The 245,717-nt window shown below is 45.4% G+C and overlaps 1 protein-coding gene across 2 annotated transcripts; it reads right to left on the bottom strand.

The window, feature by feature from the left end:
* Window positions 1–19,004: 19,004 nt before the first annotated feature.
* On the bottom strand, window positions 19,005–110,508 carry WDTC1 (WD and tetratricopeptide repeats 1). 2 transcript variants are annotated; one of them, XM_077481020.1, is made up of 16 exons: window positions 110,363–110,508; window positions 109,567–109,692; window positions 86,839–86,922; window positions 84,210–84,256; window positions 82,814–82,925; window positions 77,993–78,180; window positions 75,233–75,415; window positions 75,055–75,146; window positions 72,737–72,852; window positions 72,583–72,658; window positions 55,670–55,754; window positions 30,453–30,626; window positions 30,133–30,368; window positions 28,912–29,077; window positions 20,998–21,190; window positions 19,005–20,107 (listed from the first exon to the last, which is right to left on the bottom strand). In XM_077481020.1, the coding sequence occupies exons 2-16, from the start codon at window positions 109,612–109,614 to the stop codon at window positions 19,898–19,900; spliced, it is 2,010 nt and encodes a 669-aa protein (XP_077337146.1). In that variant the 5' UTR covers window positions 109,615–109,692; window positions 110,363–110,508; the 3' UTR covers window positions 19,005–19,897. The 2 variants fall into 2 exon arrangements, with proteins under 2 accessions (XP_077337146.1, XP_077337145.1); XM_077481019.1 differs by having other exon boundaries at window positions 110,280–110,435.
* Window positions 110,509–245,717: the final 135,209 nt, after the last annotated feature.

Raw genomic sequence — 245,717 nt, 5'->3', positions numbered from 1 at the left:
ATGTGCCCTGTGTAGCTCACGTCCTTAACCTGGTGGTGCAGCGGTTCTTGGGCAGGTACCCCGGCTTACAGGATGTACTGAAGCAGGCCAGGAAAGTCTGTGTGCATTTCCGCCAATCATTTAATGCCTGTGCTCGGCTGGCTGAGCTCCAAAAGGAGTTGAACCTGCCCAAAAACCGCCTTATATGTGACATGCCCACCAGGTGGAACTCAACTTTGGCCATGCTGCAGCGGCTGCACACGCAGCAGAGGGCCATCAATGAGTACCTGTGCGACTACGGCACCAGGACAGGGTCAGGGGAGCTTGGTTTTTTGATCAGGGATGCATGCACTGTCCTGTCACCGTTTGAGGAGGCCACAAGGATGGTGAGCAGTGACAGTGCATGCATCAGTGACACTGTACCTCTTGTCCACCTCTTGGAGCATACGCTGCGTGGAATAATGGACAGGGCACTTGAGGCAGAACAGAGGCAGGAAGAGGAGGACTTCCTTGCCTCTCAAGGCCCCCTTTATCCAGACAGTGTTCCTGCTGTGCCACCCATCACACAGGAAGAGGATGAGGAGGAGGAGGATGATTGTGTCAGCATGGAGGTGGAGGCTGGCACTCAGCATTTAGCAGCAGCAGTCTTGTAGGGATGATTTACAGTCCCAAGAAACACGTGGACTTGTATGTGGCTGGGAGGAGGTAGCTGTGGATCATGTTGCCCTTAGTGACCCAGAGGACTCCGGACCGAATGCCTCAGCTAACCTACGCTGCATGGCCTCCCTGATCCTGCAAAGCCTGCAGAAGGATCCTCGTATTCTTCGGATCAAGGAGAGGGACCATTACTGGCTGGCCACTCTCCTTGATCCACGGTGCAAGGGTAAGGTTGCCGACCTTATCTTGCCATCGCAGAGGGAGCAGAGGATGAGACATCTCCGGGAGGCCTTGCAGAAAGGTCTGTGCAACGCGTTCCCAGAGACTGGGAGGTTACAAACTCCTGGTCCTGGACAACGTGTTGCTGAGGCATCGGTCAGAAGGAGCGGTGGAGAAGGTGGAGAAGGTGGAGAAGGTGGCCATCTGACTGATGCTTTCAGACAATTTTTTAGTCCGCAGCCCCAAGTATGATCGGTTCCAGCAACCATCGCCAGCATCTGATTTACATGGTGCATGAATACCTAGGGGCAAGGTCAGACTTGGACACCTTTCCCACCAAAAATCCTCTGGCTTACTGGGTCTTGAGGATGGATCACTGGCCAGAGCTTGCACAGTATGCAATTGAGCTACTGGCCTGTCCTGCATCCAGCATTCTTTCAGAACGCACCTTCAGTGCTGCTGGTGGCTTTGTTACTGATCACAGGGTGCGCCTGTCCACCGAATCAGTTGATCGACTGACCTTCATCAAGATGAATCAGTCTTGGATCACCCACAGCTACCAAGCACCTGAAGCTGATTTAACCGAATAATTTTTTTTGAAATATCACATCCCTTCAAGACTGCCTATGCTAATGCTGAGTGACTACCCTGTTATGTTGATTGTCTATCCTCTTCCTCCTCCGCTGATATGTTGGAAGAACATTTCTGGTTCTGGGTGATGCCATTAGCCCAATTTTTCTGCCCCTGTTTAACAGGGGCGTTTAAGTACAATTTTTGATGCAATGCTTTGCAGCAGGGCTAATTCCTGCAATAAAACTAGAGTATATGGGAGAGGTTGCAGTGTGGTGGCACCAGCACCAGTGCCTAAGGCCCAATTTTCTGCCCCTGTTTAACAGGGACATGTAATTACAATTCTTGATATAATATTTCACAGGAGGGCCCGTTCCTGTGCCCACCCAGAGTAACTGTGAGGACTTATAGTGTTGTGGCACCAGCACCACAACCACCAGAGGTCAATTTTTCTACCACTGTTCAACAATGGCATGTAATTACAATTCTTGATATAATCGTTCACAGCAGGGCGCTCCAGCGCCCAGCAAGAGTCACTTTGAGGGCTTACAATGTTGTGGCAAAACCAACACCTCGTTCCGCCATTTCTGCAGAGCATATAGGGCAGGCCCCTACTTTCAAACATCCAACTTACAAACATCTCCTACTTGCAAACGGAAGGAGACAACAGCAAGTGAGATGAAAAAAGATGGACGACAAAACAAATTATACAGGGGTGATAACCCTTCCCTATGTTTTCCAAAAAGCTTAAAAATAGTTTTTTTGACTGGAGCTACACTTTAAAAATGTACCAGTTGAAAATTACAAACAGATTCAACTTAACACAACAAACCTACACAGTCCCTGTCTTGTTTGCACCGCCTGTATACTGCTGTTCTGAGTATATAGGGCCTGGGGGCCACACGCATTTCCTTTTTTTAATATGGGTACAGGGTTCCCCTTGATATGCGTACAAGACCCAAAGGGGCTGGTAATGGGCAGGGAGGGCTACCCATGCCATTTTTCTCAATGGTTTTCAACCATATTGCAGGAACCAGATATAACATTAAAACCGCAAGTAGTTTTCAATGATGTTATTTCTGTTTAATGTAATTTTGTGCAGGGACTGTTCTAAACACGGGAAACACGTGGCACTTCACAGGCATACTACAGACACCCCTCAGGCACCATATTTAAAGGAATATTTCACTTTTTTTTTTCACTTTAATCTTAATTAAAATCAGTGCTCCCGCCAAAACGGCCATTTTAAAAAACATTTTAGGCATTGACCCATGTCCCTGGGGCAAGAGCCAGGTCCCCAAACCCTTTTTAGGACAGTATCTTGCATATTAGCCGTATTAGCCTTTTAATTTCGAAAGTTCGAGTCCCATAGACGTCAATGGGGTTCTAAAGTTCGTTTGATTTTGGGGTCCGTTCGAAAGTTCTGGTGCGGACCGAACCGGGGGGTGTTCGGCTCATCCCTACTGGACACCATTAGGCCTAAAGGGGCCTGGGACTTTGTTACATTAATATCAAACCTCTTCTGTCATGTAGCTGCCCAACCCCCTGTTTTGTGAAGGTCTTCCTATAACATCATGTGCTGAATTAATTTCCTTGGACAATTTGGTAGCACCAAATTGATGCTTTTATTTTAAATCCTCTATATCAATAATAAAAAAGTTGTACAACATTTGTCCCAAGACAGAACCCTGGAGCAGATCACTCACAATTTTAGACTATTCAGAGAATAAGTGGTTGGAGCATCCATGAAACCACTTTCCTATCCATGTTCGTACAATTTCATTAATTTTAACAGACATTTTATAGGTTAAATATTTATGAGGTGCAGTGTCATTTGTTTTAGCAACATCTAAATAAATTACATTCAATACAAGGAAAAGGAGGGTAAGCCTGTTTCAAGGCCCCCCTTTTCCTATGGGATCGTGCCCCCTCACTGAATTTGAAGGCAACAGGGGTCTATTAGAAGTCGGGCAGTTAGAACTGAAAAATTCTAGTATAGGCCCTCTGTTTTATGATAGGTCAAAATGGGTCAGATGACCTCATGGAAGGTTCCAGAATGTCTGGGGGTCAATATATAAGGGCCCTCCTCAATAGATCCGGTGCCAGTCATCAGAGGGAGGACCATACGGCGGAGCTCCAAACCCCCCTTAAATAAAATTAATTTTAAATACGAAGATATTTTAGCCTGAGTGGCTGAGCTGGGTTTAAATGTGTATATAAATGTTAATATTGGTGAATTGGTGAATTAATTTATTCACATTGTGTTTTTTTTAAATAAAAGCAATGGAAATAAGCCGCGGCCAAAAGAAATTGTACAAAAAAAAAAATTATAAAAAATAATAATAATAAAATGTTAAATATATTTTTGGTGTGGTGTTTTCATCATTATTATTATATCATTATATTACATTATGTTCAGGCCATCCTGTTTACGGTTCCATAGTCTTCCACCATCCAATTTCTCACTTAAAGGGGTTGTAAACCTCGTGTTTTTTCCCCTTAATGCATCCTATGCATTAAGGTGAAAAACTTCTGTCTTCTGACTTCTATCACTGAGCCTGTTCATTCCCCCGCAGGAGATGAGCTCTACCTCTCTGACTGGGGGTTCTCGGCTCTTGATTGGATAGATCAAAAACAGCGTAGTCATTGGCTCCCACTGCTGTCAATCAAATCCAATGACGCAGGCGCCAGAGGGCAGGGCCGAGTCCTTCATTCTGTGTCTATGGACGCTAATGCTGGACCCGGGAGTGCACCCGCACAGTAACCCTCTGGGAGAGTGCTTCTCCTATGGGGTTTAATGATGCTGGGAGGAGGCACGAGCACCTTTGGGGGACCCCAGAAGACAATGATCGGGGCCACTCTGCAAAACTAACTGCACAGTGGAGGTAAGTATGATATGTTTGTTTGTTTTAAAAACAATAAAACAAAACAAGAGTTTACAACCCCTTTAATTCCTCATGGAATGATAACAAGTTGGTCTGACAAGAACAGTCTTTGATAAAGACATCAAAACAAAAAATAGTGTAGCGGAACCAAAAACAATAAAAAAAAAAAACGCTGAAGAGGCTCATCAGAGAGCGTAACGCATACAGGTGTGAGGTGCCTCTAATCTAGATGTTTACTCTGTTCACATCATATTTGATGACAAGCATGTTTTTCACATTTGTATGTGAGTATTTTATCCCTGAGTTAGTTTTAATAAATGTTATTAGCAGGGAGCACTATGGTTTGCGTTTGTTTTATATGGCCACACATGACTGAATGAGATCTCAGGAGGAGGTCTGAGCTGTGTAGGTGCACTGTGATGAGGAATCGTGTTCCTGACAAATCCTGAAAGATATTACACCAAGCGTGTGTGACTCTGTAGTGGGGTCTACATAGTGAAAACCCGGGAGGAGATCTGTCTTGTCCAGGAACACCAGGAGGAAGACTTTTTTTCCTGAGGCATCCTGAGGGATAAAAATCACAGGCGTGTGTCACTCTGTAGTGGGGTCAACTTTTTGAAGTGAGCAGGCATTCCAGCTAGAGGTGGTGGCCATTGAAGTCACTGTAAATCTATGAACTGTCACTGAAAGTTGCACAACGGTGGAGTTTTGTTATTTGGACTTGATTTAATTGTTTTTGGTTGCGTTACACTATATATTTTGTTTTGGTTCTTATATTAAGAGTCGCATGTGGATACACTCTAAGTGGTGTTGGCAGCAATCACATTTAGCCTATTGGTAGACTAATTACATTGATTATTTTATTTATATATTGATTTCACACATATATTGAGTATTGTTCTTATTATATATTTTTTTTACTATTTTTGATAAATCCATGTTGGTTGTCACTCATGATACCTTTATGGCAGGAACATATTTAAATAGTGTTTCTTCCCATTCCCTCAAATACCTTACATACTATTGATGTTAAGCTGACTGGCCTGTAGTTTAATGGTATACATCTCAATCCTTTTTGTAAATTGGTACCACATTTGTTCTACATCAATCAACTGGTACCATTCCAGTCAGTAAGGTGTCTTTCAAAAAAATGGAAATAGAGGTTTGGCTATACCGAGCTAAGTTCCCTAAGGGCCCACAGGTGTAAGCCATTAGGACCTGATGATTTGTCTAAAGTAAGTTTCTTTTGTGCTTGGTTTTCAGCCAGTGGTATCTTCACTGAAACAACAGTAATATTTAACCTGGCTTTTCCATCTGTAAAAACTGAAGAGAAAAAAATAATTTAATGTATGTACATTTTCACTGTCATTTGTGACCAGCTATATTAAAAACTAAATATTTGGATTTGTTCTTCTTGCTGTAGCAATGTGTTTCTCATGTTCTATTTCATCTGCCCTAATTGCTCCCTTGCATTTCTTGTTGCATTCCTTGTAAATCTGGAATGCTGAGGGTATACTTTGTACTTTGTACTTTTTAAAGGCCTGTTTTTTGTTTCATTTATTTGTTTGTTTTTTACACTAGAATTTTGCCACAGGTTTTATATTTGTTCTTTTATGTTTATTTCATCTTTGAAACACTCCCACTTATCTTGTGTGTGCTTTGTTGCAAATATTTGGTCCCATTGAGTGTTTTGTACAGTAGGGATCACAGCTTATTGAAATTAGCTTTTTTTTTTTATTTAAAGTTCTTGTCATACCAACATGCCTATCTTTTTTGTAACTTATGGGATTACTATTGCCCAAGCTGTCACTTACTTGCAAATCTGTAATGAGCTCTGTGTTGTCTGAAATTAGAGCATTTTTTCCCTTGTTGGGGCTTCCACTATTTATTCCATAAAATTGTTATGCAATATGTATAAGAAATGACAAGCCTTTGTTAAATTTTCAGTTCCATTTGCCAAATCAATATCTTAAAATTTATTAAAATTGAACCTAAAAATAACATTGCCCTGCTTCCCACCTATTTCAGTCTGTAAAAGGAGCCCAGACTTTTCTTTGGGCTTATAACATACTCCCACATGTCATTTACCATTTATTGCACTCTTATGGAGCTCCAGCTATAATGACTCTGCACCATCACAACTCTCAGTTATATCATCTCTCAAATTTACTTCCAGAACGCTCTTCACATAAATGCATACCTGTTCTACCAATTCTCTCTCAAAAATACAATGTACTCCTTGATATTAGCAGCCCAATCATGTGAGCTGTCCAACCAGGTTTCTGATATTCCCATGCAGTCATAGTGCTTCTTGAATAACAGAAATTCTAGCTATTTTATTTTGTTTGCCAGGCTTCTTGCATTCGTAAATGTACATTCTAATGTTAATTTTTCTTTAATATTCTATTGTTACTTATTTTTTAGCTATAACTTGATTCTGCTACTGGACATACCGTATGTGAGACAATTTCTCTGCTTTCCAGTTTGAGCCCCGCTCCCCCATTATTGCACCTGGCTGCTGGGTGTGCTGTGACGGTATTGTTCTTAAACTTAGGGAAAAAAGATACACGTGTCCTACATCTAGTTTGTGTAGCCCTACCACCATTAGGTTCTACAGGACCTGCTCGCCCCCTAATACCACCATGTGTAGCACCTCTGCCTTTTATAAATAGTTTTTACCGAAACTATAATAGGTGGGTGAATACATGGTGCTTTGGATGCACACTGTTAACTACACAGCAATGCAGTGGTATGCCATGTACAAAGTGCTGCTCTGACAACTGTTCAGCAGCAAGTGTATACTGCACACCCACTATTTTAAATCTGGCAAAAAAAGTTAAATTAAAGAACAGGACTTTAATGAAATCACAAAAGAATAAAAGGCTGTGGCTCAGAGACTATAAGGCATGGTGCTTATACACAAAATTGTTCTAAGAGGGACATTTAGGTCCATGAGACTGTGAACACAGGAGTTATACAGGGGTATGTAGCCCACCATACTGCAATCCACAGTATAATATTGTATAGGACTGTATCTATCCCTAAGCTCTCGCTACAAAAATTTGTCAGCTTGGGGGTGGGGCCTCCTTGCTCTGCACAAGGGGGGGCACCTCTCCTCTCATTTTTGTACTCGCCAATGGCTGGGACCAGTTGGGGCTGCATCATGTGATAATCATGTGATAACTCCAGCTTAGAGATGAGCCGTACACTGTGTGTCGTAGTGCAATGTACAGAGTCCTTCTGTAAAACTTTCTGTCCCATGTCACTACACAACTTTGCTCAATAAATGTTGCATGTAGGAGGGACAACGCTGAACCTATAGCCTCTCCACCATTCCAGCATATCTCTACCACCTCACTCCCACTGACAGAATGTGGTCCCCCCTGCACTAACGTGGACCTCATGCATGTACATAATTAACTCATTCTCTCTCCCGTACCTTACGGCTGGGAATGACCGCTAGAAAGGGAGCCAGAATAGCGTCCCCCTCACTACCAGAAAACCTGTTCCCCAAGCCAGGTACTGCTTCTCACTGTCTGGTTGCTATTTATACCTACCAGTTCATGGTTACCCAATAGCAGCTACTCTGCTGCTCCAACTCTCCTGCTGAGTTAACCCTTTATGGTGGCCTTCAGTGGTGGCGGAGCAGAGTATACAGCCCCAGCATCACGGGACAGAGTACATGCCTCCCATGGTTAAACAAAACCAATCTGCCCCCACCACTATCCCCCTCCTCGTCATTATACAGGGCCCTTTCCTCAAAACTACCCCCCATTGTTAGGATCCCCTCCCTCATACTAACCCCATAATTAAACACAGAGAGGTTATTTGTTTAGGGTAGAGAGAGGCAGGGAGGGGGGTGTTTAGGGTGGAGAGGCCAGGACTGGGGGTGATTAGGGTGGAGAGGCGGGGGGTGGAGAGGCAAGGAGGTTGGGATGTTAAGGTCGGAGATGCGGGGGGGGGTGAAGAAACCCCACAGCTGCCAGTCACTGCCACACACACTACTCAGTAGCACCAGATCAGAGCTGGGGGGAGGGGGGCCTGGCTCCCGGCAGAACACAGTACTCACTGTGGAGCAGTCATACTCGGTTTGCTGCTCTGCAGAGGAGGTGGGGGAAGCATGATGTCAGGAGAGAGAGAGACATGCAGGGAGGGGGGAGTAAATACAGCAATCCTCTCCAATCCCCGCAATCACGTGGTGCTCTCTGGTACACTGCCAGCTCTGTGTCCATCCATCCTCTGCCACTGTGATCCTCCCCGCCTCACATCAAAGGGTCTCAGTCCTTGACTCCCGGATAGTTGCAGTCAGGTGTCTGGGGTCCGCACTCCACAAGTCACTGTCAGTGAGCCTGCCGGGAAACTAGAAGTCACGTGGCAGTGCCGAAAAAGCACCACCCAATCACCCTCCGGTCCTGGCCAATAAAAAAGGCAAGACAGGAGCCAGGGCAAATCGGTGGCGAGTGGGAGTGTGTGCGGGCACACGGCTTGTGCCCTGCACACGCCCTAAACACAGGCAAATCAGCTTCCCAGCTTGCAATCAGCTGATTGCAAGCTGGGAAGCTTCCCATAGATTGCCGTGTGTCCGGCACCCGGACACTCTTAAAGTGACCCTTTTTTTTGTCAATAGCTTGGGGGGGTGGGGCGGCGGCCCCAGGGCGCCCCCTATGGACGTGCCGCCACTGGTGGCCTTCCTCCTGTACCCAGTGTGTGCTTTACAGTCCATGAACATTCAATTCTCTAACTAGCTATTTCTCAGCTGCCGAGGCATACCCTTGCAGGTAGAAGTCCATTAATGTCCTTAGCAGGTAGGTTCCCTTAGGGTGATGGTGATCAAGGGTTGCTCTGGTTTACATCTTCGCACTGGACCTTTTTCTATTTTCCCATGTGGTCATGTACACTCCTCAAGCCCAGCCTTCCTCCTAATTTATATGCTGAACAGGGTGGAGTGCAGAATTAAAAAGGCTTGTAAAATCGGCAGAACCAGTATTATCCCTTTCCCACCCAGGTAGCCAAGACTCTCTACCTAGCAATGGCCCCCCTTGTAGACACCTGCCTACAGGCTTTCCCTAACCAAGAGGCTGAGTGGTCCATTTTTTTTTCTCCAGATTATTGGCTCTCAGAGAGCAATTTGTCCAGAGACAAAGGTTATGAAGTGCATTATAAAAGTTTGGATGCAGATTTTTCTGCCATAAATTTGAAGTTTTGTAAACTGTGAAACCATGATATCTGCTTTGAACCCAAGGTGGGTCCAGACCTGAACCTTATTCTTAGTAGTGAGTTAAAAAGAAAAAAGTAGCTATAGTAGCGATAATAATAGTAATAACCACCAGGATATTTTATATAATGACATGTATTACTACCAACCTCAGCTGTCGTGAGGTTTTAGCTTAGCAAATTAACCCCTTTATTCCTAATGCAGTCTTCCTGAAGCTGTAAAAAAGGATGGGCTGTAGTAGAAGCTCTGAGGCCAATAAATCTTAACTGCTGAGACAGCAAAATAAAACAGATACAACTAAAGGGAACTTAGTTGGGCGACTTTGAAGCCGGCCCTGTGTGAACCGGCACTAAGACCATGGTGAATGAATTTACCTACCCTCTAACAGAATATCGGCAGAAAGAAATTAGGAATTTAGAGATTTGGGAGAGGTTGAGATCAATAAAAGTTCAGCTTTAAGAATACAAAATTTCCCAGACACAGGGAGCTTGGTAGTGCAATATACTGGGAGAGGTGAAGGCAAGAGGGGGCGCTGGAGCAGCCACTAGCCTGATAGCCGGTCAGATGTCCGCTGTAGTGGGAAAGGCATGCATCCACCACTTCCTATGCTGCCATACCTCCTGGAAGACACTGCAGCGTCAGGTCTAGTCCACACTGGTATCATTTTTTTTTTTCCCTTATGTTAATTTGAATTATAGCGTATGTAATATGTTTTCTATTAATATATATTTACACTACTATAATACATAATCTGTTTTTTACGAATATTTATCTACACTATTAGAACACACAATATGTATGTAAATATACTTGTAGTTTTATTTTTTTGGGGGATATTTAAAAATCTATGTATTATATTATGTTTTTTTTTAATTATATTTGTATATATGTTCTATAATGTAGTAGTGGGCGACATGCCAATACTGGTGGCTATGGACATATGGGGAACATCGTGCGGCCACCCAGCGTCACAGGCACTGCTCAAGCCTGTGACGCTGGGCCTGTCTGAGCGGGAGATGGTTTTCGTTCCACTCCCGTCGGTCAGGGCTATGTGCTGGTGCCTGTCCCGCTTGTTCCCTGCGCACTGCTCATGCATTCCTTTGTGTTGCGCAGGCGTGGGTGACTGTTGCGGACGCATTCGCGCAAACACATATGACCGGTCCGGATGACATTATGTCGGCGTTGCCGCTGATTGGTTGACTATGGGCGGGATGTGTGTACAAAAACGCCCCGCCGGCGTCTCTTGTGGAGGATACTTTGTATCAGATATCGTTTGGTTCACACGCTATGTTATATGGGATCCCAGATTAGGTATTGTATTTGGACTTAATTGTTTGCCTTGGTTCCATCTTCTTTTATGAGGACATCATGGCATCTTTTGGCTTGATACATTCTTTTGTTTGCCATCCTAGACTTCAGACTACCTTTTATATATCGACGCCTGGCCGTTTTTAGAAACCCCTGCCTAGGTGATCTCTCTGCGGTTATATACAGCTTCTTTACTATTTGTGCTTCTATCGCCATGGATTCATTAGACTTGGCTGCATTCATAACCTTGTGGTGAGTGTGTGGTGCATTTTATGTGGCTATTTATGTCCCTATATAATACATTTTGGTGTTGTTTGTGGGAACTAATGGCCTTCTATATATTGTTTTTACTTATATTTCAGAATACTGTTTCTGGGACTTCCCAGTATGTAATATACTAACCCTGTGGATTTGGTTCCTATATATAGTATATACAAACATTAGGGGATCTGTTCCAATTTGATTTTCCGGGTTTATTGGATATTCGTTTAGCGATTTCCCATATACTCAGTAAGTGACTGTTGGATAACATTTGGTCCATTACGATACATTTTATATTCTTTCTTAACCCTTATATAATTTCTTTTGTCTTTTGTTACACACGCCCCTATGGTGTTCCCTCCTTTAATGTCCTTTTATACACTGGTGTCTGCCTGTTTCCTAACTAATTTAATTTATTTCTTCTATATACCCTTTGATGTGTTGTAGCACATGTGTACTGATGAACATTTTGGTATTACTTAATTATATTTTGTGTTTCATTTTACTAGTCAGTTATAATAAGCTCCAGAAGAAGCGTTTTTTGAGAGACGTGAAACATGTCGAGCATAACATCGCCACTCAACCCTCATTGATGTTCCACAACTTTTGGATTACCCATTATTTCACCCTTTGGATGAATATGTGGTTGCTCCACTAACACAGAGTACTTATATTACATATAAGTGGTAACACAATTGAGGCGTAATTTGATTGGATGTCTAATGTTTTTTATGTATTGACTATTGTTTTGATGTTTTAATGTTTTTGTAAATAAAAAAGATTTTTTTTAACTATTCAATTGTTCTAATTCGTGCCTAGAAAGTCCATAGCCCACCAAATTCCTTTTTTCCTTAAACTTTAAATGTAGGACGTGGCACGTTTTGATCTCTCTCTGTATCCACCAGACTACACGGTGTGTTGATACAACAAAATTATCTAGTATAACATCTTAAGTTGCAGCTTGTTCTCTATTTTTCCATTTTGCTATTAGTGCAGTTTTTTTTCTTAACCATATTAGTGCTGGAAAATAATGGTGGCCACACAAAATATTGACACTTTGGGCCCAATGTGGACATTTTCAAATAGGGGTGTACTCACTTTTGTTGCCAGCGGTTTAGACATTAATGGCTGTGTGTTGAGTTACTTTGAGGGGACAGCAAAATTACACTGTAATACAAGCTTTACACTCACGACTTTATAGTGTAGCAAAGTATAATTTCTTCAGTGTTGTCACATGAAAAGATATGATAAAATATTTACAAAAACATGAGGGGTTTACTCACTTTTGTGAGCTACTGTATACCTGTAAATTCAGAAGCAATCCTGCCTAAACTCCAGGGTGATACAAAGAAACACAAAATAACTGTCAATTTCCCTCGGTCTGGGGCTCCATGAAAGGTCCCACCTCGTGAAGTTTCAATGATCATGAGAACGGTGAGTACTTAACCCAGAACTACACGAGAGAATCTGGCCAATGATATGAAGGCAGCTGGGACCATAGTCACCAAGAAAACAATTGGTAACACACTACGCAGTGAAGGACTGAAATTTTGCAGCACCTGCAAGGTCCCCCTGCTCAAGAAAGCACATATGCAGGCCTGTTCGAAGTTTGCTAATGAACATCTAAAAGATTCAGAGGACAACTGGGTGAAAGCGTTGTGTTTTGAGACCAAAATTTAGCTCTTTGGCATCAAATTGTCATGTTCGGAGGAGGAGAAATGCTGCCTATGACCCCAAGAACACCATCCCCACTGTCAAACATGGAGGTGGAAACGTTATGCTTTGGGGGTGTTTTTATGCTAAGGGGACAGGACAACTTCACCGCATCAAAGGCACAATGGATGAGAACCGCCTTTCCTCAGCCAGGGCATTGAAAATGGGTCATGGATGGGTATCCCAGCATGACAGTTACCCAAAACACGTGGCCAAGGCAACAAAGGAGTGGCTCAAGAAGAAACATATTAAAGTCCTGGAGTGGCCTAGCCAGTTTCTAGACCTTAAGCCCATAGAAAATATGTGGAGGGAGCTGAAGGTTCGAGTTACCAAATGTCAGGCTCAAAACCTTTATGATTTGGAGAGGATCTGCAAAGAGGAGTGGGACAAAATCCCTCCTGAGATGTGTGCAAATGTGGTCACCAACTACAGGAAATGTCTAACCTCTGTGATTGCCAACAAGGGTTTTGCCACCAGGGACTATGTCATGTTTTGCAAAGGTGTCAAATCCTTATTTCACTCATTAAAATGCAAATCAATTGATAACTTTTTTGAAATGCGTTTTTCTAGCTATTTTTGGTGTTATTCTGTCTCTCACTGTTAAAATAAGCCTACCATTAAAATTATAGACTGATCATTTCAAGCACGCAATAGGAAGATCATGAGAATAGAGGGGAGGAACCGGTGTCCTGTACTGTACTGCAAGAATGATAACTTGTCTGGTCCACCAAACAATAGTGGAGTAAGCCCTTGTACACACGGTCGGAGATTCCGACAACCAAATCCATCGGATTTTGTCTGACGGATCTTGTCCGAAACTGTTGCATACACACGGTCGGACAAAGTTGTCGGAAAATCCGATCTTTCAGAACGTGATGACGTAATTTCGTTACGATGGGACTACGTTCAGGCTAGTAACCAATAGCTTTGATCTGAGCATGCGTGGCACTTTGTCCAATCGGAATTCTCTACACATGATCGGAGTATGTCCGATCGGAGCATTTTGTCGGAAAAAATTTCCGGCAAGTTGGAAAAGTTGGTCCGACGGATATTCCGACGGAAACAGTCCGATGCAGACCACACACAATCGGAATATCCGACAAAACGCTCCGATCGGACACATTCCGTTGGAATCTCCGATCGTGTGTACAAGGGCTAAAAAGCAAGGAGGGGACTGCAAAGAGGGAATCCAATTGTTTAAATGGAGGCATTAGCTAAGAAATAAACTCTCATAGCACATATCATGTCAAAAGAGTTGGGAGGTATTTCCTTGGGCTGTTTTAGAGCAGGACATAAAAATGGAAGGGCAATTTCCTGCTTGAGGTGGAAGACAGAGACCATCCTAAAGGGTAACTCCACTTTTGTTGGGGGGGGGGAAATAGCAACTAGAAAAAAAATAATATAGATATAATATGGAATATTATAACAATCGCGATACAAGTCATATTGTAATTGAATGTTATTAAAAATTACCTTTCCTTTTCAGTCTGTAGCCGCTGTAATTTTCTATAAATGCAAAGCAATATGGCTACATGGAGTTGTTCTGTACTGAGAATGCGTACTAACCACTCCCCAGAAACATAATTTCCTGCTTGTGTGATTGGCTCACTGATTTTCCCAGAAGTCTGCCTAAGATACAAGGCAGATTTCTGGCATCCCCTGCAACAAAAAAGTTTTTGGTGAGATATTTCCAATAGGATGCAGGCCCAGCAGCTTTCCTCATTAGTGCCCTGCAGCTGCCACAGCTGGCTGATAATTATGAAATCACTCCCATTAGACTCACTCAGTCAAGAGACACAGACAAACACACATGGATTTCTTCAGAATAACAAAAGGTAGGAATCTGCAACAAAGGTTGATTTAATCTTTGCTATGTACATAGATCACCCAGAAGAGAATGTTTTTTTCTCAACAAAAGTGAAGTTACACTTTAAGAAGAAGGTTTTAGGCCTCAAGGCAACCTTGTCATTGTGCAGAAGGGCTCCTCAGAAACCCTCCACATGGAGGTAATAGCAATAAGAAAACCACCTTGCGAGTGAGGTCAGGCAAAGTAATATTCCTAATAGGTTCTAAGGGCAGCTTCTGAAAAGTCAATAAAATAATAAAGTCTGAAGACAGAGGAGCGTGTACGGGGGAAATATCTGTGCGACATGCTGAACAAAGGCCTTAGGGTTTCTGAAACATTATCCTTTAATGGAACCCAAAGCCAGATGCTGATCCACAACAGACTAGAGAAAGGACAAAATACATCCCACATAGAACTTTCTAGGACAATAGTTCATTGACTCTAAGAAAAATTAGGCCTTCCAGGTGAGATTGAAACTTAGTAAGACATTGATTTCCTAGCTATAGGGAAAGGGGAGTGGCTATCCTCAATAAGGCCAGAAATTCTGCCCATGAAACCTGACATTGTGGCAGAAAATATCTCTCTATAGGAAAAGGAAGCTGGTGTAGCAGACTGTTCAGCAGAATGGTCAGAGGAAAGCAGGGAGTAAGATTGGGAGCAACCATCAATTAAGAGAGTAGAAGGGTCCTGAGCTGAAAAACTACCACTCCATTGGGGCTAAGTGCTGAGCCTGAGAGTTCATCTGACCCTTTCCTTTCTGATCTACTATACTTGTGAAATATTGTCCCCAGAGGGGATACTCACCTCTTCTGCTGTGGAGAGGTAGGGGGAAGGCCTCAGTACCAAGCACTTGAAAGTGGCAACTTGTGAACAAGCACAGTATATCTGTGTGAAACGCGTTAACTTTGGTCCTGTTTTACTTGTCTGGCATGCTACAATAAAGAATTTCTACAAGAATTTACTTTGTTCCAGTGTGTGGCCATCTCTTCTTCTTACATACAATACAATTCTTACATACATAATTCATACACACCTCAAAGCTTTTGGTGGTAAATGACACCTTGGGCATGAAATTTTAAAGGGTTTTAGCCCTGTACTAACCGTTGAAGCTTCTGCAGGCAGGATAAAGGGGGGGGGGGGGGGGGAATATATCCCATTCTGGCTTCACCCTCCACAATTGGCATACCCCCCACAAGGTTCCTCAGGGACAGGGCTTTTTACTGGCAGACCACAGCCCTGGATCTCTAGAGCACCCTGCAGCTAAATCCAAGTATTTCCCTATGTACCAAGGAATGCACCCACACCAGGATCCACCGAGTGTTAACATTACAGGCCAGTCCCATTTCTTCGATCTGATGGAGTCCAGACTCATTCGATCTTATTAATATCTTTTTATAAAAGTGAGGCCTCCAGAACTGAACACAATTCTAAATTAAGTCTCACTAAAGATCGATATAGGGAATCAGGGCAATCTTCCTCCTGCTGGTGATCCCTCCAGTGATGCATCTTATAATTCTATTCAATTTTTACCACTGCCTGGTTACTTTGCAATCATCTGATATAAGTACCACCAAATCTTTTTCCTTTGTAGTGCTGGTCAAAGCTGCACCTCCAATATTGCATTCGATCAGGGAATTATTTTTTCCCCAGGTGAATTATGTTACATTTAGAAACATTGAACTGCAGCTTCCACTGCTTTGACAAATCTTCCAGCAATGCCAAATCATGTAACATGTTACAGAAACCTCAAGGGATATCAACTCTACTAGGTTTACACTATTTGCAGATCAGCTTGCAGCGGGGGGTCTGGTGCATTCCTGTTCACCGTTTCAAGGGCGAATCAGGTCCGAATTTTGGACCCTTTTGCAGCATGATCTGTGGCATGCTCTGCTCATAAGGCAGGAGATGAGAATGAGGCTCAGACAAATAAGAGGATTATTTATAAGCGATGACGGGTAAAGATGCCCACGCCCCAGAAGAAGTCCTTGTGGTGATGAAACCGATTAGGCTGAGGTGTTAATTTCTGTCATCGCATTTGGTTGATAGCACACGAGTGCTAATGTGCCCATATTACACAGTTTTTATTTTGCTGGTATGTAAGTGCATTACTTTTAATAAAGCCCTGTTATGACGTCAAAATAGTGTGAAATCGTATCTCTTTGTTGGGGTATGCTATTTGGTGCTTTGGCTTGGAACAAGAGGAGTTTTGATTTCTCCACTTGCTGCCTGGAGCGATCTCCCTTGTCTTCCGTATTCTGATTACCAAACTGTGATGGAGCATCTGAGACACAAGAGCCTTCTTTGACACCCCACCCCCCGGTAATAGATGGTTAATGCTCTCTGGTAGGGGAGCACATTCTTAAATTGGTGGCTTAATCACAAGGTGGAGGATTCTGCTAGTGATTCAATGGTCAAGATACCTGTTCACTTATTCAATGTTATGAGACTCAAACCCGCATCCAATTTGCATACAGTAAGTGTGAACCCAGCCCTACATATCTTTGTCTCATTAGTATAAAGACATAACCTTACCCATCAAACCTTTAGTTATATTACTTACAAACAGATTGACCACTTAAGGACCGCCTCACGCCGATATACGTCGGCAGAATGGCATGGCTGGGCACAATCACGTATGACCGTGGCACCAGCGGACCCGATTGCCGCTGGCGTCCCGTGATCGGGTCACAGAGCTGAAGAATGAGGAGAGGTCTGTGTAAACAAACCTCTCCCCGTGCTTCCCTATGTGGCTGTCACCGATAGTCCTTCCCTATAAAAGGGAAGAGACAATCAGTGACGTCACATGCCAGGCCACACCCCTACAATAAAAGAAAAAACACATAACGTCATACATAACACTACACTGCCCCCTAGTGGTTAACTCCTTCACTGCCAGTGTCATTTACACAAATCAATGCATTTAAATAGCAATGATTGCTGTATAAATGACAATTGTCCCAAAAATGCGTCAAAAAATGTCCGATGTGTCCTCCATAATGTCGCAAAAATCGCTGATCGCCGCCATTACTAGTAAAAAATAAATATATTAATAAAAATGCTATAAAACTATCCCCCATTTTGTAAACGCTATAACTTTTGCGCAAACCAATTAATAATCTTTAATTGCGATTTTTTTTTACCAAAAATATGTAGAAGAATACGTATCGGCCTAAACTGAGGAAAAAAAAATGTTTTTTTATATATTTTTGGGGGATATTTATTATAGCAAAAAGTAAAAAATATTGCATTTTTTTCAAAATTGTCGATCTATTGTTGTTTATAGCGCAAAAAATAAAAACTGCAGAGTTAATCAAATACCACCAAAAGAAAGCTCTATTTGTGGGAAAAAAAGGACCCCAATTTTGTTTGGGAGCCACGTCGCATGAGCGTGCAATTGTCAGTTAAAGCGACGCAGTGTCGAATCGCAAAAAGGGGCCTGGTCCTTTGGCTGCAAATCGGTCCGGGGCTTAAGTGGTTAAATAGAACAGGACCTAGTACAGAGCTATGTGGTACACCACTAGTGACTGCTCCCTGTTCCGAATGAACCTCACTTACAACCAAACTCTGGTAGCTATTGTTTAGCCAACTGCATATCCAGTGAACCACGCAAGGTTTAAGTCCTAGCTTGTAGAACATTTATATTAGATCAATTATGTGCAATTGTATCAAATGCCTTGCTAAAATCAAGATATGCTATGTCCACAGCACCTTCCTTGTCCAAAATATTAGTGACTTATTCAAAAAATTCAATAAATTAATCTCACGTGATCTGCTCTCAGTAAAGCCATGCTGCTTTGGGTCCAGCAAATTGTGACTTTTTAAGTGATCAATGATCCTTCTTTTTAGGAGTGATTCCATTAACCTGACTACAACAAATGTTAACATCACTGGCCTGTAATTGCCAGTTTGTACCTTGCTTCCCTTCTTGTGGATAGGTACAATATTAGCTGTCCAGCAGGTATGGGTAATGGTCCAACAATTATCCTTAAGTTCTCGTAGAACTCTAGGATGAATAAAATCAGGAACCAATGCTTTAACCTAGCCAGTTCCTCTGTTACCTGTCTGTAGAAAGCCTGAAAATGGGGAGAAAGCTGTGTGTGCAATGAGGTGCACATTTCATGGGGAAATGGATACCATCAAGTGAAATGTGTATGCTGGACTGCAGATCCCACTGGCAATAGAATACTATGAAGGGAGCAGTGTATTCTGATACACAGGCTTCTAAAAAGTGTAAGTGCTATGAATTATGGCTCAATTCACATAATTTTTAGGTTTCTATATTCTATAAGAGATATACAATCATAAGGGCGTCTAAAACAATAGTATAATTTACACACCCTGTAACTTCTGCTCAGAAATAAAGTTTTTTTTATTTGTAGATGTACATCAAATACAAATTGACTGGAGTCAATCACAGGTCTATGACAGATTTTTCCTGTTAAATGAACAGGGTGAGAATTTGGTACTGTGAGTACCAACCACTTTATTCAGTTAGGGCTCATTAATCAGTCACAGCAGGCACTCTTCAAACTTATTTTTTTTTAAACCAACTAGATGGGTCTATTACATATTCTGGAACATTGAAAGAGGCCTTCATATTGGCTAACATTGGAAATGCCATCTACAGATCACCCTTCCAGATTGTAAAATTTTGAAAAAGAAAACACTTAAATAGCATCACAAAAGCACATATCCACACAACCGCCCTTATTTGTTTAGAGGCCATCATAAAAATCACCTCCCTTCTCACATATTCTACAAATCGTGTGTGAGGTACATAAGTCTGGCCATATCTATTTCCTTATTTTATTCAGTTGTCTAAAGCAATCCTAGTTTCATTTTTCAAGCCGGAAAGTCAGTTCACCAATCAAGAAACTAGTTGGCATCCATAAATTCCCAAGGTTGCACACGTTGGTACTATTGCATCTGAGTAGTGTCCATTCTATTATGTTCACACCTATGAAATTCCAAACGCCAGAAAATAAGGTGTGCATTATTCAGCATCCAATTTATTCTGGATTTTGAGCATGAGCAGATGCCTAGTCATTGGTCAAGACATTTGATCCAGTGGTGGCATGGAAGCAGTGGTTTCTATGCCTCCATGTTCTTTATCCTAGACATTATGAGGTACGTTGCTCTGCACAGACTGCTTTAAAAGCAAGATGAGTGGCCATTAAAATATGGTCAAGCCTTTCTAAATAAAGGGTATCCACCCTATATCCTACACACTTTCTCCTGTCAGGGTTAGCTGGGCCGACATTGCACTTGTCCTTCAGCAGAATCCTCATCGTCTGATCCCCCATCACCAGATGCTGGGCCCCCTCCACTGAGTCCTGTAATTCTGTAGCCCATGTTCAGAAGCATTACTTCTAGTGGGTCAGCATTCATTCTCCGCTGGTTAGCTTGGCAGGCACCCTCCATATCCTGCACCACTCGCTTGTCAGTGCCTTCGCTCTGCAAACAGAAAAACAGTAAAGTTTGTAATGTGGACAGTATTATATAACAAAAAAGAATTAACAGAAGAAAATATTTGTACACTCTGAGAATTCCACCCACCAACATGATGAAGTGCTGTTATGGGACACCAACAGTACTTGCTTCAAGAAATGAACCTACAGAACTCTTTAAAATGTTATTGTGCATGTTCCACCAGTGTAATGAAGATCAACAGACTGAGATGTAAACAAATGATTTTGAGGTAAGTATAACGTGAGAAGCAGACCGATTCCACAGGTGTGATCAGGCTCTTTTCTTATCATTGAGTGATCTATGAGGACATTTTCACTGACAATTTAGGCTTCACACTGCACTCTGCATTTTATGAATAAAATGTAAACTACAGGTGAAGTGTACAGTAGTCAAAGCTGTGTCCTAGGGAAAGCAGGTATCCATATCAGCTCACTGTTATATATAGCCTCTTTATGTTGGATCATGCTTTTTAAAATGAATTTCCAAGTTGCAAGATGCTGCATGTCCATACTTGAAGACTGATAATATTTTGAATATCTACATATTATATATGGACACTAGCACATTTATCTTTTTATTGCTCCAAAATAGAAAATAATTGCATTTTTTACAGTACAAAATGCCTGACCAATGCTCGCAGTAATATTTCCACTAGCTTTTGGTGATGCATGAGAACAATATTGCATTACAATTTTTTTACCATCAAAAAAATGGGTGACGGGCTGAGCTCAGTATAGATAACCAAATTATAATTTCATTAGATAGTGGGGAAAAGTAAAAAAAGAAAAAAAAAAAACAACACTTTTCTAAATTATCTATATGTGCATTTCACGGCACGTTCCAAAATAAAACTCTATAGCCTATGTTTTACCCACCTCAGGACGTGGGCTCCATAGTCGCACAACAGGGTCGATACCACTCGTTGCTAGGAAACAGTAACTTGGGTGCGGCTGTAGACAATTAACTATGGACTCATCTCCTTGCAAAACCCTAATTAGTGCACAAGTCTCCTTTTCCCATATGAAAAATGACCCATCATCTGATCCGCTCACTATGTACTGAGCATTGCTGCAAAACAAAACAAAAAAAAACTTGAATGATGGGAAAACAGTAAACCAACGAAAACATATAAATGCAGAAACAGTAGTAACACTTGAGTTCCAGGTTATATTTTAAAACAAAGTTAAATTAAGACCTCATGCACACTGTATGCTTAAAGGATAAGTTCACCTTTCATAACATGTTACGCATATATCAGGGTGTAACATGTTATGAAAGGACAAGTCCCCACACCACCACCTGCCCACCCGGCCGCATCACTAATGCTCAGTGTTCTGTTAAATAGAAACCTACTCTAGCTGTCGGCTTGTAGGTCTTAATGAACTACCATGGACTGTGAATGCTGTGGTACTTCCAGCAAGTACAAGCAAGCAGACATATTGACAGTTCTGTAGGAGAGCTGCATGGCATCAGCAATTTGCTGATCACTGGTGCAGTACTTTACAGGCTCCTGCAACAATGTGCATTTATTATGTTTTGTCAAAAAGGTGAACTTATCCTTTAAAAAATTTTTTTCTCCTACAGGAGTTTAGCAGCGTTTTTAGGGAAAGAGATCTGTTGTAGCAGGAGTGCACACCGGGGCAAGATCAGGTCCCACTTAACCTGATCTATCCTGAACCTGAAGAAAAAGAAATGAAAAAATGAAATAAATACATTTATTAACCACTTAACGACCAGCGCACGCCGATGTACGTCCTAGGTTTGAAGAGGGATATCTCGGTAACGGCAGCAGCTGCTGCCACAACCGAGATATCCATCTCTTCAGTCGCCGATCGTCTGTACGATAACGGTGGTCTCCACGAGATCACCGCTATCGGCGGCGGGAGAGGTGCCACCCTCTCTCTCGCCGCCCTCCACTTACCGGAGCAGTCAGTAGCGGCGGAGGCGATCAGATCCTCTTCCTATAGAGACGAGTGAGGCTAAGATGGCGCCCACTCGTCTCTATACCATAGGAGGGCGGAAGCGACGTCAAAACGTCACTTCCGCCCATACCTCTTAAAGGTATATTTTTTTAATGTCATTTCTTCAAATTACTTTTTTTTAATTGCATTTAAGTCCAGATATGAGATCTGAGGACTTTTTGACCTCAGATCTCATATTTAAGAGGACCTGTCATGCTTTTTTTCTATTACAAGGGATGTTTACATTCCTTGTAATAGGAATAAAAGTGATCCATTTTTTTTTTTTTGTTAAACAGTGTAAAAATAAATAAAATAAATAAGTAGCGCCCACATATTAAAACGGTGGTCAAACCACACATGTGCGGTATCGCCGCGATCGGTAGAGCGGGAGCAATAATTCTAGCCCTAGACCTCTGTAATGCAAAAAATGCAACCTGTAGAGTTTTTTAAATGTCGGTTATGGAGATTTTTGAGGCTAAAAGTGTGACGCCATTCCACGAGCGGGCGCAGTTTTGACGCGTGACATGTTGGGTATCAATTTACTCGGCGTAACATTATCTTTCACAATATAAAAAAAATTTGGCTAATTTTACTGTTGTCTTATTTTTTTTATTCAAAAAAGTGATTTTTTTCCAAAAAAAGTGCACTTGTAAGACCACTGCGCAAATACGGTGTGAAAAAAAGTATTGCAATGACCACCATTTTATTCTCTAGGGTGTTAGAAAAAAAACAATATAAAATGTTTGGGGGTTCCAAGTAATTTTCTAGCAAAAACAAAAAAAACTGTTTTAAACATGTAAACACAGAGTTTGAAAAAGAGGCCTGGTCCTTAAGTGGTTAAAGTGGTTGTAAACACTTACAAACCACTTTGACCTACAGGTAAGCTTAGATTAAGGCCTACCTGTAGGTCCAAGAAATATCTCCTAAACCTTTACGGTTTAAGAGATATTTACAAAAAGACAGGCACCGCTGTCTACGGACAGCAGCGCGCAGACGCACTGAGCAGGCCGCAGATCACTGCGATATGCCGCTCGTGTCAGCTCCCGTGCGCATGCGCGTGAGTGACGTCATCGCGGCTCCGGTGAATCACTGCGCTGGAGCAGCGAGACCCGGAAGTCACTCCCGGGATCCATGTCAGTGGCAGACATGAAGAAGTAGGACCGCTTCAGGGCCCTCGTTCTTAGACAAGTTATTCATAATGAGCTAGTATCATTATGCCTTTGCCTTGCAGGTTCCTTTTTTTATTTTATTTTTTCAACTGCCTTTACTTCCTCTTTAAATGCACTGGACGATATTGTACTTGTAAAACTCTCACAGGTGTGTGCTGTTATCCAGAATATTTTCTGAAAACAGAACCATTGTGCTATTTTCTGTCCATCCCAACCAGACTTAATTTTTTTTTTAAAGTTATAATGATGGTTTACAGTATGCAAACATTTTTTCTTCTGCATAATAAAATGCAGCGCTGAAAGAGGAAAAACCTTCTCCGAAATGTAAGGCTTTTACTTTAAGCTTTACCATTCTTCTACATTCTAAAAAACTGCAATTATGCAATATACTTTTAGTCAGAAGACTTCCTAAACTACAACATAAACAATTTACTATAAACTGCAGTAAATATGATAAATAATCTGAGCAACTAAAGGTATTATAGTAAACTATCAGCAGTTAGTGTACTGTTCCATACAGCATAAGCAAGCATATGTTTTCCCAGCCATTAACCAGTTGCCGACCGCCGCACGACGATGTACGTCGATAGCATGGCACGGGCAGGCATATTGGCGTACATGTACGTCCCTTGCCTCCCGCGGGTCGGGGGCCCGATCGGGCCCCCGCCCGGTGCCTGCGGCGGTCGGTATTCGTGCGGGAGCGATCCCGGACGAGGGGACGGCCATTCGTTCATGGCCACCCCCTCGCGATCGCTCCCGACGAATAGGAATCCCCCGTGACATCACTTCCTCTCCTGTAATGTAAACACAGGAGAGGAAGTGATGTATTCTCTCCTCCGTGTCGGTATTTTTCGTTCCGACATGGAGGAGAGCGGATCGGTGAGTTGCACCAACACTCTACACACACAGTAGAACATGCCAGGCACACTCACACCCCCCCTTTACCCCCCGATCACCCCCCCAATTACCCCTGCCCCCCAGTCACAGTGACACCAATGTCATTTTTTTTTTTTTTTTTTTTTTTTTGCATTGGTGTCATTTGTGACTGTAATAACTGTTAGGGCAGTTAGAGTTAGCCCCCTTTAGTTCTAATGTACCCCCCTAACCCCCCCAATAAAGGTTTAACCCCGTGATCACCCCCCGTCGCCAGTGTCACTAAGGCTGGGTTCACATTGCAGCGGTTTATGAGAACGAATGTGATTCGCACCGCACTGCAGTGCAAATCACATCCGATCTCTGTGCGATTCGAGTTCAGCCATTCGCCGCACCCGCCGCACCCGCCACACCCGCCGCACCCACCGCAAATTCGCACGGGACCCTTTTTTTGGCTCGCAGCAGAATCGGATCGCATGGGTGTTCACACCATGCGATCCGAGTTTGCAGATCGCACTGCGATATGCGAACTGATCTGGGGGTGTCAGTAACATTTCACTGACACTCCCAGCAGTTCGCATAGGGCAGTGTGAACTGCCGCCGGGAGGCATGCGATGCGGGAACCCGCCGCGGATTTGCGGCGTTTCCGCATCGCTCCAGTGTGAACCCAGCCTAATAAGCGATCATTTTTCTGATCGCCGTATTAGTGTCACAGGTGACGCTAGTTAGGCAGGTAGGTATTTAGGTTCGCCGCAGCTTTTTATAGCGCCGGGGACCCCCATATACTACCGCATAAAGCCCCCTGATTGCCCCCTAGTTAACCCTTTCACCAGTGATCACCATATAACTGTTACAGGTGACGCTGGTTGGTTAGTTATTTTTTATAGTTTCAGGGCACCCGCCATTTATTACCTAATAAAGGTTTAACCCCCTGATCACCCGGCGGGTGTCATTTGTGACTAATAACTGTTAGGGCAGTTAGGGTTAGCCCCCTTTAGTTCTAAGGTACCCCCCTAACCCCCCCAATAAAGGTTTAACCCCGTGATCACCCCCCGTCGCCAGTGTCACTAAGGCTGGGTTCACATTGCAGCGGTTTATGAGAACGGATGTGATTCGCACCGCACTGCAGTGCAAATCACATCCGATCTCTGTGCGATTCGAGTTCAGCCATTCGCCGCACCCGCCACACCCGCCGCAAATTCGCACGGGACCCTTTTTTTGGCCCGCAGCAGAATCGGATCGCATGGGTGTTCACACCATGCGATCCGAGTTTGCAGATCGCACTGCGATATGCGAACTGATCTGGGGGTGTCAGTAACATTTCACTGACACTCCCAGCAGTTCGCATAGGGCAGTGTGAACTGCCGCCGGGAGGCATGCGATGCGGGAACCCGCCGCGCATTCGTGGCGTTCCCGCATCGCTCCAGTGTGAACCCAGCCTAATAAGCGATCGTTTTTCTGATCGCTGTATTAGTGTCACAGGTGACGCTAGTTAGGCAGGTAGGTATTTAGGTTCGCCGCAGCTTTTTATAGCGCCAGGGACCCCCATATACTACCGCATAAAGCCCCCTGATTGCCCCCTAGTTAACCCTTTCACCAGTGATCACCATATAACTGTTACAGGTGACGCTGGTTGGTTAGTTATTTTTTTATAGTTTCAGGGCACCCGCCATTTATTACCTAGTCTCACTAGTGTACCCCTAAATTTAGGGGTGTCTACTTTCCAAAATGGGGTCATTTGGGGGGGGTTTGTGCCATCTTGGCATTTTATGGCCTTCAAAACTGTAACGCCCTTAGAAAGCCTGAAGGCGGTGCTTGGTTTTCGGGGCCCCGTACGCGGCTAGGCTCCCAAAAAGTCCCACATATGTGGTATCCCCGTACTCAGGAGAAGCAGCAGAATTTATTTTGGGGTGTCATTTCACATATGCCCATGGCATGCGTGAGCAATATATCATTTAGTGACAACTTTGTGAAAAAAAAAAAAAGTTTGTAATTTTCCCGCAACTTGTGGCAAAATATAAAATATTCCATGGACTCAACATGCCTCTCAGCAAATAGCTTGGGGTGTCTACTTTCTAAAATGGGGTCATTTGTGGGGGTTTTGTGCCATCTTGGCATTTTATGGCCTTCAAAACTGTAATAGGTAGTGAGAAGTGAACTCAAAAATGTACGCCCTTAGAAAGCCTGAAGGCGGTGCTTGGTTTCGGGGCCCCGTACGCGGCTAGGCTCCCAAAAAGTCCCACATATGTGGTATCCCCGTACTCAGGAGAAGCAGCAGAATTTATTTTGGGGTGTCATTTCACATATGCCCATGGCATGTGTGAGCAATATATCATTTAGTGACAACTTTGTGAAAAAAAAAAAAAAAAAAAAAAGTTTGTAATTTTCCCGCAACTTGTGGCAAAATATAAAATATTCCATGAACTCAACATGCCTCTCAGCAAATAGCTTGGGGTGTCTACTTTCTAAAATGGGGTCATTTGTGGGGGTTTTGTGCCATCTTGGCATTTTATGGCCTTCAAAACTGTAATAGGTAGTGAGAAGTGAACTCAAAAATTTACGCCCTTAGAAAGCCTGAAGGCGGTGCTTGGTTTTCGGGGCCCCGTACGCGGCTAGGCTCCCAAAAAGTCCCACATATGTGGTATCCCCGTACTCAGGAGAAGCAGCAGAATTTATTTTGGGGTGTTATTTCACATACGCCCATAGCATGTGTGAGCAATATATCATTTAGTGACAACTTTGTGTAAAAAAAAAAAAAAAATTTTTTTTTTTGTCATTATTCAATCGCTTGAGGCAAAAAAATAAAATATTCAATGGGCTCAACATGCCTCTTATCAATTTCCTTAGGGGGTCTACTTTCCAAAATGGGGTCATTTGGGGGGGTTTTGTACTGCCCTGCCATTTTAGCACCTCAAGAAATGAGATAGGCAGTCGTAAACTAAAAGCTGCGTAAATTGCAGAAAACGTACCTTAGTTTGTAGATGTGACAACTTTTGCGCAAACCAATAAATATACAATTATTGACTTTTTTTTTACCAAAGACATGTGGCTGAATACATTTTGGCCTAAATGTATGACTAAAATTGAGTTTATTGGATTTTTCTAATAACAAAAAGTAGAAAATATCATTTTTTTTCAAAATTTGCGGTCTTTTTACGTTTATATCGCAAAAAATAAAAATCGCAGAGGCAATCAAATACCATCAAAAGAAAGCTCTATTTGTGGGAAGAAAAGGACGCAAATTTTGTTTGGGTACAACATTGCATGACCGCGCAATTACCAGTTAAAGCAGCGCAGTGCCAAAGTGTAAAAAGACCTCTGGTCATTTACCAGCAAAATGGTCCGGTCTGAAAGTGGTTAACTTACAAAAAGTATACAGTAAAACCTTGGATTGTGAGCATAATTCATTCTGGAAGCATGCTTGTAATCCAAAGCACTTGTATATCAAAGCAAATGTCCCCATAAGAAATAATGAAAACTCAAATGATTCTTCCCACAACCATTTATTCATAAATCCTTCAGTTTATAGTCTATATAAAAAGATTATAGCAATGTGTTAAGTTGTGCAACCATAAAATGTCCATCCTCAAATGGCATTCTCCACAAGGTGATTAGAAGCAAAATCCAGCAGGAGCTACAGAGTATAAAAGAGAAGAGAGGCGCCTTCAAGTGTAGAAATATGGTTACATTTAACCACTTTAACCACTTGCCGACCAGCTGCCATGGCAGAATTATGCAACGTCGCTTCGCCCTGCTCGCCCACGGAGCCAATGCGAGTGCCAGGTGATCACGATCACCATCGGGCTCCCACGATCGCTCGGGGCACACAGAGAACCAGCATCTGTGTGTGTAAACACAGTTTCCGGTTCTCTGAGGGGAGAAGTGACAGATTGTCTGTTCATACAGAGTATGAACAGAGATCTATATCTTCCCTTACGCAGTCTCCTCCCCACCTTCAGTTAGAACACACTCTAGGGAACATATGAACAAACCCCTTGATCGCCCACTAGTGTTAACCTCTTCCCTGCCAGTGACATTTTTTACAGTAATCAATGCAATTTTATAGCACCGATCGCTGTAAAAATGCCAATGGTCCCAAAAATGTGTCAAAATTGTCCGACGTGTCTACCATAATGTAACAGTCCCGATAAAAATCAACGGATCGCAGCCATTACTAGTAAAAAAAAAAAAAATGTTTATAAAAATGGCATTAAACTATCCCCTATTTTGCAGACGCTATAACTTTCGCGAAAACCAATCAACATATGCTTATTGCGATTTTTTTTACCAAAAATATGTAGAAGAATACATATTGGCCTAAACTGAGGAAAACAATAGTTCTTTTATATATTTTTGGGGGATATTTATTATAGCAAAAAGTTAAAAATATTGAGTTTTTTTCGAAATTGAATCTTTTTTTTGTTTATAGCGCAAAAAATAAAAACCGCAGAGGTGATCAAATACCACCAAAAGAAAGCTCTATTTGTGCGAAAAAAAGGATGTCAATTTTGTTTGGGTGCAATGTTGCATGACCACACAATTGTCCATTAAAGCAATGCAGTACCTAAATCGCAAAAAGTGCTCTCGCCAGAAAGGGGGTAAAATCTTACGGGGGGGGGGGGGTAATGAAGGTACAACATTTAGCAACTCACATGGTTGTGACAACTGTGACATAACGCTACTTGTATATCAAGACATCGTTTGTATATCAAGTCAAAATGTCTTTCAAAATGTTGCTTGTCTTGCAAAATGCTCTCAAATCAAGGTTTTACTGTAATTGAGTTACCTTCCCATGAAGCTGGCTTCCTTAATGTCTGTAGTAGTATTACAATGGCCACAGTATCTGTGCTTATAATCCAGGCTTCGTTCTCTCAGCAGCAGTTCATCCTCAGATAGGGAATCCTTCCTGCCCCCTGAGCGGAGGCGAACAGAGCCTCCTTTTTTATCGTCCTCTGTAGAAGAAACAGAAGGACACATGATTGCATGATAAGGAGAAAGGCTAAAACACATAAAAGGTCTGGAAAAGAACAAAAAAGTCAAATAAACATGGATTTGAATATAAATCCTGCATAAATATTCACACAGTTGAATTTTTTAGTATGAAGTGCTACAACAAAAAACATTTTCAGTTATTATTTCAGTGTCTACCCTAAAATAATTCTGGACGTAACATAAAATTTTACACACTTGCCTTTCAATGTATTTGTAAGGCCCCTTTCACATGGGGCGAAAATCTGTCCAAGAGGATCCGCCTGCTCAGCGGGGGATCTCTCTGCTGATCCCCGCTGAGCAGGCTTACCACAGAGCGGACACGGACACAGCTCGCTGTTCTCTATGGGGCGGTCAGATGTAAACAGACTCCATGTCCATTTTCATCCGATCGTCATCTAATCCACTAGATGGATGGTGAACGTATCTATCTGTTTTTAGTGGATTAGATGCCGGCGGGTGACAGCAGACATATGTCTGCTGACTTCCGCTGCCCCATTGGAGGACAACAGGTGCTCTGATTGGGTCCGCCTGAAAAACAGACAGAAACCTTACTTATCCTAAAGGATTACTGTGTTTTTACAGAAAGTGGTTATCTTTTTTACCTACCCCTGGAATCCCTGAGAATTCCTGCAGGCTGCAGCCATCCGATGAAGGTAAATATACTTCTGGAGTGGGGGAATAGTCAGAGACAACTTAACTTTTACTTTAAAGTACAGTCATCCTTGAACTTTAAAATGAGAGATATGCTTTGTTTTATCACTTTAAAGAAGAGCTCCATTCAGTGGCCTAAAATGAAAGGCAGTTATTTGAGGCTTGGGTACAAGATCTTTAAGATGTTCCCGTCACCTGTGGCTGCTTGAGAAGAAGCTGAGCTGCTTTAAGAAACAAGTCTAATGAAATAAAAATGCATTCTATAAAAGTAGCATGATGAAACCATGTAAACAAAATCATTAAGGTTATATTAGTATTAAAAATATAAGACATAAAAAAACATACTGACGCAAAGAATGCTTACGGTTGTCATTTTTGGAGAATAAGGCCACCCTGATATCCCTGTCAAGTGCATCACATGCACTGCTTTGTGCCTGCTCTGGGAACTTGGCTTTGAACTCCTCCAAACAATCCAGTGCTTCAGAGACATAGCGGAGCTCAAATAAGCAGCGGGCTAGTCGAAAGTGAGCTTTGAGATGGGCTGGGTTCAGCGCTAATGCTTGAAGGCAGTCTCTCAAGGCATCATAGTGATCTCCATCCCTAATAAAAGAGCAGAAGTAGTATGAGAAAAAGCGCTGTATCCAAAAACACTATCTGGAGAACACAAGAATCTCTTGTACTTACCACTTGCGCTTCATATATGCCGCTGCCCGATTTCCAAATAACATAGCACTACGAGGGGCACTCTGCATGGCTTGGCTATACAACTCAATTGCTTGGCTCCACTGTTGTCGTGCAAATGCATCATTGGCTTTTTGCTTCACCTTTTCTAGATGTGGTGGCAGCTCATTTGTTGTCCTAAGTAAGGACAGTAGAACAGATGTCGCACATAAATTGACATTTGGTAATATATAGATTAAATACGTAGATGACATAAATTTAATGGCACAATATTGGTTGTAAATAGGAAAAACTGAAAGCAGAGTTCGTCAAGGCAATTTTTTCATCTTTTGCAATCTCTACCTCTAATCAGCCTGTCTTGCCTTATTGCTCAGCATTATCCTTTTTAAAATAATAGTCGACATTTCATTTTATCACTTATGAACCATAAACACAATATAACAAGAAGTTGCAGTATTATAGCATGTGTGAAGAAGTTGTGATTTTTGCACTTTCAGTCCCAATATACAGTATATTTAGCCACCGTTAAACAGGCCTATATAAAGGGTGGACTGGGGGTACCGAGCATATGTTGTTCTGTGAAAGCAATTACTAAACTGGGCAGCATTTTAAGTGCCTTTTTATCAGCAGCACTGCAACGAAGGAAAAAACAAAAAAAAAACACTCCAGATGTACAGTACAAACTGGTGAGCACTCTTTTTCATGATCAGTTGTTTTTATATTCCACCCTCCTTTCCGGGATGAAAGCAGAATATTTTTGTCTGCCTTTTAGGGTTTTTCACCTTTGCTACAAAGCTTATCTTTGAATTGCACCTGTCTTAGAACATGGAATCTTTCATTTCAATTAAAGCTTTGCCATATTCTACATGAGTGCACCTTTTCTCATCGGAAATATATCAAAATCCAATGATTGGAGTTTTGGTTTGGGGTTTTTCCTTTACTTCTCATTTCCTCACTGGTGAAATTTGGATTTAAAGGTTATATTAGAATTTTAGTATTCACTAGCAGTCTTGTTCTCAAAGTCTATTAGGGACACAACTTAACGATATTAAGAAACCTAAGGTTATACTGCTGCCTACAGGAGAAATAGACCTATGCCCCAAATAAGACTGAAGGACAGCCCCCTTAGGGCTATAACTCACCCCTCCCACCTACTCAGGTTCAGCAAGCAGTCCAAAAGAGAACAATAGCATATGAGGGCAGGAAGTGGTATCCCTCACTGGACTCAAAGAAAAGCATTACAGTGACTACAAAAATCCTATTTCCTCTATTGTCCATTAACGAACACTGCTTGATGTCACTGAAGCCCATACACACAGGCAAAATGTCGGGAGACATTTGGCAGTAAAAAAAAAAAAAAAAAAAAAAAAAAAATAGCCTACATTCTGCTCGTTTGTATGTCAATCTGTCCAACAGAAGTCAGCCGTTCGGCCGGTTTCTGTCAGACGTGCATGCTGGAAAACCAGCAGCCGACCGACTCCCGATAAGCATTCTCAGGCAAAGGCAGAGAGCACTGATCGGAGTAATCTGGCGGGGAGGCCGTCTTTCACAACATCTCTGCGGGGGAGATCGCTGTACTAACCTTGCATGGTTAGTACAGTGTCTCTGACCAGAACTGTTAGTGTGTACCTGACTTAAGCAACATAGGGGTGTTGCAGTCAGAACTGAGGAGTGGCAAAGCAAAACAAACACAGATGAAAGAGCCCAACTAGAACGAGCAAAACAAGAAGGAAAAACAAGGGCATTAATAACTACTTGGAGAACCTTTTTACCAAAACTAGCATCTGTGGAGGTAGACACAGCAATTTTGTGGCTATTATTGATATTTATAATTATGCATAGTTTCTTTATTCTATTCCTTTTTTTTTGTACTTTATACTTTAGATTGTATACCCACTATTAAATCCTGAAGGAACTGGAAATCAACAAAAAGCATACAACTGATTACTCATCTTTCTCCAATAATGTTGTGGTTTTGTTATATTAGACTTTTAGAAGACGGTGTTATTATTCAGAATGATAGACAAGCAACATAGGGAATATAAACATGATTATGTAGCATTTTACTAAATGTGAGTCTTGTCTCTGGCTCCATTATGTACTATTTTATGACAGTTTAACCACTTTCAGACCGTACCATTTTGCTGGACAATGACCAGAGGTCTTTTTACAATTTGGCACTGCGCTGCTTTAACGTATGGTCTGAGCACTGACAGGCTGACCCCCCCACCCCTTCAACCTCTGCAGCAATGCTGGCAGCACTTACATGTCTATTTCCCAGAGACAAACTTTAGCTATGACGCTGAGCATGTGCACTCAACTTCTTTGGTCGAGCATGGCGAGGCCTGTTTGAGTGAAACCTGTCCTGTTAAACTGCTGTATGGTCTTGGCCACTATGCTGCAGCTCATTTTCAGGGTCTTGGCAATCTTCTTATAGCCTAGGCCATCTTTTGTTTATTTTTCAAATATAATATTTATTGAAGCCCACAATAGGCGAAAACAGGTCACTACAAACATCATGTGAAATCAGGTATAGCATCAGACAATGAATTGACAGAAAGATCATAGAACGATTAAAATAGAATAATGTAGATATTCTGAACAGAACCTCTGTGAATAAGGCCCTGAAACAGCCGCTGCTGTCTCTCCAGTGTGAAAGCCCGAGGGCTTTCACATTGGGGTGGTGCATTTGCAGGATGGTAAAAAAAAGTTCTGCAAGCCGCATCTTTGGAGAGCTGTAGGAGCAGTGTATTTACCACTCCTAAAGCACCCCTTCCCATAGAAAACAATGGGGTAATGCTGCAAATCTGCCTGCAAAGCGGCGCTGCAGCAGCGGTTTTAACCCTTTTTCGGGCACTAGCGGGGGTTAAAACTGCCTAAAATGATGGTAAAGCGCCGCTAAATATACTGGCGCTTTACTGCTAGCGCCCGCAATGCCCCAGTGTGAAAGTAGCCTAATGGCAGAATGGTTCAATGCAAATGTATTCATTGTCAGTAATATGTAAAAAAAAAAGGTGAAAAATGAATAGTGGGTAGGATCCGAATTTGCCGATTACCTATTTTCTCTTATTTAATAAAACAAAGAACAATTAGATGGACTTTATAAAGCCAGTCAGCAGTATTTGGTGGAAATTGCTTCTGCCAATGGATAGGATACAGGACTTTGCAGCATTCAAGAGATGGAGTACGATGGATTTTTTTATATAGTTTGGCTGAAATGGTATTTAGTATAATCTTGTATTCTGTGAATTTTTGGGTCAATTTAGGACATGACCAGAATACGTGGAGCAACGTCCCTCTATCCCCTAGGCATCTCCAGCAGCAGTCAGTAGTAGCAGGGTAGTATTTATGCAAGAGGTGAGGAGTTGGATACCACCTTGTTAAAAGTTTATAGTTGGTCTCTTGAGTTTTTGTACAGACCGAGGATTTTAACGAGAATCTGAGAATATGTTGTAGCTGGGCAGGTGAAACTTTATGTTACAGTTCTATTTCCCATTTGTCTGCAAACGGTTAGGCTGTGTTTTCAGTATTGCAATCCAAAAGTCGTGCGATTTACAGTGTGACTTTGCAATGCGAGGTCATGCGACCGGTGAAAACCACGCGAGAACAAGTCGCACCGAAGTCGGAACAAAGTAGTGCAAAAATAGGATTTTTAAAACAGCTTACCTGTAAAATCCTTTTCTTTGATGTACACCAGGGGACACAGAGCCGTAGTACTTACTATGTGGGTTATATCGGCGTATAAGGTGCTAGACACTGGCATGCCACTTAAGGCATGTACTTCCCCCATATAACCCCTCCAACTACTGGGAGTCCTCAGTTTTGTAGCCAAGCAATCAAAGTGTATAAGAAGAAGAAGGGAGGGACCTCGGTGTCCCCTGATGTACATCAAAGAAAAGGATTTTACAGGTAAGCCATTTTAAAATAAAATATTTTCTTTTCTTACATCAGGGGACACAGAGCCGTAGTACTTACTATGTGGGATGTCCCATAGCAATGGCAACTGAAGGGAGGGGTGACACAACAAAAAAGGAAGTCAGAGGACTTATACTGCAGCCTGCAGTATGCTGCGCCCAAAGGCAGAATCCTCCTGACCCTTAACATCGATTTGATAAAATCTGGTAAAGGTATGAACTGAATACTATGTCGCAGCTTTACAGATCTGGGCCGCAGAGGCCTGATGATGCACCGCCCAGAAGGTACTAATCGCCCTGGTAAAGTGTGCCTTAATATGAAAAGGAGGAATCTTCCTCTTTAAACCATAAGCCTGCACAATGACTTGAAAATCCACTTGGTAATAGTGGATCTAGATGCTGCCTGTCCTCTCCTTGGACCATCTGGCAGAATAAACAAAATATCTGTCTTACGAACCTGAGCGGTTGCCTTTAAATACACTCTGACCGCCCTTACTACATCAAGGGAATGTAGTAAGCTCTCTTCCCTAGATTGAGGCTCTGGGAAGAATGAAGGAAGAATAATATCTTGGTTTAAGTGAAACCCTTTCACTACATTTGGCAGGAATTCAGGATGAGGGCGTAAAACCACCTTATCCTCATGCATAATCAGATATGGCTACTTACAAGATAGAGCCGCTAGTTCAGAAACTCTTCTGGCAGAAGAAATGGCAACCAGAAATACAATCTTTCTGGTCAATAGAACCAAGGGAATCTCCCGTAAAGGTTCAAAAGGCTGCTTTTGTAAAGCTGAGAGGACCAAATTCAAATCCCAAGGATTTAGGGGTGTCTTGATCGGAGGACTGATCCGTGTTACCCCCTGCACAAAGCTACGCACTAAAGAGTGAGAAGTTAAAGGCAGCTGAAAGAACACTGACAAGGCCGAGATCTGGCCCTTGATGGTATTCAAGGCCAGATTCATCTCTAATCCCATATGTAGAAATTCAAGTATTCTACCTATAACATATTTCCTGGGGTGCCAACCCCTGGAACCCCACCAGGCAATATATGCCTTCCAGACTCTATAGTAAATGATCCTGGAAGCTGGCTCCCTGGCATTAATCAAGGTAGATATGACTGAAAGATAACCCACGACCCCTTAGGATGTGGGTCTCAATAGCCAGACCCTCAAATTTAGCATCTGTAAGGTAGGATGGAATACTGGACCCTGCGAAAGAAGGTCCGGCCGAAATGGCAGAGTCCAGGGAACTCCTACTGCCATCTTTATAATCTCGGCGAACCAAGGCCTTCTGGGCCACAAGAATCACCTCCTTTTGTTCCTGCCTGATCCTACGAAGAAGACGCGGAAGTAGCAGAACTGGAGGAAATGCATAGTTCGGAGAAAACTGATCCCATGGGAAGACTAATGCGTCCGTTCCGCAAGCTAGCGGATCCCTTGTTCTTGACACAAAGTTGTCGACTTTGTTGTTGAATCTGGACGCGAACAAGTCCACGTCCGAAGTAACCCCATCTCTGACCTATCGCAAGAAAGATGTCGGGGTGAAGAGACCACTCTCCTGGAAACAGTTGTTGGCGGCCCAAGTAGTCCACCTGCCAATTCTCTATCCCGGGAATGAACACTGTCGATAGGCAAGGGATGTTGTGTTCTGCCCAAGACAAAACGTGATTCACCTCTCTCTGGGCTGCAAGACTCCTCGTGCCCCCCTGGTGATTGATGTAAGCCACAGCCATGGTGTTGTCAGACTGAATCCTGACAGGACAGCCCCAAGTCTGACCGTCCAGGCTCTTAAAACCAGACGGATGGCCCGAATTTCCAAAAAATTGATAGGCAAGGTCCTTTCCAACCTGGACCACTTTCTCTGGACAGAATCCTCTTTCAGGACCACTCCCCAGCCTGAAAGACTGGCATCCATGGTTATTAACTTCTAGGTAGAAGGTAGAAATGTCCTTCCCTTTTGAAGGTTGCTGGATATCAGCCACCAATTCAGGCTCTGACGTACTTCGGGAGCAAGCTGAATCGGAAAATCTAAGGCCTGAACCTTTTTGTTCCAGGATGCGCTTTGTAGCACTCTTGACTCAAACTGTGTGTAAGGAACGGCCTCGAAGGTGGCCACCATCTTTACCAATCTCATGCACAACCGAATGGAAGGCTTCTTCTTTGCCTTGATGAGATGAATTAGTTCTACAATGGAACTGATTCTCTTTGGAGGTAGAAATACCTTTCCCTGCCTGATATATATGATTAGTCCCAGGTACTGTACTCTCCTTGATGGCCTCAAGGAGGATTTTTCTAGGTTGAGAACCCAGCCTAGAGATTCCAGGTAGTTTACCATTGTCACCAGACCGTGGTCTAACCCGGAAACCGAATGATCTACTAAGAATAGGTTGTCCAAATAGGCTAGGGCCATTATGCCCTTAATCTGGCTAAAACAGGAGCCAGAATCTTTGAGAATACTCGAGGAGCTGTGGCTAGACCGAATGGCAGGGCCACAAACTGAAAGTGATGGTTTTCTACTTCGAAATGTAGAAACCTCTCGTGAGCAGGAAATATTGGCACATGAAGATAGGCATCCTTGATATCGATTGAAGCCAAAAATTCCCCTCCTTGGAGGATGACTACTACCGACCGAATTGATTCCATGCAGAAGGATCGGATGCACAAGAGCTGATTTAGATCTCCGAGATCTAAAATAGGTCTTACTTCCCCATTTGGTTTTGAGACCGTGAAGAGATTTGAATAAAAAAAAAAAAAAAAAAAAAAAAAAAAAAAACTGTGCCCTCTTCCTTTAAGGGAACCTCTGATATGACTGCCTTGGCTAGCAGATGGTCCAGTGCTAGGAGGAGAGCCTTCTTTTTTTCTGGGTCCTTGGGAACCCCTGACCTTAGAAACCGGGGTCACTGCCAAACTCTGAACTCTAGTTTGTAACCCAGAGACACCGCAGAAGCCACCCATTTGTCCTGACATTGCTCCTGCCAGATCTTTGAAAATTGCAGGGGCCTTCCCTCCACCCGAACGAGTGGGGGCACCCCTTCATAAGGAGGCTTTAGTACTCTGCTTGGTGGGCTTCTTTCCCCCCAAGATCTTTTCTGACCTTGGTGCTGTCCCTGGGGTTTCCCCCTTGAACCTGACGGCTGGGGCCGTCGAGACTGCCTAGAGGCTGATGTTCCTGATACAGGAGAAGAGGCCCGCTTAAAGAGGAAGTAAACCCTGATGAGTTTACTTCCTCTTTCATTCCCTGCAAAGGTAAAGCATAATGGACTACTTTGCATCGCATAGTAGTCCATTATGTGTCACTTACCTGACACAGGAGCCAGCGAAGTCACCGCTGTCCCCTGTAGTCCGGAGCATCCATCTTCTCGGTGGGTCTTGCTGCTCTGCCGCTGTAATTCGGCAAAGCCGCGCATGCGTACGAGAGCCACCACTCGCGGCATATCGCCGTTGACCGCAGCGGCGCTCAGTGCGCCTGCGCGCCGCTGTCTACGGCTCATGCGCCGTAGACAGCGGTGCCTGTCTTTTGGCAAATATCTCCTAGAACGTGTAGGTTTAGGAGATATTTCTTGAACCTACAGGTAAGCCTTAATCTAGGCTTACCTGTAGGCCAAAGTTGGTTGTAAGGGTTTACAACCACTTTAAATTAGAAATGTCTAAATGTCTTTACTGGCAACAGAGAGCTTTTGCCATTGGAAATCTTTTGTAAGTATTTATCCAAATCTTCTCCGAATAGCTGTTCACCATGAAAAGGGAAACTGGCTAGGAGCTTCTTACACGGTGCTTCGGCTGACCAACTCTTAAGCCAAAGAACTCTGCGAAAATGCACTAGTCCCAACATCAGACGTGAAATCTGAATGGAGGCATCTCTCATAGCATCTACTGTGAAACAGTTTGTCTGCTAAATCAGCGTACTGCTGAAACTGTTCAACAGGTAAAAATGTAAGCATCTCCTCAAATTGTTCCTTAATGGCCTGGGATACACCCATTGTGGCCAGAACCAGCTGCACTGCTGAACCAGCTAAAGCCATCTGGTTCTTAGAAAGGTGCTCCAGCTTCTTATCCATTGAGTCCTTCAACATGAGTGCATTATCAACCGGAAATGTGAGGTTCTTGTTTATGGAGGTAATCACAGCATCAACCGCTGGAATCCCCCATTTCTTATAGAAATCCTCTTCCATAGGATAAAGTTTGACAAACCTCTTTAGGAGGATATAACCCAGATGCTCCCACTCTGCGTACATAAGCTTTCTTAGACACGCATGGATAGGAAAGGCATCCCCAGCCGGCGGAGGTTTTAATGATCCTAACTTAGAGATGGGATCACCAGAAGCCTGCGCTACAGGTAGCAAAAAGGTTGATGGAACCAACTTCGTGAGAGTGTGCACAAGCAAGCTCTCTTGGGGTGATACTACTTCCGTGTAAGGATCCTCAGAAGAGGATAAGCCAGTATCTTCCACATCTCTAGGAAGATCTGCCTGATCCCCGGCATCCTGAACCTCCAGAGGAGGATCTTGAACACTTGAAGGGGATCTACTGCGTTTAACCCCGCTCTGAAGGGATAAAAATTGCATCAAGCTTTTTCTCTAAACCAGCAATGGTAGAGGACAACACTTCATGTGTGACATACTCAGGGGCTGAAGCGTCTTGAGTGACTGCAATAACAGCTTCCCCTGACGGCTCAATCTGACCGGCTGCAACACCCTCAGAAGAGGAAGACATTCTTTTGGATAGGTTCTTCGTTTGTTGTGACCCCCTAGAACCCTTAGAGAAGTTCCTGGCCCCCTTGCCACTCATAGCTTACAGTACAAAGCAGAGGCACTACCAGCAAAAGAATGTAACACTTGCTAGGCTATAGTACAGTACAATAACTGCTATTAGTCCTAGCTATACAGTACAATGTTGTCAACAAAAGGGAGATGCCCGTGCCACCAAACCTGACCAGCAACCACTCTGCTCTGTCCCTCCACCACCAGACTGCAGCTCTGCCTGTGTAGCTTAAATTACTTCCTCCACGAGTGGCCGGCATCTGACGCCGTTTATCAATCCCCCCCCCCCCTTTAAACTAGGGAAGTGTGTGAGCGCTGGAAACATGGCGGCCCACGGCAGGGGGCTAAAACGGCTGCGATTTGCCTCCCAAAAAAAAAAATAATATATAACCCATGTACTAAGTACTACGGCTCTGTGTCCCCTGATGTAAGAAAATAAAATCTTTTTTTTGAGTCGCACCAATTTGAACGAGAACCATTGAAATACATGGGTTTTGACTTGTCATGTGACTTCACACGTGCGACTTGACAACAACTTTCAGTAGTGGAAACAGAGCCCAAGTGATTCTGTGGTTGGACAATTCAGTATGTTTCGCATAAGACCTATGTGAGGGTACCTTCCTCGGAGCAATACTCCTCACAGAGGAGTATGGATGGTCAAAGCCTTGCAGGTTAGGCAAGGTATGGAGGAATTGTTAGAGTGCTGTCCAGAAGGGCAATTGAAAGGGGCCTGTAGCATTCCCCAAAACTTCTATGGAAGGTCATTGTCCCCCCGTTAAAAAATGGGATGCCTGAACTCTACCTAATTGTTGCATAGTTTGAAGTGTACGGGGGTCAAGACCAAGGGGGAACCGTGGGTTTCCCATAATAGGGAGCAATGGGGAGTCTGGAGAAGAGAGGGAATTCTGTATGCTAACCTGTGAGCTTATCTGGAGTGTCATACCCAGTAAAGAGTGAGATTTCAAAGAGGGGTTTATATGGCCAAAACACCATAGAGCTCCCTTCAGCGGAATGTTAGTTTGAGCCTGCTCTATCTGTAACTTAGAGCAGTGGTGATGGCACCAATCAATAATCCTACCAAAATGAACCGCTTGATAGTAAAGCCTTATATCAGGCAGCTAGGCCACCATATTGTTTGGGTAAGGACAGCAAAATGGCAAGGGAGGCGTGGTTTTTTATGTGCCCATACAAACTTAATGGAAATGGACCGGTTTAAAATAGGCAAGAGGTATTTTAAAGTATTTTAACTGGCAAGGCTTGGCATAAGTAGAGGAATTTTGGTAGGATGCATATCTTTAGTAGGCTGCATCTGCCAAACCAAGAGTGTATACCCTTATGCCAGTAGGGGGGGAAGTTGAGTGCAAATGTGCATTCAATATTTGCAGGAATATAATTACCCAAATTATTTAAAGCTGTGTCGGTCCATTTAAAACTGAAAACTCTACTTCAACTTTGATAGAAGGGCAGGGGGTATACCGATTCCCATTGCCTCTGATTTATTAAAGTTTATTTTTAGGTTGAATGGTTCAAGTGACAGGGCAAAAAACGGGGGAAAGTGGGCACCCCCATCTGGTCCCATTCTTAATGGGGAAAGGTTTGGACAGGACTCCTTTGGTCTTAACTTGAGCTGTAGGGTTGAAGTAAAGTCTTGTGATCCAATTAATGATAGTGTCCCCTAGGCCAAGGTGTCGAAGGACCGAGAACCTATATTGCCAATTCACCCGATTTCTCCGCGTCCGTACTAAGAAAGACACATGGCATGCGGGTTTAACCGACAACATGGAGAAGGTTGAGAACTTTAGTCATGTTATCCTTTGCCTCCCTGGTGGGGACAAAACCTGCTTGGTCCAAGTGGACTAAGTCTTGTAATGCCGCGTACACACAAGCGGACTTCTTGTTGGACTGAACTCCGAAGGACTTTTCGTCAGAGTTCTGCCGAAACTGACTTACCTACACACAATCACACCAAAGCCTGATCGTTTAGAAGGCGACGACGTACGATGAGACTAGAAAAAGGAAGTTCAATAGCCAGTAGCCAATAGCTGCCCTTGCTTAGTTTTTGGCCTGTTGGAACAGCATACAGATGAGCGGTTTTCTCAAATCGGAACTGGTTCCGGCAGAAAGATTTGAAACATGTTCTATTTCTAGGTCTGTCAGAATTTTAGAAAGAATAAGTCAGATGAAGCCCGCACAGGATCGGAATGTCCGAAAGAATGATTCCGTCAGACCTTTTCTGCCGGAAAGTATGGTCGTGTGTACAGGGCATGAGTGTCGTGCTAAACAGGCAGAGATGATCTTAGCGAACAGTTTAAGGTCAATGTTCAGGAGAGAAATGGGCCTATAACTGGCGCATGAGGACGAGTCTTTTTCTTCTTTATGGATGACATGTGCCCTCAAAGTGTCTCTGGGTAGGACTGTTGATGTTGCAAGGTAGTTGAACAGGTTCAATATGTGAGGCCCCAGGATCGGAAGCATGGTACGGTAATATTGAAGAGTAAAACTGTCTGGGCCTGGAGCCTTTCCCAATTTAGTTGAACCAATGGCTTGTTCCAACTTCTCTAGCTTCAGGTGGTGCATCAAGCTCTTTGATGACATGATTGAATATATTTGTCTATTTGAGTTTGGGAACTGCAGTAGGCAAGTTGTAAAGGGAGGCGTAAAAGTCTCTAAAAACCTGTGAAATCTGCGTGTTCAAGGTGTTTTATTGAGCCAGAGGATATAATATGGGGTATATATGTATGCAGTATATGTTCCCTAATCCACCTGGCTAAGGTTTTCCCACATTTGTCACCGTATTCATAGCTTATCTTGCGACATGTCTGCAATGCCGCCTTGGCATTATAACGTAATGAGTCATTAATCTGACCTCTTAAGAGAGAAGTTCGTTGTCATGGGCCTGGGAGGGGGCATGTTTGTGTTGGGATTCCAGAACATGAAGTTTGGCAAGTAACATGGTCAACCGTTTCCCTCTTTCCCATTTGCTTCGGGCTCCGTGCTTAATGAATATACCCCTGATCACAGCTTTGTGAGCTTCCCACACTATCCCCGGGTCAATGGTCTGGTGTGACATTCATCTGAAAGTATAATGTCAATTCTCTAGTGATCTTCACCAGTATTTCTGGCACTTGTAGGAGGCTTTCATTGAGTCTCCATACGTGTGTCACCCGGGAAGCGATTTCTGACAGGGCATAGGTCAATGACATAGGAGCATGGTCCGACCATGTTATTGACACAATGGAGGTTTCTCATACAGCATGTAGTGGATTGTGTGGGATCAGAAAGAAATTAATTCTCGTGTAGACTTTATGAGGGGATGAGTAGAACATGTAGTCACTTTCCTCCAAGTGTTGTAACCGCCAAATGTCAATCAGTTGGGCTCTATGTAGGGCTTGCGTGATTCATCTGTGGGAGCCAGTGGTGATAGAGGAGCTCGAAGAGGTATCAACTACAGGGGTCGGTTGGACATTAAAGTCTCTGCCGAGGATCAACTGCTCCTCTTTAAACTCCAATTTGGTTAAGATATTACAGACGAAGATATCTGGTGATCATTATGTGCATAGATACTTGCCAGTGTCAGTTGCAGCCCCGCCGATGAGACCCTTGACAACAGCAAAGCGTCCCTCTGTATCCAACATAGTCTCACGGAAGGTCCATGGGAGTGTACTAGATAGTAGGATAGAAACCCCCTTAGATTTAGCAGATCTGTTAGTAGAGTGATAGGTCAGGGGGTAGTATCTATTTTACCGTATTGGTAGTTTGCCATCCCTGAAGTGGGTCTCTTGTATAAATACTATATCAGCATTACAGCTCTTCAGATCATGCAACAGCATTCTTCTCTTTTCGGGTATATTGAGACCCTTTGCATATAGGGAGATTATCTTTAGTTGATCCATTGCCAATGGGAAGAGGAGTGAAGGATGGAGGTAAAACCCGTCGCTCACAGTTCCTTAATACTAAAATTGGCAGCCGCCAATTGCAAAACAAAAAAGGAGAAACACACTCCCCAACTATCGTCGAGTAAGGGTGCTATGGCCTATGTGGAGGAGCAGTCAGACCAGTCTTTGGGAAAGCATCTCCGGCCCACCCCAACCAAGATGAGGTAACATAAAACATGCATGCATTCAGCATTAAACAGTAAAACAGTATTTAAGGAGGAGGTAATAGCAAGGAACCCAACAGAGCAGGGGTATACAACGTCCACACCCCCCCCCCCCCACAGACCACCCCCTCGAGGAGAGAGGAGGATTGCGATCTCCTAGGGGCGAGGCACAGACACTGCACAACTCCTAGCTGGCATCTAACCTCACAAAACGCAAAAGACAAGACAGAAAACTCTCTGTGAGCCATCACTGTCTCAACAGCTAGTGAGTACAATGTAATGCATATAAAAGGTACACAAGTGTCATAGCATTAGGGATGAAACAAGGGGCATATCGTCTTAAGGCATCACAGAGTGGCATCACCTGAAGACTATGTATATGTGATGTGCAGGGTAGCTTTTGAAAGATCAGGCAGGATTGTTACACCGCCCCATCAAACTCGATGTCTCCAGCCTCCCACACTTTGCAGGTGATGGTCTCTTTATGCCTGTAGTGGTGGATTCTACAGATCACATCCCGCGGTTGGTCAGGATCGGCGGGTTTGGGACCCAGGGCTCTGTGGATCCGGTCAAGCTCCATGTCCGCGGGGAGGGCATCATGTAATCTGCAGAAAATGGCCACCGCTGTCAACGCCAGGTCTGCAGACCCCGTTGCCTCCGGTCGACCCTGTAGCCAAAGGTTATTACACCAGCTCCTATATTCTATGTCCTCCATGTGAAGCTGCAGGTTCACTGCCACACTGACATGGGTATACTAGAGGGGTTCCAGGGTGGTCATTCGCTGCAGCGACTCCAGCGATGATTCCCCAGAGGTGAGCCGGGAAGAGAGGGACTGTACATTCCTCTTGACCGCCAAGAAGTCTCTATGGTGCTGTGCTTCCAAATGACCAATAAGAGAATCAATGTCCGTCTTGGTCGGGAGGGCATGGAGGAGCGCCCGCAGCTATGCATCCACACTCAAGGTGGAAGGGTGGGGAGAGGGACCTGCTCCCGAGTACAGGGCCGCTGGAGTGTCGGAGAACAATTTAGGTTCCACAGAGGTGTCAGAATGGTCGAGTGATTGCCGGTCCTCCCTCGTTCGGCCACATGGCTCTGCCATTTTGAGCATGTAGGGGGAGCCGCCTGGGGTTGTGTGAAGTAACAGGCTATTTCCCCTCTGGATTTAGCCAATTTGGTTGCTCGAGAGTTGCCCTTCTTAGTTTAGGAAATGCCATAGAAAATTATTATTATTATTATTATTCAGGTAAATATGTTTCTAAAGGTGCTATTGACATAAAATTTTCACATCTTGGTAACACATGCAATCCATACAAAGAAACCAAAACATATAAGTTCAGAAATTAAGTTATGTGTACTAAAATGAAAAAGTATTGAACACGCTAACTGAAATTTATTTAATACTTCAATCAAAATCCTTTGTTGGTAATGACAGCTTCAAAACAGCTCCCATATGGAGAAACTCTAATCTTTAATTCTTTCCATAGATTTTCTATTGGATTTAAGTCTGGTGGTTGGCTGGGCCATTCTAGCAGGTATAGTTTCTTTCTTTGAAACCAATTGAGTTTCCTTTGCATTGTGTTTGGGATCATGGTCTTGCTGAAATGTCCACCCTGGTTTCATCATCATAATTCTGGTAGATGGCAGATTGTTATCAAGAATGTCTTGATATGTTTTTCCATTCATTCTTCCTTCAGCGATATGAAGTTTGCCAGTACTGTCTGCTGAAAAACAGCCCCACACCATGATGTTCCCACCTCCAAACTTCACTATTGGTATGATGTTTTTGGGGTGATGTACAGTGCCATTTGACCTAAAAAACATGGTGTCTATTATGGCATCCAGTTCAAGAGTTAAATTTTGATCTCATCTGACCAGACTATATTCTCCCAGTATTTCACAGGCTTGTCTAAATGTTGTGCAGCAAACTTTAAACAAGCTTCAATATGCTTTTTTTTCAGCAATGGAGTTTTGCAAGGTGAACATGCATACAGGCCATGGTGGTTGAGTGTGTTACTTATTGTTTTCTTTGAAACAACTGTACCTGCTAATTCCAGGTCTTTCTGAAGCTCTCTGCAAATGGGTCCTTGGCTCTTGGAGAACTCTTCTGATTCTTTTCTCCCCTCTGTCAAATCTTGAGAAGAGGACCTGCTCGTGGCTGGTTTATGGTGAAATGTTATTTCCACTTCCAGATTATGGCCCCAACAGCACTCGCTGAAACATTCAGAAATTTGGAAATCCTTCTGTAATCAATGCCATCAGTATGTTTTGCAACATTAAGGTTGCGAAGGTCTTGAGAGAGCCCTTTCCTTTTATCCATTGTGAGATGTTTCTTGTGTGACATCTTGGTAATGAGAACCCTTTTTATAGGCCATCACTTGAGACTGAACCAGCTGATATTAATTTGTAATGACAAGGGGCAGGATTGCTTTCTAATAACTGATAGATTTCAACTGGTGTTCTAGCATTCCAAGCCTTTTTGCGCCTCCCTTTCTTCATGTGTTCAATACTTTTTCCCTGTGTCATTCCATTTTATTACACATAACTTATTTTATGAACATATTTGTTTTGGTTTCTTTTAGGGCTGAAACAACTAATCGATTATGAAATTAATCGATTACTATTTTCATAATCGATTAATCGGCCAGTAACATAATGGGGTTAAAATAAAAAAAAATTAGCCATTTATAGTACAAAAATATAATCACTACTGGAAATAGTACTTTCACTGTTCTACAGTAAAAAAAAATTAACCCCTTCCAGTAGTGATTATCTGCTTTTTGTACTATAAAGGGCTCATTTTAGTCTTTTTAACCCCATTATGTTACTAAACATCTTAGACCTGGTTCACATCTATACGTTTATTGGTGCTTTTTGCAGAAACGCACTACAGTTCATTTACATGGTTTCCTATGGGACACGTTCATATCTGTGCTTTTTTGGTTCAATATACTTCAATGGAGAAGCTGCAGAAAAGAATGTAATTCGTTTTTGCAGCAATTTTTGTGTTTTCATCTGCCCAAAAAGAAATGCAAAAAATGCAAATTGCATTAACCACTTAACCACCTGGCCAATGTACATATACGGCCGGGTGGGAGCCGCGTCCATCAGAAGGAGGGGGATTGCGTGCACGCGAACCCGCGCAGCGGCGCGATCCCGATGCGCTCGTGTCACCCGGACATGGCGCATCTCGGATTGGCAGGAGGGCTCTGTGACTTGCCCTCCTGATCACATGACGGCCGTGTCTAATCACAGCCCTCATGTGATGTAAACAAACAGCCGGTTGCTAGGCAATCGGCTTTCCTCTCCTCACACGGAAGTCGTCGCTGAGGATGGGAGAGCAGATCGCTGCAGCCAGCTGGTGATCAGTGAGTATGAGCTGTTTTTACAGCTTTTTACTCACTGATCACTAGTCTAGTGTAATACACACATGTCCCCAAATAATAAAAAGACATGTCCCCCACATATGTCCCACTAAAATCACATGTCCCAATGATTATCTGCACACATATGTACATGATCATTTGCGTACATATGTCAGAATACATTTTGGCTTAAATTTACAACAAAATTTGATTTCATTGGATTTCTTTTAAAATAGAAAGAAGAAAATATAGTTTTTTTTCACAAATTTCTGCTTTTTTTGCGCTTATATCGCAAAAAATAAAAAACGGAGTCGTGAATAAATACCACCAAAATAAAGCTCCATTTGTGTGAACAAAATGATAAAAATTTCATTTGGGTACAGTGTAGCATGACCGCACAATTGTCATTGAAAGTGCGAGAGTGATGAAAGCTGAAAATTGGGCTGGGAAGGAAGGGGGTGAAAGTGCCCTGTATTGTAGTGGTTAAGGACCAGGCCTCTTTTTCAGATTTGGCGTTGACATGTTTAAAAATTTTTTTTTTTTTGCTAGAAATTTACTTAGAATCCCCAAACATTATATATTTTTTTTCTAACACCCTAGAGAATAAAATGGCGGTCATTGTAATACTTTTTTTCACACCGTATTTGCGCAGCGGTCTTACAAGCGCACTTTTTTTGGAAAAAATTCACTTTTTTGAATAAAAAAATAAGACAACGGTAAAATTAGCCCAATTTTTTTTTTTTTTATATTGTGAAAGATAACGTAAATTGATACCCAACATGTCATGCTTCAAAATTGCGCCCACTCGTGGAATGGCGTCAAACTTTTACCATCAAAAATCTCCATAAGCAACATTAAAAAAATTCTACAGGTTGCATGTTTTGTGTTACAGAGGAGGTCTAGGGCTAGAATTATTGCTCTCGCTCTACCGATCACAGCAAAACCTCACATGTGTGGTTTGACTGCCGTTTTCATATGCGGGCGCTACTCACATATGCGTTCGCTTCTGTGCGCGAGCTCGTCGGGACGGAGTGTTTTAAAAAATGTTTTTTTTCTTATTTATTTTACGTGATTTTATTTTTACACTTTAAAAAAATAAAATAAAATGGATCACTTTTATTCCTATTACAAGGAATGTAAACATCCCTTGCAATAGAAAAAAGCATGACAGGTCCTCTTAAATATGAGATCTGGGGGTCAAAAAGCCCTCAGATCTCATATTTGTACTTGAATGCAATAAAAAAAAAAAGTCATTTGAAAAAATGACATTTAAAAAAATATACCTTTAAGAGGTATGGGCGGAAGTGACGTTTTGACGTCGCTTCCGCCCTCCTAAGGTATAGAGACGAGTGGGGGCCATCTTAGCCTCACTCGCCTCCATACTCAGCCGAGGAAAGGACCAGATCGCCTCCGCCGCTACCGACGGCTCCGGTAAGCAGCGGAGGGCATGGGAGAGCGGCGGGAGGAGGGTGGCACCTCTCCCGCCACCGATAACGGTGATCTCGTGGCGAACCCGCTGCGGAGACCACCGTTATCATACACAGGACTCCCGTAAAGAGGGATATCTCGGATGTGGCAGCAGCTGCTGCCGTTACTGAGATATCCCTCTTCAAAGTAACGACATATATATACAGGAGGCGGTCCTTAAGTGGTTAAAAATCACATGCGCAAAAATCAAAAAATGCACAGCAAAAAGTACTGCAGAAACAGATCAAAAGCAAAAACTGCATAGGTGTGTACCGAGCCTTATGCTGGCCACACGGATCAATTTTCAGGTGAGAATATTCAGATGAAAAATCTTTGTACATTCGCTGAATGAGAGAATTCTTTTGAAGTTTTCACTTCATTTCTGAACAAAAACCACATACACTGTCTGGAAATTTCTTTGACCAAGAAGTTTTCTATTATTTCAAAATTTTCCCGTTACTGTGGTTGAAAATGAACGTCAATTTGCCTCACTTTTTGTTTTAAGGTTATTAACCAAATATTAATTGAAACAATAATCGGCCAACTAATCGATTATGAAAATAATCGTTAGTTGCAGCCCTAGTTTCTTTGTACGTATGGATTGCATGGGTTGTTACCAACATGTGGTGAAATTGTCATGTCAATACCACCTTTAGAAATATATTTATCTAGAAAAATGGTGACGTGTTTAATACTTTTTACCCGCTGTGTGATATATATACACATACACACACACACGGGATGTCGACATTGAAGACACTCTTTTTGGTCTCAAAGAAGTAGTGGCCAAAAGGAAAACCCTGATCGCTCTTACTACATCCAGACAATGGAGAGGTGAACTTATGCTGGACACAGGATAGGTAACACAAACTTTGACTAAGATCACATGGAGTTCCATAAAGAACTAGGCTTACAACTCAGAAACCCTTGTGGCATAAGTAAATGGTCACAATAGAGTCTACCTTAAGAGATAGAATTGCCAAAGAGATGCCCTGAAAAGGGTTTGAATGATGATCTTTGAATTTAGCATTGTTAGTGCTACAAATACCAAGGTTGTAAGGGAGTTCTGACAGGGGAAGAAAACATATGTATCTCCTTTATTGAGAGTACGAACCAGCTAATTTTTAGCCAGAGGATGTTTAAAAAGGACAGACAGGGCAGACATCTAACCTTTGATTATAATGTTGTTCTACCCCAACGGGATGAAAAGAAAGAACTCGGCCTATTAAAAAGGCACATGGGGAAACCTCCTGAAACTCACACCAGTGAAAATAATACTTCCATGTGCAGTGGTACACCTTGATAAAAGTAAATTTATAAACTTTAAAGTATTGTCAGCTAAATCCAAAGTGCCATCATTGAGAACCAAGATTTCAACAGCCAGACTGTCCAAGAAAACAACAAAATGAAGGGATTGTGAAATCGGTCATCGACATAACTAATTTGGCCCATCTGGTATAGGCCACGGAGTGATAGCTAGCACACCAACAAGGTTGGCATATCACACTCTGCAAGATTCACAACTATAAGCATGGTCAGATAACGGAATTTTTAGTGGCACTAGTGAGAACCAGGGTTTCAAAAGCCAAGTTGTCTGATAAAGAACAAGAATCAGGATGAAATATTGGTCCTCAGGATAACCAGTCTGGCCAATCTAGCAGAGGCCACAAAATGCTGGCTAACAGATAAACGAGGTTGGCGTACTGCACTCCCCAAGGCCAAGCTGGAGCTATGAGAATATCTGGAATACCTTTGGCCATGATTCTTCTAAGTAGACAAAGTAAAGATGTAGCTCAGGGCATATAGATTCTACAATGCCACCAGGGTATTTGCTGCATCCACCGTCAGCTTCCACAGAGAAGACAGAGGCAAATCTGTCCAGTTTCTCGTTGAACAAAGCAGCTAGCAAATTCACATCCGACACTCCACAATGCGGCCATGTGTCCGTGAACACCCCCTGATGAACTGACCCACTCTCCCAGGTCCAGACTTAGTCTGCTAACAAAATCTATCTGCTAGTTCTCCATCTGCAATGTGCATCATGGATTTTGCTGGAACTTTAAATTCTGCCAAGGACGGTATAGACTATCTCTACCGATCAAATGGAACCACTTCAAAAGGCGGATACCATTAGTGCTAGCACTTGCATGCAACAACTCTACAGGGAAAAAACACATTGGGACTCAAGTTGCAGAACCTGACACTTCAGTTTCATCAACTTTTTCTCGAGCAAAAACCATTTGACCTGATGGGTATCCAGGGGAAGGAAGCCCCAAGTAATCTAAGTTTTATGATGAGTAAGAGATGACTTCACAATATTCAGGATACATTAAAAAGGTCCTCCAGGGTCTGCAGTGTGATTGACACATTGGAGTTCCAAGGCTAGAGAGGTCTGAATGCACAACAACACATCGTCTAAGTATCTGAAGATGAAGGCGACTCACAAGTAATGCGAGGACCTTTGTGAACATTCTCTGAGCAAATGTAAGGTTAAAACAAAACAAAAATTCAGATGATCTGGTAATATAGGAATATGTAAATACGCATCCCTTATTTCAATAGGTGCCAAGAGGTCTCTGCACACATTTTCCTAAACCTCTGTCAAAGCCATCGGCCAAATGCAACTGGCGGGGCAGACCTTCATGTTGTGGTAGGCTTAACTGCAGGCTTGGATCCTGAATTCAAGGCCAAGTGCCACTCCATTGACCCTGGCAGAAGTGAAGTGAAAATATATACTGGACTGGAAAGATACAAATGTGTGCATACTAGCTAGCCCTAAAACGCAAAACGGTAACAGTGCCCTGCTGCCAGAATGACACATAAATAGAGCAAGATAAAATGGCAATACAATTTTTGTATTTACTGTAAAACTGACTTGCGGCCATTGAAGGCCCCTGAAATTCAGAATCAATCAAGCTATACTGCCACCTACAGGTGGTTGAGACACTGGAAAACAGAAAAATTGTAAGCCAACCCCCCAGTATAATTTTTTCCCCCATGCCTCGGCTTTGTGGAAAAGCAGATTACAGGCAAGAGCAAAAACACACAGGCGAGACAAATACACCTCAATGAACTCCAAAAAATAGGATTTACGGTAAGTAAAAAAAAATGGCATTTCCTTTATCATCCATTGAGGGGCACAGGAATTCAGAAACAGTTGTGATATCCAAAACTAATACAGCTGCGGGTGGATAACAGCCAATGACAGGCCCATAAAAGGGACAGGGAATTGTCTGTAACTCAGAACTACCTGAGGGACCAACGTCCAAATCTGAAGCAGGTGAAAAGAAGCCCCCAAGCTGCTAATGATCCACCGAAGGCCAAAGAGAATCAATCTGTTGTTCAGGCCAAGGACAGAAGAGATCACTGCTAAAGCGGAACGCTCCACCTTACGGGACAAACAAAATATCAAGGAAGCTAAAAATATTTAAGCATAAAATCTCAGCTAACTGGCTCTCGAGTACAGACCCTGCCGTAATCCTGACTAAAAAAGGAGGATGCACAAAAAAGGTACATGGGTACTGCAACCACAGACTGGCGCAGAAGAACAAAAGGAGCAAAACTCATCTACATTACCACTTTGAGGTGTCTCTGGTGCCTGAAAGAGAAAATCTGTAGGACCTGCCTAACCAGGAGCACAGCACATGGTTCTAAGAATCAGCCATAGCAGAGGGAGTCTACTGCAGGTGATCAGGTCCCACATTTCTGAGGAAATGCTGGCCTGTAAAGCTGCTATGTAGATGTAGACCAAGCAGCAATGTAACAGGGAATCTTGACTAAAATCCTACAGGAAAAAAAGTCCAAGAAGCAAGAAAGGCTACTACAGTACAGGACAGGAAACTACAGTACTACAGGAAATACTCGATCACAGAGGATACCTTCAGCAGGAACCCAGAGTGTTCTGACCACTTACAATCCTGCAGGGAATCATGGAGGGCATTGGAGCCCTCCAGTGATGTCTCCCTGCCGTGCAGAAGTGAAGGTGCACAAGCTTTTCCCATTACTGCAGAAAATACTAATTGAGGAGGTCCAGACACCAATACATTGTCCCTAAAGTAGGGTCTAGGCCACTTGTCCTGACACAGGGAGGACTCCAAAACTTTTCCAGAGGTAAAGGGCCTGCACCCTAGATGATGTCCTAGCTAAGCCCAACTCAGAAAGCTGACTTACAAAGGGATCCTTCCAATGAAGCGAGGACTACCTGTTGTGGAGAATCAGACTGAGGCACCAGGTATGGGACACCCCAGCAAGTGAATTACCCCCAGAGCTTTGAAAAAGTGACCATCTCTTGCACCCGAAGAAGCTGATTGGGCAAACTGTAGACTTTCTAGTCCACAGAGACCACCTGGATGTCTTTGCCCTAATCCCAGGCTCCCAGCAATTCAATAGGAGGGTTGGGGCTCTGAAAAAGGACTTAATGTCCTCTCAATGCCCTACATACTCCTGATGGGGAAAAGGGGAAAATTCCCTTACAGATACCGAAAGTGCAAATACATTAAGACATTATTGGTGTACATTTTTTTGGTGAGGGTTTTAGATGAACAGCCCCAACCACTGGTAAGGGTGGGGAATAGCAAGAGTTTCTCTGGAGAGAAGGGAAGCTGAGGGGTAACAGATATCATCTGGAATTTAGCAATACTCAAGGACAAACACTTTGAAGCCAACACAGTACAGTAAAGTGCAGCGAGAGCACCCCAATTTAGAGCCAGTGCCTGAAGTCACATTGTACGTCCAGTCCAGCAGTGTCAATGTACAGCCTTTATTTCTGATGAAATGCTGGCCTGTATAGCTGCTATGTAGATGTAGCCCAAGCAGCAACGTAACAGGGAATATTGACTAAAATCCTATAGGGAAAAAAGTCCAAGAAGGGCTAGCAAGAACTATTACAGTTCTGGTCACCCTAACTCTGCAATGAATTCCCACAAATACTGGCTTGCTGCGAATTGTGGAGTTCTGTGTGAACTAAAACAGGAATTTCTCCTGCTGACTGCAGAACAGTTGCAGAGAACATCAGTATACCTAATGAACTGGTAAAAGCTGTGTTTGATGGCGAAGTGAAGAGACTTTCAGGACTTCTAAAGGCTGCCTGAATCTATCAGTAGCTGTTGATAGTATGAAAAAAATCTAACAATTCAAGCAAACAAATATAGCTTACGAGAATGAAACACCCACTCACCAAGTTAAGCTGAACAGGGGAGGTGGCAAGTGTTATAGCTATAAGGGGGCCGTTTGTCAGCTATGTGCCCAGTGTCCGTTTCTACTTTGGGCGGCAATATAACGCTAGGCTGCTCATTATCGCCAAGCTGTGTCCCTCGATGAACACAGAAAATATATGATCTATTAAACCAGGCTAAACTACCCTGACCTGATGTATAAGTGAAGTACTAATGCGCTACTAGAAGTGTAAACGATACAAGTAATAAAGTGCTTAATGCAAGAGGTAAATATAAAGCTGCTTCTATAGTTTTGCCAGCACCAATGACTAAATATAAAATATAGTAAAGCGGCGCTAAATAACTCTAAAACAATACATAAATATAAAGTGTTAATAATAAAAGTGCTAATAATATGCAAATATCTCACTTCTCAATGTGCAACACAGTGCAATACAATGACATCAAAGAAACTGAGCCAACAGATCACTACAAAAAAAGTGAAAAAGGGAGAGGGAAAGGGAACAGTCCAATTGCAGATAAAATATGATAACTTGTAGATATCCTTCTCCAATCCACACCCTGTGTGTGCCAGCCTCCCACCTTAAAGATAGACCCCAAATGGGTCTAGTCGTGGATCAACAGATGTATAACAATTATATGCACTTTTCCTCCTCCGTGGGTATATCCTGGACAAATGATCACTGCAAAATCAAGGCTGTTTCTCCATAGAATCCAAGTCCCATGGCCAGCTCCTTTAAAACATTGCCTCCAAGACAGTAGACGAGTCCAGTCTTGGAATCAGCGGAACGTTAAGATTACTCCCAAGAATTATGTTGGTGGTACCGAAAGACTTTAAGTGGGCTGTCACACACGAGAGGAAGCAGATGCATGATGGAATATGACGTTTCCTGGAAGGCTACATGATGATACAAGATGTCAGGGCTCACAAAGCATTTGCTTTAATTTTTAACTGAGGTGAAGATTCAAAGCTGCCATGGACTAGGAGCAGCTGCACTTCCTCTCATGTGTGACAGCCCACTTAAAGTCTTTCGGTACCACCAACCTAATTCTTGGGGGTGATCTTAACATTCCACTGATTCCAAGACTGGACTCATCTACTAGCTTGGAGACAATGTTTTAAAGAAGCTGGTCGTGGAACTTGGAACAGCCTTGATATTGCAGCGATCATTTGTCCAGGATATACCCACGCAGGAGGAAAAGAACATATGGTTGTTATACATCTGTTGATGCACTACAAGACCCATTTAGGGGTCTATCTTTAAGGTGAGAAGCTAGCACACACAAGGTGTGGATTGGAAAAGGATATCTACAAGCTATCAAATTTTATCAGCAATTGGACTCGGTTTACTTTCCCTCTCCCTTTTACACACTTTTTTTGCACATATTTTTATTTATATACTCAAAAGAGACAATTTTTTGATACTTTGGATACACTTTATTGTATATATTTATTTATTTACTGATCTGTTGGCTCAATTTCTTTGATGGCATTGTATTGCACATTGAGAAGTGAGATATTTGCATATTATTAGCACTTTATATTTAAGTATTGCTTTAGAGTTATTTAGCGCTGCTTCACTAAATTTTAAATTAACCCTGGCCTGATGTTTATGTTTACTTCTGGTGAATCAATTACTGGCAGTAAAAGAAAAATATATGCACCAGGAAGATTTCCCTATATCCTTTCCATTATATTATACACACACACACACACACACACACACACACACACACACACATACAGTGGGCAAAAATGTCAACATTTCTGTGTTTTTCTGTCAATATGGGGTGCTGTGTGTACATTAATGAGGAAAATGTACTTAAATGATTTTAGCAAATGGCTGCAATATAACAAAGTGAAAAATGTAAGGGGGTCTGAATACTTTCTGTCCCCATTGTATATATCTCTGGACATTTTTAATAATTTTTTTTGCCCAGATAATACATTTTTTTATGTTGCTGGATGGTATTTTGGCATCTGTCACCTTTGCAAGCATTACTTGTAACACTTCCTATGTGCTGTAGTGGGGGAATCACAGTTAAAAAGCAGCAGTCCAATCATGTCCAATGCCACAACAGCTTGTAGTGTGCACTAGAGGAAGAGACTTCCAATGACATTAGCATTTCTACCCCTTTCCCTCAGCCTGCAGAAGCTGATTGATATGCTAGTTCCTCTGAGTGCCGTGCCACTGGAATAACAGAAAAATCTCTCCAGATTATGTCACGTTATTAAACCCAACTTTTGCAGTGATCCTTCCTCTTAAACTGCATCTTCAAAATAGATATTAAAAGTGTTTTTTGGTTCTACCTATTTTTATGAAGGTTTTTAATGCATGTGGTGGTGATTTCGCTACTGTGCAATGCATTTTTTGTGGTGCCTTGACTTTCACTTTAGACAAAAGAGACTGAATACAAAAAAAAATTTCATAAGAGATGCTCCTACCCCACCACGGTCTTGGCATCACTGACACGCAAACCATTACTGTACAAACTAAGTCCATTGCTTGTGGTTTTCCCATTCTGAACTTCTGAAAGTACAAAATTCACTGATAAAATCAATAGTACAAATAAATCTACTAAACCTACTACCTTACACAATCTTTTATCACATTCATGTGAAACTATACTATTTTTTGTTTTGGATTAGAGCTGCACAACTCTGGCTAAAATGAGAATCATGATTTTTTTGCTTAGAACAAAGATCACGATTCTCGTGGCGCAACATCATCTTTCACATTATGCAAAAAAATTGGGTTAACTTTACGGTTTAGTTTTTTTTTTTTTAATTCATTAAAGTGTCTTTGAAAAAAAAAAAAATTGTGATTGAAAGAACACTGCGCAAATACAGCATAAAATATTGCAACAACCGCCATTTTATTCTCTAGGGTCTCTGCTAATATATATATATGGATTATGTTTGGGGGTTCTAAATAATTTTCAATCAGAAAATACTGATTTTAACTTGAAAGCAACAAGTGTCAGAAAAAGGTTTAGTCTTTAAGTGTTCCGGTTACTGAATTTTGACTACTACTTTTATTATTAAACAAATCAAAACATAGCCAAACGTCAGTAACCGGAATGGATAGTCAGCCAAGCCAGAAGTCAGGGATCAATGTAGTGGAACAGCAAGCAAGATCTGGAGCCAGAAGGAATGTCAGCAAAGCAAGTCTTGAACAGGATAGCAGGAGATTCTGTGATGTTGACTAGGGATGAGTTCAGGCATGTTCGCATGGACCACGTGCAGAGCCCACCAGGAAGTCGGTGCAAAGCTGCGCTAATCACAGGCAGTGAGACATTGCCCGATCTCTGCAGCCGCACATCAGCACAATGTCTCACTGCCTGTGATTAGCGACTTCCTGGCAGGCTCTGCACGTGGTCCATGCGAACACGCCTGAGCTCATCCCTAATGTTGACCAAAACGAAGGCAGAGAACCTCTGGACTGGATGGCTTAAGTAGGCAGGACTGATGAGCAGGATATAAGCTGAGTAACTGTGGAGAGATAGGAGCTGGCAATTAGCCAACTGCTGAGCGGCCAGCTCAGATAAAGAAGGGCTGAGCCCAGCTCTGACACCTGAGAACCAAGAAGCTCATTGTAGAGCTCCAGTTATCATAGGAGGATGAGAGACACTATTTGCATAAAGTCTGTAAGTTCTTCCACCATTTGTCATGGATTCATTCAAGTAGTTTAGTTTTCTGCTACAAAAATATACCGATAGGTTATCAAGTACAATCCAAAGAAGCTTAAAGCGGAACAAAACCCTCCTCTCCTTTAAAGCCAAGGAAGCTGTCATCTTAACCTCTGTTTGATTTGCAGTTGCCATGGTGCAGAACACATGATCAGTTATGGCACCAGCCATTTGATGGCTTTACAGTTTGGTTGAAAGCATAATCACCTTGTAAGAGCTATAATTTATGGCATGCCTTGAATGCAATGGTTTTGGGAAACAATTAAATCAGTTGGGTTTAGTTCTGCTTTATAGTGTATGTTCAGCCGAAACCTTTTTAGCCACTTGCTGACCAGGCCTTTTTCTGACACTTGTTTACAAGTAAAAATCTGTATTTTTTTGCTAGAAAATTACTTAGAATACCCAAACACATATATAGATCTATATCTCAGTGACCCTAGAGAATAAAATGGCGGTCATTACAATTTTTATGTCACGTGGTGTTACAAACACAATTTTTGGGGGAAAAATATACTTTAATGAATTTAAAAATAAAACAGACTCAATTTTTTTTTGTAAAAAGTGAAAGATGTTACGCCAAGAAAACATGTCATGCTTTAAAATTGTGCTTGCTCGTGGAATGGCGCTAAACTACTGTTTTTTAAAAATCGACTTAGCTGATGCTTTAAAAATTTCTATAGGTAACCACAGGAGGTCTAGTGCTAGAATTATTGCTCTCGCTCTGACACTTGTGGCGATGCATCACGTGTTGTGTGAACACCGTTTACATATGTGGGTGTGACCTACGTATGCGCTCACCACTGCGCGCGAGTATCCAGGGACAGGGGTGCTTTACATTTTTTATTTTTTCTTATGAAATTTTTTATTATTTTCACACTGTCCCATCAAAAAATAGGATTTTTGTACTCGCCGTGAAATCCTTTTCTCTGTAATTCACCGACCAACACAGCTCCTCTCGGTAACTAAATGGGTTGTATAGCCTGCCATTAGGAGAACTAGGCAAAATTGTTACACAATGCACAGAACTTTTAATCCCGCCCCAGGGGGGCGGACCCTGTGCTATCAACCCTCCCCTCACTGCCCCTAGCAGCCTCAGTACATCAACAGGCAGTATAACGTAGAAAAAAGGAGGGGTGGGTGCTGTGTCGGTCGGTGAATTAGAGAGAAAAGGATTTTACGGTGAGTACAAAAATCCTATTTTCTCTCATATTCACCCACCGACACAGCTCCTCTCTGTAACTAAATGGGATGTCCCCAAGCAGTGCCAAACGAGGGGTGGGAAAAAACAACATAAAAACGTCATCCTCCAAGGCAAGTGGGAACTAGTGAAACTAAACCCACAAAAAAACAGCAGAGTGTGGAAAAACTCCACCATATAACCGGGCATCCTCAAAAGGAGTGATTCCCAAGACCGCAACATCGCGGAGGTAATGCAACAGAGCATTAACAAAACAGTACTGCGTTTTTACCGAAAAACCAGGAAAAACTCAATTGCAACTACACGGCCACCTGCAAAACTTTGCGGCCAAAACCAGCATCAGCCCATGCACGGACATCTACCTTGTAGAACTTGGTAAATGTATGGACAGACGACCAGGTCGCCGCCTTACACACCTGAGCGACAGACGCTCGGTGTCCGAAGGCCCAAGATGTTCAGATTGCTCTTGTAGAGTGGGCCGTGACTGGAAAGGGGGGCACATGCCCCTTCAAGGCGTAGGCTTGGACTACAATCTGTCTGATCCACCTGTAAATGGTGGGCGACGAGACCACCATGCCTTTCTTAGGACCAGCCACCGAAACAAACAGTGAGTCTGACTTCCGAAAGGGAGCTGTGGCAGACAAGTACACCTTTAGAGCCCTAACCACATCGAGAGCGTGAAGGGCCACCTCTTTGGGGTGCTTCAGCTTAGGACACAACGATAGCAATACAATGTCCTCATTGATATGAAATGCCGAGATCACCTTAGGTAGAAAGGACGGTTGCGGACTCAACACCGCCTTATTCCTTTGTATGACCAGATAAGGCGACTTGCAGGACAAGGCCGCCAATTTCGAAACCCTCCTGGCCGATGTTATGGCCACTAGGAAAACCACCTTCTGTGAAAGGGTCAACAAGGGAATCTTGATGGTCTATCCTGATATTCTCAAACAGCGGCTTTTGAAGCGCCAACACCAGGTTCAAATCCCACGGAGGTAACGGTGGACGCACCGGAGGGACTACATGTTGCACCCCCTAAACAAAGGTACTCACTATTGAGTGAGATGCCAGGGGTCGCTGGAAAAAAACAGCCAAAGCTGAAATTTGCCCCTTGATGGTGCTCAACGCCAACTTCTGGTCTACACCTTGCTGAAGAAACAGCAAGATCCTGGATATAGAAAAGGAGCGCGGATGCCACCCTTTCTCCTCACACATGGAGATATAGGCCTTCCAAGTACGATGGCATATCTTCCTGGAAGAAGATTTCCACGCCCTCAACATAGTTGGAATCACCGAGTCCGACAGACCCCCGGTTCCTCAATACCTGGCTTTCAACAGCCATGCCATTAAAGCCAGCGATGGTAAAGCAGGGTGAAAGATTGGAGCTTGAGATAGGAGGTCCTCTCGCAGTGGCAATCGCCAGGGAGCGTCTGCCACCAGACGCACCAGGTCTGCGTACCAGGGCCACTGAGGCGAATCTGGGGCAACCAGGATTACTGGAATCCCCTCGGCTTCCACTCTGCGAAGCAGACGTGGCAATAGTTTCAGTGGAGGAAAGGCGTAGATGAGCTGATACTGATCCCACGGAGCCACCAGCGCGTCTGCCCACGGATCTCTCGTCCTAGACACGAATCTGGGCACCTTCCGATTGAGACGGGAGGCCAATAGATCCACATCTGGTGTGCCCCACTTCAGGCACAGCAGCCTGAATATCTCCGGATGCAATGTCCACTCTCCTGGGTCTAGCATCTGTCGACTCAGACAGTCTGCCTGCCAATTTTCCACCCCCAGGATGTAAATGGCCGACAGGGCCAGAACGTGTCGCTTTGCCCACCGAAGTATGTGAGCGACCTCCCGAGCAGAAGCAGAGCTTCTTGTTCCCCCTTGGTGATTTATGTACGCCACAGCTGTGGCATTGTCCGACTGTATCCTTGTCGGACGCCCCTGAAGACACATCGACCATGTGTGGAGACACAGCCTGATCGCTCTCAATTTGAGCAGATTGATCGGCAACTTGGATTCTTCCATCGACCAGAGGCCCTGAGCCGACTGAAAACCCATCACTCCACCCCAGCTGGATAGACTGGCGTCCGTAGTGACCACCGTCCATTTCAGAGGAAGGAACGATTTTCCGTACTGAATCACCGGGGAGCTCAACCACCAGATCACGGAGACCCTGACTGGCTGGCTCACCTGGATCTGCCGATCCAGGGACAACGGCGATTTGCCCCATTTTGTCAAGATCTCCTTCGGCAGGACTCTGGTGTGGAACTGGGCATAAGGTACTGCCTCGAAGGAGGCTACCATGAGCCCCAGCACCCACATGCAAAAGCGGTGCGATGACCACTTGCGGTTCATCAGTAGTTTGACCGCAGATCTGAAACTCAGAAATTTGTCTGAGGGGAGAAAAACCCTCGCTTCCCTGGAGTCCAACAGCAACCCCAGGTACACCAGACGCTGAGTCGGTACAACCACCGACTTCTTTAGGTTCAACAGCCACCAAAATTCTTGCAGGGTCTGCATGGTGATCGCCACATCCTCCTCTAATTCTGAGGCGGAAGATGCTCTCAGGAGATAGTCTAGGTAACCCATGATCGCGATCCCGCGCTGCCTCAGCAAGGCCAATACTGGAGCCAGTACTTTGGTAAACACTCGGGGTGGCTGGTGCCAGGCCAAAAGGAAGAGCCACGAACTGGTAGTAGGCTTCCCCTACTGCCAAACGCAGAAATTTTTGATGCCGAAGGCAAATGGGTATGTGCAGGTAAGCATCCTGGATGTCCAAGGACGCCAGCAAGTCCCCTTGATGGAGTGCAGCGACAACTGAGCGAACCGATCCCATTCTGAACCTCTGCACTTTTACAAAGTGATTGAGGGCCTTCAAGTCCAAGATTGGACGTACCCCTTCCTTCTTAGGAACCACAAAAAGATTTGAGTAGAACCCCTGGAAGCGTTCCGATTTTGGAACCGGTACAATCACCTCCTGATTCAGCAAGTCCCTCACCGCCCCTAACAGGGCCTCCCGGCGAACCGGGGACAAGGGTATGCTGGAGGGGAAGAATCTGTTCTACTAGTTCCACGCAGACAGGGGAGGCGTTCTGCTCTCCCAATTCGCGGTGCAAACGTTTTGCCCACTCAGTCAGTGTCTGTGACACCAGTGCGGATGCCAGTAAAGATCACACGGCTGACCCCACAACCGCAAACAAGGAACGAGCCACTGCCTCGGCCTTCCTGTCCGTGGGATCCTTGAATGCAGGAGTCCCCTATACTGGGATAATGGTTACTTTATTTAACCTATATACTAGGGGGTCCACGACCGGAGGAGCCGACCACTTTTTGAGAAGGCTTTCCTCAAAGGGGTAAAGCACCGCCAAATTTTTGGGGACCGAAAAGGGCCGTTGTGGGCGACCCCATTCCCTGTAGATGAATTTGTTAAAATAAGTCAAATACGGGAACACCTTAGGTGAACGTGCTGGCTTGCGGGACCCAAAAGGGACCGGAACATCAGCAAAGGAATCCGCTGGATCCTGAATCTTCAGGGTATCACGCACAGCTGTGATAAGTGCTCCAACAAGCGTCTTGTCGCGCCTGGACCCGGACGGGGAATCATCCTCACTGTCCGAACGGTCCTGGTCAGCCATGTTTGAGAGCAACAGTCAGAGCAGGGGTCTCCAGCCGCAGTAGGGCCCGAGTCTGCATCAGAGCAGAGCTCTCCCCAGAGGACGTGGGGGGGGGGGGGCAGGGGCCTCTTACGTGAACCTTTCCTGCCACGTGCCACCTCTATCTTAGCAACATAGGAGTCAAGGACCGCCGTCAGGGTGTCCATGCGTACCGTGCTAACTATATGTAACCCGGTTGCTATAGCCTGGATTTCAGGGGAAGAAAGACTAAGTTAGACTTACCGGTGACAGTATTTCTAAGAACCTTTCAGGACAACCCCGGAGAGAGTGTAGCTCCACCTTGTCATTAGGAAACACATGCCCACTTTAAAAACACCTCCTCTTCCTCCATGGCTTCAGTTATTGTGGCCTTCCGACACTGGAAAACAAAGCACAGAAGGCACAACACCATGGTAGAACTTAATACATTTACTAAGCATAACCTAGGGAGGGAAGTAACGGTTGTCCTGAAAGGCTCTTAGAAATACCGTCACCGGTAAGTCTAACTTAGTCTTTCTCAAATCGCCTTTCAGGACAACCCCGGAGAGGATAGCCGAGAAACTTACCCTAGGGCGGGGACTACTGCCTGCAGTACCTTCCTGCCGAAGGCCTGATCTGCCGCAGACAGTAGATCTAACCGGTAGTGCCGGAGAAATGTCGAATAACTGGACCAAGTGGCAGCCTTGCAGATTTGTTCAGGCGTTGCACCGGCCCTTTCAGCCCAGGAAACTGCCGTGGATCTAGTAGAGTGAGCAGCAATACCTGAGGGAGGTATTTCTCCTTTTGCTTTATAGGCTTCTGTTATAGCCAGCTTAAACCACCTACCCAGCATACTCTTAGAAGCTTTCTCCCCCTTGCGTGACCCAGAAAATAACACAAAAAGGGCGTTTGATCTTCTAAAGTCTTTAGTCATCTTCAGAAAGTGCAATGAGCATCTTCTCACATCCAATGTGTGGAAAACTTCCTCTCCTGCATTAGCTGGGGTTGCAGAGAATGTAGGTAACACTATTTCCTGCGATCAATGAAAAGCTGAGGATACTTTCGGTAGGAATGCTGGATCCGTCCTCAGTACTACTCTGTCCGGATAAACTCTAAGGAAGGGTTCTGTAATAGCTAGAGCTTGGAGCTCGCTGACCCTCCTGGCCGAGGTGATGGCCACCAAAAAGATTGTTTTTAAAACCACCTTCTGTAAAGAAGCTTCTTGTAAGGGTTCAAACGGTGCTCCCGAGAGACCCTGCAAAACTGTAGACAAATCCCAACTGGGAAAGTCTTTAAGGGCTACTGGTCTACTTCGAGCAAGAGCCCTACTGGTCTACTTCGAGCAAGAGCCCTAAAAAAATCTAGAAATTAAAGTCTCTTTAGATAAAGTCTTTTCAAAGAAAACTGATAAGGCAGCCACCTGAGTCTTCAGGGTACTGGCTGCTAGACCCTTCTCCATTCCTTCATGGAGAAACTCCAAGACGGACACCGTGCTCTTGACCTTGAGCTCTCTAGAACTACACCAGGAGTTGAACTTCTTCCAGACCTTCATGTAAATTGCCTGTGTAACTGCCTTCCTGCTAGACAGCAGGATCTCTACTACTTTATCTGAGAGACCTTTGGCTTTTAAGAGGTCCTCCTCAGAAACCAGGCGGTTAGCTGTAGAAGTTCCACCTCTGGATGATTTACTGTCCCCTGGGATAACAAATCTTTTCTGAGTGGTAACCTCCATGGGGGCTTCGAGGCTAGGTTTCGAAGACACGCAAACCAAGGCCTTTTTGGCCAAAAAGGAGTGACTAGTATTAAGTCCATCCCTTCTTCCCTGAATTTCCTCAGCACTAGTGGAATTAGAGGAAAGGGGGGAAAGGCGTAGCACAGCTGGTAGTGCCAGGGGTGAGCAAATGCATCCAGCCCTATTGCTGCATCTCCTCGGTGAAGAGAAAATAATCTGTCCACCTTTGAGTTCTGCTGGCTGGCAAAAAGGTCTACCTGTGGAACCCCCCAAGCCTCGGAGATCATCAGGAACACCTCCCGATTCAGGCTCCATTCTGCCTCTAGCAATTTCCGCCTGCTTAGGAGGTCCGCAAACAAATTCTGAGAGCCCTTCAGATGCACTGCCGATAGTGAGGCTGTGTTCTGCTCTGCCCAGGCTAACAACGGATTGGCCAACTCCATCAAGCTCCTGCTCCTGGTTCCCCCTCGTTTCATTATGTAGGTAACCGCTGTTGTGTTGTCTGACAACACCTGGACATGGTGACCTCTCAAATTCTGCTGAAAGGCCACCAAACCCAGAAAGATCGCCTTCAACACCCTCCAGTTGGATGATCTTTGAGCTTCCTGCTTGGACCAAACCCCCTGAGATGTTTGACCATCCAGGTGGGCCCCCCAGCCCCAGGCACTTGAGTCTGTTGTTAGACGCTTGTCCAAGGGAAAAGTCCACTCCAGACCCTTTGAGAGGTTTACCTGGTCTCTCCACCACCAAAGAGCCCTTTTCGTTCTTGCCGAAATTCTTAACAGCTTTTCCAAAGGATCCTGATAGGACCAGCTTGACAGAACCTCCCTCTGAAGGGGTCTGGAATGGAACCTGGCCCACTGAACGGGATTGCTGCCGTAAGCAGGCCCAGAACTGCCATAGCCGTCCTGACCGAGACTGCCTGGTTGCTCTGTATCCGCTGTACAGCTAGCTGCAACTTTTCCTGTTTTTCCAGCGGCAGGAAAACTTTCTGGAGAATCGAGTTTAACGTATACCCCAGAAATTTCATTTCCTGTGAGGGGATCAGGTTCGACTTCTCTAGATTTAAAAGCCACCCCAGGCCCTCGATGTGAGACTGGGCCCTCTGGAGATTGACTAAGACCTGCTCCCTGGAGTCTGCAAAAAACAAAAGGTTGTCCAGATAAGGGACGACTGAAATCCCCTTCAACTTCAGGGGCTCCAGAGCCTCTGCCATAATCTTTGTAAAGACCCTGGGAGAGGACGAGAGTCCGAATGGCAGAGCCCTGAATTGGAGGTGCCATACCGAACTCCCCACCTTCAATGCCAGGCGCAGGAACTTCTGTGATGCCTGATGAATGGGTATATGAAGGTAGGCATCCCTTAGATCCAGGGATGCCATGAAGCATTCTGGGGTCAACAACTTTGTGATGGAAAAAATTGTATCCATCCTGAAATGTTTGTACCGAATGAACCTGTTCAGAACTTTCAGATTCAGGATTAAACGGTACTTCCCCGAGGGTTTTTTCACCAGAAAAATATGTGAGTAAAAACCCCTGCCCTGCTGGTTTATTGGGACTTGAATTAGAACCTCTTGCTGTATCAGCTCCTGTAATAAAAGCTTCATTGCAGAGGCCTTCTCCTGATCCCTTGGCAATGTTGTCACATAAAACCTGCTCGGGGTGGTTCTGAAAATTCCAACCTGTACCCCTGATCGACAATGCTCTTCACAAACAGATTTGGAGACAGCCTGTCCCATTGTTCGCGAAAAGCTGACAGCCTCCCCCCCACTGGGGAGAGAATGTCATTTGCTCTTAGGGGTCTGCTCTGGGGGAGATCTAAAGAGGACTCCACCCTCGCCTTTGCCCTTCTGCGAACCCCATCTGCTCTTGCGATCCTGGTCTTTTTTATGGGACTGCTGAAAAGCACGAAAATTCTTTTTGGCAACCTGCTTTTTCTTAGCTGGAAAAGCCTTCTTTTTATCAGCCGTCCTATCCAGCACAGACTCTAAATCAGGTCCAAAGAGCAAGTCACCCGAGAAGGGCAGACCACACAGTTTGACCTTAGAGGCCGTGTCCCCAGACCATGTTTTCAGCCAAACTGCTCTCCTGGCTGAATTTACAAGAGCCGAGGACCTGGCGGCCAGTTTGACTGATTCTGCTGATGCATCTGCCATATATTTGACAGCATTCAGGATCAGTGGAAAGGACTCTAAGAGATCCTTGCGGGGTGTCCCCGCTTCAATATGGCTCTTCAGTTTCTCTACCCAACATTCCAGGTTCCTGGCCACTACCGTAGCTGCCATAGCTGGCTTTAGACTGACTGACGCAGCATCCCAAGCCTTTTTAAGGATGGAGTCAGCTTTTTTGTCCATTGGGTCTTTAAGGATCCCCATATCCTCAAAGGCTAGATCCGTTCGTCTGGATACCTACGAGAAAGCTGCATCGACTCTGGGTTTTTTGTTTCAAACCTCTGAGTCTTTATCTTCGAAGGGAAACCTTCTCTTGAGAGCTTTAGCGAAGAAAGGGGCTTTTTCTGGGTCCTTCCACTCCTTTCTCAACGAATCTGAGAGGACCCTGTGGACTGGAAAAACTCTCCGTTTTGTTTCGTCCAACCCCTGGTACATTTTGTCATGAATTGACAGCTGTACTTTTTCTTCTTGAATTTCTAGAGTAGTGTAGATTGCTTTAAGAATGTCATCTACTTCCTCTAGTGATAGCTTGTACTTAGAGCCCCTGCTATCTTCTTCCTCTTCCTCCTCCTCAGAGTCCCTGAAGGAGATGAGAGTACTACCCCCTTCGTCTCCAGAATCCTCGGTCTCCACCTGTCTGGACGACGACGCCCTGGGGCTGGGCGGCAAGTTCTGAGGCTCGGTCTGTGCGGGAAGGTTTTGTATCAGGATGGACCTGACTGAACTCAAGGAGTTTGTCAGCTCTTTAACCGAAGAAAACAAATCCTTATACTGCTGGGATGTTTCCTCTTCCACCAATTCTCTGATACAATTTCTGCACATTGCCCTCTGCCACGAATCTCTGAGGGGGGTCTTGCAAGAAGGACATTTTTTCTGACCTGGTCTAGCTTTTCCTAGTGATTTTTCCTGAAACGACATGCAGGCTTAACCCACTAAAAGCTCTCAACAACCAGTTGCTTAACACCAAGCCAGTGCAGAGACCCACCACCAAACAGACCACTAGTGAGACCCCAGAACTAGGCTGCAAAAGGTCAGAGCGAAGTCACCTCTGACCTGCAGCAACAGGCCCCCAAGAGGGGGGGGGACAGACAAAGACATAGCCCAATAGTGAAGCAGAGGGTGCCACTGCACCTTACATACCTGGGCTGGACCGGTGCTTGGGGCGCCTGTCTCCGCCATAGCTGGCTTACATTCCTCCATCGCTGAGTAAGGCAGCATTCACAAACAGCTCCGTCATTTTTTAAAATTTTCCCGGCCGCCGCATGATCAGTGCCGACCGGAAGCGGAAGCACGTGGTCACCTGACCCGCCCCATGATCCCTGCGTTCCAGGCGCTTGAACCACGGCGCCACGCCCCCTCAGAGCGCCCGCACGTCACCGTAAACGACGCTGTCGCCGCCCAGGACCCGACGCCGAAAACGGAGCCATGCCGCTGACCTGCAGCGACCTCTGCCAGCGACAGAGCCCTCCCTGCGCTAGTCCAGCGGACACCCGACGCCGGCACTCCGAGGGTCCTTACTCCCCTGAGATGGCGGGACCAGGAGCTCCAGGAGTCCTCTCCCACTGGAGATGCTGCTGGGGGTCAAAAGAAAAAACAACCAGTACCTAAGGTAAGCCTTACTCCCCTGCAGAGAGTGTAGCTCTCCCCTGGTTCAGGCACATGCTTCCTCCATGGAGGAAACACAATAACTGAAGCCATGGAGGAAGAGGAGGTGTTTTTAAAGTGGGCATGTGTTTCCTAATGACAAGGTGGAGCTACCCTCTCTCCGGGGTTGTCCTGAAAGGCGATTTGAGAAACACCAGTTTCTGAAGCCATGCTGACCCTAGCCTGTCTGCCACCTGCAAGGGGACTTAGGACAGTGAAGGTCCCACCCTCCTGCTGCCGCTGCGTGGGCGGGGTGTGGGGCAGTACTTAGCGCTAGACTCACCACCCTGGGGCGTTCTGTGAAAAGTCACAAGCAGTGCCTGAAGTCCCTAGGAGGTTCCCAGTTGCAGAGAGGAGAAAACTGTGTCATCAGCAGCAGCTATAAACAGCGGTGCAACGTTCTGCAGAGCTAGCTTCAGCGCTCAGCAAAGAGCCATCCAGCGTCCTGTACACACAGTGGACACAGGAAACAGCAAGTGAGAGCACATGTAATGCTGCCACAAGAGAACAGTGGTGAAAAAAGCGCTCAGGCTTCAAGAAAATGGCCGCCAATGTAACTAATAGGAAATCCTAAGGAAAATGGCTGATGAAGCTCACCAGCGGAATATCAGCTTTCCCACATCCAAGATAGTCGCCGGACAGTGACAGAACAAATAATAAAAACGTGCTGCCTGCTTACAGCCAGGACAACCCCCCACAAACACCTTTTAGGAACCCCCCCAGACCTGGACCAGGACCAACGCCATCCGCACAGATCCCCCACAGGTGAGAAAACAGCGAGCACACCCATGCATATTCCATCACAGACCTACTCCTGCGCAGTTACAGGGTAGCTGTTGGCCCAGTATACTGTGATCCAGACAGCAGTAGCCCGGTCATATGTATACCCCGGAGCATTGAAGCTCACCGACCACCTCTGGAGCTGAGGCATGTCGTGGCCTGCCGAGCCTTAGCTGCGGCCTGCTTACGCTCAATGGCCGGACTGGGGAGACTACAAGGATGTCATTAACCAGCCTGTCACCCAGCCGGCAGTTGATAGAAGATCTCAGGATCTTTCATCTTGCGCAAAAAGCAGCAAATCTGCAGCAAAAACTTGGACCGAGAGGGCCCGTAGGCAAAATAAAAACTGAAGCCGCTAGGAGCAGTGAGGAGGGTTGATAGCACAGGGTCCGCCCCCCTGGGGCGGGATTAAAAATTCTGTGTATTGTGTAACAATTTTGCCTAGTTCTCCTAATGGCAGGCTATACAACCCATTTAGTTACCGAGAGGAGGTTTGTCGGTTGGTGAATATGAGAGACAAATGTTTTACATTACAGCATGACAGATCCCTTTTAAAGGCACCATCTGGGGACTAAAAGACCCCAAGTCTCTCATCTACCCTTAAAAGACAAAAAATAAAATAGCAGCTTTGGTCCTCCTAGGCCACTCAACTCTGTACTCGGCCACCGCCAGCACCGGATCAGTTTCTACAGTTACCGGTCATCGAGGTAAGCTCGGAAACCACTGCAAAGTGTGGCCGCTCTGACCACTTTTATCAAAAAGACCGATGCCTGAGTGGAAAAAATTATACCAGGGTTATGGCATCTAGCTGCAGGCATAAACCAAGTATTAAACATGAAAGTAATGACGTATTTTCCCCAGTTAGGCGATCAGCAAGTGGTTAGTTTACATAGTAAGAAAACAGGTTAGAACCACTAACGAGTTTAAAGCTGTTTGGCGCGCCATTAGAGAGAGTGATTTACCCTCACTTACTGTCCTCGGTGACAAAAGGTTTAACCAGATAGGAAGTAAGGGAAAATCTGAAACAAGGACACAGATGGCAATAAAAAGCTAACCTTCCCCTACTTGACCAAAGAAAATCCTTTTTATTTTTGTCTGTGTTTCTGTGGATATTTTTTAAAATTTTTCAAACCATGAAAGGAAACCATGAAGAATGGAGGCAGACAATGCAAACCTCATGCGCGATAAGGTCTCCTCCTCCCATGAGAGTCAAATATCCCTAACAGAGACCCAGCTAGCAGTAAAAAAAAATATTTTAGCTGGACTTGCACTATTATGTATGTGAATATCTGCATGGCTATGGTAAGCACCTTATTAGTAGGCATTAATGCTTCAAGTGTACTCTGTAAAGCATTAAACATTATTTTGGAACCAGATCATTAATTTAAATAAATACATTTTTTTAACCTAATTGATTGTTATATTGTAACTCCTTCTGTACCGCAATATGTTTTTCAATGGCAGATCGGCGGCCTTTTATTTATCCAATGCCATTTAGGAACACACTGGATAAATAGCCGTTGGGTAGCCGATTCGCCAGGTGATCGCTGTGTACCCAGCTATCATAAGACAGAATGAACGGACCAGCAGCTACATTCTGTTGCATATTTTTTATTTATTTTTTAAACCCTATCCTGCCCCCCATCCCCCTTGGACATGCTACATATCTAATATTGTCCCTACGACCAGTAAAATTAACCTCCCTTATTCTGCCCATCTGAATTTTACCCTTTCACCTTCATCCTGTAACTGTGTTACCAGTACGTTAACCCCTTCACTTCCTCTATGTATGACATGTACATTAATGTATCTATTGCAGCATTCTCAAGCTCCATGTTTAACACCCTCAGTATTGACATGTTTGTTCAGTTCCAAAAAAATAAAAAGGATAAGTTCACCTTTATATAAAAAATGCAGTTAAAAAAAAAAAATGTGCAGTTATTTTTTGTATTGGGAGCCTGTAAAGCATTGAACCAGCGAACAGGAGATCGCTGATGCCATGCAGATCTCCCACACACTGTCATTGTATCTGTTTACCTGTACATCCCATACAAGTATCCTGATACTTGCTGACAGACTCAACCTACCACAGTGCTCCACAGCGCTGTTATAGTTCATTGAGAACTACAAGCCGCAATGGCTGTTGGGACTTGTACTTCATTCATACACAAAGCTCTGTGTATGAATGACGCAGCTGTGTGGGCGGAGCCCTGTACAGCCACGCTGCTATAAAAACTGACAACTAGCATGGGGAACTTCTCCCCGTACTGCTGCCACAGGGAAAGGGTGGGGCGGGGGGACGGGCAGCGGCTGCAGCACTGGGAACATATATGTTATATGTTCCACACTAAAATGTAACATGTTCCCAAAGGTGAACATATCCTTTAAGGCAAACAATGAGATCAACTTTGGGTTTCTGCCTTTCAAAAAAGTGTCCTTTCTGGGTTTTTTATACTATTTTTGGATTTTTATTTGAACAGAAAGTCATTTTTTTGGGTATTTTTTTTTTTTTATGTTAATATATAAAAAAGTGGTTAGTTAATGAGTTACAATAAAGATACCTCTATCTGCCTAAAAAAAAAATTATATAAACTCATTTAGGTAAAGCATTACATGGCAGAATAACTGTCAAACTAAAAATGGCCTGGGTATTACGGGGCTGGTAACAAAGTGGTTGATGAAGGCAGTGTTTGTATTAAAATGAATACATTAAGCTCCAATTTACATCACATGTAAGGGGAAAACTATATACAGAATCTCACAAAAGTGAGTACACCCCTCACATTTTTGTAGATATTGTATTATATCTTTTCATGTGACACTGAAGAAATTACACTTTGCTACAATGTAGCATGTGAGTGTACAGCTTGTATAACAGTGTCAATTTGCTGTCCCCTCAAAATAACTCAACATACAGCCATTAATGTCTAGGCTGCTGGCAACAAAAGTGAGCACATCCCTAAGTGAAATTGTCCAATTGGGCCCAAAGTGTCAATATATTGTGTGGCCACCATTATTTTCAAGCGCTGCTTTAACCCTCTTGGACATGGACTTCACCAGAGCTTCACAGGTTGCCACCGGAGTCCTCTTCCACTCTTACATGATGACGGAGCTGGTGGATGTTAGAGACCTTGCGCTCCTCCACCTTCCATTTGAGGATGCCCACAGATGCTCAATAGGGTTTAGGTTTGGAGACATGCTTGGCCAGTCCATCACCTTTACCCTCAGCTTCTTTAGCAAAGCAATGGTCGTCTTGGAGGTGTGTTTGGGGTTGTTATGTTGGAACACTGCCCTGAGGCCCAGTCTCCAAAGGGAGGAGATAATGCTCTGCTTCAATATGTCACAGTACATGTTGGCATTCATGGTTTCCTCAATGAACTGTAGCTCCCCAGTGCCATCAGCACTCATGCAGCCCCAGACCAAGACACTTCCACCACCACCATGCTTGACTGTAGGCAAGACACACTTGTCTTTGTACTCCTAACCTGGTTGCCGCTACACACATGCTTGACACCATCTAAAAAAACAAATAAGTTCATCTTGGTCTCATCAGACTACAAGACATGGTTCCAGTAATACATGTCATTAGTATGCTTGTCTTCAGCAAACTGTTTGCAGGCTTTCTGGTACATAATCTTTAGAAAAGGCTTCCTTCTAGGATGACAGCCATGCAGACCAATTTGATGCTGTGTGCGGCGTATGGTCTGAGGACTTGACAGGCTGACCCTCCACCCCTTCAACCTCTGTAGCAATGCTGGCAGCACTCATACGTCTATTTTCCAAAGGCAACCTCTGGATATGATGCTGCTGAGCACATGCACTCAACTTCTTTGGTTGGCCATGGGGAGGCCTGTTCTGAGTGGAACTTGTCCAGTTAAACTGCTGTATGGTCTTGGCCACCATGCTGCAGCTCAGTTTCACAGTCTTGGCAATCTTCTTATAGCCTAGGCCATCTTTATGTAGAGCAACAATTATTTTTTCAGCTCCGCAGAGAGTTCATTGCCATGTTGAACTTTCAGTGACCAGTATGGGAGAGTGAGAGTGATAACATCAAATTTAACACACCTGCTCCCCATTCCTACCCAAGACCTTGCAACACTAATGAGTCACATGACATCAGGGAGGCAAAATGGCTAATTGGGCCCAATTTGGACATTTTCACTTAGGGGTGTACTCAGTTTTGTTGCCAGAGGTTTAGACGTTAATGGCCGTGTGTGGAGCTATTTTGAGGGGGACAGCAAATTTACACTTAAGCTGTACACTCACTACTTTACATTGTAGCAAAGTGTAATTTCTTCAGTGTTGTCACATGAAAAGATATAATATAATAATTTACAAAAACGTGAGGGGTGTACTCACTTTTGTGAGATACTGTATATTTAGTTATTATATATATATATATATATATATATATATATATATATATATATATATATATATATGTGTGTGTGTGTGTGTGTGTGTGTGTGTGTGTGTGTGTGTGTGTGTGTGTAAAAAAGTAAATCCTTACCTCCAGAGCCATGGTGGGATTTAGGCAGTAAAAACGTGCAAGGTCTTTGCTTGAACGTTAAATCAAACAGATAGACCTAGGGAACAATGTAATTTCACACATCAGGAAAAGTTGACAGAGAAATAAAAATAATCTATTTCCAAAACAACCTTACCTGCTCCCCTCCCATGTTGACCAATAGCTCAGTTCCATCTGGACTGAAGGTTACATATGTGGCCACTAAAACACGTAACCGGTTGTTGTAATCTGGTAGCTTGACTGGAAGGTGGCCTAAAGAAAAATAGTGTTCAGCGATCAGGGAAATTTCATTAAAGAAATGGGGGGTAGTTGGAGAGTAAACAAGCAAAACAATAAAATGGATGGTACATCACATAAGCCACAGGTTTACTTGCAGCAGCATTAAGCCCCTTTCACACGGGCAAACCATCATTCAGTTGACTAATAAAAAATGTAAAGCAATGCATTTCTATGGGCAAGCTGATGTAAATGGACTCAATTTTTCAACCTCATCTGTTCATGTCCATTTTTTTTTTAAATGGAACAAGTCTCTGTCCTGTTCTGTTTAAGGAGACCCGAATGAAGGTAAACAAATGTAAACTGACAAAATCCATTTTTGCATTTATATATATTAGGGCTGTGGAAATTAAAGATTAATTCCTCGACTAATCGATTCATTTTTTTGATCAATCAAAATTCTTTTGATCGGTACTCACCTCTCCGCCAGAGATCCGGTGATGTCACGGACATCAACGTCACTGGCCTCCTCCCCCTTCCCCAAGTGCCTCCGTCTGCTACCGAAGGGAAGGGGGAGGAGTCCAGTGACGTCGAAGTTCTGATTGAACATAATGCGTACGGGGGAGGAGCTACGCATGACGTCACCCGCTGCTGCTGCCCTACGGAACTAACATGATTGTTGGCTTTAGATGCTGTGTTTTTATCAACTTTATGTGAGTAGTTTGTGTTTGATCACAAAAATGAAATCTTATACTTAAGCGGTGAGCAGTTCGATCTTTTCTTTCTACCCATGACCTGGCGTCCTTGCTGAGATCTAAAGAGACGTGAGAGAAGTGTATGGTCCGTGTTAACACTTTTGATACGCGCTTGCATGACCACCTGTTTGCACAGGGGTCCATGCCATAAGGTGAGAGTGATTAGTTAGACCGAAGGTGGAGGGATTGTCACGCTACTGTGGGAAAAAATAAAAAATTACTTACGTCAGCGCTACAGTTTGAAGTTAAAACATATTTGTGTGAACTGTAAAGTTAAGTCATGGATTGTGGAAATTATCTAGTGTCAGGTGATTGTATACAGTGTATACCACATTTACCACTGACAAATGCAGAGAGGAGATCAGCTAAAAGTAGTTAGATCTGTATGTGCGTTATGACTAATCGAAATTAGTCGATTAAAAAAAAAAAAAAAAAAAAAAACACGATTAATCAAACACAAAATTTTAATCAGTAACAGCCCTAATATATATATATATATATATATATATATATATATATATATATATATATATATATATATATATATATATATATATATATATATATATATATATATATATTCCTCCTAAATACATACCAGACTGAGCATGTAGGAAAGGGGGGTGGGGGGCAAAACACCTCGTCTCTATGCTTGTGAAAACAAGGGTCTCTTCTCCACAACCTTGGCCTGGTGGTTGTGGGGGGGTGACTCATCGGAATCTGGAAACCCCCTTAACAGAGGGGCCCAAGTCAACCCTAATCATTCCCTAAAAAACAGTCTGTAGAAAATAAAAAACACAAATTATATTGCCTATAGTTTTGGAAACCCTAGAGAAATAGTATATTGAAGAATATGTAAAAAGTTAAAGGGCGGTTGTCCAACTGCAAACCAAAATTGATGAAATGAGGAAATTTAAAGGCTTTATAAACCCCATCAATGAACTCCTCTTATTTGCTCCCTTTAGGTCTGTTAAAGTGGCCCCTTTATCCAAATGGTAGGTACACTTTCCTACCAGCCTCTTCACACAAACAAAATTAGCTGCAAAAAAATATATATATATAAAAAAAAATAATAATAATAAATATCTCCTCAGTTCTGGATTCTGCCAATTTCAGGAGATACCAGTGACATCACAGAGCTTTACTGAGCTGATGCCCCCTGGACACTCAAAATCCCACAAGTACAGTATGTACTCCTGAAATGGGATTCTCACAGGATTCCAAGTACTCAGCTATCCTAACAGGCAGCTCTAAGGCATGGTTGATGACACCTGTGCCTCCTGGAAGCATCTGAAGCTAGGACTGAGGTAATTGTTTTTTTTATCATCTATTTTGTAACATCACACGGAGAAAAGAAAGAAAAAAAATCCTGAGAAATAAAAAGAAAATCATTGCAGCCACCACATCCAAGCACTGGTAAGTTGCAAAATATATTTTTTGTTCTTGGGTTACAATACATTTTAAGAACAGACTATGGTCCCACCTGCTACATAATACTGTGCTGCTCCATCTGGGATAGGCTTTTGCCTCGAGCAAAATGTATGTAGTCCAGATTGCGTCTGCTGAAGATTCTTCCTACAGTGCAAACAGTAAAAGATAGAAAAATCTGAACATAGTAATATTCTCTTTGTTATCTACTCCAAAGACCAGAAATTACTCACCTGTGGCCGTGAATCATTCGAATATCATACAGCCTCACAAAGGGCCCACTGGCTCCAACAGCCAAGCAGTTATTATCCTGAGGACTGATGCTTACACATTTTGCTTCTACTAATTGGCCACAATACTCCGTCAAATCAATCAAGACATCTGAATGAGTACTGCTCTCTCTTAGGTCATATTGCCTACATTTGGTAAAGGGAGAAATCAATTAAAAGACCATTATATATGTGTTTAACAAACATAAAAAAATAAAAAATAAAGTATAAAAATTGGAGTGTTGTATTACCAAAAGTCCTTTAGCAAGCATTTCAAAAAGACTTGTCTGGTCTTTTGATGAGAACAGTGGATATAAAAAAAAGTCTACACACCCCTGTAAAAATGCCAGGATTTTGAGATGTACAGTGCCTTGACAAAGTATTCATACCCCTTGAAATTTTTTCACATTTTGTCATGTTTCAACCAAAAACATAAATGTATTTTATTGGGATTTTGTGTGATAGACCAACACAAAGTGGCACATAATTGTGAAGCGTAAGGAAAATGATAAATGGTTTTCAATTTTTTTTACAAATAAATATCTGAAAAGTGTGGCGTGCATTTGTATTCAGCCCCCTTTACTCTGATACCCCTAACTAAAATCTAGTGGAACCAATTGCCTTCAGAACTCACCTATGTGTAATTTAATCTCTATATAAAAACAGCTGTTCTGTGAAGCCCTCAGAGGTTTGTTAGAGAACCTTAGTGAGCAAACAGCATCACAAAGGCCAAGGAACACAGGTCAGTGATAAAATTGTGAAGTTTAAAGCAGGGATAGGTCATAAAAAAATATCTCAAGCTTTGAACATCTCACGGAGCACTGTTCAATCCATCATTTGAAAATGGAAAAAGAGTATTGCACAACTGCAAACCTACCAAGATATGGCCGTCCACCTAAACTGACAGGCTGGGCAAGGAGAGCATTAAATCAGAGAAGCAGCCAAGAGGCCCGTGGTAACTCTGGAGGAGCTGCAGAGATCCACAGCTCAGTTGGCATAATCTGTCCACAAGGCAACTATTAGGCCGCGTACACACGGGCGGACTGTTCGCCCAACTTTGTCCGCTGAACAGTGTTTGGGCGGACAGTCCGCTCGTGTGTGGGCTTTCAGCGGACAGTTTCAGCGGACAGTTTGACGGACAAGGTTTTTCGGAATTTCCGAAAAACTGTCCGCTGAAACCTTGTTTCAGCGAACAGTCCGCTCGTGTGTAGGCTTGTTCGTCAAACAAAGTTGCGCGCATGCTCAGAAAGGATTTTCACGCCGAAAGCTATAATGCAGTGTATAGGACGTCGTATTTTTCGTCCCGTCGTACGTGCCGTTCACGTCATCGCGCACGGTTTCAGCAAACTGTTCGTCCGTCGTGTGTGGCCATGTCCGTCCATGCTAAGTTTGAGCGGACTGTTTGCCGAAACTGTTTGACGGACAAAGTTGGGCGAACAGTCCCCGCGTGTGTACGCGGCCTTAGTCGTGCACTACACAAATCTGGCCTTTATGGAAGAGTGGCAAGAAGAAAGCCATTGTTGAAAGAAAGCCATAGGAAGTCCCATTTGCAGTTTGCAAGAAGCCATGTGGAAGACACAGCAAACGTGAAAGAAGGTGCCCTGGTCAGATGAGACCAAAATTTAACTTTTTGGCCTAAAAGCAGAACGCTATGTATGGCGGAAAACTAGCACCGCACATCAACCTGAACACACCATCTCCACCGTGAATCATGCTGTGGGGATGCTTTTCTTCAGCACAGACAGGGAAGCTGGTCAGAGTTGATGGGAAGATGGATGGAGCCAAACATAGGACAATCTTAGAAGAAAACCTGTTGGAGTCTGTAAAAGACTTGAGAATGGGGCGGGGTTCACCTTTCAGCAGGACAATGACCCTAAACATACAGCCAGAGCTACAATGGAATGGATTAGATCAAAGCATATGCATGTGTTAGAATGGCTCAGTCAAAGTGCAGACCTGAATCCAATTGAGAATCTATGGCTAGACTTGACAACTGCTGTTCACAGACTCTCTCCATCCAATTTGACAGAGCTTGAGCTATTTTGCAAAGAACAATGGGCAAAAATGTCACTCTCTAGATGTGCAAAACTGGTAGAGACATCCCCAAAGAGACTTGCAGCTGTAATTGCAGTGAAAGGTGGTTCTACAAAAGTATTGACTTAGGGGGGCTGAATACAAACGCACGCTACATTTTTCACATATTTATTTGTAAACATTTTTGAAAACCATTTATCATTTTCCTTCCACTTCACAATTATGTGCCACTTTGTTTGGTCTATCACATAAAATCCCAATAAAATACATTTAAATTTTTGGTCGTTACATGACAAAGTATGGAAAATTTCAATGGGTATGAATACTTTTTCAAGGCACTGTATGCATGAATCTTTAATTTGCAATGTTTTAGGCATAGATAAGATATTTTAGGTCTGCCTAAAATGTATTTAGTTTTTAAAGCATCTTGTGAATTTTAATTGGCATCAGCTTCTTGCAATCCCCTATACAGCAGAACTGCAAATGTAACGACAACGAACATGCTCACAGGATGAGCAAGCATAGGAATGACCTCTTCAGTCTCCTGGTATTTCACTGTATAGTCATCAGAAAGCGGGGTGGAAAGAGGATACCACTGTAATAATTCTACAGTCTACAACAGAAAGCTGCTTTCTATATATTTCTTCTGTGTAATTAGCGGTTTGCCTGGACATTTAGTTCTCCCCTTACCGGATTAAGCCATCCTCTGCTGCACTCCAGAAAGTATTAGGCCACATAGGAGCAGTGGCAACGCGCTTTACTCGGTTGGTATGTTCTGAAAAAACATGGAGGGTTTCTTTTGAGTTCACATCATGAACATGAACCTTGGCATCTGCTGCGCCAGTTATCAAGATGCGATCGCCAGTGTGTGGGAGAAACTGATCATGAAGAGAAAAAAGAAACAAAACAAAAAAGTTTAATAGGCAGGGTAAGTAGGTTATTAAAGCCAGTAAAAATATGATCTCTGACACAGACATGTGATGTGACATGCTATTTAAAAGTCTACTGTGATGAAAAAACAATGCTAATGATTTAAATGGACCCCAAGCTTTTGAAAAAAAAAATAAAAAATTCTATAAAAGTATGTATTCTTGACTCACTAGGCAGAAAAAAAAGGACTTGGCTATGCCTATGGGCAGCCCTAGGTGTTACACACCTCCCTCTTTGCTATAGGCCTTCAGTTTAGTGACAAGCAGTGTCAGAAGTATTACATCTCCTTAGAGGTGTAGGTGCTGTGTCTGTCAATGAAATGATTTTACGTTAAGTCAAAAATCCCATTTTCTTTTGTTCATTGACAGACACAGTGCTCCATTATTCAGAACCATAGGGACGTCCCAAAGCAGTGCCAAACATGAGGGGTGGGACAACGAAAATTCCCAAGGCTAAAACATAAGAGCCAAACAGGTAACAGGAGCTCAACACAGAACAAACTAGAGCCCAACCTGAACAATACCCTGTTGCCCCTCAAAGTAGTAGAGTACTTGCAGAAGAAGATCGTCCAGGCAGCCCAGAACCGCAAACCCCCACTGACTTAACCACACCAGATCCGGGGCCAACACCTCGTGAACAGCAGAGGAGTGGTGGCAAAATCGAAGGGCTACACAACGCGCTGATAATGCTCAGCACCCGCGGCAAAACGGAGGATGTGCTGGGGTCGGACACATAGTGGAATGCGTAAGTAAGTATTCGTGATGTTGATAGAAGCCAGAAAGTCCCCATGATGAAGAGGTGCCACCGCCGTGTGGACGGACTCCATCCTGAACTTCTGTACCCATACAAGGCAGGCCAGGGCCTTGAGGTCCAGAATTGGACGTACCATGTCCTCCATCTTTTGGACTGTGAACAGGTTTGAATAAAACCCCTGAAACTGTTCCTGACATTGGAACCGGGACAATCACACTCTGAAGCAACAGGGCTTGCACAGCCCCACGAGGAGTACAACAAACGGTCCGATGGCAGACACACATTGGAAGCACAAAAACTATTTTTGAGGAACAAGGCTGGAAAACTATCATGTAACTGGACAAAATCAAAAACGCTTAATGTCATCCAGGGTAGCCCCCACAATATATGTCCAAGCAAAACTGCGGAAACAGAGAGCTCAGCAACCAGGGGAACTGCGGTCAAGAGGCATAGCAGACAAACTGCAGCGCCTATACCAACAGGTTTGCCAATGCAGAGGCATTCTGCTCCCCCTCCAGGATGTCAGTTGGATCTTTAGAAGCCAGAGATTCCTCTATTGGAATCATGGTTGCCTTATGCAGCCTAGAGATGGGGGGTCCACTGCTGATGGAACAGTCCAATCTGCTGGAGGGACTCCTCAAAGGGATACCTCACAGCAAGCATTTTCAGAAGCACAAAGGGGCCATTTTGGACACTCCCAGGCTTCATGGACAAATTTTTCAAAAGAGGGAGAAGGGAATGTTTTCGCCATGCAAGATGGCTTATGGGTGCCCAAGGGGAACTGGCCCTCCACCGCAGCCACCGTTGCCTCCCCCATCTTGAAAGGTTCCTGCACAGATGTAGTAAGTGTGACAACCAGCACCTTTTCGGGCACCACTGCAGTTGTGGAGGAATCATCCTCACCCCCGACAGGACAGGGAGCGTGGTCACCAACCCCGCAAGGTGGGCCAAGTCCGTGGCAGCAGAGACAGATATAGGATCATTTGAGACACGACAGGTAGGGGAGGGCGGGGGTGCTATTTACTAGGCTATATGCCTAAGCGATGCCACAAAAAACGTAGGAGGGGGCCACCAACTGAGACCCCCGCTGCCCGAAGCCCGCACAGGAGATGTCGACCGAGGCCCCACACAAGGGGAGCCCACGAGGGCACTCACAGGGGGGCGCTGAACGAGGCCCTGCACAGGGGGCGCTGACGGATGCCGCCCACACGAGGCCCCTCACAGGGAGCGGCCAGGAGCACCCACACCGGGCCAACCTAACAGACCCCCAAAAAGGAGATCCCCCTCATAGCCCCCACAGCACCAACCCTCTGGTAGGAGGCAGCCATGAGGCCTAGCAGGCCACAAAAGCCGCAGCCTAGTAGGCCGCAAAAGCTGCAGCCTAAATTTTCGGCCACCTGCTGTGAGATCGCGGCCCATGAGGTGACTGGACCGATTGAATGGAGGGCGGACACCCAAAAACGGAAAGCAGAGGCCTCGGCCGCCTGCCCTGGGGCCGGCCACCCAGAACCTGGTCCGTAGGCTGCAAAGCGATGGCCTACATTTTCGGGAGAATGCGCGGCCCACAGGGGGACTGGACTGATTCGAGCTGCTGAACGGAGGGAGGACACCCAAAAACGGAAAGTGCCGGCCTCCGCTATCTGCCCTGGTGCCGCCAACCCTAGCGGCACCCATTATAATGTAGATCATTAATAGCAGAGGAGAAAAGAATCATCTTTATATAGTTTCCTATTAGGTATAACAAAATAAAATGGCCGCCTTGTTTATTAGTCGAGCCACAACAAAATGGCTGCTGCGATTGTTTGGTATATAAAGAATTAGTTTCAGCCCGCTCACCTTCAATGAAGACGTCATGTGGCCTGTGACGTAATGTGTGGGAGGAGTCAGGTGATGCCGACACCGCTGGATCGCAGCTGCACATAGAGGATTTTAAAGTCCTCTCTGATATTTCATGATATTTGATATTTCAGTGATGGTGCAATACCTTTAATAAATACTAGTTACTTAATTTACTACACTATAAGACACCATCCTGTGCTTTCTTGCATTTATTGGCAGCAGGGGAGACAGACTGGCGGTCTCTTAGAGACACACTCAAGTTTACCATAAAGGAAGACATCATCCCTAAGGACATCTAGGAAGATGGAGGTGATCATACTTCTATCCCATGTGGGGAAAATATCTCATCAGACCTAATAACCTACGTATTTTTAGGTCTATATCCTGAGGTGAGCCCATTGGAGTAAAGGTGGCAGGATCCACTTGCATGTTGTTATAGCTTTGTGACACTATTGAACACAAAGTAGAGGAAGATATTGTATGGACACAGATATTCATACTCTGGAACAAGACAGTTTGTATTGGGACTAGGGTTGTCCCGATACCGATATTAGTATCGGTCCCAATACGAGTATTTGCAGGTGTACTTGTACTCTTGCAAATGCTCCTGATGCCTAGTCCAATACCTGAACAATTGGTGTGGCGGGGGAAGTTATAATCACCGGTCTCTCTCTCAATAAAGCAGCTTAAAGCCATGGAAGGGAGAGAAGCAGAAGCACTTCCCCCAGTCTGATTGTTCCTGAGTGTTCGTTGTATATGCCTCCGGCTCCCTTCTGTGTTCCTTCATGGGCTCCTCCGGTCCCCCCCCTTCTCCTCCGGTCCCCTTCTGTGTCCTTCTCTGGTCCTTGTCCCCCCCCCCTCCATGTGCTCCTCTGGTCCCCCCCACCCAGTCCTCCTACACCCCCCCCCCCCCGTCCCAGATCTTTCAGGATGGAAAGTTTTCCAAGTGATTACTGACTCTGTCCATTTATAACTGAGCATCGTAAACTGTATTTACGATACTTCAGTTTATGAATGGAGAGGAGCCCGTCTCCTCTCTATTCATCTTCAGTGCAGCTGAGGCTGCAGAGAAAGACTGGGGAATCTCTATCCTCCATCCCTTTCCATGTCTCAAAGGGGAGATGTTAGGGGTCTGTTTAAAAAAAAAAAAATATAGGAAAACATTGTAATAAATACATATTCTGAAGTAAAAATTGTAAAAAATAAAACAGAATAAACACTGACTGTTGCCGCCCCCCCCCCAAAGAAAGCATTAGAAATAATATATATTTATACATTAGAAAAAAAAAAGCAACTAACAGTCCACGCCTCATCAGTGCTGCACATTAGTGCCACGGTCACGATATAAAAAAAAAAAAAAAAGAAAAAAAAAGTATCGGTACTTGTACTTGGTCTTAAAAAAGTGGCATCAGGACTATAGCAGCTATATTCCGACTTTTATAATATTATTGTTCACCTTAAGACTAAGTTTGAATATGGGTTATTGATTAGATTAATAGTTTGGATATAATATTGTTCTTAAGCACGTTTTACATGTATGTATAGGAGCATTGTGTCACGTAGAGAGCATTATTTAGTATTATACCCCTAGGGAACACCACATAATTATTGCTATTTGTTTACACGGCTGTGTGGGAACGCATGTAGGTGTAAGCAGAATATTTAACTTTTAGCATATAATATTATATATTCACACATTTTATTAAAAAAGTAGTGTGGAAGCTTTCACTTTTTTTTCATACTTTATATTACAAGAATATTGCTTAATGTCACTTTAAAATTATTGCTAAGCTCTGCCAACTGCCATTATGCTGTCTGACGAGGCTGCATTGGTGGCCAGGTAGCCCTGTCAATGGAAAGAAAAATGATAGTTGGTGGAGTTCATTCATGTGATCAAGCAACGTCGGGCCCCACAAACAAAAGGAAAGCTATGTCAGCCACTATATTGTATATGACTTTGCAAGTATCCACCAATGTGACACTGCTCACCTTGACAGAGAAGATGTTTGCAGTGTGCCCTGTATGCATAGACATAAGTTTCTTATGATGAAATGGATCCCAAAGCATCATATGCTGGTCATCTGAGCCAGAGGCCAGCAAGCTGCACAAAAGAGAATAGAATACATATATGGGTTTAAATAACCATGTCTGAAGGAGAAAAGAGGTACTTAAAACAAATAATCAAGGGCTCATAATAGAATCATTGAAAGTAAAATCTCCCCAATCAGATCATACAGGTTAGTTCAAACAGTAAAAGTAAAAACACTTCCCGTACCCCATAAACTTCCCAAATAGAAAATATTAAGAAAAACTTTATTACAGGCAAGTTTTGGTAAAAGACCTTAACATACACATAATTAAAAATGTTCCGTACTGTCATAAGCATACTTGTTGCCAGGGAACTAGCATGTTCATATTTCTCTGTTTACTTTAAAGCAGAACTAAATCATCCTATCATTTGTAGGCAAGGAAGCTGCCATCTTGGCCTCTGTTTTATCTTCAACTGCCATGATGCTGTACTATGTGATCAGTTAGGACACCAGCCATTTGATGGTTTGACAGTTTGGTTGAGAGTACAATCAATGTGACAGTTCCATTCCCAGCTCATGTTGGGAATGCAACTGTTTTTTGAAACAGTTACATTGATAGGTTTTGTTCCACTTTAAAATGCATGTTTTTTTTCTTTTAAATCACTTAGTCTTAAAGTGCCTCATCTTAGGCCACCCGATAGCAAGGTAAACTCACCCTTCAGCACTCTGTCATCACATATCTGCTCCATCAGAGCCCTTGTTCTGTTGCTCCAATGGACTGGGGCTTCTGAGTATGGGGCGCATGTGACCTACTCCTTGTGACAGTGCTCAGACCTGAGCAGCCAATCACCATTCCAGACACTGTCTTGGGAGGAGCAGTGATGATATCCATCCAGGTAATCTCCAACATCAATATTTACTCAGGGTGTATTCCTGTAGCAGGAAGGGGGTGAGTGTAAGCACAGATGGACAAGTACACCTTGCTGGGGGGTGGGCCATCGGGAAGCACTTTTACTCCGGTTTATAATGGGCAGGTGATGCTTCACTTTAACTGCATTGTCACACATTTTGCATGTGTTTTAGGTGAGTTTTAAAAGGCTTTGTAAGGGGGAAGGTATTCTGGGAGCAGCTTCATGCATGCTGACGTTCTCTTGGAAAGAATGTAGTGCCCATAATTAACAGTTGGAGCAATGTGAAAATGCTCATATTGTCCATTTCACACTCTAAAATACAGAAACCAATGTTTTTGTGACAAAGGAGGTAATATTGTTTTTTAATGGGCATGCAAGATCTTTCACAAGACAAATAAAAAGATAAAACAAAGAGGAGCACATTCTTTTGCACAAAATACTTACTCCCCCTTCTCGTTCCATTCCAGGCAGTTGACACAACCAGTATGACCCTACATAAGATTACAGAAACATCAGCAAACAGACTTTAATTCGGATGGAGAACAGTGCAGCAACATAAAAATATAGAACAGTAGTACCTTGGATTATATATTGTACCGCTGGAGACACTCAGTAACACTCGAAGACCATGCAGAGACACTCAGGTACGGAGCGTTTCTGAGCGTCACCGGCGCCTCCGCACCTCTGGCCAAATGCAGTACTGCACACCCCAGAGGCTTGTATCCTGCTCATCTTGGGAGACAATGCTTGCAAATTGAGTCAGGATTTAAAAAAAAAATATATATATATATATATATATATATATATCTTTCAGCAATTGCATTCCATATAGTGTCTCTCCTGTCGTGTCCGCCGTGGGGGCAATACTCAAATTTTTGGGTGCCTCACATTGTGCCGCCTGTGGCCCCGTCTGGGTCTTGATCGGTAAGCCAGACTCAGCCTTATCAATTTTCTCCAAATAATTTGTACTTACTGTATAAATGTTTACCTTCCCTTTATCATTTTTATATTGTGGCAAAACTATTAAAGATTTGTATTTTCCTTCAGATGTATTAGGCCAATTCCTAATGAAGCAAATTTATTTGCAAAACATGTAGAGGAAATCAAATTGGGCCTACATCTTCAGAAGCTCCACTACACTGTGGGGTTCTTGCCTTGTAAAGGCAGTATATCTTTTTGCTTCTGTATGCAATTATGTTTTTTATATCACTTCTTGTATTCATGTGTAATAACTGCTTTTGTACAATAAAATTCGGACTTCTTTATTTATTTGTTTCATCCCTGGGTACCGAGATAGTCCATTCCCAATATTTTTGTCATGAGGCAAGAACCGGAGTAGCTCCTGACAATCCTTCTCTATATCATTTGTAGCTAGAGATCTAGTAAGCTACCTTACACATTAATAACCGGATTACACAGTATCTGCAAAATCCCCATTAGGTTGTCCATGCACATTACATTCAGACCGAAAAATACTACCTACACAATTCATTCAAATTTTTTTTTTTATACAGTTAAGATTCCTGAACTACACATTTGTTGGAAAACCTAAAGGAGATTGTAAAATCAGAATTGAATAAATGTAGTCATCTTAAAAACGACTGCACCTAGTACAGCCCCATGTTAATTGTATTATAAAATTATGCAGACATAACTCTACTCAGATAACTGTGTGCCCACCATTCATATTTGTTAATCGCCCTTACTCAATGAACAGTACTAATTCTCAAATGCAGTAATCCATTGAAACAATCATAATGTACCATGCTGTCTAGACCAAGACAAGGTGAAACTGGACTGGTTGCTATTGTAAAACAACTCAGTTTAAAATAGAAATAAAAAGGCAAAAAACATTTGTGTATACATATAAATAAAAATGATAAAATAAGTGATCACATAACCTCTGTTCTCAGCTGCATAAGGAGCTTAGAGAGCTGGGGCAGGAGAAACAGCAGTACGCTGATCTTGGCTGAATGACTGTGCAGGGGGGCATGTCAGCACAATTCTAATTATTGGAGGAGAGCAGGCTTAGTCCTCAGCACAGACAGAAAACTGTGCTTGCATGCCTATCGTGGTCAGTTTATATTAGGAAAACAGAAGGACTGGCAGGAACACCAGGGATCTTACACAAAGGACTCAATACAGAGAACAGGATACTTTTTCATACAAGTACATGGTAAATCAGGAATATGAAATGGTGAGGTAAAATATTTGGCCCACTATTGTTATAAACCACATATAACATTAAATTCTTATGACTTACTTTGTTCTTTACATTGTGAATAAAGAATCACCCAAACCCGGCTTTTTTCTTTGTTTACAATCTCAGCTTTATTTTAAAACTATCAGTGTATTTGCCCATCAGTGTCTTGTGATGAAAAAATAGGACTACAAGAACTTTGCACACGTTGTATAGATACTGTATATGGGCACCCTACTAATTTACATTTTTTAATGTACCTTATAGGGGCAATTGGCAGCATATGTATCTCACCCCATTAGAATTTCCTCAAATCTGTCAGGAGAGAAATGTGGGAGGTTGATATTGCAGACCTCTTCTAAAAACGCTGGCTTTTATGTTATTGTACTGATCTTCTCGTTTTAATACTCTGACTCAATAAGTAGGATATTTTGACGCATCCACTGGTTGACAATTTTTATTTCCAGCTGTGCAATCCACTGTTTGGGTTAGGCTCCATTCACACTTGTACGATTCCAAAGTTGTGCCGACTTTAGATTGCAACTTGAAAATTACTTTGGCTTTGACCAGTGATAATGGACAACTGTTGCATTGTATAACATTCAGGTACGACTTTCATGCAATCTTTGAGGGTTAACATTGAGGTCTATGAACCTCAAGTTGCATTAAAGTTGGACCAAAGTAATGCATGAAATACTTTGAAGTCGTTGCAACTTTAAGTCTGCAACTTTTTGAATAGGTCCATCACTGACATGGTTTGAAATTCATTTAGAATACAGATTATTCAATGGGTAAGGGCTTGTAAAATAATTAAAAAGGTCTTCTTGCCAGTCTCATTCCACATCCACAAAGTCAAATTCCCAGAAAGATTACCTGTAGTTCTGCCTCTAGTCCCAGCCGACGAATTAAAGGATCTGATACATGATGATTTCTCTGAAAGCTTCTAGCTTTCCTTTCCTAGGGCAGAAACAATACATTTATGTATATGGTTAATTTATATTTTAGCATAATACAAAATGTTATCATAATACAAAAACAAACAAACAATCTGATAAACAAGCTTAAAGTGGATGTAAACCCTCTCCTAAACCCAGTGAAGTGTCTAGACTCAGATGATTCAGAGATTAAACAAATCCTCCTACATACGTTTTATGTGTATATCTGCTGTTTTTTTCCTTTCTATATTCTTTAGAAAGTGCAGATTGTGTTACAAATCTTTCCTCCTGTTTCAGAAGGAAGAGGAGATTCTAGGCATACACTATGTGAGCTGATTGGAACAAAGGAACACACACCCCTCCACATAGGCAGCGGAATGAAGAAACTTGCTGTACTGTGGATAGACAAGCTCTCTGCTTATCTATCTCTAGGCTCCCTCCCAGACACAAATTTCCAGATGCTTTGATTTCCTGTGTTGGAGAGCTTGTCAAAAGTTATCATGCTGATAACAGAGGAACAGAGCAGCAGAAAGACACGGCACTTAGGGCTTTGGAAAGCAAATCAGTAAACACTACAGATACATGTGCCCAGGTCAGATTTGATAAATAGGGTTTACAACCACTTTAAAGTGAATATGTCAAGGTAGGAATATGTGACCTGCCATTACTGAATAGCTGCAGGTCCATCCTAATTATGGCTTCACTGCTTTATAAAACTTACTGACCCAAGTGAACATGTTCACCTGAATTTTTCCAACAACAGATATGCACATGCTTCTCAGGTCAATGACCTATTAACCTCCCTGGCGGTATTCCCGAGTCTGGCTCGGGGTGGAATTTCAGAACCAAAAAGCGGTAACCCCGAGCAAGACTCGGGATCACATCGCAGGATCCAGGAACAGCTTACTTACCTTGTCCCCTGGATCCTGCGATGTCTCCTCCGCTCGATTCATCATGGAGCCAGCTCCATTCCCTGTGAGTGTTGCGACGCAAGGGGATGGAGAACAGCGCCAAATTCAAAAAGTGAAACACGCACACAATACATACAGTACACTGCAATCTTACAGATGACATTGCTGTATGAAATTATTTCACATGGGCAGCACAGTGGTGTAGTGGTTAGCACTCTCACCTAGCAGTAAGAAGGGTCACTGGTTCAAATCCCAACCATGACACTACCTGCCTGGAGTTTGCATGTTCTCCCTGTGCCTGCGTCGGTTTCCTCCCACAACCCAAAGACATGCAGGTAGGTTAATTGGCTTCTGTCTAAAATTGGCCCTAGTATATGAATGGGGACCTAGGATTGTGGGCTCCTTGAGGGTAGGGACTGATGTGAGTGTGCAATGTACAGGGATAGGGACAATTGTAGACACCTCACTCAGGTTGAACTGGATGGACTGGTGTCTTTATTCAACCTTACTAACTATGAAACATCCCCTTTGTCCCTAGTGGTTTGTCCCATGTCCTGCATGTAGTTTTATATTATAAATACTGTTCTTTCTGCCTGGAAACTGGGGATTGTCTATAGCAACCAAATATGTCCCTTTACCTCAAAAGTGGTTTTAGAGCAGCTAGAAAACAGCGATAATAAATTAGACTCACTTGCAGAATTGAGAGATAGTGATTTGTGGGGAGATCCATCATCAATCACTAAAAGTAATGACAGCGACAATTCTGCAACTGAGCAAATTTCAGTGTTTTTGATTTGATTACATTAGTGAATAATTTTTATTATTATTATATTATTATTTGGTATAATTATTTATAGTTATTTAATATAATTTATGATTTCATTTTTCAAACTTTATCATACCCGGGATGTCTACTAGACTGGTTTGGACAGATTTAAGTGAGCTATACCTAAGAATTACAGGATTACAATATAAAACGCCAAATTTCCATGCAAAATAATAGTACCGCTTTCAGCACCAAAAATCGGAAATAATCATACTGCCAGGAAGGTTAAGTAGTGAAGGAAGAATAAGGATAATAGCTCTCATGCATGCATCTGTCCATATTGGCTGGTTCCTTGGCTGGTTTGAAATAGTTTTCACACCCAAAAAATTTAATATATTGCAGCTGCATTTGTTTTTTTAGGCTTTTTTTCCTTCTGTTTTCACCTGGTGATCTGTCCAGTAACACACGTCCTGTACTGGAGTGTCCCCACTTGGAATGAAGGAGAACAGGTGCACCTTTGGACATTTAAATACACTAACTAGCAAATCAAAGTCAAACTCCAGATAACACTTTATATGCAGTTACAGCAAACTGTTTTTTCCCCCTTTTGGAATAAAGATCTTACATAAATAAATAAAAGCTGACCATTGAAAGCACCCTTGTCAGTGGCAAATGGTTTGTCTAATTCCTGTAGTCACTACATTTCAAGGAGTGTTTGTTCTTTTGAAAAACAGCAGTCCTACTGGCTGGATCACCAGATGAAAATAAAAGAAAGAAAGCCTAAAAAAAGAAAAATGAATGCAGCCACCACATCTAAAAACTGGAAGGCTGCAATATAATAAATAATTCCTTTTGGGTTTAATACCAATTTAAATATGATCATTTACTGTTACATTTAATCAGTGCAAGAATTTTAGCATGGGTTGAAGGAACACGTGATGCAACTGAGTATCATCTGCAATAACTGGGCTGTGTAATTGTTAATAAAAGGAAGTTGAGAAGCATTTGTGAGCATCTGGGAAGTGGTTTGCTGTACATAGAAGTTTTCCAGTATGATAAAAATAGTATTACTGATCACCAAACCTCTGTCAGTGACCTGCATTTGTTAATTAGTTGACTTGGGTAGGAGATTGTGGCTATTTTGGTGACCTAAGCAAGGAAGGGCAGATTTTTCACTAAGAATGGCCATTCATACAGAGTGTTTTTATCATTTGAATGCATTTTCAAAGACTATAGCACATAATTAAGTGCATCAGGAACACCTACCACCAACAATTATATTTAAACAGACATGGCAGGGTTAGCGGTAGGTTGCGTTGGTCTGTTTGATCATAATTTCAAAAATGAGTTGAAATTGCTAGAAAACTGACTCGCGGAAGCATAAAGCTGACAGATCTGTTCAACACTTCAATGATCAGTCTGCCATGAAAGCCACATTGGGATAATAATCCATAGCAGCTAGAAGTTTTAGAAAACTTCTATAACCCATGCAAGAGACATTCATCACTCACAGAATTTTCATCTTTTCTTCATAAACCTCAAACTGCTCGATCATCACTAGGAGTCATGGAATCATCCACACTAGTAACAAAATGCAGGGCTAGTTTTATCTGCAAAGGAAAGTCACTTTAGGCTGTTCCTGCTGATAATTGATCTAGTCATGGGCTGCTGTCAGCTTCTGAATCCAAGAAGGTAAACAAATTAGATTCAAGATGTGATTGATGAGGGTAGGGTAGCAGGTGTATGTTTTTCTAATACCATCCATTTTATTGACGCTGTCAGAAAAAATAAATAAATAAAGTTTCTTATGCAGTTTATTTAATTTTCAATACTCGTACAAAATTTATGGAAGCAAAATTAACAGGCTTTATCACCGCTCATAGAATTTCTGAGGTTCAGCTACAAAAACAGATATTTAAAGTGATGCTAAAAAATGACACTACTTTTTTTTGTTAAAAATAACAAATCCGTTATACTTACCTGCTCTGTGCAGTGATTTTGCACAGAGAAGGCCCGATCCTCTTGTTCTGGCATCTCATTGGCTCGTCTGGCCCCTCCTCCCTGCTGAGTGCCCCCTCAGCACGCAGCTTGCTATGGGGGCACCTGAGCCGAGTGTCCATTTGGCTGGGCCCCACCTCCTCTCACTTTTCATTGGCTCACTGACTTTGATTGACAGCAGGGGGAGCCAAATGACAGTCCGCTGCTGTCTCAGTCAATGAGGAGGGAGAATCCCAGGCAGTCGAGTCTCTTCTGCAACAACGCTATGATAGAGATGGGCTCAGGTAAGTATTAGGGGGGGGCTGCTGTACACAGGTTTTTTTTTTATCTTACTGCATAGAATGCAGTAAGATAAAACAAACCTTCTGACTTTACAACCACTTTAAAGTTGAAGTTTAGCTAAAACATTTTCTTCTCTACCGCTTTAGTTACATTACTTACATGTGGTATAGTATGCCCCACTGTGCAGGCTGCTGGATTCTGTAGAAATCTTCACCGCAAGGTTGTCCTGTACTCTTCCTCCTGCTGAACACCTGGCGCTTTTGGGGTTAACTTGTTCACATTTCTGGGCTCAGCTGCACTAAAGATGATCCAACGGGGGCACGTCCCCTCCACTAAGAAAAGTTCTTTCACCGATTGCACTGCCTGTGACAAGCTCTGTGAATGGGGAAGAGAATCCTGCTGCCAGATGTTCAGGAGCGGGAAGATGACAGGGCAGCCTTGCGGTGACAATTTTTACAGAATCCAGTAGTAAGCACATTGTGGGACATACTTTATTAAAGTCAAGTAATGTAATTAAAGCTGTCTTGTCATAAATTCAGAGCTCTCCTGTGTCTAGTTTATACTTACTGTGTTATCTCAATGAGTCTAATTAGGCTTTCTAATTGTTATCCTAGGACTATAGAACGATTAGCCTATATGTAGTGCAGAATAGAAGATGGTTCAATCTAAGTAGTTTAGCAAAAGAAAACTGGACAGGCTGACACCACTCGGGTGTTGTGTGTTGTGCGTTTTTCAGCACACAACAGGACTTGGGAGCCGAGTGCATTTCTGGCAGATCAACAGGTATTTTTCTGTACTTTACAAACAAATGGCAACCACCCCAACTTACAACCAGCCTTTTCAACAAGGTGAACATGGAAGGGCAACGCATGTCAAAAACTAAAAACATTCTCAGCTCACTTACCAGCTAGCCTGCAACAAAAAACAAATTGACCCCTGACTAAGGGGTTGTTTTAACCACTTCAGCTCCAGAAGATTTATCCCCATTCATGGCCAGGCCATTTATTTTTTTGCGATATGGTACGGTTACTTTTTTTTTTTTTTTTTTAACAAAGAATTTTTATTTATGTTTCAAACAAACAAAAAAAAAACAGAAAACAGACATGCGTCAGCAAGGTACATACATATTTTGAGTAGACAGATAATCAAATGTATCACATATAAGCACAGATAGTTCTTAGCAATATATAGAGTCACTAATCATTGCAACATGGAATATAAAACCTCCCCGAGACCTCCCCCCACCCCACAAAAAACCACATAAATTACAAAAAAAAGGGGGAAACCCCCCTCCCTCCCCCCACCCTCCACACCCCCCAGCCTAACCAATAGTCAAATGCTTCGCCTCAACCCAAGCCGCCCAAATCTTCCCAAATTTCCCAGGGCAGTTCCTGCCCAGATATGTAAGTTTATAAAGCGGCAAAGCCGCGTTCACCAGGGACTGCCACAGTTGTTTAGTAGGAGGGAGAGGTTGATTCCATTGCAGTAGTATGGCTTTCCTCGCATAGAGTGTAGTGTAAAAAATAAACAGTTTCTTCCCCTAGGAGATATCCATAAAATCACAGATACCCAGCAAGAGAGGTATCGGGCTAAGTGGAATCGTAAGCTCCCCCACTGCATTAATATCGGCCAGGACCCCTCTCCAAAATCCCACTACCCCAGGGCAGGACCAGACCATGTGGAAAAAGTCAGCATCATCTTCTTTGCATCTGGGGCAGGTAGTCAATCGGTCAGGGTAAATCCTTGCCAGGCGTGCCGGTGAAAAATATACCCGGTGGAGGAACTTCAATTGTATAAACCTGTCCCTTGCCGAAATCGCAAGGGTCAGGTATTGCTGTATACCCTCCTCCCAGTCCTCCTCAGTAAGTTCCGGAATGTCGCCTTGCCAGAGCGCAAACAAATGGGAGATCCTAGTCTCCTCCGATACGGTCAACGCGGCATACACCATGGACAGTGTGCGCGTCCCTCCCCCCTCGGGACCAAGCGCCTCCTCCACCGCCGACACCCCAAGAGTCGCTCTAGATGGGAATTGAGAACGGAAGGCGTGTCGCAACTGCAGGAATCTGAAAAACATATGGTTCGGGAGGTCCCTGGCCTGTTTAATAGCATCGAAGGAGAGTAGCTGCCCCTGGGACACTATGTCCCCCAGTGTTATAACTCCATGCCTGGCCCAAACAATCGGATCCGGGATGGATTGAAAGTGGGGCAAGCGGGGGTTCCCCCAAAGGGGAGTCCCCGGGGCCCACACCCCTGCGCCCACCAACCTTTTGTTCACCAGATCCCATATTTTAAGCGTCGTACGCATCGGAAGGGTTATCCCAGGGTTAGATCGTGGTCCCCTATAGATCAGGTTCCTGAGCTCCGCATGAGAGCCCAACAACGCCGCCTCCAACGAGGACGCAGGGTTGACCGGGCCCTCGGAGAGCCACCACCTGACAGTCACTAGGACTGCCGCCCAGTAGTATTTCAGAAAACAGGGCAGTGCCAGACCGCCCCTCACAAGGGGCCGTTGGAGGGTTGTTTTTGCTATTCTAGGGGGCCTACCATTCCAGACGAAGGACGAAACAATGCCATCTAATTTCTTAAAAAATCTAAGCGGGATGTGGACTGGGGTCTGACGGAAGAGATAGGTAAACCGAGGAAGGACCGACATTTTAATTAGATTGACCCGTCCCACTGGCGAAAGCGGCAAAGACCTCCACCCAGTACACCTCCGGGTCAACTGGGTAACCACCGGACTCAGGTTAAGGGAAATAAATTGTTTCAAGTCTCTGTGTATTTCCACCCCTAGATATTTAAATTGAGAAACCCTCTGCAGTTGCCCATCTACTCGGGGACCGCCCTCACCATCATGTAGTGGGAATAGAATTGATTTCGCCCAATTTATACATATACCCGAGAATTGTCCGAACCGGTCTATATGCGACAGTGCCGCCTGTAGGGAGGCTCCGTCGTCCTTGAGATACAACAAAGTATCATCAGCGTATAACGAGACTTTTTCCTGCAAAGGACCCCGGACAACACCCCGAACCTCAGGAGAGGAGCGGAGAATAGCCGCCATAGGTTCAATTGCCAGTGCAAAAAGCCCCGGGGACAGTGGACACCCCTGCCTGGTTCCCCTATGGAGGGGAAAGAGCGGGGAGAGGACCGCACCCGTACGCACCCTGGCCGTGGGAGCTCTGTACACCGCCCTGACCCACGAGATAAAGGCTGGACCGAATCCAAATCTACGGAGGACTGCCCACAAATAGTCCCACTCCACTGAATCAAAGGCCTTCTCCGCGTCTAGAGAGACCACAACCTCCTCCCCACCTTCTGCATCCCCCGAGGCCAAAACAGTAAAGAGCCTGCGAATATTAATATCTGTCCCCTTCCCTGGCATAAAGCCGGACTGATCCTCATGGATCAAGGTAAGTATAACCTCGTTCAGTCGCCTGGCAAGGATTTTGGTCAGCACTTTCGCGTCCGAGTTGAGTAGGGAAATGGGTCGGTATGACGAGCACAACTGGGGGTCTTTCCCAGGTTTAGGGATCACCACTATGATGGCTTGTGCCATAGATGGAGGAAGTTCCCCCTCACGAAGGGACGCGGTGAGCATATCATGTATTCTAACTGACATCTCCTCTAGGTAATACTTGTAAAATTCCGGGGGTATCCCATCCTCCCCAGGGGTCTTCCCCGGCTGCATGGACCCCAGCGCCACCCGGACTTCCGCCAGAGTAATCGGGGAGTCCAGACCGTCCCTGGCCTCAGAAGTAAGGGCAGGGAGTGTCACCCCCTCTAGAAAAGCACTTAACTCCTGCGCTGAGTACTGCACCCTAGATGAATAAAGGGCGGAGTAGAACTCTGCAAAGCAAGCGTTGATGGCAAGGGGATCCGTCACTATTGTCCCAGCACTATTCTGTATTCGAGGGATAGTGGAGATTGGGGCCTGCTCCCTCGAGATCCAGGCCAACAATCTCCCCGTCTTTTCACCCTGTTCAAAAATCCTCTGCGTCTGAGCCAGTTGACGTTTGCTTGTTTTAGCCACCCTAAGGAGCACCACCTCTCTATACGCTACTTTCATATCCTTAGCCGTGAGCGGGTTCCCCGTGAGGGTGAACCGGGTCTCCAGTTCCTGGGCCCTGGCTTCTGCCTCCTCTACCGTGATCTTATCATTCCTGCGCTCCCGACCAATGGAAGAGAGGTAGCACCCCCTCATATAGGCCTTGAAGGCATCCCAGACCATCCCCCCAGAAGCCGTGCCAACATTTGAGGCCCAAAATCCCCGGATTTCACCGCCCATCTCAAAGGCAATGGTGGGATGCTCAATCCAGTACCTAGACAAGCGCCATAGTCTATCCCTCTGAGGGGTAGAGGTTTGCAATGTACACAGCAGTGGGGAGTGGTCAGAGATGCCCCGAGGAAGTAACTCTATTCCAAGGACCCTGGGAAGCATGGGGGCACCAGCATAGACTAGGTCAATACGGGAGAGTGTGTTGTGGGAGGAGGAGTGGCACGTAAACTGGCGATCTGATGGGTGTTTCCACCTCCAGACATCCTCCAGCCCAAACACCTGTGCCCAGCGAGAAACTGGAGAGTCTGTGGCCCGGTCAGGCGTCAACCTATCCAGGGAAGGATTAGGAGGAATATTAAAGTCCCCTGCTATAACCACATTGTCAGTCTGGAATTGGGCTATCAGGGCAGTCAGTTTATGTAGTAGAGACAGATCCGCAGGAGGAGGCATATAAAGACCCACCAGCACCATTTCTATCATGTCAATTGTGGCATGGACCAATACGTATCTCCCGTCCTTATCTGTGACTATATCAAGAGGCTCAAAATTAAGGGACCTATGGATAAGGACGCTAACCCCCCGGGCATAGCCGGAGTATGTGGTATGATAGTGGTATCCCACCCAGGGCCTCTTCAATCCCATAATCCTTCCCCCCACTAGGTGCGTCTCCTGAAGAATACAGATATGCGGAGCATATTTTTTCATGTAGTCAAAAACAAGAGAGCGTTTAATCTTCTGGTTAAGCCCCCTAACATTCCAGGAGAGGATCTTCAACGGAGCCATAATCTGGAAGGGCAGGGGGGACCAACGGATACGACCACCCGGCCAGGGTCGGGGCACAAATATCTCATCTTAAGTAATGCAATGATATACCTTATACATTCATTATAGTAGCGCTGTCTATACCAGAAAACATGAAAGCATGTAACAAAAAAACAACAAAATAAACAGAAAAAAAACCAGAACTCCCCTCCCTTCCCACCCCACACCCCAGAAAAACAGCCCCAGGGTGTTTGAGAACCCAAACCAAACATAATCAAACCCATTTAAAGGAGAAATCTCCCGCGGGGGCGGTGCGTATCAACCAGCACACCTAGGACAGAGTCTCCTGCGCAGAGTAGACAAACTCCAGCGCAGCCGCTTCCTGGAGGCAAAGGAAAAGAAAAAACAAGACAAAAGGGAACAAATCGTAGTGTATGTGGCGCCTCAGATTGAAGTGCAAAATTCTCTTGGAATGTTCCAAGGGCCCATTCTTAGTAACAACTCATCCAACAGGACGACAACATCGGAGTAGCGGGGTCCAGCATCATCAGTACAGAGTATTCACATCCAGAAGTAATCTTGCAAACCCCCCCGGGTATAAACTAGGGAGGGGGTAGGGCCCTAAGGCCCGGTAGACAGAATATGAAGACATGAACCTGTAGACCCCCCCTAAGGAGCATCAGAATATCAGGTCGGCTCCTCGCCCCCTGCCCAAAACCAGTATTGAAAAGGAGAGGGGCACTCCGACCTGCCCTCCAAGTTCCAAAATGGAGGGACAGAGCAAGGGGGGGGGGGGGAAATCCGATCCGCGTGACACTGGGCAAAACTTGTGATGCTTGTGGACCCCAGTCAGGTAATCATCATCAAAAAATTATCTCTGCTGGGGAAGGGAATCAATCCATCTGGAGGCCTCACTCGGGGCGGTAAAGAAACGAACGGATTCTCCGTCAATCACTCTGAGTTTCGCGGGGAACATCATGTTGTACTTGAGACCTTTGGTGCGCAGCTGGGCCTTGACTTGGTCGAATGTCCTGCGTTGCCTCTGCGTCTCCACAGAATAATCAGGAAAAAGCATTAATTTAGCATTTTCAAAGCGCAGGTCCCCCACCTTCCTCGCCTCCCGAAGAACCAGGTCTCTGTCTCTAAAGTTCAAAAGGCGGAAAATAAACGTGCGTGGCGGGGCGCCCGGTGGGCCACGAACCGACGGCATTCTGTGCGCTCGTTCCACGACAAAATGGGGGGAGAACTCAGCGAGCGGGAGAAGTGTACGTAGCAAACGCTCGGTAAAGGCTTCGGTGTCACGGCCCTCCGACCCCTCCGGGAGGCCCACCAACCTCAGGTTGTTCCTCCTATTCCTGTTCTCGTGGTCCTCTGCCCTGGATTCCAGCGCCTTCACCCGCACCTGCAGGGTACGGAGGGAGGCATCATGGTCGCGGGTAACATCTTCCACGTCTCCAACCCTCCGTTCCACCTCGGCAAGCCGCTCCCGGTGTTTATCCATATCTCGCCTGATAAGCCCCATGTCGAGCTGTATCTGCTCTATCTTAGTGGTTAGGGTAGTCTGACAACCAGTGATCGCTTGCATAAGAGCTTGAAATTGATCATCACCCATCGGTGGCGTGTCAGCGTGGTCCGTTTGAGACGCCATGTTGGTGTAGGCCTGCCCGCGTGCCGCGCGGGTCTGTAGTGGAGTTCCCGGCGGGGTTCCCGGGACCGTATGCTTCTTCCTATGGGAACCGGAGCTACCCCTGCGCATCCCCGAGCCTCACCACCGCTTCACCGGCCCACGGGGAGAGATGTATGTCCCTAAATGCCGGATAATTAGCCTGCCAGGTGCGGAGCTCTCTGCAAACACGTCCTAGCTGGTTGCCATCTTGGCCACGCCCCCATGGTACGGTTACTTTAACTGACAATTGTAAAAAGAAAAAAGAAACTGCGCCAAGAGATAAAATAAACCTGTAGACCAATAAAATTATCTCAAGGTTGTGTGTTGGAAGCAGCATTTCTCTTGTAGAATCGTGCTAAACCTGTAAAGTAAACGGCTGTGAACCATACATTGATGAATAAAACACATCAATTGTGGGAGTGTCCAAGTTTCAGTGTAAATAATGTAAACTTAAAGAGGAAGTAAAAGGGAAAAAAAAATTAAAATAAAAAAAACACACCCTGCAAGGCAAAGGCATAATGAGCTAGTATGCATGGCATACTAGCTCATTATGAATAACTTACCTAAGAACGAAGCCCCCGAAGCGGTCCTCTGTCTTCCTCTTCGCCGCTGCCAAGGATCCCAGAGCGACTTCCGGGTCTCGTGGCTCCAGGCACTGTGATTCGCCGGAGCCGCGATGACATCACTCCCGCGCATGCACACGGGAGCCGACACTCGCGGCATATCGCCGCGATCTGCGGCCTGCCCAGTGCGCCTGCGCGCCGCTGTCTATGGCACATGCGCCATAGACAGCGTGGCTGTCTTCGGGTAAATATCTCCTAAACTGTATAGGTTTAGGAAATATTTCTTGGACCTACGGGTAAGCCTTAATCTAGGCTTACCTGTAGGTCAAAGTGGATTGTAAGGGTTTACAACCACTTTAACAAGTAAATATATGCACACTATCTTAAAGCATATCCCAAAGAGGATTTAGGTGAAAAAACCCGTGAAACATAATTAATAATAAAATCCTTCAATGTCCAAACAAAAAATAAAAGTCTATAGTGTTTCACTTGCATAAATATAACATCCACCCAAAATAGATAGATGGAGTCCATCCACAAATGAACCGAATCTTCAGGTGCTTGAAAAAAAATTAGACCTGTGTTGAATCCACCAGCACAATAGAAAGAATCACTTCTTACCAAATGTCCGTGACCCCCCGTTACAGAGGATCAGGGAAAGCCTGTAGGCCTGTAGTGTAGACACAGCCTATCTCCAAAGCACTCCTGCTTCCTGCGCTTCACATCGCATCACTGGCATTCAAGCCCACGACTGGGTGCACATAGAATGTAAAAGATATAAATGTTCGAATAGTGTAAAATCTTAGGTTTATTTAAATAGATTAAAACAAAAGTATCGCACTTACAAACATTGCAACGATAAACGCCTGAAGTCAGATGTGCCAGCCGGCGCACGATCAGACAAACCAGTCCTTCTGGAAATACAAACAGCAACATGAGGTGAGGTCAACGCAACGTTCCGCCCTACGCATTTCGTAAAATCATGCCGCTCAACACTGTGCGACACTGTACCCAAATAAAAATGTACGTCCTTTTTCACCACAAATAGAGCTTTCTTTTGGTAGTATTTGATAACCTCTTTTTGAGTGCAAAAAAACAAAACAAAACAAACAAAAAAAGTTATTAAATACTATCAAAAGAAAGCTCTATTTGTGGGAAAAAAAAGAGCATACATTTTTATTTGGGTACAGTGTTACACAGTGTTGGGTGATGTAATCCTTCTACGAAATGCGTAGGGCGGAGCGAGGCGCTGATGTCACCTTGTGTTGCTGTTTGTATTTCCAGAAGGACTGGTTTGTCTGACCGTGCACCGGCTGGCACATTTGACTTCAGGCTTTTATTATTGCAATGTTTGCAAGTGCGTTACTTTGTTTTAATCTATTTAACCTCCCTAGCGGTAATCACGAGTCTGGCTCGGGTTGGGATTTTACTATCACAAGCGGTAACCCCGAGCCAGACTCGAGATCGCATCGCTGGATGCAGGGAGGACACGGAGAAGTTACTTACCTTGTCCCCTGGATCCAGCGATGTCCTCCGCGCTGTGTGATCGAGCTGTCCTCCGCTCGATTCACACAGTGCCGAATGCCGCCGAGCTCCGTTCCCTGCGATGTTACGGCGCACGGGAGAGGAGATCTGCGCCAAATTCAAAAAAGTACACAAAACACACACAGTATTGTAATCTTACAGATTACAGTACTGTATAAAAAAATACACACCCCCTTTGTCCCTAGTGGTCTGTGCAGTGCCCTGCATGCACTTTTATATTATAAATACTGTTTTTTCTGCCTGGAATTTGGAGACTGTCCATAGCAACCAGAAAGTGTCCCTTTTTCAGTGTTTTAGGATTTGATTACATTAATAAATAATAATAAAAATTATTCAATATATTATAAACTTTATCATACCCGGGATGTCTGCTAGACTCTGGTTTGAACAGATTTAAGTGAGTTATTCCTAAAAATTACAGGACTACAAAATAAAATGTCATATTTAAATGCAAAATAATTGTACCGCTTTCAGCACCTAAAACCAGAACGAATCATACCGCCAGGGAGGTTAAATAAACCTAAGGTCTTACACTATTGTAACATTTATATCTTTTACATGCTAAGTGCACCCACACATAGGCTTGAATACCAGTGATGCGATGTGAAGAGCAGGAAGCAGGAGTCTCCTAGTCTACAAATCATGGCATATATATTTGTGTAATTTTTTTTTTTTTACTAGTAATGGCGGTGACCAGCGACATATAGCAGGACTCCGAGTTGTCTGCCGCAATATCAGACACCTAACTGAAGCTTTTTGGGGAATCAGTGACACAGATACAGTGATGAGTGCTAAAAATATGCACTGTCACTGCACTAATGACATTGGCAGGAAAACGGTAACCATCTACGGTTATCAAGGGGTTAAAGCGGTTGTAAAGTGCTTTTTTTCTTACCTGCAAGGCAAAGGCATAATGTGCTAGTATGCATTGCTCGACATTGCCGAGTCCTGCATTTGGTGTCCATGGACGCCGAATGCTGGACTCGGGAGCATGCCCGCAAGGTAACCCCCCCCGGAGATCGCTTCTCAAATTGGGGTTATCTGATGCAGGGAGGAGCGGAGACAGCCCCTGAGGGACCCCAGAAGACCAGGATCGGGGCCACTCTGTGCAAAATGAGCTGCACAGTGGAGGCAAGCTATACACTTATAACAGACATTTTGTCCAAAATTAGGGGATGATTCATAATGGAGATTGAATATCACTATCAGCTCTCTGTTATCCTCGGTGGTTACATGCTGAATAGGGATGGGCTCCGGCGTGTTCACACAGCCCGCCAGGAAGTCAGCACTGCGCTAATAACAGGCAGCGAGACATTGTCCCAATGCACAGCTGCTGAGATCAGGAAATGTCTCACTGCCTGCGATTAGCGCAGTGCCGACTTCCTGGCGGACTCTGCACCTGGGCTGTGTGAACACGCCGGAGCCCATCCCTAATGCTGAATTATGCACATCACAACCTGCATTTAGTGACCAACTGTCAGGGTTGGGCTCAGCCCTTACTTCTCTGAGCTGGCCACTCAGCTGTCGGTTAATTGCCAGCTCCTATCTCTCCACAGTTATTCATCTGTTGAGGATATCCTGCTCGTCAGTCCTGTCTACTTAAGCCACCCAGCCCAGAGATTCTCAGCCTTCGCCAATATCACAGAGACGCTCGCCTGCATTCCTGTTAAAAGACTTGCTTGGCTGGCATCCCTTCTGGCTCCAGATCCTGCTTGCTGTTTTACTACGGGCATATCCGGCTCCCTGACATTTGGCTTGTCTGACTATCCGTTCCGGTTCCTGAAATCTGGCTATATTTTGAATACGTTTGTTATATTTACTTTTATTATTAAACAAGTGTGATTTAACTGTACTTCTGTTTCGCTCTAATTTCATGGTTTCTGACACCAATTCAAAAAATGCAGGTCACAGCATCTAGTTAGCTAAGTACAGAGAGTTTCGTGATTGTAGGAAAAATGGTCATGTGACCAGGTTCTCCTCCTAGATTTTTATTTGCCCTTGTGACATTCTACGATTTTGTAACTAAACCCTTTCAATCTGTACACCCAAGAAAGGTGCCATTTTAGCCTGTTTAGACCTGCAGTTGCCATTGTGTTGCACATGTGATCACCTATGGCACCAGTAGCGAAAGTTCAGCTGAGAGTCAACAAAGGCACACTAGCAGCTGTGACAGTCATCACCAAGGCATATCTTGATTGGAACCATTTTAGGAGACAGTTAAATTGGTGGGTATAATTTAGGGCTGTAACTATTATTTCCAGAATCAATTAGTTGGCCAATTGTTGTTTTGATTAATCGATGAATTAGATAAAAACCTCAAACAAGTGTGGTGTATAATTTAGTTAATATGTAAAGTTAAAAAAAAATAAAATAAATAATTGAATATCTATATACAGTGGTAAATATAAATAACCAGTTTTATGGTTAGGGAACAAAATATTTAACCACTTGCCGACCAGCTGCCGCAGTTTTACTGCGGCAGAATGGCACGGCTGGGCGAAACGTTATGCAACGTCGCTTCGCCCTGTGGCCACTAGGGGCGGGCGCGCAGCCCCTGCTCGCCCACGGAGCTGATGCGAGTGCCCGGTGGTTGCAATCACCGTCGGGCTCTCACGATCGCTCAGGGCACATGGAGAACTGGGATCTGTGTGTGTAATACAGAGTATGAACAGCGATCTCTCTTACCCTACACATTCCACTCCCCCCCTTCAGTTAGAAAACATACTAGGGAACACATTGACCCCTTGATAGCGTTAACCCCTTCCCTGCCAGTGACATTTTTACAGTAATCAATGCATTTTTAGAGCACTGATTGACGTAAAAATGCCAATGGTCCCAAAAATGTGTCAAAATTGTCTGACGTGTCCTTGTCCGCCATAATGTCGCAATCCCAAAAAAAAAAAAATTATAATAAAAATGCCATAAAACGGACGTCAATTTTGTTTGGCTGCAAGCTCGCACGACTGCGCAATTGTCAGTTAAAGCGACACCGTGCCGAATCGGAAAAAGTGATCTGGTCAGGAAGGGGGTAAAATCTTCTGGGGCTGAAACAGTTAATCCCCACTGAGAGATATACAGTATATACTATTAGAGGTTGAACCTAGTACAGATCATCAGATTCAGAAATCGAAATTTTTATTTAACCACTTAAGCCCCGGACCATTTTGCTGGCCAAAGACCAGAGCACTTTTTGCGATTTGGCACTGCGTCGCTTTCAACGACAATTGCAAAGTTATAATGTCTACAAAATAGGGGATAGATTTATGACATTTTTATTTTTTACTAGTAATGGCGGCGATTTTTATTGTGACTGCGACATTATGGCCCACACATCGGACAATTTTGACACATTTTTGGGGCCACTGGCATTAATACAGAGATCAACGCTATAAAATTGCATTGATTACTGTAAAAAATGTCACTGGCAGTGAAGGGGTTAACTACTCGGGGGCAGGGGAGGGGTTCTAACTGTGGGGAGGGCTAGCAGTGACACGACACTGATCACTGCTCCCGATGACATGGAGCAGACAATCCGTGTCCAGTCACTAGGCAGAACGGGGAGATACTGTGTTTACATTGGCATTTCCCCATTCTTCAGCTCCGTGACACGATCATGGGCACCTGGCAGACGTAGAGTCCGCGGGTCCCGCGGGCATGGTCATGGAGCTCGTGCGCACAGCGGGAAATTCAAAGTAATGGGTACGCTACATTGCCCAGCTGTGCCATATATTTTTTATTTTTTTTTATAAAACTTAAAAACACAGTTTTTCAGACAGGATTGTAATATAATATCATGCATGATAGACTGCATCGTCATAAGCAGGTAGCTTGATACAAGCACCCTGCGCCTGCTGTCACTTATGCTGACAATACACAAAAAAATTATGCCTCAGAAAATTTCCATTTTGACTTTCTAATCATTAGTGGGGTCAAACTGACATTTGTTGTTGACCACAATGATGAGAAAATTTGACGGAGCAGAATAGAAAACTTTTCTTTGTCTAACAAATTTTCAGACAGTGTATGTGATTTTTGTTTAGAAATGACATTCGTTTTAAAACTGAATGTTCAATGAAAGTGAAATTTTCTAACAACAATCGTTCATTCATTGAATGTAAATTGATACATGTATGGCCAGCATAAAACATTTAGAAGCAGTAGCATGTGTTTTTAATCACCTTTCAGGATGGGGTTAAAAAACTAAAATGATCTCTTTACAGTACAAAAACAGCAAATAATCACTACCATAAAGGCGTTAATTTATACCGTGAGCAAGTGAAATTAATAAAATATTTATTATAGTATAGAGTGCTCCTATAGTAAGGTACTTCTGCCTTTAGAATCACAGTTTCTTCTCCTGCCCAGGACTACATGTCCCATGAGGCATTGCTTCTCACCTTCACAAGTTTTCAGGCACTTACTGACATGTATGAATGGTGTATGAAGCTGTATGTGTGCTGCACTGTATTTTCTGATATGAAAACAAATAATGTATTCTGTATGCAGAGCAACAAATTGGCTGACCAACTAATTTATTATGAAATTAGTTGACAGCTATTTTCATAATTGATTATTTGTTTCAGTCCTAGTATAATTCCGCATTAAATTATAGAAAAATAAAAAGATGACTAATTTAGTCAATTACAGAATCTGACATTTTTAATTAAAGCGGAACTTATAATGTTCTTTATTAAAGGAGCATACATTCCACGTTAATAGTTATGGTACCAAAATGAGTGTGTGCTGTAAATTGTCTCCAGCATTGTTCTGGTTTCTTCTTGCTGGAAGCTGACATTTTACTGAAGCCCAGAGCCCCCTAAATCATAAAGTGGAACTAAATCCATCGATTTAATGGCTTAAAAAAAAAAATAGTTACATTCCTTAAATGTCAGGATTGCTAACTGTCACGTCTGCTTGTGTCTTTAACCAAACTGTCAAGCTATTAAATGGCTGGTGTCATAACTGACAACGTGTGTAGCGCCATGACAGTTGCAGATCAAACAGAAGCAGGTTCCTTGGCTGTAAAGGATAGGAGGGTTTAATTCTGCTTTAGGCTGGGTTCACACCACAGCGATGCGGGAACGCCGCAAATCCGCAGAGTTTTCCCGCATCGCATGACTCCCGCCGGCAGTTCACACTGCCCTATGCGAACGGCTGGGAGTGTCAATGAAATGTTAATGACACCCCCAGATCTGTCCGCATATCGCAGTGCGATCTGCAGACTCGCACAGGAATCGGATCGCATGGTGTGAACACCCATGCGATCCGATTCTGTTGCGGACCAAAAAAAAGGGTCCTGTGCGAGTTTGCTGCGGGAGCGATGCGAATTCAGCCATACTATCTGTATGGCTGAACTCGCATCGCTACGGAGATCGGATGTGATTTGCACTGCAGTGCGGTGCGAATCACATCCGAATATCCCCCCCCGCAGCAGTGTGAACCCGGCCTTAAGGCTGTCAGCAGACCGTCCTCTACAAACTTGGCAGTGCCTATTTTTAGAATAGAGAGCAACTGAGCAAAGGGTGCCAGCCTGAAGTGATCTAGCACTGCAGGACTTAATTTTCTGACTACCTATAATTCACACTCCATATTTAATTTGGCCAGATTGTGCCCATAAACAATAAGATGTACTATGCACATTACAACAATTACACATTTGATTTTTAATTGGAGTTATCAAATCATATTTATGATATTAAAAATCTGATTAAGAGGATTTATTTTAATACAAGCAAAATGCATTTATAAGTACCTGAGAAAGGAGATGTAAAGATATAGTCTCACCAGGTCAGGATGTTTCTAGACTTATCTAAGTAGCTGTCACAACTCAAAACAACGAGTTGGGTACTTGAATGAGTATCAAAATTATTTACTAAAGTGAGAGTCTTCACACAATAAATTGTGTAAATATTAACTTCAATTATCCAATCATATAGGTAAACAGGAACTTTCTTTTCACATGATTGGATAGCTGAAGCTCATATTCTTAAAATTTAGTAAATCAGTCTCTATGACTTGGATAAAGGAAAAAGTCCAGACTGTATCACAGATTGTTTTGAATTTCAGTTTAGGTGCCCCAGATCTTTCAGGACCCTAAAAACACCTATGTATATAAAAATGACAAAGTAATAAAAATGCACGTTTGTGCTTTTTCCCCAGAAAACGAATTGTACATTTACAGGAATTCAGATTTCTATGAACTCATGCCAGTCTCCCTCAAAAAATTAACAACTATAAATACTGTTGCTTCTGACTTTTAATATAAGGACACTTACCTTTCAGGGATCCAGCACTGTCCTTACCTGAGTGATTCTTAAATGGGCTTTAGGTCCGGGGTCTGGACACCAGCATCCTAAGGGAAACTGGCCTAAGATTTCACAGCCAGCTTCCCACTGCGCATGCGAGAGCCACGCTACGCTTTGGCTTGGTGAATAGTCCCGCAACCTTCTGGAACCTGTGATGTGCCCAGAAAGCTGGGGGGGGGGGGGGGGGGGGGGGGGCATGCACTAAACTTCAGCTCGGATTGCCGCAGTGATCCGACTGGAAGTGAAAGTGGGTACCTGTCAAAGCCCCCAAAAAAGTGCCAGTTGGTGGGGGGGGGGGGGACAAACAAGCGGGACTCCCCATTTTGGGTGAAGTTTCGCTTTAATAATTTACTAAAAGCAGAAATAAACACTCCAATCCTTTAAAGCCAAGGAAGCTGCCATTTTAGCCTCTGATCTGCAGTTGCCATGATGCTGCATGTGATAGTTATGACACCAGCTGTTTGATGGCTTAACAGTTCGTTATCATTATTGTTATCACAGTTATCATTCAAGACATGCCTTTATTATGACTGTTTTGGGAAATATTTAAATCTTAAATTTAAATATTAAAAAAGATTTAAATTAAATATTTAAAGGGTTTAGTTCAACTTTAATGATAAACAACTCAACACATGTGCACTCTGAGGTTACACTGTTGCCAGAGATTAAAGTTCATACATGTTATCACATAAAAAAGTGATAATAATGTGTGAAAACGTCAAAAAATATATACCAATGCACATTATAAAAATATATTTCCTGACACCTTTTATTTAAGGCCTCATTCACAGGCATATAGACCCCTACAACCACGCAGAGGATCATGTTTATGCCCAGGGATAACAGGTGTTCTGTGCAAAGGTGTTCCTGTAAAAAGCAATGACAGCTGGTGACATGTGTTGTGTGCACAGGTGTTACTGTAAAAATCAATGACAGCTTGAAAGACAAAAGAGGCTGTATGGATCCCCTCACACATCCAAACATGTGCATCCATACAAGGACAAATGTACAGCCCTGGAAATTGGAAACACATAGACAGTGTTCAGAGCTATGCATCTGTCCCTGTATGGGTCTATGAACTGGAATGTGCAGGAAGATCCGTACAACCACCGCATTTCACAGTTTGTCATTGATTTTTGCTAGAGATGAACTCAGGCGTGTTTGAATCCTGGTCTGAACCTACCTGGACGAGTCCATCAGGAAGATCTCACTGTACTGGACCAATCCACCAAACCATTCCCAGTCCTTTGTAGACACGTGGATGTGGGGATGGGAATCCCTAGTTGCAGATTGGCCTAGTAAATGGACAGGTTCTTGGCTGGCTTGCTCATGTGATTTCACACAAGGATCCGAACACACCTGAGCTCACCCCTAATTTTTGCAGGCTGTATGCACTGATCACCTATCACACTAAGGCCCCTTTCACACATGCGGACAGTATGTCCGTATTTCATCCATCCATTTGCGGATGAAATACGGACATACATGCATCCCTATGGGATAGCGGGTGTCTGCGGATGAACATCCGCAGACACCCGATATTGTCCGCCTCCGCTACTGTCCGATTCTGCAGACGGAGGAAAATCCTATTTTTCTATCCGTCTGCAGAGTGGATCGGATGAACACGGACAGACGGTCCGTGTTCATCCGATCCCCATAGAGGAGAGCGGAGATCTGACAGGGCGGTCCCCGCACAGTGTGCGGAGACCGCCCTGTCCACCGCCGGCTCAGCAGGGACAACGGAGCGATCCCCGCTGAGTGAGCGGATCATCACGGGGCGGATCATTACTGATCGGCCCCATTCACACCTGAGCGTTTTGTAGCTTGAAGCTACAAATTCCTGGAGGGGAAAAAAAAAAATCAATTAATTTTTATGGAGATGGTTCACATCTCTACTCCAAAACGCCTGAAGCTCAATCAAGTTCTGGAACTTTTTTTTTGTCAGATTTAGGCGTTTTTCTGCTTTTTACATGGGTGATCTTTTCTCCTGTACAAAATTGCGTGACTTTCTGCCTGAAAACGCTACGCTCAGGTGTGAATGGGGCCTTAGGCCCCTTTCACATGAGTGGTCCAATCAGGTCCGCTTTTCAGGTGGACCCAATCAAACCCTCCATTAACCTCTATGGAGTGGCGGAATGTAAAACGGACTTCTGTCCATTTACACCTGCCTACCTCCAAACCAATCCGGCAAAAAACAAACAGAAGGGGATTCATTCCCCTCGGTCTGGGCAGGTCAGAAGGCAGTCGGATATATAAACAGACTGCCAGTCTGTTTACATCCCACTGATCAAAAGAGCAGAGCGGGCTGTGTCTGCTCTGCAAAAGCGGTGCTCCTCTCAGCTCAGCAGGGAATCAACTAACACATCCCCTGCTGAGAAAAATGGATCCGGCCTGTGTAAAGAGGCCTTAAGTCTAGTACACACAAGCCGAATGTCACCGACATCAGCAGGTTCAATAAGAAATGGCCGACATTGTATATGGCATCCGGTCTGACAGAAGTGGGCAGTTTGGCTGGGTTCTGTCAAATGAGAATGCTGGAAAACCAGCACCCAACCAGCGCTGAATGAAGTGTTCTAGTGGAGGGGCAGTCCCCCTGTCAGAACACAAAAGAACAGTAGGGGAGATCGCCACACTAATGCTGGGTTGAACAAAAAAAGAACTAGTGGCATGTACCAGGCTATAAACACGTGCAGAGGATGTATCTTCCCCCTGTGAATAAGGCCTAAATGTAATGCTTGTGTACAATATCCCTAGAGCTGGATATACACCTTTCTGTGTAATTTTCAATAATCATGTGCTTTTCATGTTCTGCCATTGTCACCAATAGAGATGGGCCTAGGTGTGTTTGGCATCCTAGTCCCAACCCACCTGCCTGATCCTGCCAGGAAACCGGCACAGCACACCCGCTAATCACAGGCAGTGATTAGCAGTGTCGGCTTCCTGATGGGATCGGGCAGGTGGGTTGGGACTAGCATGCTGAACACGCCTGAGACCATCTCTAGTAAAGATGGGCTCAGGCGTGTTCACAGCTCCACATGCCCGAGGCCACCGGGAAGCTTACACAGAGCTAATCACAGACAGTGAGACATATCCCAATCTGCGGCTATCGGGAAGTGCCTTACTACCTGTGATTAGTGATGCGGAGTGTCAGCTTCCTGCCGAGGGTGGGCACGTGGAGCTGCAAACATGCCTGAGCCCATCCTTACTCTCTAGTAGGGATGAGCTCAGGCGTGTTCGCATGGAACACGTGCAGAGCCCGCCAGGAAGTCGGCGCTGCGCTAATCACAGGCAGTGAGACATTGCCCCGATGCGCGGCTGCAGAGATCGGGCAATGTCTCACTGCCTGTGATTAGCGCAGCGCCAACTTCCTGTCGGGCTCTGCACGTGTTCCATGTGAACACGCCTGAGCTCATCTCTACTCTCTAGTCACCAATAAGCTCTATGGTTCTATGATTGGACAGACGTGAACTAGCTCCTTTTACAACAGTGGCTATTGGCCAACCTGTGATCAAAGGTGTGATTTGGCCCTACATGAGCGTACATAACACATATACATAGGAAACGTTGCATGTTTTAGTATCGTCCTTCATACCCTGATCTGCCTGTGGATGATATCCTGAGTGATGTTGATTCCTTCCATGCTGGACGTAAGACATGGGCATTCACAGTGCCATGGACCGAAGCTGTACTATTGCCATGCCTCTTGTTTCCCAGACATCTGTAAAATGGAAACCATCATTAGGTAAACCAAACGCCTCTGCGCATACCTATAAACGATTTCTAAAATATTTTAAGCATTAACGTGATTTAAAAAGCTTAAAAACACATTGGTGTGCTATCTGGGGAAAAATGTAAGACGCTGTTGCCCATAGACTCCGTCATGCATTTAAAAGCCCGGTTACTACAGGCAACGACTCCATTTCTGCTCCAGGTTTTATAGATCGGCCCATGAGAGGCATACTTGTTACAATAGACATGCTAGAACAGAGGAACACAACTGACGTATCAATCAGCTTTATTTATAATGCACAATATAGCAATGCAGAGGTATGAGGAAGCCTGGCTGCTGTAAATTAACTTCTGACTAGCTGCTCTCCATTACCCAACTCCTGATAGTCTTATCATTACAGATATGTCTAAATACACACATTCATCACTACATACCAACACAGCACATGCATGTTCATAGTAACAACCCACTCATATACCTCAGGGACAACAAGCACTCTTATGTGCTACAAAGACCCCAGCCTCTGCACCATACCAGCACTCTAAACGATTACGTATATAGAACATGAGCCATACCTACGACCAGCGCATTGTTTTTCTATCGGTTCCCCCCTTCCCCAACGGCCAGGCCCCCTGACAGTCCAGTTACCCGTGTTTACCTCCCTGGCTGTCTCTCAGAACGGGCACTCTCCCACTACGCAATTGCCGTAAACGTATCAACTAATGGACGGTTTGCGCCACGCAAAATGCGCATCTGTAGGTTGTAGAATACAGCTGGACGTACTAACTTCATACTGGCTGCTCCCTGGCAACGCACTCTGGGAGAGGAAAGAAGTTATGGACCAATGAGCGGCGCTCCTTTGGCAGAGCGATCGCTGCTGGAGCCAATAGGAGAGAGTGGCCGGATCAGCTGTTAAGTTCGGTTGCAGAGAAGAGCAAGCAGTGGCGCAGTTAATGATACGCCTAGAGCAAAGCATCGCGGGAATTGTAGTACGTGGCTTTTACGTAATTGAAGTTTCGCCAGGCTGATTGGAAGGAGATGGCTGGAAGCATACGTTGGCATATTTGTAAGAATTCGGCACGTTCTGGGCATACGTTGGTAAAATGTAACTGTCATCAAAAGGGAGTCATTCATGAGCCACCATTCAGTCATGGCTATTGTCACCAAAGCTGAATCTGAGAGGAAAGAACACATTTAGAGGTGTCACTAGAACAGGAATAGAAGGGAGATCTTCCAATGGGGACACTTATTAGCCTTGTCGCAGGCTAAGACTGTACACACGCGCCACCAGGGGGTGCTCAAAACAGGTGGTCCATATGCAGTTTTACTGACCCACCTACAAGCAGATGTGGTGCCGCCTGGATGAGTATGCACTTTTGCGTCAATATTAACGCATTGTGCCAAATTTGACAGGCAGCACGGCCAGTCAAACTACCGTGTAAGCGAATGGAGTCGCGGCCACAAGCACTAGCCAAACACTCGCATTTTGGCACAGTCCTGCAATGCAAAATTGCCATTCGGCATCGGAAGGTGGCAGCATCGTCGCCTGAATACCTGGAAACCTCCGTTATTATTTTATTACAGGTACTTGTACAACACCGCCAACTTATATATACACTCTATTGTCAAAAGTATTGGGACACCTACACGTACATGAACTTTAACGGCTTCCCAGGCTGGCCATACATGGTCGAATTTCAAAAGAATTTTCTTTTGAAAATCAGAAAATTTGTACGTTTTGTGATCAACATTGATTTCGAAATCGGCCAACCAAGCCTTCGATTTCACCTCATGTTGCTACAGAAAATAATTTTCGTGGCCGGGAATCTTCTTTTCTTTCCGGAAATGTTCTATTCTTTCCGGGAATTTTCATTTTCTTGCACATGCGCATTTCTTTTTCAATTACATTTCTTGCACGATTCTCCCATCATTGATTAGAGAATCGTTCGTTTTTAAAAAAATTTCCAACATGTCCGATTCCACAAATTCGATTACCGTACGAAAATCGACTGTTGCTGCAGCCCACTAATGGTGCGAAATACGTAAATTATTGGATAAAATTTTCAAAAGAAAATTATTTTGGCCTACCTTAGTCAATAGTGAGTTGGCCCACCCTTTGCAGCTATAACAGCTTCAACTCTTCTGGGTAGGCTGTCCACAAGGTTTAAGAATGTGTCTATGGAAGGATGAGCTTCCGGCGTGTTTTCGCAAAGCCCGCCAGGAAGTCGGCACTGCACTGCGCTAATAACAGGCAGTGAGACATTGTCCCGATGTGCGGCTGCAGAGATCGGGAAATGTCTCACTGCCTTTGATTAGCGCAGTGCTGACTTCCTGGCAGGCTCTACATGTGGGCTGTGCAAACAGCGCCTGAGCTCATCCTTAGTCTACGGGAGTGTTTGACCATTCTTCCAGAAGCAAGTTTGTGAGGTCAGGCACTGATGTTGGATGAGAAGGCCTGGCTCGCAGTCTCTGCTCTAATTCATCCCAAAGGTGTTCTATCGGGTGGAGGTAGGACTCTGTGCAGGCCAGTCAAGTTCCTCCATCTCAAGCTTATCCATGTGTTTATGGACCTTGCTTTGTACACTGGTGCGTATTCATGTTGGAACAGGAAGGGACCATCCCCAAACTGTTCCCACAAAGCTGGGAGCATGAAATTGTCCAAAATGTCTTGATATGCTGATGCCTTGAGAGTTCCCTTTACTTTAAATAAGGGGCCAAGCCCAACCCCCGAAACACAACCCCACACCATAATCGGGGATCTACCAAATGATTTGGACCAGTTCTATATCTATTCAGTCCATAATTGAACAGTGCTATCATAGTGATCAATTATGGACTATTCAGTCCATAATGGATAAAGCTTGTCTGAGATGTCGGGGAAAAAGGGGCGGAAAGCTGAAACTACACTCTGCAGAGCTCAGTGAGAAGAGCTCCGAGAGCTGATTGGAGGGAAGGGACACACCCCCTTCACACAGGAACATAGCTGAGGCTTCAGTCTTCTGGAGCTCCCACCTCCCACCAACTTGACAGAAGTGGTTGATGTTGATAGCAGAGGAATGAAGCAGCAGACAGAAATGACACTTAGACCCCTTTCACACTGTAGCGTTTTGCAGGCGCTATAGCATTAAAAATAGCGCCTGCAAAACGCCCTAAAATAGCTGCTCCGTTCACTCCAGTGTGAAAGCCCGATGCCTTTCATACGGGAGCTGTGCGATGGCAGCGCGTCAGAAAAAGTCCTGCCAGCAGCTTCTTTGGAGCAGTGAACTCACCACCCCTCCACCGCTGCTCCCCATTGAAATAAATGGGTGAGCTCTGCGATACCGCCGGCAAAACTCCTCTCCGGTGGCATTTTGCAGGCGGATTTAACCCATTTTTGTCCGCTAGCGGGGGGGGGGTTAAAACCTCCCCCGCTAGCAGCCGAATAGCGTTGCTAAAACGACAGTAAAGCGGCACCAAGAATAGCACCGCTTTACCACTGGCGCCGGTGGCAGCTTAGTGTGAAAGGGGTCTTCACCATTTCCCGCCCAGCCTATGGCAGAATGATGGCTGGGCGGTGGTTGTGTGTGTGTGTGTGTGTGCGCGCGCATGTGGAGGGAGGGCGCAACGCAGCAAACGGGGGTGATGTGTGTCAATTTGACACACTGCATCTCCGATCACGGTATGGAGCCTCTGACTGAGGCTCCTAACCATGTGATCAGCTGTGACCAGTCAGAGCTGATCATCTTGTTTCGGCATTCCTCGGTTCACACTGACAGGGAAAGCCGATCAGCAGCTCTCCCTGTTAGAGCGGGGGGTCTGTGCTGATAATAAGTACAGCCCCATCAGATGTGCTACCACAGCTGTCAGTAAGTGCCTATCAGAAACGGATATCAGTGCCCAACAGTAACCCCTATCATTACTTCATCATCAGTGCTGCCCATTACAGCCGCCTGTCAATACCCATCAGTGCCACCTATCGGTGCCCATCAATTCTACATATTGGTGCCGCCTCATCAGTGCCTGTTAGTGAAGGAGAAAACAAAATTTTATAACCAAAACAAACAAAAAAAGTTTTTCTTTTCAAAAATTTCGGCCTTTTTTAGTTTGTTTAGCAAAAAATAAAAACCCCAGAGGTGATCAAATACCACTAAAAGTTAGCTCTATTTGTGGGAAGAAACTGATAAAAATTTAGTTTGGGTACGTGTTGTATGACTGTGCAATTGTCATACGTGTGACAGCGCTGAAAGCTGAAAATGTCCTGGGCAGTAAGGGGCGAAAGTGCCCAGTATTAAAGTGGTTAAAGTAGATGTAAACCCTCACATATACCCAGTGACGTGAACAGCCCCAGATCATATACAGAGATGAAACAAGTCTCCCTATATAAGTTTTACATGTAGATCTGCTGTCTTCAGCTTTCTATATTCTTTAGCCTTCTTATATCTGACGGGGAAAGCCCAGAACGTAAGGGCTTTCAGGAACGTTGACTGCTGAAGCCGAATCAAAGATGTGTTTTAATATACAGGCATGTATCTATCCACAAGCATGGAGAACAACTTTGTACAGTACATGGTATACATTCAAATATATTGTTCTAACTGAAGCTGGGAGCCTAACTACATTCTAAAGGGAGTGGGGGTACATTGTGAGTCTCTTTGTAGGCCTAATCAATTTGTTGGTTATTTACATTGATAAATAGATGGTCACTTAGCACCTAGACACCACTTCCAGAACTCTCTGGGAAAATGCCTTTTCACAGCTAGAGGTGTTAATGGCACTTGGACACAACCAAGACAGCTGTTACATACATCCTAGACATTTGCAACAAATACCTCTGCTTAATCAGAATACATGTTTTTGATATGGCGATTCCATTTACCCGCTCACATCGTGTTGGAATTTTTACTTCCTCATTCAGCAGTGGGTGTGGAGTCTGGGCCTACACTGTGTAAGAGTTGATTGGAGGAAGGGCACACACCCCCTCTACATAGGCAGAAGAATGAAGATCCTTTCAGAGCTGTGCTGTGACAAGACAAGCTCTCAGCAAGTTTATTTATCACATCCACCCTGACACAAATTTCATTCTGCTTTTATCTCCCATCTTGGAGAACTTCTCAGAAGTTATCATGCTGATAACAGAGTAACGAAACGACAGAAAGACATTGGACTCAGCACTGTGGAGACAGATAAGTAAACACTACAGTTAGATGTGCCTCGGTCAGATTTCATGAATCGGGTTTCCATCCACTTTAAGGGCCGTACACACATTCGCGTGGTCCGTGTGTGCGTTAGATGTTCCGACAGAAGTGGTTCGTTTGGCCGGGTTCTGTCGAAGGGCATGACCGAAAAAAGGTTTGACTTTTTCGTCAGACAAAAGCTGGATAAGCGGACTAGTAAATTTTCGATGAACGACAGCTCAACGTCTGATTTTCAGGTGGTCAGTACAGAAATCCTTCACACAAAAGTCGAAAGTACAAACACGCATGATCGGAACCAGCCGGAAGAGTTTGGTCTTGTAAACCAGCGTTCGTAATGGAGAATTAACATTCGTGACACGGCAACTAATTAAATGTTGAAATGCAGCGCATATTCTCTTCTTCTTAAGGCTAGGTTCACATTGCTGCGATGCGGGAACGCCGCGAATCCGCGGCGTTTTCCCGCATCGCATACCTCCCGCCGGCAGTTCACACTGCCCTATGCGGACGGCTGGGGGTGTCAATGTTATGTTAATGACACCCCCAGATCCGTCGGCATATCGCAGTGCGATCTGCCGACTCGCACAGGAATCGGATCGCATGGTGTGAACCCCCATGCGATCCGATTCCGTTGCGGACCCAAAAAAGGGTCCCGTACGAGTTTGCTGCGGGACCGCTGCGAGTTCAGCCATACTATCTGTATGGCTGAACTCGCAGCGCTACGGAGATCGGATGTGATTTGCTGTGCGAATCACATCCGGTTCTCCCCCCGCAGCGGTGTGAACCCAGCCTTAATGGGATAATAATGAAGCTGCTTTGCTGGTGATACTGATGTAGTTATGACAAACGTATTTTAAAATGCATTTTGTTTTGTAATGCTATAAATAATATTATTATTATTATATTATACACAAATTTAAATTGGAGATGCTATCCGCCATCCAAATAAAAATAACGTAACAAAAAAGTGTGAATCAATGCTCACCAAACTTCTACCAACATGAAATTAGCAGAAGGGACCCAAAGGGTGGCGCTTGGGAAATGAACTTCCTCTTTATACTCTTGTAGTACATCACTAAGTTCATGTTTGTGGAACAATAATTTGCAGATAGTTAGTATGCGAGACAAAATCCTGCACACACGTTTTTGACAAAAATCAGACACTCGTTCATACAACATCGAACCACGTGTACCAGACTTTAGGGAGGGTTATGACCTCTGTCAGGAATGGGAGTAAAAGTATTCTCGCGCCTATCAATGTGTCCTAGAACTAGTGTGGTTGCAGCAAAACACCGGCAGGGGTGTAAACCCTCCCCAGATTAAGTGATAGTAATTAAGAAATGGTGTTGCGCTCCGGCTAAATAAATCTAATTAAACTAACATGTACTCAAGTAACAACCAAAACAGAAATAGAATAAAGTGTGAAACTGTATGTTTAAATAAGCTCAGACAATGTGCATAAATACTAAAGTGCAATACACCAGGTCAAATTGTGCACTTGACATAAAAAACTTGATATAAGAAATCTTCTATAAATGACAGTGAAATAATATTGAGTGCACCCAAATGTATAGATGATATGGCACGAAAAAAAAAAAAAAAAAAAACTGAGTGTCGTTATAAAAGTGCAATACAAATCAAAAAATGCACAAAATGCTAATAGTCCAGGGGCAGTGTGTCACGTGTATGAACAAAATGCTAATAGTCCATAGACAGTAAACACATATCTCACTGTCTATGGACTATTAGCATTTTGTTCATACACGTGACACACTGCACATGGACTATTAGCATTTTGTGCATTTTTTGATTTGTATTGCACTTTTATAACGACACTCAGTTTTTTTTTTTTTTTTTTTTTTTTTCATGCCATATCATCTATACATTTGGGTGCACTCAATATTATTTCACTGTCATTTATAGAAGATTTCTTATATCAAGTTTTTTATGTCAAGTGCACAATTTGACCTGGTGTATTGCACTTTAGTATTTATGCACATTGTCTGAGCTTATTTAAACATACAGTTTCACACTTTATTCTATTTCTGTTTTGGTTGTTACTTGAGTACATGTTAGTTTAATTAGATTTATATGACCTCTGTCAGATTTTTTTTTTTCTGATATCTTATCCCATTGTGGATATTTCCCTTCACTTCCTGTCCCATAGCCAAACTTGAAGTGAGAGGGAATCTCTGCAAATTAAGGGAATTCCTTGGGGACAACCAGGTCACCAGAACTAGTGTCCCCGTTGGAAGATTTCCCCTCTCTTATTTTACTGGGGACAACCCAAAATTTTGGATTTTCTTTTACTTTCACTTCCAATGACAATGGTAAAAAGGACAAATAGAGAGGGAGAATCTCCCTAACTGGGACAGAGACAGCAATAAAAACTGACAGATGTTCTAATCTCTCTTCACTCTATCCAAAACAAAAAAAGTTTTGCCTTTTAGTTATACTTTAAGCAAGTACACATTAGAGCTGCACGATTCTGGCTAAAATGAGAATCACAATTTTATTTTTGCTTAGAATAAAGATCACAATTCTCTCCTGATTCTCCCAGCGTAACTTCATCTTTCACATTATACAAAAAAATTGCCTAACTTCACTGTTTCGTGAAACTGACCTCATTTGCAGACGGGAGTTAATTCCTTTGATCTAAAATGGGGTTGGCAACCTGTCGATCGCAATCCACCTGTGGACCACGAGTAGGTGACAGGTGGCTCGCGAACAGAGCCCCAGGTTGCAGACTTATTTTTTATTTTTTCCCCTGACAGCTTCACAGCGTGCAATTCCAGCCTGCAGAGACAGAGCCATCCCTTGATACACGCAGCACGGGGCAAGCCTCGGAAATAGCTCAGGAGGGCTTGGGACCTAACATGCCCGAGCTCTTTCACAGACTGTAGTGTGTGCCTCAGCACTGGCCCTCCCCCTGCGATCCATCTACTTGCACCACAAATGCTTGCGGATGACATGTGAAAGGAGGGGAGGTGGGGAACATGCAGCTCTGCCATGACAGCTTCCCTGCACCACTCTGTATAAGTTTTCTCTTTGCCATTTTCTGCCTTTCTGACCCCCCCCCATACTATACCCACCTAACGTCCCTGCACCATGCTCCCAGTACTGTGCCCTCCTGACCCCCCTCTGCACCATCCTACTGACCTTTGTACCGCTCTACCTACTACTGACCTCTGTACACTACCCTATGTATTACTGACCTCTGTACACTACCCTATGTATTACTGACCTCTGTACACTGCCCTACATACTACTGCCCTCTGTACACTGCCCTACATACTACTAACCTCTGTACACTACCCTACATACTACTGCCCTCTGTACACTGCCCTACATACTACTAACCTCTGTACACTGCCCTGCGTGTTGCTGACCTCTGTACACTGCCCTGCCTGTTGCTGACCTCTGTACACTGCCCTGCGTGTTGCTGACCTCTGTACACTGCCCTGCGTGTTGCTGACCTCTGTACACTGCCCTGCGCGTTGCTGACCTCGGTACACTGCCCTGCGCGTTGCTGACCTCGGTACACTGCCCTGCGCGTTGCTGACCTCGGTACACTGCCCTGCGCGTTGCTGACCTCGGTACACTGCCCTGCACGTTGCTGACCTCGGTACACTGCCCTGCGCGTTTCTGGCCTCAGTACACTGCCCTACGTGCCCTACATATTACTCACTGAAAGTGAATGCTGAGTTTCTCACTGAAGCTAAATTCTAAGGTGGGCTACGCTTATATTTCTACTGTGACATTAGTTTTATAATATTTTTCGAAGTTTTCTTTATACCGTCTTTACTTTTCATTGGGGGCTTGCTAGTTAATTTTTTTTTTTTTTCTTTTTTAAAGGGTTAAAGTTGTGGAGAAGTTTAAAGCAGGGTTAGGTTACAATAAAATATCCCAAGCTTTGATCATCTCATGAAGCACTGTTCAATCCATCCTAAAAATGAAAAGAGTATGGCACAATTGCAAACCTACCAAGACATTGCCGTCCACCAAACTGACAGGCCGGGCAAGGAGAGCATTAATCAGACAAGCAGCCAAGAGGCCCATAGTAACGCTGAAGGAGCTGCAGAGATTCACAGCTCAGGTAGGAGAATCTGTCCACAATTCAACTATTAGTCGTGCACTCCACAAATCTGGCCTGTATGGAAGAGCGGCAAGAAGAAAGCCATTGTTGAAAGAAGGCCATATGAAGTTCCGTTTGCAGTTTGGGAGAAGCCATATAGGGGAACACAACAAACATGTGGAAGAAGGTGCTCTGGTCAGATGAGACCAAAATTAAACTTTTGACTTAAAAGAAAAAAGCTATGTGTGGTGGAAATCTAACACTGCACATCACCCTGAACACACCATCACCACCATGAAACATGAAAGTGGCAGCATCATGTTGTGGAGATGCTTTTCTTCAGCAGGGACAGGGAAACTGGTCAGAGTTGATAGGAAGATGGATAGAGCGAAATACAGGGCAATCTTAGAATAAAACCTGTTAAGCCGCTGTGGCAGAGCGAGGTTCTGTCCCTATGAAATTGGAGGTAAAAGAGACACAGAGTTTGTATATCTGCAGACTGCAAGACTACAGAGTGTAGAGTTTAAATGGAGAAAACTGCTCTGTCAGTTTTCTCCAGGTTTTGCTAGTTCCGGATGGGATTCTGTAGTTTGGAGAACCCTGAGAGTCATGGGTGGGGACGGGATCTCCAACCCTGTGTCCGGATCTTGAGGATAGCAAGCAGGGTGTGTGCCCAGCTGCACACAGCCCATATAATGAGGGGCTGGTGAGAGTAGAGTGTGGAGGATGGTGGAGTGTGAGCAGCTTGCTGCTGCTACTGTGTGAAGACAGACTTGTGTATGTAGAGTGGTCATCTCTGTTAGAGATTGTGGCCTGTGTAAGGCTGGATTCACACCTATGCATTTTTAGTGCTTTTTGCATTTTGTAGATTTGCACTACAGAACTTGTTCCATAGGAAACCATGGTAAATGGATTGTAGTGCAAATCTGCAAAATGCAAAAAGCACAAAAAATGCATAGGTGTGAATCCAGCCTTAGGGGGATTCTTTGCCCAGGAACTGGGAAAGGCCGGCCAGCCTTGAGATTCGGGAAGACTACGGAAGCCAGTGAGTCCAGGGGGCTGGAAAGAATCGATAAGTCTGTTGGGAGCAAGCAGAGGAACTGCAGACGAGAGAGCCAGGTGGCTTGGTATGTTTTCATTTAGGTGTGCTGAATGAAGTTAAACCCCTGTGTGGGATTCCTGGATGGACTGTTGTTTTGTTTTCCCTTTAATAAACGTGGGCTACAAGGCCCTTAACTATAAATGCCTGTCTGATGTGGACTCGCTGCACAAAAAAAATGCATCTAACCACTTGAGCTAAACACCCCAATGTCACACCGTGTACACATGACCGTACTTTCCGGCAGACTAGGTCCGACGGTCTTCACAAACGGACTTTCCGAACGAACGGACTAAGTCCTTTAGAAAGTCTGTTCATTTTGAACGTGATGAGGTAAATGGGACTGAACAAGGAAGTTCAATAGCTAGTAGCCAATAGCTTCCCTTGCGTCGTATTTGGTCCATTGGACTAGCTCACAGAATAAAGTTTTTCCTGATTTGAGTCCATCGGAATTGAGTCGGATAGGTTTGAAACATGTTCTATTTCTAGGTCCGTCTGATTTTTTTTTTTTCGAAAAACGATCGGACTAGCCCACACGCGATTGGATTGTCCAACGGACTAATCCCTTCAGGGCTAGTCTGCCAGAAAGCCTGGTCGTGTGTACGTGGCATTAGAGTCTGCAAAAGACTTGAGACTGGGGCGGAGGTTCACTTTCTAGCATGGCATTGACCCTAAACATACTGCCAGAGCTACAATTGAATCGTTTTGATTAAAGAATATTCATGTGTAATGCCACGTACACACAACCAGATTTCTCGTCGGAATAAACTCTGAAGGTGTTCCCAACAGAATTCCACTGAAACTGTCTTGCATACACACGATCACACCAAAGTCTGATCGCCAAGAAAGGTGATGACTTACAACACGTATGACGGGACTAGAAAAAGGAAGTTCAATAGCTTCTGTCTGGTACTTCAGAGCATGCGTCGTTTTTGGTCCATCGGAACAGCATACAGACGAGCGATTTTCCTGATATTAATTGGTTCCGTCGGAAATATTTAAAACATATTCTATTTCTAGGTCCATCAGAATTTTTGGGAAAAAAATAAATAAATAAATAAAGTCAGATGAGGCATACATACGATCGGAATATACAATGAAAAGCTTGAATGGGCAAACATTTCATTCTCCTAGATGTGCAAAGTCTCTACGACCTACTTAAAAATATTTGCAGCTGTAATTGCAGCGAAAGGTGGTTATACAAAGTATTGATTTAGGGGGCTGAATACAAATGCACGCCACACTTTTCAGCAGTAACGTGGACTTTGCAGGCTGACTGCCTTGCCCAACTATGCCGCAACATTGCCTTCCACATGATGGTACAGAGCTGGAATGGCCTTACGTGCAAATAAATAGCAACTGTGTGGTACAGCACATTCGGCAAAATTGCGGGAGGGAGGCATAATTTACCAGATGGAAAGGCAGGAGTCGTAAAGTCAGCAGCTTTGACAAGCTTGAATTTAGATGCTGGGCATGTGGATGACAGTGATTGTATTTTTATTTTTATTTTTGCTGCAGCAGCTGGGGCAGAGAAGTTTGCCTGCTATAGTCTACAGCTGGTCATGTGCTGCTGGCAGATGTGCTACAAGGACCTGTGACACCCTTTGCTATACCATCATCCCTGTCAGTGGAGGCTGTTGAGAGGTCATGAGATATAGCGGGGGGTAAACCTAAAAGGTGAGGAGCTTCCTTGTTCGTTCCTTGTTCCTCAACAAGGAAGCTAGATACAGCAGCATTAAATGGAGAAGCACTGATCCTGACTGAAAAGTTCATTGTCAACACTAATGCCACGTACACACGACTGGACTTTCCGGAAGAAAAGGTCAGACGGTCTTCCAGACAGAGTTCCGGGTGGAGTTCTGACTGAACGGACTTGCCCACACATTTTGAATGTGATAACGTATGACAGGACTAGAAAAGGTAGTTCAGTAGCCAATAGCTGCCCTTGCGTCGTTTTGGTCTGTCGGACCAGCATACAGATGACCGGTTTTCCCGATAGAAATTGATTCCATCGGAAAGATTTAAAGCATGTTCTACTTCTAGGTCTGTCGGAATTTTTTGAAGAAAAACGATTGGAATATCCCACACACGATCACAATATCCGGAATTCCATCGGACCTTTTCTGCCAGAAAGTCCCGTCGTGTGTACGTGGCATTAGAGAAATCTAAACAAAGCTCAGAAGAAGAGGGGAAACCTCGAAACGTGTTAGCTGGTGTGACTAAAAGTGTTGTGGATTTTCACATATGGATTTATGCGGATGATTTTATGATAATGCTAGGACACAAGTACTGGTTTGTGAGTATATTCACCACCTCTATTTTAGTAAATAAAAATATGTATAGAGGATAATGTGCTAGGCCTATGTGTCCTCTGTGTTCTTCTATACCTTTTATAGTGTGGGATGGGTCTATAAGCAATGAGCCATGATTGGTCACAGTCATCATTACTTTCTCCAATCATGGCCCTGACCGTGTTCTGTGCCCTGATTGGACAAATTATTGCTTCAGCCAATCGGGGCTTCCAATGCACTGTGCGGCTCGCAGTGCATTGTGGGGTGCTTGGCTGGCCTGTCGAACGCCCTACAATTCGGGTGTTTGCCAAAGTGTTTGGACCGAACTCATTCTCAGGCTAAATTGTTCACCCAACTCTAGCTGTAGGTCCAAGACTTTACGTCCACTTTAAGGGAGCAGTAAAAATGCAGCTCTACTGCCTGTTTTTATCACCCCCCCCCCCCCCCCTAAGCCACAAGTGTAAACAAGCCCTTAGCAAACAGGGAGGGAGTCAAGGAGTCTAAACTGTACACATCCAAAGGATACCAGCAATACCTTCAAATTGCTTTATGCGTTTTTAACCACTACAATACAGGGCACTTTCACCCCCTTCCTTCCCAGCCCAATTTTCAGCTTTCAGCGCTCTAGCGCTTTCAGTGACAATTGCGCGGTCATGCTACACTGTACCCAAATGAAATTGTTATCATTTTGTTCGCACAAATAGAGCTTTATTTTGGTGTTATTTATTCACGACTCCGTTTTTTTTTTTTTGCGATATAAGCGCAAAAAAAGCGGAAATTTGGGAAAAAAACAATATTTTCTTTTTTCTATTTGAAAAGAAATCCAATAAAATCAAATTTTGTCATAAATTTAAGCCAAAATGTATTCTGCTACATGTTTTTGGTAAAAAAAATTCCGTTAAGTGTATAATAATTGGTTTGTGTGATCACGGACATATGTACGCAAATGATCATGTACATATGTGTGCAGGTGATCACGTACATATGTGTGCAGATAATCATTGGGACATGTGATTTTAGTGGGACATATGTGGGGGACATGTTTTTATTATTAGGGACATGTGTTTTTATTATTTGGGGACATGTGTGTTTTGGGGACATATGTGGGGACTGTGTTTTCACTGTGTGGTGTGTTGTGTGTTTACACTACACTGATGATCAGTGAGTAAAAAGCTGTGAAAAGCAGCCCATACTCACTGATCATCAGCCGGCTGCAGCGTTCTGCTCTCCTCTTCTCAGCGGTGACTTCCGTGTGAGGAGAGGAGAGCCGATTGCCTAGCAACCGGCTGTTTGTTTACATCACATGACGGCCGTGATTGGACACGGCCGTCATGTGATCAGGAGGGCCAATCACAGAGCCCTCCTGCCGATCTGAGATGTGCCGTGTCCGGGTGACACGAGCACATCGGGATCGCGCCGCTGCGCGGGCGCGCGCGCGCGCGATCCCGCTGCTCCTGAATGACGTTCCTGAACGTCCTATCAGGAGCAGGCGGCTCCCACCCGCCGTATATATACATTGGCCGGGTGGGAAGTGGTTAAAGACTACAATTCCCTTTGTGACTACCATTGGATAGGATCATAACTCCCAAGGACAAATTCCAGCAATGGCTGCAATACCGTTTCCAAGTCAGTGTTTTTCTCATGGAGATTCATATATAGTGATGTGTAGTGTAAGTAACCTGTAAAACATGTTAATAACTAGCTCAGATAATTTTGCAAGCAAGGTTGTTTATACAGAAACTGTATACCTAACAAGATAGAAAAATTAAAAAAATTAAATTTCTTGGAATTAACCCCTTGGCGCCCATTCTACGTCTATTGACATCATGGGCTTTCGGTGGTTATATCTGAATGATGCCTGAGGCCAGAGACATCATTCAGATATCAGCGTTTTCAGCCGGCGATTCCCTGCACCATAAGAATGATCATAGCGGTGAGTCGGTGACAGGATCACCGATTTCCAGCAGACCAGATTGTCCCTGGAGTCTCTATGATCGTTCGGAGGCCGGGCGCGATGTTATGACGTCACGCCCGGCCTCGGTATTCAAATTAACGACGCCGATTTGGCAGGGAAGCCAGGATCTTTTTTTTTTTTTTTATTCTTCCCAGCCTAGAGGTGAGATATGGGGTCTTATTGACCCCATATCTCACTGTTAATATGTCCGATAGTGCCATATTCCTATTACAAGGGATGTTTACATTCCTTGTAATAGGAATAAAATTCATCAATTTTTTTTTTAAGTGTCAAACTAAAAAAATAAAAATAAAATAAAATAAAATATGTAAAGCGCCCCTGTCCCCGTGAGCTCGCACACAGAAGCGAACGCATACGTAAGTCCCGCCCACATATGAAAACGGTGTTCAAACCACACATGCAAGGTATCGCCGCGAACGTTAAAGCGAGAGCAATAATTCTAGCTCTAGACCTCCTCTGTAACCCAAAACATGTAACCAGTAAAAAAAATTCAAGCGTCGCCTATGGGGATTTTTAAATACCAAAGTTTGGCGCCATTCCACGAGCTTGTGCAATTTTGAAGCATGACATGTTGGGTATCTATTTACTCGGCGTATCCTCCTCTTTCACATTATACAAAAAAATTGGTCTAACTTTACTGTTTTTTTTTTTATTTTATTTTTTAAGCATGAAACTGTTTTTTTTCTGCAAAAAACGTGTTAGAAAAATTGCTGCGCAAATACCGTGCGAGATAAAAAGTTGCAACGACCGCCATTGTATTCTCCAGGGTCTTTGCTAAAAAAACATATATAATGTTTGGGGGTTCTATGTAATTTTCTAGCAAAAAAAAATTAGGAATTTTACATGTATTAGAGAAATGTCAGAATTGGCCTGGGCGCGAAGTGGTTAAATAACACACCATTTAGAATTTTTGGTTTGCTTTTGTATGCAAACAGAAATGGCAAACGGCCTGTTTCATCTCTCAGATGAAGTATAAAAAAAAAAAAAAAAAAAAAAACTTTCTTTCAGAAACTGCTTTTGTTTGTGTTAAATCCTCTTCTGTATATTTAGTTACTTTTCCCTAAAATTGTAATCTTGCAAAACTTGTGAACCAAGGTCTAACATCATGACAAAAGGTCTAAGATCATGACAAAAGAGAACATACAATTAACCTGGCCATATGCATTTGGCTCAGGGAATGTTCATATGTCTGTTAAAGTCTCATTCACTTGGGAGTACACACAGTGGGGAAAATAATTATTTGATCCCCTGCAGATTTGGTAAGTTTGCCCACTTACATAGAAATGAAGGGTCTATTATTTTTAACCTAGGTGTATTTTAAATGATAGAGACAGAATATAAACTAAAAATCCAGAAAAAAAACACATGATATAAATGTTATAAATCGAGTTGCAGTTCAGTGCAAAAAATAAGTATTTGATCGCCATACCAACCAAACAATAATTCTGGCTCCCACAGACTGGCTACGGTATGTGCTCATGTGGTACACAGATAAGGCCTGTCAATTTAAGAAGTTTCTCCTAACGACGACTGATTATGTGTTGTGGCAGCACGCAGGTAAAATCACCTGGTTGTATTCAGGATGGGAAATATGTGTGTCCTAGATTCAGGCTTTATGCAGACTTTTACAATTAGAGGGGAAGAGTTAATGAGCCCAGCTGTAGTAAGTGGGCTCATTAAGGCCTCTACAAAAAATCCCAGCATGCATAGGGAGATGCTCCATCCTGGAACCAGTTTTGTGTGTATAGACTGGGGAGTCTGAGATCTGTTCTGTGCGGTGAGTTAACGCCTGTGTGGCAAACCCCTACAATAGAGACAGGGACTGGGGCAGCACAAGGCTGCACCCAGTTGTTAGACAGGGAGTCTACGTGTGTAGTTAGAGGTCAAGCTGACCAGGATTTATTTTCTTGTTTTATTTTGTTTGGCTGTTATTTGTGTGCATGGGGACACCCGAGAGTATCCTGTAACTTCAGTGTTTTTTGAGACCCCCAAAGGTAACCTCTCTCATCAGGTGGGGTTGGTGTCTCACTTACCACATGATGCTATTGTGGGAAGGGATTTTCCAAAATTCTGGGAACTCTGGGATTGTCCTGAGGCCCCCATTGGTGCCCCTATAAACCAGGAAGATGACCAGAATTCCTCTGGGAGTGGTGAGGACTCTCCTGAATTTCCCTTGTCGGTATTGGCAGGGGAAACTCGAGAAACTGGGGAGGAGCCAACATCCTCAGATGAAAACATGCCGTCTGTGGAGTTTTCGGATCTTGAGGTTCACAGGGAAAATTTTGCCACAGAACAGTTAAAAGACCCCACCCTAATAAAGGCACGGGAAAATGTGGTGAAAATAGATGGCGAGTTAGTGAACCCAGATAAGACTTGCCCTTATCCTTACTTCACTATGGAAAGGGACCTGCTATATCGAGTGGCTCAAAGGGCAGAAGAAACCATTGAGCAACTTGTAGTGCCCAAAGCTTACAGGAAGTTGGTGTTAGAATTGGCCCATGGGCACATTCTGGGAGGTCATCTGGGGACAGAGAAAACCAGAGAGAGGGTATTGCAGAGATTCTATTGGCCTGGGGTCATGAAGGAAATAGAAAATTATTGTTCCTCCTGCCCTGTGTGTCAGAAGTCGGCGCCTATGCCACATTTCCGTAACCCACTGGTACCTCTTCCTATCATTGAGGTCCCCTTTGAAAGGATCGCAATGGATTTGGTAGGTCCGATAATGAAGTCCACCAGGGGGCATCAGTACATTTTGGTTATATTGGACTATTGTCACGGTCCCTACCGTGTATTTTGGACAGCCAGGTGTAGTCACGCCTCAAGTGGCTCTGGGTGGTATTGAACTCATGACTGCCAGTAGTTGTTCCCGTTACCTTACCTCTGAGCCACACCTCAGTTCTATTCTGCCTGCTTTCCAGCCATGTCTAGTTTTGCATAAGTACTGTGGGCAATTCTGTTTGTACCTGTCACTCTTGGATCAGCTGTGGCAGGTTACCTAATCAGCTGGGTATAAAACACTGCCTCACTCTGAGGGCTTTGTCAGTTCATTGTCTCTTGTTGCCAAAGGTTCCTGAGTTCCTGAGTTCCAAGACTGACCCCGGCTACCGACCCTGGCTTGTATATCGTTTATTCTGTCTTCTGGAATCCCTGACTACGGCTTTACCTGGACAATCCTTTGGCAAATTCCTGTCAAGCCCCCGTGCACAGATTCACAGCCCAGGTAGCTTATCTGTTTGTTACTGTGGGCTGTGTTTATTTGCAAGGGTGAGCCTACATCTCTGCAACATGGACTCCAATCTAGGTAAGCCCTTACAACTATGCCACCCGTTATCCGGAAGCAATTCCTCTCCGAAATACCTCGGCCAAAACCATAGCCAAAGAGCTATCTCTTGTTTTTAGCCGCGTGGGTATTTGTAAGGATCTGCTTACGGACCAAGGTACACCCTTTATGTCCCGGGTTATGAAAGAATTATGCAAGTTGTACAAAGTGAAGCAATTGCGTACATCTGTGTATCACCCCCAAACAGATGGGTTGGTTGAAAGATTCAACAAAACCCTAAAACAAATGTTAAAGAAGGTGGTGGATAGAGATGGAAAGAATTGGGATTGTCTAATACCCTATCTGATGTTTGCCATTAGGGAGGTACCCCAATCCTCTACGGGTTTCTCACCCTTCGAGTTGCTCTATGGGAGACACCCAAGAGGGCTGCTGGATATCGCCAAGGAAACTTGGGAAAATGAGAGTTCTCCTCACAGGAGTGTGATTGAGCATGTTGCCCTGATGCAAGATAGAATTGCACAGGTAATGCCAATTGTAAAGAACATTTAACCCAAGCGCAGTTAGCACAGCAGAGAGTGTACAACCGTGGGGCCAAGACACGTACTTTTTCCCCGGGGGATAGGGTCTTGGTGCTAGTCCCTACGGTTGAAAGCAAATTTCTGGCCAAATGGCAAGGTCCATATGAAGTAATTGAAAAAATTAGTGAGGTGAACTACATGGTTAGACAGCCAGGAAGGCGAAAGCCGGAGCAGATCTATCACGTCAATCTGCTGAAAGCCTGGAGGGATAGGGAATCCCTAGTCGCAGAGACTTTGTCACAAGTACAGCCTGATTGCTTAGTTCCTGAGGTTGGAATAGCAGACACCTTATCGAAAGCCCAACAACAGGAGGTTAAAGAGTTTGTACTTCGTAACAAAGAGATTTTCTCTGAGCTTCCGGGACAAACATCTGGCGTAGAGCATGACATTATCACCCCGCCAGGAGAAAGGGTAAAACTAAAACCTTATAGAATACCAGAGGCCCGACGGGAGGCAATACGTGGGGAGGTTCAAAGGATGCTGGAATTGGGTGTGATAGAGGAGTCCCAGAGTGACTGGTCCAGTCCTATCGTACTAGTGCCCAAACCTGATGGGAGCTGGCGGTTTTGTAACGATTTTCGACAATTAAATAAAGTTACAAAATTTGACACCTACCCCATGCCGCGTATAGATGAGTTGATTGACCGGCTGGGAACAGCCCGATATATGACAACTCTTGATCTCACCAAAGGGTATTGGCAAATTCCCCTGGCCGAGTCGGCCAAGGAGAAAACTGCTTTTGTAACCCCAGATGGGGCATTCCAATATAAGAGAATGCCGTTTGGGTTACAGAATGCACCTGCAACATTCCAGCGGAAAATGGATAAGATTCTGAGGCCCCATCAGAAATATGCTGCAGCTTACCTGGATGATGTGATTATCCATAGCACAGACTGGGTCTCACATTTGCCAAAAGTACAAGCAGTCCTAGACTCTATCCGGGAAGCTGGGTTTACGGCCAATCCAAAGAAGTGTACCATTGGACAGGAGGAGGCCAAATATCTTGGGTACACTATTGGGAGGGGGGTGATAAAACCCCAAGTCAATAAAGTCGAGGCCATACAGAGTTGGCCACGTCCCAACAGCAAGAAACAGGTACGAGCCTTTCTGGGAATCGCTGGCTATTATCGACGATTCATTCCCCATTTTGCTTCTCAGGCTGTGCCCCTCACCAACCTGACAAAAGGGAAAGAGTCGGTTATGGTTAAATGGTCCCCAGAGGCTGAGGAAGCATTTCAGTCCTTAAAAACAGCCTTATGTAGCCAGCCAGTGTTGTACTCACCAGACTTCTCTAAGGACTTTGTTGTACAAACTGATGCATCAGACGTTGGGTTAGGAGCAGTGTTATCCCAGGTCTGGAACGGGGAAGAGCACCCAGTCATTTACCTCAGCAGGAAGTTGAAGTCCAATGAGGTAAATTACTCCACGATTGAGAAGGAATGTTTAGCAGTGAAGTGGGCTCTAGATTCCCTTCGGTACTATCTGCTAGGTAGGCACTTTGACCTGGTGACTGATCACGCTCCTTAAAAGTGGATGGCTCAAAACAAGGAGACCAATAGAAGGGTAAATAGGTGGTTCCTGGCCCTACAGGAATTTAACTTTACAGTTAAGCATCGCCCTGGTGTTAAAATGGGGAATGTGGATGCTTTGTCTCGGATACATGCGTGTCTGGCTGCTTGTGTTACAACCCCAAGGTTGAAACAAGAGGGGGGGGTATGTGGCAGCACGCAGGTAAAATCACCTGGTTGTATTCAGGATGGGAAATATGTGTGTCCTAGATTCAGGCTTTATGCAGACTTTTACAATTAGAGGGGAAGAGTTAATGAGCCCAGCTGTAGTAAGTGGGCTCATTAAGGCCTCTACAAAAAACCCCAGCATGCATAGGGAGATGCTCCATCCTGGAACCAGTTTTGTGTGTATAGACTGGGGAGTCTGAGATCTGTTCTGTGCGGTGAGTTAACGCCTGTGTGGCAAACCCCTACAATAGAGACAGGGACTGGGGCAGCACAAGGCTGCACCCAGTTGTTAGACAGGGAGTCTACGTGTGTAGTTAGAGGTCAAGCTGACCAGGATTTATTTTCTTGTTTTATTTTGTTTGGCTGTTATTTGTATCACTGCATGTAGCAAAAATAAACCGGATCTTTTGTTTTTTGAACCTACACCGCTGTCTGCTGTGCCTGACTTCGTGTTGTGAACCCATCCAGGGGGTCACACACACCCGCTACCGAGCTAACCCCTCACAGTGTATAAAAGACATCTGTCCATGGAATCTTTCTTCCTTTCAAACCTCACCATCACCTCATTAACCAATGACACAACAACGCTTTTAATTCACTCCCTGGTCATTTCTTGCCTCAACTACTGCAACTCCATTCTCATTGGCTTACCTCTACATAGTCTATCCCCCCTTCAATCCATCATGAATGCTGCTGCCAGACTCATCCACCTTGCCAACTGCTACTCCTCTCTCTCAACCCCTCCACTGGCTTCCACTCACCCAACAAATTAAATTCCAGAATACTGACAACTACTTAAAAAGCCATTCACAGCTCTGCCCCTCAGCTACATCACTAACCTATAGTCTCAAAATGCCAACCTAATTGTTCTCTTCATTTCCCTCAAGACCTGCTCTCTAGCTCCCTCATCACCTCCTCCCATGCTCGCCTCCAGGACTTTTTCAGAGCCTCTCCAATCCTATGGAATTCGTTACCCCAATCTGTCATATTATCTCCTACTCTTAGACCCCATTCACACCTGAGTGTTTTGTAGCTTGACGCCTGAAGCTACAAAACGCTGGAGGGGAAAAAATCCATTATTCTCAATGGAGATGGTTCACATCTCCACTCCAAGTCGCCTGAAGCTCAAACAAGTTCCGGACCCTTTTTTGTCGCGCAAATCGGGCTGATTTGGGCGTTTTTCTTCTTTTAACATTGGTGACCTTTTGCCCTGCACAAATTCGCGGCAAAACATGGTAAAAAACGCCACGAATCGCGGTAAAAAAACGCTGCAAATCGCGGTAAACACACCACAAAAAACGCTTCAAAACGCTACGCTCAGGTGTGAATGCAGCCTTAGACTTTAGATGATCCCTGAAAACCCTCCTCTTCAGAGAAGCTTATCCTATCCACACCTAACAACTGTATATCTATTTACCCACCATCAGCTCATTCTCCTTCAGTTATTACCTTTTTGTTTCACTTGACCCTCCCTTCTAGATTGTAAGCCCTAACAAGCAGGGCCCTCTGATTCCTCCTGTGTTGAATTGTATTGTAACTGTACTGTCTGCCCTCATGTTGTAAAGCGCTGCGCAAACTGTTGTTCTGTATAATTATAGACCTACATATGGCTGGAATGGGCTACAAGACAATCAGCAAGAAACTTGGGGAGAAGGAGACAACTGTTTTTAGTGACTGTTTGCAAATAGAAGAAATACAAAATAACCATCAATCGCCCCCGGTCTGGAGCTCCATGCATGATTTTGCCTCGTTGGGTAAGGAGGATCATGAGAAAAGTGAGGGATCAGCCCAGAACTACACAGGAGGAGATTGTGAATGATCTCAAGGCATTTGAGACCACAGTCGCCAAACAAACCATTGGTAGCACAATATCCCACCATGGATTTAAATCCTGCAGCGCTCGCAAGGTCAATCTCCTCATGAAGGCACATGTACAGGCCCATCTGAAGTTTTCAAGTTGGCAAGCCAAGAAATAAAGTGGATGTAAACCCGATTCATGAAATTTGAGCTGGGCACATATATCTGTAGTGTTTTCTTATCTCTCTCCAAAGCACTGTGTCCCATAGCTGTCTCTTGCTTCATAGCTCTATTATCAGACTGATAACTTCTCGCACATTCTCAGAGACTGGAGATAGAAGTGTGTGTCGGGGAGGTTGCTATAAATAGATTAGCAGTCAACTTGCCATCTAAGAGCAGAGCTGTACACATTCCATTCTTTCTTTGTCTATGGGGGGGGGGGGGGTGCCTTTTCTCCAATCAGCTGTTTTGGCTATATGCCAATAATCCACTCTCAGTGCTAACCAGGAAGAGAAAAACTTCAACAGGAAGAGCACTTTCTAAAGTACAGTTGTTTAGTTTACATACCCTGGCAGAATTTATGATTTCTTGGCCATTTTTCAGAGAATATAAATTAATCCCAATTCTTTGGATATCATTTCATATCCCTTTCCTGTTTTATACAGTTCAACTACCTTTATCCGCAGATCCTTTGACAATTCTTTCCCCATGACTCAGAATCCAGAAACATCAGTGCAGCACTGGATGAAATAAGATGCAAGGGTATGTCAGGAGTCCGGAAACTGATTGATCTTTTATACACACACACACACTAATTAAAAGCAAACAGATCACAGGTGAGGATGGTTACCTTTTTAATAGCCATTCAATGCCCTTTGTGTCAACTTGCGTGCATGATAGGCCAAAATCACCAGGTATGTAAACTTTTGATCAAAGTCATTTGGGTAGTTCCGGTTGTCATTATGATTTAAGAAGAGTAAACACAGTTGCTTGATAATAAATGGCTTCAGCCAAACACTAACCATGAGTGAAAGAAAAGTTTTTGTGTTATTCACATTCTCTGAAAAATGGCTAAGAAATCATAAATTCTGCCAGGGTATGTAAACTTATGAGCACAACTGTGTATATATATAGATGAAGATTGCAGATATACATGTAAAACTTATATATAGGGAGATTTGTTTCATCTCTGTGTATCATCTGGGGCTGTTCACTTCACTGGGTATATGTGAGGGTTTATATCCACTTTAAAAATTTAGAGCAGATCTGTAAAAAAAAAAAAAAAGAGTGGACCAAAATCCCTCTTGAGATGTGTGCAAACCTGGTACACAACTACAAGAAACGTCTTACCTCTGTGCTTGCCAATAAGGGTTTCTCCACCAAGTATTAAGTCATGCTTTGCTTGGGGATCAAATACTTATTTTATTGACTGAACAGAAAATCAATTTATAACATTTGTATGATGTGTTTGTTTTTTCTGGATTTTTGGTTGATATTCTGTCTCTAGTGTTTAAAACACACCTATGATAAATATTATAGACAATTCATTTATTTGTAAATGGGCAAACTTACAAAATCTGCAGGGGATCAAATAATAATTTTTCCCCACTGTATATGTACATCTATTTTGAAGGGCCGACTTTGCCCTCACAGGATGCACAGGTGTTCAAGGGTCACTTGCCTGACAAAGGGCCCTGCGTAGCCTTGAAACTTTGCTGTATGTTTATTATGTGACCACAAAAATAAAGCTTTGGCCCTTTTGAGGAAACCTTGGAGTGCTGATGACATTTCTTCACTTTTGTGTATCACACAATTTGCAAATGTTAAGAATGTGTAATGCACACGTACACACGATCGGAATTCTTGTCGGAAAAAGCTCTGATGTTTTCCCGACGGAATTCCGCTGAAGCTGTCTTGCCTACACATGGTCACACCAAATTCTGATCATTTAGAACTCGGTGACGTACAATACGTATGACGGGACTAGAAAAAGGAAGTTCAATAGCCAGTAGCTAATAGCTTCGTCTCATAGTTGAATATGAGCATATGTGAGTTTTGGCGTGTCGGAATTGCATACACACGATCGGAATTTCTGATAGCATGTTCTCAAATTTCCCAACAGAAAAATGTTCTATCAATTTTTGTCTGGCGGAAATTCGGACAGCTAAATTCTGATGGAGTATACACACGGTCACATTTTCGGATGAAAAGCTCTCATCGGTAATTTTCTGGCTGGAATGCCGATCGTGTGTACGCGGCATAAGAGCACAGGATTCAGGAGAGCATAGCACACATAGGGTATGGCGCTCAAGAGTGCATATTGTGCTGAGGTGTGCATGTCAACAGGGTGCAAAAAGATATCAGCACAAGGGACAGTACCTTAATTTAATGCAAATTGTCCCTTGTGCAGCTAGCTGCTGTTTTAGATTAAATCTGAAGTCTTCTGCCACCTGTGACAAGTCCCCTGCAGCTTTTGGAAGATCACAGCTGAGGAGGCATGTGTTGGGTAAGCTGGCAGATGACTTGGTATTTCAACTAAACAGCAGCACAAGGGACACACTTCATATTTAATGTAAGTTAAGTGTGTTCCACAGATGAGAGTCTCAGACACATATAAACCTCAGCACAATAATTTCTAAAAAATGTAACTTCCTTTACAAATACTTTACTGCACACAGAATATAGGCAGAGAGCTAACACTTTGTCTAAAGCCCCATACACACTATCAGATTGTCTGCTGATTTTTTTCCTTCAGGTTTACCAAAACCATGTAGTACAAGGGCCTGCCTGATTGCATACACATTGAAAACCCTAAGGTTTGACCTCATATTATATGGTTTTGGTAAATCTGATGGAAAAAATCAGCAGACAATCTGATAGTGTGTATGCGGCTTTAAGCTACCTTAAAGAAGAACTTTATTAAAATAGTCAAAGACTAGTTAGCAACTGTAAACTGTAGAGGCAAAAACTGTTTGGTCAGCTATGTATTTGCAATATAGCATAGCATGCAGGGACTGCAGTGGTCATTAACATGTTAGGTACAGGGTTGCCAACCGCCAGTAAATTTACTGACAGTTTGTCAGTTGTGTTGTACATTATATACTCTTCAGTGCTGAACTCTATATGCTGTAATCTTGTTTGCATGCTGACTGCTGCTCTCCCAGAATACAGAGCGGTCAGGATTATGCAACATTTAGCCCTGTGTACAGAGTGCATGGTCAGGAATATGTAAAGGTGGCCATAGTTGTTTTTCCTTTTTATTTTTTATTTATTTATTTATTTTTTGGATCAGCCCCCCCCCCCCCCCCCCGGAAGAATTTACCCCCTTCCTGACCAGGCCATTTTTTGCGATACGGCACTGCGTCACTTAAACTGACAACAAATAAAACTGACATCCTTTTTTCCCACAGAGTTTTCATTTGGTGGTATTTGATCACCTCTGCGGTTTATATTTAATTTACTAGGAATGGCGGCGATCAGACATTTTTTTTTTTTTTTTGGGACCATTGCCATTTATACAGCGATTTGTACTATAAAAATTAACTGATTACTATATAAATGTCACTGGCAGGGAAGGGGTTAACACTAGGGGACGATCAAGGGGTTAAATGTGTTCCCTAGGTGTGTTTCTAGCTGTGAGGGGATGGGACTGACTAGAGGATGAGCCAGATCGTTGTTTCTACTCAGTAGGAACAGATGATCTGTCTGTCCTCCCCTGTTACACACGCATACACAAATCGCCATTCTGGCTCTCATGCCCGCGACCGCGGGCGGCCAGGGGCTATCACGCCTGTCGGCCACGTGCAGCGGGTCCCCTGTGCACCTGCTATGGCTCTTAAACGTGCCGCCGTATGGGTACAGCAGTTCACCCAGCAGTGCTATTCTGCTAACGTTTATCAGAATGAGCCAGTCGGAAAGTGGATAAAAAGAAAAAAAAATGCATTTCTCCAGCCACACAAACAGCTCTCACCTCTTTATAAAAACTTTACAGCAGTGTAGTCATCACCGTTTTATTAGGTGGATGCAGCATTTTTCTATTCAATACGGCGGCAGGCAGGTACAGGAGCACAGATATCCCGAAGCATCAAACAAATATTTAAAAACCAGCAGTTGTGGCGTTGGGACTCAGGACTGGGCGGCCAGAGGTGGCAGAACGGAGTTTTACCATGTTCTGTCTGAAAAAAGGCCCTGGTGGCATACCATCCATGTCATTGGATTTGTGATATTTCTCTTTCCATTGCTTTTGTTTTCCCATAGCCTAGGCCAATGTTTAGAAGGTCTGCAAAGTGTTCTACTAGAAATAAATAAAAAAAAAAACAGTAAAAATGTTAAAATTTTGTCTTATGTCCAAGGGACATATGCCATCTCCGATCGGTGCGCTGCGTGCCCCCGGCGGCGTGCATTGCGCGCAAGCCCGATTTGTTTTGACATGTGACCGGCTGTGATTGGATACAGCCGATCACATGGTAAACAGCCAATTTCAAAATGGCAGCAGCTTCTTTGGAGCGGTGTGTTTACCGCTCCTCCACCGCTGCTCCCCATTGAAATCAATGGGGCAGCGCTGTAATACCGCCGGCAAAACGCCGCTATTGCGGTGTATTGCCGGCGGTTTTAACCCTTTCTCTGCCGCTAGCGGGGCGCTTTTACCCCCCTTTTTTTTTTTTATCCGCTTTTTACCAGAATAATAATAATATCCATATAAATGTGTATATTTATTAAAGACTCTTACATAAGGAAGACTGGTGGCCAGATCTTGCATGCTTAGTCAGCCACCATCTACTGTCTATGCAAGTATAGAATAAAAGGGAACAGGATTAGGTAAGGCTGAAGACAGGACAAGTGAGGCCGCGTACACACGGGCGGACTGTTCGCTCAACTTTGTCCGCTGAACAGTGTTTCAGCGGACAGTCCGCTCGTGTGTGGGGCTTCAGCGGACAGTTTCAGCGGACAGTTTGACGAACAAAGTTTTTCGGAAATTCCGAAAAACTGTCCGCTGAAACTTGGTTTGAGCGGACAGTCCGCCCGTGTGTAGGCCACTTTCGAAATGAGCAAACTGTTCCCGCTCGGAGGAAAGTCTGGTCATTTCGAGCGCGTCTCCAGGTAGGCGGGGCCCGCGAGGGAGACGTAGCGGGCCCCGCCGCCTGGTATGGACTTAAAGGGGAACCCCAACGCCGAAAAAAATCGGCGTGGGGGTCCCCCCAAAGTCCACAACAGACCCTTGTCCGAGCACGCTACCCGGCCGGCCAGGAAAGGGGGGCGAGCGAGCGCGCCCCCCTCCCGAGCCGTACCAGGCCGCGTGCCCTCAACATGGGGGGTGCCTTGGGGAAGGGGGGGCCGCGCGGCCCCCCCACCCTAAAGCACCTTGTCCCCATGTTGATGAGGACAAGGGCCTCTTCCCGACAACCCTGGCCGTTGGTTGTCGGGGTCTGCGGGCGGGGGGCTTATCGGAATCCGGGAGCCCCCTTTAATAAGGGGGCCCCCGGATACCGGCCCCCCACCCTATGTGAATGAGTATGGGGTACAATGTACCCCTACCCATTCACCTGTAAAATAAAAGTACCCAAAAAAAAAACACAACACACGAGATAAAATATTTTATTGCACAGCTCCGGGGGTCTTCCGTCTTCGGGGGTCTTCTCGCCGGACTCCTCCGCTATCTTCTTGTAGCTCTTTTGCTAGCGGAGGAGTCTGGCTTTCTTCCTCCCTGCCGCCGGCCTCTTCTCCCGACTTCGGGGGTCTTGTCCCCCTCTTCGGTTCTTCTGCCGGGCCACCGCGCCTTCTTATAGCTCTTTTAGAGGCGGTGGCCCGGGCTTCTGTTGCCGCTGTCGCCTTCCGGTCGCCTTCCGTTCTTCTTGTTGTTGTTGTTGTTCTTCTTCTTCTTCTCCAGGAGATGTTGACACGTCGCTCTCTCCGGCCGGAATGCCAGAGCCGCGCTGTGCGGCCACTTATATAGTGACAATGGGGCGGTGTCACATGGTATATGTCACATGGGTTGGTCACATGGGTTGATGTCACATGGGGACTATGACATCGTGTCCCCATGTGACATCAACCCATGTGACCAACCCATGTGACATATACCATGTGACACCGCCCCATTGTCACTATATAAGTGGCCGCACAGCGCGGCTCTGGCATTCCGGCCGGAGAGAGCGACGTGTCAACATCTCCTGGAGAAGAAGAAGAAGAACAACAACAACAAGAAGAAGAATGGAAGGCGACCGGAAGGCGACAGCGGCGACAGAAGACCGGGCCACCGCCTCTAAAAGAGCTATAAGAAGGCGCGGTGGCCCGGCAGAAGAACGGAAGGCGGCGGCGACAGAAGACCGGGCCACCGCCTGCAAAAGAGCTATAAGAAGGCGCGGTGGCCCGGCAGAAGAACCGAAGAGGGGGACAAGACCCCCGAAGTCGGGAGAAGAGGCCGGCGGCGGGGAGGAAGAAAGCCGGACTCCTCCGCTAGCAAAAGAGCTACAAGAAGATAGCGGAGGAGTCCGGCGAGAAGACCCCCGAAGACGGAAGACCCCCGGAGCTGTGCAATAAAATATTTTATCTCGTGTGTTGTGGTTTTTTTTTGGGTACTTTTATTTTACAGGTGAATGGGTAGGGGTACATTGTACCCCATACTCATTCACATAGGATGGGGGGCCGGTATCCGGGGGCCCCCTTATTAAAGGGGGCTCCCGGATTCCGATAAGCCCCCCGCCCGCAGACCCCGACAACCAACGGCCAGGGTTGTCGGGAAGAGGCCCTTGTCCTCATCAACATGGGGACAAGGTGCTTTGGGGTGGGGGGGGCCGCGCGGCCCCCCCTTCCCCAAGGCACCCCCCATGTTGAGGGCACGCGGCCTGGTACGGCTCAGGAGGAGGGGGCGCGCTCGCTCGCCCCCCTTTCCTGGCCGGCCGGGTAGCGTGCTCGGACAAGGGTCTGTTGTGGACTTTGGGGGGACCCCCACGCCGTTTTTTTTCGGCGTTGGGGTTCCCCTTTAAGTACATTCCAGGCGGCGGAGCCCGCGACGTCTCCGTCGCGGGCCCCGCCTACCTGCACACGCGCTCGAAATGAGCGGACTGTTGCCTCGTGTGTGGGCGAGTCCGTTCATTTCAAAAGTTGCGCGGACTTAGTACGACGAACAAAGTTTGCCGTATTTGTCCGCTCAAAAAGTGCCGTGTGTGGGCGTGTTCGTTCATTCAAAAGTTTGAGCGGACTGTTTGACGAACTTGGTTTCGGCAGACAGTCCCCGCGTGTGTACGCGGCCTGACTCTTACACTAGTGCTCCTGCTGCTGACAATTTGCTGAAATCTCTGGTGGAAGGATCACTTAGAGCCCTTTCTCACTCACAGTGTCCAAGCGCTTTTAACCCCCACCAGCAGCCAAAAAAGGGTTAAAAACGTTGCTGCAGCGATTTCAATGGGCTACACCACTCCTAAAGTTCCTCAAAGATGCTGTTTGCAGGACTTTTTTTAGCGTCCTGCCAGCCCACCGCTCCAGTGGGAAAGCCCTCAGGCTTTCACATTGGAGTGACAGGAGAGGTGCTTTACAGGCGCTATAGCGCCTGTAAAGGGCCTCAGTGTGAAAGGGGCCTAAGAGGTGCTTGTTTGTTTCTGTGGAATCACTCCTTCAGTTTATTCCCAGCATTTCAGCACTGTTCCCAGCTATCTGTGTGGACTAAAGAACTCCTTAAAGTGATTGTAATAAGGCTTACCTTTAGCTACCCTGGATATCTCCTAAACCTGCATGAGTGTGCCATTACCGCACGCATGCGTGGGAGTGACATCATCGTGACTTCAGCCATTCACAGCGCCGGAGCCGCGGTACCCAGGAGTGATGTCGCCAGCCGGTGCTGTGTATGAGTACCACGGCGAGGGCTTCGAAGTCAGGTGAGTATTACATAATGAGCTAGTATGCTATGCATACTAGCTCATTATGCCTTTGTCTTGCAGGTGTTAGTTTTTTATTTGTTTTCAAAGTGGGTTTACAACTTATAATAATAACAGGAGATGTTCTGCATATAGAGTACTGTACAAAAGTTTTAGGCAGGTGAAGAAATGCTGTATTGTAAGAATGCCTTTAAAAATATATATTTTAATTGTTTATTTTGTATTACTTTACAAAATACAAAGTGAGCGAACTAAAGAAAAAAGCGAATGAAACCAATATTTGGTGTGACTACCTTTTTTGCTTCAAACCAGCGTCAATTCTTATTCTTGCACAAAGTGAATTTGCAGGATTAGAGTCAGGTGTATGATTAACCAATTGTACCAAGCAGGTGTTAATGATCATCAATTTCATATGCAGGTTGATACAGTCATTAAGACCCCTTTCACACCAAGGCGTTTTGCAGGCGCTATAGTGTTAGAAATAGCGCCTGCAATCCGCCCTAAAAAAGCTGCACCATTGTTTGTAGTGTGAAAGCCCGAGGGCTTTCACACTACAGCGGTGCGCTGGCAGAACGTCAGGGAAAAGAAATGCCAGCAGCTTCTTTGGAGTGGTGTGTTTACCGCTCCTCCACCGCTGCTCCCCATTGAAATCAATGGGCCAGCGCTGTAATACCGCCAGCAAAACACCGCTATTGCGGTGTATTGCCGGCGGTTTTAACCCTTTCTCAGCCGCTAGCGGGGCGCTTTTACCCCCCCCTTTTTTTTTTTACCCGCTTTTTACCAGAAGTGGATCTTCATGGAAGAATTGCAGTCAAAAAGCCATACCCCCAATGTGGAAACAAAGCTAAGCAACTCGACTATGCACAAAAACATAGGGACTGGGCTGCAGAAAAAATGGCAGCAGGTGCTCTGGATGGAAATATCTGGCTGTAGCATTTTGTTCGCTGAGCTGGCCCAAATTAAGTATTTCTTTCACGAATGTACAGCCACTGAATGTGCTGTTTAAACTGCATGTAACTTCTGTAGGCTGTGCAGAGCAGGATTAGACTGTGCCTTACTGGATTTTAAACAGTATAGGCAGTTAAGTCCAGCCTGAGCTCCTTCGGCTGGGCTTCTCCTATGGGCCACAGGAGTGCAATGCGTTTTGCAGAGAGCGGGCTAAAGTCCCCTTTCTACTGACGTCACCAAGATCAGTCCAGGCACGCATCATCCCAACTCTGGAAGTCTGGATCCGCTAGGTGCTGGGATTGATACCCGTCTTGGCCTCTCAGCAAGCCGAAAAGAGCCTAAGACAGCCGTTTCCCACCCCTCCACAGCTCAGCGCTCCAATGAGCATGGAGGAGCAGAGCAGGAGAGCTGCTGATTGACAGACGGTGCTTGGGGAGGTGAGAGAGCTGAGCCATCAGCGGTGTTCAATCATTCGGTTCTCAGTGAAGAGGCAGTGGGGAACAGATTTATCATTGGACCAATGCTGCATCCACCTAGCTAAGTATGATTATGGGATAAATAAATAAAAAACATCCCATACTACTCTTTTTTTAAGTAATCTATCGGGATCTAATTTTCTTATTAAATTTCCACTTTAACCACTTGCCGCCCGCCCTATTACAAAAAGATGGCGGCAAAGTGGTTTGATAATCCTGACATCACCTCATATGACGTCCTGCAGGATGCAATGTCATTGTGCGCCCCCCGGGGGCACGCACCACGGCGATCAGGGATGACGCTTGTCCCTCGGACACAGCGCATCCCCGATCAGGGTAAACAGCCAATGAAATTGGCTGTTTACCATGTGATCGGCTGTATCCGATCACAGCCGGCCAGATGTCAAAACAAATCGGGCTCACGCGCAATGCACGCCGCCTGGGACACGCAGTGCACCGATCGGAGATGGCATATGTCCCTTGGACATAAGACAAAATTTGAACATTTTTACTGGGTTTCAAAAGAAGCTGCACATCCCGGAAATCTATACGAAAGAAAATGTGAAAAATGTTCCCCGTGGGATTTTAAGGCAGCAAATTGAGAGACATCAAATTCATTTTTTCCAAAATATTTTATTGCTTATAAAACACTAAATGACACCTGTCACAGTGGATAAGCATGATAAGATTAAAATATGAGCTTTGGTGTGACAATAAAGATTCGTAAACTTTTTTACAATATTGCTAGATTTACAATCCTAGGTAAAATTCATCTCCGTTTCATCAGAAAATCTCTCCTTATGAGTTCCAAAAATATTTTTTTTTTGGACATTTTTGCCCCATCCCGATCAGGGTAAACAGCCAACGAAATGGCTGTTTACCCACGTGATCGGCTGTGTCCAATCACAGCCGGTCACAAGTATAAACACTGTAGCGGTATCCAGGGATCTCTCCTCTCTCCTCACACCGATCGTGAGGAGAGAGAAGGAGAGACCTGATCAGTGAGTCAAACACCTTTTTGTGATAAATTTACTGTGCACAACACAAATCCCCCCCTTGCCAATAAAGAGAACCTGTCACAGCCCATCAGGACCTGTCACAGCCCTGCAGGGCCTGTCACAGCCAATCTGGATCTGTCACAGCCCACTGTCAGCACCCCCATCGGTACCGCCATCAGCACCGCCACCGGTACCGCCATCAGCACAGCCACTGCCATCAGTACTGCCATCAGCACAGCCACCGCCATCAGCACAGCCACCGCCATCAGTACTGCCATCAGCACAGCCACCGCCATTAGCACCGCCATCAGTACTGCCATCAGCACAGCCATCTGCACAGCCACCGCCATCAGCACAGCCACCGCCATCAGTACTGCCATCAGCACAGACACCGCCATTAGCACCGCAATCAGTACTGCCATCAGCACAACCACCGCCATCTGCACAGCCACCGCCATTGGTACCACCATCAGCACAGCCACCACCATCAGCACCGCCATCGGTACTGCCATCAGCACAGCCACCGCCATCAGCCCCGCCATCAGTACTGCAATGGGTACTGCCATCAGCACAGCCACCACCATCAGCACCGCCATCAGTACTGCCATCAGCACAGCCACCACCATCAGCACCGCCATCAGTACCATCTGAATCTGACAGCCCATCTGTCACAAAGCCTGCCATCGGTACCGCCATCAGTACCATCTGGATCTGACAGCCCATCTGTCATACAGACTACCATCAGTACCACTAACAGTACCGCTATCAGTGCCGCCATCAGAACCATCTGGATCTGACAGCCTATCTGTCACACAGGCCCGACATCACTACCGCTTCACAGTCCCGCCATAAGTACCATCACACAGGCCATCAGTAACCTGTCAGTACCATCACACAGGCTCGCCATCAGTGAGCTGTCAGTACCACCACCAGTTCTGTCACACAAGCCTGCCAAAAGTACCACCATCATGTCCTAAAGAGTTTACACAGCTGAGGAGGCATATAACATCCTCACCATGTCGGATGATAAGAGCAGCGGGGAGCTCTCATTATCCAATTCTGGTTCAGAATACGAGCCAGTGGAGGGTAGTGGATCGGAGTCTGAGTCAGCGGAGGAAACCGCCCCTCCTAAAAGAGTAAGGTGATCAGGACCTAGATCAGGAACAAGGTCAGAACACCTACCTACCACCAGCAGCGCCAGACCCCAAGAAGAGGAACCCAGTACAAGTACTGGAATTGCACATCGAGCCCAAAGAATCCAGGCCCAGTCCTACCTTCCAGATGCCCTGGCAAACCCCTTATGGTTGCCTGCCAATTCAGGATCCGCTACATTCCCCCCTTTCACTGCACAGCCAGGTGTGCAGCCCAACACTTTGCACATTTGGACTATTTCTATTTGTTTTTCCCCGAAGATTTGTTGCAGTACATGTTGGACCAAACAAATCTCTATGCAGAGCAATTTATTGCTGCCAACCCCAGTTCGTCCTACGCCCGTATGTTCCAATGGCAACCTCTAACACTAGACGAATTCAAATTGTTTTTGGGCCTTACTTTTAATATGGGGCTTACAAAGAAAAACAAACTGCATGCCTACTGGTCCACCCACCCCATCCACCACATGCCCATATATTCTTCTGTTATGTCCAGGTCACGGTACGATATGATTATGCGCTTCCTACATTTCAATGACAATTAGCAGTGCCCTCCCCAAGATCATCCCAACCATGACAAATTATATAAGCTTTGCCCCCTAATAAATTGTTTTACCAAACGATTTTCTGAAGTCTTTATCCCCGACCAAAATATTTGTGTAGACGAATCCCTTATCCACTTTACTGGCTGGCTGCATATGAAGCAGTATATCCCAAGTAAGAGAGCCAGGTACGGTGTAAAATTGAATAAATTATGTGACCGAGCCACTGGATGCGTGTACCCATTTCGTATTTATGAGGGAAAAGACTCCCAGCTCCAGCCCCGTGAGTGCCCCACATATATAGGAACCAGTGGTAAAATTGTGTGGGACCTTGCATACCCCCTGTTCAAAAAAAGTTACCTCTTATATGTAGATAATTACTACAGCAGCTTGCCCCTTTTACGTCACCTGTGTCATGAAAAAACCCTGGGCTGTGCTACCTTCCGAAAAAATAGGAAGGGCTTCCCACAGAATTTATTATCAAAACGGCTACAAAAGGGGGAAGTCGCATTCATGAGGAATGAGGAGGTGTTGGCCATGAAGTGGCGGGACAAGAAGGATGTTCACATCATGACTACCATTCACAATGACACCTTGCTGGAAGTTCAGAGAATATGTGGCCCCATAGTAAAGCCTGAATGTGTCAATGACTACAATCTTTATATGGGGGGTGGATTTAAATGATCAGATGCTGCAACCATATTTGTTAACCCTCAAGTCCAATTATTGGTATAAAAAAGTTGCATTTCATCTGTTTCATATGGCCATGTTCAATTAATTTGTCTGCTATCAAAAATCACCCCAAAACCAACCCATCAGCTACCTCAAATATATTGAAAACATCACTGCCCTTATTTATCAGCAAGGACCCACCCCAGGAAGCATTCACTCTGACAGTGTGAGTCGACTTCATGAGCAACATTTTCCCTATAACATTCCCCCCGCAGAATCCGGAAGAAGACGCCAAAAGAGATGTCGTGTATGCTCAAGTGGAGGAGCTAGAAGAGATAAAAGTTATTATTGTCCCGATTGTCCCTCCCAACCTGGCCTGTGTATCGGTGATTGTTTCAAAAATGATCACACATCCATCAGATATTAGTTTGCCTTATTAGTAACAGACTGCCATTTCCCCATTTCAATTAACTGTGTGCATCATTTGCCTGCCACCATGTTTCTACCTTCCATGTTAACTGACCCTGGCCTGTTTACCGACAATGTCTTTGCCTGTCGTTTTAAAACCACGTTTCTGGACTTCCACGTGCACCAACCTCAGCCTGTTTGCCAACGATGCCTCTGCCTGCTGTTTTAACCATGTTTCTGACTGCCACGTGCACCAACCTCAGCCTGTTTACCATGAATGCCTTTGCCTGCCGTTTTAACCATGTTTCTGACTGCCACGTGCACTGATCTCGGCCTGTTTACCGGCAATGCCTTTGCCTGCCGTTTTAACCACGTTTCTGATTTCCACGTGCACCGACCTCGGCCTGTTAAATCAACCATGTTTTTGCCTGCCACTTGGACTGATCTTTTGCCCTTCTACTTCAGTACACAGGGGTCTCACATATGTGAGGGGCTTCAGAATAGTGTTCTGAGTAGAGAAAATCAGTTTTTGGTTTTCTGTGCTCCCAGAACAGGGTCTGGTTGCCCGGAGGCTTCAAAGAGATTTGGGTGGGAGAAGCCTCTACCCCTGTCCCCCTGGCCCTAAGCTTGATGGCCCTCCCTGCTGCCTGGACCAATACTTTGGCTGTATTGACCATATCGCTGCCTGTAATGACCCAGGACTTTATGGACTGTGTTTCTTTCTGCTGCCTGGACCAATAATTTGGCTGTGTTAACCATATCTCGGCCTGCTGCCTCTACTGACTATAGAGAGTATTTCTGCCTGGACATCTCTGCCTGCTACCTGGACCAATGCTTTTGCTGTGCTGACAGTATCCCTGCCTGAACTAACTATGGACAGTATTCCTGCCTGCTGCCTGAACAATTGCTTTTGCTGTCGCTGACCACATCCCTGCCTGCTGCCTGGACCGATGCTCTCTTCTGTGGACCACTACACTACTAAAACCACAGGTAATCTTTTGTTATTTGGTATGTACATGTTATGTGTTAGAAATATGAAGGGCCTTCAAAAATTGGATTGGTAGTCAGGAAATTATATGTGTAATTTATGCTCCTAGGACGACTGGAGGTGCTATTTGGATGTTAGGCCTCTGTATGTGGCCAGGATGTGTAAAAGTCTCAGACATGTGGTATTGCCATACTCAGGAGGAGTAGCAGAATGTATTTTAGGGTGTCATTTTTGCTATGTACATGCTATGTGTTGGAAATATCTTATAAATGGACAACTTTGTGTAAAAAAAAATGCATTTTCATTTTTTTCCCACATTTTCCGAAAACTTCTGGAAAAAAATTAACCATGCAAAAGACTCATTATGCCTCGTAGATTATATGTTGGGGTGTTTCCTTTCCAAATGGGGTCATTTTGTGGGCATTTTCATTGTCCTGGTGCTCCAGGGCCTTCAAAAGTGAGCTAGGTCATCATGAAATTATATGTGTAATTTTACTCCTAGAATGCCTGGAGGTGCTACTTGGATGTTAGGCCTCTGTATGTGGCCAGGCTGTGTAAAAGTCTCACACGTGGTATCGCCATACTCAGGAGGAGTAGTAGAATGTATTTTTGGGTGTTGTTGCAAGTATGCACATGCTGTGTTCAAGAAATAACCTGTCAATACAATAAGTTTGTGTAAAAAAATAAAAAAAAAATAAAAGAAGAATTGTGGGAAAAAATGATGTGGGAAAAAATTACAACTTCAGAAAACTCACCATGCCTCTTACTAAATACCTTGGACTGTCTACTTTCCAAAAAGGGGTCATTTGGGGGGTATTTGTACTTTCCTTGATTTTTAGTGTCTCAAGAAATGAGATAGGCCTTCAGTACATCAGGTGTGATCAGATGTGATCAATTTTCAGTGATTTGCACCCTAAATTGTAGACTCTATAACTTTCACACAGACTAAATAATATCCACTAATTTGGGTTATTTTTACCAAAGATATGTAGCAGTATAAATTTTGGCCCAAATTTATGAATAAAAATTACTTAATTGCAAAATTTTACAATAGAAACGAAAAAAAAGTGGGTTTTTTTCACAATTTTTGTTTATTTTCCGCTTATATCGCAAAAAAGAAAAAACCCAGCGGTGATTAAATAGTACCAAAAGAAAGCTCTAATTGTAAGAAAAAAATGATAAAAATTTTGTTTGGATACAGTGTAGCTTGCCAGAGTAATTGTCATTCAAAGTGTGAGAGTACTGAAAGCTGAAAATTGGTCTGGGCGGGAAGGTGTTTAAGTGCCCTGTATTGAAGTGGTTAACAAACTCTTATCTGCATTTCCTCTTTCTCTTCACTAGTTGCTGCTGTGGTGCAAGAGTCAGTTTGCTCTTCATCTGTCACATCTGCTGACAGGCAGACAGCAGATATGACTGATTTAATCCCTGCAGGGAGGTAATTGGGATTGTGTGTACTTGAACAACTAAGGGTTTTGTTTTCTTAGTAGTGCAGAATGTGTGCATTGACAATATGGTACAAGAGGACATGAGCAACAAGAGGAGACCTTGGCTATGACATCCTGCAAAAAAAAGAAAAGAAAAAATAATTGTCAGGAAGTCAGCTGTGTGCAGAAAAATATTTACATGTTAACACAGATATGATAAGCCATCATCTTTTATTTTTTCTCAAAGAAGTTTATTAGAAAATAAAACAAAGAAAAACCTTACAGCTTACAAATGAACATCAGTGTCTGTCATACAGTCCAATTACAGAGAGTATATTAGCACTGTAAACTCTACAGCAATCACCCCCCATCATTGCGTGATTCAGGTAATTCCCCCCTCCCCCCCACTTACCAATTAAATGCATTGCATCTTAAAATCCTGGACCCTACTATGCAGAGGTGTTGACCCCCCTCCAAAAACACTCCCAGTTAACCCGATATTCTTGTGTACTTCAACAGTCTATCCAGTATGAGATCTATAGGGGAGAGGCCTGGGGTATCCAGCCATGGTGACCACAGTTTGTCGAACTTTGTTGGAAGAACTCCTATGTTCGAAGATGCATTTCTCTGACCTTATGCTCCCATCTGAGCAATCCTTTCCTTCCCCGTTGGAGGTTCAACTACCTTCCAATGTCTAAGGATCAACTTGCGGGCTTGCAACAGGGCCCTAGCTATGGCCTGCTTTGAATTGTCATCCATAGGTATATCATCCACTATCCCCAAAATACATGTTTTCGGGTCTATTGGTATAGTAATCTGGAAGACTCTACTAATGGTGGATAGGACACCTGTCCAGAACAAATGGAGCTTGGGGCACTGCCATAACAGATGTATTAGATCTCCATGGTCCCTCAGGCATCTAGGGCAATTAGAGTCTGGTCTCACTCCCATCCTAAACAATCTAGCGGGTGTATTATGTACTCTAATGCCCCGTACTCACGATCAGACATTGATCGGACATTCCGACAACAAAATCCATGGATTTTTTCTGACGGATGTTGGCTCAAACTTGCCTTGCATACACATGGTCACAAAAACTTGGTTGGAATTAGCGAACGTCAAGAACGTGGTTACGTACAACACGTATGTCGAACCGTGAAAAATTAAGTTCGATAGCCAGTGCCGCTCTTCTGCTTGATTCCGAGCATGCGTGGAACTTTGTGCATCGGAATTGTGTACACAAGATCGGAATTTCCAACAATGGATTTTGTTGTTGGAAAATTTGAGAACCAGATCTCAAATTCTGTGCGATGGAAATTCCAATGCAAAATGTCCGATGGAGCTTACACACAGTCGGAATTTTTGACAAAAATCTCCCATCAAACATTTTCCGTCTGACAATCTGACCGTGAGTACGGGGCATTAGGGCTATGTACAGCTGGGACAGGCGTTGAGCTACATTCAGGGAGCAGATTTTTTTTACCGCCTGCACTGCCTCCTCCCACTGTTCCTCGAATGTTCCCACATCCCTCTCCCACTTGCTCAATGCTCCTAGGGGGAACCTTTCTAGGTATATATGAAGAATCATGGAGTAGCATCTGTAGATAAAGCCTTTAAACTGGCACACCTCAGCCATATAATGGAATATTGGGGTCGGAGAGAGAGAAGACACTGGCCCCTCTAGTTTGCCACGCAACCGCACGTTGCAGCTGTATATAGTAGAAAAACACTGATTGCGGGAGGCAAAATTTCTCCCTTAACGTAGGAAAGGGAATGAGTCTTCCTGCGGTAAAAATATGTCGCACGTGCTTAACCCCATGTCTCCTCCACCGAGCCCTGCACTCCAATGATTGCAACTCCTCCGAATATCCGTTGACCTATATCAGGCTGTAGATGGTAAAGCCCTCGACTATCTGTAGCTGTCTAAACTTGTTCCGCACTTTTTGCACAAGGACGTATGTCGGGAATCGTTTAGATTTAGCATATGCCAAGGCCTGTGGGTACATCGGCAGTTCCAGTAGCATAGCACATAAAGGCTCTAATGGAGTCAAAGTGTGGACACCCGTCCTCTGGCATGGTCCGGGCAATATGCTGCAACTGAGCCGCTAAGTAATAAATCCAGGGGTTAGGGAGTGCAAGACCCCCGCATCCCTGGACTTCTGTAATTGTTCTTGTTTTATCTGTGGAGGCTTGTCTAGCCATTTGAAAGCCCTGAAAATAGAGTTAATGTTTCGGGAAACATTATGACTATGTCCATATATGAATACAGGTGCATAGTGCTCAATGAAAAATGTCCAAATATGTGTGACAATTCTGCTAAAAAGCAAGTAAAACGAAATACAAGAAAGAAAGGCTGTTTCTACGTGCTTCACTGCTCTACCAACAACAGTGTTCCCACCACCGCATGCAATGCTCGCTCACCTCACTGCAAGACCCAGCAGGGGATCAAACACATGTAGCGCTGGTATTTTCAATACAGACGCTATAAATAAAAATTTCGTTTGTCTGAAGCTGTAGTTTAGCTCAGACTGCCATTATTGTAAATTCTGGATCTGTTTCAGCTTGGCTGGTTGTGTGACGGGAGTTCTGACCTGATGGCCCTCCTGGCCTCAGGTGTGTTGCTGCCGCTAAATTGTCTCAGGGCCGACTGGCACGAGGTGTCGTTACTGAAGGTAGGCCCAAAAGTCTTGGGGCCTTCCAATCCAGGGATGGTTCTGTGCTGTCTTGCCTGCAGGGAGAAGCCGAGCAACTGGAGGATCCAGGGTAGAACTTTTCAGGAAAGGACCGCGCAACAAGGGCGGTGCCTCTAGAAAAGCCTGGAGACTCAGTTGGAGGATGTATCCCGGGTCACCTACCACACAGTACCATAGGTTTGGAAGAAGGGGACTGGTACTATGTGATCAAGCCTTGACATTGCAAAAAGTCGCCAATTAACTCAATCCTGTGGCAGAGGACTGTGTAACAGTTACACCAAATCTTAAAGTCTGTGGCAGAGACTATATGTCTGAGCATCGCATCGGCTGCTCGGTCAGCGAGAGAGGCCTATCCGGTGGTTGCTGAATACAGTTGTGGAGCTGTTGCTCTCTGGATCAAAGAAAGTATTCCTGATCTGCAATTCAAAGGTACCTGAGTTCCCCTAAACCCTTCATCCCTTTATTGCGTGTGTCTTTCTTAAATAAAGCACTGGAAAAAGAGACTATATGTCGGAGGTAAAATCTGTGGAAAGAAGTCTTTAATGCGACCCCTATGGCAGATATGGTGGAACAGTGAAGGAACGGTAAGCCCAATCAAATACCAGCAGCTCCTTCGGGGGTCGGTGCTACACACACAATTGCACGCAGTGCACCTGTCCTATGGGTAATGCTCCACAGTGTTCCTGGGTAGTTCCTTATTGTCCCTCTAGATAAAAAAAGCTCCATAGCAAAAAGAATGACCTCCCTGTAAGCTGGTTCAACTTAGGCTCCTCAGTTTTTGCCGGTAGTTCCACAGCGACATATAAAAATAAAATGCTTCCGATAGTGCAGTACCAAGGGGATTAAAACAAAACCGCACCACCCCAGCTAATATTCAACTCACATTTATGTAAGAATATAAAAACATTGATATAAAATCCATCAGGTGTATCTCACTTGTTGCGACAGGTTCCACCCAGGGCCAGATTAAGAACATCATGGGCCTGGTGCTGAGGATTTTGGTGGGGCCTTTTATAAACAATAAATAAATAAAAATGCAAACAATTTTTTGTCATAACAAATTAAATTAAAGAGAGAGAGGGAGGATGAGAGAGAGAGAGAGAGGGGATGAAAGAGGTGTGAGGGGTAAGGGAGGGAGGATGAGAGAGAAAGGGGGGGATGAGAGAAAGAGGATGCACATGAGCATGTGTGGGAATGACATCAATGCAGCCTGGCCAAGGCAAGTGACTGAAGGCACAGAACCCAGAAGGAAGACCGGATGAAGATGGAAGTGCCCGGGTCCCGCCGGATTGATCACAGCACAGCACTGGAGGGCTCAGTCTGACAATTTAAGTGTGCCCTAATGTGCTGATAGAGAAATATTTGGGCTCAGATGGCCCAAAAAATCAGTCACTGTATAGTCTCTATTTGAGTATGAGTATTTTAAAATGTCAACAATAGCATTTGTAATAATACAGGGGGAGCACCGTCGGCAGCAACAGTCTTGAGAGGAGAAGCAGGGCATGTGCTAATACATTATGGCATAACCTAGCCTCTAAAAATGAGTAACGTTAGAAAAGTTTACTACCGCTTTAATATCACAGGAGCCTCTCATGGGGCCCCCTACTGACCCTGTGGCCCTTGGGCAGTGCCTAAGTGCATAGTTGTCAACATTTCAAAAATATTTTCAGGGACTTTTTTTTTTTACAAGTGCTATATTTAGAGTAGCTGGCATCCCTTATGTTCCTCTATACATCACAATAGTAATTACAAAATTAAATAAGTACTAATAATGGGGCAGAACAAATATGAGGACTGTGAGATTTCCTTTAGTTGAACTAACAAAAGTGTGCCCATTCTAGAGCTGGTAACATTGAGGATATTCAGTATAATTTTAAAGAACAGTTTTTGTGGGTAAGAGGCATAGGGGAGGAGTATGGATGGTATAAAAGTGGGAAATATGTGCAGGTGAGGGAGAGGAATGTGGAGGGTCTAACAGTGGGCACTATGTACATGAGAGGAGTGCAGAGGGTATAGCAGAAGGCATTATGTACAGCAGAGGAGTGTAGAGGGTATGACATTGGGCACTATGTATAAGAGAAGAGTGTGGAGGGTATGACAGTGAGCAATATGTACAGGAGTGTGGAGGGTATGACAGTGGGCACTATGTACAGGAGAGAAGTGTGGAGAGTAGGACAGTAAGTAGCAATTTCAGGAGAGGAGTGTGGAGGGAGGGTATGACGGTGGGCACTATGAATAGGAGAGGAGTATGGAGGGTATGACAGTGAGTAGTATGTACAGGAGAGGAGTGTGGAGGGTATGACGGTGGGCACTATGTACAGGAGAGAAGTGTATGACAGCGGGCACTATGTACAAGAGAGGAGGAGTGTGAAGGGTATAACAGTGGGCAGTATGCACAGCAGAGGAGTTTGGAGGGTATGACAGTGAGCAGTATGTACAGGAGAGAAGTGTGGAGAGTATGACAGTGGGCACTATGTATAGGAGAGAAGTTCGGAGAGTATGACAGTGGGCACTATTTATAGGAGAGGAGGATGAAGTCATCTGGGAAGGAAAAATGTAAAGGTTTGTGGAAGGATGTTTAGGGACTGCGTAGTGGTAAAGCGGGCCATACATGGATTGAAAATACACCAATTAAGCAGAGACCAGCCATAGTCGATCTATGTATGGGCTAGCTGGTTTTACACAAGTCAACCTATTAACCGACTTGAGTACAACCAGCCTGTCAGGTTTTCCCCAAAACATTTATTACTGCCAGCTATAGTTAGCAACACTAATCATTGTATTCACTGGCAGAACACAATAACACTGCGGGAGTGATTCCCCCATTCACAGGCAGCAGTTGAGAGGGTGTGTGGGGACAGGCTGGGGAGAGATACTAGTCAGTCCCTGGGTAAGCACTGGTTAGTATCAGAGCCAGATACACACAGGTTACATAACCCACGATCGTTAGAGCGAGAGCAATAATTCTAGCACTAGACCTCCTCTGTAACTCTAAACGTGTAACCTGTAAAAAAATTTAAAGCATCGCTTAGTACACAACAAAAAATCGTGCTAACTTTAGTGTTTTTTTTTATGAATGAAACAGTTTCTTTCCAAAAAAAAGTTTAAAAAATTGCTGCGCAAATATAGTGTAACATAAAAAGTTGCAAAGACCACAATTTTATTCCATAGGGTGTCTGCTAAAACAATATATAATGCTTGAGGGTTCTGAGTAATTTTCTAGCATAAAAACAATGATGATTTTTACATGTAGGAGAGAAGTCTCAGAATGGGCCTGGGTGGCAAGGGGTTAATTATCATAAGTAATATACAAATAATTATTGTAAGCACTGTGAGGTCATTCTCTCCGTCTGCTGCAATGTTCCAGCTTGTATTTAAACTGGCTGCTCTGTATGTAGCTTCTGACAGGCTGTGCAAGGAGCCCCGTATCTCCGGAACCATAGATGATAACAGCCCCATATTTTAACCAGTGCTGGAGTGGGTATTTAGCTACGTATTCCCCAAATGTGGGGTCTCTGTGACTCCTGATCGCCAAGTTACAATCCTCAAAGTCGATCTTCTTTTTTTTTTTTTTTTTTTACTTTTTTTTTTTTGGACAAATGGGCCTATCTTGAGAAAGGGGCCTGGAGCTGCAGCTCCAATAGCCCCTATGTTAATCCGGCCCTGGTTCCACCGACAGGCTCCACCTCCACCTCCTGAGGTGGAGCCTGGTGGTGAAACCTGTCACAACAAGTGAGATACACCTGATGGCTCATATTATAATAAAAGACACAGCTTTTGAATAGAGAGGAACCCCTGGCGGTGGGATTTTTTTAGACAATACCAACGAACAGTATAGAAAAAATAATAATTTTATTTAGTAACTATATAGAACAATACAGACAAAATTTGGACTTAGAAACATCAAAATTGTGCAGATTGATGATACAGCAATCCTATACCTATCGTGTTTCGGAGATGAGTGTAGTCTCCTTCATCAGGGTTTAACAGGAAATATGTAATATTTTGTTCAATTGCACAATAATAAAAACGTCCAAATCCATTTTAAAAAAAAACTTCAAAAAGACCCTATCACATGGAGTCCTTCCGCCATCTCATCCACATTGTCCCTGCTTGGAATGGAGCTCTAAAACAGGGTATCTCAAACCCAGATTTTGGAACCAGAGGAAAATATATATATATGGCCCATTCCCCTAAATCGAAAAACGGAGGGGGGCTTAGTCCTGGGTTGGAGCAAATCACATGTCCTGGGGCCTATAAAACAGTGTTGCCAGCTGCCTGTATTTTTACAGGCAGCCCGTAAAAAACAAGGCACTTTCTCCCTGTCCGAAAATGTCTGTGATAGGACAAATGTGCCCATAAAAAATAGCTGTAATCGGGTCGGCTTTGAAGTGCGCAGGAGCTTGTGGCAGGAGCTGGTGTGGGCAGGAGGAGCTTGTGGCAGGAACTGGTGGGAGCAGGAGGAGCTTGTGGCCAGAGGTGGTGGTAGCAGGAGGAGCTTGTGGCAGGAGCTGGTTATGGTGGTAGAAGCTGGAGGGGGCTGGTGGTGGTAGGAGGTGGTTGCGCCAGGAGGTGACGGTGGCAGGAGGAGCTGCTGATGGTAGGAGGAGCTGGTGGTGGCAGGAGGTGACGGTGGTGGCAGGAGCTGGTTGGGGCAGGAGGTGACAGGAGGAGCTGGTGGTGGCAGGAAGTGGTGATGGTGGTAGAAGGTGAGGGGGCGGGAGGTGATGGTGAACAAAATCTGATGGACCATTTTTATATTGAAAATAACTGAAATGTTTTTTTTTTTACCTTTAATACTGTATCTACCTTAAATTGCATTGCTATTCAGATAGTGAACTTGTTTGTAGCCTAAATACTGAAATTTTCACTTAAAACTGTAATTTTGTAACTTTTGTAAAATGCCAGTAAAAAATTGGCTTTGCCAGTAAATTTTGAGTGTTGTGCCAGTAAATTTCAGTCTGGTAAGTTGGCAACACTGCTATAAAACAGGAATCCTGCAACAAAGATCATATCAAACATTGTTGCCAAACAGGCTGAGACGGACACAAATATTTGGGGAGGCTGGGGAAAGATCCAATCACTTTTACCTCTGAAAGTAGGAACGTGTTAGGTCTCCTTTCAGCAACTCCAGATGTGTACACTTGTTGGCTGTGTTACTGCTTTCAGACATCATTCACAACAGTTCAACTGGTGGTACTTTTAGTCCCACAGAAGTTAGGTTTTGTACTATAACAAACACTGAAAGTAGACATCTATGCCCTGTTCACATTGATTGTAGCAGCTATATTGGATAACATCATTAGGATCATAAAAGAAGGAAGTTACCATACAACCAGGATAACAGTTCAGCTTAGTGGTACTTGTAGTCCCACTGGAAGTCAGTTCTTATACTATAACAAACGCTGTATACAAACATCTGTATTCCATAATGCTGGTATTTACAGTTCCTCTAGATACACACTACCTTTCCAGCAAGCTGTCACAGCGCCACTTGTGTTTTAACTTACACAGGAATAAAATAGAACAATTTCCATTATGGGACTTTAGAAGGCAGAAACTCATTGACAATCAAGATGTATTTGAAAATATATTCATATTTTTATTAGAAAAGTTAAAATTGAGGATATAACTTTAAAAGTCAAAATTGGATACATATATATTTTACAGGTGAAATGTCAAAAAGAAACACATGTATATACAAACAAAATAACTACTTGACTCTCTCCAGTGTGCAGAAATAGGACCGAGGATGCCCGACGTGTTTCAAGGTTAGTAGCAATAGAACCTCTTCTTCAGGGTCTAGTGGTTTGATAATTGGTTGTCTACAATTAAATAGAAAACAAAGAAGCAGTAAACATTTATCATATAACATATATAGGTAAACTTTACAGTAAAGTTCATTTAAAAAGAAGAAAGGAAAAAAATCCACTGCCAGAGGTCAACCCAATAGAGGGGAGCCGATGAAGGGGGACTGGGGGAGGAAATTTTCCAGACCTAAAAACGAGGTCAAACACAGAGGGCGCCCTCATCCAAAAAACAGCCCAGAGCTATCAGCATTTGAGGCAAAAGACCCCTCAAAATTCTCAGATCTAAGAAAGAGAGATGGAAAAAGAAAGGTGGTAATAAAGCGACAATTTTGAAAAAAACTCATTATTTTTTACTTTTTGTTATGATAAATATCATCCAAAAATATATAAAAAAACATTTTTTCCCTCAGTTTAGGCCGATACCTATTCTTCTACATATTTTTGGTAAAAAAAAACGCAATAAGCGATTATTGATTGGTTTGCGCAAAAGTTATAGCGTTTACAAAATAGGGGATAGTTTTATGGCATTTTTATTAATATATTTTTTTTACTAGTATTGGCGGCGATCAGTGATTTTTATTGTGACTGTGACATTATGGCGGATACATCGGACATTTTTGACACATTTTTGGGACCATTGTCATTTATACAGCAATCAGTGCTATAGAAATGCACTGATTCCTGTGTAAATGACTCTTGAAGGGGTTAACCAGGGGGTGGCAGTGTAGGGTTTAAGTGTTCCTAGGGGCGTGTTACTAACTGTGGGGGGCTGGGCTTTGTGTTAGTGAACACTGATCTCTGCTCCAATCACATGGAGCAGAGATCAGTGTCACTTGTTGCTAGGCAGAATGGGGAGATGCTGTTTACAATGGCATCTCCCCGTTCAGCCTCCCCATAAGACGATCACGGGTATCCCTGCGGCGATCGAGTCCGCAAGACCCGCGACTGGACTCAGGGGGGTCCCGACCAGCATGCGAGCATGCCCGCCAGTGGCACGCACGTGATGGCAGGGCGGCATATAGAAATGGACGTACCTGTACGCCAATATGCCCGTCCGTGCCATTCTGCCAACGTACATCGTCGTGCGCCGGTCAGGAAATGGTTAAGCACACACCTTTAAATAGGCTGTTGGATTGATAGCGTGCAGTCCGAAGAACAAGCATATATATAATACCAGGGGATGACAGCACCTGACATCTATAAGAAAAGTGCCATATAAAATGTCACGCACAGAGTACAGTGCGAGAGCAGATTTGAATCTTCAAAAATATTGAGTATCAGACAGAAAAAAAAAAAAATCACATTCCAGGGGGTCATGACAGGAAGATGCCCTGCATGGAAGCCTGCGCTCTTAGCTCTCCATCAGCCCGCAGCTCCACGGCCCTTTTAGGGGACCCACAGCGTTCTTTTATGGGTGGAACCAGGAGGACCGGATCCTCCAGACACAGAGGGTCACCCCAGACACCTCCCCAGCTCCTCCTTGACCCTCTGTGGGTACTTTAAGCCGCCCGCCATGCACACAGCTGAAGGAGACAAGATGGCGCCGCCCTCCCCCGCATCACTCACGCGGCCTCCGCAGTCACCGGACCTGCACATTGCAGCACACCCAAGGAGCTCACTGGACTTTGCGTGGGGAGCATCCGAACCAGGCCACCCAGTCTACCCCCGCTACACACTCCCCAGGCTGCGTCACCGCGGGAACCCCAGCACGCCTTACTAGTCCCAAACCCAGCGCCATACACGCAGTGCTCGGAGGCTTTCCCACGACTGCTGCGCACGGCCTCAGATCCCGGACTGACAGCAGGGAGCCCTGTCTCCACTACTCCTTTCCTGCAATCGGAAGACTTTCCCCCCCTGCCTGATCTGGGGTATGTACCAGCCCTGGGACCCCCGCAAATGGAACACTATGGGGGACACACACCCCAGCAGAGAAGCTGCCCAGCCCCTGCCCCCCCCAGCCACAGAGGCAGTCTCACCCCAGCGCCTCCCATCCTAAGGATAGAAGGGCAGCTCAGACAGTTTCATATGCCCAAGCAGCCAGCTCCCCGGCCCTGGCCCACGCGGAGGGACAGGTAAGCAGGCACTGCTCCCTTCCACAACACCATGGGTGGAGTGACCAGTGTGACCCGCAGCTGCAAACCTGGTTGCCAGCACAGGGCGCAGCCATATCTTGCCCACCGCAAGAACTCCCCACCTCACCTCTGCCATAACTAGTGGGGACAGGTCCCCGATGCCTGCAGAGCCCCCTTTGGCAGGCCTACTTTCAAGATATGCCAACTAAGGAGGATTTTAAGCTCCTTATTGAGAAGGTCAAATCTGCCTGACGAACTGAAATTCAAGTACTCAACGCTAATTTTAAACATCTCTCAGACAGAATGGATATGGCAGAGGAGTTAATACAAGAGACTAATTGGCAGTACACCACATCCAAATACAGGAAGCTGACCACAGCCTGATGCTCAGAGACATGCAACGCCATATCGAGGACCTTGATAACAGGGGACCCAGAAACAACATCCAAATTAGAGGCCTCCCCGAGTCAGAGGGACCGGAAGATCTGCACAATAGCCTGCAAACCCTATTCAATGATCTGGGTGAACCCCTGATAAACCCATTGAGATGGATCGAGCGCATTGTGCTCTACGCCCCAAAGGACCTGCTTCCAGACCCCGGGATGTTATATGCAGGGTCCAGTCTTTTCCCCTGAAAGAGGATATCATGCGAAAGGCATGCACGGCCAGGAAAGTGGTCTTTCACAACACCCAGATTCAGCTCTATCCATACCTCTCCTGGATCACCCTACAGAATCGGAGACTCCTCCAGCCATTACTCCAATCGCTACAGGAAAAAGACATAATCTACCGATGGGGTTTTCCTTTCAGCCTCACAGCCCACCAGCAAGGCAAATCGGCGGTGATGCGCTACCCCGAGCACTTGGACAATTTCTGTGATGCCATGGAGATTCCTGTTCCCTGCCTTTCCAGAATGGGATCTAGTGGCCACGCCACCTCCACTCCCATCAGTCTGGCAGAGGGTTCCCCCGACCAAACGCTTTAGGGAGCAGGACTCTCCCCATGGACCTGCTAAGCATGGCGGACAGCCGTAGGCCCCTTCTTCTCTAATAGCCATGGCTATGACTAGTCCACTTATGTCCTTAACCCCCCCCCGACCCACCCACCAGCTCTATTTACAATCTCCCCTAGGCCTCCTGCCCATAGTTGGTTCTGTTCGTCGGGCATTTATCACTGGAGACTTGAGCGTGGTAGCTCCCCTGCTTATTGGCCCCCCTATAGGATTACCCTACTAAAGTTCCCTAGTTGTTTTACTGTAGTATCTATTTGTTGATTGATGCAGTTCTCTATGTCACCCCGGTCTGGGCCCTCCTTTTGGGCTCTGGTTGGGAGGACCTACTGGAACTTAATGAGCCCCGGGTGGTGTGAACTGCTCGGGGTGCTGTTACATTGCTTGTTTTTGAATGGTATGCATTTAACCTATATGCTTCTCTCTTTTTTCTTTGTTTCTGTCCCCCCTCATCCCTCTCTCCCCCACTTCCCTGGCTCTCCACTCGCTCCCGGCGGACTCCCGATGCCACCTCGGGAATGGGCATCCTCCTCTTTGGGATGACAGAACATCCTCGCAGCTGGATCAGATGAATATATTTATGTTTACCCACGTCCATGACCATGGCTAAGATTATGACACTGAATGTCCATGGCCTAAACTCGAACAGAAAAAGACATCTTACATTAAGGGAACTCAGGCATTCTGGGGCGGACATTGTCCTGCTTCAGGAAATGCATTTTAATAAAGGAGACTCCTTCACGTTTGCTTCTAGGCAGTACCCTCAGGTTTACCAGGCATTCAACCCTCGTAAGCAGGCAGAAGTGGCCATTCTCTTTAAGAAGGGCTCCCCCTTTACGTGCTCTGAATCATTTATAGATCCGCGGGGACACTACATTATTCTACAAGGTCTATGGCATACACAAGCGGTCACATTCTGTACTTTATATGCCCCCAAAACTTGCCAAATCACTTTCTGACCAAAGTCTTTGCGCGACTGTTCAGAACGTCTAATGAATATCTGATAGTTGGTGGAGACTTTAACCTGTCTCACTCAGTGGTGCTGGACCCTCATGTACTCAATTCAATGGCCCCACAAACCAGAGCCGCTAGGGACTAAAAATTATTTTGCCATATTACCAGACGCTATTCCCTATTTGATTCATAGCGGGCCCTGCATCCTGGGGACAGACAGTACACATTCTTCTCTGCCCCTCACTGCATGCACTCCCGCATTGACTATTTTTCGGCAACAACGCTGCCCTCTGCACTACCAGGGACGCCGGGATTCTACCGATATCCTGGTCTGACCATGCTCCTGCGGTTATGCCCCTGGACTTAGGCATCCCCACCCACAAACCTTTCCATTGGCAGCTGAATAATTTCTTCCTCCAACACGGCCCCTCCAAAACTGAATTGGAATCCATGCTACAACACTACTTCTCTGAAAATGATACCCCTGACATCTCACCTTCCGATTTATGGCAGGCCCACAAAGCGGTTCTCGGAGGGAGCTGTATAGTGGTTTCCTCAGCTATGAAAAGGGATGCGAAAGCTGCCAAACCGCAAGCTGAAAGAGACCTCAGGGCCCTAGAGCTTCAACTGCAATCCTCTCCGTCCCTTTCCCTTCTAAAGAAAATAGTATGCTTACGAACAACACTCCGTGATCTCGCTTTGGGCCAGGTGGAGAAAGCACTCCTCAGACTAAAACAAATCTACTATGACAAAGGAAATAAAGCTCACTCTCTGTTGGCACGCAAATTGTCAGAACGCGCCCATACAACCACCACCCACCAAATAAAAGACAGAATGGGCACGCTCCTCTCTCACCCTCATGATATAGTGTACGCCTTTGAGGAATTCTACACAGCCCTATATAATGACCCTGAGATCCCGCATGACCCCCTCCCCCCTGACCTGAATGCCCGCTTCCATCAATATTTGGAACGGAGTGACATTCCTAAATTCAGGCCTCGGATCTTCTTTCCCTTAATGCTCCTATCACATCAGAAGAGCTAATAGCCACCATCAAGACCCTGCCCACGCGTAAATTCCCCGGTCCAGATAGCCTACCCTATGAATACTACAAGTCATTCCTCCCTATTCTCCTACCACATATGTGAAAACTATTTAATGCCTTTCTTAAGCTAACCCTGATCCCCTCTGACATGCAAAGATCATTCCTTATGCTGATCCCCAAACCTGACAAAGATCCCTCTCTTTGTGCTAGTTACAGACCGATCGCGCTCCTAAACTCTAACCTAAAAATTTTCACTAAGCTCCTTTCAATGCATCTTAACCTGATATTACCCTCCCTGATACACAAAGACCAGGTGGACTTTGTTCCCCTGCGTTTAGCGGGGGACAACACGAGACGAATTATCGACCTAGTGGATGTGGCGAACAGAGACAGACTAGAAACCCTTGCCCTCGGGCTGGACGCAGAAAAGGCGTTTGATCGCCTAGGCTGGCCTTTCCTGTTTGCCACACTGAAACACATGGGGTTCCAGGGTCCCTTCCTACAAACCATCCGGCACCTATACACTAACCCCACATCTCAGGTGAAGACCCCCTTTGCCTTACGGCCGCTTTCTCAATAGCGAATGGAGCGCGCCAGGGGTGACCGCTTTCGCCACTACTGTTTGCGCTGTGTGTCGAGCCCATGGCAGTGTACATTCGTAGCAACCCAGATATTCATGGAGTTCCAGTGCGGGGAAGGGAGTTTAAATTAACACTTTTCGCTGACGACATCATACTCACCCTGACCCAACCCAGAACCTCACTCCCCAATCTACACGCTGAGCTTGATCTGTACAAATCCCAAATCTCCGGTTGCAAAATAAAGGCGACTAAATCAGAAGCCCTCCCTATTAACATCCCAGCTGCAGAGGTACAACACCTGCAGCAGTGTTTCCCTTACCACTGGAAGATGACAGCCCTAAAATACTTGGGGTCCAGATCACCCCGACCTACGCCACCCTATTCCGAGCCAACTTTCCTCCTCTGTTCCGGTCCATAAGGGACCTCCTGCAGAAATGGAAGGTTCACCACATCTCCCTATTGGGGAGGGTGGCCTCTATTAAGATGACCATCCTTCCCAAACTCCTTTAACTCTTCCAAACATTACCAATTCCAATTCCATATGCAGATTTGCGTAAACTCCAGGCGGACTTAATACGCTTTATCTGGAACTATAAAAGACACAGAATACTTCGCTCAGTCTTGACAGCGTCCCGCTCTGACGGCGGGCTGGCGTTTCCCGATCTAATTAAATACTATCAAGCAGGCCAGCTGCACGCCTTGACCTCCTGGTTTCCCCAATGATCATACAATAGATGGACAGAAATTGAAAAGATATGGCTAGCACCCACACACCCAAACAGCCTGCTCTGGAACCCAAACGTGGAGGTGAACTCGGCCCAGCTTTTGGGTCCCATGCTTGATCTTAAGTCACTCTGGCGCAAATTATTCTGAACCCCTTCTCTAAGCTCAGAGAGATCCCTTTTAGCCTCTTTTCTCTACAACCCCAGGATGCCTGCAGGTCTCACCCACCAGATGTCTTTGCGCTGGGCGACACGGAACCTGTTCAGCTTTGGCCATTTAGTACATCCTTGCACGCACAGGATGCTCTCCCTCACTGAACTCCAAAAAAAAATTGATATACCTCGTCAGGAGTTCTACGGCTACTTGTAAATAAGACACTATGCCCAGTCATTTTCCCCGAACCTCCAATTCTCCAAACCAACGCCATTTGAGAGTCTAATGCTGGAGCTATCCACACATTGCGGTTTAATATCAGATATATATCGGTTGCTGAACTCTTACGCCTTCCCTACCCAGGGTAAACACAAGTACATGCTTCGCTGGGAAAAGATACTGGGAGAGGAGATTCCAGTGGCGACATGGCAGATGATCTGGTCTCAGGCAGCAAAGAGCTCTTTTTGCACGCTCTATAAAGAAAACGCCTATAAAATCCTCTACCTTTGGTACCTGACTCCAGATGTTCTCCATGCTATTTATCCCTCCAGCTCAAACAGATGTTGGCGTTGTCGGGGAGACAGGGGAACCCTATATCATATCTTCGGGACATGCACTAAGATAGTAGCTTTCTGGACAGAGGTACAGTCCCTACTGTCCCGTCTCCTGGGGGTGCAGGTGCCCAGGACCCCGAAATTATTCTTCCTAGGAGTATCACGCCTACAGATCCCCAAACACTCAAAAAAACTTCTTAGACATGTCTTGACAGCTGCGAGGTGTCTGGTTGCCCTACATTGAAAAAGAACTTCTCCACCCTCCCAAACAGACCTGTAAACTAGAATAAAAGACATAGAGCTGATGTAAAAAATTACAGCTAGATTGCAGGACAAACTGGTACACGATCGAGTCTGGGAGGACTGGCACAGGCAAGAGGATCCGCCCTGGGCTGATGGATGAGCCTTACCATCTCTCCCCCCCCCGTCCTCTGTCTACCACTTTCTCTCTCTCTCTTCTTTTGTCTAGATCTTACCGAAGAGTATAAAGGACACTATTTGATAGCTAATAATTGTGCAGTCAGGAATGACTCCCTGTTGTTTGCACTTTTGTTTACTGTTATCTCACATTAGCTCTTCAACGACTACACTAAAGTCTGTATATCCCAATGCCAACTCTTTGTCCTTATATCTGTTTTTAAGATCAATAAAAAATTGTTAATTGAAAAAACAAAATCACTTGCAAATTTAACATATAGAAAGCCGGTGGTCTGGATCAAAGAATGCTTGGTCTGCTCATTGCTGTGAGCAGCGTAGGACTGAATATCCAGGTGTCCGCCTATATATAAGGCATATCCTGCTACAGCTGGGAATAGGAAGGAGAAAGGGCTGGAGTCCCCGGCATGCAGACCCTCCCCCCAGAGCGTCATCTCATCAAGACTTGACAAGGTGTGGAGCACTGCTCGGAGACAGCGTCATGACATCACCTGTCCTGATGTCACCTGCCCATTGGAGAGGGGCTGGGACGTAATGCCCAGGTGACTGGTGTCCGTGTCGGCAGCCCGCGGTGCATATAGGGCGCCATGGCAATGAGAAAAAAACACTCGGTCAGGTATGCCCAGAAAGACAGAGGCCAACCACATCAAGGGGAGAAGACTCAGGTGGCACCCATGCGCCGAGTGAGTGATCAAGAGATGGGCCTAGTATGTCCTACCTCCAGGGGCTGGATTTACAATGACAGGCAGCGGAGATTAATCCTGAAGATCACAGAAAAGAGCCAGAGATCAAGAATAAAGTTAGATAAATTGTATAGGTCAGAGAAACTATAGAGGGGAATCAAAAAGGAGGAAAACACTGAGCTGATGAATTATGATCCAAACACATGCAGTATTTAAACAAACCCACATTAGACAATTGCATCAGATAACACATTGTAAAGAAATAAATATCATTAATATGTATCATTCCTACTTAAAGCTTAGTATAATGACAAATAGTTTTTATTCTTCAAAAGGAACATAGCGTACCAGCCTGTTAGAAGGTCAGACTTGCGTCATTGGGATCCCATCTGGATGCCCCAGACGTGAAACCTTCCAAAAAAGGCTCGATTGAATCTATTGAAAAGGCTGATACACAACCAGAGGGAAACGCCAGAGCTTTCCATCAGCAAACCTTTGACTCCACTAAAAGCGCTGTTTAACCCCCCCTGAATAAGGGAGGTCGCAGGCTTTCTGGTAACCCTTTTATCTTAATGAGGTGATGAGAATCACAGTGTTGAGCACCCGATCTACGTTTCACGTTGCACTTGAAGTCACTTTATAGAATTCCAGCATTATATTAACTTTTGTTATTAATCAATCGCTTTCATTCATATTGTTTTTTAGCATGTTTGTGTGTGACTTTGGCTTTATTGTACTTAGTCGTATAGAATTGCACCAATATTTTTGTAATATTTTGTGCACTGTTTCTGGGTGTACATAGCACTGCACAGTTGCACTTTATTGAACATATGCCATTTATGTCTTTGGTTACACTGCACATCTATATTAATAATTTGCATTTGTATTTTTTATATATGTTGTTCATGCACAGGGTCATTTTGTGTAAAACCTAGCGCTGCATTCCATTATTTGCAATCTATATTTTTAGCAGTGTTCATAAACTGGCAGTAGCTAGAACCCCCACACATGAAAGTCCCTGGACGTTTGCAAAGATCTCTCTTTCCTCCTCCTCCCAAGTATTCACTCGTGACTAGCTAATCTCTTAGGCCCCTTTCACATTTACGATCCGTTCAGGTCCGCCTGTCAGTTTTTCAGGCGGACCTGAACGGATGCTCCATAGAGCTCTATGGAGCGTCGGATGTCAGTGGTGACATGTCCGCTGACATCCGTTCTGAAAAAGTGTGACGGAGGAAAAAGCTATTTTTCCATCCGTCATCAGATCGGGTGACGACGGACACTGCGGCCCGTCATCACCCGATCTCCCGTAGGGGAGAGTGGCGCTGTGACAGGTCCATACCTGCGCAGTGTGCAGAGACAGACCTGTCATCTTCCTGCTCAGTGGAGATTGTGTCAGGAAAGGCTGGCTGGGGACAGTGGTCCGTCACCTGTCTGTGCGCGCCTGCGGATGCCTGGTGCGCGGGTGCGCGCACACGGTTACCGGCGCCAGGCGGGCTATTTAAACCCAGTTCTCCCTTCAGATCTTGCTGCTTGATCTACAGCGTTCCTGAGACTACTACCTGAATCTGATCTGTTGTGTATTGACCCGGCCTGACCTGTGACCTTCCCTGCCTTCTGTCTGCCTCTGACCTCCGGCTTGTCCACGACTCTGCACCTCTCTCATCCTCTGGTCCATCCGTGCTCATCCGTTACCGACCCGGCCTGTTCCACGTTCCTGCCTCTGCCTGCTGCATCTGTTCCTTTACTGACTGTTTGGTTTGACCCGGCTTGCCTGACTCTTCTGCTTGCCTGCCCCTGAGTGACCCACCTGTTCCTGTTAGTCTCCTGCTGTCTACTGGTTCCTGTCCGCTGCCACTGGGGCCTGCTTGTCCAGCTACAGTTCCTGAAGTCAGCCTGATCCATCCACTGGCTGTTGATCCTGCCAGGCACTCGTGCTACCTTTGACTCCCGTGCCTCCTGTCACTATCATCAGGGGCCGTGAGTCGGGGACGCAAGAGAGGTCTCCTGCATTCCGGGCTCACCACTAGGTACGTGACAGATTGCTCTGGCGATCCCTGCTGAGCAAGCGGATATCCACGGGCGGATCAGCACTGATCTGCCCCGTGTGAAAAGACCCTTAGAGATTTAGCCCGTTTGAATGTGATTGAGGAATTATTTGATACGAATGGTCCAATAGTTGGATCAAGTTTCAGCACATGCCAGTAATTTTCAATGATATTCTTAAAGGTCTTGTGTTGATTTGAAAATTTGGTAATGATCCGTATCGGATTGTTCTTATTTTTCGCAGACATGGGATTATAAATAAGCTCATGTCTCATTCTTAAACAGGCACTTTGGAAGGATTATTTTAGGCACGCGACGGAGTATCCTCGTGCCAGTAGCCTTTCTTTTAATGAGTCAGCTTCTTTTTTGAAAATGTTGTTTCTTCTGACCCATAGGTATCGACTGTAGGGAATCGAGGAGATTAAAGGTTTGGGGTGGAAGCTACTTGCATGCAGTATAGAGTTCCTGGCTGTGGATTTCTGGTAAAGGGAGCTGGTTAGCAAACCATCTTGATCCTTGTGGATTGTTACATCCAAAAGACGATGGAGCTATGGCTGTAGGCCATGGTAAAGGTCAAATTGAATATATTGATATTCAATTCACAGAGAAAACTTTGTAGCTCATCAGAGGGTCCAGCCCACACAAATAGAATATCAATGTAAAAATACAATATGATTAAATTTTCAATATATGTGCGCATGTGTTCAGATTGAGTGAGCATCAGCTCCCATTCCCCCAGGTACAGGTTAGCACAAGCTGTCCTTATCGCTACCCCCTGTACCTGGAAGAAATGTGCACCATTGAAAGTGAAGTGATTATGATGGAGTATGTAATCCAAAGCATCTATCAATTTTTTATTTTTTTTCTGAAAATGACTATTTTGTGAGATGACATGCTTGATGCATGTCAGCCCTTTGTCATGTGGCATTGAGCTGTATAGCGCCTTAAAGTCCAGCGCCACAAGGATTGATGCTTGTGGGACGCATAGGCCATCAATAATTTGTAATAGATGCATGGTATCTTTTACATAGCTTGGTCAATTTAACACATGTGGGCGTAAGTGACCGTCTATGAATGTCTGTCAGCGAGCCGTTATCAGATATGATGGGCCTGCCTGAAGGCCAGTGTATACTCTTATGTAGTTTAGGTAAAGCGTAAAAAGTTGGGGTACAGGGTAATGCAATTCTTATATAATCTCATTCTGATTTGAAGTGTATGTAGGCAGCAATTCCTGATATAATTTGTCAATTTTTGCTGAAGAGATTTTACCCTACCATAGCTTGTTGGATATAATTCTATTACAGATCTCTTCCTAATGCTCATAGTTCATAATTATGATAGTTTCCCCTTGTCAGAAGGTTTGATAGCGATTTGAGGAATTGGAGGCTAATGATTTAAGCGCCTCTCGTTACCCGACACCTAGATTGTGCTGCCTATCATTAAAGGTATTGATTTTACAAATTTCATTACATGTCAACTTGACAAAGGCTAACACATTTGAGTTGGTATTAAGGCTGGGAAATTTGTCTGATTTCTTTTTAAATGTCTGTAAGGACGTAGTGGGTAATTCTAATTGATTGAAGCGTCTGAGCAAATGCTCAAAGTCGATCCGATCTATCATATCCGTGGGATCATTTTCCTTCAGTAATTAAATTAGATTGTCTAGAGCAGTGAGTTCTTGGGATTTAAATCTAGGTTGTTTTGGTACATCTTTAGAATACATTTGTTTAAGGATGAGTTTTTGTGCAAAGAGTTGAATATCTTTGGTCACCTCAAACTTTCTCCATGTCCTGACAAAAACTCAAACCACGTGCCAGTACTCATGTTTCTGATTCACTAAGGTTATGGGGGAAAGATTAATCACATTAAGGTTGTTGGAATTGTTGATTGTGGTTGGGTAGGTAACTCGTGTTGATGTGATCCTTGATTGGTCATGTCTCAACTGTCGATCGGTTTGACAAAAAATTGTCCTGTGTTATATTGAGTGGCTGTGCCATGTTGCCTGATACCATTAGTCTAGGAAGAAGAGTGTTAGTGTCTAAGTGAGAAAAAGAAGAACCAACCCCAGCTATGTTACCTGACACCAAGTAAGGGCTGTGCGATCCCAACCCGGTGAGTGATTCAGTGATGCGTTTTTTTGTTGACTTCTCGTGTGATCTGTTTCCTTGTGAATTCCTTTTGGATTTTTGTGATTGCTTGTGTTTCGGTGACCCTTTGGAAGAGCAAGAGGACATGGATGAGGCATCGGATAGCCCCAAATTAGTTTTAATATTTGGTTGTGTTTTAATTTTATTTTTTGGAGTATTCTTCCAGATATATGCTTTGCTTTCCTGAAATGCATTTTTACCTCTATAAAATGTATTTTATTTTTTAATCAAGATTACCCTATTGAACTGTTCTAGATGTTGATTAAGATCTTTATCATACTGTTCGAATTATGCATGTTTTTTGAAAACTGGCAATTGTTTAAATATGGACTCTAATTTCTTATCGACTTCCCTGAGTTTTCTCTGATACTTATCTTTGAGTAGAGACATCATACCAGCAGAGAGATTTTCCTCCCAATCATTTTTGAAGGTCATACTCATATTTTCCAAAGTAGGAAAGATTTGAATATGTAAACTGAAGGGGTTCATATAGTTTTTAATATATTGTTGGAAAGAATATATGTGCCAATGATAGGAAGATTTCTTCTCTAACATTTTTTAAGATTGAAAAATATGGATGATAACTCAGTATCCCTTGGTTCCTTCTGTTTGAAATATTTTTAGCCTGTTTAAGAACGAGACATGAGCTTATTTATAATCCCATGTCTGCGAAAAATAAGACCAATCAGATATGGATCATTACCAAATTTTAAAATCAACACAAGACCTTTAAGAACATCATTGAAAAATACTGGCATGTGCTGAAACTTGATCCAACTATTGGCCCATTCGTATCAGATAATACCTCATTCACAATCAAACGGGATAAATTGCTAAAAGATCAACTAGTCACAAGTGAATACTTAGGAGGAGGAGGAAAGAGAGATCCCTGAAAACATCCATGGCCTTTAAGGTGTGGGGGTTGTAGCTACTGCCAGTTTATGAACACTGCTAAAAATATAAGATTGCCTAATGGTAAAAAGTATCTACCAAACCACTATGCAAATTGTCGAACTTCTGCAGTTGTATATCTCTTGTCATGTGATTATGCGTGTTTCTATGTTCGCAAGACAAGCCTTGAATTTTGGAAGCAAGCGTACCGACACATAGCATCCATGAAATCCTGTAACCCAAGACTACCCCTTGCTAGACATGTTGTTTCGGCCATACATAATGGTAATTTTCAAAAGATATCTTTTTTGATTCCAGATCGTGTACATTTGGGTATGCGTGGAGGCAACTGGAATAAGATCCTCTTGCAATACGAACAAAGATGTATCTTTCGCCTAAACACAACTAGACCCCCAGGCCTGAATGAATCTATTTCATTCAGGCCTTTTTTCATGTCAGGGGAATCCATATGGGATCCCAATGACACGAGTCTGGCCTTCTAACGGTCCTCTATGTTTTGGTATACTATTTGTCATTATACTAAGCTTTAAGTATGAATGATACATATTTATGATATTTATTTCTTTGCAATCGTCTAATGTAGGTTTGTTTAAATACTGCATATGTTTGGATCATAATTCATCGGCTCTGTTTTCCTCCTTTTTGATTCCCCTCTATAGTTTCTCTGACATATATAATTTATCTATCTGTATGCTTGTTCTCTGGCTCTTTTCTGTGATCTTCAGAGTTAATCTCTGCTGCCTGTCAATGTAAATCCAGCCACTGGGGGTAGGATGTACTAGTCCCATCTCTTGGTCACTCGGCGCATGGGGGCCACTTGCGTCTCCCCCCCTTGTTTTGGTTGGCCTCTGTCTTTCTGGGTATACCTGGCCAAGTGTTTTTTCTCGTTGCCATGGCACCTGTTATGTGCCGTGGGCAGCCGACGTGGACACCATTCACCTGGGCATTACATACTCTGGCGGGTGACATCATGACACTGTGTCTGAGCAGTGCTCCACAGCTCATCAAGTCTTGACAAGATGATGCTCTGGGGGGGAAGGTCTGCACGCTGGGGACTGGAAGGGCACCACCACCCTTTTTCCCTCCTATTCACAGCTGTGAGAGATACAGCTGATTATAAGGCGGACACGTGGATGTTCAGTCCTACGCTGCTCACAGCACCGTGCAGACCAAGCATTCTTTGATCCACACCTGCTTTCTATATGTTACTCTCTCTCTTGATATTAATATAAATAGTTTTACTATAACTGTTGCGCACGCTTTGTAACAAACAGGCTTACTACCATCTTTCTTTTTCCCCTCTCTCTTTCTTAGACCTGAGAATTTTGAGGGGTCCTTTGTCTCAATGATGATAGCTCTGGGCTGTTTTTTTTGATTAGGGCGCCCTCTGTATATGACCTCGTTTCTAGGCCTGGAAAATTTCCTCCCCCAGTCCCCCTTTATTGGCTCCCCTCTACGGGGTTGACCTGTTTTGGACCCGAACTAGAAAAGCTCGGTATTGTTTCTGACCCCCTGGCCAAATTAATCCTTAGGTTGCATTCACACCTGAGCATAGCGTTTTCAAGCAGCAAATCGTGTGATTTTGCGGCTGTATTTACCGCGATTCGTGACATTTTTTTACCGCGATTCGCTGCGTTTTTTACCGCGATTCACGGCAGGGCAAAAGGTCACCAATGTTAAAAGAAGAAAAACGCCCAAATCTGCTCAATTCGAGCAGCAAAAAAGGGTCCGGAACTTGTTTGAGCTTCAGGCGTTCGGCTTCAGACAAGGAGTGGAGATGTGAACCATCTCCATTGAGAATAATACATTTTTTCCCCTCCAGCGTTTTGTAGCTTTAGGCTTCAAGCTACAAAACGCTCAGGTGTGAATGGGGTCTTAATATAAAAGTGTGCACACTCTTGAAGTCAGACACTGACACGTAGTTCAGTATATAGATACTTCTCCTTTTTATTTCCTGAACTCCGCCTGATATACAGTGAGCCGCAGGGGCGGACTGACAACTCATGGGGCCCCCGGGCAACAGAAGATCATGGGGCCCCCTTGGTCTCCACACTCAAGCCAAACCTGCACAGGGAGACACTAGAGAGAGAACATACACACAGGGGGACACCAGAGGGAGAACGCACACACACAGGGGGGGACACTGGAGGGAGAATGCACACAGGACACTTACACAGCACACAGGGGGACATGCACACAGGACATGCACACAGCACACAGGGGGACATGCACACAGGGGGACATGCACACAGCACAGGGGGACATGCACACAGCACAGGGGGACATGCACACAGGACATGCACACAGCACAGGGGGGCATGCATACAGCACAGGGGGGCATGCATACAGCACAGGGGGACATGCACACAGCACAGGGGGACATGCACACAGGGGGACACACACAGCACAGGAGGACATACACACAGGACACTTACACAGCACAGGGGGACATGTACACAGGAGGACGTGCACACAGCACAGGGGGACATGCACACAGGAGGGACATGCACACAGGGGGACACATGCACACAGCACAGGGGGACATGCACACAGGGGGACACATGCACACAGCACAGGGGGACATGCACACAGCACAGGGGGACATGCAAACAGGACATGCACACAGCACAGGGGGACATGCACACAGGACATGCACACAGCACAGGGGGACATGCACACAGCACAGGGGGACATGCACACAGGGGGACACACACAGCACAGGAGGACATGCACACAGGACACTTACACAGCACAGGGGGACATGCACACAGGGGGACACGCACACAGGACACTTACACAGCACAGGGGGACATGTACACAGGAGGACGTGCACACAGCACAGGGGGATATGCACACAGGAGGGACATGCACACAGGGGGACACATGCACATAGCACAGGGGGACACGCACACAGCACAGGGGGACATGCACACAGGGGGACACTCACACAGCACAGACGGACACGCACACAGGAGGGACACGCATACAGGAGGACATGCACACAGCACAGGAGGACATGCACACAGGACACGCACACAGGGGGACATGCACACAGGACACACACTTACACAGCACAGGACACTTACACAGCACACTTACACAGCACACAGGGGGACATGCACACAGCACAGGGGGACACGCACACAGGAGGACACACACACAGGACACACACTTACACAGCACAGGACATGCACACAGGACACTTACACAGCACACAGGGGGAATCGCACACAGGAGGACATGCACACGGGAGGACACGCACACAGGGGGACATGCACACAGCACAGGGGGACATGCACACAGGAGGGGCATGCACACAGGGGGACACATGCACACAGCACAGGGGGACATCAGGCATGTACTGGCCATCGGGACTACCGGGAGTTTCCCGGTGGGCCGATGGCTCAGTGGGCCTGTTTCAGTGACAGACAGCCTGTCAAAATAATGTATGCACTGCCTGTGCAGCCATTAATTTGAGCACTGCTGTACTGCGGGCTCTACTATGCGGCCGAGGCAGCAATTCAGGGGTGGACTGGGCCGGGATGGTGGGAGCTTGCTGAGTGCTTTAGTGTTTCACTGCGGGCTCGCCCACCACCTGTAGCACAGAGCACTTCCTTTGCTGCGATAGGTTATTGAAAGGTCACGTTGGTGGGCGGGGAAGTCCTCCGACGACCACTGCTGCTCCATCCTCCGGATCATCCCTGATGTCAGTGTGTGGGCAGCGGGTGACAGACGGCTTGGTGCAGAAGCCCTAGAGGAGGGGATTTGCATACTGCTCCTCAGCCAGCTTGTGACACACACTACTTCTCCCGCCCCTCTCTACCTTCCCATGCGTTGCATCTATGAAGAGCAAAAGGGGCAGGAAGATTAAACAAGCAGCCGACAGCCACCATTCAAGTGAGTGAGCTGAGCATTGACCAGAACCAGACCCCTCTCTCCCTCCTCTCTCTGCCCCGTTCTCTCTCTGCCACCTTCTCACTCTCTGTCCCCCTCTCTCTCTCTCTCTACCCCCCTCTCTCTCTCTGCCCATTCTCTCTCTGCCTCTTTGCCCCCTTCTCTCTCTGCTTCTCTCGCTCTGCTCCAACCTCTCTCTCTGCCCCTTCTCTCTCTGCTTCTCTCGCTCTGCTCCAACCTCTCTCTCTGCCCCTTCTCTCTCTGCCCCCTTCTCTCTCTCTGCCTCTCTGCCCCCTTCTCTCTCTCTGCCCCTTCTCTCGCTCTGCCTCTCTCTGCCCCTTCTCTCTCTCTGCATCTCTGCCCTCTTCTCTCTCCCCCTCTCTCTCTCTCTGCCCCTTCTCTCTCTATCTCTGCCCCTTTCTCTCTCCCCCCTTTCTCTCTCTGCCCCCTTCTCGCTCTCTCTCTGCCTCTCTGCCCCCTTCTCTCTACCCCCTATTCTCTCTGCCCCTCTCTCTCTGCCCCTTCTCTCTCTGCCTCTCTCTCTCTCTGCCCCTTCTCTCTTTGACCCTTCTCTCTCTGCCTCTCTCTCTGCGCCCCGTTCTCTCTCTGTCCCTCTCTCTACCCCCTTCTCTCTTTGCCCCTTCTCTTTCTGCCTCTCTCTGCCCCATTATCTCTCTGCCATGTTCTCTCTCTCTCTGCCTCTCTGCCCCCTTCTCTCTACCTCTCTCTCTGCCCCCCTCTCTCTTTCTCTCTGCCCCCTTCTCTCTGTCCCCTTCTCGCTCTCTCTCTGCCACCTTCTCTCTTCCCCCCCCTCTCTCTCTGCCTCCTTCTTGCTCTCTCTCTGCCCCCTTCTCTCTCCCCCCCTCTCTCTCTGCCCCTTCTCGCTCTCTCTGCCCCCTTCTCTCTCCCCCTCTCTCTCTGCCTCTCTGCCCCTTATCTCTCTCTGCCCCCTTCTATCTTTGCCCCTCTCTCTCTGCCCCCTTCTCTCTCTGCCTCTCTTTCTCTCCCTGCCCCTTCTCCCTTTGCCCCCTCTCTCTCTCTACCCCTTCTCTCTTTGCCCCTTCTCTCTCTGCCCCTTCTCTCTCTGCCCCTTCTCTCTCTGCCCCATTCTTTCTTTGTCCCCTTCTCTCTGCCCCTCTCTCTATCTCCCCCTTCTCTCTCTCTCTGCCCCTTCTCTTTCTCCACCCTCTCTTTCTCTCTTCATCTCTCCCCCTCTCTTTCCCTCTCTCCCCCTCTCTCTTTGACAGTCGCATGTGACACGCTGCATCTGGTGGCAAGCAACGGTGGCAAATGACACACTGCAATTATATAGTACAATGTAGTAATAGAAATAATTAGATTTGATCATCCTGACACCATATTAAGAATGTTGTCCAGATGTTTCCAGTGCTAGAACCAGCCATTCATCCGACAAATCACCCCCATCACTAAATTCCCTGTGAACCCTGAGACTACATCCCCCCTGGTCCTTGGCAAAATTGTCCCTGAATGGCAGTCTGGGAATGTGATCACCCTACCAGGGGCAAGGGGGCAATTTCCCCCCGGCCGCTCTGATTCCCCATACAAAGGCCGCACCGCTTCCCTCAGATCCATCCCAAACTCATTAAGTATCCATATTCAGCAATTGCATATAGTTTTATATAATGTTTTGGTGCATGCTTGCAAAAATAAAGTGGGCCAGTCTGGGTGAACTCCAGGGCCAAATTTCTGTCCCAGTCCAGCCCTGGGGGACATGCACACGGGGACACGCACACAGGGACACTCACACAGCACAGGCGGACACGCACACAGGAGGGACACGCACACAGGAGGACACGCACACAGCACAGGAGGACATGCACACAGGAGGACATGCAGACAGGAGGACATGCACACAGGGGGACACGCACACAGGGGGACACGCACACAGGGGGACACGCACACAGGACACACACTTACACAGCACAGGAGGACATGCACACAGAGGGACATGCACACAGGACATGCACACAGGGGGACATGCACACAGGGGGACATGCACACAGCACAGGGGGACATGCACACAGCACAGGGGGACATGCACACAGCACAGGGGGACATGCACACAGCACAGGGGGACATTCACACAGCACAGGAGGACATGCACACAGGACACTTACACAGCACAGGGGGACATGCACACAGGACACTTACACAGCACAGGGGGACATGCACACAGGACACTTACACAGCACAGGGGGACATGTACACAGGAGGACATGCACACAGCACAGGGGGACATGCACACAGGAGGGACATGCACACAGGGGGACACATGCACACAGCACAGGGGGACATGCACACGGGGACACGCACACAGCACAGGGGGACATGCACACAGGGGGACACTCACACAGCACAGACGGACACGCACACAGGAGGACACACACACAGCACAGGGGGACATGCACACAGGAGGACATGCACACAGGAGGACACGCACACAGGAGGACACGCACACAGGGGGACACGCACACAGGGGGACATGCACACAGGACACACACTTACACAGCACAGAACATGCACACAGGACACTTACACAGCACACAGGGGGACATGCACACAGCACAGGAGGACACGCACACAGGAGGACATGCACACAGCACAGGGGGACATGCACACAGCACAGGGGGACATGCACACAGGACACTTACACAGCACACAGGGGGAATCGCACACAGCACAGGACATGCACACGGGAGGACACACACACGGGAGGACATGCACACAGCACAGGAGGACATGCACACAGGACACTTACACAGCACAGGGGGACATGTACACAGGAGGACTTGCACACAGCACAGGGGGACATGCACACAGGGGGACACATGCACACAGCACAGGGGGACATGCACACAGGGGGACACTCACACAGCACAGACGGACACGCACACAGGAGGGACACGCACACAGGGGGACATGCACACAGGACACACACTTACACAGCACAGGACATGCACACAGGACACTTACACAGCACACAGGGGGACATGCACACAGCACAGGAGGTCACGCACACAGGAGGACTTGCACACAGCACAGGGGGACATGCATACAGCACAGGGGGACATGCACACAGGACATACACTTACACAGCACAGGACATGCACACAGGACACTTACACAGCACACAGGGGGAATCGCACACAGCACAGGACATGCACACAGGGGGACATGCACACAGGGGGACATGCACACAGGGGGACACTCACACAGCACAGGGGGACATGCACACAGGAGGACACGCACACAGGGGGACACGCACACAGGGGGACATGCACACAGGACACACACTTACACAGCACAGAACATGCACACAGGACACTTACACAGCACACAGGGGGACATGCACACAGCACAGGAGGACACGCACACAGGAGGACATGCACACAGCACAGGGGGACATGCACACAGCACAGGACATGCACACAGGACACTTACACAGCACACAGGGGGAATCGCACACAGCACAGGACATGCACACGGGAGGACATGCACACAGCACAGGAGGACATGCACACAGGACACTTACACAGCACAGGGGGACATGTACACAGGAGGACTTGCACACAGCACAGGGGGACATGCACACAGGGGGACACATGCACACAGCACAGGGGGACATGCACACAGGGGGACACTCACACAGCACAGACGGACACGCACACAGGAGGGACACGCACACAGGGGGACATGCACACAGGGGGACATGCACACAGGACACACACTTACACAGCACAGGACATGCACACAGGACACTTACACAGCACACAGGGGGACATGCACACAGCACAGGAGGTCACGCACACAGGAGGACTTGCACACAGCACAGGGGGACATGCATACAGCACAGGGGGACATGCACACAGGACATACACTTACACAGCACAGGACATGCACACAGGACACTTACACAGCACACAGGGGGAATCGCACACAGCACAGGACATGCACACAGGAGGACATGCACACAGGGGGACATGCACACAGGGGGACATGCACACAGGGGGACACTCACACAGCACAGACGGACACGCACACAGGAGGACACACACACAGCACAGGGGGACATGCACACAGGAGGACATGCACACAGGAGGACACGCACACAGGTAGAGGGGTGGAGCCAGGTGGATAGGAGGGGGTGTGCAGACAGGTGAAGGAATGGAGCCAGGTGGACAGGAGAGGAGGTGCAGCCAGGTGGAGGAAGGCTATAGCCAGGTGGACAGGAGAGTGGGCAGCCAGGTGGAGGGAGGATGGAGCCAGGTGGACAGGAGTGGGGGGTGTATCCAGGTGAAGGGATGGAGCCAGGTGGACAGGAGGGGGTGTAGCCAGATGGAGGGATGGAGCCAGGTAGATAGGGGGGGTTTAGCCAGGTGGAGGGGGTGTAGCCAGGTAGATGGAGCCAGGTGGATAAGAGGGGGGTGTAGCCAAGTGTAGAGGGTGTAGCCAGGTAGAGGGGTGGAGCCAGGTGGATAGGAGGGGATGTAGCCAGGTGGAAGGATGGAGCCAGGTGGAGGGGGTGTGTAGACAGGTGGAGGGATGGAGCCAGGTTGACAGGAGGGGGTGTGTAGACAGGTGGAGGGATGGAGCCAGGTGGACAGGAGGGGGGTGTAGCCAGGTAGAGGGATAGAGCGAGGTGGACAGGAGGGGGGGTGTAGGCAGGTAGAGGGATGGAGCCAGGTGGACGGAGGGGGGTGTAGGCAGGTGGAGGGTTGGAGCCAGGTGGAGGGTTGGAGCCAGGTGGACATGAGGGGGGTATAGCCAGGTGGAAGGATGGAGCTAGGTGGACAGGAGGGGGGTGTAGCCAGGTAGAGGGATGGAGCCAGGTGGACAGGAGGGGGTGTAGGCAGGTGGAGGGATGAGCCAAGTGGACAGGAGGGGGGGCGGGGGTGTAGGCAGGTGGAGGAATGAGCCAGGTGGACCGGAGGGGGGTGTAGCCAGGTGGAGGGATGAGCCAGGTGGACAGGAGGGGGGTTTAGCCAGGTGGAGGGATGGAGCCAGGTGAAGGGTTGGAGCCAGGTGGAAAGGAGTGGGGTGTAGGCAGGTGGAGGGATGGAGCCAGGTAGAGAGGAGGGGGTGTAGCCACGTGGAGGGGGTGTAGCCAGGTAGAGGGATGGAGCCAGGTGGATGGGAGGGGGGGTGTAGCCACGTGGAGGTATGGAGCCAGGTTGACTGGGGGGGGGGGGGTGTAGGCAGGTGGAGGAATGGAGCCAGGTGAAAGGTTGGAGCCAGGTAGACAGGAGGGGGGTGTAGGCAGGTGGAGGGATGAACCAGGTGGATAGGAGGGGGGGGGTTTAGCCAGGTGGAGGGATGAGCCAGGTAGATAAGAGGGGGGCTGTAGCCAGGTGGAGGGGGTGTAGCCAGGTAGAGGGATGGAGCCAGGTGGATAGGAGGGGGGTGTAGCCAGGTGGAGGGATGGAGCCAGGTGGATAAGAGGGGGGTGGAGCCAGGTGGACAGGAGGGGGGGTGTAGGCAGGAGAAGGGATGGAGCCAGGTGGATAAGAGGGGGGGTGGAGCCAGGTGGACAGGAGGGGGTGTAGGCAGGAGGAGGGATGGAGCCAGGTGGATAAGAGGAGGGTGGAGCCAGGTGGACAGGAGGGGGGGTGTAGGCAGGAGGAGGGATGGAGCCAGGTGGATAAGAGGGGGGGTGGAGCCAGGTGGACAAGAGGGGGGGGGGTGTAGGCAGGAGGAGGGATGGAGCCAGGTGGATAAGAGGGGGGTGTGGAGCCAGGTGGACAGGAGGGGGGGGGGGTGTAGGCAGGAGGAGGGATGGAGCCAGGTGGATAAGAGGGGGGGTGGAGCCAGGTGGACAGGAGGGGGGGGTGTAGGCAGGAGGAGGGATGGAGCCAGGTGGATAAGAGGGGGGTGTGGAGCCAGGTGGACAGGAGGGGGGGGGGTGTAAGCAGGAGGAGGGATGAAGCCAGGTGGATTCAGTCACACACCAGTGAAAAATGTCTGACTGGAAGCCTTCATCCCCAGCAGCACTTCCCCCACCACCTGACAAGTTCTTACCTTGGGGCACTTCTTTTCAGCTCCGTCCACATGGCAGCATGCAGCAGTCGATTTGTCACAAGTCCCAGTATTAGGAGATGGGGTTTCCTACAGGCTGCGAGTCATAGCTCATGCACGGGAGACCTCCTCCAGCTCGTCCCCCATCCGATCAGCTGATCGTTTGGTTCCACCCCCGGGCTCCGGCTGACGACCGCGGAGAGGTTGGGTAAGCAGGGCGTGCTGCAGGACCAGCGTGTGTCCTATGGCCAGTCCATCCGGCTGTCTCTGTGCACAATGCCGCTCGCCCTGCTCCTCCAATGGCTGCACATCACCCAGGGAGGGAGGCGGGGCGGGGAGGGCAGAGAGCTTACACCTATGGCTGCTGGACATTGGTATGGTTGGCTCTGGGGGAGGGGGGAAACTGCCTCTTCCTACTCGCCGCCGAGTGACTCTGCAGCCAGCCAGATGGAGCTGCGGGAGCCAGCTCCCACTATACTCGGCACCGCACCAGCCAACACCCGCCAGTCCTCTTGAGGGGACCCAGCGGCTGTGGCTGCGCCCCTAGGCGGCAGTGCGCCCTAGGCAGCTGCCTAGTTCGCCTAGTGGGAGCGCCGACCCTGATTATTCTATTATTCTAACATGTTTACTGTAAAGCTTACCTATATATGTTATAGAATGAATGCTTACTGCTTCTTGAACATTGAAACACGTCGGGCAGCCTCGGTCCTAGTTCTTCACACTGGACAGAGTCAGGTGGTTATTTTGTTTGTATATACATATGTTTCTTTTTGACATTTCACCTGTAATATTATATATATCCAATTTTGACTTTTAAAGTTATATCCTCAATTCTAACTTTTGTAATAAAAATATGAATATATTTTCAAATGCATCTTGATTGTCAAGTAGTTTCTACCTTTTAAAGTCCCATAGAGGAAATTGTTCTATTTTATATCTGATTTAGGGATGTGGGCAGCAACTCCTTTTCCATAGATCTATGGCACAACGATAATATAGCTTACACAGGAAGATCCAACATTCTCTTCTGGCTAAGTTCACATCAGCTCAGCTGCTTTGCTCTACCATTCAGGATTACAGTTTTCTTAAAGTGCTAGCTGAAGACCACAAGATCCATCTTTTTCCTCAGAGTTACTGTTAACCCCCTTTTTTCTCAACAGACTTTTGTTGCCTGATAAAGATGATCCTTCAGGTAGCTGGCCTCTGTTTAGAAGGAGCCAATCAAGCCAGGGTTAGAATCGATCTTACTAAATGTTTGTTATTTTCCTTGTTGTGGGGATGTGGGTTGAGGTACAGGGAGGAGAGGTTTGACGCAGCTTAAAAGGGTCAGTATTTTGCCTCTCTACTACCTGTTCACATAGGTATCAATAGTCTGAGCTGAGGTTCTGTTGTGTTAACTACACTATGTTTCCCTGAATCATTAAGACCCCTTTCACACTGGGTTGTCTTGCAGGCACTACAGCGCTATAAATAAGGCCTGCAAACCGACCTGAAACAGTCGCTGCTGTCTCTACAATGTGAAAGCCCCCAGGACTTTCACACTAAAGCAGTGCGCTAGCAGAACGATAAAAAAAGTCCTGCTAATAGCATCTTTGGAGCGGTGTATACACGGGTCTTTTACCGCTCTTGCCCATTGAAAGCAATGGGTCATGCGGATATACCGCCAGCAAAGCGCCTCTGCAGAGGTTCTTTGCAGTGTTTTTTAACCCTTTCCCAGCCGCTATCAGGGGTAAAATAGCGCTACAAATCCGACTGTAAAGCGCCGCTAAAAATAGCAGCGCTTTACTGCCGACGCTCCTCCCACCCCAGTGTGAAAGGGGCCTAATAGTAATCCATAATTTAAACTAAGATTTTCATCTGACGTACATGTTTTATACTGAATATATATCTTTTTGTGTCACATTTGTCTCAGTAAACATACCTTCTGGTTTATCACAGTTGTGTTTCCTCTCCACCACTAAAAGGCCAATGCGGATGCCTGCTCATGCTCGTACACATTGCACTCATGCTAATATTCATAAGCAAAGGACAAACATAATGCCTGCAAGGGCAGTTCATCGCGCACGGATATGTGCGAGTGCGAATTAGCACTTGGCGCTCAGTGGCCTATTTAGACTGCTCTGTCGCGGTAAACGGTGCTGGATGATCTCCAGCTCCTTTCTGACCCACCAAGACCTGATCCGCTGTTCCTGTTTGTTCGTGTATGACCCGGCTTGCCTTTGGACTTCACCTCTGCTTACTCCTTTACTCTGTTACCTGGTGTCCTGACTTTGGCTTGTTTATTGGACCTAATCTGCATACTGACTTGGTACCTCATTGCCCGGCTGTTACCCAACCTTGGCCTTCCTTCTGGACTTGCTTCGCCTGCTGATTTGGTACCCTGCTGCCTGGTTGTTGCTGACCACTGCTCTTCTCCTGGTTCCGCTCCTGTCCATGCTCTGGTGCCGGGCTGCTGCTACTTCCTGCTCCAAGGACCGTGACTGCCAGCTCTACCCACCTACAGAGGGGACATCACCAGCCAGCTACCCAGCACTTTTGCCACTCCTTGCCTTTACACTTTCTGTTCCCACCTTCAGGAGTGTAGATGCAAGGGAGGCCTCCATCACATTCCAGTCTCCACCAGGTACATGATAGCTGTGTTCCACACTAATATTGCTGAGTAGGTGTGCCAGAGGGGTTGGGGCTGTTCTTGGAGTTGAGAGGCAGAGTACAGAACCAAATATACATTAAGCGGCTCCACCAGGGGTAGCGATACATAGAGATTTGTCAATGTAGTAGGAGCCACATGGGCATATTATAATGTAAATAATTGCAAAAGATTGACAATCCACAAATTATTTAGGATTAAATATTCATCCATTAAGGAGGAGAGGAGTGCGTTTGGGGCAGATGTATTTGCAATAATTACATGTTCCACAAGGGAATGTACCTAAACGTCTGGGTACATTTGTGGATTCACCCTTAGATGAAAAATTGCTGAACACCAATCTGTCACAGAGGGATAAGGCCCTTCTAAAAGTTATCTGAGGTTGTGAGGGAATGAGTCTAGCTATGTTGGGGGCTGAAGTCAGGAGATGCCAGTACTTCTGAATGTACCTCCTGATAGTATCATTTTGTGTGCTATAAGATGTAATAACGTGCAACGATTTGGGGGTGTGGTCCAAAAAGCAAATGCGACCATGATTGTGGCATGGTTCTGTTGAAAGCTTTGCGAAGGCAAGATTTTGATTAACCCCCCCTCAAGAAGGTAGAGTTTTAATTTATTAGCCGCATTCTTGAAATTAACTTAGTACTGATGAACTGTACCAGAGGTTTTGCATAAAAACTGTTTGTTGAAGGATAATTTTCCCAGCGGTGGGTTTCCTATATGTATGACTTCTTAACCGCTTGCCAAACAGCCACCGTTATCTGCGGCAGGTTGGCTCGGCTGTGCAAATCGCCTTAGGTGTACATTGGCCGCTTTAAGAGCAATAGCAGATGCCAGCAGCGCGATGCCAGAGTTGACGTGCGTGGCCAGCGGCTGTGATGTCTGCCGGCCACCTGCGATTGCTCTACAGAGAGCCTTCACGGGGATCTGTCAAAGTAAACAAACAGATCCCTGCTCTGACAGGGTAGAGAGAGATCTACTGTTCCTAATGATCAGCGATCTCTCTACTCCCAGTCAGCACACTCCCTCCACAATTAGAACCACCTTCCTAGGGAACACTTAACCCCTTGATCGCCCCTAGTTTTAACCCCTTCCCTGCCAGTGTCATTTATACAGTAATCAGTGGATATTTTTATCTTTTTTCTTTTGGTCCCAAAAGAATGTCAAAAGTGTCTATGTCTGCTGCAATGTCACAGTCCCGCTAAAAATAGCTGATCACCGCCATACTAGTAAAAAAAAATAATAAAAATGTTATAAATATATCCCCTATTTTTTAGATGCTATAACTTTTGTGCAAACCAATCAATACACACTTATTGTGATTTTTTTAATTTTTTGTTTGTTTTTTACCAAAAATATGAAGAATACATATTGGCCTAAACTGATGAAAAAATCATTTATTTTGTATTTTATTTTTTGGATATTTATTATAGCAAAAATAAATTTATTTATTTTTTTTCAAAATTGTCAGGTTTTTTTGCTTGTTTATAGCACAAAAAATAAAAACCACAGAGATAATCCAATACCACCAAAAGAAATCTCTATTTGTGGGGAAAAAAAGGATATACATTTTGTTTGTGTACAACGTCGCATGACCACATAATTGTCAGTTAAAGCGACATAGTGCCATATCACAAAAAACAGCCTGGTCATTAAGGGGGTAAATCTGTTCCGGGGCTGAAGCGGTTAAAATCCCATCATTACTGACTTCAATTTACAAATCCAAAAAGGTAATTTTCTGACAGTCAAAAGTCACTGTAAAAGTGAAAGGAATTAGAATTAATAACATCAAGACATTTGTGTAACAACTGTATGGGGCCATCCCATATAAGAAAATGTCATCAATGTATCTCAACCAAGTCATACAGTCAGAGTATTTAGACATGTTTTCAGAACGCAAAAAAGAACAAAGGAACACACCCACTCCCCCAGGCTAAAATTGGCATAGGATGGGGCACAACATGTTCCCATCACTACACCTTGTACCTGGAGGAAGTGGGAGCCATTGAACACAAATGCATTAAATTGCAAGATATAATCTAAAAGCTGCAGCACAAAGTCAAAATAGTGGTGTGTACTGCCCACAAGTTTAGAAAATCCCCAGGTGGGTTGAAGGACTATAGCCAGAAAACTACAGGATTAAAGTTCTAATCAGTAGTGAAAAGCAACAGTGGGGGCGGTACCTGTCAACCCAATCACTGGTCAGAGATTACCTACCTCTGGGGACAACCGCTTATGGTTGGGGAATAATTTCAGGGTCTGGTATCCGTAAGGATTGGTAACAGTATCACTTCAAGGGGGGCATCTAAGCATGGTTAACCTGACCCCAAAGAAAGAAATGATAGATAAATATGGACCTAGGGTGGTGAAATATTGTATTCGGGACTGGGATTCCTGGACTGAGAAGAAGTATCCTAAAAGAGGTACTTTTAACTCAAGGCTTGGGAGGAGCTTGTTGTATGATCATCATAAAAAAGATGCCACGCCCAAATGAAAGTGATGCCTAGAGTTTATGGATGATAGAATCCATTAGTAGGGCTGAGGATGTTAACATTTTTACTGTGAGATTTAAGGAGAAAACACACCAAATGACAATTATGCCGCGTACACACGATCAAACAATCCGGTGGAAAAGTCCGGCAAACTCAAGTCCACCAAACAATCCCCCCGTGTGTAGCCTCCGGCATACTTTTTTGACCCGACAGTACGGCGGACTTAGAATTTCAGTTTGCACAACAATCTGCCCGCCGTACTCGCATTTCGGCGGACAATCCGGCCGTGTGTATGCCAGTCCGCCGTACTTTTGAAATGAGCGGACTTTTCCCGCCCGGAGAAAAGTCCGCTCATTTTGAGCGGGTCTCCAGGTAGGCGGGGCCCGCGAAGGAGACGTCGCTGGCCCCGCCGCCTGGTATGGACTTAAAGGGGAACCCCAACGCCGAAAAAAATCGGCGTGGGGGTCCCCCCCAAGTCCACAACAGACCCTTGTCCGAGCACGCTACCCGGCCGGCCAGGAAAGGGGGGCGAGCGAGCGCCCCCCCCCTTAGCTGTACCAGGCCGCATGCCCTCAACATGGGGGGTGCCTTGGGGAAGGGGGGGGGGCGCAGCCCCCCCACCCCAAAGCACCTTGTCCCCATGTTGATGAGGACAAGGGCCTCTTTCCGACAACCCTGGCCATTGGTTGTCGGGGTCTGCGGGCGGGGGGCTTATCGGAATCCGGGAGCCCCCTTTAATAAGGGGGCCCCCGGATACCGGCCCCCCACCCTATGTGAATGAGTATGGGGTACAATGTACCCCTACCCATTCACCTGTAAAATAAAAGTACAAAAAAAAACACAACACACGAGATAAAATACTTTATTGCACAGCTCCGGGGGTCTTCCGTCTTCGGGGGTCTTCTCACCGGACTCCTCCGCTATCTTCTTGTAGCTCTTTTGCTAGCGGAGGAGTCCGGCTTTCTTCCTCGCCGCCGGCCTCTTCTCCCATCTTCGGGGGTCTTGTCCCCCTCTTCGGTTCTTCTGCCGGGCCACCGCGCCTTCTTATAGCTCTTTTACAGGCGGTGGCCCGGTCTTCTGTCGCCGCTGCCACCTTCCATTCTTCTTCTTCTTCTTCTCCCGCCTACCTGGAGACCCGCTCGAAATGAGCGGACTTTCCTCCGCGTGTGTGGGCGAGTCCGTTCATTTAGAAAGTACGGCGGACTTAGTACGGCGGACTTAGTACGCCGTATTAGTCCGCTGAAAAAGTGCCGTGTGTGGGCAAGTAGCCCGTTCGAAAATTCCGACGGACAGTTTGGCGGACGTCCGCCAGACTAAGTACGTCGGACAGACGGCTACGTGTGTACGCGGCTTTAGATGTAGAGACAAGCTGGAACAGCCACAAGAGTGGTGACACTGATGAACAGGGGTGAGTTGTCAGGATTGAAGCCTTATGAAATCAACTGGTCTTTGTTAGCAAAATACTAAAGTGGTTATATGAATTGTTATTTTTCAGCAGCTGAATAAAGGGAAAGTCACAACTTGTCAGGAAGGCCATGTTAAGGGTGAAAAGTATCAAAGTACCAATGATCGTATCCGCACAGAAGGAATACTTTCTGCCCCTGTGACAGAAGAGTATGTGAAATGAAAGCTTAGTGAAAAAAATACAGTAAACATGAGGATAAGACACGTTTTAGAGTTTGTCTTTAACCACTTGCCGACCGCCGCACGACGATGTACGTCGACAGAATGGCACGGGCAGACATAAGGGCTTACATGTACGTCCTTGCCTGCCCGCGGGTCGGGGGCCCGATCGGGCCCCCGCCCGGTGCCTGCGGCAGTCGGTATTCGTTCGGGAGCGATCCCGGACGAGGGGACGGCCATTCATTCATGGCCACCCCCTCGCGATCGCTCCCGACGAATGAAAATGTCCGGTGACATCACTTCCTCTCCTGTAATGTAAACACAGGAGAGGAAGTGATGTATTCTCTCCTCCGTGTCGGTATTTTCCGTTCCGGCACCGAGGAGAGAGCATCGGTGAGTTGCACAAGCACTACACTACACAGCCAGGCACACTCACACCCCCCCTTTACCCCCCGATCACCCCCCAATTACCCCTGCCCCCCCAGTCACAGTGACACCAATTGTTTTTTTTTTTTTTTTTTGCATTGGTGTCATTTGTGACTGTAATAACTGTTAGGGCAGTTAGGGTTAGCCCCCTTTAGTTCTAATGTGCCCCCCTAACCCCCCCCAATAAAGGTTTAACCCTGTGATCACCCCCCCTCGCCAGTGTCACTAAGGCTGGGTTCACATTGCAGCGGTTTATGAGAACGAATGTGATTCGCACCGCACTGCAGTGCAAATCACATCCGATCTCTGTGCGATTCGAGTTCAGCCATACAGATAGTATGGCTGAATTCGTGTCGCACCCGCCGCACCCGCCGCAAGATCGCACTGCGATATGCGAACTGATCTGGGGGTGTCATTAACATTTCACTGACACTCCCAGCAGTTCGCATAGGGCAGTGTGAACTGCCGCCGGGAGGCATGCGATGCGGGAACCCGCCGCGGATTCATGGCGTTCCCGCATCGCTCCAGTGTGAACCCAGCCTAATAAGCGATCATTTTTCTGATCGCTGTATTAGTGTCACAGGTGACGCTAGTTAGGCAGGTAGGTATTTAGGTTCGCCGCAGCTTTTTATAGCGCCAGGGACCCCCATATACTACCGCATAAAGCCCCCTGATTTCCCCCTAGTTAACCCTTTCACCAGTGATCACCATATAACTGTTACAGGTGACGCTGGTTGGTTAGTTATCTTTTTATAGTTTCAGGGCACCGCCATTTATTACCTAATAAAGGTTTAACCCCCTGATCACCCGGCGGGTGTCATTTGTGACTGTAATAACTGTTAGGGCAGTTAGGGTTAGCCCCCTTTAGTTCTAAGGTACCCCCCTAACCCCCCCAATAAAGGTGTAACCCCGTGATCACCCCCGTCGCCAGTGTCACTAAGGCTGGGTTCACATTGCAGCGGTTTATGAGAACGGATGTGATTCGCACCGCACTGCAGTGCAAATCACATCCGATCTCTGTGCGATTCGAGTTCAGCCATACAGATAGTATGGCTGAATTCGCGTCGCACCCACCGCAAACTCGCACGGGACCCTTTTTTTGGTCCGCAGCAGAATCGGATCGCATGGGTGTTCACACCATGCGATCCGAGTTTGCAGATCGCACTGCGATATGCGAACTGATCTGGGGGTGTCATTAACATTTCACTGACACTCCCAGCAGTTCGCATAGGGCAGTGTGAACTGCCGCCGGGAGGCATGTGATGCGGGAACCCGCCGCGCATTCGTGGCGTTCCCACATCGCTCCAGTGTGAACCCAGCCTAATAAGCGATTGTTTTTCTGATCACTGTATTAGTGTCACAGGTGACGCTAGTTAGGCAGGTAGGTATTTAGGTTCGCCGCAGGTTTTTATAGCGCCAGGGACCCCCATATACTACCGCATAAAGCCCCCTGATTGCCCCCTAGTTAACCCTTTCACCAGTGATCACCATATAACTGTTACAGGTGACGCTGGTTGGTTAGTTATTTTTTTTATAGTTTCAGGGCACCCGCCATTTATTACCTAGTCTCACTAGTGTACCCCTAAATTTAGGGGTGTCTACTTTCCAAAATGGGGTCATTTGGGGGGGGTTTGTGCCATCTTGGCATTTTATGGCCTTCAAAACTGTAACGCCCTTAGAAAGCCTGAAGGCGGTGCTTGGTTTTCGGGGCCCCGTACGCGGCTTAGGCTCCCAAAAAGTCCCACGTATGTGGTATCCCCGTACTCAGGAGAAGCAACAGAATTTATTTTGGGGTGTCATTTCACATATGCCCATGGCATGCGTGAGCAATATATCATTTAGTGACAACTTTGTGAAAAAAAAAAAAAAAAAAAAGTTTGTAATTTTCCCGCAACTTGTGGCAAAATATAAAATATTCCATGGACTCAACATGCCTCTCAGCAAATAGCTTGGGGTGTCTACTTTCTAAAATGGGGTCATTTGTGGGGGTTTTGTGCCATCTTGGCATTTTATGGCCTTCAAAACTGTAATAGGTAGTGAGGAGTGAAGTCAAATATTTACGCCCTTAGAAAACCTGAAGGCGGTTCTTGGTTTTCGGGGCCCCGTACGTGGCTAGGCTCCCAAAAAGTCCAACATATGTGGTATCCCCGTACTCAGGAGAAGCAGCAGAATTTATTTTGGGGTGTCATTTCACATATGCCCATGGCATGTGTGAGCAATATATCATTTAGTGACAACTTTGTGAAAAAAAAAAAAAAAAAAAGTTTGTAATTTTCCCGCAACTTGTGGCAAAATATAAAATATTCCATGAACTCAACATGCCTCTCAGCAAATAGCTTGGGGTGTCTACTTTCTAAAATGGGGTCATTTGTGGGGGTTTTGTGCCATCTTGGCATTTTATGGCCTTCAAAACTGTAATAGGTAGTGAGAAGTGAAATCAAAAATTTACGCCCTTAGAAAGCCTGAAGGCGGTGCTTGGTTTTCGGGGCCCCGTACGCGGCTAGGCTCCCAAAAAGTCCCACATATGTGGTATCCCCGTACTCAGGAGAAGCAGCAGAATTTATTTTGGGGTGTCATTTCACATATGCCCATAGCATGTGTGAGCAATATATCATTTAGTGACAACTTTGTGTAAAAAAAAAAAAAAAAATTATTTTTTGTCATTATTCAATCGCTTGAGGCAAAAAAATAAAATATTCAATGGGCTCAACATGCCACTTATCAATTTCCTTAGGGTGTCTACTTTCCAAAATGGGGTCATTTGGGGGGGTTTTGTACTGCCCTGCCATTTTAGCACCTCAAGAAATGAGATAGGCAGTCGTAAACTAAAAGCTGCGTAAATTCCAGAAAACGTACCTTAGTTTGTAGATGTGACAACTTTTGCGCAAACCAATAAATATACAATTATTGACTTTTTTTTTACCAAAGACATGTGGCTGAATACATTTTGGCCTAAATGTATGACTAAAATTGAGTTTATTGGATTTTTCTAATAACAAAAAGTAGAAAATATCATTTTTTTTCAAAATTTGCGGTCTTTTTACGTTTATATCGCAAAAAATAAAAATCGCAGAGGCAATCAAATACCATCAAAAGAAAGCTCTATTTGTGGGAAGAAAAGGACGCAAATTTTGTTTGGGTACAACATTGCATGACCGCGCAATTACCAGTTAAAACAGCGCAGTGCCAAATTGTAAAAAGACCTCTGGTCATTTACCAGCAAAATGGTCCGGTCTGAAAGTGGTTAAGCTAGTTAACTGTGAGAGTATATTTGTTTGTTTTGTGGGATCAATGAAATTTATGTTGTTTTGTCTGTATTAATGTTGCTACACGGGTGTTTAAAGTTTTTGAATGATCAAAAATTATGTGTCACAGTTTAGGTTGCTGACTAGTGATGGACGAACTTCCGACGGGACGTTTCGCGAACGCGAAACGCGAACGGACACAAACGTTCGCGAAAACGACCGTTCGCCGCGGGCTCCATTGACTTCAATGGGAGGCGAATTTCGCAAACCTTTAGGTCGAATTTGCGGCCACGGGGTAATTATTAGGGGGTAGCACGTAGTCCCACCACCTGGACAATAGCATAATACATGTATGAGGTGAATTTGGGATCGATAACTACAAGCATTTTTTTTTTATTTGGGAAATTGTTCTGACAATTCAGGACTATGGAGCTAATGAAGGCAATGGAGGAGAGGGAAGGTCAGGGACCAGGGTAGGCAAACAAGAGGGTGCAGGAGATACAGAGCACTGACAGCAGCACCGTAATACAGAGCACTGACATCAGCACCGTGACATACAGCGCTGACAGCAGCTCCGTGACATACAGCGCTGACAGCAGCTCCGTGACATACAGCGCTGACAGCAGCTCCGTGACATACAGCGCTGACAGCAGCTCCGTGACATACAGCGCTGACAGCAGCTCCGTGACATACAGCGCTGACAGCAGCACCGTGACATACAGCGCTGACAGCAGCTCCGTGACATACAGCGCTGACAGCAGCTCCGTGACATACAGCGCTGACAGCAGCTCCGTGACATACAGCGCTGACAGCAGCTCCGTGACATACAGCGCTGACAGCAGCTCCGTGACATACAGCGCTGACAGCAGCTCCGTGACATACAGCGCTGACAGCAGCACCGTAAGCAGCCCCAGGAGGAAGTCAGCACAGCACAGGGATGGTGTGATCCCCTCATAATAAGAACCCCCAGGAGGAAGTCAGCACAGCACAGGGATGGTGGGAGCCCCTCATAATAAGAACACCCAGGAGGAAGTCAGCACAGCACAGGGATGGTGGGAACCCCTCATAATAAGCAGCCCCAGTAGAAATATGACACCGCTCAACCTCTTCAAAGAGGAGGGTAGGGGCATATAGTACGGTGTGCTTTTTTGGGTCAGGGAAGTGAGCCAAATGAATTAAGAAGGTCTGTGTGCTTGATTCCAAAAATTGTTTATAGACATATACATGGTCTACTGATCACATGTGTTGAATTCCTCCGAGATCCATGCCTCATTCATTTTTAGAAATGTGAGGTAGTTAACACTGTCGTGAGCTAGGCGAGTACGCTTATCGGTCACAATCCCCCCTGCTGCGCTGAACGTCCTTTCGGACAGGACACTGGATGAGGGGCAAGCCAACAGTTCGATTGCAAATTGGGCAAGCTCTGGCCAGAGGTCAAGCCTGCCCACCCAGTAGTCTAGGGGTTCATCACTCCTCAGAGCGTCCACATCGGCCGTTAACCCAATGTAGTCGGACACCTGACGGTCTAGGCGTTCCCTGATGCTGGATCCGGATGACACCTGTCGATGGGTCGGCTGAAAGAATGACCTCATATCCGAAGTCACCAACACATCTTCAAACCGGCCTCTTCTTGCAGGCGCTGTTGGATTGGTACCCGCAAATCCTTCTCTGGGAGTGGGAATTGCTCCTCTGCCAGCGCACGCAAAAGCAGAATGCAGCATTTCTCGAAGCAAGGCCTGGAAGTGCTGCATTCTGACAGCCCTCTGCGACGGCGGTAACATTTCCGCCATTTTGTGTTTGTACCGGGGATCTAAGTACGTTGCCACCCAGTACTGGTCCTTGACCCTCATGCTTTTTATACGGGGGTCCCTATTAAAACACTGGAGCATGAAGGCCCCCATTTGCACTCAAGCGGAAGGTATGTGGTGGTGGTGGTGTTGTTGGTGGTAGTGTCTTTGGGGGTGCACATAGCAGAGAGTGAAGAAGAGGGTGCAGATCGAGAGGATGAGGAGGGTGCAGAAGAATAAGGCTGAGTGAGCCACTCAACCAAGTCTGGTGCGTCCTTTAAAGTAATTGAACGCACCTTCTGCAACTTCCCACTTTGGCTCAAGGCTGTTGCTCCTGCCCTACCCCTACCACCCCTGCGGAAGGGCCTGCCTCTTCCTCTGCCTGTCATTTTTTAAATCACCCTGTGACAAAACTCTTAGTCCCTATACCGCTGAAGGACTGCTGCAGTATAGGGCAGCGGTCAGCAGTAGTGCACGTCAACCCTATGTATTGTGGACCGATAGCGGTCCTTACAGAACAGCAGACTGTACTGCACTCAGGCCTATGTACCGTAGCACCCTATACCAAGTTACCAGTCCTTATAAAAACTTTTGTGGACCAAGCAGGTTGTGTGTTAGTGTTTAGCAGACTGTGCGTCAGTCCCTATACCGCTGAAGGACTGCTGCAGTATAGGGCAGCGGTCAGCAGTAGTGCACGGCAACCCTATGTATTGTGGACCGATAGCGGTCCTTACAGAACAGCAGACTGTAACGCACTCAGGCCTATGTACCGTAGCACCCTATACCAAGTTACCAGTCCTTATAAGAACTTTTGTGGACCAAGCAGGTTGTGTGTTAGTGATTAGCAGACTGTACGTCAGTCCCTATACCAATGAAGGACTGCTGCAGTATAGGGCAGCGGTCAGCAGTAGTGCACGGCAACCCTATGTATTGTGGACCGATAGCGGTCCTTACAGAACAGCAGACTGTACTGCACTCAGGCCTATGTACCGTAGCACCCTATACCAAGTTACCAGTCCTTATAAAAACTTTTGTGGACCAAGCAGGTTGTGTGTTAGTGTTTAGCAGACTGTGCGTCAGTCCCTATACCGCTGAAGGACTGCTGCAGTATAGGGCAGCGGTCAGCAGTAGTGCACGTCAACCCTATGTATTGTGGACCGATAGCGGTCCTTACAGAACAGCAGACTGTAACGCACTCAGGCCTATGTACCGTAGCACCCTATACCAAGTTACCAGTCCTTATAAGAACTTTTGTGGACCAAGCAGGTTGTGTATTAGTGTTTAGCAGACTGTGCGTCAGTCCCTATACCAATGAAGGACTGCTGCAGTATAGGGCAGCGGTCAGCAGTAGTGCACGGCAACCCTATGTATTGTGGACCGATAGCGGTCCTTACAGAACAGCAGACTGTACTGCACTCAGGCCTATGTACCGTAGCACCCTATACCAAGTTACCAGTCCTTATAAAAACTTTTGTGGACCAAGCAGGTTGTGTGTTAGTGTTTAGCAGACTGTGCGTCAGTCCCTATACCGCTGAAGGACTGCTGCAGTATAGGGCAGCGGTCAGCAGTAGTGCACGGCAACCCTATGTATTGTGGACCGATAGCGGTCCTTACAGAACAGCAGACTGTAACGCACTCAGGCCTATGTACCGTAGCACCCTATACCAAGTTACCAGTCCTTATAAGAACTTTTGTGGACCAAGCAGGTTGTGTATTAGTGTTTAGCAGACTGTGCGTCAGTCCCTATACCGCTGAAGGACTGCTGCAGTATAGGGCAGCGGTCAGCAGTAGTGCACGGCAACCCTATGTATTGTGGACCGATAGCGGTCCTTACAGAACAGCAGACTGTACCGCACCCAAGCCTATGTACCGTAGCACCCTAGACAGACCAAGTTACCAGTCCTGATAAAGAGCTTTGTGGAACAAGTGAGTTGTGAATGATTAGCAGACTGCAGCAGAAGGGCAGCAGTCAAGTATAATATTCTTTCTATATTTGGAAGAAAGAATATTATACGTGTACAAGCCTATTACCGTACCACTGATACCAGTCCTGAAAAGAACCTTTGTGGAACTAATAGTAACAGCAAGTCTTTAAAATTATCCTCACTGCCTGACACACTGCTTCCTGCCTGTCCCTATACAAATTGGCAAAAAAGAGTAGGCTGGAACGATTAGCTGGAACAGCTCTTTTGTGGACCTGATAGTAACAGCTAATGATGATGATGATGATGATGATGAAGAAAGACTAATCTGGCTGAGCTGTCCCTAAAATAGCAGCATACAGCGCTCTGTCCCTTTATCTAAACTGACAAAAGAAACTCAGGCTGCTGACCTAACACCTATACCAGTCCTGAAAAGAACTTTTGTGTACCAAATAGCTAGCGTTTTCTCTGTCCCTACTCCACACAGGATCCTTTCCCTACAGTGACAGAAGAAAGAATGTAAAATGGCCACCGGATCGGGTGTATTTATAGGTTAGGGGGAATGTCCAAGTGTCCATGAGCTGTCATGTCTCAATTGGTTGTCCTGTAACACATGATAAACGTGTCACGAAAGGTTAAAGTTCTTGTATACATTAAACACGTAAGTCCGCCGGGGCGAACGACGGAAAAAGGCGTTCGAACCCGCGGACGGCGAAAGTCGGAAATTCGCCGCGAAACGACCGCCGGGCGAAACGTTCGTCCATCACTATTGCTGACATAATAAGCATAAGTGGTTGCAGGGGTCACTATCGCAACCCCCGACCCTAGCTCCAGGGGGCCCCTGCAGCCTCCCTGTCATTATCATATCCTCCACAAAATCCAGCTCTGATCTGCCGTAGGGCCCCACAACCATGCTCCAGTACTGGGCTTCTACTTTGCCTTCCACAGTCCCCACCCCACTGTTCCCATTGGCTGGGGAGAAGCTGTGAGCCATTTCCTGAATGGAGAGGAGCACAGGGGGAGAACAGCCCAGGATGGGGAAGTGTCTGTGCTCTGTGCTGACAACATAGAATGGTAACCAAGCCCAGTGAGGCAAGAGGAGGAGAGTGCCAACCTGTAGCCACGATGGGACCAATGTCACTGGTGAGGTAAGACACCGCTCAGTGTCTCCTAGTCACCACCTGGGATTCTTTCTCCTAGTCAGCACCTGGGGATGTCCGGTTACCCCACATTCCCTGACAATGGAGAAAAGACATACACCTCCAGGAGGTGACCTTCCCCAACACCTGCCAACACTGACAGACAAACCATCAGAAATTTCTAAAACAAATCCCTTAACACCTCCTGAGGGGCTGCAGGCTCCAGATTTTGTGTCACATGACTTTGCCCTCCCAGATCTAAGTTATGAAGCCCCCCAAAGCCCCCTGACCACCCCTTCCACCCTGGATGCTATGCCCGGTGGCTAAGCTCCTTTCCCATTACAGCATACTGTTCTTCCTCCGTAGGGCTGAAATCACCTTCCTTTACAACACAGCCAGTCAGCCACGATCTGCACAGGGTGTATCTGCCTACTGCAACAACACTGCCGTTCCGACCAGAAAATTTCACTGGTCAAAATGGCAACATAAATGCCAGATACAGCATGTGAAGGCTAACAGACTGTGTGTAAAAAAATGTGATTTCAACCCTGTGTAATATTGGGGGGTGGGGGGGAGGAGCTTATACAATGCTGAGATGGGAAAAGAGCTCTGCCAAGTTACCTGCCAGGGGTGATCCCTGTCCTCTGATTCTCCAGAGGTGATCCCTGTCCTCTGATGTAAAGAGGAACTCTGGGAACTCAAAACTCTTAAGCCACTTTGAGTATCTTGGCCTGTGGTGGATGTATCTGCACGCACGTTGGAAGTAGTGGGGGGGGGGGGGGGGGCCAGGTCAACTTTTGCATCGGGGCCCACAAGCTTCAAGCTATGCCTCTGTCACTATGTATTATATACAGGCAGCTACAACAGGTTCTCTCTCACAGTGTGTTACATGGCATGGCTGTTGGGTGCTGATTTTGCTAACTTATTGGTCATAAGTTAACAAGGTCAGCACCCAACAGCCATGTCATGTAATACACTGTGACGGTGCCAGCCATGACAGAGTATGCCTGTGTGTTATAATGCTGATGATCCTAACTCCCTGTGTTGCTGTTTGTGATCAAGGCTTTCACACAGAGTAGAATCTGCTTGTTCAGTGGGGAATCTGTCCACTGATCCCCCACTGAGTGGAGTGGGCCGATGAGAGGTCCATGTCCACTCAGCTTATGCAGAACAGACACAGCCCACTCTGCTCTAAGGGAGGCTGGTGTAAACAAACCAGCTGTCCATTTACACCCGACTGCCCTCCAATCTGATACGCTAGATGGAGGGGAATGGGTCCCTTTCCGTCTTGTTTAACGGATCGGATTGGTGGTAGGCGGGTGTAAATGGACACAGGTCCATTTAGCTCCATCGCACTATAGTAGTGATGGGAGGATCAGATCAGGTCCACCTGAAAAATAGACAGGCGTACCTGATCAGACCTGTAATGTGAACCCACCCCCAACCTTTTCCCTTTAACTGCTTGCTGCCCACCCTGAGTACATTTACTGCAGCAGGGTGGCACGGGCAGGCTGGATCACATATATGTACTTCATCCAGCCTGTTCCTACACTTTGTTTCAAGGCGGGGCTGAGGGAGGGGCACAGGATGGGGCTGTGAAGGGGGTTCCGCCCGGTAGGCTGTACAGGGGCCCATGATTTCCATCAGCGGCCCTGCATCTATCACTGAAGAAGAAATCAAGCTAACTGTCAAATCTTTACCCACTCACAAAGCTCCTGGCCCTGATGGCTTCCCATATGAGTACTACAAGACCTTTCTTCCCCTGTTGCTTCCTCATATGTGCAGAGTCTTTAACACTTTTCTTCAAGATACTCCTATCCCACCAGATATGCAGAGATCATTTATTACTCTGATTCCAAAACCAGATAAAAACCCCTCCCTGTGTGCTAGCTTTAGGCCTATATCTCTCTTGAACTCAAACTTAAAAATCATTACTAAACTTCTTTCTGTCCGTCTGAATACTGTCCTTCCTTCCCTGATCCATAAGGACCAGGTAAGCTTTGTCCCCTTATGCCAGGCCGGGGACAATACTAGAAAGGTCAGAGACATGGGCATCCGCAGGTAGGGTCAAGGGGGGGCAAGTGCCCCCCCTGGAATCAGGGATTGGATCAGGAGAGATGACCCCATCACCCCTCTATGTCACCCCCCCTCTCTCTCACCCCTCTGTCTTTTTCACCCCCCCTCTCTCTGTCACCCCCATTCTCTCTCTGTCACACTTCTCTCTGTCACCCCCCTGTCTCTCTCTGTCACCCCCCACATGTATGCAGTTTCTGACAGTCTCTTGTGCCATGTCCGCAGACTCTGGTCATCTCTTGTGCCATGTCTGCAGTCTCTTGTGCCATGTCTGCAGTCTCTTAAGCCATGTATGCAGTCACTGAAGTCTCTTGGTCCATGTCCGCAGTCTCTGACAGTCTCTTGGGCCATGTCCGCAGTCTCTGACAGTCTCTTGGGCCATGTCTGCAGTCTCTGACCATCACCTGTACTATGTCTGTGGTCTCTGATGGTGATAATGCCATTGTCGAAAAAGGATCAGAGAATGGGTGACCTTAAAATGATGCCCCTCCCTGAAAAAAGTTCTGCAGACGCCCATGGTCAGAGACCTCATTGATGTGGCGAACAGGGAAGGCTCAGCGTCCCTGGTACTTAGCCTGGATGCGGAAAAGGCTTTTGTACGCCTTGGCTTGCCTTTCATGTTTGCCACGTTGCACCATATAGGGTTTAGGGGGCATCTCTACAAGCAATTCAACATCTTTATTGCAACCCAAAATACTGTATGCGCTTTCCTCTTCCTTCCAAGTATACAATGGTACCCAACAGGGTTGTCCACTTTCCCCTTTACTATTTGTACTATGCGTTGAACCCTTAGCAGCATCTATTCGTAGAAGCTCGGACATTCGGGGCATATCGGTTAGGGTGAGAGAATTTAAAATGTCACCGTGGACATCATCCTCACTCTGACCCACCCTAGGATTGCCCTGCCGAATCTGCGTGCTGAACTTGATCAATATGGTGCCCTCTCTGGGTATAAAATAAATGTGTCCAAGTCGAAAGGCCCTCCCGGTTAACCTCCCTGAGACGGTAATTAAACACGCAATGTCTTGTTTCCCTTATGCATGGAAATCCACCACCATAAAATATCTGGGGGTCTATATTACCCCGTCTTTTACTACCCTGTACCAAGAAAACGTTCCCCCTCTTTATCTGTTAGTTAGATCAACGGTGCAACAATGAAAGAAACATCACATCTCTCTGTTAGGGCGTGTTTCCTCTGTTAGGATGTCCATTCTCCCCAAGCTTTTATATCTGTTCCAAACGTTGCCTATTCCTGTCCCCTCTGCGCATCTGAAAAAACTACAAACAGATCTCCTGCAGTATGTTTGAAACTACAAACGGCACAGGATACCTCCCTCAGGTGCTTATGGTATCGTGCTCCGACCGGGGGCTTAGCGTTCCCTAACCTTCTAAAATACTACCAAGCGGGCCAGCTATGCATAATTTGCCTCTTGGTTCACTCAGCATTCCTATAACAAATGGACAGAAATAAAAAATTATGGTTAGCACCTATACACCCTAACACTCTAGATAATGAGTAAGTGCACGTGAAGTGTACGAAATGCATCTACCCAGCATTCTGATGACTGTAGTTTTTGGGATGTCCAAATAAAGAGGATTTTGCTCTACAGTGGTGTGCAGCCATCTCTTCTAATTTCACCCTAACACTCTACTTTCGAATGCGAATGCAAAGTAGACCCTGGTGGATTGCTGGGGGCCAGCTCAGGATGATTCACTGTACATTATCCCGCCACTATGCTCTTAAATCTGAAAAATCATTGATGACATCCTTTGGCTACAATCCCAGAGTGCACCATAGCCTCACATACTTAATGTCCTCTCCGTGGGCATTAAGGAATTTGTTTCATTTTGGCCATTTAGTAGAACCTAGGTCTCGCAAATTTATTGCCATTCACTGAACTTCAGGATCAATTTGGTTTTCCATGCCAAGTGTTTTTTGGATAGTTGCAGACTCACCATTATGCCCAAACCATAACCCCTAATTTGCAGTTCTCCTCTCCCTCCTCTTTTGAACGTATAATATTGGAAGGCTCTACACGGAAGGGACTGATTTCTAACATTTACCAGATATTGAATGTTTTGACTATTCAAGACCAAGGTAAACACTCCTACATGCTCCGATGGGAGAAGGCACTAGCTGAGGAAACTCCTCTGGAGGCATGGCAAGTAATCTGGTCTCAGGTGGCTAAAAGTTCTCTATCTTCTCTTTATAAAGAAAATGCGTACAAAATTCTCTACTTTTGGTATCTGACTCCAGATGTGCTCCATGCCATTTATCCTACTAGCTCTGACCGTTGTTGGCATTGCCGCAGAGATAGGGGCACCTTTCTCCATATACAGTGCCTTGCGAAAGTATTCAGCCCCCTTGAACTTTTCAACCTTTTGCCACATTTCAGGCATCAAACATAAAGATATAACATTTTTATTTTTTGTGAAGAATCACCAACAAGTGGGACACAATTGTGAAGTGGAACGAAATCTATTGGATTTTTGAAACTTTTTTAACTAATAAAAAAATGAAAAGTGGTGCGTGCAAATATATTCGGCCCCCTTGCGTTAATACTTTGTAGAGCCACCTTTTGCTGCGATTACAGCTGCAAGTCACTTGGGGTATGTCTCTATCAGTTTTGCACATCGAGAAACTGGATTTCTTGCCCATTCTTCCTTGCAAAACAGCTCGAGCTCAGTGAGGTTGGATGGAGAGCGTTTGTGAACAGCAGTTTTCAGCTCTTTCCACAGATTCTCAATTGGATTCAGGTCTGGACTTTGACTTGGCCATTCTAACACCTAGATACGTTTATTTGTGAACCATTCCTTTGTAGATTTTGCTGTATGTTTGGGATCATTGCCTTGTTGGAAGATAACTCTCCGTCCCAGTTTCAGGTCTTTTGCAGACTCCAACAGGTTTTCATCCAGAATGGTCCTGTATTTGGCTGCATCCATCTTCCCCTCAATTTTAACCATCTTCCTTGCCCTGCTGAAGAAAAGCAGGCCCAAACCATGATGCTGCCATCACCATGTTTGACAGCGGGGATGGTGTGTTGAGGGTGATGAGCTGTGTTGCTTTTACGCCAAACATATCGTTTTGCATTGTGGGCAAAAAGTTTGATTTTGGTTTCATCTGACCAGATCACCTTCTTTCACATGTTTGGTGTGTCTCCCAGGTGGCTTGTGGCAAACTTTAGATGAGACTTTTTCTGGATATCTTTGAGAAATGGCTTTCTTCTTGCCACTCTTCCAGATTTGTGCAGTGTACGACTGATTGTTGTCCTATGGACAGACTCTCCCACCTCAGCTGTAGTTCTCTGCAGTTCATCCAGAGTGATCATGGGCCTCTTGGCTGCATCTCTGATCAGTCTTCTCCTTGTCTGAGCTGAAAGTTTAGAGGGACAGCCAGGTCTTGGTAGATTTGCAGTGGTCTGATACTCCTTCCATTTCAAAATGATCGCTTGCACAGTGCTCCTTGGGATGTTTAAAGCTTGGGAAATCTTTTTGTATCCAAATCCGGCTTTAAACTTCTCCACAACAGTATTACGAACCTGCCTGGTGTGTTCCTTGGTCTTCATGATGCTCTCTGCGCTTTCAACAGAACCCTGAGACTATCACAGAGCAGGTGCATTTATACAGAGACTTGATTACACACAGGTGGATTCTATTTATCACCATCAGTCATTTAGGACAACATTGAATCATTCAGAGATCCTCGCTGAACTTCTGGAGTGAGTTTGCTGCACTGAAAGTAAAGGGGCCGAATAATTTTGCATGCACCACTTTTCAGTTTTTTATTTGCTAAAAAAGTTTAAAATATCCAATAGATTTCGTTCCACTTCACAATTGTGTTCCACTTGTTGGTGATTCTTCACACAAAAAAAAAAAATTTGATATCTTTATGTTTGAAGCCTGAAATGTGACAAAAGTTTGAAAAGTTCAAGGGGGCCGAATACTTTCGCAAGGCACTGTATATTAGAGCTGCACATTGATTGTCCCATTTTGGCACTCAGTCCAACAGTTACTGGCTCATCTTTTTGGGGTGACTATCCTTGTGACATCAAAACTTTTCTTACTGGGCCTTTCTCCACTAAAAATCTGCTCTGTCATATCCTTACAGCTGCATACTGTCTTGGCTCTTAGCTGGAAACAGTGTTCTCTTCCTTCCCAGGAAGCCTTATATGACAGAATTAAAGATGTGGAGTGGATGGAGAAAACTACCGCTAGAATGCAGGATAGATTGGAGGCCCACAATCGAGCTTGGGAATTATGGCATCTCCTGGAGGATCTACCCTGGACTAGTAGCTGAGCCAAAATGACAATTTTTCATTCTCTTCTCTCTTGTCTTTCTGATCTTAGCTCTTCATGTTTTCCCCTATGTTATTTTATTTTTCTTTCCAGCAAAGATACTCTGTACTGCAATGTTCTAGTAGTGCTATAGTTTTGATTGATAATATGCCATTTAGGGCTATTATAGCCATGGTTATTTCAATATGCCTTTCATTTACAATGAGTGTATTATAGGAACGATGTACTCCTATTTTTGGATGTCCTTTTTCCTTGTTCTTTCTGGTAAAAAAATGCAATAAAAATTGCTATTTGAAAAAAAAAAAAAAAGAAAGTAAACATTCCTACTGCTCCATCTAGCTGTACAAATTGGAACTCCCAGACACTAATATACCAGCCAGTAAAGAAGCAATCGCTACAAAGATAAAGTAGCCATAGATGTCAAAGCACAACAATATATGTCTAAAAACATGCATGTCAATATATCGCAAGTGGAATGGAATATAAAAAAAGGCTTGACAAAGGGAAGAAAGGACATTTACCAGCAAGGCAAAAAGAGAAACCATCGCCTCTCTTCAACCCATAACACCTAGATATCAAAAAAGGAAGGAGATATATACATTAAAAAGACATGAGGGGGGCGTGGCTTGACACTGTATGGAGTAGGACGTGCTGGCCCTGAGCTCCGGCAAATAATCCTTTTAAAATCCTCAGGCTCATACAATACTGACTGCAAATACCTGTACAGGTACCTGGGCATATCCTCTACACTCCAGCAGACCCCCGACGACCCTCGGATTAGTGGCAGTCCAAGCGGAACGGTGATCTCCCGATCGGCGGCCGACAGCTTCAGGAAAGTCCCCGGCTTCGGCCTACTCCCCGAGCCAACGGCCATCTTGGTACACCCGAAACTCCGGCCAGCGCTGCAATCGGACCCTGAGACCCACAGGACCACCCTACCCGAGCCTGAAACCTGCTGCATGGTCACCCCAGGCCCCTGAGGTATGTCCCCAACCAAATCGCAGAAAGCGGCTGCTGCTAAATTGGATCAGTTTCGCAGACTGGAAAAGGGGGGCATGGAGGTTGGTGGGGCATCCGGGAAGGTGGGGGGAGTGAGCTACAAACCAGCGACACTGATAGACTGCTTGAAGCGATCACATTGTGCAGAACCTCACTCCCAGCGCAAATTGAGGAGGTGAAAATTGATATTTCCCTCATTAGGCAAGACTTTCAAAAGCTCAGGGACCAGGTGACAGAAGCAGAGACCAGAATGAGCATAGTGGAAGACGCCATTTCGCCCCTGCAGTCCTCCTCAGACCGCATGCAACAGCAGATACATCAACTCCAGTCCAAACAGGATGACATGGAGAACTGGTTGAGAAGGTGTAATTTACGCTTTATTGGTTTGCCGGAGGGGACTGAGGGAAGGGACACTATTATGTTTCTTGAACAACTCCTCATTACCACATACGGAAGGGAAGCATTCTCTCCCATGTTCGCAGTGGAGCGAGCGCACTGTATGCCGGCCAGACCCCCCCGCAGGGAGCTCCCCCCCGCACCTTCATAGCCAAACTACTAAACTACAAAGACTGAGAGGCGGCGCTGCAAATGGCAAGAGAGAAGGGCAACATTCCTGTGGGTAATGTTAAAGTTGCCATTTTCCCAGACTTTTCGGCAGATATACAACGCCGCCGCCAAACCTTTCTGGAGGCCAAACACAGGCTGAGAGATAAGCACTACAAATACTCCATGCTTTTCCCTGCCCGCCTCAGGGTGGAACATGATGGCCGACCGCTATTCTTTGAAGATCCAGAGGATGTCATATCCTGGTTGGAACAACGAGCCCCACCTGAAAGAGCCGGGTGACCGTGACCCAGGTACTTCATTTGGACCCATTTACCTTTATACGTTATCCTATTTTTAAATTTTTAATTTTGTTTGCTCTGTACTCACGACAGCACCTGGTACAACTTCCCCTTCTTTTATTTTTATTTTTTCTCCCCCTAAAACCACTTACCAGGTGACTCATTCAAACACATGGGAAACTTACTGTGTTATGATTGCTTCCAAAAAAGGGGCGATTTACACCGCTCATGATGAGCTCCTCTCGACATTGGAAACCCAGGAATACTTCAATGTGAGTACAGAGTATGCACTTCAGAGACTTGAGAGCCCTATTTCTCCTATCTACTACACTACTTGAATGGACATACCATTCCAGATCTTACTGCCTTAGGAGATGCCGGGATGCAGAGTCCTACCATTTGCATACAGTGTTCAGCGAGACTTTACCCCATGAACCTCTGGGAGTCGCTACGGTGCTGGATGGAACTTTTTTAGGAGATGTTTCATGCCTATCTATGGAGGGCGGGTGGGCTGGGAAACCCCGATCCATTCTAATATGTTTATGTGGTTGACATCCCCTGTTCGACTTGCAATCCAGATACCCAGGTTTTTGTATTACCTCCTAGGCATATGTTTGGTGATAGCGCACTTCCTGGTTTGGACACAACAGTTCAGGGATCAAGCCCGCACCAGTTGGGTGGGGTGCAGGGCAGGGGGGGGGGGGGGGGGTGGAGAGTTATTCTAGTTATAGGTTTGTTCTGTTTTTTTGATGTTATGCATACTGTACCCGGCCAGCAGGTGAGGTATTTATACTGAAGTTCAGGTTGGGCTTCACGCACTCACACATTGTGTACGCGGGGGAAATGAGGCTCACTGTGCTTATGCTAATTGACCCCCAAAAATTCCCACCATGACGTCCTTAAAATTTCGGCATGTGGAATGTGAGGGGTGTACGCGAGAAAATTAAGCGTGCGGCGGTCCTAGCTTTCCTCAAAAAACAATGTGCAGATGTGATAAGCCTTGACTAAGACACATATCGAGGGAAGCGTCCAGATGGCACTTCTGCGTCCATGGGTTGGCTGGACATTTCACTCTACCCATACATCCCATGCTAGAGGTGTTTCTGTTTTGATTGCTAAATCAGTGCATTTTGAGCTGTGTGAACTGTCCACAGACATACAGGGTCAATATGTGTTTCTCTCAACTAAAATCTATAGTGAACCTTTACTTATACTGGCTTTTTATGTGCCACCTCCATTTAACCTCACGGTAATTAAGGAAGGACTATCCTTCATGGCCCGTCATTCTTCTATACCCGCAGTCTGGATGGGAGACTTCAATACTACACTTAACCCAACCCTAGACAGGCTACAAGTGACTCCGCCCGCCCGGAACGTACCTACCGAAACCAAGCTATCCAGGCTTATTTCCGCCTTTCATTTAATAGACACATGGCGCCACAAATTCCCACACGTAAGCTCCTACTCGTGTTTCTCGTCCACGCACAACTCAATGTCTCGTATAGATCTCATACTAGTCTCCCATAGCCTATTACCTAGATTGCTGGAGGCTGCATTCTCCCCCAGGACACTATCGGACCATAGTCCCGATTGGATCACATTGAGCGTTCCCATTGACAAACCACCGGGGACCTGGCGCCTGAACCCGTTCTGGCCCTCACTCCTGCCGGAAGGCGATGAGCTTGAGATCAAATTTCAACAATACTTTATGGAGAATGATGATTCGGCATCGCCCTCTGTGGTTTGGGACTCATTTAAGCTATTTGCTTGCTCAGTGTTAATTGCAGATATTAATAAGATTAAGGCGGACGCTGCTGTCGCCCTCGGTAAGGCGATGGCGGACCTGTCCACCGCTGAGCGAGATTTTGCCACTGACCCAACTCCTGTAAAAGCCACCACACTTAAACTACAAACCAGAGTAGCTACCCAATTACAATTCCAAAAGGCAAGACAGAAAGTCTTCTTCTCCAGGCAGAAGATGTTTGAGCACGGGGAAAAGGCGGGGAAATTACTGGCGTATCTGGTGCACAGTGAGGATAGACCCCCAGTGGTAATTACATTAAATGACCCCGGAGGACGACAAATCACAGACCCACCTACGGTAACTTCCATGTTCAGAGAATTCTTTACAGAGCTATACCGAACGACAGCCCCCGCTGAGACTGACTCAATGTCCCTTTTCTTTGAAGGAGTTGCTCTTCTGCAGCTTACACGTGAACAAACTGGCCTCTTGGAGGCACCCCTCACTGCGGACGAAATACGGATGGCCATAGCTAGTTTTGCCAGGTCTAAATCCCCAAGTTCAGATGGCCTCCCAATTGAGTTTTATTCCCAATTCAGCGACACTCTTGTCCCCAAATTATTGACCTTATACAATCATCTTTTTGAATCTAGAGCTCTACCCCCTTCCATGACTGAAGCAACAATCGTTCTAATCCCTAAACCAGGGAAGGACCGAGCATACCCAGAGTCTTACCGCCCCATATCCTTGTTACAGGTTGATGTTAAAATACTAGCCAAAATCTTGGCCATTAGGCTTAATCAAGTCATCCTATCATTAATCCACACTGACCAGGCGGGCTTTATGTCTGTTGGAACACCTCATTGAACCTTAGGAAACTATTTATAAATATGCAGGCCACACATGAGGAGGTTGGAACACGGGTGGTGGTGACTCTAGATACGGCAAAAGCGTTTGATTCGGTAGAGTGGAAATACCTTTGGAGATGCTTGGAGGGATATGGTTTTGGTCCCAAATACATTCAGTGGGTACAACTGTTGTATCAAGCACCCACTGCCAAAGTGGTGGCCAATGGGTGGCAGTCTCGTATGTTTGACCTCAGCAGAGGCACGAGACAGGGCTGCCCCTTGTCCCCACTGCTCTATGCCCTTGTGGCGGAACCACTGGCGATATCTATCCGAGCAAACCCGGAGATTAGAGGTCTGACAATGGGCTCCTTGATTGAGAAAATTAGCATGTATGCAGATGACACATTATTGTACTTGGCCGATTCGGGCCTGTCCCTGCAGACTGCACTCCACACGATTGAACAATTTGGAATTTTCTCAGGGTTAAAGATCAACTGGGATAAGTCTCAGGTTCTACCACTTGACAGCTTCCCATCCTCTGAGTCCCAGGCTAGTCTTCCGTTAAAAAGAGTCAGTGTCATTAAATACCTAGGGATACACATATCTAGATCCCCAGCTGATTATATCCCCCTTAATATAGAACCTCTGATCTCCTTGGTCAAAAATAAAGTGAGGGTGTGGTCTCGACTTCCACTCGGGATCTGGGGCCGCATAAATTTAATTAAAATGGTCCTTCTTCCTAAAATACTTTACGTTTTATGGCATACCCCGGTATATCTCCCCTTGAAACACTTTAAATCTTTAGAGGCCCTTTTAAAGCCCTTTGTGTGGGACGCTAACAGACATAAATTAGCATGGCAAGCCCTCAAGAATCCCACAGATCTGGGAGGCACGGCCTTACCCGATTTCAATTTATATTATGTCGCATCCCAACTATCGCAATTATTTCACATAGATAAGTCAGATGGTGAGAGATTTTTAATTCTACTATGTCCCAGATGGGCGCAACTTACCAAAGACCCGCTATGTGTGATAGGGGCGGGAACGCAGGGGCTGGCACAAGGGGGACATAGGCACACCATGCTATACCACTATAGGAGGATATGGGACCTGGCTTCCTGGAAGCTGGACATCCCACGGTATAATGATTATACGCCATTATGGCATAACAAACACCTACAGGAATTCACTAAAATACAAGACGCAAGTGTATGGATCAGACATGGAGTGTTCTATCTACACCACATACTAGGAGCTGGAAGCCTTAAAACCTTTGATACGCTCAAAAATGAATTCCTCATTCAAAATCAATTGTTCTATAGATATCTGCTGGTCCGTCACGCCACACAGTCTCAGTTTCAGGACTCTATTCCAGATCCTACCCCCAACGCCCTTATGGCAATAATCAAGGGCACTGATCCACACAAATTGATCTCAGCATTTTATAACATGCTCTCCACCCCAATTTCTACCAAACTAGCGTATGATTTAAAACCTAGGTGGGAGAGGGAGGTGGGCCCACTGGCAGATGAGGAATGGGAGGAGGCGTTGGAAACATGAAAGGCAGTATCCCCTAAATTGTCAGACCGCCTTTCACAGCTCTATATTTTACACAGGGCATATCTTACACCTCTCAGGGTGTCAAGGTACAAACGTTCTCAGTCCACACTATGTTTACTATGTGGAGTGGAAACGGGCACCTTTTTTCATTTAATTTGGGCCTGTCCTAGAATACAGGGGTTCTGGAAACAAATTGTGGCATTCTTACATGATACCATGGGGTCACCTCTGGCGTTGGACCCAAAACAGTGCCTCCTTGGTGTCCTACCGGATACCATGGATAAGTACACCAAAATATTCGTACATGAGACGCTATTCTCAGCTAGGAAAATCATAGCCAAAAACTGGATGAGACAATCACCCCCCAAGATGGTGGACTGGAAGCTCGAAGTGAATAATACTCTACTGTATAAAAAAATTATATATATTAATAGAGGCTGTCCCGATAAATACAACAAGATATGGGATCGATGGCTACAGGAATCCGATACCTGTGGATAGTGTGGTGTTAACATGGAAACCTACAATACTTATTAGGATGAGTATCTCTTAATACGATGTCCTTTTATTTGCAATATATGCAGTCATAGAGCTGGCCCTTAGGGTAATGTGTACCTGCTGCTTGTCTATAGTGTTTGAGTTCCGCAATGCAATGGTCATTTTATGTCTATGTATGAAACCAATTTAACATGTATGCAGTGTAATATGTTTTTCTATTCAATAAAACCTTTGTTTAATCTATAAAAAAAAAAGACATGAGGAATGTGTACAATGAATGGATCGTTCATAATAACTACACAAATATTTCCCATTTCACATCATATATTGTCCCAATATATACTGTAATATTAGAATAATGTCTATTCCTTAGAATTTGGCCAGGCCTAGTCTAATATCTACAGTATCTCACAAAAGTGAGTGCACCCCTCACATTTTTGTAAATATTTTATTATATCTCTATTTCATGTGACAACACTGAAGAAATTACACCTTGCTACAATGTAAAGTAGTGAGTGTACAGCTTGTATAACAGTGCAAATTTGCTGTCCTCTCAAAATAACTCAACACACAGCCATTATTGTCTAAACCACTGGCAACAAAAGTGAGTACACCCCTAAGTGAAAATGTCCAAATTGGGCCCAAAGTGTCAATATTTTGTGTGGCCATCATTATTTTCCAGCACTCCCTTAATCTTCTTGGGCATGGAGCTCACCAGAGCTTCATAGGTTGCCACTTCACAGGTTGCTTCCACTCCTCCATGACAACATCACAGAGCTGGTGGATGTTAGAGACCTTGCGCCCCTCCACCTTCCGTTTTGAGGATGCCCTGCAGATGCTCAATAGGTTTTAGGTCTGGAGACATGCTTGGCCAGTCCATCATCTTTCCCCTCAGCTTCTTTAGCAAGGCAGTGGTTGTCTTGGAGGTGTGTTTGGGACCGTTATGTTGTTGGAATACTGCCCTGCGGCCCAGTGCTCAAGGGGAGGGACTCATGCTCGGCTTCAATATGTCAGAGTACACGTTGGCATTCATGATTTCCTCAATGAACTGTAGCTCCCCAGTGCTGGCAGCACTCATGCAGCTCCAGACTATGAAACTCCCACCACCATTCTTGACTGTAGGCAAGACACACTTGTGTTTGTACTCCTCACCTGGTTGCCGAAACTATCTGAACCAAATAAGTTTATTGTGGTCTCATGAGACCATAGGACATGGTTCCAGTAATCCAACTGTTTGCGGGCTTTCTTGTACAACATCTTTAGAAGAGGCTTCCTTCAAACCCACACACCAAAATTACCCCCATTTACAGTATTCACTTGGGATTCCTTTGTAATAAATACTCTACTATAGGCATCCTAACTACAGTTGCAGCTACAGTCCAAGCAACATCCTTCTTCTCCTTCTCCATTGATACTTCTGCTTCCAAGCCTCGATGCTAAGAAGGCTGTCAAAATAAAGTGGTCCCTGTAAGGGGGCTTATGATTGGCTGGGTGTTGGGGCCAAACTGTTCCTCATCCTGTTTTTCTTGGCCATGACAACTACCCACCTGTTGTGATTAGGCCTTAGGCCCGCTCACAACATCCTCGCCCATAGACCTTTAATATTCAAGAATAAAAGAATGTCCACACATGGAGCACATTTTTGTGCTTTACTGTTGCATTGCAAGATTTGTGTGACTTCTGGCCTCACATTTGACATATTAACAGAATTCTTGAGCATAGAATGCCATACACAAGAGTAGACATTCTGTGGTTCCCATTTAGGAGCAGAACACCAGCACAAAATCTGTAAACTGTGTTACCTTAACACCTTATCTCCTTGGGGGCACCACAGAGTTGGGACCACTTCCCTCATTTATACAGAATCAAGCTTCCTTCACCAAATATAATGAAGGTGCCCTCATTAATATACCGGTCTTTCTGCCAATGTCCCTTTCAATATCTCTGCCCAGCCACGCATGCTCCCAGATGCAAGCTCATTCCCTTGGGTACTCACATCAGAGGACTCCAGGCTGACATAAAAGGCCTTTTTCGCCCCACTCATTGCCCTACTGCCCTAGCTGTTCCTACTGAGTTCTGTACCACCTCATCTGGGGTTTCCGCCCTGTTAAGGACCTTGAACAGCGGGCAACTACATGCAGATGGCACTGTGGTGATTGGCTCCCATGCCCCATCTCATATTAGGCCCCTCACACACTGGCTTTTATATGGGCTCTAACTCCACCCACTACATCACTATAGGAAGGTTTTCTCTAAAATGGGGCCTAACACCCAATTACTACTTTCTCTTAACTATACTATATTGGGAACAGAACCTGCTGGCAAGCAAGCTAAATGCAGCTGTCTACGTCTCTACTAGGGCTTTTGGACACATTTTTCTTCTTGTAAACAATACATTTTTTACAAACCCCCACACAAAACTGATTATTAACAGCCTACTATTGTCTCCCATACCAATCTCCACAGGCACCACTCAAGGATGTCCTCTCTCCCCTATCCTCTTTAATCTTGCACTGGATCTCCACCACTTGGAGTGCCAAACTATTTATTTATTTATTTTGAATGTGAACACACTTTAATATCTCCTAAATGGATAAAATAAATGTAATTAAAATGTTGGCTTTTCTCAAACTTTTTTTATACTATACAGGTTCTCCCTCTACTTTTTAAACATTATGATCTAAAAATGTGTTTAGAGGATGTCCCAAAAGTTCATTTGGGGCAGCAGCAGGAGATCAATAATGTACATGGGCCCTGAACTAGATCAAAACATGACACTTCATAACAATCAAAAGACAGGAGAGGGAATAGGGATTTTAACGGTGCAATTGACAATAAATAATAAACATAATTGAATAGAATACAAAATTTCTAATACAAATATTTATTAAATTTCAAATTAAAATCAATGGCAGATTGTGCTTAAAAAATACAGGACAATGCCGTGCAGTGGTTGTTCTTATTAGACACACATAATCCCGACATGTTTCGCAATAGGTTGCTTCTTCAGGGGATGTGTGAATATTACAACGAAATCTTCGACCACTACGTAGATGATAAAGTAGATAAATTGTCCACCTCAAGGGTTAACCACAGCCATGCTGATTCGCAGGGGGCTAAAAAACCAGCCCAAAATAAATGAATTGAATAATTGTAAAAATATGGGCGAGCGTTAGAGATTCAGCACTTAAGAAGACGCACTTCCAACGAAGTACCAATGAAAGGCGCAGGGTCTGGGGAATCAAGCGTCACCCTTGGCTGCAGCTAGCAACTTCATAACAATGTTCTTCACATTCACAAAGGACTCCTGCCTACTGAGCAAATCTCTTCCTACACACTAAGTGGCTGGCTTGGCACAAAATACACACTTGTTGCATATTAAATAGTCTTACATCATATTTCTATCTCTTTCGGAACAACTCGAACCTCCCAAAGTCCTCAGGACTTCCTACTCTTAGGCAACTGCACTAAGGTCTTCACTACATACATTTTTTAGTTGGTATTCTGCAATGTAGCTTTGGAAATATTTCCATACTTATCTTGTAAGTATAACTTATTCCTTTTACTAAAAGCAAAACCTTATATTGCCTCTATTACTAAGAAATTCTCCTGGAAGGATTGGGAAATGGATACACTTCTAAGCTATTGGGAAAAAAGCGGTTTCAGGCTCTTGCTGCCTGAAATGGGGACACTGACTTCTTTAATTCCTTTTGGACATGCCCCAAAATTAAACAACTCTGGGTTGCAGTAGTATGCCATACTACCACACAATAAGTAAATTATTTGCCCTTAATTCCTTAATGGGCACTTTTTTTGCCAGATAGACGTTTTAGGTAATAACATTTCCAGAGGCTGCAAACAATTACAGGGGAAAAGATAAAGTTGCCTGGTGTGCAGGATTAGTTAAAAAGTTGAAATATTTATTGTAAATATCAGAGGCGTTGCTAGGGGGTGGCTAATGGGGCTATAGCCCGAATCTGGGGCCCATAGCCGTGAGTCTCTTGCCGCATGGTCCCTGCCTATCCAGAGGGCCACGGCTGCGGTGGGTAGGCTGGCTGCATGAGAGAGGCGGAGGAAAGAAGCGAACGGACAGATGAGCAGAGAGGACATCATCTCTCTCTGACCACTCCACATCAGTGCTCTTCACAGCCAGGCCTCTTCAATGTGGGAGTGAGGTGCAGAGAGATTTCACTACCTGCCAAACATCAATGCTCTCCTGCCCTCACTAAATGGACCGGTGCTGCCAGCTTGCCACCAATGCAGCGACAATGCACATTAGGTGACACTGGCTGGAATGGCAAGTTACAATCCACATCAGTTGGCAAGTGACAATCCACATTTGGTGCCAGGTGACATGGCAAGTGAAACCCACATCTAGTGGCAGGTGACGTGGCAAGTGACAATCCACATCTGATGCCAGGTTACCGTGGCAAGTGACAATCCACATCTGGTGGCAGGTGATGTGGCAAGTGACAATCCACATCTTGTGGCAGGTCACATGGAAAGTGACAATCTGCAAATGGTGGCAGGTGACGTGGCAAGTGACAATCTGCAAGTGGTTGCAGGTGACGTGGCAATCTGAAAATGGTGGCAGGTGATGTGGAAAGTGACATGGCAAGTGATAATTTTCAAACGGTGGCAGGTGACATGGCAAGTGACAATCCACATCTAGTGGCAGGTGACGGTGGCAAGCAACAAGCTGCATCTGGTGACAGGCGACAGTGGCAAGTGACACACTGCATCTGGTGGCAGGAGATGTGGCAAGTGACACGCCCAGGGCTCGCACTGATTCTGTGTCATGGTGAGTTGAACCACTTGCTTACCACCAGTGTGCCCCCAACCCCCCCGAGGGCCTCCAAAAAGGCTGGTGACCGCTGCTATGGGCTCTAGCCCCAGTTCTTTTGCAGACCTAGTAACACCCCTGGTAAACATTAATATGCACTTACATCGAAGGAAGGAAATAGATGTGCACCATAGATGGAACACAGGGCCACTGGATAAGTAAGCCTGTAAACAGGGAGCCGTACCTGCTAAATAGGAGACTAATGGCAGCTTCTAACAGCTTTCCATCCACATCTCAAAGACAGCACCCGGTGTGCCGGGATGTAAGCGGAAACTATGCGTTTCAGAAGCCCTGCTTCCTTTGTCAAGTTTTACATTTTTAAACTTGATAACAGGGGCAGGGCCCTTGAACTACATAGTTGCTCACCCACATCCCGACAACAGGTGCTGTCTGAACTATGGAAGGAAGACTGTTACACACTGCTGTTAATCTCCTGTCTCCCTTTTTACAGGCCTATTGATCCAGCAGTCCTGTGTTCCATCTATGGTGCTTACTGCCCCCCTTTGCACTTGGAGCTGCACTTCTCTTTCCTTTGATGTAAGGCCTCTTTCACATGGGTGCTCCTATCAGGTTTGCCTGTCATGTTGACATGTCCACTGACATCTGCCATATATATTCGATCCAATCCTGTCTGTGAAATCCAGACGGATGGAAACCCTATTTTCTATCCGTCCGGAGGATCGAATCAGATGAGATCAGATGAAAACAGACAGTCCTTTTTCATCTGATCTCCCATAGAGGACAGTGGGGCTCTGACAGGTCCGTCTCCGCACAGTCAGTGGAGACAGACCTGTCATCCGACTGCTCAGTGGGGATCAGCAGAGCAGAATCCGTATTACGGACAAGCCCGTGTGAATGCACCCTTAGTGTGTATTATTTTTTACAATAAATATTGCTACTTTTTAACTAAACCTGCAATTTTGTCTTTTCACGTGATGGACTGGATCCTTCCCAGGAGTTGAAAATCTCCATAAACCCATTTGTGGCCACTTCATCTCATTCATCTCTGGATCATCTTGGACTTGAATACCAAGCATGTGCTTTCAGTGCTGTGAAATGTATATGTTTTTGTACATACAGTGCTGTGCAAAAGTTTTAGGCAGGTATGAAAAAATGCTGTAAATTAGAAAAGCTTTAAGGAAAAGAAGTGTTAATAATGAATTTTTATCAATTAACAAATTGTAAAGTAAATGAACAGAAGAGAAATCCAAATCAAAACAATACTTGGTGTGACAACTCATTGCCTTCAAAAGAGAATCAATTCTTCTAGGTATGCTTGTACATACTGTAATTTTTCAAAGGAACTGGGCAGTTAGGTTGTTCCAAACATCTTGGAGAACTAATCACAGAACTTCTGTAGTAGTAGGCTGCCTCAAATCCTTCTGGCTCTTCATAAAATCACAGACAGATTCACTGATGTTGAGACCAGGGATCTCTGGGGACCAAATCATCACTTCCAGGACTTCTTGTTCTTCTTTAAGCTGAAGATAGTTCTTAATGATATTGGCTGTATGTTTGTGTTTGTTGTCCTACTGCAGAATACATTTGGGGCCAATCATGTACCTCCCTGATGGTTTGGTATGAAGGAGAAGTATCTGCCTGTATTTCTCAGCATTGAGGACACCATTGATACTGACCATCTCCAAATCCATTTGCAGAAATGCAGCCCCAAAATTGCAAGGAACCTCCACCAGGCTTCACTGTTGCCTGCAGACTCTCATTATTGTACTGCTGTCCAGCCCGTCAGCAAACAAACCGCCTCCTGCTTCAGGCAAATATTTTAAATTTGACTCACCAGTCCAGAACACCTGCTGTCATTTTTCTGCACCCCGTTTCCTATGTTTGCATGCGTAGTTGAGTCACTTAGCCTTGTTTCCACATCAGAGGTATGGCTTTTTGGCTGAAATTCTTCCATGAAGACTACTTCTGGCCAGACTTCTCCAAACAGTATGTTGTAAATAAGTGTACCTGGGTCCCACTAGTTTCTGCCATTTCTGTGCTGATGGCACTGTTGGACATCTTTCGATGTCGAAGGGAAGTAAGCATGACATGTCTCATCTGCTGCATTAAGTTTCCTTGGCCGAGCACTGAGTCTATGGTCCCCAATATTGCTCGATCAGTGGTGTCCTCAGCGCTCAGAATTACAGGCAGATAGTTATCCATCATGCTATACCATCGGAGAGGCATGTGCTTGGCCCCAAACTTACAGCCAATGTCACTATCTTCAGTGTAAAGAAGAACAAGAAATTCCGGAAGTGATGGTTTGGCCTCCACAGAGCCCTGATCTCAAGATCATTGAGTCTGTCTGGGATTACATAAAGAGACAGATGGATTTGAGGCACCTTACATCCACCGAAGATCTGTGGTTAGTTCTTGAAGATGTTTGTAACAACCTACCTGCTGAGTTCCTTCTAAAACTGTGGGCAAGCGTATCTAGAAGAATTAATGGCAGTTTGAAGCCAAAGGATAGTCATACCAAATATTGATTTGATTTAGATTCTTCTTCTGTTCCCTTACTTTACATTTTGTAAATTGATAGAAATAAACAATATAAATATGTATGTAATGAAAAGTGCAGGGCTATAAAAAATGAATCAGATATAGATAATATAAATATGTGTAAACTGGAAATAAAGTGCAAATGTGCACATGTAAACCGTAACTATAGTGCAAAATACATATGCAAAAGTTCATTGGTGATGAGAGTTCATAAGGAGAGATCCTCATAAGACATGGATCCAATAAGTGAAGTCATGTGAAATGTGAAGTATAAACTTGACCACGTGAAACCAGTCTCCACAGAGAGACAAGAGGCTTACCGGAGGAGCCAGCGACCACCCTACTTCAGGGGGGTCAAAAGGCTCTTGTTGGAATTGGAATCCCATGGAAAGATATCCTGATCTCCTGGTGCGTCCCCCACCAGAGATCCTCACACATACAGAGCAATATTCAGATCCAATACTATAACGTCAAAGCTAGAGTGCAAAAGTGCAAATATGCAAAAAAGAAAAAAAACTCCAATATTGCAATAATATCTTTTAAAATTGCTTTAATGGGGAGTAATGCAATGATGCATATAAACTAAGCAACCCAAAAAAGAGTCAACCGTTAAAAATTGATGAAAAATTGAATTCCAAACGAAAATAAAATCACATCAACATGTGAAAGCGATCGCAAATGCGCAGAGCATGTGTGCGCAGTGTCCCAACAATCGTTTCATCAGATATGATGTCATCAGGGGTACGCCCACACACCTGCGCCAACATTATAATGGGTTCCCTAGCAAAACAAAGGAGCGCTGCCATTGGTTAGAACAAACGATCCGAGGGCACTCATTGGATGAATATAATAGGAGAAGTGAGAGAGCATGCCCTGCGTTTATTGGTTAAACCATTAGACAGGAGAGTTTGTTATAAAACACAGGACAGCTTAAGGCATCCAACCCCACTGTGAACCGCATGTGCTGCCATTATGTGGCCAAAAGATGAAAGAACAGCACATGCAGTATAATTGCAAGAAGGTCTGCTCCCACTGTGAATGCATGTGCTGCCATCATGTGGCCAAAAAATAAAAAAGCAACGCATGCAATATAATTTTTAAGAAGGCATGCTCCCATGTGTTACCAAAGGATTAAAATTGATCAACTCAACATTCCCTATATAATATGCAGATTAGTGCTAATTAAAACAATAGATTGTCCTTTATAAAATTTACTTTAAAACATATAGACAAAATATGTGCAAACAATCTGTCAGAGCAATAAAACGTTAGTCATCTCAAGCGAATGGGTCTGAACCTGGGGTGGAAGGGATGAGGGGGCATCAACTATTATTAAAAAAAAAGTTAATGTCCCACTCCACATTCAAGCCACCAGGTACATGAGACCCCAATTTAAAGATCCAATTGGTTTTGGCCCTGGAGATGTTTCGCTTCCTATTGCTCCCACGCCAGTGAGACACATTTTTCAAGGGCAACGAAAGTGGTACCCCTAGGGTCCCAGTTATGCTTTAGATTATAATGTTTTGAAACATTATGTTTATCAAAGCCTTTACGAATGTTTGTTATGTGCACCCCCAGTCTAACATGCAACATTGGTATGGTACCCCCTACATATTCAGGGGCACCTAAGGAGGTAAACCACACATTTCTTGTGCATGTGATGAATGTTTTTATGGGGTAGGTGACCCCTGTGCCAGCTGAGGTAAATTTAGTGATCTTCCTACCCCAGCAAGTGTTAATCTTGCAAGCATGACACTTGTCACACAGGCAATACCCTTTTAGGTCACAAAAAAAGCAGGTCTGGTAGGGGGATTAGGAACATTTGGAGCATCCTCGTGTTAGGAGCACCCCTAAAGATGACATGGGTTCGCTCGGATTTAAATATATTTTTTAAAGCATTTTTACTATACAGCATTTCTTCAACCCTGCCTAAAAGATTTGCACAGTAGTGTATACTACCTTAGTTTGCAAACAATTATACTAATATTATTAGTAATATTATTATTGTACAGGTAATATTATATATTATTATATTATTATTATATTATATAGTGCCAACAGTTTGTGCAGCACTTTACAACAAGGGCAGACAATACAGTTACAATACAATTCAATATAGGTGGGAATCAGGGGGCCCTGCTCATTAGAGCTTACAACCTAGGAGGTAAGGGTCAAGTGATACAAAAGGTAATAACTGTGGAGGATGATCTGATGGAGAAAATAAAGTGCAGTTGTTAGGTAGGAGGAAAATAGGCATCTTTGAAGAGGAAGGTAGTAGATAGGCAGATTGGGGTAGGGAGTTCCATAGAGTTAGAGAGGCTTGGGAAAAGTCCTGGAGATGGGCATGGGAGGAGGTGATGAGGGAGCTGGAGAGTAGGAGGTCTTGGGAGGAACGAACAGAATGAGTAGGTGGGTATTTTGTGACTAGGTTAGTGATGTAGCTAGGGGCTGAATTGTGGATGGCTTTGTAAGTTGTTAGTATTTTGAATTTATTTCATTGGGTGAGTGGAAGACAGTGGAGGGGGTTGACAGAGAGGAGTAGCAAATATTGAATGGTTGGTAAAGTGGATGAGCCTGGCAGCAGCATTCATGATGGACTGAAGGGAGGATAGCTTATATAAAAGTAATCCCGTGATCCCCCCCACCATCTCCTTGTTTTTAAATAAGCTGTGTTATGTTTTCTGTATGGAATGGGTGGAAGCCTCCTTACATAAGGAAACACAGGTCCACAAATGTTTTGGGGTTCTTTAATTAAAACACCTACTAATACCGAACAATCCATAGTACAGTGTTTCCAATACATTCAATAGTATTAAACCAGACTATTAACTGATTACCATCCAAATGATCCTCTACCACCCACCTAAACTATATTTTATATTTTATTAGCTAAAAACTCCCTCCAAACTATACTATTAAAATGAACACTGTTATTATTATATTGTTCTGTTGGCCAAATGTTGTGACCATCAATGTTGTCAACTGCATTCTCACATAAAAAAATAAAATTACAACTGGGAAAAAAAGAATTACAATAAATACTTCATAAGTTCAATAACCCTCCACCAAATTAAAATGGACCACTCACCCCACAACCTATTACAATAGTCTTAATATTCCTTAGATTTTGTAAAATAATTATCAAACTAGAGGGGACATCCTAAATAACTTGGCGTAAAACCAACAGTTAATCAACTAAAGGAAAGTATAGAGGAAAACTAGAGGAAAACCAACTAGAGGAAAGTATAATGTTATAGGATAATTAGTGATAATAATTAGTGATATTAGGATCCAGAAGGTAGCTTCTATATAGCACTCTTGGAGTAACACCTTCCCTATAGACAATGTGTAAGGTTCTATTTTTAGACAGATGTTATTACACTTGTGGGTTGTGTGCATCCACTGTTGGATGCACACAACCTATACAGTTAGTAAGCCAGAGTAAATGTGGTAGCGGGCAGTATAAATGAAGCAAGGTTAGCAAAGCAGCACCTTATTAGTATCAAGGCTGCCAAATATGATTGGTAAGGCTGCAGGTTAGTGATAACAAAACAGCACAAGTCATCAAGCAGCTGCCAAGAACAGAGCTTGGGGGTAAAAGGGAGGTGGAGATAACTGAAGCATACTGCTTCATCTTACCACGCTCCTAAACTTCAAAGCTGTCAGATTCTGGTACCACTCTCCTGTAGCAGGATTCAAAAGTTGTATGACTGTAATATCCCAAATTCCACAGAGTCCTCAGCCTTAGGGATCCCAGACGCTTAACTTAACTATCCCTAGACTAAATGTCCAATCATTAATGCATCTTTGCCCCCTTTTCCCTCTTCCCTTCTCTTCTTCTCTCTTTCCTTATCCCCCTTCTCATTTGTTTCACCCTCCCTTTTTCCCAAGTTCTACCCTTGCCTCTCCTCTATGCTCATTGTTCATTATTAGATGCATAAATGATTGAACATTTAGTCTAGGGATATTTAAAGAATAAGCTCACCTTTAAAAAAAATAACATAAATGCACATATTTGTGTAGGTAAAAATATGTGCATGTATTTTTTTTTTTCATGAGCCTGCAAGGCATTGCACCCGCAATCAGCAGATTATGGGTGCAATGTCGGGCTCCTGCAGACTCTCAGTACAGCTCTCTGACCATACCTCCCATACTGCTCTGCAAAATAGAGAAAGAGTAGAAACCAGTGATTGTACCAAAAACTGGCCTAAGAAAACTGTGTACACAAATGCACTCAAGCCTCTTCCAAACAGGCCAGACCTTTTGTTTCTGTTCTTTCCTGCTTCTCAGTCACTGACTTTAATGGTATGGCTGTTGAAACCCAGGTCCTGAGAGATTGGGTGTCTTTAATGCTGTCATTGCCACAGGTGTTTATCAGATTAGACCACCCTTACAGCACTCTTTGCTTTCTTGGAATCTTAACTTGGTTCTCTCTGTCCTGCAGAAATCATCCTTTGAACCCATCAAGGAACTCTTTTTGCATGACCTATCCTTCAACGTGGTTTGAACTAGCAGCTCTCTCTTGTAAGAGGCTATTCCTGATCCTTCACAAAGACAAAGTATTCTTGCGCTCAAGACCTGCAGTAAAGTCGTAGGCCTTCCTTCCTTGTGTCCTGCTCCTAAGCACCCCAAAGAGATTACTCTTCATTGGATGTTTTCAGAGCTATCTGAGTTTATCTAAAAGCCACAGGTTCCATAAGAAAGACAGGCTTACGTTTTGTCTTCTCATCAGGATCTTGTGAAGGATATCTTGATCTATAAAAGATAAACCACATCCAGCACTCCTAGGTGCTCACTCCACCAGATCAGTTTATTTTCTGAGCATTCCAACACCAAGTCTCTGTTGCCTAGCTTTGCACAGCCGACACCTGGTCTTCAGTTTATACCTTCTCCAAGTTCTTCCAGGCAAACATTTAATCTTCTGTGGTTGCAGCTTTGAGCCACAAAGATCTTATTGCAGTACTCTGGGTTGGCTCCATTGACCCTTGTTATTGTTGGGCCTGTTGGCAAAGTTCTTTTCTTTGTCGTTGCACCTTCTTATTCTTTGCTTGGGGACATCCCAGGGTCTATGAATATCCAGCCTGTGCCCGAGGCTGTACAATTAAGATAAGAGAATTTTGACTGTATCCTGGAGCACAGTATAGGACAGAGGCAACCCTCCCCTCTGTTCCAATGTTATGCTTAATTGCTTGGTGAAAGGCTGAGGTCTCACAGAGTGAGGTAGGGTTATGGAGATAGGTGCAGGGTGCATATCCTACAAAGCCTTTGGCAGTGTCCAAACCTGAGGTTATCCGTCTATAACCCAGGGTCTATTAATATCCAGTCTGTTCCCTGTGCCCTCCAAGATATGGAACTTACAGGTAATTCAATAGTTGTTCTCTAAAATTCTTAATTCAATTTTTTTTTCTTCAACAATTATTTAAGGTAGTCGCATGTGTGCAAATTAGATATTTTCAAAAGATTTTATTTAGTAAAGATAATTCTTCCCTGCTTCAGCTAATTATAGCAAACAGCAATGTTGCCACCATAAGGTTAGCACTGAAAGAATTCTTCACAAACTCAAAATGAGCACATACAATTCTAATATTTTTGAATTTATACTGACATCATTCAATGTATAAACCTTCTAAACAGTACACATTTTATATGGAAGTTGTAACATTTTGTTACTAAACTATAATTGTTAATTGATGAAATACACATAATAGGTGTATTTATTTATTTATTTATTTTTTCTCTTCCCACATTTCAGCACTCTCTTTCCCCTCCATTGCTTTCTCTTTCTTTTCATTCTTAGCTTCTCTGACATATACAAATAAAACCCCTTTTGGCGGGACCTGGGAATCCCTATCCTGCCTGCGATAATTGTTCTAGTATCCACCTGTCCTCACTTACCTTGTGATTATAATGACGTGGGTCAGCCCATAGATGGTGAATTCACATATCCCTTTCTTGCTTCATACCAACTTGCTGTCTGTTCTATGTATTACCCCCTTTTGTGTCGTAATTTATTATGTTTTGTCAATTACTTTTCATTCATATGTTTGACCTAATGTAATCTAACGTATGTTAAACCGCGTTGGAGCGGCATCTATGTTTTTTTTTTTTTTTTTTCTGTTTGTTATTTTTCTAGATTGTTTGGTACATTTTGTCAATCACATAAAAAAAAAAGAAAATTAAAAAAAAAGAAAATGAGTAAGCCTTTCTAAATGTTTGCAACTCAGATTGTGAGCCATTATTGATTAATAAACCTCAGCCAGACGTTGTGGAGAATAAACAGCTACTCTTTATTTTTTTAGGTGTACAACTTAAAAAGTGGAGGAATATAAAAAAGCATTGCCACATGTTCTAGGATGAGGTCCCTAAATGTAATACAAGGAAATGCTGAATTTGTGTTTTAAAACAGTATTAAACCCAAAACAAAAAATGTAATATATTACCAACTATCAATCATAAGATGTGGTGGCTGCATTTGTCTTTCCTTTTTTAGGGTACTTTCACACTGGGGCTGGGGTCCGTTAGAGGTAAAGCGCCGGTAGTTTTAGCAGTGCTTTACAGTCATTTTATCTGTGCTTTTCGACCGCTCGCGGGGCGCTTTTAATTCCAGCTAGAAGCTGAAGAAAGGGTTAAAAGCGCTTGTGTTGCAGCACTGCTGAAGCGCTTTGCCGGGGCTTCCGCAACACTGCCCATTCATTTCAATGGGCAGGGCATTTTTGCAAACCGCCCCAAAAGATGCTGATTGCAGGACTTTTCAGAACATCTTGCAAGTGCACAGCCACAGTGTGAAAGCCATGGATATGAGAGGCGCTTTTCAGGTGCTTTACAGGTGCTATATTTAGCGTTAAAACACCTGAAAAGCGCCTCGGTGTGAAAGGGGTCTTAGTTCTTTTACTTCATCTGTTTTCACCTGGTGATCTGGCTAGTTACACACATCCTGTACTACAGTGTCTTCAGTCTGGATGAAGGAGTATAGAGGACACATTTGTACAGCAGCATTGTCAGACTGGATGGAGGGTAGTGTTAGATGTGCTAGCATATTTTTACACTAACAAATTTAAACTGAACTCCAGCTTATACTTTATAAGCAGTTAAAGTATTTTTTTTTTCTTTTGGGATCAAAGTTTTACATAAATAAATAAAAGCTGACCATTGTAAGTACCCTTGTCAGTGTTCAATGGTTTGTCTCATCCCTGTAACTGATGAATTTGCAAGAGAACATGTTCTTTTGAAAAACAATGATCTTACTGGCTGGATCACCAAATAAAAATAGAAAGAAAAAAAAGGCCCCGTTCACACCTATGTTTCCCCGCATCCCATTCGCATAGCAGGAGAATGTGACTGGCTCCCTATGGAGCCGGTTCACATATTTGCATTGCGGCTGCAGAGATGCAATGCCTCTTTGGCTCTGTTTCAGGGCCAAATTCAGGCATAGAATCAGCCCTGATTCGTTCCTGAAATGGGGAACAGGGACGCACAGCGCTCCATGCGCGATCCGCAGCAGGTTATACCCGGCCTAAAACAGAAAACGAATGCAGCCCTCACATCTAAAAAGTGGCAAGCTGCAATATAGCAAATGTTTGCTTTTGGGTTTAATACTACTTTAAATGTATTACATCAGTAACATCAGTTACAATATTCATATCCAGCATAAAAATGGAGCTAGGGTTTGAATAGGAACTTCTCATGACATGGTCACCTCCACTCCTTGCTGCCTTTCTCTATCATAGCCAGCTGCTATCCTTTTTCAGAAGTAAATTCACCCAGCCGATAGCCCTGCCTCTCAATCATAGCACATACATCTCCTGCATCAATTTGAGGGTCTCTCCGGTCAGATGGTTAGAAGACAGCATAAAAGGAGAGCTTCCCCAAGGCCATCAAATTCCTATATGGGGGGATGGCTGGGCTATAGGGGGCTTCTAGGCTTCTAGGAATTCACGGCAAAGCTCCTATATTCTGTGTTTTCACAAGACTCCACAGTTCCACTTGGTTGTTGTATATTTGTCATGGGTGGGGGGGGGTGTTGATATCCTAGTATACCACTGGACAGTATGGTGGTTAATATGCAAAATCCTGTATCAGAAAATCACTGAACAGTATGTTGCTTTACCACTTGCCTTCTGGGCACTTTCACCCCTTCCTGCCCAGACCAATTTTCAGCTTTCAGTACTGTCACACTTTGAGTGACAATTGCGTGGTAATGGAACACTGTACCCAAATTAAATTTCTATAATTTTTTTTAAAACAGATAAAGCTTTCTTTTGGTGGTATTTAATCACCACTGAGTTTTTTTTATTTTTTGCTATAAAACATTGCAAATAAGTAATTTTTCTCCTTTACTGATGTGCGCTGATGAGGCATCACTGATGGGCACTGGCAGGCAGTACTGATGGGCACTGATTGGCAGCACTGATGGGCACTGATCGGCAGCACTGATTTTCAGGACACTGATGATCAGTGTAGATATCCCCCGTGGGGATTGCCGCTTACTGGCTCTCCAGTCAGCCAACAAGCACAGGTTTTTCCAGTTTATACAGGGCTCTCTCTGTGGCAGCCAAGAATTTGTGAAAGTTTCTCAAGTCATCTACAGCAACTGCTACATTCAGATAGATTATTGAAATCATGAACAGCTCTCCAGCTAGCTTACCTGTAGGTAAAATGAATATCTCCTCCATTTTGGCAGCCAATGACATTACCAGTGCATGTGCTTTGAAGGAGCTGTTCCCTTCCTCGTGCCCTTCCTTCAGAGAGCTGTGCTGTAGCCGTGACTCCCGTGCGCATACATGGGAGTAATGTCGTTGCAGCTCGGCCATTCAACCAGTGCCCACGAACCCTGAGGAATACCGGGTGAAGATGGAGGCCCTGTCAGCAATGACACCACTCGAGGGCTTTGTTTCAGTAGGCAATCCATACTATTACATTGTGCCCTTAACTTGCAGGTGGTCGGTTCACGGCGAATTTCAGCTGTTCACGGTCCGCCCGATCGGCGGACTATTGCCACTGTTCGCCCGGTGGACTTCCGTGTTTACTGTGTAAAAGAACTTTGACCTATGATGACACATCCATCATGTGGTACAGGACAGCCAATTGACACTTGGACATTCCCCCTAACTTATAAATAGACCCAATCCAGCGGCCATTTTACATTCTTTCGTATGTCACTATAGGGAGAGGTTGCTGTGTGGAGCAGGGAGAGACTGCAGTGACCCAAATCGCTAGCTATTAGGTCTACAAAAGTCATTTTAAGGACTGGTATGGTATAGGTGTTAGGTGTAGTTCAGGATATAGGTTTGAGGCACTGCTATTCAAGTCATTGTTGCAGCAGCCTGTCTTTCATCAGTGTAGAGAGGGACAGGACGCTGTGTGCAGCAGGGACAGTCAGTTTAATCATTAGCTGTTATTATTAGGTCCACAAAAGTCCTTTTCAGGACTGGTATGGTAAAGTAGTACAGGTAAAGTAGTACAGGATATAGTTTTGAGTGCTATTCAAGTTATTGTTGCAGCAGCCTGTGTTTTGTCAGTTTAAATAGGGACAGACAGTTTCTTTTCAGGACTGGTATGGTAATAGGGTTGTACACGTATAATATTCTTTCTTCCAAATATAGAAAGAATATTATACTTGACTGCTGCCCTTCTGCTGCAGTAGTCCTTTATCAGTATAGAGACTGAGGTACAGTCTGCTAATCGCAACCTACTAGTTCCACAAAGGTCCTTCTAAGGACTGGTAAGGTATAACGTACTAGAGTATATAGGGTTGAGTGAGGTACAGTCTGCTAATCCTTAAGGACTGGTATAGGTCCACAATATATAGGGTTGAGGTGCACTACTGCTGACTGCTGCCCAATTCTGCAGCAGTCCTTTATCAGTAAAGGGACTGAGGTACAGTCTGCTAATCACAACCTACTAGTTGCACAAAGGTCCTTCTAAGGACTGGTAAGGTATAGCGTACTACAGTATATAGGGTTGAGTGAGGTACAGTCTGCTAATCCTTAAGGACTGGTATAGGTCCACAATATATAGGGTTGAGGTGCACTACTGCTGACTGCTGCCCTATTCTGCAGCAGTCCTTTATCAGTATAGGGACTGACATACAGTCTGCTAATCACAACCTACTAGTTGCACAAAGGTCCTTCTAAGGACTGGTAAGGTATAGCGTACTAGAGTATATAGGGTTGAGTGAGGTACAGTCTGCTAATCCTTAAGGACTGGTATAGGTCCACAATATATAGGGCTGAGGTGCACTACTGCTGACTGCTGCCCAATTCTGAAGCAGGCCTTTATCAGTATAGGGACTGAGAGTTTTGTCACAGGGTCATTTAAAAAATGACAGGCAGAGGAAGAGGCAGGCCCTTCCGCAGGGGTGGTAGGGGTAGGGCAGGAGCAACAGGCTTGAGCCAAAGTGAGAAATTGCAGAAGGTGCGTGTGATTACGTCAAAGGAAGCACCAGAATTGGTTGAGTGGCTCACTCAGCCTTACTCTTCTGCACCCTCCTCATCTTCTCGATCTGCACCCTCTTCTTCACTCTCTGCTATGTGCACCCCCAAAGACACTACCACCAACAACACCACCACCACCACCACCACATACCTTCCGCTTGAGTCACAGGAATTATTTTCTGATCCATATCAAGACATTTCTGATGCGCAGCCACTCTTGGCATTGGATCAGGAAGAGGAGGTAGCAACAACCGCCACTCAGCAGTCTGACAGTACCCAGATCAGCCCAAGGAGGAGGTTGGTCCCCGGTGTTGCTGCCTACTCCGAGATCTCTACTTATATCGGTGGGGAAGGTGACGTCGATGATGATGTGTCTAGTGATGTCACGTGGGTGCCCACAAGAGAGGAAGAGGAGGGGAGTTCAGAGGGAGATATGGACCAGCAGATAGGGAGGAGAAGCAGGAATAACTTACATTGCACAGGAGGGACAAAGCAGACTGCTAATGTATCAGGAGCGAGTCATCGACCATGTACGGTCACATCTGGCGTTCCCAGGATGCCGGCACATGGCTCCGCAGTGTGGGCTTTTTTTAACGTGTCCGCTGCTGACAATAGTGTTGCCATCTGCAATCTTTGCAGTCAACGCATTAGTCGCGGTAAGCCCAATACTCACCTAGGGACGACCGCCTTAAGAAGGCACATGAGCTGCCATCACCGAACTCAGTGGGAGCAACGGAACACACAAAGCCACACTCCAGGCTCTCACCATCCAGCCTCGTCTTCTACTTCTCCTTCTCCTCTCTCCTCACAATTGTCCACCTTCCATCACGCCAAGCTCATGTTTTTCTGCAAAAGGGCAGGCTTTGGTGGGCCTAATGTTTGAGCGTAAAAAATGATGACGCCGGATAACCCTCTTGCCCAACGGTTGATGGCTGGCTTGTCAGAACTGATAGCCTGCCAACTACTGCCATATAAACTGGTGGACTCGGAGGCCTTTCGAAAATTTGTGGCCATTGGAACACCACAATGGAAGGTCCCAGGAAGGAAGTATTTCTCAGAGAAGGGCATCCCAGAGCTATATGGCCATGTTCAGCGGCAAGTAGGGATGAGCCGAACACCCCCCGGTTCGGTTCGCACCAGAACTTTCAAACGGACCCCAAATTCGTACGAACGTTAGAACTCCATTGAAGTCTATGGGACTCGAACGTTCGAAATTAAAAGTGCTAATTTTAATAGCTAATATGCAAGATACTGTCCTAAAAAGGGTTGGGGGACCTGGCTCCTGCCCCAGGGGACATGGGTCAATGCAAAAAAAAGTTTTAAAAACGGACGTTTTGGCGGGAGCACTGATTTTAACCACTACAATACAGGGCACTTTCGCCCCCTTCCTTCCCAGCCCAATTTTCAGCTTTCAGCGCTCTAGCGCTTTCAGTGACAATTGCGCGATCATGCTACACTGTACCCAAATGAAATTGTTATCATTTTGTTCGCACAAATAGAGCTTTATTTTGGTGTTATTTATTCACGACTCCGTTTTTTTTTTTTGCGATATAAGCGCAAAAATAGCGGAAATTTGGAAAAAAAACAATATTTTCTTTTTTCTATTTGAAAAGAAATCCAATAAAATCAAATTTTGTCATAAATTTAAGCCAAAATGTATTCTGCTACATGTTTTTGGTAAAAAAAATTCCGTTAAGTATAAGTGTATAATAATTGGTTTGTGTGATCACGGACATATGTACGCAAATGATCATGTACATATGTGTGCAGGTGATCACGTACATATGTGTGCAGATAATCATTGGGACATGTGATTTTAGTGGGACATATGTGGGGGACATGTTTTTATTATTAGGGACATGTGTTTTTATTATTTGGGGACATGTATGTTTTGGGGACATGTGTGTTTTGGGGACATGTGTGGGGACTGTGTTTGTACTGTGTGGTGTGTTGTGTGTTTACACTACACTGATGATCAGTGAGTAAAAAGCTGTAAAAAGCAGCCCATACTCACTGATCATCAGCCGGCTGCAGCGTTCTGCTCTCCTCTCCTCAGCGGTGACTTCCGTGTGAGGAGAGGAGAGCCGATTGCCTAGCAACCGGCTGTTTGTTTACATCACATGACGGCCGTGATTGGACACGGCCGTCATGTGATCAGGAGGGCCAATCACAGAGCCCTCCTGCCGATCTGAGATGTGCCGTGTCCGGGTGACACGAGCACATCGGGATCGCGCCGCTGCGCGGGCGCGCGCGCGATCCCGCTACTCCTGAATGACGTTCCTGAACGTCCTATTAGGAGTAGACGGCTCCCACCCGGCCGTATATATGCATTGGCCGGGTGGGAAGTGGTTAATGACGATTAAAGTGGAAAAAAAAAGTGAAATATTCCTTTAAATATGGTGCCTGGGGGGTGTCTGTAGTATGCCTGTGAAGTGCCACGTGTTTCCCGTGTTTAGAACAGTCCCTGCACAAAATGACATTTAACGGAAATAACGTCATTTAAAGCTGCTTGCGGTTTTAATGTTATATCTGGTTCCTGCAATATGGTTGAAAATCATTGAGAAAAATGGCATGGGTAGCCCTCCCTGCCCATTACCAGCCCCTTGGGGTCTTGTACGCATATTAAGGGGAACCCCGTACCCATATTAAAAAAAGGAAATGCGTGTGGCCCCCAGGCCCTATATACTCAGAACAGCAGTATACAAGACAGGGACTGTGTAGGTTTGTTGTGTTAAGTTCAATCTGTTTGTAATTTTCAACTGGTACATTTTTAAAGTGTAGCTCCAGTCAAAAAAACTATTTTTAAGCTTTTTGGAAAACATAGGGAAGGGTTATCACCCCTGTATAATTTGTTTTGTCGTCCATCTTTTTTCATCTCACTTGCTGTTGTCTCCTTCCGTTTGCAAGTAGGAGATGTTTGTAAGTTGGATGTTTGAAAGTAGGGGCCTGCCCTATATGCTCTGCAGAAATGGCGGAACAAGGTGTTGGTTTTGCCACAACATTGTAAGCCCTCAAAGTGACTCTTGCTGGGCGCTGGAGCGCCCTGCTGTGAACGATTATATCAAGAATTGTAATTGCATGCCATTGTTGAACAGTGGTAGAAAAATTGACCTTTGGTGGTTGTGGTGCTGGTGCCACAACACTATAAGTCCTCACAGTTACTCTGGGTGGGCACAGGAACGGGCCCTCCTGTGAAATATTATATCAAGAATTGTAATTACATGTCCCTGTTAAACAGGGGCAGAAAAATTGGGCCTTAGGCACTGGTGCTGGTGCCACGACACTGCAACCTCTCCCATATACTCTTGTTTTATTGCAGTAATTAGCCCTGCTGCAAAGCATTGCATCAAAAATTGTACTTAAACGCCCCTGTTAAACAGGGGCAGAAAAATTGGGCCTTAGGCACTGGTGCTGGTGCCACGACACTGCAACCTCTCCCATATACTCTTGTTTTATTGCAGGAATTAGCCCTGCTGCAAAGCATTGCATCAAAAATTGTACTTAAACGCCCCTGTTAAACAGGGGCAGAAAAATTGGGCCTTAGGCACTGGTGCTGGTGCCACGACACTGCAACCTCTCCCATACAGTGGTGTGAAAAACTGTTTGCCCCCTTCCTCATTTCCTGTTCCTTTGCATGTTTGTCACACTTAAGTGTTTCGGAACATCAAACCAATTTAAACAATAGTCAAGGACAACACAAGTAAACACAAAATGCAATTTGGAAATGAAGGTGTTTATTATTAAAGGTGAAAAAAAATCCAAACCATCATGGCCCTGTGTGAAAAAGTGATTGCCCCCCTTGTTAAAACATACTATAACTGTGGTTGTCCACACCTGAGTTCAATTTCTCTAGCCACACCCAGGCCTGATTATTGCCACACCTGTTCACAATCAAGGCATCACTTAAATAGGAGCTGCTTGACACAGTAAGGTCCACCAGAAGATCCTTAAAAGCTACACGTCATGCCGAGACCCAAAGAAATTCAGGAACAATTGAGAAAGAAAGTAATTGAGATCTATCAGTCTGGAAAGGGTTATAAAGCCATTTCCAAAGCTTTGGGAATCCAGCGAACCACAGTGAGAGCCATTATCCACAAATGGCGAAGACATGGAACAGTGGTGAACCTTCCCAGGAGTGGCCGGCCGCCCAAAATTACCCCAAGAGCGCAGCGACGACTCATCCAAGAGGTCACAAAAGACCCCACAACAACGTCCAAGGAACTGCAGGCCTCACTTGCCTCAGTTAAGGTCAGCGTTCATGCCTCCACCATCAGGAAAAGACTGGGCAAAAATGGCCTGCATGGCAGAGTTCCAAGGAGAAAACTACTGCTGAGCAAAAAGAACATCAAAGCTCGTCTCAATTTCTCCACAACACATCTTGATGATCCCCAAGACTTTTGGGACAACATTCTGTGGACCGATGAGACAAAAGTGGAACTCTTTGGAAGGTGTGTGTCCAAGTATATCTGGCGTAGAAGGAACACTGCATTTCAGAAAAAGAACATTATACCAACAGTAAAATATGGTGGTGGTAGTGTGATGGTCTGGGGCTGTTTTGCTGCTTCAGGACCTGGAAGACTTGCCGTGATAAAAGGAACTATGAATTCTGCTGTCTACCAAGAGATCCTGAAGGAGAATGTCCGACCATCTGTTCGTGTACTCAAGCTGAAATGAACTTGGGTTCTGCAGCAGGACAATGATCCTAAACACACCAGCAAGTCCACCACCGAATGGCTGAAGAAAAACAAAATGAAGACTTTGGAGTGGCCTAGCCAAAGTCCTGACCTGAATCCTATTGAGATGTTGTGGTATGACCTTAAAAAGGCCGTTCATGCTCGAAAACCCTCTAATGTAACTGAATTAGGACAATTCTGCAAAGATGAGTGGGCCAAAATTCCTCCAGGACGCTGTAAAAGCCTCATTGCACGTTATCGCAAACGCTTGGTTGCAGTTGTTGCTGCTAAGGGTGGCCCAACCAGTTATTAGGTTTAGGTGGCAATCACTTTTTCACACAGGGCCATGATGGTTTGGATTTTTTTTCACCTTTAATAATAAACACCTTCATTTACAAATTGCATTTTGTGATTACTTGTGTTGTCCTTGACTATTGTTTAAATTGGTTTGATGTTCCGAAACACTTAAGTGTGACAAACATGCAAAGGAACAGGAAATGAGGAAGGGGGCAAACACTTTTTCACACCACTGTATACTCTTGTTTTATTGCAGGAATTAGCCCTGCTGCAAAGCATTGCATCGAAAATTGTACTTAAATGCCCCTGTTAAACAGGGGCAGAAAAATTGGGCCTTAGGCACTGGTGCTGGTGCCACGACATTGCAACCTCTCCCATATATTCTTGTTTTATTGCAGGAATTAGCCCTGCTGCAAAGCATTGCATCAAAAATTGTACTTAAAGGCCCTGTTAAACAGGGGCAGAAAAATTGGGCTGATGGCATCACCCAGAAACAGAAATGTTCTTCCAACATATCATCGGAGGAGGAAGAGGATAGACAATCAACATAACAGGACAGTCACTCAGCATCAGCATAGGCAGTCTTGAAGGGATGTGATATTTCAAAAAAAATTATTCGGTTACATCAGCTTCAGGTGCTTGGTAGCTGTGGGTGATCCAAGACTGATTCATCTTGATGAAGGTCAGTCGATCAACTGATTCGGTAGACAGCCGCACCCTGTGATCGGTAACAAAGCCACCAGCAGCACTGAAGGTGTGTTCCGAAAGAACGCTGGATGCAGGACAGGCCAGTAGCTCAATTGCATACTGTGCAAGCTCTGGCCAGTGATCCATCCTCAAGACCCAGTAAGCCAGAGGATTTTCGGTGGGAAAGGTGTCCAAGTCTGACCTTGCCCCTAGGTATTCCTGCACCATGTAAATCAGACGCTGGCGATGGTTGCTGGAACCGATCATACCTTGGGGCTGCGGACTAAAAAATTGTCTGAAAGCATCAGTCAGACGGCCACCTTCTCCACCGATGCCTCAGCAACACGTTGTCCAGGACCAGGATTTTGTAACCTCCCAGTCTCTGGGAACGCGTTGCACAGACCTTTCTGCAAGGCCTCCCGGAGATGTCTCATCCTCTGCTCCCTCTGCGATGGCAAGATAAGGTCGGCAACCTTACCCTTGTACCGTGGATCAAGGAGAGTGGCCAGCCAGTAATGGTCCCTCTCCTTGATCCGAAGAATACGAGAATCCTTCCGCAGGCTTGGCAGGATCAGGGAGGCCATGCAGCGTAGGTTAGCTGAGGCATTCGGTCCGGAGTCCTCTGGGTCACTAAGGACAACATGATCCGCAGCTACCTCCTCCCAGCCACGTACAAGTCCACGTGTTTCTTGGGACTGTAAATCATCCCTACAAGACTGCTGCTGCTGCTGCTGATGCTGAGTGCCAGCCTCCACCTCCATGCTGACACAATCATCCTCCTCCTCCTCTTCCTCCTCCTCATCCTCTTCCTGTGTGATGGGTGGCACAGCAGGAATACTGTCTGGATAAAGGGGGCCTTGAGAGGCAAGGAAGTCCTCCTCTTCCTGCCTCTGTTCTGCCTCAAGTGCCCTGTCCATTATTCCACGCAGCGTATGCTCCAAGAGGTGGACAAGAGGTACAGTGTCACTGATGCATGCACTGTCACTGCTCACCATCCTTGTGGCCTCCTCAAACAGTGACAGGACAGTGCATGCATCCCTGATCATGCCCCACTGGCGTGGTGAGAAAAAACCGAGCTCCCCTGACCCTGTCCTGGTGCCGTAGTCGCACAGGTACTCATTGATGGCCCTCTGCTGCATGTGCAGCCGCTGCAGCATGGCCAACGTTGAGTTCCACCTGGTGGGCATGTCACATATAAGGCGGTTCTTGGGCAGGTTCAACTCCTTTTGGAGCTCAGCCAGCCGAGCACAGGCATTAAATGATCGGCGGAAATGCACACAGACTTTCCTGGCCTGCTTCAGGACATCCTGTAAGCCGGGGTACCTGCCCAAGAACCTCTGCACCACTAGGTTAAGGACGTGAGCTACACAGGGCACATGGGTCAGTTGTCCCTGTCGGAGGGCGGAGAGGAGGTTGGTGCCATTGTCGCAAACCACCATTCCTGGCTTAAGCTGGCGTGGAGTCAACCACCTCTCGGCCTGCCCCTGCAGAGCTGACAAAACATCCGCCCCAGTGTGGCTCCTGTCTCCCAAACAAACCAGCGCAAGCACGGCATGGCATCGTTTTGCCTGCGTACTTGCGTAGCCCCTGGAACGGCCTACAGAGCACTGCTGGTTCTGAGGACAGAGCACTGGAAGAGGCCATGGAGGAAGAAGAAGAGGAGGGGGTGGAGGAGAGAGGTGTGTCACAACCAATAGTAGCATTTTGGAGGCGTGGTGGCGGAACAACCTCCAACACTACTGCACCTTGTCCTGCATCCTTCCCAGCTGCCAGAAGAGTGACCCAATGGGCCGTGAAAGACAGGTAACGTCCCTGTCCATGCCTGCTGGACCATGAGTCAGCGGTAATATGCACCTTACCGCTGACCGCCCTGTCCAGCGAGGCAAGGACATTGCCTTCCACATGCCGGTAGAGAGCCGGAATCACCTTCCATGAGAAAAAGTGGCGTTTGGGGACCTGCCACTGAGGAACCGCACATTGTACAAACTCACGGAAGGGGGCCGAGTCTACCAACTGAAAAGGCAGCAGTTGAAGTGCTAGCAATTTAGCCAAGCTAGCATTCAACCGCTGGGCATGTGGATGGCTGGGAGTGAACTTCTTTCGCCGGTCCAGCAGCTGGGGCAGGGACATTTGCCTGCTATAATCGGACGTGGGTGTACTGCTAGCAGAGTGCCCGGAAGGACTTGGCTGTGACACACCTAATTCTACACCTTCATTCCTCTCAGAGCAGGTTTCAGAGAGGACTGAAGGTCTAGTGGGGTTGGAGATGCCAGCTGATGAGGAGCAAGGAGAGGTCCGCTTTGTTCTTTGGTGTGGGTCTTTGAGGTACGCTTGCCAACGAGCTGCATGGCAGGTCAATATATGTCTGGTCAAGCATGTGGTGCCCAAGCGGCTGATGTTTTGGTCACGCGAGATACGCTTGAGACATATGTTGCAAATAGCAGCGGTGCGATCTGATGCACTCGTCTCAAAAAAGGCCCACACCAAAGAACTTTTAGAATAACGTGCAGAGGCAGCGCCCTGCACAGGCGGAGCTCTGCGGTGTGATTCAGTCGGTGTGCTGCCCCTAAGCTGGCCCCCGGAGGGCATCCTGCCTCGTTGGACATGTGCCTCCTCCTCCTCCTCCTCTCTCCTACCAGGCACCCACGTGGAGTCAGTGCCCTCATCATCCCCTCCCTCTTCATCGCTGTAGCAAACCTGGCAGTATGCTGCAGCTTGTGGAACATGACTGCCAGATTGCTGTCCTTCTTGAGCATCCCCTCTCTCTGCATTCACGCTACTGCCTTCCTCTAGCTGAGTGTCATCATCAGAGGCTACAAAACACGGGGCATCCTCCTGGAGCATGTACCCAACACTGTGCTCAAAGAGTTCAGGAGACTCCTCAGGAGGATGTGGTGGGTCTAGGGAAGGAGTCACTGATGATGACATTGAGAGGAGGGAAGACGATGCGTTGGCAGCTGCTTTGCTAGTACCCTGATACTGGGTGAGAGAGGATGAGGAGGATGAAGAGGGCTTGGTCATCCACTCTACCAAGTCATTGGCATGTTGCCGCTCAACATGTCCAGCTGCCGAAAAGAAGGACAAGCGTGTCCCATGGCCACGTGCTGATGACAATGCACCGCGTCCACGACCAGCACTGTTGTCTCTAGACACAGAGCCTGCTTGCCCTCTTTTATCGGCTCGCGCCTGTCTGCCTCTCCTTGCTGGCCTTCCAGACATGGTAATGGCCTGAAGGGAGTTGGGTAAAAAAGCAGTTGGGTAGTGTATATTGTGCTAGAGGCACACAACACCCACTAACTCCTGCAGATGCCTTTATTATAGAACACCAGAGATAAAGGGGTATATACAGATGTATACTGTGCTGTGCTGGAGGCACACACAACTTCCAATAACTCCTGCAGATGGCAAGTGGGCTCAAATAGAGAAGAGCTATGTAGGTGGATATAGCGGTATGTACTGGGTACAGAGCACGCAGACAGCACGCACAAGCTCCTAACACTACTGACTGCAAGCTCTATTATAAAAGATATAAAAGCGGTGTATACTGCGGTCAGGGCACGCAGACAACAACCACTACACAACAGCAAGATCGAAAATCGTCCGAAAATGATCGGTGTGTACTGTGTTGAAGGTACACAGAACACCCACTAACTCCTGCAGATGCCTTTATTATAGAACACCAGAGATAAAGGGGTATATACAGATTTATACTGTGCTGTGCTGGAGGCACACACAACTTCCAATAACTCCTGCAGATAGCAAGTGGGCTCAAATAGAGAAGAGCTATGTAGGTGGATATAGCGGTATGTACTGGGTACAGAGCACGCAGACAGCACGCACAAGCTCCTAACACTACTGACTGCAAGCTCTATTATAAAAGATAGATCACTAGCTATATAGGTGAGGTGAATATAGTGGTGTATACTGCGGTCAGGGCACGCAGACAACAACCACTACACAACAGCAAGATGGAAAATCGTCCGAAAACGATCGGTGTGTACTGTGTTGAAGGTACACAGAACACCCACTGCTTCAGACGCCAACACACTACACAAGGCCGCCGCGCTGGCGGCCTTATATAGTGTGGGGCGTGCACTACACAGCCTGAGCTATGATTGGCCACAGGCATCCTGCCTGTGGCCAATCATGGCTCTCCTCGCTGCTAGCGCTGCGATTGGCCAAGCATGCGGGGTCACAGTGCATGCTTGGCCAATCATGAGCCAGCAGTGCACTGCGCCATCGCAGTGCATTGTGGGCCGTGAGCGCCACACGAATTTGGCGCGAACGGACCAAAACGTTCGGACTTGGGCGAACAGCCGATGTTCGAGTCGAACGTATGTTTGACTCGAACACGAAGCTCATCCCTAGCAGCAAGTGAATGTATCTCTGGCACACAGTGTCGGTGCCAAGATACATCTGACCACAGACACGTGGTCTAGCAAACACGGGCAGGGAAGGTATATCACTTTTACTGCCCACTGGGTGAACCTTCTGACGGCCGTCAAGCATGTAACTCGTGGCACCCGTGTAGATTTGGTTTTACCACTACGGATTGCATGCAGGCCTGGCTCTTCTTCTCCTCCTCCTCCTACTCCATCCTCCTCCCTCTCCTCCACGGCTGACTCCTCCTTTTCCGCTGCTAGCGTCTCTTCCGCTGCGCCGCCCGACGTTGCCATGCCGTGCTGCGTCTGTTGCGCCCGGAAGCCAAGAGCCACACTGGCCCGGCACTCCTTTCAGCTATGCGTTCACAGGCAGATCAGTGGCTAACACCGCTCAATTTGACAGTTGGTAAAGTGGTGTGTGACAACGGTGCCAATCTGCTTAGCGCATTGAAACAGGGCAAAATTATGCACGTGCCATGCATGGCACACGTCTTAAACTTGGTCGTGCAGCGTTTCTTTGTTAAATACCCTGGGGTCCAGGACATCTTGCGGCAGACAAGGAAAATCTCGTCCCATTTCAGAAGATCTTACACGGCCATGGCTCGCCTTGCTGACATTCAGCGGCGACACAATCTGCCGGTCAGACATCTTATTTGCGATTGCCCGACGCAATGGAACTCAACCTTCTATATGCTTGATAGGCTGCTCCAGCAGAAACGTGCAGTTAACGTCTACCTGTATGAACTCTGCGGCAGAACAGGTTCTGGGGAGCTGTTTTTTTTTCACCACGCCAGTGGCTGCTCATGCGCGACGCATGCAGACTTCTGCGGCCATTTGAGGAGATCAACAAACTAGTCAGTCGCAGCCATGGCGCCATCGGTGACATGGTACCTTATGCCTTCTTTATGGAGCGTGCATTGCGTTGTGTCATTGATCAAGCTGTGGAGGAGCAGGAGCAGGAAGATGAGGAAGTCGCAATGCTGGATGAATTCCCAGGGGGGGCTACTCTATCTGAGACAAGTCAACAACAGGAGTCTGAAGAGGAGTCAGAGGAGGATGGTGCCGGGGCGGATGAGGAGGAGCAAGAAGAGCATGCTTTAAACCTTTCTGGGATCCCTGTTGTGCGTGGATGGGGAGAGGAGAATGAAGAGGACGACATTATCCTGGATGATGAGCAGGAGCCAAGCCACCACACCGCTTCCAGTTTAGTGCAAATGGGGGCCTTCATGCTCCAGTGTTTTAATAGGGACCCCCGTATAAAAAGCATAAGGGTCAAGGACCAGTACTGGGTGACAACGTACTTAGACCCCCGGTACAAACACAAAATGGCGGAAATGTTACCGCCGTCACAGAGGGCTGTCAGAATGGAGCACTTCCAGGCCTTGTTTCGAGAAATGCTGCATTCTGCTTTTGCGTGCGCTTTCAGAGGAGCAATTCCCACTCCCAGAGAAGGAGTTGCGGGTACCAATCCAACAGCGCCTGCAAGAAGAGGCCGGTTTGAAGATGTGTTGGTGACTTCTGATATGAGGTCATTCTTTTAGCTGACCCATCGTCAGGTGTCATCCGGATCCAGCATCAGGGAACGCCTAGACCGTCAGGTGTCCAATTACATCGGGTTAACAGCCGATGTGGACGCTCTGAGGAGTGATGAACCCCTGGACTACTGGGTGGGCAGGCTTGACCTCTGGCCAGAGCTTGCCCAATTTGCAATCGAACTGTTGTCTTGCCCCTCGTCCAGTGTCCTGTCTGAAAGGACGTTCAGCGCAGCAGGGGGGGATCATGACTAATAAGCGTACTCGCCTAGCTCACGACAGTGTTAACTACCTCACATTTCTAAAAATTAATGAGGCATGGATCTCGGAGGAATTCAACACATGTGATCAGTAGACCATGTATATGTCTATAAACAATTTTTTTAATCGAGCACACAGACCTTCTTTCTTCATTTGGCTCACTTCCTTGTACAAAAAAAGGACACCGTACTATATGCCCGTACCCTCCTGTTTGAAGAGGTTGAGCGGTGTCATATTTCTCCTGGGGCTGTTTATTATGAGGGGCTCCCACCATCCCTGTGCTATGCTGACTTCCTCCTGCGGCTGCTTATTATGAGGGGCTCCCACCATCCCTGTGCTGCTCGGACTTCCTCCTGGGGCTGTACCTCTGCTGTGCATATTATGAGGGGCTCCCACCATCCCTGTGCTATGCTGACTTCCTCCTGGGGCTGCTTATTATGAGGGGCTCCCACCATCCCTGTGCTGTGCTGACTTCCTCCTGGGGCTGCTTATTATGAGGGGCTCCCACCATCCCTGTGCTATGCTGACTTACTCCTGGGGCTGTACCTCTGCTGTGCATATTATGAGGGGCTCCCACCATCCCTGTGCTGTGCTCATTATGAGGGGCTCCCACCATCCCTGTGCTATGCTCATTATGACGGGCTCCCACCATCCCTGTGCTATGCTCATTATGAGGGGCTCCCACCATCCCTGTGCTATGCTGACTTACTACTGGGGCTGCTTACGGTGCAGGTGTCAGCGCTGTATATAACGGTGCTGGTGTCAGTGCTGTATATCACGGTGCTGGTGTCAGTGCTTTATGTCACGTTGCTGATGTCAGTGCTCTCTATCACGGTGCTGGTGTCAGATCACTCTATCACGGTGCAGGTGTCATTGCTGTATGTCACGCTGCTGATGTCAGTGCTCTCTATCACGGTGCTGATGTCAGATCACTCTATCACGGTGCAGGTGTCATTGCTGTATGTCACGCTGCTGGTGATCATCTCCTGCACCCTCTTCTTTGCCTACCCTGACCTTCCCTCTCCTCCATTGCCTTCATGCGCTCCACAGTCCTGAATTGTCACAATTTCACATATAAAAAAAGAATGCTTGTAGTTGTCGATCCCAGATTCACCTCATACATGTGTTATGTCATTGGCCATGTGGTGGGACTATGTTTGCACAGCTAGTAATTATTTTGTGGCTGCAAATTTGACCTGTAGGTTTGCAAAGTTCGCCTCCCATTGAAGTCAATGGGGCCCGCCGCGAACGTTACGGTTCGCGAACTATCGGCCGCGTTCGCGAAACGTCCCGGCGGAAGTTCGTCCATCACTATTTACTACTACTTTAACCTCTCTGCAAAGTAGGGTGACCACATGTCCAGGACTGCTCGGGACATTCCCACAATTAGCAGGTCTGTCTCATGTCCAGGGCAGCCCAGTTCTGGGGCAATAAAGTGGCAAGTGACCCGCTACATCTGGTGGCAAGCGATGGTAGCAAGTGACACACTGCATTTGGTGGCAAGTGATGATGGCATGTGACAAGCTGCACCTGGTGGCAAAAGACACGCATCTGGTGGCCATATCAAGGATGGTGTCGGGATGATTTAAGTGCTAACACCAGCCATTCGCTTGACAACTCCAAGACTACATTCTCCCATCCCCCAACCACCCCCTCCCCCATACCAAAAAGGTTGGGGACCACTGCTCTAAAACCCTCGTCAGCGAGGGTTTTAAAATCATCTTTTTTTGGGGAAGGTGTCCTTGAATGGCAGTTTGGAAATGTGGTCACCCTACTGCAAAGTAACCCTGGATCCACTAAGGTACCAGCCTATTGTGAGGTGCTTCTGTGAAGATCAAGGTGTCACTTAGATTCTGCACCTTAGGTTAGCCTGCATTTAGCCTGCATTATCTGTAGGACTGAGGATTTAAGTGCTAACGCCAGCCAAATTTCCCGTCAACTCCAAGACTTCATTCTCCCATCCCCCAACCACCCCCTCCCCCATACCAAAAAGGTTGGGGATCACTGCTCTAAAACCCTCGTCAGCGAGGGTTTTAAAATCATCTTTTTTTGGGGAAGGTGTCCTTGAATGGCAGTTTGGAAATGTGGTCACCCTACTGCAAAGTAACCCTGGATCCACTAAGGTACCAGCCTATTGTGAGGTGCTTCTGTGAAGATCAAGGTGTCACTTAGATTCTGCACCTTAGGTTAGCCTGCATTTAGCCTGCATTATCTGTAGCACTGAGGATTCCTTATGGGTTTCCTTGAGATTACTTGTGTAGCAATGCCCCCGTGGGGTCGCTGCATGTTTCAGCATCTACCCATCACCCTGCTTGGTCAGACATCCATAGGCACACTTTCTCCAGTCAATGAGCAGTCTCTTGCTTGCTTTTGTTGGTTGTATTAGGGGATTCAACTTGGATGGGGAAAAGGGACAAGGGATACCCACTGATGAATATTTCTTAAATGAAAATAAAGGTAGTTTAATCTTTACTGACAGTTTCTGTTACTTTACATCTCCTCCAGCAAACTACTTGAGATCCATTGCTTTCCCCACACTGTCCAATTATAGATTCCTGTCATCATTAGCACATGGCTAAGCTTCACTCTGAATAAGTCCTAACATTTTCCTAGTAGCCATTTGCAGGCGGGGTCTGCAATCCCCTCTCTAGTAGCACCCATTTTAGATGAAGAAGATAATTGTGCTAACTGATCCTTGGTGGACTACTGATCCCAGCATGTCCGGTACAAATCCTGCCAACCCTCCTGGCTGCAACAACTTGACTTCAACAACACCACAGTCTCTCCCTCTGGCTGCACATCCAGTCCTGGCATGTCTCTCCCAGAGATTCTCACTGTGCTTCTCACTCACCAACCCCGGCATGGATCCCTGCTGAATGATTTTCTTGGCCATGTTCCCCCGCTGTCTTCCTCCTGCTCCTGTTCCAGAAAACCTTTTAATGACTGGGTAAAGAGAGGTTCCCTCCCAGCTCCCGAGCCAGGCCTGAGGACACCCCCCCAGAAAGGGATTCCCTCAAGGGCCACCACAGCCCAACACTCCATCATCTCAGTTCTTCCACCCAACAACTCCTCCCACAACAGGCTGACCATGGGGATATATAAGAGGCCTGCCCCCTGCCAATCCTAATTGGGGATTGGTCAGGGCTCCCAAATACACCCCATGTCACTCCAGCACACTGCCCTGCCTCTCTTCCAGAACCTTCTCACTGGAAACAAAGGAGGCGCCAGAGAGCTGAAGCACATGCCAGTCACATGCTGCTACACTAAACCCCTTCCCAGTCCCCAGATCAAAAACAAACAAGCCTAGCTCACAGCCAGGCCTGCCTAAATTTACCTGCACTGGCAGTATACACAAAACATTACTCTAGAACCTACCTACCTAAGGTCCCTTTCCCTGCAACTCACTATTGTGAGTAAGCAGCAGACTTATACTAGGTTATGGTTTGCTGTGTTAAAGTAGTAAGGATATATATGTGATATTTGCTTTGGACTATAAAAGGGCAATTATTACAGTTTTAATTTTACTACCCCCTCCTTTCCCCTCAGCTGCACTTGATAATGTGGACACTGGAGTCTGCTTCTGGCTCAGGGATTAGTTCCAGCCCATTACAATGCAAACCGTTATATGGCAACATGCAGGAACCTGCAGAAGCACATGCACATTCTGAACGATGTAGGAATCCAGCTTTGGAGGGCTGACCAATGCCCTGTACACACGGTCGAAATTCTGACGGAATAGGTCCGATCGAATTATATTGTCGGAAAATCTGATCGCATGTGGGCTCTGTCAGAAATTCCAATGGAAAAAATTTGAGAGCAGGATCTAAAATTTTCCAACAAAAAAATCTAATCAGACATTTTCCGATCGTTTGTGGAGAATTCCGACGAACAAAGTGCCACGCATGCTCAGATCAAATTATGAGACCAAAGCTATTGGCTACTAGCCTCTATGTAGTCTGGTCGTACACAACGAATGTCACCACGTTCCGAACGATTTTTTTTTACCAATAATTTTGTCCGACCGTGTGTATGCAACACCAGTTTCGGACAAAATCCGTCTGAAAAAATCTGACGTATTTTGTTGTCAGAATGTCCAACCGTGTGTACAAGGCATATCAGATTGCTATGCATGCTGAGATGTCAGACTATACTCTGCTCTATACATTGTATTCTATGCTAATGCAGGTTAAGTAAAGCTGAGTAACAGATCAGTAACAGACCATGGTCAGGCTGTACTCTATAGTATGTTTTTTTTTTTTTTTTTTTTTAACAGAAGGAATGTTTATTGAAGTTATTGCACATTATACATGAGAACAGTTTTTACACATCATACCAGATCATCATAACATCAGTTACATTGTCATTAAAGTGGTTGTAAACCCTTACAACACATTTTGACCTACAGGTAAGCCTAGATTAAGGCTTACCTGTAGGTCCAAGAAATATCTCCTAAACCTACACGGTTTAGGAGATATTTACCGAAAGACAGGTGGCGTAGACAGCGGCGCGCAGGCGCACTGAGTGCACCGCCGTCAACGCCGATATTCTGCGCGTGGCGGCTCCCGCGTGCATGTGCGGGAGTGATGTCATCGCGGCTTCGCCGAATGACAGCGGCGGAGCGGCGAGACCCACCGAGAAGATGGATGCGCCGGACTACAGGGGACAGTGGTGACATCGCTGGCTCCTGTATCAGGTAAGTGACACAAAATGGACTACTATACAATGCATAGTAGTCCATTATGCTTTACCTTTGCAGGGAATGAAAAGAGGAAGTAAACTTATCAGGGTTTACTTCCTCTTTAACATGTCTCTAAGAGTGGTCATCGTATCATAGGCATCTCTCGTATCCCAAGGACCCTACTCCATACCAACTCCTCTCTCATTCGTATTTGGCCCTGTCATGGGCAGCACTCATATCGGAGATACCAATAGCAATAGGGGATGTTCCCCATTGTGTGGTTTGTAGCGCTGACAAGAAGGAGATTAAGGAGGGGGGGGGGGGGTGAAGGCATATAGATGAAGGAAATTACCTACTCACAGGGAAGAAGAAAGAAGGGTAGCCAAAGAGAGAGGGGGAGATGGGGGGAGGGGGCACCAGGGGGAGAGGACAAATCACACCCCCTTATTCGTTTGTGAGCATCTCAAACCATCATCCCCATCCTTTGAACATACGTCGCTCAGTCAACCCGGTGGTGATATAAGGCACCGTGTTTCCCAGCCTTTTGGCCCATGATCACCTCTCTTGCCAACTATACCGTAAGGTGTTCAGCCTGCACCCAGGGCGCCCAGATTTTCTCAAAATTTTGAGGACAATTCCATCCCATATATGTGATTTTTTTAGAGAGGCAAGACCGCGTTTATGAGTGCTTTCCATGTTGAAGGTTGGGGGGGGTGTGGGAGTTTCCAGTTGGTGAGAATCGTTTCCCTGGCATAGTAGGCCGCATAAAATACAAAGAGCGCATTATACTTGGAGGTATTTAGGTTGTCAGTTATACCTAGTAGAAATATCAGGGGGTCTCTGTCCAGTGAAAGACCCGCAACTCTATTTATGTCAGCAACCACCACTCACCAGAACGTCTGAGTATGGGGACACTGCCACACCATATGGATAAATGTATCCACCGACCGTCTGTATTTAGGGCAAGTATCGGACACCCCCTGGTATATTCTGGATAGTTTAACAGGGGTGTAATTTAAGCTGAACAAATTGATCTCTGGCCAATATCATAAGGGGGATGCATTGCTATAGGCCTTCGGTCCACTCCTCCTCTGTCAGAGCAGGTATATCGCCCTTCCAAACCTAAGAGTTTTGCTGTATTCAAGGCATCTCTGCATGTAAGCCTCAGGTATATGGAGGGTACGGTCCAGCTCAGCCATTGTGAGAAGGGACTCGACCGAGTGCACAGCAAGGAGGATTCTGGTTGGAAATTGAGCTCTTATAGCATGCCTAAGCTGCATGTATCTGAAATACATCCACGGTGGTAATTGATATTGTCTCTTCAGTTCCACCAAGGACAGGAGTCTCCCCCCAGGCATGACATGCTTTACTTTGGTAATCTGAAACCTAGCGCAGACTTGGGGGTCTGGGACAGATCTAAGATGTGGCAATAGGGGATTTCCCCAAAGCAGATTGTGGGGAGAAATGATATCTTTCTCTGCCAGGAGCCTGGCAGCCTGTTTCCATGCCAACAAAGTTGTTTTCATGGGAACCGTCACCTGTGGACTATATCAAGGTCCACGGTGCACCAGGTTTCTGAGCTCCGAGTAGGACCCCAAGATAGCTGCCTCTAAGTTTACCGCCGGGCTCGTCCTATCTTGCATGAACCACAATCTGACTGTGACTAACTGCCCAATAATATTTCTGGAAAATCGGGAGTGAAAGCCCCCCCTCAGCAAGGGACATTTGCAGCTTTGACTTTGCCACACGGGGAACAGCGCCTGCCCATATAAATGAGGAAACTACTTTGTCTAGTTTGGCAAAGAAAGCCGAGGGTATAGAAACCAGAGTATGACGAAACACATAGAGGAACTTGGGAAGGAAGGACATTTTAATGAGGTTTGCTCTGCCAACCGGAGTAAGAGGGAGGTTCTTCCAGACCCCGCATTTGAGTGAAAGTTGCTGGAGAACCAGATACAAATTATCCTCTAGGTATTTCTTTAGATCTCTCTGGACATAGATGCCCAAGTACTTAAATTTGGAGGTGTGTTGTAAGGGAACTTGCGGGTCTGGTGTTTGACTTCCAGCAGCCAAAGGGAACAGCAGTGACTTGTCCCAATTTACCCTTATCCCCGAGAAGTATCCGAATCTGGCTATAATGGCCAGAGCCGTTTGCAAAGACTGACGTATATCCTGTAGGTATAGCAGCATGTCGTCTACATACAGAGACACCTTCTCAACCAGAGGGGGAAAAGAGATGCCATGAACCTGGTTAGCAGACCGAAGGAGCTCCGCCAGCGGCTCAATTGCTAACGCGAAGAGAGCCAGGGACAAAGGACAGCCTTGCCTATTCCCCCGGTGAAGTGGGAAGGATGGTGAAAACATTCTATTTGTTCGTACTCTTGCCGTTGGAGATGAATAGAGCATTTTTAGCCAGACAACAAACCTGGGGCCGAGCCCAAATTTTTGGAGGACCAGCCATAGGTATTCCCACTCCACCGAGTCAAAGGCCTTTTCCGCGTCCAGGGAAGCCACTGCCCCCGTTCCCCCTCTGGTGGAGATACCTGCCATTACCGTGTAGAGCCTACGTAAGTTTGTCAGTGCCCTTCCCCAGGCATAAATCCCGACTGGTCCCTATGGATTAGAGACAGTATAACTTTGTTAAGGAGATTAGCCAGCACTTTCGCTAGAATCTTGGCATCCACATTAAGCAGCGATATGGATCTGTATGAGGAGCATAATTCAGGGTCCTTACCCAGTTTGTGTATAACCACTATAACTGCATTCTGCATTGAAGGAGGGAGGTGAGACACCTCAAAAGAGGCTAACAACACCTCCAGCAGTCTACAGGCCAGTGTTTCCACATGTGCCTTGTAGAACTCCGCTGGCAGACCATCATCACCCAGCGATTTCCCCGCTTACATGGAACTAATGGCCAGTTGTAATTCCCTGTGGATGAGTGGAGCATCTAGCCCACAATGGGTCTTCTCTATCAAAGTTGGTAGTTGGATCGCCTCCAGGAAAGCCCGAAGCTTATTATGGGAGTATCTGGCTCTGGAGGAGTAGAGGTCTCTATAAAAAGAGGCAAAGCAAGAATTGATACCTCCAGGGTCAGATATCAGCCGACCCTCGAATATTAGCAATCCCAGACATGGGGGATTGATCTCTGGAAAACCACGCCAAGAGACGACCGGTCCTCTCACCCTGCTCGCATACCCTTTGCGTTTGGTGTAACAACATCTTTTTTGCGGCCCCTGTCCTCAACAACTTCACCTCGCGTATAGGGCACTGTAAATCTCTATGCATCAGCTCATCTCTGGTGCTTACATACTGTCTTTCCAGTGAGTCAGCCTTTCTCTCTGCCTCCGTTAAGGTACTACCTGTTTGTCGCCTAACCTGCCCTATCTTCTGCTGATAATAGCTACGTACATGGGTTTTGAATGCGTCCCAGCCAGATGGTGGGTCTGTTGCGGGGGGATTCTAGTTCCAAAACCCAGCGATGGCTTCCTCAGCCTCGGGGGGCAACTCTATCATCAGATATCCAGAAACGGGATAAGCGCCACAGACAGTCAGTGGGGGCCTGACAGACCTTCAAGCGCAGTAAAAGAGGGGTATGGTCAGATATCCCCTGTGGTAAAATAGAGATTCTATCCTGGACAAGGCTGTATAAGTGGCAGACTGACACGTGTATTTCCTCTGATGGGGTACTTCCAACGCCAGACATCGGTGAGGCCAAAGGTAGACGCCCATCGTAAGAGTGGGGAGTCCAAGGGCCCCCCGGTGTCAATCTGTCCATAGCAGAGCAGGGAGGCATATTGAAATCCCCCACCAGCACCACATTATTAACCGACATGTTGGCAAGATGTTGAGCAACCTTATTTAACACCACCAGAGATGCAGGTGGAGGGATATATAACCCCACCACCACCATGGGCATATTTTCTTGGGCGAGTTGCTTGCCGGACAATGGTCTCCTCCCCTGGGCTGCTTAGCTATCCTTGGTGTTGTTTGGCCATGCCGTCCTGGCCCTTTTAGACGTAGCCGCATGCTGTGATCCCAGGGGCCAGTGGTGAAGTGCACACCTGCCCAACATGGTGCCACGGCTGATACCCCCAAGGGGTATTTAAGGTGCTGAGCTAAGTCTGCCTTGTCACCTCCATATGTTTTCTATAGGGGGGTCTCTATCATTTTCCAGGGGAAGTTCTAACTCATTTTTCCTTCTGGTAAGTAACACTATGATGTCCCCCTTTTGATGATTTACTTTGGATGGCTAAGATATCTGTTTTTTATGGGGCCATATATATAAGGACACATAATGACTACATTGATCTTCATCTTTGTTCACTGAGCTCAGACTTTCAATATGATTTCCATGGTCACATAT

The sequence above is a fragment of the Lithobates pipiens genome, unplaced genomic scaffold (genome assembly GCF_037356315.1).
Source record: "Lithobates pipiens isolate NorthernLeopardFrog02 unplaced genomic scaffold, aLitPip1_a1.2 Scaffold_16, whole genome shotgun sequence".
Taxonomy (NCBI): domain Eukaryota; kingdom Metazoa; phylum Chordata; class Amphibia; order Anura; family Ranidae; genus Lithobates; species Lithobates pipiens.
This window is presented reverse-complemented; position numbering and strand designations above follow the sequence as displayed.

Excerpts from the sequence above, each read along its gene's own strand:
- WDTC1 (XM_077481020.1), bottom strand. The coding sequence starts at position 109,614 with ATGGAAGGAATCAACATCACTCAGGATATCATCCACAGGCAGATCAGG. Across the intron at positions 72,659-72,736 it reads TCAACATGGGAGGGGAGCAG|GTCTATCTGTTTGATTTAAC; the intron begins GTAAGGTTGTTT and ends ATTGTTCCCTAG. Across the intron at positions 29,078-30,132 it reads ATTCTCCAAAAATGACAACC|AGGACGATAAAAAAGGAGGC; the intron begins GTAAGCATTCTT and ends TTTCTTCTACAG.